The following is a 237,559-nucleotide window of genomic DNA, read 5'->3' as shown; positions in this document are numbered from 1 at the left end:
AAATATTACGTTTTTCTTCGATATTCTGGTTACATTTCTTATGGTTTTGAAAACGTTATTTTACAAGAAGCTACTTATTGCTTTTTCTATTTCTTGAATTTTACTAAGTTCAGTTGACATGATCAACATGCTTGAAATTGTTATTATGCATCTGAATGCAAAGTTTTCGTCTTCATCAAATCTGTAGTTTTGATATTATCAGGAAAACATAATAGGAATACAAATAAGAATATATCCTTAAATTCGACGCGAAACCTTGATTTTTCGTTCAGTAGAATGGGCTCTCTAGAATAATATACTAACTGAGAAAGAAACTGCAACACCCAGAAGAAGCTGTTTAAATATTGAATTTTTTTCGGTGAAACATGGATAATTTAGCAAGGAGTAAATGATTGAATTCGGAGAAAAAAATTGTGAAGGTTTCTTTCATGTTGACAATTTTTGTTACTTAAATATTGTAGTCGTTTTGTGCAAGTGTTTTGTATTTCACAACAAACCAGCTGTTCAGGGAGACCCAAAGACCAAAGTCGATATTTAGTTGTTGTTGAAATGCCTATAGAGTACGTGTACGCCGAATTTATTTCCAGTGAATTTGAAGAGGTCGAATTATTGGTCTACGGGAGGCGGGGTTGTCATTTCGAGAAATCGCTAACCGTGCGAACAGAAATCCAACTACTCTTATGGAATGTTGTCAAGCGTGGTTTGATAATGCCCAAAATCGAAGAACAGTAGGCACCGGACGTCGAAGGGGCACAAATGAAGTTCAAGATCGACGTCTGGATCTTTGGCTGATGGATGAGTGGTTAGGAGAACAAAGCCACCCTGTAACTGTCTGAACGGTTTACCGCCGGATAAGGTATTTTGGACTGTAGCATTATCGACTCCATCGTGTGTTACCTCTGACGGTTGAGCATCGCCGGCAACGATTACAGTAGTGCAGAGAAAGTCAACATTGGAATGTGGAATGACATCAGGGATTCTTTTCTGATGGATCTCGATTCACCTTGGGTCCACACGATAGTCGAAGAGGGATTAGACGACGTCGGGAGAAAGACGTGAAACTCAGTTTGATGTTGAGCGTCATGTACACCGCACATTAGACGTTATGGTATGGTGTGCTATTGCATATGCAAGTAGGTCACCTTCAGTCTTTATTCGAGGTAACATGACAGCGCTGCGTGACCTTCAAAAAATAGTGGAGCTATATGTTCTCCCTTACTTTAACCGGATCGAGAAGTCAATATTTCAGCAAGAAAATGCCCGACCTCATGTTACCAGACTTAGTTTAAACTTTTTCGAAGTGACCCATGTGAATATTTTGCTATGGCCGCCCAGATATCCCGATCTTTAGCCTATAGAGCATGTTTGGGACATTAAAGGTATAAGGCTTGGAAATATACCCCAGCCCCTACCGACTTTTGCGGCTCTGAGACATGAAGTATAGGTAGCTTGGGATAGTATCCCTCAAGAAAAAATAGACCATCTTATTGCATCAATGCCGAGACATGTTGGGAGTGTATAGAAAATAGCGGTGGACGAACACATTATTAACAAATTTATAATATTAAAAAAAAATTGTGATCCCTTCGTTTTTTTTCCAAATTTCAATCATTTACTCCTTGCTATAGGTACTATCTGTGTTTTACCAAAAGAAAAAATTGAAATTTAAACAGCTCTTCCTGGGAGTTGCAGTTTCTTTGTCAGTGAGTATATATTTTCAAGCATAATTTTTTTGTAGAATTCAGCGTGTTTGAGGTTTTCGTAATGAAGTTACATATTTTCCCTTGAGAATATTCCCTCAAATAAAGAAGTAAGTAAAACTCGAACAATATGTTTGTTATCTTTTGGAGCTTTTGATATCCATTAACTAAAAATGGCTGCACCTATACAGGGTGTTCCTAAATTGTAGGTACAAAAAAAGTGGGACATTCCTTGGATAATTTGAAAAAAAAGCTGTTCTCGACGTTCAGAATGTTTCTCGTAGTCCGACTTGTTTGTAATGATTACACCAGTTTATCGAATCTGTATTATTCTTCGCTACATATTGGTAAATAAGTACCACAACTAATAATTCATTTATTAATTTATTTTGATAGACGTCAATGTTTGTGAATCGCTAAAAAAATTGATATAATTTATAGGCTCAACAAGTGTGCTGGTTATGATAATTAATCGTTCTATTTCCGGAATTCGTTCAGGGACCGCATGCTTGGCAAGTGATCTTTGTGACGTACACGTTTCAGGAACGAATGGTTCACGTGCGAACGGTTTTTCAAAATGCTATTCTTGACAACCGATCGTTTCATTAAATGTAAATGTGTACTCCCAAAAGCCCTGTAAAATTTCACAGATGATATGAAATGTCAATTCATGTTTCGTTAATTCAAATTGAAAAAAAAATCGAAAAATAATTGTTCATTAATATATTTAAACATATCACAGCAGATTGAAAGAAGAATTCAAATAACTGATAGTCAAAAAATTGTCTGATTGAGTTTTTAAAAAATAGCCCGAATCTTCAAAAGGGAAAATTTGCTTACAATAATTCAAAAATTAAATGAGCAGAAATTGGTTACATAATTGAGAGTATGCCAGACGCATCTAGATAGGTATTGGAAGAAAGAGAAACATGCAGAGGGCCTCCTATAAAAAGCGAATTATCCAAAACAGAAGTGAATATAATAGATATTTTTGAAAAAGTATCTATTGAGAGACATGAAGGGATTTGATTTTTCTTTTCTTCCTTAAATATTCATATTATCTGCAGAAATATATTGTGCATTCGATTGATTTACTTGTTATTTATTGAAAAGTTTTTTACATAAATTTCTCATAAAAATGTTTTCTTGTTAAATGGAACAAACGAAATAGTAATAATTCATTCAAAATTTATCAGCTACATTTTACATCAAAGGATTCATAAATCATCAAATTATATATTGATAAATTGTTCAACAAATTTTAAAATTACTCGGCTTCATGATTGCGAATGAAAAAATGCATCTCAACCTCCGACCTGCTGCCAATTCTGGATTTATTTTCTGCATATTCACTTGAACTCGATCTCTACTATCTATGAGGAAGTAATATATTCCCAAATCAACCTGTGATGTACCATCGTCTTCTGGTTCCGGTACATTGTTTTTTCAATGCAAATATTATGTAGCACTACACAGCCTTGACAATGCTACTTGCTGTCTCCGAAGTACAATGAAGAACCCTATACTTGAGCAGACAGCTCCAGAACCCCATTACATTTTTCATGCTTCCGGCTTCTCTCTGTTTTTTGTAGGATAATTATTTTGGAGTTCCTTCTACTCGTTTATTTTCCAGAGGTGTCATCATACATTTCTTTGAGGATATCCAGAAACATTCAAACAAATTGTTTCTCCGCGCTGTCTATACCTCCGTTGATCTATTTGTTCAGAATCATCCAATAGATCAATCAACAAGAATTTTACTATTTCATCTTACATTATCTCAGAGGAATAAATATGACTTATGAATATATCTCTATGGCATTCATATTGTCAAAGAATCAAAACGAATGCCGAAAAGCGCTTGCAGTAGACATTCGCATCGAAATGTCTACGTTTCAAAGTTCACGAGTCAAGAATTCCAAAACGTGTGACAATCGGGAAGTACGTTTTGAATGATCAATTTCCGAGAATAGGGTCCCTGCTCAACTTCACTGAATTCTTGCTGGAGGTCCTTGATGAGGGGGTTCAAGTGGACGTTGTTTATACAGATTTCCGTAAGGCTTTTGACAACATATGTATCGGTAGATTTCTTAGAAGGTTGTGTAGAGTTGGGGTCTTTGGGTCTCTCCAGAGGTGGTTTGAGTCTTATCTCAGAAATAGGTATCAATTCTCAATACGTCTCGATGGAGGGTTTTGAGTCGCGGTACATATCGGCTTCATCGGGGGTTCCTCAAGGCTTTCATCTTGGACCGTTGTTATTCAGGACTCCCATGATGCAGAATGATATTGTCTGTTTTATGGAATTCTGCGGAAGGGCTAATCTATATTTACAAATTTACTATTTACTAAATGTCACGTGATCACATTATCGAAAAATAGAGATCCCATAATGTTTCCGTACTTGTTAATGTACATACCGCTGATGCATTCATGTCATGTACGCGATTTGGGTGGTACTTTTGACTCTCATCTCAAATTTGACCTACATATCGACAATATTGTAACAGCTTAATGCCTCATGACTGGTATCATAATTCAGACAGAGTCGTTCGTTTCCAACTACTAGAGGGGTATCTCTACTTGATCATATGTTTGTTTTACTGAATCTTCTCTTCCTTTTTCAGGAATAAATTATAAAAATTGTGAAATTGAAAATAAAAATTTCGTTGTTTTTTCTCAAACTACGTATTTTGCACTTCTGTAAACTTTATACTCTACTTGTGGACATTTTTCGGGTATCAGTTTACCAGTTTATGTTCTTGTTATGAATATATAAAAAAAATTAATCACAGCTCAGTAACTGGATCATCATAATAATTTGGATTTGGATAATGAGGATTACTAGAGAATTATTTGAAATTTTTTTCTCGAAATTGGTAGCAGATATGACAATACTACAAAAGATCAAAAATTGTAGTACTGGACTAAAGTTTCTTTCTACATTTCTATAAACTACCAGAGGGCTACTAAAAAAGAGGTCTGGGTGGAAAAAGCGGGAACTGTTCCAGAAAAAATATCATTTTTGGTTGTACCTCCAATTAAGTAACACCCTGTAGTGGATAATATAGAGGTCAATTATTTCCACTTGATGAAAGGAAACGGTGTGTGAAATCTCTCTTATATATGACTTCAGCGGACTACCCATGTCAGTTGGGTTTTGAGATTATTATAGTATGATCTTCTGCAGTTGGCAAACGATAAGGACTGGGAATATACAGTTTAATTTAGAATAATAGGTTCTGACACATGCAGTTAAACATCAGAAAAAAGTTGTAATGGAATGTCTTCATCAGAAGCAAGGAAATTGAGCTCTTATTTCAAATTTTCCTCAATTCTTCAGCTCTGCTAGAGATTTAATAATGAACTTTGATAATTCTTTCTACCCGCTTCTAGGTATTATTGTGAATTAAGAATTTTCTCTAACTGAATTGGTCTCAGAAGACTACGGAAATTTAAAGTAACTAGAACTTTTTCTTCGGAATTTATCGTGTTTACGGCTGGTCGGAAATTCTTAGATTTGACAACAATTTTGTCGCCCATCTGAAGAAAGTTATCGATTGAGACATTATGTTGATATCACAGAGTGATCGGTTTAGGGAATAAGCAACAAACACTCAAAAATTGTCAGGGTTCGAGTTGTTCATCGTTAAAAATTGGAGATCCAGATTAAAGTGATTATACATACAAGTTTTATTTTGATATCAAGAAAAAAGTAATCAGTGGATGTTTATTTCATGGTAAAAAGGAAGGTATGCCATTAATGATGGAACACGATTCTCATAAATGTTTTGCGTGAAACATCAGTTTCATCGGACCATTTCCTAGATGACCTAAGACAGCCACATTCCATGCTTCGTCTCTTTTAGGCACCCTCTTTTTGTTTCCGACTGAACCATTAGCGTTAAATTAGGCAACCAGTTGCACAACGTAAGCAGCAGATACATTTTTTCCAGGATGTAGTTCATTAAATGAATCCGCTGTTGTCGTTATTTATAAAGAATAATTTCATCATTTCCACCCATACTTCTACGGAATACACCATTTCAATTAATCAATAAGTATACAATAGCTTTGACACACTTGTAACTTCCCGGAAATCCACGATAGTCTTAGTTGAATCAAAAACATGGTCCGTCCACTTTTTTGGGCAGGCAATTGATACACTTTCGGACAAAATATTAACAACTTAACTACTAAATACTGTACTACTAATATTTGTACATAAGAAAGCTGTGTGAAAATGGGTGCCGCGCGAGCTCACAATAGATCAGAAGCAACAACGTGTTTATGATTCTGAGCAGTGTTTGAAGATGTTTAAGTGCAATAAACCTGAATTTTTTCGTCGATATGTGACAATGGATGAAACATGACTCCATCATTTTACTACGGAGGCCAATCAACGGTCAGCTGAGTGAAACGCACAAGATGAACCGAATCCAAAGCGAGAAAAAACACAACAGTCATCTGGCAAGGTTATGGCATGAGTATTCTGGGATGCGCAAGGTATAATATCCATTTATTAACTCCAGAAGGGCCACAAAATCAACAGCGATTATTATATAGCGTTATCGTTTGAACGATGAAATCGTTGAAAAACGGCCCCATTTGAAGAAAAAAATTGCTGTTTCATCAAGACAATGCGCCATGTCACAAATCAATGAAAACAATGGCAAAATTGAATGAATTGGCTTCGAATTGCTTCTGCATCCACCGTATTCGCCAGATCTGGCCCCAGCGACTTTTTTCCTGTTCTCAGACCTCAAAAGAATGCTCGCTGGAAAAAAATTCAGCGCCAATGGGGAAGTAATCGCCGAAACTGAGGCCTATTTCGAAGCGAAAAACAAATAGAACTACAAAAATGGTATCGAAAAGTTGGAAGATCGCTATAATCGCTGTATCGCCCTCGAAGGCAACTATGTTGAATAATAAAATCGAATTTTGACAAAAAAATGTGGTTGACTATGGAAGACCGGGGACTTTTCAATTGTCTTGTTATTTGGATAGCCCATGAAAAATACTATTTTCGGCAACCGTCAGGGAAGTGCTCAATTCCCGGACGCTTTTTCTCTAAGAAAGTAGCATTTCCCGGCCTAGTCCGGAAAGTACGTACTTCCCGGACTAGGCCGGAAAAGAATCATAGAATCCATAGCAACCGAGATAACGGCTGACAGTTCATATGAAATTAGTTGTCAAAAATTTGCATGTTTTTTGATCGCAATCACAATAAAATATGGCAGCGATAGCGATAGTGTTATTTTACATTTTACAGTGTCGCATCTTTTCAAGTCTGGTACTTTTTAAGGGGACGTTGCGTTGGCGTGTCTAGAGTTGATGGGCAGAGCGTGGGAAGATTATTGGAAAACGCTGCAACTTTTATTCTGATAAATTACGTTTTTCCGTACAGGGCGTTTCACTGCTGGTAACAAGATTTTGTGGCTTATTCTTTGAGCAACATTGAAAAATGACCCATTACAATAATAGTAATTTACGCAACACGCCCGAAAATTGTTTTTTTGGCTCACAGACTTCCAGGACTCGCTTACGCTCGTCCTGGAATTTTGTCTATTCGTCCAAAAAAACCCTATTTTCCGGACTTGTTACGTAAATTACTATTATTGTAATGGGTCATTTTTCAATGTTGCTCAAAGAATAAGCCACAAAATCTTGTTACCAGCTTACGTGAAACGCCCTGTACGGAAAAACGTAATTTATCAGAATAAAAGTTGCAGCGTTTTCCAATAATCTTCCCACGCTCTGCCCATCAACTCTAGACACGCCAACGCAACGTCCCCTTAAAAAGTACCAGACTTGAAAAGATGCGACAGCATTTATGAATCTCTCCACTACTCAATCCTGATTGAATCTTCTTAATGTAATGAAGATGGTGGTTGACCTGTCACATGCTCATTTTAATCCTGTTAGTACATCGATTTAGTGTCCCTAATAACGGTAGAAGGTCCGAAGGTATCTCAAGGCTGATCGCAATTCATTTTTCTTTGCTTAGACTGGACAGTCACAGTGTTTACGTCAGAAAGCAGACATTAGAAAAATCGTGACGAATTTTCTTCTCAGTATTTGTTCGAGATGTTGTGTTTCGAATATCGTGTAGAGGTGAGTTAGACGTGCATGATTCAAGACTATCGAAGGTAGAATTTTTATTGAAGATTCGCCGATTTCCAAATTAGGTAATATGCTTTCCACACAATTTCATTTCAGTTTATTCTAGTCCAATGTTTTTGTTAAGGATTGAGGGGATATTTTTGGAATTGTTTAGGAGTTTCCTCGACGAGAGAACCATGTCAGTTAGATCGAAAAACGAATCTTGGCGTTCTCCAGGGCTCCGTGCTGGGACCGTTAATGTTCTTGTTATGTCATTTATAATCATTAATGAATATTAATGATTTGCCCCATCAACATCATTCAACTTGCCTGTTGTTGACACCGTTTGCACTGTTTATTATTATTTCGGCCCGGAGCAATTTGTGAATTGGTGTAATTTGAATAGGTTGTTGTTGAATGTGTTTACTTCGACCTGAAGAATTTCGAGAGGGGGTAATTTGAGAATTCGTTATATGAAGGATACCATTGTTCCAAGTGAATGTACCAAATTCCTGGGTGTCTAAATAGACAGAAATCTGAGTTGGACTACCTCTGCAAAAAACTCAACACCACTTATTTTGCAATATTAAAAGTTAAAAATGTACTTCCTGTTGATTCATTATTAGACAATTAATGTAGCCTGGTTTATTGCCATTCAACTCACAATTTTATTCTGTGGATGAGCTGTTGGATATATCAAGAATCTTTATCGCACACAAAAAAATAAAAGAACGATATTTAACCTGAGTCCTCGAGCAAGATGCTAACCATTATTCAATGCAAATAGTTTATTGCCTCATTTTGCATTTATATTCTGAAATGTCTTGTGTATGCAAAAGAAAATGAGAAAAACTGGACAAAACTATCCAGTAACCATGACTAAATGACCAGAAATTCACAGATTCCTTTCAAGTGCCTAAGCACTGAACTCACAAATTTGAATTCTCTTCTCTTTATCAGAAGTTCAATCACTTACTATCTTCTGTGAAATCTCTGGACGTAAATTCAAATTTGAAGTTAAAGAATTTCTGTTGAAGAGATAATAATAATAATAATAATATAATAATATATAGTTTATTGAAAAAGTACAATTTGTATGAAAAATCAATAACATTTAAAATATTGTTTCAATAAACCGCAAAAAACTCACTAAGGCAGATTGCCTGTGCGTGAGTTGTCAGGGTTTAAGATATTGGCTGCTATACTAATACTAATTCTATTTTAAAAAATGTGTATAAACAAAATGAAGACATGTTTATATTCAGTTGGGAAATATTGTGTTGATTTTGGTCTAAGATTTAAGCTGCTATATTTGTATAATTTTTTTTTACTTCTCCTATATATATTTTGTATGGTGTCTTAGATGCTGAATAAAATTATTATTATTATTATTAGTTTAGTTACACTGCAACTTCAAATGTTCCATACCAACTTACTCAAGGATTGGGAACGTACACTATCCAAATGATGGTAGTTTTCATTATGTGAGCAAGTTCTTTGAGAACATTCAAAAAAGTTACATTGTAACGAAACGCTGTATGTGTCAATTTATAATAAAATAGAAATCAACACAAATTGGGAATCATCAAATGATTGGTTTATAATAAATTTTCATCAAGTGACGGCACACATAATTCGAAATTGCAGTAACAATCAATAAACTTGAAACCGCTTAGCACGTAAACATAATAGGTACATAAAACATGAAAAATGTCCGCCACTGAGTTATTATGAAATTACCAGTAATTTGAATCTTTAAACATTTTACGCCTTCATCGTTATAACGTTCTATGAGAAAGAATTTTATTTTAGTGATACTAACTGAATAAAACAAAATTTTCCCATTTTCAACTTTTGAATAATGAAGGGTTTTCCAATAAGAGGTTTTATTTTGTATAAAAAAAAAACTAGTGTATTCTAAGAGAAATCAGTTGATGTTTATTTCAATGTAGAGAGGAAGGTATGGCATACCGATGGTAAATTATACCAGCCAATGATCGCTACGGCTATGGTTGCAGACAAATATCCTTTTTATGAAATTTTCCTTGGCCCATTCATACATTTACCGCTCTATGTCCTCGATAAATTCACGATTTTCATCTTAAAATTCTTGAATCGATTGTGGAGCATTTGCGTGGACCTTATATTTCAAGTGACCCCAAAGAAAAAAGTCTAAAGGAGTTAAATCATCAAATCTTGGTGGCCAAATGTGATCAACTCTCAGATATATTTTCTTGAATAATTGCGATTGTTTCGGCTCTTGTGTGGTACCTAGCACCGTCTTGTTGAGAATAAACGTCGTCCTCATGAATATCTTCCAATTTCAGCCATAAAAAATCATTAATCATCAGATCGATGAGGAATCGACAAACTTCCTCAACACTACCAACAATATTCTCAGTTGTTCTTGAGCGACGCACACAGCTTGAATTTTTCACATCACTAATTTGTTCTAGCAGCTTAAATTTTTCCACAAGTCATTATTTCCAAAAGTGGCAGGTGCCAGATAGCGTATTATTCAAAATAAAACGTCGTATTGAAAAAACCATTAAGATCAGACCCTCTTAGTTCTGAAATGCTTGATCCAATCATCAAGGAATGCCTCAAATCATGCCCATTATTTTAAGTGGATTATTGAAATGATTTCAATCGAAATATAAGTTAGTATTTTGAAATTCATTACTGAAAATGTTGATATGTCCGAAATTGTAAATATTTTACCCCGAAAATGCAAATACATAAACTCTACTAATTAACGTTGAATGGATTAATTCAAAAAAAATAGTAGATATCGATATATCATATTGATGATTGAGTAAACAAAAAAAATATATATATACCAATGATGGCTTGTTTCGATAATTGAAACGTAGATATTATAAATAAATTAGCAGCTAAGATATGAAATATTTGGACTGCGCAGTGGACTATATTCCTTATTGTGATTGATGTAATCCACTGATCTCAAAATATGCAGCCAGCACGTAGAGAGGGAGGAATCTTTTCTTTCGTATAATGCTGGTTAAAACATCCATTCTTCATAATGGCATTTTCTTCGTCTTCTTTGTAGTTAATTCTGGCTTCTATTTATATTGAATTAGCCAGAGCTTTAGTTTCTTCAAGCTTTGAATACGCAATCCCATTTGTTTCATGTTATGGTGGAATTACATTTTTTTCAGCACTTTTACACCTTCCATGCTTCAGCATAGACCATTCATGGTCTATGATATTCAGCTCTCTAACCCACTGATTCCGTCTGTATGTTTTCAGTTATTCTGTATGTTTTCAGTTATATTTTATCCCCTTTTATGTTTCAAGTTCTGTAGATTTTCCTTAGTATTTTATTTCTCTTCATTAGCTATTTTACTGCTTTAAGAATTTTCCGTGTGAATGCTTAAGGACTGGCCTTCTGATTCTGATAGTGATCCCTTCGTCGGCTTCTCTTATTCTCTTCTCCAGCTTTTCGACTTCGTCTTCTAGTTTTTTAGGATATCTAATCAGTGGGATTACAGTGATTTTCTCATATAGTGTTATTCTGGTTATTTGCCAATGTGCGAAATCTTCCATTCAAAATTATTTTGTTTTCGTCTCATATCCCAATCTGAGTTCTATTGGATTGTGGAACCATATGCCATATTTCATTGTTTCTTGCGTGAACTCATGGATAATATTTCTCAGTATGACGATATCTAATACGTTGCTTATAATCCGGTCTCCAGTTATTACCGTTATTTCTAAACAACAATAATCCTTGCTCATTAAACCTTTTGTTAAGGTAGGACCTGTATAAACGGGATCTTTGAATATTTGATTCTCACTAAAGTGCTTTCGCGATTGTGTTGAGGGATTGGATTGAGGAAAGCATTCATTATCTGAGAAATATTTATGATCTTCCATAATATAATAAGTGGCAAAATTAATTTCTTTATCTTCATGTGCCTCAGTTTGATCTGCGTTGGCGATCACTATCGAGAAATCATCTAATACTCTACTTTATGCAAAAGTTGTCGTTCTTTTCGTGTTGCGGTCCACTCGCGATTATTGTTGAGCCTGGAAACTTATCGTCTTCTTCTTGCACCCCTTCGTCCCTTTATTATTACATTGATAATTAGGCTCAATAACAATTTCCCTTGAAACCTTAAGTAATTTCATATTCTTATTGACTCTTCTTAGCCCTTCTTCATTAGTCATTAGTCATTAGCATTTCTCGTTTTTAATGCTACAATGGAGTTCATTGTCGATAACTTCAATGTCCATGCTTCTAGTACATACGAAAGCACCGTCCAAATATAGCATTTTAGCATTATTTGCCTCAATTCTAAGTTTAGTTCTCATAAAACCATGAATAAGATCTTAGTCATTGTCTTCCTGTGTTTAATGTCTATATCAGGATCCAGTGTGGTCTGTTATTAAAGAGCCTAGATATAATAATTTGGGAATAAAATTCAGTTTTATTGATGTCTCAATGAACATTTCTTCTCCTACTTCTCAAATACGACCAAGCAGGATCTGAAGGCCCTGTAGGCAGTCTGATAGAATCGGTGTAACATCATCTCAGAACATTTATAATTTATTCCATATGGTTGGCCTGGCAATACTTTTCTGAATAATTGATTTGATGCGGTTCGATTCTCAGTGATCTGACATTAAAAGCCTTTGTTTCCTAGTATTTTTATAATAAATCGGAAATTGGGAAAAACTTCAAAAATCAAGTCGATGCATGCACGCAGCATGAGGGGTTTGAATTATTGATATACAGACCACTCTGATCATACATATGTATGATCAGAGCGGTCTGTTCCCGATTCATCAGTTCTTTTGTTAAATTCTAATTTGACGGTGTCCAAAAGAATTGTTTATTTTATATATTTCATGGTTCTGACTAAAAAACTACAGAATAGACTTACCCTGAAGAAAATTTTAGAATAAAATTGTAACATAACGACAATGCTCTGGGAGGTGGTTTTTGTTCCAACAACCTGACCTTCAACCCTGTCAAGTAAATCAGTTTATCAGTGAAAAAGGTCTCAAGCCAAAAACTCATAATTATATTCATTCTCCAAGACCTTTGGAAAGCAACTCTTCCAGGGGTTGAAAGAACATCTCAACCCGTGATACCTAAGTAAACTTGGTCACATCGATGACCTCCAGTTCATTGCATTTTCAATACTTAGGTTAGAAGTCTGTCGATTGTGTGGTCGCGAAAATATTGAATATTAATTTTTTTTGCATTCTCTGATTTAAGCGATCAAGGTGAAAGTTTTCATAAAACTAACTTGTGCAAAAGTTTATTGCCATGGGATCGTAGTTTTGAAAAAATGAAACAAAAAAAAACAAAAACAAAAAGTTTCCAGTTATTTTGTTGGAGAGTTATCGTCTTCAGAATTGATTTTGACTATGAAATCGTGAATAAAATTTTATCTTTTTAGAATATTCCCGTCTCAAAATTCCAAAATTACAGACAGCGTGACGTAATATCTGTTCGGGAAACGAAGATTGTGTTTTTTGATATAAACTATCGATTATTTCAAACGTTATTTCCTCTAAAATTTTTGAATAACTTCTTATCTGAATCCAACAGTTGATATTCGTGTATCCTATGAAACAAATTTCTTTCAGAACATTCTATTCTTGTTCACTAACAACTTTTTTTGCAATGTATCAGGAAGGATCCTGCCAATAAGTAAAGGTATACTTCTGATAAATTCACGCTGATTAAGCGGAAAGCAACCAAGGTTTGACCTCTCAGTTATCGGGTAAATGACGCGAAACAAATATGTTTAATTTTTTGTGTGAAGTTGTTGATGAGATAAGATTTGATAAAAAAGTTATATTGATTCTATATATAGAAATATGGATCTAGACATAATATTGTAGACAGGAAAAATAAAATAAATGTACCTTTACATTGGTTGACCGATAATTAAGAAAAATAATTAAAATTGAGAGTAATCTCCTATCACTTGGAGTAATTCATAAGATGAATCAAAATTCTGTGACTGGCATATTAACGTTCCATCATTTCTACCGGATATCTCAATTGATTTGACGTGAATAATAAAATAAGTAATCGATTTGAAAATTTTACGTTGGCTTTCAATGGCGAGAAATTCTGCGATATGATGATCAAGAGTTTCTTCCTCCTTTCCACATAATCTGCACTTGACATTTCATGATAACCCTATTCTCATTAGGTGCTTCCCGAAATGGTTATGAGCTAGTGAGGAGTGTAGCATATTCTTACTGAGATCCAAATGCTTTTCCAATCAGAGGTTTCATTTTGATAAAAAAAAGAAATATTTTTGAAGAGAAATCGATGAATGATTTTTTCTAAATAACATAAAACAAAATAATTTCCACTGGATTATTTACTTGTTAGCAACAATTGTTTCGCCTCACTGTGGCTTCATCAGGTTACATTTCTGACTGATAAAAGTACAGAGTTCTTCGGAAACTTATATAGGAACAAAAATTCGACATTGGCAGAAAAATATTCGATAGGATATCATAAACTACAAAGTTATATTGGACAGTCTGCCGCCTGGGATTGCAAACTATCGGAAGAATTTCAATAAAGAGATGAGTTTAAATGTTTTTGTTCGTTCAACAGAATATTTTGGGTATCATACCTGTTCATTTCTAGGGATTCTTAGAGTGTTATTCTTATGCTTTTTTTTTCTGAATGGGAAGGTATCCCATTAACGAAGGAATATATCGGCCAAATGGCCGCCACGGCTATTGTTGCAGCACCATATAGTTTTCATGGAATTTTCCATAGTAAATTCGCACATTTACTTTGTGTAGCTACTTCTGTTATTTGAAGAAAGATAAAAAAAAGAATTTCGTGTGCTGATAAAATATTGCTTTTTGAAAGGAAAAAATACGGTTGAAGCAAAATCTTTTCTTGTTAAATATGATGAAATGAGCACTGAAGACGGTGAACGCAGTGGAAGCCCAAAAGAGGTTGTCACCTACGAAAAAATCATAAAAGTTCACAAAATAATTTTGATTGACAGTAAAATAAAGTTGATCGAGATAGCAGATATTGTTAAGATATCATCTGAACGTGTACATTATATTATTCACGAATATTTGTACATGAGAAAGCTGTGTGCAAAATGGATGCCACGCGAGCTCACAATCCAAAATTATCTAAAATAGAAGTGAAAATAGATATTTTATAAAAAGTACTTTTTGAGAAACATAAAGGTACTCAATTTTTTTCTCTATTGAATATTGATATTATCAGCAGAAATGTTGTGCATTTATTTGATTCACTTGTTATTTATTACAATGTTTTTTACATACATTTCTCATGTATTCATGATAATTGAAACAAACGAAACAGTAATAATTCATTCAGAATTTATCAGTTACATTTTACATCAAATGATTCATAAATCATCAAATTATATATTGATAAATTGTTTAACAAATTTTCAGATTACTCGGCTTGATGATTGTGAATAAAAAAATGCATCTCAATCTTCGACCTGCTGCCAATTCCGGATTTATCCTTTGCATATTCACTTCTACCCGATTTCTTCTATCGATAAGGAAGTCATACACTGAGTCCGCGAAGTATGGAACCAATTCATTTTTAGCTAAACAGACCATTTCGAGAAATAATCCTGAAACACGTCGATTTTTGATTTTTATTTACCGTATTTTAAAAAAATAATCTAATATACAAGGTGAACTACTTTCGGGTAATGACGTCACCGTCATTTCTTTTCAAATAGAACACCCACATTTGGTCTCAATTTCCCGATTACTTTAGCAGAGCTGATTCCAAAAATGTATCACATGTTGATTCCAATTGGTATAGGGTGGGCAAAAATACAATAGTTTTGTGTGTGCTCATAAAGTAACGCGTAACATTCTTTATTAGTTAAATTAACAATATTATCAAAAATACTCATAGTCTATCGGTTATTGATTTGTGTTTGAATAGTAGTAACTTTGCCTTTGGTGCAGCTGCTTCATTGCTGACATTCAAAGACATTTCAAGTTATCGAAGATTGTGAATGCCGGTAGTTTGGCTTTCGGTGGTGTTGCCCTTTGGTAGCTGTGTATCAGTGGACTCATAATAACGTTATTCTGGTTAGTGATGAACTTTTTGCCAAGTTTTTCGAGTCTTCCCAGTATTGATTCTACTTCTGCAGTTTCATATAGTAGTTGGTTAGAAGGGTTGTGGAGTGGATTGTTTGGGTGTCTCAGTTTTGTAATTTTTCTAGAGCAAGTTCTTTCGGCAACTTCTATGTTTTTCATTGTTGTCTTTGAGATGTTCGAGAATGCTATGTGTCCATACTCCAGTAAGGGTATGCATATCATATTATATATTTTTTCTACATTCATGCAAAAAGCAAAACTTTATTGGACTATATTTAGTGGAAAAAAAAGTTCTTTATTGCACTAGTGCAATAAAGTTTTTATTGCACTCATTTGTCATTCTACTACAACGTGCTGTCATCATGACAAACAAATCTTTCAGCCTGAAGGAAATAACGATGTACAGTTACCAAGTACTAGTACGTTTACAGCAGTAACAAATCATGAAGTGGATTTAAAGAGTACTTCACTACGAAATATTCATATTGAAAATTGCACCAATTGTTCATTCACTTTCAACATTAAGGGTAAAATAAAGTTTGAGTTGAATTGTTCGTAACGTATTAGTTCCTGTTTCAATGCAAATCGATATTAATAATAAAGTATTCAAGTTGCGCTTTTCATTTTGCTACACCTAGTGCCGCACCTCAATAAATCATTTTCTGCTTTTTGCATGAACGTAGAAAAAATGTTTTATGCAACTCGTGCAAAAATTGTTTATTGCACTCGACGTGAAATTGTCCGACGAGGCCGTTAGGCCGAGTTGGACAACACGTCGAGTGCAATAAACATTCACTTTTTGCACTTGTTGCATAAATAACTATTGCTCGACGTTTTGGTGCTAATTCCTAGATTTTTATATGTGAGCGATCTGTCCGGCTCGGGTAATAGCTGTTCTCTTTTGTGTTATTACTTGGGTTTTAAAATTTAGTTTTTGATCTAATCTGATACCGAGGTATTTACACATATTTGTGGGTATAATTGTGCAATTACCGAACAAAATTGTTTTGGAGTTAGGTTCAATTTTGTAGTTAAAATTCAAAAGTCTCGATTTCGAAGGGTCTACTTGAATTCTCCAGTGTCTCATCCATGCTACAGTGGCGTCTGTTAGTTTTTGTAGTTTATCCATACAGTTGTTAATTGTGGTACATGTGATGATTCCTCATTTTCTCGAAAAAATGCATTTCTTCCTCGTGCAATCATTTCACCTTCATCATGACATTGCATCAGTACATTAGATAGAAGTGAAATAATTATTCAGGGATCAGTTAAATGGCAGTTGATAAGAAATATTTAGAGGTCGACACTTAAGTAGTATGAGTCGCAGATTCTGTTGCAATCAAAAATGTTTCAATTCATGGTGAATCACCAGAAAAAAATTATATATAATTTTGGTGTGAATTAAAAATGTTCGTAAAAATGAGGAGGAACTTAGCGTGAATAATTCACCGCGCAATCTTTGATGTATAAGACGTCAATTGCTTCAAACAACTTGATGAATTACAATGAGTTCATCCGCTTATAAAGTGCTACCTACATGGTTATTCGATAGATTAACTCCTGACAATAAAATTATACAATCAATCGAATGTGTTCCCAGAATTAATCGATGAACAACTTGCTGATTCATTGATGCCATACCAAATTGTTGGGAATACGAGCATATTCCTACCGAAATATTTTTAACGCGATTGATTATTTTGAATAAAAATTTTGTTGATATTTCAAGTGAATCGCATCAATTTCACTTGTTTATCTGAAAATGGCCTTGAACGATTAGTATCGACTTATTAATGGAAACGAAAGTGAAATTTCTTGTGATGTTTTTCTAGAAATTTTCCACATTCCGCTGAAATATTTTGTCATAGGCATCAAGAAATCGATAACAAAGGATTTTCCAGATGTTTCATTTTGAATAGCTCGCTTTCGTAGTTGTCACCTTTGATGAGTAAAAACTATGCCATAAAGAAATAAACAGAGATAGAGGAAGTATACGCTATTTTACATGTCCCCCAACATTAAAATCAAGAAATAATCGGACTACGATCTTTGGATTTGGGAAGAGATAACTTCAGCGTTATGCTCATTTCCAAACTTGTGAACTACCTCATCGATTGTAATTATTTAATGAGCAAAATAAATCTCAATTGTAGTCCAGCGCTCCTTAGATCTCGAGAGGTTTTTCACATTAACATTGCGCCAACAAATTATAGTGTCCACAGTCCATTATCTATAGCTCTTCGTCTAGCTAACAAATGTCAGGCTGAAATTTTTTTTTATATCTATATTCACCCTGAAGAAGCACTTCGAATCCCAAGTTCTTACTAGTCCGCTGGCATCTCGGATCTGATTTTACCTAAGGCCCAAAATTAATAATAAAAAAAATTTTGAAAGTGTGTATTCCTTAAAAGTTCGACTTCATGGATGAGTGCTTGTTTATTTTCGTTCTTTATAATTCATTGAAGATTCATTATTGTTAATGTTTTTTATCAATGTAAAATGGCTTTGCCGTCTGATTAAATGAATAAATAAATAAACATGGTTAGATTACGTTGTCGGATTGTGATATATTTTCAAATCCACAATTTTAATATATAGTTAGATATGAATGTATAATATATTATATTGAATCAAATATATTTATTCGAGTGATTCTCGATTGAATATGTAATATGCAAAGCAGAATATTTATTATTTGTCTTATCTACCTGCTGAAATCCAATGTTTGGCCGATCTCCTAGTGTCATTGGTTGTTTCACGTCGTTTGGCACGCTTGAAGTTTTTTTTCTGAATTTCTGATATATTTAGGTATTTATTTCAATATATTTTGAGTTATGTAATATGAAACATTGATTCACTGTGAGGCATAAGAAGGGCGTTCTTTGTGGAGAAACTCGCGAATTGAGTGAAATATCGTATCACTGATACTTTTCAATTTCCGCGCGCTTAATGTCAAATTCGATAGTTCATGTCTAGGACAAAATTTGCGCACTGAAAATGACATATGCTCCCTCTATCTAGTTCATTCATCTGAGAACTGTGCCAATAATAGAAATGAAAGGGATACACGCTTCAACAAGACATTGAAATTGTTGAAATGCTCTACAAGAATGGAGGAATTTTGCTGTGATAATTTTCAAAACTGAAGAATTTATAAAGGTGGAAAAATTCAAATTGTTGAGACAAGTTAGTGAAATGCGGAATCAAACTTATTGCTTAGTGATTGTTCCAACCATCCTGAAAAGAAGAGGAATTTTTTTCCAAAAAGAGAGGTTAGTTGAACTTTCGTTTCCACGGAAATTTTTTGCAAGGTAATAGTATCATGATTCGAAAAAATCCTACTGAAACATAGTAACTCAATAAAAACGAAAATAAAAAACTTTCAACCAACATGATTTTCTTATTAAGTTGTCACAAGAAGGTCTGAGATCTGTTTGTTATCCCATTGAAGTATTGAACTTATGGATTACAGAAAACGAAATAATTACTTTTTGTTCTATTCAAGGTCAATAACACTTGTAACAACTACTTTATTATTAATTAATTACATCATCTGCATATTTTCCTCATTTCTTCATTAATTGTTCTTTAACACCTGTTTTCATTTATCAGCAGCTTGTTCAAGATTTTGATTATGAGTTAGAGTTATCAGTCTCCATTTGGAATGAAACATTGAAATCGAAATTTTTCATGATATGTCAATAGTTGTATTTTAATAATGAGATATGTTAATCAATTCAAGAAGAATAATAATAAACTTCCAGTTATTCAAATTAGATTATAAGTAACAATCTCAAAGAAATCAATAAGGTTACTACGACAAACCTTACAGGCTATGAAGGTCTTTTCAGAAACGAAGAACGAAATATAATAATAATGTAGTTTATTGTATCATAAACCTGTTCAATAACAACATGATAACTGATTCGATATTCAGGTATTCAGTCTTTCATCGCTGAAAATTGAAAAATTATAAACTCCTCCAACAAACAAGAAATGAAAAACTAATTTTAATTAATTGAAACTATGAAAGAAACAAGCCAATAAAGTCTGTAAACTCAACAAATGATTGAACTGACTTCTGATGAGCCAACAATTTCAAGCAAGTGCAAAATTTGAAGCTGATCATCAAATCAGAAACATAGAAAATTCAGGAAGAATTTTGGAAAAAATAACCAATTTTTCAGCCTCAGCACATATATTCTTGTTGTTTTTTCGAGTGTTTATACAGACCCTCATTAAAAAATTAACTGAAATAACTCCTTGGGAGAGCCCGGATGAATATCCAAAGTGAAAGTTTGTAAGTGTTCAGGAGGACATTCTATGTGAACTTGGTATTTGATTTCAAGATCAAGTAAATTTTTTAATGGGGAATACATTTTTTTCTTTGCAGAATCTCATTATTCGTAAAAACTATGGAACACTAAGTCTTTTTAGTTTTTGCCATTAAATAAATCGTTTGAAGTGTTTTGTGCTTAAAAATCAATGAACAAGAAAAATAATAATAGAAAAAATTGTCTTAAATTAAGCACAATTTAAAATTCACAATTATGTATTCAAATGCATCTGTTTGCAGTAGTTATAATTTCAAAACTCGGCATGCAGTGATATTTAAATTCTCGTGATGTCACAACTCATGTGTGCGGTTGAAAAAAAGTACTTTATCATGAAACACTTCAGCATGAAACATTTCATAACTCCAGATAAATAACGAAAGAGACAAAATGTTTTCATTTTTTCGAGAATATCAATATTGTGCAAAGAAAAATAATTGAGTTGGCTGTCAAGACGTTCATGTTTTCACCATGGATGTAAATGTTATCACTATTTCGTGTTATTTAATCAATAGAGATACTGATTACATTCAAATCAGTTAAAGTACGTCTCTGTGTTAATAGATCAGATGCTACGCGGAGAGAACAATTGAATGAAGTGCCGAAGGAATATTTATGAGATTTTTCCTTTTAAATTTAGTGGCGATACTAGTCTCACCTTGATCGGAAGACATAAAAATGTATACGAAATTCTCAATAGTTTTAGACACTAAAATGTAATAATGAAAAATCGTATTGATGATTGGTGAATTTACATCGATGAAGCTATCGGTTAACATGATAACGTCGATATCAATTTGGAGGAAATGGGAAACTCACGTAAATCGATTTGTCATGAAAATTACTAGTGATAATGCTCAGACAGTGGAATAATGTAATATATCATGTAAGTGTGAAAATTTACCATTTTGTTATTGCTTGATTGCCATTTAACATTGTTTCCTTGACACTTCCTAGGTACTAATGTTACTAATCAAATCTTCCAAAATATAGAATTCATTTACATACCTTATTTTGATATTTTTTAATTTGTTCCAATTTCTATATTTTTTTGGATCAGAAATTGATTCTAACGATATGGTTCAAGTTACTGATGACGAATCGGTCTTCAAATTCAATTAAGCCCTTCAGTACACGATAAATTTGGCACGGAAAGTCCAAAAAACTTGAAATTTGCAAGCTATAGGTTCAAATCTAGTATTCTGCGGTTAAGTTCGTTAATGGCCAAAATCCGTAAATACGGTCATTTCAAATTTTTATTTGTTTATTTCTGAACAGCAAAATTTGTCGGAGTTGAAATTTTGAATATTCATATAAAACAACAATATAATATCCATATCAAATTAATCACATTATTATAACTGAAGGAAATTCAAGAATATCAATGAAAAAAAAAGAGTCATTTAATATTTTCGAGATATCAAATCCGATTTAGTTAAAATTTTACATTTAATGTGTGTTTTTCTGAAAGTTTGAAAACTTTAAATAATAATGCAAGACAGAAATATTGTTTGAATGAATTTTTCATTATTAATAGCTGGTAGATAATTATTATAATAATGTCTGCCTCGACTTCGAGTTGCATGTAAATGAGGAAAGCAAATTGAATTTCAGAAGATGAAAATTGTAATTCAGAATTGGAAAGACATTGTTTTTCTGGGAATTTGAAATTCGGAAGAAGAACCTAATATTCAGAAACGGTAATTTTTGTTTCAGAATAGCAAATTTTTAATTCAGAAAAGAAAAAATTGATTTCAGTTAATATAAATTAGAATTGGGATTTGATAATTTGCAATTCATGAATAAAAAATTGTAATTCAGAATTTGTTACATGTAAGTATTTCAAAATTAATAAAAATGAATAGCCATATCTATGCAATACCTGTGTTGCATATTTTACTGGTACCTACTTCATATTTGGTACTGTTCTGAATTGCATATTACATTATCTGAAATTGTATTGATAACCTCTAAAATGCAATTTTCCTTTTCTGAATTAGAAAATACTGTTTCTGAATTCCAAATCACTATTCTGAATTAAATTTTGTTGTCGTTTTTCCGAATTCTAACTTCCTAATATGAGTTACAAATTAGTTCTTCAGAAACTGAAATAACTACATATTCTCAAATACAATTTTTTTTCTGAATTATGTTTTTCTATTCTGAAACACAAATTCCCTTTTCTGAAATTGAACATTCATTTTTTGAAATGCAATGGAAAAAAGGTGTAGTTTTATATTGAATGTGTTTATATGGAAGACAAAAACAAATGATTCAATCATAAATACCTTTGATACACTTTATCATGAAACACTTCAAATCTCCAGTGTAATTCATTTTTTGGAAGCAACGAAAGAGACAAAAAATTTTTTTAGTTTATCAAGAATATAAATATTCTGCAATGAAAATGTGTATTTCCTGTTCGAAAAATCTAATTGACCTTAAAATTACTAAGAGGAACTCCAAGATCATACAGAATTTTTAGATTCGATGACCTCCTGAAGACTAAGAAACTTTTAGTTGGAACATTTTTTGATCCGGGCTGTTCGCAAAGAATTATTTTAGTGCATCTTTCAAAATGGGTTTTCCTGTCACCCAATAACGAAATAATAAAATTCGTCGAGGACGCGTTTTCTGTGTTTAACACCAATAAAGATTATCTCACTTTGGGAACTGGGAAACCCAGGGATAAGCGCTTTACACATTCGACGACCGATTGATCGATTTCCTAGACTAATAGAAATAGATCTCTTTATTTATTCAAGGATAAGGCCGAGGTCTGCAAACATCGTTTGATCAGTTGAATAAATATATAGCGAATACTAGGAATCAAATTTTGGGACATTGGAACAAATAAAAAATTAATTCTTGAGGTGCTAACTTACTGACGATCAGAAATACCGATTTGATCTCATGATAAAAATCTTAAATGTTCTGATGTTCACGATACGGTAATCATGAATATTCCTATATATGTTCAGTTCCCATCTTGTATTTTCCGGAAGTGACGAATTGGAAAAAACGAAAACAGATTCTGATTATCAGGTCGTTGGCGGTAAGTGAGTAGTCACCTCTACATAACAGTTTGTTTATTTTCATTTAGAGGACATATTTTTCATTGGGTCTATTATTTGAAGTACCTTAAGGAGTTCCGTCATTGACGCATGCTGGTTGATCGCTGAAATGTTTTTTCGACACTATATCATTAGGCTCCATTAGAACTATATTTTAAATTGTTCAGAAATACACAGGGTGTAGGTACCAAAATCGTGTAAATGACTCACTTATGTTGTTTCTTAAGAAACCCTGTGTTTCATTGAATTTTTACATCGAAGAGAATAAATTTGATTAAAGTTTGTTTGAAGTTCGGTTTTTCATGAATTGGAGGGTGTTTGTAAAAAGTTAATGACTACGAAATTAATGAATTAATTCAAATGAAATTTTCAAGTGAACACTAGAAGAACAGAGGTATGTACTGACTTTTTGATAATCATTGAGAACTATAGTAGGTGTACAAAAAGAGACAATTTATTGATGAATTATTCAAACTTTGAGCTGTGTGCTACATACACACCTGTCGGCTTGGTTTGAACAGACTAAATCTAGAGACTTGCATGAAAGTGTGTAGCGGAAGTTGGAGTTTGGGTTAGCCTTGTAGGAATTCGGACAAAACCGATTGCCTACAGTCTTATCGTAATACAAGTCGGAACTTGTAAATCCAAGTTTACGTTTTCGGCAGACTTGTAGAATTTAAAATGTAGTAACTGTGATCTTAGGACGAAACACAAAACCCCTGGGAGAGGGCGCACCTATAAAACTTGGCTCGAGAACGACTCGCCAAAAAACTGTGTTCTGTTGACTGTGAACATGGCTGATTTAAGAAGTTTATCAAGATATATTTTAATGGAGTTTGTCGGGATCTTCAAAGAAAATGTATACAGTGTCTTTCTTTTTAATTAATGATGCAATGCAACTTAGTTATTCATCATAAGTGTCGACATCCATTCTAGGATAGTTCAGCCAATCGAGAGGTTCCAGTCGCAATTATTCTTATATTGAATGTGTGAATATTTCCTTCTTCGATGTAACCAATATTCGTCTATCGTGGTCGTTTTTTGGATTTTGATTTCACATATGATGCCATAGCAGTAGCAATAAGTATCTCCTCAGACAACATTTCCATACGATACCGAGCGAAGTTCTGTATATGTTGTAGAAATCGCCGAGTAATATGGTACTTGTAGAGATGGAAGTGAACAATAGACTTCGACATATTTGCTCAATATGTCAAGTTGGTCTAATTGCATGCGTAAGTATGTAGAGGCCTGCTACAGCTACATACAACTTCTAGATCAACTTAATCTCCAACTTCTGCTATAGACTATCATTGAATTGTCTCAATTTAGTATGTTCAAGCCAAATTAGTCAACTTGCATGCATGAATGCATTCTATAAAATAAAAACAACAGCATTAACCAGAATGTCATGAAAAAATATTGAGGAAAATGGTACCTACTACTTGTTGTTAACTTGGAGACCATGGAACTGTATCTGGTAATATCCAGGGGTGCTATTGCGCAAAAATGACTTTTCGTCAGAGAATTCCAATCTGCCCTTTCAAAGTCTACTTAAGTATTATTATTTTATTATTTTGCATAATGCATGAAATCATTTTTTACTCTTTGAAAAACCTACTGCTTGAATTCTCTCTGAATCATAAATTAATGGAAAAAAATCAGCGTGGACTATAAGAAAAGAGCAACAGAACACAAAAAGAGAGATTTCTTAGAATTTTAGTGGCTGTGAATACACATGCTTCCAATGGATTTGGTTGCAGTTTAAATAGTAAGATTGAGCTAACATTTTTTAGTCTCTGTTTCATGAAAATCGGTTGAAAATTAAAAAAAGGATACCTACAGCAAATTTTACACTCTGACTTATTATTTCTTCCTTTAAAAACTTTTCAACATGTAAAGGAAACATTTGCATCCATATCAAAAAAAAATTGAAAAAAAAAACAAATAATATAAATTAATCATGAAATACGGATGATGATTTGAAATATCAATCAACTGGGGCCATTCCTTGAGAAATATTGTATTTTATATCATCAAAGCATTATATTTTGTTCTATTTTATTAAAGTGTTGCATTAAGTTTGGATTTTACTGAGACTTACCATTTGAACTTCTATGGAAATTTTCATGCTGATGTGTAACAATAGAATCGATAGGGTCGAAAGATTTTACGTGTATATATTGAAGAACAATAATGATAGCATGATCAGAGTCATAGAAAATCCAAGCAGAATATTAAAAATAAAGGCCTAATATATTGATAGCAACAGATTGGACAGAAATCTTACCTTACAAGTTCTTTTATATCTCTAATTGGAAATCCCCCCTTCATAAAGTTTCCAATTCCGTTTTTCACGAAATGGACGAAATTATCGCGTTAAAACAAGAGGACTAATAATGATTAAAAAAGTTTATTTCTGTTCGAAATCACTAGAATGTTTCGTTAATCCTCATCCACATACCGGCCCGCTATTACAAAATGTGAAGTGCTACAAAATGTAAAATCACTCGTCCTAAATTGTACGGAATCTCCGATTTTGATAACAATTAAGAAATAATCAAAGAACTCATCGGCGAGAAAACAAAAAAAAACGTTTTATTTGTTCACACATTTCATATTTGGTCTTATCGTCATATTTTGTTCAAATTGACTCGTCCTGAGCCGACGTCCAAATAGATGTGATTAACCCTATATATCTTATAAATACATAGGTAAATGAATTCCCCATTATCAAATTCCAAATAAGATCATCCAAGTTAGATGAAAACTACACACGACGGTCTCATTACACAAATAAGCGATAAAACTAATCTAATGGCTCAAAACATACCCATTACAACATTATAACTGCCTTTGAAAGGTTCTTTGCCGCTTTGTATTAATACTGGCAACTATTTTTTATGATAGACTTTCGAAAATAAAATCATAAATTGTGTATTATCAAGTCTCATTTAAATTTGGTAAAATCTCTTTCACCAATCCCGCCATAGGTTAATCAAAAATATTTCAAAGGCCTCTAGATGTTATAATCATTTATGAAGAGTCTATACCTATGAATAAACATAAGAAGCAGAACATGTACAATGACAGTTACAAATATGGTTGAATTTGTATTGATAGTTTTACTACCAAGACGGAAGAATTTGAAAATATTGCTCTAGTTTTGAAAAAACAAATACAGAAAACAAGAATAGCAGTGGGCAATTCGTGTCCAGTTATAATTGGTTATTTCCACCTTTGGCAGCAGAGTGAATATACAAAATAATCAGTTATAATATCACAAGAGTGATAGTTTGGGATAGCTGAGCTAAAAATTCTTCAAGAGTCATGGTTCTAGGAAAACAAAACGTAATTAACGAAGCTTTGGCTAAGGGTTAAACCGAAAAATATGACTTTCGACTTTTCATATTAGCAAAGAATTTAAAGAAGCAATTTGAAGACAAGAAACCGACAAGTAAGGTGGACTTACAATGAAATAAAGTTAATAGGTACTGTTTTTGAAAGTTCTTGAATATTAGAAATTATCATTACCATATACCCATTTGGTATTCAAGTAAAGACTTATTAGAATATATTTAGAATAAGTGGAATTTAATTCTTTGGTATATGGAAAATATAGTCTGGAAATTCATCGATGTGGCGAAATTCCATCTGAACTATAATTACTCCACTTTTATTATCTTTTAGAACTTCTTTGAAGACATATATTGAAAATGGATATGTAAGTTCATTGAACAACTTGATTCACATATAGGAAATAAGTGAAAAATACGAGGAATGGGCTTTGTAAACATGTACCAAAACACTTACATGATTGAAAAATAGATTCACCAGATATCCTTTTCTAACTTGAGAAAAAGTGAAATCTATTATATACTTTCAAAACAGAAACAAAGAACTCTATCGGTATGAAAATAAAAAGATAGGTCAGGATATTTGATACAATTAATTCAGGTCTAAAATTTTCTCTATAATTCAAACCATCAAAATTTCAAATAGAACTTCATAGATGTCCAAAAAAAGATTACAAGAGGAGCAGTTTCCCCAAGCTACAAATGAGAAAAACAAGGATCTGAAGTCAGGATTTCTTAAGCGTTCATTCATGCGCCAACTGTACTCTTGAAGAATTTCTAAGAAAAATGACAAAATTGAATTGAATTATCACCCCAATTTCAGGAGAACTGTATCTTCAGAACTTCTAAGTCAGATACAAAAAGTCGAAAAAAATGACATAAGAATAAATCAATACATATAGCTGTTCTCTGCATCACTCCAATGCATGCATGAACTCCTATCAGGCTCTTCTTATTTTTTATTACAGACTGTTGTTATTGAATATTGAATTCAATCCACTTTGTTGAGATTAGTATAGTTAATCTAAATCAGAATGCCTCATTAAGGACAGCTTTGTCGAAAACAAAATCGCTTCATTTGACACATGATGGATATTATCAAAATAATACATACGAAAATTAATGATGTTTTACAGATGGTAAAAGCATGTTATTATTTCACACTTTTGATGTGATAATATTACCTACTAAAGGAAACTGATTAGATAAAACTTTTGCAAGTTAAGCAGTGAATGAGTATCATAATTTTTTAAGTCAATTGACTACTTTTTGGAAAATGCGAGGAGAGCTCAAACTTGAAATCGAAAGCTTTTGATCGGTCGTTGATTCATGCTCCAATTGAATTAGAATAGATGATGTGAGTGGTTTTGATGATACGATCTTCTTAGATGGCGGCATAAATATTTGATTATTTATGTTATTATAATAGATTTGACCTGCTGCTCCGCTCTCGTAGAGATATCTGATAAAACAAGTCACATTGTTTGAAAAGGATATGTCTGTCTCGATGACATTTAAAAAAAAAATAATTATGATTTCATATGAAATCGAAGTTTGACGAAATGCACCCAATATTTGAAAAATGGAATATGCAACAATCAGAGTGATTTTTATTTGAGAAATTATACATGAAATTGAACCTAAGGTTAATTTGATTAGTTGGTTGGATTTAAAGATAACTAGGGTCAAGTTATTAAAAGTTTCAATGAAAAGAAATCCATTATTCTTTCATGAAATACAAGGCTTTAATTGACATAAAATTATTTGATTTAGGTCATATTTTTTTGTTTTGTTCTATAACTTGTTGCCATTTTGAAAGAAATATCATTATGACTCTCTCATAGAAGCCCTTGTCCCTTTTGGAAAAATGAGAGCCTTTTTCACCAGCAAAATTGTTCGACATGGACAAGAACATATGGTTATCACTTGGTGCCAGGTCCGGACTATGAGGTGGGTGCATAAAAACCTCCCAACCAAGCTAAGGGAGCTTCTGGCGAGTCACTATTGATGCTTGTGACCTGGCATTGTCCTGATAGAACACAATTCCTCTCCTATTGCCCAAAGCTTGCCGCTTGTTGACATTACAGTTTCGACTGTTGTGCCGTAAGGGGACAAAACATAGCAAATAATTTCCTGCCTATCCCACCAAACACACAGCAAAACCTTCCTGGCCGTCAATCCTAGCTTTACCACCGTTTCTGCCATCTCGTCGCGACCGTTTTCACTTGACGTTGTCGTGAGTGATGCACTTTTCATCACCAGTCAGCAACTGCTTTAAAAATTGGTCATTTCTGTTGCGATTCAGCAGCGATTGGCAGATGTAAATTCAGACCATGAGGTTTTTTTGCGTTAACTTGTTTGGTACCATTACATCGAGTTTCTTCTTGAGACCAGTCTTATGCAAATAGATCCAAATTGTGTTTTGTACACTCTTTAGCTCTTGGCAATTGATACACTGCTTACATGACAGTCGGACTCGATATTGAAAATACCGGAATAAAATGGACGAAACCAAAATTGCGCATAATTGGCTATTACAGAATCTGGACAATAGTCACTTTTTACATATTCAGCCACCCAGCTTGCATTTTCGCGTTTATCGAAGAAAAAATGTTGAACTATAGCGTAATTTCTATTTGCTAATGTCCATCTTCGACACACACTCAAACTCAACTAATCACAAACTTATCACAAAGATTTTTGTAATACGAAATCTCATCTTTTTAACGCCATCTAGTGGAACCAGATCTAATGCCATTTCTTGGAAAAATAATGGATTTCTTTTCACTATACCTAATCTAACAAAACCACATCTTTAAACAACGCCAACTGCCTCAATTTTAGTTTAAAATCATATTAATGTACCGGGTTTTTCACCATAATTTGACCCCCCCTTTAACTTTGTTACTAAAAGAGGTACAAAAAAATGTTTTCTACAAAAGTTCCACAAAATCGACTGGTGTTTTTCAAAATGATTTCACAAAACGAAATATATACAGAGTGAGCAACATATTGATAGCAATTTAATTTTTTCAAATGGAATACCCTATATATTTTTCTATATTTGAGTAGTTTTTTCCCCTGATTTCAAATATTTAACATATGTTCGGCCTATCTCTCTTATTCTGAGTACCACAGAGTTTAAAATTTTAAGAACCACCTAGCATGCTCAGTAATCAGTTTTCAAGTGGTAGGTTGCGATAACTCAAAATGATCTTTTTTGAGTTATCCCAGCCTACCACTTGAAAACTGCCAGCTTGCATGCCAGGTGGTTCTTAAAATTTGAAACTCTGTGGTACTCAGAATAAGAGAGATAGGCCAAACATATGTTATATATTTGAAATCAGGGGAAAAAGAGCTAGTTAAATATAGAAAAATATACAGGGTGTTCCATTTGAAAAAATGAAGTTGCTATCAATATGTTGCCCACTCTGTATATATTTTGTTTTGTAAAATCATTTTGAAAAACACTAGTCGATTTTGTGAAACTTTTGTAGAAAACATTTTTTTGTACCTCTTTTAGTAAAAAAGTTAAAGGGGGGGTAAAATTATGGTGAAAAATCCGGTATAGTTTATTCAAAGTCACTTGAACTATTCCATAAAAACTCTTGGTCATAGATGTCCCTTTTTAAGTGGATACCGCGATCTGCAAAATACCGGAGTTTATCTAAAGTATTGTTAGGCAATAAATTCACTGGGACCAAAGGAATTTCTGGAAACTTGGACAAACCTTGTATAATTGAAATATTCATCTTCCTCCAAGTGACTTTGAATATACTATACCTACATACTACATTTCACTGCATGGTAATGTCTTATTTCGAACACTCTTCAAAAATGTTACACTCCGAAGGTAAAAAAAACATTGTTATCACTTATTGCGAGTTTCTCCGATTCCAAAATGTGAGCTTGCTGTTTTTCAAACTATTCTGAACAATTTTGGTTTCATGTCTTTTTGTCGGTCTTTGTGTTTATTTCTTATCCGATAGAGTTGGAATTTTGAACGTAAATATAAGCTAATATTTTTAAACATCGTGCATAATTTTAATCATCGAACTACTTTGCAACTTTTCACTTGAAATCCACTGAATTCAGTTGAATTTGTGTTTCGGGTTTTCGGCCCTCATCAGTACGGTGAGAAAGTGTAAGGATGAACAACACTTGGAAAAAACAAGACACGAACGGAGTCAACCTATATCTATTGAAAAAAAAACGAATATATTTTAAGAGAGATCAATGGATGTTTATTTCATTGTAAAGAGGAAGGTACACATGCTATTAACAACAAACAATATCAGCAAAATGGCCGATTTGCCTACGGTTGCTGCACCATATCCTTTCCATGAACATTTCCATGAACAATTCGCACATTTACAGCTGTATGTCCTCGATAACTTCACGAATTCCATCTTAAAGTTCTTGAATCGGTTGTGGAGCAGATTCGTATTCTACTGCAAATACGTAATACAAAAGTCTCACGAATCATCACAGATGGCTCTGTATTCAAGTTTGAATTTTCCGTCTGAATCGATATACCTGGGTTTCGTCGCACTATGTTCTACTACAGCAATATTCTCAGTTGTTCGCGAACAACGCATATGATTTCGAATCTTCAAAATACTTACTTGTCCCAACAGCTCAAATGTTCTCAAGAGATTGACAATTGCCGACCAAGAAGGTGCTTCACGACGACCCAAAAGTGCTTTAGTTTTGTAAAATTTTTACCGTTTTGTAGTGAATTTTAACAATTTCAATGAGTTGTTGAAGCGTTTATTGTTCCAAATTTAGTAGTGGTTTAGTTTTTAATCTTCAAATACCCAGAGATGACAACTTCAAATGAGACATATGTTCAGATATTCGGATATTCAAAATGAAACGTCATTGGAAAACCCCCAACAAAGTATATGCTTCTGAAAGTTCTCTAAATCATGGAAGAGCGAGATAGAGAACATTGACAAAAATGTGAAACCAAGTATTCCGGAAATTCTTATAATTCCAGATTCTAGAGAATATATTCTATTTTTCTAAATAACTTTTGAATGCAAATCATTTTTATTGAGTAAAAGGTTAATATTTTTTCATTTTTCTCTTTCTTGTCGAGGAGGAATGTGCTGCTTGCTTTCTGATGCTTCTGGTAGGTACGTAAATTGAAAAAAAGAAAACATTTATTTTATTAAGCCATTTTGCTTTTTTTTTTCTTATACTGACATTATGTTTTATTGGTCGGTCTTTGATCATAATTGTGGGGTTAACTGGAATAGCTTTGCGAGACTTCGCTTTCGACATTACGCTTACGAATACCAGACATATGTTTTGTTTTGTTTTCTTTTCGAAATAATATATATTTATTTATATCACCAAGTTTACCGATCCGGGTCTCACTTAATTATCTTACTTTAAAAGTCAGAAGAAGTTACAGGACATTTATCTACATTTATACATTGATTAAACCTCATTTAGATATTAGGGGTAGTAAAAAGAAATCAAATATTTTTCCAATAGTTCAGTTACCTGTATCTCGCGTTGTAGAAGTCCGATCGGGTTCCACTAAATAGCATTAGAAAGATGAGATTCCGTACTACAAGAACTTTCGATACAGTTTTGTGATTAGTTGACTCAGTTTAGTTTTAGCGCGCCTCAAAGATCGACACTAACAAACAGAAAATACACAACAAAATCGACCCATTTTCGAAGCACGATTGGTGACTGGTTATGAAAGGTGGATGACTTACGACAACGTCAAGCGAAAGCGGTCGAGGTCGAAAGGCGGTGAGCCGACGGAAACGGTGGCCAAGCTAGGATTGACGGCCAGGAAGGTTTTGCTGCGTGTTTGTAGAGATTGCAGAGAATTATCTACTATGGGCTGCTCCCCTACGGCGAAACTGTTAACCCGGAACTGTGCTGTCAACAATTAAAACGTCTTGAGGATGCAATCCCCCATAAGCGGCCAGCTTTGGCCAAAAGGAGGTTTCGCCAGAAGCTCAGGGAGCTTGGTGGGGGGTTCTTATGCATCCAATTTATAGTCCGGACTTGGCACCCAGTGATTGCCATATGTTCCTGACCCTGTCGGAACAATTTTGCTAGTGAAAAATTCACTTCAACAGAGGCTGTGAAAATTGACTGCTTCAATTTTTTGCCAATGGGGGACTAGGCCTTCTATGAGAGAGAGAGAGAGAGAGAGTGAGAGAGAGCATAATTATATTATCTTCAAAATGGCTACAAGTTATCGAACGAAACAGCGCATATTTGACCTAAATCGGATCATTCTAACTATGGTAATTAAAGCCTTGTTTTTCATGCAAAAACAGTGGATTTCTTTTTACTCCACCTTATATCAGGTCGACCTATATTCTTTTATGGTAAAACCGAATAGAACTGAAATCGAACATAAAGATAATTATATCATGATAAACATTAAAATGAAAATTTTATGAATCCCGCCATTGATTTTTTGTGTTCCATATCAGAATCAACATCCTCTTTCATGATATAAGGATTACGAAAGATATATAACATAAACTGGCCCTCACGTGGTTTAACCCGCATCGCTTTGCGAACTATCGAAGAGAGAGGGAGGTGTTGTGAAGGATGGAATACTTAATGGCAAAACATAGGAATTGGCTAAGGAAATAACGTGTTTCCAATTTTCTTTTAGGGAACTTAGGGGACTTATCCGGATGAGAAGGGTATAGAAATATCCAAATGAATCACATTTAGGAACTGTATGGGACCGATTTTCAGAAAAATGCGAATTTGATTGAGTCCTATCTGAAATGAAATATTTTTTATTGTCTATTCCAGAGTTCTCAGAAAGTTCTCATCATAATGATATTATAAATGATTAAATTTATATTCATGTAGCTTCAAAGTCTAACTGAATTCTGGCAAATCCGAAATATGTGATAAATAATAACACTTATAAAAGAACTTCACTATAGATTGGTGGTGTAGGATCAGAGAAACAGGAAATTGATACTCCTGTTTCTCAGATCCTACACCACCAATCTATAGTGAAGTAAAATTTTTGGATCACCACTTCAGATCTTATAAAAGAACATTTATGGATTTTTAAAATTTTATATCTGTTGTCTGTAGAAAAAATCGCTCAAATATTTTTGAGCAATAGACTTTTTGAGAAATAGAGTGAGTATTATTGGGGATGAAAGTGGTAAATTTCCTATCAAGGGAGGACATATCAGTCTCACTTTCCAAAAGTAGTCGAAATTTGCTGTATAGTATTAAGTTTCATTATAGTAACACATGTTCTCAATACCATAATTGTATGGCTCCTTCCTCCAAAACTTTCGTTTCATATAGGGATTTATATTATAGTTCTGTTTTGGAGTGATTAATAACTTTTTACGGCTGTGACAGAAGATTTGTATAGTCTTTACTCCTCATTTTTCTAATTTTTCGGAAACCTGTGGAAATATTCAATAAAATAAACGATACATAACTTCATGCTTACTTTCTTATGAAATTTCAAGTCTGGTCCATTTTTGAATCTAAAAACACAATTATAAGCTGACACGAAGCAGGCTTATCTAAAATTGTTTATTAGGACTAAAATAAGCAAAAGAATTACAAAAAACACTTAGTAAATCGTTGAAGAATCCGTAATCTCCACAAGAAAACTATTGAGGTATGAAATAAAGTCAATATAATATAAAATAAAAATGCATTGCTCACCCTAATTCGAGGTGGACTACATTTTACCTTAGACAATCCAAGGGATTCCACAAGCATGAGTGTTACAAGAAAACTATCAACTCATCAAATGGGGTAAAAACCCACTTCAAAAATCTTAAATGACATTAAGAACAGTACATTTACACATACTTTTAAAGGTTTTTAATTATTTTTTACGAATTTGTTTCGAGATTTTTTTTTGCGTTAGTTTCTATATGAAACATTCGTTGGTTATAATGGGTACAGCAAATTTAAATTACAATATTAATATCCAACAGTTCATTTTATCATCATACATGAATTGTGCCTTTTTCAAAATCTTCTCTTAGTTTTCATTACTATTCAGCTTCTATTTGCTACTATCACTTTCATCTTACGAAAATCTTCAAGATACTCTTGAAATAAATGATCTCATGAAAATCTATAGGTGTTAAATCAGGAAACCTTTGAAGCCATTCTATAGGACCTCCACCACAAATCCAATTTTCAGGGAAATGTTCATTCAAAAAATTATGTATTGGGGTTGAATGATGTGGCGAAATCTAGATATGATCGATATGAATCATTTCTTTGAATATCTAGGCATCCTAGTCCAATCAGTGACCTTCTCATATTTAGCCATATAACGATTCGGGTCAATTCATAAGCATCATAAATTGTATGCAATTATGAAACTGTTGATTTATTCTTGTTTATTAAATTAAGCATAGCTCATTTACAAAAAAATCGATAATGCTATCAATGAACAGATAACAATATTCGCTTCCATTGAAGAATCAGTAATCTATAATCTGCATCTTTATTTTCAGTTTTCAAGTCACTCGAAACAGACGACACTAAAATGGTGGTAAACGAAAGTGATGCTATCGAGGTTAGTAAATTCACAAACGAGTTTTTACCCAGCTTTTTTAGTAACATTATTCATTATAGCTTATCATTGAATATGAAAAAAAAATTCCGAATAAGAAAATTTTTAGTGGGAATCCTCATTAATGCACTTATAGTGATAGGGAAAAATTAGCAACAAAACATTAATTCACTATCAATATTTATTTTCTTAGATACTTATAGGCAGTTGTGATTTAAAATTCGTTCTTGTCGGATGAAAGTTATAACAAGAACTCTTATTTAATTTTAGTTATGTCTTGAAACGTTTTTGCTTACTATTCATCTTTTCTTAATTTTGCTGTATATTTCTTATCTTGATAATGATCCAAAACTCTTCGAATTTCTTGTCTCCCTTGGAGTAATGGAGTAATGAATTATGTTGTTAGTCTTTCCTTTGGTATCTTATTTCTTTATACAGTCTTCCTACAATTCTGTTTCTCGTGATTTATCAATAAATAAATAATAAATAATATTTCTTTCTTTTTCTGGATAGTTAAACTAGACATCCTTAATATTCGGTTACTATTTGTTGTTCATTATTGATTATCTTACAGTTCCACAAATATTAGCAATAAGGGTTTGAAGAGTTTATTTGGAACAAAATATTGCCATGGAACCAAATATATCTTGATGAAATATAGTTGCTAACAAATACAGGGTGTAGGAATTTCAATTTCTGTTTTTTTCAATGTTTATTTCTCAATTCTAAGCAAAATCGACGAAAAAATATTATTATTATCGATAAACAAAGTGATTTATTAGCTCAGCTGTAATATTAAAGATCATATAATTTCTGCAAAAAGACATTAAATGGACCATATCTCCGATTTTGAATTACATAAGGAATTAAAATGCTACAAAAATTTTATTCGTGTCTATTGATATGATTTATTAATATCATAAAAGTATGCGTACATACACTTGTCACTTTATTGTTAGCAGTTATTCTAATTTTGTTAGCGCTTTCATGGCAATAACCATAAATGCTATCGATATAGTCTTCCATTCTGTAAACGTACATTTTTAGGTAACTTATTAACTTAGTACCTGGTCCTAACTCACTGATACCAATTGACAATGAACTGAGAGGGGTATTTACGCTTGTTTTTAAGCATACTTTTTTGTTATTGATGAATCATATCAATAGACATGATTGAAACTTTTGAACTCCTTTTTTTCTTAAATAATTGAAATCAGACATATGTTCCCTTTATGTTTTTTTTGTTGTAAAAATTACATGACCTTTCAAATCGCAAAGTTTGTCTGAAGCCAATAAATCACCCTATGTATATAATATTATAATTAATATTATATTGTAATAGCAAACGTCACTTGAATGATTCCTTATGATAAAATTAAGTGGTGAATTTTATTGAATAAACGTTTTAGTGACTTCGATTAGAAAATACGATTAGAATATTTACACATTAACTCTTTTTCAAATTCGACGATTTCGATGTTTCTCGAACTAAATACTGATAAGTTTATTTCTTCAAGAGGGGATATCATATAACACACCATGAAAATGAGGAAAGGAGCTTATGAGCGCTCATTCATTTATGCGCCAATCACACCCTTTGATTACAAATATAAATCCATACACAATGGCCTTCAAGGGTGCAATGTATATATTGAAATATTAATGGTAAATACTCCTCAATCTACACGAAATCTTCCACGAAGCTTGGAATTGACATGCTAGATATGAACGCCATAATTTGGAATTGGTCAGAACTGATGCAAATGAAAGTTCAGATTATTGTTTTCCCTATTTCAGTCTCGTAATGAGTACTAAAAACAGTTCTGTAATGATCTCATTGTTTTCAGTTATTATTTCGTTTTGTGGTTGTCTAGACTGACTTCCGATCCTATCAAATTTCAACACACATCAATTATTAATATGATATAATTTGCATATAGTGGAATGATTTGCAATATTGATAATAAACTCTTAATTCTGGTGGTGTTAAATCGATTTCGTCAGACATAATTCACGAATTTAATGCGTAATTATAAATTATTCCAAAATTGGAAACGTACGATTCAAATTGAAATTCCGTAATGTGTCAATTTTTGTAACAGTCACACCAACTGCCAAGATACAATACAAAAGTAACTAGGATGTATAATCTGAATTTTTCATTGGATTTAAACAATATTTCACAAAACTCAACTGAAATAGAGAAAATATCATTTTATACTCGTTGCAGAAGGCAATTCCAACACTCATGCGTTCGAAAACTCGCTCGTTTTCGAATTTCGCATTCGTGTTGGAATATAATCCCATTCTGCAACTTGTTTTTGAATATACTATTTCGATATTTCCCTTGAATTCTTCATAGTTGTGATTAGTCTATTTTTTTTTCTTTGCCGCTCCAAAATTGAGAGATTTTTTTGTCAACTTAGAGAAAAACATCCCAAAATTATTTCAGTTTCGATAAAACTCCACTGTCATTCATATCTTTTAGATAAATATTTATACAATGATCAGTAAAAAATTTATTACACTATTGTAAATATCATTGATTTTATATCGCAGAATCAATTTGAATTCATACCGCCTTATCGAATACATTCAAAACTGGTTCAATTTTTGTGACATAACTTTCATCAGGTGATGTTTGTTATTGAAAATAATCTGTGCCTATTTCAGGAGAATTCATTGCTTGAAAAATGTGTGGTGCATGATAAAGGCAAAAACATACTATAGTCGATGCAACTCAACACTGGCTAGATCCAATCGACCCGTTGCGTCGATTGGCCTTGCGGTACAAAGTGAAAATAATTATATATACAGGGTGAGTCAATTGTGCTCGAACGGAAGATAACTCTTGGAAATTTTGGGCTAGAAGAATGTTTCAAATTTTGACGGAATTGTTAGCCACTCAGCGCATAAACTTAAATTATTTTTGACTCTTCTAGTTTACAAGCTAGTTCGAAAGTGGTGAAACACGATACCATCCTGTTTTTTTGAATGAGAATGCCGAATTTTTATATAACACTCCATGAAATTCTGATTTCTAAATACTGCACTTTTTATCATTATCTGTGGTACTTTTGTCTCGAACGTTCAAACTGAAGATCATAAATTGAAAATTGTTCGAGATAATTGTATCGATTTATTATTTTTTGAATTTCGAGAAGTTTTCAAGTCAAGTTTTTTTGCCTGTCGGATAGTCTAGTGAGTGGTCTTCTTTTTATTGAGACATGTTGTGCCTTGAATGAATAGTTTCCAAAATGCATCGTATTTAATGTTTTCTTACGGGGACAGACCAGTAATACATACATACATAGTAGTACCTATATGTGGTATCAAAACGGAAATATGGGGAATTAATGAATAAGCAGCAATTGATAAGGTCCGTGTCGCCATCATGTTAGCCAACATCCAGAATCGATAGGCGCCAAAAGAAGAAGAATGAATAAGCGCTCAAAAGCTCCTGCTTTGACGTAAGTGCCTTACTAATTCTATGGTTCACCACGATATTTTGCTCGAAGATTGAAATTGTTATTGTTGATATAAGCGCAAAATCTGAACCTAATTGGCTCTGTTTTCACGGAAATATTCAGTATTCATTTTCCAATATTTTTATTGAATTTTATATGGTTCCGATGATGTAATAACAACATGAAATTTCACATGGAGCTCGAAAATATATCTTATAATGATACCCAAAGTATCAACTCAGTCGATATCGTAGTCGAAAAAATGTTTTTATTTCGATATTATTCGTGAATTGTCTACGTACTCAACCATAAGGACCAATACTCGGTATATCTGGATACTTTTTTCTTATAAAAAGATAATCTCTATCAATTAATCGTTATTTAATGTTAGGTACTTGACTGCATAAACAATGTCATTGAGATTATAAATTTCAACATTTGGTGTAGATTTTGTTTGGTAATAATTGTTACCTGACATTCATTGATTTGCACTTCAAATCTGCACACAATTATCATATAATACTTTAATATTCAAAACTAACTTCAAGACGCGTTATCATATAAAATCCAGAAGAATTCTTAATTGCTTCAATTGATGGACTACCTAAATATAATCATGCGTACATTTTTTCTGTTTGTTATTCTTAGGTATCCATATTTTTCGGATTGAACATAAAGTTTACGGAAATACTAGACCATCTGTTTGCACAATAGAGGCCACCAATTCAGTTTATCTTGACGATAAAGAGAAGAACAATATACCTTGAATACATTTCTTCAATTTGCTCGTTGATTAAATAATCAAATTCAGAGTATTCATCTGGAAAATTTCGTAGGTTTATGATTATTGCGATCAATTCATCAAGTAATTAGAATTGAGTGAGTTCATCCGTTCACTATGCTAGAGGTATGTGTTCAGAGTGTACGAGCATGACTGTGTCAACTTTTAAAACGGTAGGAAAAATATTTTCTTCGCCTATCAAACACACTTAAATGAAATTTTTCAAAATATGTTGAGAGCTACTATTTCCAAGAAACATGTTGATTCTAATTCCATGTCCAAAAAAAGTACCGGTAATTGAGTTTAAAACACAAAATATATATTGTATAACTTCAAACAAAAATTTCCTCCGTCCAAGTAATTGATTTCAGAAATAAATAATGAATTGGTTTGGAATTATAATAAAGACTTTGTTTTCACGTTTCTTCCACAATTCAATCGCCAGAATCCTTATAACATCTAAAGATAATTATAAATTACTTGCCATTCTTGAATTTTTTTTTGTGAATTTGTTTGAAGGCACATTTTTTCTTTTTATTTTGAAAGCTCGTTCTTTAAACCGATCACTTTGTTATTTCGTCTCAATTAATGTAATTTTCTCTTTTTCTGTGGCATATTTGAGTTATTTTGATTTCGAAGATTTCTCACCTTATTACTGCATTTTTCATCAATTATTTCTACGTTGACCAAATTTGATTATAATTTTGCATTATTTTCGTGGCCACCGAGAAGTCCCGATCTAGCACCGTCAGAATAGAGGAAGCAGCGAGAATATTGAAAGTAAATTTCAGGCTGAATGTAACATTGATGAAGAATGAAGAAATAAGAAAGAAAGCACGTGCTTGTATAAGGAATCGTGGAGGTCATTTCAAATATAATTAATGAATGCATTTTTTACTTTTTTTTAATTGAAATAAAAAATATATGATACATTACTTTTCTTTCTTTGCTTCTTTTTCCTTTCAAATCTGCTGATACAAAACTAATGCATGCATTCTGATGAAAACTTTTTTGGAAAATGAAGAAGGTATTCAGCAAGTTTTCAAAATAATTTGATCAAACATGAATTGTAGAATTTGAAAGTTGCAGGCAAATTCATATGAGAAATTTATTATTATTTTCTTCACATGCCAACTTTCGACTCAAACTAATTCTTATTCTACATCTAATGCAGCATTGTTTTGCTTTTTTCATACATATCAAATCCCTTACTGATTCAAATGATTCAAAATTCAAATCAAACTTGGTTGACGTATAAAAAATTGACAGAAAATGAAGTAAAGTGGGAAATTTTCAAGCCTTCTACCCATGAATGGTAGAAGATTAGGGGATCTGGGCGACCATGGCAAAAGATTCACATGGGTCACTTCGAAAAATTCAATCATTTACTCCTTGCTATACTATATATGTATTACCAAAAAACAATTTAAATTTAAACAGCTCCTTCTGGGTTTTGCAGTTCCTTAGTCAGTTAGTATATTATAACAATTGCTTTACAATAGAGAATGGAACAATGTATCTGAAGTTATAAAAGGAAATCCTGATGACTCATTGAAGATCTGAACACGTGTACAAATAGTCTCGAATTCAAGTATAATCATAACCTAACAATGAATATAACTATCTTTTGAAATTCAAAGGAATAGGGAATAACGTCTAATCTTTGTTGAGACATATCGATGAATAGAACCTATATATTCTTGAAATACCTTAAGGAAATTGACATCGAACCATAGGCTTTAGTTGAGTACCTCGGTGGTTTGATTTGAAAATTTGAAATTAGTCGTTATTAAAATGAAAATTGTGGGACAATAAGGATTTTTTCTCCAAATTCAATGATAAATCACTCACATTTGTGTGTTCTTCAATTTGTCGAAATTATCCTTTTAGAATCATCAAACATTTGAATAAAATGAGCCATATTCCGGTAACTTCAACATAAATCATTTCTTACAATTACATATTCATTACGAGGCAGCAGTTTTGTATACCTAATATTATACAAATATCAATTCTCTGAAGGATATGAATGAACCTGAAGTATAGTAATTATGTTTCAATGAGAGAACTTATGAATGATCATAGTCGGTTCAATTCTGAGATGAATGGAATTTATCTATTGATCCCAGCAAAAAAGATAAAATTCATTCGTCATCTCATTACATTAAACAGGTTTATATGCTGAATCATTGTGTTGACACTTACGTAGATTTTACGATAGTGAATAGGTACTACTATCGCAAATATTTATCCAAACAATGAGTATAATTATATAATTTTCGGGTATCAGCATGATGTTGGATTACGTATTGTTTGTTCTGTGACTGGTCAAAATATTATCATTCTTTTTGGAATTCGGAGGTTCACCGTTGTCATGGACACGTGTTTCCTGTGATTTTTCCTATAATTTTTGAATTTGGGTAGGTGTATAAGAGCCTGTATAGGTGCCAGAACAGGAAAAAATCGTTATTCTTCTTCTTCTTCAAGTACCTATCCGCTTCGAATGTAGGCAATTATATTGGTAATCATAATTTTGTTGGTAGCAGCTCGAAACAGTTCTGCTGAGCTTTTCCCAAACCAGGTTCTAAGGTTCCGTTATTCCATGCTATTCTTCTTCTTCCGGGTCCCCTCTTACCTAGTACTTTCTCTTGAATCATATTTTGCACTAGGGATTATCTCTCTTTATTTCTCATAATATGCCCCAGGTATTCGAACTTTCTTCTCTTAACTGTATGAACGATTTCCAGGTCTTTTCTCGTTCTCTTTAGCACTTCTTTATTTGTTTTGTGAGCTCCCGTTGAAAGACAGAATTTATATTATCAATTTCCAAATAGAATAATCCATTATTTGTAAATTGTTTTTATCTTGAATATTCGTTTTTCGAAAGGAAGGTTAATACTAGAAACTTAGAACTCTGGTAGTGGACGAGGAAGCATGGCCGGGATATCCCCATGATTTTCTGCGATTGGGATCATCGTAATGAACCCATTTTTCGTCTCTAGTTACAATGCAATGAAGAAATCCCTTCCGTCTTTGCCTTGAAAGCTGCTGTTTACAAGCAAACGAACGCCGTTCAACTTCTCTCGGCTTATGATGCAGACACGAATCGACTTATACTTCAATGGCGTTATGTTTTCGAATACCTTAGCTTATTGTATGACATCTACGATCTATTTATTTCGATTACCACTAACCGATACACCCTATTACAAACACACAACTATTACAAAAAGACGGCAGCAAAGTTATACACCTAATACTTAAGTATTTATAAATGAAAACAAAAGTTTGGTTATATAGGGTGATGCAAACTTTTGAGTCGATGTATATTTGATAAATAAGTGTAGGCTTGGTTAATCGATTGTCTAGAGGTATGATTCGATTACCTGGCCTTTCGTCTTTTTCTCCGTGACTTTGTCGGATTTGTAATAATTAAACTCTTTTGAATTATTTACAAAGCCACACTTATACAGTACAAACTCAGTATTAAGAAGATCTTAATTACGTCTTAATTACAAGTTTCTCACTACGGTACTGAATTTCGTCTTTAACTCTAGTTTCAATTACTCGAAACGTCTTCGATATGTCACGTCTTCGTCTTATTACAAGTTTCGGTCGTCTCGTCTTTAATTTGTTCGCGACTCGTCTCAATCTAGTCCGCGAACCGTCTTTTCGTCTTACGTCTTAAGTTGACCGACCGAACCTAAACTGTACTCGTCTTCGACTTAAGTTAAACTTTACCCGTCTTCGGCTTAATTTGAACTGTGCTCTCTGCCGATTGGAACTACCCTCTCTCGAATATCGACCTCCCTTCTCTCGGTTTGACCACACCCTTAGGGGAAAGTACGATCCCCTAGTCCAATAAGAGCTTTGCCGTACCGCCCACAAAGATCTTCGCGGATTCCTGGAAATCGAATATTCTCGCAGGAATAGAACCTGATGCACAGATGTAACACATCTGGTACAACCGTCTTGTTCTCGAACTTTCCCAACCCCAGTGAATGAACTCTTAAGTTTTACAACCGACATGACACATCTTCGACACCCCGAAGAATTACACATCCTTTTTACATTATATGTACAATAACAATTCGTTCCCTGTAAATCAATTGAAACTGTCATGCCCTCGACACTAGAAGAAACTAATAGGTCTCCAAGCATCCGGTTGACCATCGCAATTATTTACAGGGAAAAATAACTGGATCCTACATAAGTACTAACTACATTCAGCAGCTTATGATCCATTCCTTGATATAAATCTAGAAAATGCATTGAAGTTGATGATTAACTCTTCAAATATTCTCTCAATTTGTGTTCTCGCTAAATTATTTTTATTACTTCTTGAAGAAAACTGAAAATGAACTAAAAACGAGTACAGAAATTAATCGATCACGATTGTAATTAAAATCTAGTGATTAAGTACTAATTCAAATCCGTTCCTCAATTTTATAATGTCTCATTATCATTAAATCAAATCATGAGCCGTTTATCATTTATATTAAACAGTGACAGACAGCTATTTTAGAAGCATCAAAAAGCGTCAACAATTTTTAATCTAATTGAATACAAGGAATTCGCATTCCTGCGAATGAATAGATATTTCCTCAATTACGAGTACTTCATATAACAATATTCGAGGACGTAAGCAAAGGTTAATATACATATAGTCATAAAATAATTCACAGCGAGAGGTAGAACTAAAGAACGTAATAGGTACTCAATATGTACCTATATGTAATATATTGAATACTTGTCTAATTCATTATGCGAAAGTGCATATAATTTTTTATAAGTGATATTTGAAAACGATTGTTAATTTTAGCCAATTTGGCTCATACAAAACCTTAAGTAATACCATCACATCTGAAAAATGTTTATTTTGTTTCAGAAAAACAGAATGTTCGATGTTCGTTGCAGATCGAGAAAGCTTCGGTTTTTAGTATGTGGTCTCATAACACCATTAGTGTTGATCGTTTTGGGTATTCTCATCATCGCTCTAAGGACGTTAATGTATAATAGTTTAAAATCACAAGTTTTGAGCATCAATCCCAGTAGTGAATCATTCGAAATGTTCAAAAAAACGCCATTCGATATCTACTTGGACATATATTTTTTCAACTGGACCAACCCGGAAAAATTCAGTGATCCCAGTGTTAAACCAAAGTTTGAAGAGGTGGGGCCTTTCCGGTTCTTAGAAGTGATGGAAAAGACCAACATTACTTTCCACGAGAATTCCACTGTTTCTTATAATCGGACTAGGAGATGGTACTTCCAGAAGGATTATTCACCGTACGATTTGAATACTCCGATCACATCTATAAATCCCGTAGTAGTTGTGAGTATAACTTACTCATTTTCATTATAAATACTTAGTTATAAACAAATATTTTTAGTTTCAATTCTCATTAAAATGTGTCTCATAGTTTTCGTATTTTATCTCAATTTTCGAAATTCTTCCATTGAACTGTAGATGAAATTATCGATTTCAACTTGCTTATTTTGAAATATTCTGTGGACTAATTTCGAAGTAAGAGTTTATCAAATTGCCAATTTGCATCAAGAAACATTCTTTCCCAATATTTGTTTTCCTGATTCATGGCTTAAAGTGAAGTAGTTCATTTTCAAGGGACAAATAAATAGTTCACCCAATTTAATGAAATGAAGGAATTTTAACAATATGGTTTTGCTCATTGTGCGAAATCTCAGGTTATGAGTTTATCAATGAGAAGGCAACAATAACAGATCAGTTGAGAAGTCTACCATACTAAAACACATTTTTTTGGCAAAATTCGATTTTATTATTCAACATAGTTGCCTTATAGAGTGATATAGCGATTATAGCGATCTTCCAATTTTTCGATACCATTTTGTAGTATGACTTGTCTTTCGCTTCAAAATAGGCCTCAGTTTCGACAATTTCTTCTTCATTGGCGCTAAATTTCTTTCCAGCGAGCATTTTTTTGGGATCTGAGAAGGGTAAAAAGTTGCTGGGGGCACATCGGGCGCATACGGTGGATGCAGAAACAATTCGAAGCCCCCAATTCATGCAACACCTTCTTTTTCTTCAAATGGGGCCGTTTTTTAACGATTTCATCCTTTAAACGATCCAATAACGCTATATAATAATCGCTGTTGATGGTCTGGCATTTTTAAAGGTAATCAATGAGTATTATACCTTGGGCATACCAGAATACTGATGCCATTACTGTGCCAGCTGACTGTTATGTTATCCTCGCCTTGGTTCGGTTCATCTTCCGTGTTCAGTCCACTCAGCTGACTGTGGATTGGACTCCGGAGTGAAATGATGGTGCCATGTTTGATCCATTGTCAGATATCGACGCAAAAATTCAGAATCATTAACACGTTGGTGCTTTTGATCGATTGTGAGCTCGCGCGGCACCCATTTTGCATACAGCTTTCTCTTGTACAAATATTCGTAGTTGATATGATGTACACGTTCAGATTATATCTTCACAATGTCTGCTATCTCGATCAACTTCACTTTACGTTCATTCAAAATTATTTTGTGAACTTTTTCGATTTTATCGTCGGTGACAGCCTCTTTTGGTCGTCCACTGCGTTCGCCGTCTTCGGTGCTCATTTCACCACGTTTTACCTTAGCATACCAATCAATGATGGTTGATTTTCCTGGTGCAGAGTGCAGACCCCGGAAACTCTTCATCAAGCCAAGATTTTGCTTCAACTGTATTTTTTTTTCCAAAATGCAATATTTTATTAGCACATGAAATTCTTTTTTTTTCTCTTCTTTTTTCAAATAACTAAAGTAGCTACACTCACAACGCAATATCTTACAAACTAATGGTAAGGATGCTGTCAAATTTTGACACATCTCGTTTGAAGGTTGGTACTAACTAAAAATCATATGGACTTAATACTAGCACCGCCATGTGTGCATCAGACGGGAGTCTTTTCAATTAGTCTTAGTTCCTATCGTTCGCTGTGAAAGTTTACTCGGCAGGTCAGTAAATGAAATATACAAGGTGGATCAGAAAATGGTGCCGTTTACGTATTATTTCCTCGAAGTAATTACGTTTGATTTTAATATCATTGAGTAGTTATTTATTCCAGTACTTCAGGATATCATGTACCAAGCTATTATTATTATTATTTGAACTGGGGTCGTTTTGCTTCGGTGAGCCTTCCAGGAACTGCGACCATGCAGATCTTTTGTTCACTACCCTACTCATTCATAGAAACCCAGGGAGGTCGTCAACGACGTTAATAAAATTGACAACCTCCCTAGGGGCCTTGGCCATTACCTCTCTGGTATCCAGGACCGGCTTGCCCATGTGAATGGTTCTTAGGCCAGCCAGCTCTGGACACTTGCATATCAAATGTTCAGAAGTTTCTACTTCCGATCCACAGAGCCTGCAAATCTCGTCTGCTGACTTACCCATACGGTACAAATGATGTTTGTTCCGACAGTGCCCCGTCAGCAGTCCCCACCATCACCCGAAGCTCCGCTCGTGACATGTACCAAGCTAAAAAATCATCACCAAAATTCGCCTTTTGTTGGCTTTCCACATTGTCTGGACTATTCTCGATATTTTCGGTGTAAAACCCATCGAGTACTTCTTTCTCATCATCCATGACAAAGACTTTGATATTTGCAAAATGGCTCTTTAAAGTGCAGCAAGATTTCGGTATTCGAGCTTATTTGGCGTTCCTATATTTTGTAAATTTCTGCCTCTTACGATATCCCACACTTCTTCTCTTCAGTTTTCTAGAAATTGTTTCTTTGGACACACCGTAAAGCCGTAAAAGTCTTTCCCAATGACTTTTCAAGTTTATTCTTGGCACTTTCAATTGACTGATTCACTCTATGTCCAGTTAACACTCATCAAATTCAGCTATTGTACGATATATTTTTTCCCGGTAAAGATTTTCAAAGTGCCAAACTATTAGGGTTTTAGGCATCTGCGGATTGAATTATAAACATTTTTTCTGATATACAATTTATAAACCGTACGAATACAATTGATTTTTCGAACTGAGCTGTCATTAAAATGACAAATCATGGAAGGCCAACTGGATATTTTGAAATTTTTTCATACAGGTTGAATTTTTGTAGAAACTTTTGAGATGTTAGTTAGTAAGTAATTAGTAACTCAAGGATCTTCTGAGGATATTACATCTAGTTTAATTGCTGAAACGTCAATTTTTCCTAATTTGAACTAATAAACTTCATTGAATACTCAATTAAACAAGATTATTGTTTCATGGAATATTAAATATCAAGTGTGCTACAAATCATGACGAATACGGACCAGATATTTGAATTTCAAAACAATAAAATCTTGAAAAATGAGACTTTTACCAAATTTCTCATAAAAATACACAAATTTTAGGATTTTAGATGTCGTATCTTCACGTGAAGATGATTTCGTCATCTACTTTGTCATTCAATTGTATGCAAAATACATTAATCCATTGTTCAGACATTAATAAGTCATAATATTTAATGGAATTTAAGCGTTGATACAAAGTGTGATAATATTGCTGATGGACTTGTTTGATGAATAATTCAACGTGATTTATAAGCTGATATATTATGGACAGAATGGAGATGGGAGAATGAGAGGTAAAAGCTTGGCGTTATTCTTACTTGGGATACATAGTAGGAAAGGAAATATGATGGGCGAAAGAATTAGTGGAAAGACTGAAAACTGAAAAGATACAATATTAACTTTCATCGATAGATACCTCCTAGTATGATATCGTGTCTCTAGAAAATGGCTCAGTAATGAGAATCCTATCATGTCAATAGTCAATGGATTGACATAGTAACAGCACTAATAAAATTTTGCTCTCCTAATATTTTCCAAATTACAAATTTGTTCAATCTGAAATTTCGCATTCAGATGCAATCATAGTTTCAAGCTTGATCCGAAGTTTTTTCAGTTGCAGCCGGTTTATTTGATCAGTGAAATGAAAATTTAATAAAATTGGATTCTTTCAATTCCCTGCACAGAACGAGGACTGATTTATGCTATTCTAGTTCACCTGAACTTAATCAACCTGTGAGTGTTGTTAATTAGACTTGATTGAAGGCTTCTAGCATGCTACAATGCCTGGCAAAATTTACTTTAATAGAATATCATGACCCGCGCATTCGCCATTTTGTGGCATTCAACTTTCTGTATCAATAATATAAGGTGTAATCCATTATTTTACATTGAAAACAAGTCTTTAAAAACTATAGTCAGAATGATCCGATTTAGGTCAGATATGCGCCGTTTTGTTCTTAAACTTGTTGCCATTTTGAAGATAATGTCATTATGCCTCTCTCATAAAGGCCTTTGTCCCCATTGGCAACTAATTGAAACAGTCGATTTTTACAAGCCATTATTGAAGCAAATCACTTGTTGCCAGGTCCGGATGCATAAGAAGTTCCCAACCGAGCTCCCGGAGTTCCTGACGTGTCACTATCGATGAGTGGGTCCTAGCGTTGTCCTGAAGAATAAAATTTACTTCTTATTAGCTAAAGCTGGCCGCTTCTGGGCAATTGCTTCATTCGTAGGTCCAATTATTGACAGTACAGTTCCGAGTTAACAGTTGTGCCCTAGGGGAGTAACTCATAGTAAATAATTCTCTGCCAATCCCATCAAACACACAGCAAAATCTTCCTGGCCTAGTTTGGCCACCGTTTCCACGGGTTCACCGCGTTTCGACCACTACCGTTTTCGCTTGACATTGTCGTAAATGATCCACTTTTTAACACCAGTCATTATCCTCTTCAAAAATGAGTCGATTTTGTTACGTTTCAGCAGCGATTCGCAGATAGAAATTAGGTCCGTGAGGTTTTTTTGCTTTAATTCGTGTGGTACCCATACATCGAGCCTCTTAAGACTAGCCCTATGCAAATGGTTTCAATGCGATATAACAATTTCTTTCGCCATTGCCTTGCAAGCAGCTGTTCACAAGCAAACAAACGCTGTTCAACATCTCTCGGCTTCAACTCGTACGGCACCCAATTTCCTTTTTTCTGAATCATTCCCACGAATCTCAGGCATTTTGAAATGGCTTGTTGCATCACTCCCAATGATCCTGCTAATTCTTGTTGCATTTGACACGAATCTTGATTGGCGGTTATAGTATCAGGACCATACAAAGTATTATCAGCGGCCTGGCTCACATTTTTTAATCGAAGAAAATCTAAAATATAGGGTATTTTCCCTTTCCTAGTGTCATCTTTGACGCGCCCTCAAACTAAACTGAGTCAATTAATCACAAAACTGTCAACAAAATGTTTGTGGTACGAAATCATATCTTTCTAAAGCCATCCAGTAAAACCGCGATACATAAGTATCCCGTGTTGCCTTGCCGTACGTGTTTGTGGGCGCTCACTGCATTGTACCTTTATGATTTGTTCTTTTCAATAACCAATATTTTTAACTCACAATCCACATCCATTTGGTTTTTCGTTTTTTAAGAGAATAGTTGTCATACTTACTACTGACATAAAAGTAGAATGTAATCGAAAATAAACTCTGATTTCTATCGTTCTAAGTTGAGTGACATCTAGCAACAAAAATCTATTTGTAAGGATTATACTTCGCTTGATAATGAACCCCTTTTTGAATTTAACTGAAAATTTCTCTTTCAGGCAGGAGGATATACTATGAGACATGAGAGCATGTGGGTCAAGAAATTATTCTCCGTTGGTGTGAGGTCAATAATGGGACAAATGGACGTCACACAATCCGTTGGAAACTTGTTTTTCTATGGGTATGATGATCCACTCATCAGTTTGGGAAAATCATTACCTTTTGTTAAAGCAAAAGTCCCACCGATGGATAAGTTCGGTTGGTTCTATAAGGTGAATAAGCAAAGAAATATATATATATATTAGTCAATCCGTCAACCTCTTACTGAATCCAATGAGGAATATCAAGTTAAAACAGATATGGGTACTCGATCCTATTAAAAAAAAATTAAATAACTTAGCCTAAGAGCTAACGGTTCATTTGACTAACCCATTCACACCCTATATTTTTTGCCTTTCAAAATCGTCCAGAAATAATGAATATTTTTCATTGAAAGTGTCCTATACCTAAATGATTTTGGAGTTATAGCTACATTTATATTGATTTTCAATGAGTTCAATCCCCGACTTCCACAAGCCTCTTGTTCAAAGCATTTGTTGCGTTGGCTAGGCTAGCAATTGCAGGCATTCTGGAGTTTCTTCCTCTTCCCCACAGAATCTGGACTAGTCGTTTTCTGCAAGACTCATTCTCATGAGGTGTTTCCTGTTGCGGCAATGCCTTGTTAGGTACCCAGTAAGGAGGTGTAGCATATTCTTACTAAGATCCATATACTTCCTTAGAAACTTTTTCGTATGATCTAAACCAGGAAGATTCCGTTAGAGTTTTTCTTTTTCGTTCTTCTACATCTGCTTTAACTATTTTCTGTGGGTACATTAAGCTTTACCATAAAAAAGATCTGAGCAAATGAAGGATGTTTGTGCTTATTTGCTGGCAATAGTGTTGACCTCTTCATTCCCTTTAATTCTCAAGTGACCAGGAATCCAGACTAAACAGAGTTTGCTTTGGCACATCCATACCATATTAGAATCGATGATGGGCCGATAATAAACCATTATTATAAAAAAGGCTAAATCTGTGAAAAATGTGTTAGTCAAATGAACGACTAGTTCTCCTAATAGCTGAAGTTGTGTTTATATTGTTATCGCTCATACTATTGTTGTTGCTCATATTGTTGATGTTGATATCAATGTTGGTGTTAACGTTTAAACTAATAGACAACACTTTTTTTCTCTCATTTTTGTTTCGATTTATATTATGCATATGCATAATGGTGTACCAGTTAATATTTTTCTTTATTTTCACAGAGAAATGGATCGAATGTATTTGATGGCCGCTACAATATGGGAACTGGTAGAGGAAAAGCTTCTTTTGGTCAGCTATACAATTATAACAATGATAAACATTCACCATTCTACGAAGGTGCTTGCGGTGAATTTAGAGGTTCTGCTGGCGAGTTCTTCCCAGCTGGATTGGGAAGAAAACCACTCGAACTTTTCAATCCTGAAATGTGCAGAACAATTGTTTTAGACTTCGTTGAGGACCAAAGTAAAAATATGATAGATGGATATAAGTTCACGTTAGGAGATCATTTTTTTGATAATGGTGAGTAGGGTACCATAACTATAAAAATTACTGGAAAGAAACGTTTTAGAATTTCTGAAATATCACGAACAGAAACCAATATAGGTATAGCGAAATGTGTAAAAGAGTCTATTTCTGAAACGCCCTGAAACTAGGGAACAAATTGAGATATCTATGATCTGCTTGTTGATATTATTATTTCAATCTATCACCATCTCTTCATTATCTTCGAATAGTCTCATCTTCCGTCAGTGTGTGTGCAAGAAAACAATTCTGTTAGTAACTGTTTGCAATAAAATCAGAAATAAGAGAGCGGTCGGTGAGACCGGACTACGCTGTATATAATTTTTATTCAAATTGTGTTCTCTCTACGTTCGGGGAGCAATTTTTGGAAATCATGGTTTTGAACTCTTATAACTTCCACACCCAAAATAGTTTTGTTTGGTGATCTAGACTTTTAAAAAAGTATCTAACTCCAATGGGTGGAAGAAGAAAATGAAGTTTTTGAGGATGACGGTGATAGATGGAATGTTGTTGAGAAAAATTAAAAAAAAAGAAAAACATTTTATATTCGCTCACCCAGAATTAAAAGAAAGACATATCTTCCCAAAATTTGTCATAAGTCATGTGTTTCTCGAGTAATAAGAATGTGAATCAAAAATTAAAATGTTGAGAAAAGATAACGCTACAGTGTAAATTTAATTCCAACTAGAAAATGTAGCTGCTACACTGTACAAAGTATCACAGGCACCCGGTATTTATAAAATAGAGTTTTTCACTGAAAAATGTTCGTCGGACAATTTGTTTTCTCGAAAATGTATCTAATTTTTGGTGTTGCGTAAATTTATTGGCGATGTATATTTCTTTCTTATTGTACAATTCTGAAATCAAGCAAACAGAATTAACATGATTCGTTCTTTTATTGGGGGACAAATCTCGAATGAATAGAGTTATTTCCATAAGAATATCAAATTTCAATATTTTAATAATTGCATTTTCCCATGAGGGTCTCGAAGACCGCACAACGGTGAAACGCTACTATGTTTAGACTTACGTAGTTAAGGGTTAATTCTCGAATACAATCACAAAAAAAATATGAATAGAACATGAACAACCTGCATCAAAAAAATATGAAAGTTTAGAAATGCATTTTTATTTATATCGACATTAGCTTTACAGAAGATTTTTTTATTTAAGGTCAGGATACGTCATTCAATTAGGATTCCGATAATGCTACTACACTATATTCACAAGTCTATAATTTTTTCATCGAAGTATAAACTACAATAACAATTCAAATTGGTTCTTTATAGATCAAAAACTAATATAATGGACAGTCATTTCAGTTTAGCGCATCCGCCATTTAGAGTTCAATTACCTTTGGAAATTACTTCCGCCATATTTCAGTAATTGGGATAATTTCAATCATGACTATTCTGATAACATCGAAAAAAAATGAGTAAAGCACTGACGTGACCAATCGTTAATTCATGTACCAATTGCGCCTTTGAAGACTACCTGACTATTTATTTATTTATTCATAACAAGAACATATACAGGTAAATTAATACCCAAAACAATGTCCACTAATTAACATTAATTTACAGAAGTGCAAATACTTACATACTATATAACTGTATATAGGTATATGTAATCTCCAATGGCGCAATTGGCACATAAATACATATACCTATCAAATCTTAGAGTTTGAGAGCACAACCGCCTTTGACAAAATGAACGAACCATGGGTTCGAAAAATGAGCAGAGAACAAAAAGGGCGATAAGCTTGAAAAGGGCCCTTTAATACGGATTTCGAAAACTAAATCAGGACAACAGTAAAAGAGATCCATAAAACGAGAGAAATGCTGACATTACTTGTGAAATGAATTTTTATTATTCTGGTGCCTCTATTTCTATTAACATAAAATTTTGTACAAAGCTTGGAATTGCCATTCTATACACTATACAGGGTGTTTCCAAATTAGACATTTGCTGTCGATTGAGGCATATTATTTATTGATGATAGAAAATATAGTTTCCGAGATATTTGAGTGTCTTTTGTTTACTTCATTTTTCGTCAATTCTTTCTACGTTGACCAAATTTGATGTCAATTTTAGATTATTTCCATCAGAAAAGAAGATGATATGTATGCTGTGTTAGATGTTGAATAAGAATTAGAAGGATTTGAAAGTTGTTATATGAAGAAAAGAAAAGAGAATTCCCAATATGAATTGGCCTTCCTATTTCGAATTCAACTTATGTATGACAAAATTATTATGAAAACTTGCCAAATACCCTCTTCATTTCCTTGAAAAGTTTACGTTAGAATGCGAGCACTATTTTTGTTTCAGCAGATTTAGATTTGGAAGGGAAATGAAGCAAAAAAAAAGGAAAGAAATGAATTGAACGAAAAACTTCAACTCAAAATTTCAGTAAAAAATGTATTCATTTATTATGTTTGAAACGACTTTCACCATTCCTTATACGATCGCGTACCTTTTTCTTATTTTTTCAGTTGTTGCTGTCCGCCTGCAATATACTGTCAATCGTCTCGATGCTTTGTTCATTCTAACGACGTTTGATCCGGATTTCTTGCTGGCCACGAAAATAATCCAAAATTTTAATCAAATTTGGTCAATGTATAAAATATTGTCGGAAAATTAAGTAAGGTGAAAAATCTTTTAAAAATCACAAGTACTCAAATATCTCGTAAACTGTTGATTTTTGATTTTCACTTAATATGGCTTAATAGGTTTTTGTTACTTGATATTCTTCCCTAAATTTTTCTATTCTGACAATTATATCCACCCGAAATTTTCCACAATGCTTGAAATGGTTATTCTATATGTAGACGCAATATTTGAATGATAGAATTTGTGATCATGGAAATATTGAGTGATTCTATTTCCATTCTTCATGAATTTTCTATGGTTCTGATGATGTGATATTTTCGAAATTTTCCACTCTACTTTGATCTCGGGGATTATGCACATTCTTCTTGATTTTTCCATGGTTCTGGTTATGCTATCCAGAGGCGTAACCAGAGTTGACTCATGGGGAAGGTTACCCATTTGAAAAAGCAAAATCTTTGAATTTTTTTATGAATTTTTTTAATTTGTTATTTCCAATATTTTTATCCTCTCTAATCAATGGGGGGTTGTGCCTATAGTCATCCCCCCTCTTGTAACGCTCATGATGCTTCCACACGAAGTTGTTTATTTTAATTCATAATCATATTATATTACTGTACGAATAAATATCGAAATAAACTCTACGATTCTATAATTCTTTTCACAGGGACCATATATCCAGAAAATACGTGTTATTGTACTGGCGATTGCGTTCCTTATGGCTTGATGAATGTATCCTTATGCAGGTATGGATCTCCTGGTTTTGTTTCACTACCTCATTTCTACAAAGCCGATCCTTACTACACAAATCTCATTGATGGGATGAAACCTAGTGAAAAACATGACTTCTATATGATAATAGAACCAGTGAGTAAAATGTCTGAATATTTGTTTTGAAATAATCTTAATTGAAATGATTGCAGACAACTGGATTACCTCTAGAAGTCTCCGCAAGACTTCAAATCAACCTTCTTGTGAAGAATATTCCAGATGTTGGGTGAGTTTGTTCTTCATTTCGTAATTGAGAAAGAAATTAGCAAATGTTAATTGGACGTTTTCAATTCAGTTAACTCCAAAGAAGTTATCGTATAATAGTCACGACGATTTGTTTGTAATTGTGCGTTTTTTATATCAACGGTACAAAATTACTAAAATAGTATCTGTTGATAACTGTCTAAAAATTGGTCTGAACGAGTTTATTGTAAGGATGATCTTTGACTAACAAACAGCATACAGGTGGTTATACAGGCGGCTCGGAAGACACTGCAGTTTTTTTTATTTCAACGAAATATCAATAAGTCCATTTATCCAAATGGCATTGTCTTTTTTTTTGCTTGTCGGTTACCTTTGTGAGTGTTTGGTATTTTTTGTTCAGACATGTTGTGCCTAAAATGAATACAATAACTGTGAGCATTGTTCTGATTGCTATGTTTTTTACAAGTATTCTTTGAAATGTACTGAATATTTTTTTCTGGATCATTGATGGAGACTGGTGAACTAGATATTGAAAGCTGGTATTCCTTTTTTGGAATGGATTTCGAATTGTTGTAATGAATTCAACCGAATAATATTCATTAAGCTGAATTCTTTGCCACACGTTCTAGCTATTCGGACGTTAAATATACTAACTGGCAAAGAAACTGAACACCGAGAAGGAGCTGTTTACATTTGAATTTTTTTGTTTGGTGAAACAAAGATAGTAGAGCAAGGAGTAAATGATTGAAATTTGGAGGAAAAAGCGAAGGGTTTACAATTTTTTTTTATAAATTTGTTAATAATGTGTTTTTCTACCGCGATTATCTATACATGGCAACTTTGGATGAATTTTACAGCGAATTAAATAAATTGACTAAAAATAAGTTAATCGAAATAATTTTTCATAGGGGATTACCCGATGGTGTGACTATTTGTGAAAAGGTTAAAAACCATATTGTAGATTCGACAGGAGATGGTTCTCTTGATGCAACCGGGAAAATCCCTCATCCTATCCTCGAAAATAACATTCATTATGTTAAACTAAAAAGTGAGATGGAAGTAGTAAAAGTAAAGTTGGAATCCGCGAATCAACATGTGAGTAGTTTAAAGGAAATAATCATCCATCAAAAGAGTATTATTGAACTTCAGAAATCAATAATGGATGTGAATAAAAATGATAAGGCAATAAATTTGAACGCCCTTGCCAATAATCCAAAAATTTCATCAAGTAAGACTTCTAAATCTATGAATGTCGATGTTGTTAATATTTCATCAAGTAAGACCTCTAAGCCCGCAGATGTTAGTCGCCAAAAGGAGGAACTGGCACGCACATCATCCGAGTCGCAGGGAGAGGGAAATACCCATAGGAAACACATTATAAAAGGTACCGAATCAACATCAACATTTGAGGGTGCCAAAAGGATGGCATGGATCTACGTTGGAAGAGCAAGCCTCGAAACAACGGAAGATACAGTTCTCAAGCATCTTGAAAATAAATTTCCTAATAAAAGATTTTCTGTCGAGAAATTACCGCAGAAAGGAACTGCGAAAAGTCGAGCATTTAAGGTTGGCGCCAATATGGAGATGATTGAACAATTATATAGGGGCGAAAATTGGCCGAAGGATACTACTGTCAGGCGTTTTCGGTTTTTTCGGCCACAAGGGAGAACAGATTAATGAAAGTAGCAAAACACAAGGTAAAATTTCAAAATTTATTATCGCAAATTTGAATGTACAGTCTATAAATAATAAAATTGACATGTTTTCTGCATATCTAAGCGAGAGAAATGTCAGTGTTTGCTGTGTAACGGAACATTGGGCTTCTGACGATATTCTTCAGCGAATAAACTTACCAAACTACATTGTTGCAGAGAGTTTTTCTAGAGAGGCAGGTAAATATGGTGGAGTTGCCATTATCCTAAAAGAAAAAATTCAATTTGAGAAAATACCGTCACTAAAATTGCTTTCTAAGGAGGGCCATGCAGAAGTGTCTGGAGTTCGAGTGACTGACAGGAATTTGATCGTTATTGGAATTTATAGGCCGCCAAGAGGAAATTTCGAATGTTTCCTCTCTATACTCAACGAGAGCTTAAACCAGGTACAGAATACAGATCATAGTCCTGTTTGTGTTTTGGGAGACTTCAATGTAGATTTCCTCAAGGAGAGTAAAGATAGAAGGGAACTAATAGAGTTACTTCGTTCATATGGTCTCAGTGTTGTTTTTGATGAGCCAAGTCGAGTTACATCTAGTTCACGCACATGTATTGATAATATTGTCACCAATTTCGAAGATTCAACTTACCGTTTTGGAGTTACTGAGCCATATCTCTCTGACCATATGGCTCAGGAGATTGTGCTGGATCACGTGGAACCTGAGAGGGTGGAAAGAGTTGTAGTGAAGCATGTAATATCTGATGAGAATGTTGAAAAATTCTGTGAATGCCTGAGTAACATTGTCTGGGGAAATCTGAAAAACGAAGATGCTGAAAAATACTATGCAAACTTTCATGACGAATTTCAGCGCAATTTTGATATGTGTTTTCCCAAAGTTACCATCCAGAGTGGCCACAGTCCTAGTCGTCCCCGTACCAAATCAGACCTTGACGGTCTCAAGAGGGCAGTTGATGCCGCCCAGACGATACATCAAGTGAAAAAAGATAAACCTTCTTACGAACTACTGTCTATTCTCAAACAGGCCCGTAACAGCTATGGGAACGCCAAAAAGATTAAGAGTGCTAGGTTTGTGGAGGCTGCAGAGAATAAATCGAAGGCAATCTGGGAGCTTATTAGACGGAATACCGGTAAATCTAGGCAGAATGTTGCAAATAAGAGTTCTTTGACCACTGATGAGATGAATAATTTTTTTGCGGGGGTTGGTGAAACAGTTTCTGCCCAATGTGCATCTTCAGAGGAGGAGGCAAGGCGATTACTCAAATTTCATAGAGTGAGTTCACCAACATATAAATCCTTGTTTTTGAGACCTGTATCACTGGAAGAGTTGAAGAAGATCGTTTTGAATTTCAAAAATAAACAGTCTTCAGATATATATGGGATGAACGTTAAAATATTGAAGAGGGTATTTCCCATTGTTTCATCCACTCTTTGCGAGATTTTTAATATGTGTATTGTTCAGGGTGTATTTCCTCAAAGATTGAAGGTGGCCAGGGTAGTCCCAATTTACAAAAAAGAAAACATAAATGACTGTAACAATTATCGGCCGATCTCCATTTTACCGGCCATGTCGAAGATATTGGAGGAGGTATTGAAGAGTCGATTGCTTGCGTTTCTTGACAAACAGGGGGCAATCAGTGATTCACAACATGGATTAAACCTGGAAGATCTACTGCTACAGCATTGATTGAGCTTGTGGTGGGAATTTCGGAGGCTTTAGATGGAAAACAAATATCTGAAGTGATGGCCTTGGATCTCAGCAAGGCCTTCGATTGTGTTGTGCGAGAGATATTGTTGGTGAAATTGGAATACTATGGAGTGAGAGGCATGGCTCTTGGAATGTTCAATTCTTATCTGACAGACAGGAGTCAAATTGTTACATGGAAAAATGGTATTTCAGATGAGAGAAGTGTTAATATGGGTGTACCACAAGGCTCCATTCTGGGGCCTCTTCTTTTCGTGATATACATCAACGACTTACCAGCGAATGTTTCCTCTGGTGCTATTTCTCTATACGCCGACGATACCAGCATTTTAAATTTCGCACCAAACCGTGATGTCTTGAGGGAGCAGTCGGAAGCGTCTTTGCGATCGGCGGAGAACTGGTTTGACGTCAATGGCCTGAGAGTGAACATGGCAAAGACACAAAAGCTGAAGTTTGTATTGGGTGACAACGAAGCGGGATCTTTGAATCTGTTGGGGATAACTTTTCAGGATAACCTAAGCTGGAATGGCCACATAACAACTTTGACCGGTAAATTATCAACAGCTCTGTTTACTGTTAGACGTATGAAGGAGATCAGCACAGGAAGCATCTGCAAGACAACTTACTATGCCAATTTTCATTCAATTGCGACTTACGGCATTATATTATGGGGACATAGTCCTGGACTGAGTAGAATTCTTCTGAAACAGAAGGAAGCTCTTAGAATTTTATGTGGCATATCTAAGATAACAAGTTGTCGAGAATATTTTAAGAGAGAAAGAATACTTACCGTAACGTGTGTATATATATTGGAGTGTCTGAAATACGTCCATGGCAATAGGGAAAAATTCTTGAGAAATGGCGATTGTCACCCATACAACACACGAAAGAGGAATGATTTGGTGGTAGAATATCATCGACTGAAAACAACGCAAGTCGCGGTTAATTTCTGGTGTTTAAGATTTTACAATAACATTCCGGACAATCTGAAGAACTTACCTCATGGAAGTTTCACCCGAAAAGTTAGGAACCTCTTGTTGGAGAAAACGATATATTATGTTAATGAATTTTTTGACTGGGTAATGTAATATAATTGTAAAATCCTTTTAGATTTTAAGGTGTTAGTTATCTTGTATAGATTTTAGATTTGTTTGTTATATACTTGTATTTACGTTCTTATTGACGAGCCATGTAATTACAATTTTTTTGATGGCAATAAATATTATTATTATTATTATTATACACTCCGCAACACGTCTCGGCATTGATGCAATAAGATGGTCCATTTCTTCTTGGGAGATACTATCCCAAGCTACCTATACTTCATGTTTCAGAGCCGACAAAGTCCGTGGGGCTGGGGTAAATTTCTACCTTCTATCCAAACATGCTCTATAGGCGAAATATCGGGGGATCTGGGCGGCCATGGCGAAAGATTCACATGGGTTGCTTCGAAATAGTTTGAACTAACTTTGGCAACATGAGGTCGGGCATTATCTTGATGAAATATTGGATTCTCGAGACGGTTAAAGTAAGAGAGAACAGTAAGGCTCCACTTGAAGGTAACGCTGCGCCGTCATGTTTCCTCGAATAAAGACTAAAGGTGACCTACTTGCTTGTGTAATGGCACTCCATACCATAACGCTTACTGTCCTATGTACATGACGCTCAAAATAAAACTGAAGTTCACGTCTTTCTCCCCGAAGTCGTCTAACCCTTCTTCGGCGGCCATCATATGCACCCAAAGAGAATTGAGATTCATAAGAAAAGACGACCTGATGCCATTCCACATCCCAATGTTGACGCTCTCTGCACCACTGTAATCGTTGCTGGCAATGCTGAACCGTCAGAGGTAACTCCATATGGGGTCCAAAATACCTTATTCGGAGGTGAACCATTCGGACAGGATGGCCTTGTTCCCCTAACCACTCATCTGCCAAAGATCGAGTTGTCGCAAATCGGTCTCTAATGGCCATAAGTTTTAGACGTCGATCTTGAACTTCATTTGTGGTCCTTCGACGTCCAGTGCCTACTCTTCTTCGATTTTGGGCATTATCAAACCACGTTGACAACATGTCAAAACAGTAGTTGGATTTCTGTTCGCACGGTTAACGATTTCTCGAAGTGAAAACACCGCCTTCCATTGTCCAATAATTCGACCTCTTTCAAATTCATTTATTTGGCGATAAATTCCGCGTACACGTGCTATAGGCATTTTAACAGAAACTAAACATCGACTTTGGATCTCCTCGAACAGCTGGTTTGTTGTAAAATTTGAGAAAGGACTAAAATATTTAAGTGACAAAAATTGTTTACAAGAAAAAACCTTTCACTATTTTTTTCTCCAAATTCAATCATTTACTCCTTACTATACTATCTACGTTTTACCAAAAATGAAAATAAAATTTAAACAGCTCCTGCTGGGTGTTGCAGTTTCTTTGTCAGTTCGTATACTTTTGATATGATCTTATGTGCTGATACAAAAATTTGACTATTTCAAAAACAACTATTCCTTGAATCTATGGAGAGATTCTGATGATTTTTTTCAACGTTGTGTGGCTCAATATGAAGTGAATATTTGTTTCAAATATCCTGATGGTAAATTTTGATTAAAGCTTTCATTTCCAATTTCAAAAACTGTTTCCTCCATTCGATTGTAATATTGGGTAAGCCAAAAAATATCTTGAATACATAATTAAAAAATATTTGAGCCACTTAAAGATGGTAAAAAGCAATGGAAGAAGAATTTCGTGAAACTAGTTCTTCAGGAATAAGTGCAAGTTTTCTGAATGACAATGTACATAAACATAAACAACGTATAGTGAAGAAAGACAATAAAACGACATTTCCGGACAGGTTTCCTCATATGGTCCTTCAGTCTCCTTTTCAGATCAGCATTCTTTTAGGTAATGTCCAATTACCGAAATAATCGTCAGTCTGCAAGCAGAGTTTAATGTCGTAATAGAAAGTACACACAGTAGTTCATTCACACCAAAATAAATTTATGGAAGTGACATCTATTTTAATTTTTCTTGAAGTTGATGAATAATGAGAGTGTTATTTTATGTCAATTTTTCTGATATAAAGGGGGTTTCAAAAATAGATGACTTCGTCTCGAGGATAGGTAGAAAGTTGAAAAACAATTTGGGTTTCCTTGATAAATATTTTTCGTATTCAAGAAAAAAGGCGATGAAGAAAACAAAAATTACACATTTTTCCATTCCAAAAAAGGAATACCAGCTTTTAATATACAGTTAAGTAGATTCCATCAACGATCCAGAAAAAAAATATTCAGTAAATTTCACAGAATTCTTGGGAAAAATATATAACAATTAGAATAATGCTCACAGGCACATGTCTCAACAAAGAATGAAGACCACTCACTAGGGTATCTGACAAACAAAAGAAATTTAGAGCATGCCATTTGAACAAATTGACTTACTAATTGAAATTGCAGTATCTTCTAGACTACCTGTGAAAAGTGATCCGCAAATTTGCAGAAGACTTGAAAACTCTTCGGGAATTCAATAAAAAAATCGTACAATTATTCAAACGATTTTCAAGATATTTGAAAATTGCGCATACTCCATCCAGCTATGTTCAATACTCTATGTCCTAGCCCAAGTTTTTTAAGCGTTATCGTCCGATCGTGCACTATTGACTCACCCAGTATACAAGGTCTTGGCAACTACAATGTGTTCCATATCTCTAGTTGGAAAATTGTTAGAAATCATATTTTTAATAGATAGATAGATAATCACTTCATTTCCAAATACAGTTCGATACAGAATAGAAATGGTGTCCAAAATACAAATTAAAAAGAAAGAAATACAAAAAACAAGTAACAAGGAGAAAAAAAATTAATAAGGTATCATTAATGCACGAGCATTTCGTAAAAAAAAATATGAATGTTGAAGATTTATATCCAACAAATCGATGAATCATAAGCACCTCAAACTGAAATAATTAACCATCTTGAATAATTATGCAAAATTAATTCAGTTTTCGTATGAGAGATCAAAAAGCCGCAAACGGAAATATCTACCTATTTAAAAATTCCTACATTTTTTAATTATCGACCAGATATCATAGTTCACCTTGCATTTCAGGTTGATGGAGAATAGAGAGGATGTGTTCTTTCCAATATTTTGGTTCGAACAAGTGGTGGAAATCCCAACCAAATACTCTTTAGCTCTGCTCTTCTTACTGAATCTTAAGGGGATCTGTTTGATGGCAGGATTGTTGATGATCTTCACTGGAATCTTCATGATATCATTAACGATTTATCGAATATGTACCACACCGCTCTGGACTAGGGAAAATAAACTATACAGTAAAGAACTTGTACCTCTAAGCCAAGATAAAAGGTGATACGAGAATAATATTATATTGATGTACGAAACTAATTTGTGATAAGAAGTGTCTCTCAAAGTCTTTCATAAATGGTAAATTTTTACTATTTTATTTTGATGAATGTTACCATATAAGGAAAAATGTAAGGAAATAATTTCTTGTACGTGTACAAATAAATCATTTATATTTTTATGAAAAATTGCTTTTGATATGTATATTGAAATGAATTTTGGTTTATAGGTAGGTAGTAGCTTCAACTTATCTGTCTCTGGGGAGCTTCAAGACAAAATATAAAATAAATATAACAGAATTCTACATATATCAAAAAAGAAAAAAGGGTCTAGTTCATAAGTTCAACGAATTAATACGAAATGTTCCTAAAGAATAAATGGTATTGAGTTTGTATTTCAAAAATTTTATGATAAATATATGAGGAGGCAAATCTCACTATGCTGAAAAGCTCATTAATACAATGAAATCACGTTTTCATCGAAAAATATTGAAAAATATCATTCGAGGAAAAAACTATAGTGACAGTTTGTTGATTGAACAACGAAAACAATTTTTTATAGTGCTTTAGGTTCATTACTTACAATAATGAAGCTTTGGAATCGTTCCAGAAAAAAATGAATTTCAACAGTTTTGGAATGTATAAAATCCAAAAAATTGAAGAAAATTCTTCCGTCCACCGTGAACCGTCCAGAGATTTTTTCGAAAGCTATAAGAGCAATTTACATGAAAATTCGTACAAAAATTGGTTGTACTAAATAGGTACTTCTAAGGATTTTTAAAAATTAATTATTCAAAAAAATCAACAAAATAGAATCATTGAAGAGTAAACATTTATTGCTGATGATGATATTGAAACAAATATTTTTAACCACAATCTCCTTGTCTTGTAGTTTCGAAGGTATCAATTTTTAAACTGCAGGTTCGAATCTTTCCGCTGGATACTCATTAAAATTTTTTTCAAATTGAAAATTTCACATTTTTTACATAACGTGTAGAGAAAAATTGACAAAGTAATACATATGTATCAAATAAATATATTCGTAAGTGGAGGTTTTACATACTTCTCATTTTATATTCGAAAAATGTATTTTGGCCTTCGAAAAAGCATATACGATGAACACAACAGGAGGAAAATTCACTAATTGCCTATTACTTCTTCATGAACATATTCTTAACAATTAATGAGCGCCTCATGCCTAATTAATTCCTCATTTGATTTTTAAATTAAACGAAATTCAATATTTTTGAAATATATTTTAATATAATTAATAACTTCGAGATTCAAATACCGATATTTCTTAGGAAATAATGACCCAAAAGTGCCTCAATTGAGTTCACTTTAGATTGAAAGCTTTTGTTATCATATTTCAATAGAAATGATGGAACCAAATAAATGCGAAAATTTGTAAAGGTTGAAACTTCAATCAGAGTTAAAAAAATGTTTTTCTATGAACAGAAGCTTTCAGAACGTTCTTCGAAAAGTTACAATCTTCCTTGAAATTACTGAAAATATATTTTAGCATTTTGTCTGCATGTTTCAGCAATAAAAAGAGTACCTTTGAATTTTTCAAATTCTGTTGTGATCTTTTGAAGGTATGAAATATGCAAAACCTATTGCATTTTCAGATTCTTCTAACGAACAAAATTTCTCAAACCAAAAATATATGTTGAAAATAGCTAATCATTTCAAAAAATTTCAACTCTTGTATAGTGATCTAATAATTTTCTAACACTGCTGATATAGATATTTCAATATCGTCATTCAGGAAATTGATAGGTTATAAAAGTCATCAAATCGTTTAATGGAAGCCCCATACCTACCTAATTATCACCAAGTTTTACAATTAGGTCCAAACATTTAGCCAGCCATAGCATAGCAAATAAGCAAGTTTGTTCCTTCAATGTGAAATTTTTGGGCCGTTCTCATGGAATAGTGGAGAACTATATATTTGTGTGAAAAGGAGAAAAACGTTAGAAGAGTGTAACTTATAACGTTTTGAATACAATTTGTGTAGTTTGTTCTTTGTACTTAGTTTCGAATTTCGAATTTCGACAAAAAAACTGATGCTATCGTATGAGGAGAAAACATTTTTTCAATGATTATGAAGTATGACACTATACTTCTAAACATTCAGCACTCCATAGTACGATATTTTCGGTCTGTAGCAATATTTTTTCCCGAGAACTACCTACTAATTTGCGTACATATAAGCAAGACAAACCGTATAGAGTTTGTTAAAAAGATCGATAATGCAAATTTGTGTCTATCTGATCTCGGCCCTGATATTATTTTAAAATAAAGATAATGAAAACATACACCTGAAAGACAAGCGTTAATGAGATCCTGATGAAGAAAAACTAGTCGAATTTAATCGGCAGCACCCTTGGTAGCGCAATTTCTTTAATTATAGGACCCTAAATTAATTAAATAATAATACTATATTTAATTGTTTCTTTGTCGCAAAGAATCTCTTTGTCGGCACTTTGAATTCCATTACTCTTACTGCGTTCACATTTTCACTCACAGAGATAGGTCAGTATAGGTCTAGTCTATTCTTTTCATTAGTTTGAGGTGGATGGCGTGAAATTTTTCTATTATATTCCGTGTGTAAATCTTAATGTGTGTTGCATGATCTCAAAACTGATCAAAATCTTATTATGTGCAAGCAAACTTCTTCAAAAAAAGGGAAATTGATGCAGGCGAATCTTCAAGTTCAAGCCCCTTGGCGAAAAACTGTCTATGGTCTCGATGGACAGTTTTTCGCCGAGGTGCATATTACATTTTTTCGTCGACCTCACATAATTTAATGAAACTAGGCACTTACCAATTCGATGAACGTACCTGTACGAACTGAAGACTAGATCATAAATTCAATGAATATGAACAAAATGTATTCTGATTTGAAGTGTAACAACTCTATATTGTATTTAGAGTATATCTACGAAATTAATTCAATCTTAAAGATGAATTAATTAAAGAAGATGCAAGAGAAGCAGAATACATTATATAAAAAATTTCACCTTGTGCAAAAAATAAGTAACATCTGAGTCACAAAGGAATTTGTTTATTTCATCTCGACTAAATACTCTAGATAAGGCTGGAGGACCTTAGGCCGATGGCCATTTGTTTGTTTATGAACAATAAAAAACTGTTACTACTACTACTACTACTCTAGATTTTTATCGATTTGTTCTTTTGAAAATGCAATAAGTTGAGGAAATTTTGATACGTGTTGTTTAGGAAAATTTGATACGTAGTTGCCAATTCTCGCAGTTTCAGAGGAGTGTTATTGATATCCATATCGTTATCACTATCCATTTTTGATTTTTATGAATATTAATCTACTCTCTAGAGTCTAGACTATAGTCTCATTCGAACGTAAAATCTGGAGGATTTGGTAAATAATTAATTTGACAACAGCAAATGACCAACCCTCAGAGTATTAAACATAAATAGAGGGAGCATATATCATTTTCAGTAAGCAAATTTTATCCCCAACATGAACTATCAAATTTGACATGAAGCGCGCGGAAATGAAAACATATCAGTGATACAATATTTCACTGAATTCGCGAGTTTCTCCACAAAGAACGCACTTCTTATATCCCATAGTGAATCAACGTTTCATATTAACTCGAAATATATTGAGATAAATACCTAAATATGTATTATCAGAAATTCAGAAAACAAACTTCAAGCGCGCCAAACGACGTGAAACAACCAATGACACTAGGAGGGCAAAAGTTGCGAAACCTTGGATTTCAGCAGATAGATACAGAAAATAATAATTATTCTGCTTATTATAAATTCGGCAATTAGAAAAAATATCGGATTCCAAATATTCAAATTTGCATATTTGATTGGGAATCGCTCAAATAAACATATTTAATTCAATATAATATACATTCATAATGATATAGTAAAATTGTGGATTTGGAAATATATCAAAATCGGAGCACGTAATCTAACCATGTTGGGGACATGTAAAAATTGCTTATACTTCCTCTATCTATGTTTATTACTCTATGGACGAACCAATTCGATGTGGTGCCGTATCATAGTAACCGCTGTGGTAGTAAGTAGTATCCGCTGAGGTTACTATGATACCACAGCTGACGAAAAGTTTTCGCGGACGAAAAATACTTGCTTCCAATAATAGTCGATTTGTCAGTCAGAAATTGGGACGTAAAATGCCTCTTTTCTTAGATGTCGACAAAAAAAGAAATTCATTTGCATAGTCCTATATGAGAAACAGAGGTTTATCGTTCACCAGAATGCATTTTCACAATCGTTTCTTGTGATATTGCCTAGTTAGCTTGATTGATGTTATGAGAAACTGTTGCATTAGCGGACACCAGATATAAGTTAAGAATTACTTGACTGCAAGAAGATGTAATTGATAAGAGTTATTCTATTGAACGACTCTGTCATTTCATAAGAACTGCGAATGTGTAGTGGTCATTTTTCAGGTCATTACTAGCCGCATTTAGAATTCAGCATGAGAATTTCCGAATCATGTCGTGTGCTCCCAACCATATGTGAAACCAGAATCTGTAGAAAATTCAGAAAAAAAATAAAGGTCGTCTTCGCTGTTCCATTCTGATTGTATCATTTTAAATTGTTTCGTTTTAGGTATAATGACTGCTTAAGTTTGCTCTTACTTTTTTTACGGAATCTCCAAGCCAAGACCTCAACATAATAGACTTTAACAAGACAAGTCGTTAATAGTGTAGAAATAAAACGAATGCCTAAAATAAAAGTGCACGTGATTACAGGAATAGCGTAGTGGCGACGTTTCTTTATAAGTACATAAAATTTGGATTTAGAAGAAGACTGAAGTGGTGAGAAACATTCACTATTGTAATACTCAGCTTAAGCATTCTAGATCATCTTATATTTTATTAGAGGATTAGGGATATCAATCCGAAATCTGTTCTTTCAAAATATTCTCAACCAACTGTCAATTTCGATTAGGTCCATAAAGTAATAAACATTGATAGAGGAAATATACGCAATTTCTACATGTCCCCAACAGGGTTAGATTACGTTGTCGGATTGTGATTTATTTTCAAATCCAATTTTACTATATCGTTATGAATGTATTTTAGATTGAATGAAATATATTAATTTGAGTGATTCCCGATTAAATATGCAAATTTCAATATTTAGAATCCGATATTTCTTCTGATTGCCTAATTTATAACAAGCAGAATAATTATTATTTTCTGTATCTACCTGCTGAAATCCAAGGTTTTGCAACTTTTGCTCTCCTAGTGCCATCGGTTGTTTCACGACGTTTGGCGCACTTGAAGTTTGTTTTCTGAATTTCTGATATACATTAAGGTATTTATCTCAATATATTTTGAGTTAATATGAAACGTTGATTCACAATTGACATAAGAAGTGCGTTCTTTGTGGAGAAACTCTCGAATTTATTGAAATGTATATCAGAGTGGCTACTTTTTCAATGGGATTGTATTGGTAACTTTTAAAATATAAGAGTTAGAAGGTCGGTCAAATGGAGAAAAAGTTGCATTCATTGGAGCATTATCAAGCAGTTCAAACAAATCGAGATTATCAGGGCCGGTTATTGAGATATCAAAAGAAAAGTAAATTCTGTCATTTTGATTTTTTTTCCCACTTTATTTCAAATATTGTCAAATTTGGTTTTGCTTTTTAAAATACCTGTTTGTATCGTATGAAATATTAAGTTCAGTAGAAATTAATAATTTCAATGAGAATTATATCACTTTCAAATCCAAAGAAGCTCTGAAATAGGGCAAAGGAAAGTTAGTATTTTCGTCTTTTTCATTGTCATCACGTTAGCCATTATATTACAGCAGAAGGAAATTAGCTAGCACAAAACTTGATATATCATTCGAAAGCCTGCTAAATGAAGAAGTTTTTACTGCAAAGAAAACATATTCTCATCAATAGTTTTTCATTCATAAAATGATTGGAGAAATACGATTTACTTCGATCTCTTCACATCTCACCACACTCATCAGTAAAACTCTTCTGCCACTCATGACTTCTCATATTAAGGCAAATTTAATGCTATTTCGGAATATATGATCAAATTCGATGAGGATTCTGAAATGAATAAGATATAATTGGTTTTATGGAAAAAAGTGATGCATTCCGTGAAATCAAGAAATATTTAATTGAAGAATAACCACCAACAATTAGACCATGTGTTATATGACATGTTTTGATGCAAATCACTTGTATAATATCCCCTTGAAGTTAGGCCGTTTTTAAAGTGTACATCCTGTATATTAAGTCGTTGTTTCGATAATTAAATTTGACATCTCATGAAATGTAATTAATTGTTCGTTGGGATTGTTAATTTGAAGATTAATTGATAAGAGTAGTTTTTCCTCCACGATTTCGTGTTGAAAATTCATAAACCAATAAATTTGTCAATTACGAATAATCAATTACAATTCATTAAATGTCAAATTCAATTATCGAAAAATCGAGTTTTATTTCCGTTCTATATTTTCCGGAAGTCACAGACTACTCCACACAGTTAGAAAGTAATATGTTTTTCCTTAGTTAAAGTTTTTCTCGATAACTCTTTAAGTTTTCGTTTTAGATGGGTATACGATTTGCTTCAGTTAATTTGACAGAAAAAAATAAAAAATATAGCTTGTAATTTGAAAATCTGTAGTTGTGATGAATTTGAGTTGATGATCTTGTCATTAACACCGTATACATTTTTGGTCCAAACTGCAAATAGTCTTATAATACATACTACATATTGCAGAATGGAAAAAAGATTTTTTTCGAAAAAATATTTATCTACAGAAATGTTCGAAAATGTCCGTCGCAACTATTTTTTTCATAAAAATGTGATTAACTATCTAATCATACAATAATATACTGGGTGTGCCATTTGAAATAAGAAAGTTGAAATCTGTTTCCGGTATAACCGGAAGTTTGAGAGGTCCGCAAATATTTAAGGGAGAAAGATCATAGTCTCAAATCCCAAAATGTAAATTTTCAGCACAAAATTATGGTTAGTTTTCCATAAACGTCTAATAGGCCATCGCGTTGAATCACCCTGTATATGTATTTCATCAACACGCAAAATTTCAATTCATCGGTTTCAACTAAAATATTAGGTATTTTTCGGTATTTGTCTTTAATTTTCTATGGTCTCCATGAGGATATTTCGTAAAAAGCTGAAAATTGTTATTTCAAATCGACACCCAAAATCTCAATATATTGGAATTTTTTCTCACTGAAAAGATAAGATTTTTCGATATTCTTCTTGAAATTTCTTTGATGAAGGAGTTACGACTAACATGAAATTTAACAAGCCCCAAATCGTTTTCCACATTTATATTGTTATTTAATCTGTAGGTTTAAAACTATAAAGAAAACAAAATATTTGCAATTCTCGGCTCAAAATTTCAACAATACGTATACATTTGGGCGAAATAATAGAGTGCATGTTTGGGGAATGAGCGCTAAAAATAGAAAAACCTATCACTATACAATTCATAATCTGAATTTAAGTTTGGGAGTTATAACTAAAAGTATTAGAAATGAATTTTAACTGCATCTTCATCGAAAATACCTACTAACATATTCATTTTCATTCGTAGATTCCTATTAATTACATTTCTGATAAACTTAACTATGATAGAAATTCGAAGAAACCATATTCTCCTGGAATGTAATGAATCATCCGATAAAACTCTCAAAGATTATTTCCCTATCGTTAATTGTTTCAATTTTTCTAATTTGGAACTTAAATTTCTAACAAAATTGAAATAACTAAGCTTTTGAATTGGTTTGGATAGAATCTTCTTTATTCGTTTAGTGTTCTCGTAATGATAATGATTCCATAATTATATTTTTATATGATACATGTCTACATGCATCAAAAACGCATCTCACCCATAAAGAAAAATATGATTTACTTTCAGATCATACTGTAGCATGTCATTGTTTGTAGGCAAAATAAGTGCATCTATCCAAAAAAAAATTAGAAGAACTAAAAATTTTTTTCTATTCTTATTCGATTTATACTAATGAAGTCAATTAAATTTACACTATTCTGCTGTATGATTGAAGTTTGATACTCGAAAAAAAAATTAATTAATTTTAAGTATTCAGTGGCGGCGCGTGGATTTTATTTTTATTAGTGCTCATATGGACAGATATCGGGAGGTCTAGGGGGTACGGAGTATTTACCCCCCTACAAAAAGGGGTCCGGGGGAGAAAGAAAAAATTAAATTAACCTTCAAAACCCGTATTTGTGACGGTCTTTAGAAGCATCTTGGGATAATATTCAGAAAAGGGCTCAGCGCAAAAATTAGAAATTGTTAGTTCTTGCTTTTTTACTGAACAGTCACATCATAAACGAACAAAAATGACTTAAACTAAAAATTGTAAGAAAAATCCTACCCTTTTAACTAAACATTCATCTACTTGATCAAGTTTCACGTGTTGTTGCTTTAATTGTCTAACTAATAAGGTAACTGATAACTGAGTAACTAACACAAACACTTTTTCACAAATTTTCACAGATACGTTTTGTATTGGGATTCAAGCCGTCTGTTCTTTCTCGATGTGAATTCTTCAATCACCAATTCATTGAAGTTATGTTACAATTGCGAGTAGCACATAAAAGGTCTCTGAGAAGTTTTCTTGACAATTATTTTCTATCGAAAACTCATCTTGCTCTGCTCCGGAGACCTCTTTAAAATATGTTCTTCTGTAAATTACTTCCAACTTTTTCTTCAATTTGTTTTTGTCTAAAAATGTTAAATCGGAAATTGCTGAATATAAATGTTGGATGGGAAACTCGAGGAATATAAAGGGTGTTTTTTTCAGATTTATAGAACTTTAAATTGCAATAAAACAACGATGGATTATTCGGTTGACATGAATTTTTTTATTTAACCGCGAGATAATCTTGTGGCATTACATTTTAAATATGATTTCTGGCATAGGACCGCCACGGCTGGTTCGGATGTAGTCCATTCTGGACGTCCAATTTTCGATGACTTTTTCCAACATTTGTGGCCGTATATAGGCAATAACACGGCGAATGTTGTCTTCCAAATGGTCAAGGGTTTGTAGCTTATCCGCATAGACCAATGACTTTACATAGCCCCACAGAAAGTAGTCTAGCGGTGTTAAATCACAAGATCTTGGAGGCCAATTCACAGGTCCAAAACGTGAAATCAGGAGGTACCCAAACGTGTCTTTCAATAAATCGATTGTGGAACGAGCTGTGTGACATGTTGCGCCGTCTTGTTGGAACCACCGCTCCTGGACATCATGTTTGTCCAATTCAGGAATGAAAAAGTTAGTAATCATGGCTCTATACCAATCACCATTGACTGTAACGTTCTGGCTATCATCGTTTTTGAAGAAGTACGAACGAATGATTCCACCAGCCCATAAAGCGCAGCAAACAGTCAGTTTTTCTGGATGTAACGGTGTTTCGACATACACTTGAGGATTAGCTTCACTCCAAATGCGGCAGTTTTGTTTGTTGACGTACCCATTCAACCAGAAGTGCGCTTCATCGCTAAACAAAATAAAATTGACGTAGTGAGCGATACGTATTCCGCACAGAACCATTATTTTTTAAATGAAATTGCACTATTTGCAAGCGTTGTTCAGGCGTGGGTCTATTCATGATGAAACTGACTTCGACCGTACACAAACTGAATGTGTACATATGCCAGCAAAATACTGTGGACTACATGTTTCAGGAGTTTTTTTCGATCTCTCCTGCGACTTTGATACTCTATCCTTCAAGTTAATTATAGATAAATGTTATAATTTTGGCTTTAGAAGCATTTTTCCCGATTGGCTGCGTAATTTTCTCCATAACAGAACTATGTCAGTGAGAAACGATAACATTATTCCAGAGAATATAATATAGATATGGGTGTTCCACAGGGCTCTGTAATGGGACCTCTATTATTCTTGGTGTTCGGATGTAAATTATAAGGTGTGTGAATAAGTCTTTCCCGTTTTTTTTTTAATTTTGAGCCTTTATTGTGAAAAAATGGTTACAAATGAATTATTGAAAGTATTGGCCATCGCTAGCTACAACTTTTCCCCATCTTCCTGGCAACATACGAATCCCGTTGCGAAAAAATTCGACCGGTTTGGCCTCTATCCAGTCATCCACCCATTTTTTGGCTTCCTCGTAGGAATGGAAGTGCTGGTCAGCCAGGCCATGCGTCATCGATCTGAAGAGATGGTAATCAAACGGAGCAATGTCTGGACTATACGGCGGGTGGGGTAGGACTTCCAATTTGAGCGTTTCTAAGTATGTTTTCACCGGCTGTGCAACATGTGGGCGAGCATTGTCATGTTGCAAAATAACTACGGCACCCAATTTCCTTGCTTTTGGATCATTCCCATGGCTTTCAAACGCTTGTAAATGGTTGTTCGGTCAACTCCCAATGCTTCAGCAAGTTCTTCTTGCGTTTGACACGAATCTTCATCAAGCAAAGTCGCCAATTCTTGATCTTCAAAGATTTGCGGCCGCCCGGAACGCTCCTTGTCTTCCACGTCGAAATCGCCACTTTTGAAGCGTCGAAACCATCCGCGAACACTTGAATCATCGACACAACCTTCTCCATAAGCTTCCTGAAGCAACCGATGCGCCTCGGCAGCAGATTTCTTCAAATTGAACCAATAAAGTGAAACTTCCCGCAAATTCACGATTTCAAAAATTTATGATGCGAAAAAATTTCAACTAATGTGTTAGTGTGGAATTGTTGACAGATGAATAAGCTTTGATTATGACATATGTAACCATTAAATACTCGCACAGTATTGGTAGCGCCATCTCTTACAAAAAACGGGAAAGACTTATTCACACTCCTTATACTTACCCTCGCATTTATCCTGCTATTACTTATATTATTTGTTAATGACACATCTGTCGTAATCAAGGCTCGAAGTTGTGATGATTTCAAGAGAGCTTGTGAAAAAAATTATGATTGAGTTCATATCTTGGTGTCGCCGGAACAATTCGATAGTTAATATAGGTAAAACAGCTTGTTCTTATTTCGGATTAAGAAACTATGAGAGAGGTCTATTGAGAATAGATTGTCTAGGTACTGCTATAATTCCAGCAGATTGTACCAAATTCCTTGGGATCCACATGGATTAAAGTCTTAGTTGTTCAACCCACGATGATGTCCTATGCAAAAAAATTAATAATGCTTATTTCGCTAGACTCAAAACTTCTTTACCACCTAGTTTTCTTATTGATGTTATACAGCCTTGTACTGTAATATATCTCTCACAATATTTTCTATGGGGAGACTGCAGTTCTTTCTCTAGTGTTTTTGTGGCACAATTGTGTGCTTCTATTAAGCCAATTGAAAAGTCCCCGATCTGATGCACAGATGACGGTGCTAGTATTGAATCCGTATGATTCTTAGTTAGTACCAACCTTCAAACGATACGTGTCAAAATTTGATTGCTGTCCGACCATTAGTTTGTGAGATATTGAGTTGTGAGTGTGCTTCTTTTGTTATTTGAAAAAAAAAATGGAAAAAAAAAAGAATTTCGATGTGCTGACAAAATATTGCTTTTGGAAGGGAAAAAATACGGTTGAAGTAAAATCTTGGCTTGATGAAGAGTTTCCGGGGTCCGCACCAGGAAAATCAACCATCATTGATTGGTATGCTAAGTTTAAACGTGGTTAAATGAGCACCGAAGCCCAAAAGAGGCCAACATCGACGAAAAATAATTTCGAATGACCTCAAAGTGAAGTTGATCCAGATAGCACACATTTTGAAGATATCATCTGAAAGTGTACATCATATCATTCACGAATATTTGTACATGAGAAAGCTGTGTGCCAAATAGGTGTCGCGCGAGCTCACAATCGATCTTAAGCAATAACGTGTTAATGATTCTGAGCAGTGTTTGAAGCTGTTTAAGTGCAATAAACCTGAATTTTTGGGTCGATATGTGACAATGAATCAACCATGGATGAATCATTTCACTCCGGAGTCCAATCGACAGTCAGCTGAGTGGACTGAACACGATGAACCGAATCCAAAGCGAGGAAAACATAACAGTAAGCTGGCAAGGTTATGGCATCAGTATTCTGGAATGCGCAAGGTATAATATTCATTGATTACCTCCAATAGGGCCAGACCATCAACAACAATTATTATACAGCGTTATTGGATCGTTTGAAGGATTAAATCGTTAAAAAACGCCCCCATTTCAAGAGAAAAAAGGTTCTGTTTCATCAAGACAATGCGCCGTGTCACAAATCAATGAAAACAATGGCAAAATTGTAGGAATTGGGCTTCGAATTGCTTCTGCATTCACCGTTTTCTCCAGATCTGACCCCAGCGACTTTTTCTTGTTCTCAGACCACAAAAGAATGCTCGCTGAAAAGAAATTCAACGCCAATGAAGAAGTAATCGCCGAAACTGAGGCCTATTTAGAAGCGAAAGACAAATCGTATTACACAAATGTTATCGATTATGACACTATGTTGAATAATCAAAATCAACTTTTGCCAAAAAAATGTGTTTTACTATGGTATACCGGGGACTTTTCAATTGGTATGTTATTCGTTACGTTTACGTCAAACACAAAAGTAAATTCCTTTAGATGAAGATATTTGGGGGGTTCACGTGCACATGTACACCTATTAGAAACCGCCACTGGGAAGTGTGACTAAAATGTATCGTAAAAATCGTTGACCTAAATAAAAAACGAATTCGTAAAAAATTTATTCGATTCATTCAACACGATCAATTACTGAAAATCCCGTAATTAAATTCATGTTGTTTGTGAAAGGTCAATATCAAGGATCCTATTAGTTTCAATAAATACACACTATCACCACAACTGCTCTTCTTATTTCGAATTTAATCAAAACAAGTTAGTATTCCATCAGTTGATATGCCAATAAAACTGTTACACCTGGTTTCGTAAGTATTTTGACTGAATTTTTATCCATCCATTCCAGCCATTGTTATGATTTTCAATCTCGACAATTGTCGAAATACAAAATAATAATAATATCATTATTATTATTATTATTTTTTTTTTAGTGTCAATGCAAAATAGGTTTTGACATTTCAGATATATGTTTGAGGTTTTATTGCTCTTCCTTAATGAAAATAAACGTATTCTTTTTCATTTTAGATTCAGTAAGTATATTTTGGCACCCCCACAAAATAAAAGTTCACCGCCTTGAATTGTCTAATTTATCTGGCTCAATACAAGTAAATTCATTATGGGTACCTACCTCTTCATTGAATCTGGTTGGAGTATTGAATTGATATGTTTTGTTTCTGACCAAAACAAAATATTTTTAACAGCTGAGGGCTCTGTAGAAAATCACTTTATAACCACGTACATATTTCCCAGTTTCTCAATTTAATAATAATTTATTTAAATTAGCCTCTGTTATTGTTCTCAGGCATCTTTTCAATTTCATATGACATCGTATTTTCAAACTCAAAATCACCTCGTCCAATTTATCATAAGACGTTTTGTCGATTTCATTAAAAATCGTCCTGAATTATTTAAAAGTATCAAGCTCTATACTAAAGTGACAACGCAGTTCTTAAAGGCTATAGCTAAAAACCAAATCTATAGTTGAGGGCACCTATGCCGCCTATTCGATTTCAATGAAATTGGCGATTGACAATTTTTAATTTACTATGAAGAGTGAAAATATTTTGTGTCAAAAAATATGTTTTATTTCACCAACTGACTTTGAGTCCCTAAAAATTGGCGCCCCGGCAAAATGTCCGCTATTCCAGTCCTGGCGACGTCCCTGACTTATGGGGTTCCACAAAGAACTACGCTAGTACCTAGGACACATTCTTTTCCTCATACAGGGTTTCATTGGTAAACGGAAAGACTAGAATAGTGAATACATAGAGGACACCGAGGTGGTTCTAAATTATCCCTGTTATTGGGTCTGACTGCCTTGGTTACCGAGATACAGGGTGATACATGAATTTTGTTCATTTCTTTCCGAGGTCATAACAAGCGAACCACCCAGTTTTTTTTTATATTTGGCACACTTCTTTCTTATTTAAAGCTTGAATGAATCACATTAATGGTCACTAGGAAAACCCAGGTCCGAATTACCAAAAAATTAAAAAACGATTGTATCCTTGATTGTATATCGAAATTTCGAAAATCCGTTATTAGATTTGAAAAGAACACAAAAACTGAATAAAGATGCGTAATTAAAATTTCTGCGCAGACAATTTTGCTGCACCAACTTTCAACTTGAAAATGAATTTTTCGAGAAATTGGATATCAAAAAGTGGTTATATGTCACTTATGGTAATAAATTATTTAAACTATCGATTTCCTTGTTATTTCAAAATTATTTATCACTAATAAATACATAATTTTTTATTTTTTATAACTTCAGACGAAACCATTGTGTAGTTACCAGATACATCTGCTTATTATTATTATTAATATGAACTTTACAAGAGTTGAGGCGAAGCCTATAAACTCACAAAAAAAATACAAAAATTTGAGCATAGACAAAGTTCACTATGGTACACTATGGCCCAGTCATCGATCATACGAGTCATACTTCTAATTAAAAAAAGGAAATTAGCGAAGTCTATGTACACAATTAAAAATTGAAAGCTGGAATATTTTATTGAAATGAATTTAATCGATTTAATACTAGTTGATATCTCCAAATAATAATCCTGAAATAGTGTTATTTTGTATGTGTTGACACATGTCTTCAACCATTACATAAATACATAAAATGAAAAATACAATACAAATGTTCATCTAATTATTTCCAATTACTAACATAAACCTGGTTAAAAAAAAAATTCGAAGCAACGATAAATTTGCGTATATCGGAAATATTTTTTTAATACTTTCATAATATACATTATTCAGTTTTCGCATGAGGATTTTCTATTCTCAAAAGTTATGCGATAGAATTTGAATCAATTTTAAAATCTGGCTCAGCCATTTAGAAATTCCATGCAATGATGTACTGGGTGTGCCTTTTGAGAGGAGTTGTCTGCTTCCGGTATAACCGAAAGTTGTAGAGATCTGAAAATATTTTAGGCTGAAAGGTCATTGCCTCAAACTTCAACATGCAAATTTTCAGCACAAAATTATGATTAGTATTCTTATTAACGTCTATTAGGCCATCGCGGTGAATCATCCTGTATAGGCTGTTAAATGAAGTTTAAATTCTTACAAATCACAAAATATCAATACACTTTGAGGAGTCCTATTATCCACAATTGGTGCTCTTAATATTTTTCAATAGACACCTATTGAAGATTGCAACTCGTTGATAACTGATTGTTGTCAAACTAGTCTTTTTAATTACATGGCTAGAGTACCTTGCAGGACGGCCCATAATGATTTCATAATAGAAAACTTGATAGACTTCTTGAATAAAAAATTACCTAAACCTCAAATTATCGCTTCAGAATTTACCTTGAATCACAGAAAATTATTCAGGTATCAATTCGCAATATATGAGTTATGCAGTTTTTTTTAATTTGGGTATCAACATAAATAAGTGGATTAGCAGCACAGTTTCTCATTTACAGTTTCTAGCCCAACCCGTGTTAATCGTTACAGGGAATGCTGAGATCGATTTGGTACATTTTAAGTTTTTTAAATTCCTTTTCAAGGTTATCGGGACCATCTTTTAGTTTCACGCTCTTCCGTGTGTGAAGATAGTCGAGAAAATTTTAAAAATATTCACAGCTACAATTTCAGCAGCAATAATTGTTGTTGTAATTGTGACTTCTGAATTTATTTTATTGCTGTTGTTATGGTAATAGCAACAATTGCAACAGCAACGTCAGTAGCAGATGTTGATTTTTCAGCTGTTATTGTATAACAGTAACATCAACAGCAGCTGCAATGACAACTGCAATAAAAACAAGAGCAGTAGGCACAATTTCAGCACCAGCAACAATTGCAAAAGGTTATTGCACTTCCGATTAGACAGAAAATACTCAATATGTAGTGATGACTTTTTAGGAACACAAGACGAGAACCTATATTGGCAAGGAATTTTTTCTATTGCTTTCAAAACTGCATAGTCGATCTAGATGAAAATTTGCATTTAAGTATAAAATAACAAATTCGAGCTTCATACAAACTGTTTTGTTGTCGATCGCGTTCCTAGAATTCAAGCAAGTTAAAGAATAATTTCAGAAAAAATACTTAATACTTCATTAAAAATAAATCTGACCTAATTGAACGTGTTGTATGACGTGTGGACAGCAAACAATAATTTGAGCACAATACCGAAAAAAATACCCAATAATATGATGCTCAGGAAATATTGCCTGAAGTTTTTTCCTATTTTACAACTGATTAAATGTTTGCATGAATGAGCAATATGAATATGAAAAAAATTATCGTCCAGAATTGTCTATAGGATTTTGCCCATTATTGAAATTAATCAACAAATTACAAGAAACCTGAGCCTGGACCTACACTGAAAAATTTAGGTCTAGTATATGCCGTTTTAGGGTTACCTTATATACGATGGCGGACATTCTAACAGCCAAAAAAATTGTCGATATCATTCCGTAGATTATGATGGAGCTCTATATACAGGTTGATTCATTGGTAAATAGGCGGAAGCTAAGGATATAACACTGAGCGGTTTTATTAATTTTGTCAGTTTCGCCAACTACCCATAACTTTGGGACCAACCTATATATTTTCATGATATTTTGTGAACAAACTACGTCATACATAGACATACATAGTAACTAAATTTTTGTTGTGGTCCAGCCTACGAAATATTGATGAATAATTAAGATTAATCCCAAAAAAGACACCTTGTACATCAAAATTTTTCGAATTTAATAATATATTCGAATAAAAAAACAAAAATAAAGGGGGCAAGGTATTTCTCGAACTTCTGCATGCGATTCTAATTTTCAATGAATATAGTCTAATCTGAATATTCATACCAAAATTTCAAAAAAATTAAATTCCATTCGATATTTAATAATTTTACCAATTTATTCGAATTTTTTGAGTCGTAAAATCGAAACACAACGAAATGCAGAGGTTTGCAGAAGTCTTTATTTATCCAATATCTAAACTAAAAATGAACAATAAAATGAGTCCTTAAAAACATAAGATATTCATGAAAAACCTTAATCCTATAAGAAAGCCATTAGAGCTGAGAAAAAAAATTTCTCAAAATGGCTAACATTCGTCCAAATGCATTTCTGTGCTGGTTCAATTCGACAAATTATTGATTTTCCTACCATTTCTTGACTTTTTTTCAAATTGTTGCAAGTTGCAAGCGTCCTCGATTCTCTGAAGAAGTTGCATTCTATCGTTTATTCGTATCGAATAAACTTCTAATTTTAAGTAACCCCAAACAAAATAATCGATAGGATTTATGTAGGGGCAGTTATGCTGTCCACTCCTACCAACGATTTGAAAAATTTTCGTTCAAAAAAAGTGTTCACAATGGCCTTGAAATAAGGTACAGCAGCCTCATCGTGTTGAAAATACATGCCTCCGATATCAACAGCTGTATCATCAAGCGAAACAGGTCAAATAATCTAAAGAAAATCAAAATAAAGAATGGTAACACGCACGGACCAACCAATCTATTATTATGAACACCATACCGAACATTAAATGAAAATCTGAATTGTAAATTGGCTTGTTTTGTAGCAAAAGGATTTTATTCGAGTTCGGGGCAGACATGTGAATTTTAAAATCATTAATACCACCTCTGGTAAATTGTGCTTCATCGCTAAATGAACATTTGTATAATTTTTTTTTCTGTGACGGGAAAAAAATTGACATTTTATCTCTGTTGACAGGTAACAAAATATGACTTTTCACGAAATTACATTTTTCCCCGGGAAAAAGTGAGTACTTTTTTCCCGGATATATATACATAACTACATATACCTAGATAAAGGAATAATAATCATTCGACCACACTGTTGATAGCTTTTGTTGTTGTGCCAGTTCCGAAAAATAAGCCAATAACACTGTCTCCGAGAAAGAACTGCATGTCTTTTTCATTTTCCATTCCATAAATCTTGAATACGCGGTTTCGTAAATTTTCCGCGATTTAGCTGGCAATAATTTTCGTGACGCTACTTGCGCTGCTTCTATCAACTCCGGTGAAGTCAGAGAAAACTCGGAATCAGACATTTTTTAACTTTATATTATTCAACAAAATAACTGCTAAACAATTATTACTGAGTTCGCAATTTTTGAAACAAATTACAAAATTAAATTGACAGATATTTGATTACTTTGAAGTTTTCCTTAGCAACGCATGTCTAATTGCAGCTTACTAGTTCAAAATTCAAATTTCATATCGATAACATTCGGACTTTGATATATTGTAATTATATGTTCTTTTACTATTAAATTGTCGTTTTTCCTGTCACAGAAAAAAATTGTGTATTCTACACGGGAAAAATATTAGATTTTAGCTCTCGGATTTTATTTTGTTTTGACAACATTACCTCGAGCTGAAGTCTAATACTTTTTTCCCTTGTATAATAAATAACTATTTTTCGAAAAGTCAACTACTAAAAACTAGTCAAGCGATTTCAACGCCTTACTCTAACTTCTGAACCTTTTTGAATACATATTCAGGTTTGACTAGATTTATTGAGTATTAAAATTGCATGCGGAAGTTCGAGGAATACCTTGCTTCCTTTAATGTTTTCCACTTCGTTCGAATATCCTATCATATTAAAGGAATTTTAATATACAAGGTGTTTTTTTTTGTTGAACTTTATTTATCAATTCTTCCTAAGCCAGACATGAAAATTACCGATTCACAGAGGAACAGCGGTTTTGGTTTCGAGGTTTTTTGAGTTGATTCCATATCAATTTGATGTCCTGAATTCAAATAACGTATTCATTTTTACCTTGGAGCTCAAAATTTTGAGATATACAATTTTAGAGAAATATAAGTTACATTATTTCAACTCAAATCCGTGAGTGTATTAAACAAAAATAGAAACGAAATTTATTTTATTTAAACAAAATACAATATTATGTCGTACTCACAAAAAAACATTGAAAAAATCAAATAGACACTCAACACTTCGAAAGCTTCTTTTCCGAGACATTCTTGAATGTTTCTATCATACAGACTCTTTTTAAACTTCAGCAGTAATCTGCCATCATGTGCATGTCCCATCTTTCTTGGTAGCAGTCTCCCATAACTTAAATATCTTGGTGTTTTTCACTCATACCACCTAAATTTTCTGAAAAAAGGATTTGAAACTATTAAGCATCTTGTTAAACATTTCACCATAGTTTTGAGCTGTTATGTTATGTTATGTTTGCCTAGAAAATTTTCTTTAACTGCAACAAATGATGTCCAAGCTCCTCGTTCAACTTGATTCATTGAATTCATGAAGGCAGGATCCTTAATTGATTGTCTTATTTATCGGCCGTCAAATATTCTTGCTTTGAGTTTTTCTGTACTCAACTAATGCATTTAACCCCTATATATGCAAAACATGACCCATTCTTATCAAGAGCCTTTATAAATTGCTTCATTCTTTTCCCCAACGTCCATGTTTTGTCTCTGAGGCAAAAATTTTCTAACCGAGTGGTGTGTTTTGTCCTTACTAACCCAGAGGCGCAAGAAACACGGATATTTCGTTTCGTGTAACCACCTTGCTGCCCAAGAAGGAAGTTCACCATTTTTAAGTCTACACAAATCATCCATTGATGTTCATGATACTTTATCTTCTGCAAGACCAAAGTTATGGCATTATATTCTTCTTTCCGTTTCGTTGAGTGAGCTAGGGGTATTGAACCATATTTATTCCCATCCTTAGAAGGACACATTTTAAACTTCGCTTTGAACTGTCAATAAATAGGCGACCATCTTCTGAAATATATTTCTTTCATAAGTCCCCTAATTTCGTGACAAAATACAAGATTGTCTTCTTGAGAAAAGTATGGTAGCAGATCTTTTTCAGTACTGCAGAAGTATTTCTCGATAAATTGAGATCCTTGGTGAAATAATTAAATTCATTTTGAAGCGTTGAGGAATTGATGACGTCCCCTCATAGTCACTGTCAGTTTTATTAGCATTAGAACTTTTATTAGCTTCACAAGAGCAATCAGAGGCAAAATATTCGTCATCAGAGATATCTGGTACCTGATGAAATGTTGGAATCAGTATTTCATCTGAGTGTGGGATATGGCGTATTGCCGAGTCTATATTGGTTAAATACAGGGTGTGCAAATTTCGATGTTTTAGCACTACAACTTTTAAACCAGAGGAGGTAGACAAAATCTGATATTCCATTCTCGGTCTCTTTTTCTGAGAAACTAACAAGGGTAGTATTAATTTTTGGCCACCTTCTTTTGTTTTCGAGTTATAAGCGAAAATTGGAAAAATGGCGATATCGAAAAACATTTATATCTCCGCTAATACTGATGATAGAGCACTGAAATTAAAACATTATACAGGCACTTTATGTAGAATCCAGTGGCGTGCTAGTCTTTTCAGGGGGGTCTTAAATTACGAACTATGACCCCAAGTTATGTTTTTTCAAATGGGAATACTAGATTTTTGTGCCATTTTTTGAAACTGATTTCAGAAATATATAACATCCTCCTCTGGTTTAAAAGTTGTAGTCCTAAAACATCGAAATTTGCCCACCCTGTACACTTACTTCGGTTATTTCGATTGAGTTCATTAATATTTACTAAACAGAAACAACAATCATTGAAGTGGTTTGTATTAATTTTAATGATTTTAGAACTCCCATAAATGAATTTAGGCACAGAATAAAACTCACCTGTAACCGTAGTAAGCCAAAGTGCTTCTAGGCCAGGTCAATACGGTAGGCACTCTTGTTGTCATTGAGATTGAAAACAACAAGTTGATATACGTGCACTCATGTCTAATTTCCAAATGAAACAAGACTTTTCTTGTAAAAAAGTGATTTATTGACTTCTTGTAGCGAACAGGCAAAATTTCAGGTTTCATCTTATCTGATTTGTCGCTGGTCAATTGATGGAAATTTTATGAGTTTATGCGAAGTATTATTTACTATTATTTTAATAGACACACGTAATTTTGAATATCTATATTGATAAATAATGGTTTAACGTCTGTAGATTAATATATTGAATTAATTTCACACCATTCAGACAATTTTTCAACTCTGGAAAAAGTACCTTCCCGAGCGGGACTCGAACCCGCAACCTCCGGATTACTAGTCCGATGCTCTCGCCTTTCCTCGATAGCTCAAAGGCAAGAGCATCGGATTTGTAATTCGGATGCTACGGGTTCGAGTCCCGCTCGAGGAGGTACTTTTGACATAGTTGAAAAATTGTCTGAATGCCGTGAAATTAATTTAACATCCATATTATTCAAAAACCGAAAATTTCAAGATTCTACCTTTTTTCGTTAGACAGTTATCAATGAGTCAAACACTAACATTTGAGACCATTTCCAGATCAAAATTATTATCTGTTCAGTGAACCCTTAATAAATGGTGAAAAAAATTTTCGATGTCAAAACTTATATCTGAAAATTTTTAATAGTCATTCTATTGTTCATTCGGAATAGGGATTCATCAAGCCAAGTAGCATGACATTTTAACCAACTACTTTACTTGAAAATCAAGCTCGTGAAAAATTACATACTTGAGCTTGACTTGACTTGATTTTAGATATTTATTGCATGACTTGATATCAAGCTACTTTATATCACTTGAGCTTGATATGCATCGCGTCGCACGGCATATATTTCTGCAATCTTGTGCGCGCTTAGACTAAATAAGGGGATTCCTCGAGCACCGAGAGACTGAAGCATTCGTCAGTGTGACTTTATTAGTAGTTTTCTCACATTTCTATGAAATCTATTGGAAGATTTTGGTATTTTCAGAAATCTAAAAGCTGAAGCCACATTTAAAATATAGTTTTGAGAAACCATTGAAATTAATTAATGTTTTTATTCAATATGAAAAAGACTCGGAAGAAGAGAATATTAGAAACAAGAAAAATATATAGAATTTATTCGAAATATATTACACACTTACATATGAGTATGTACTTAAAAACTAAAAAGAATGAAATTATTTCTCAGGAAAAAACAAATCAAATTTCGCCGAAGCGGCAAATATTGTAAGGCGGCATTTTCTACTTCTTCCGAGAAACCCGAATTACTAAAAGTACCTATGTATTGAATAATGTTATTTAATTTCACAGATGATTTTTTATATCAAATTAACTACAGTTGAGCTTGGGCGCTTTCAAGTTTAAAATAATGGTTCATCCGCATCATCCAATTGTTTTACTCAATCATCTTGAAGAAAAAAAAACAAAATGTTCAAGCGTTTTATAAAATCGAAACTCAGCAGATTTTCGTATTCCTGAATACCATAAATCAAGTATGGCAAAAAAACAGTTTATTTTGAGTTTCAAGTCAGGATTTTTGACTATTTCATCTTCGTGTTCATAGGTGAATTATTATTTCTTAATTTTTTTCGCTCTCAAAACCTCTTTATTTACTTCTCAAGAATCAAAGAAGCCTTTATAGGATCATTGAATATTCCCTCGAATTGTCCAATGCGTAACATGCTTCAGTGAAAAACTGCTTTTGATGAAAAACTAATCAGTTTTTCCCTAAAAGATTTGAACTACTTTCAAACCATTTGAAATATTTTGATTTCTTTTAGAATATTAAGACGTTCTCAGATAAATCTCAAAATTATAATTACTCAGTGAAATGAGAATGTAAGAATCACAGCACAATAATGCATGTAGAGTCAATCTTATTTAATTTTGAATTTGAGTCACCAGAAGCAAAAACAAAAAGGGGCGCAATTATAATATTTGCCCAGGGGCGCATCTTGGGCTAGGCGCGGCCTTGGCCTTAGATAGGTACTAGTTGCGTATTTTAATTTTAATCTAATGGAAGCCTATTAATTATTACAACTAGCGGAATATGATTTGTTTTTTTCTGCGGTTGACTAGGCAACCAAGAAAAATACAAGGTTGTTCAATAAGTTTTGCGGTTCGATAAGAAAAACACAATTTTAGAGTTTGAAATATACTTTTTTATTCACTATAGTCTCCCTGAACATCAGTATACTTGTTCCAACAGGATTACAATTTATCAGGTGTGTGAATAAGTCTTTCCCGTTTTTTGTAAGAGATGGCGCCACCAATACTGTGCGAGTATTTAAAGGTTACATATGTCATAATCAAAGCTTATTCATCTGTCAACAATTCCACACTAACACATTAGTTGAAAATGTCGAAATTTGAGCCGAGTCGACGTCATTTGCGGGAAGTTTCACTTTATTGGTTCAATTTGAAGAAATCTGCTGCCGAGGCGCATCGGTTGCTTCAGGAAGCTTATGGAGAAGGTTGTGTCGATGATTCAAGTGTTCGCGGATGGTTTCGACGCTTCAAAAGTGGCGATTTCGACGTGGAAGACAAGGAGCGTTCCGGGCGGCCGCAAATCTTTGAAGATCAAGAATTGGCGACTTTGCTTGATGAAGATTCGTGTCAAACGCAAGAAGAACTTGCTGAAGCATTGGGAGTTGACCGAACAACCATTTCCAAGCGTTTGAAAGCCATGGGAATGATCCAAAAGCAAGGAAATTGGGTGCCGTACGAACTGAAGCTGAGAGACGTCGAACGGCGTTTTTTCACTTGCGAACAGCTGCTTCAGCGACATAAAAAAAGGGTTTTCTGCATCGTATCGTGACTGGCGATGAAAAGTGGATCCGTTACGATAATCTGAAGCGAAGAAAATCATGGGGACTACCCGGCCATGCATCATCATCGACGGCCAAGCCAAATATTCATGGCGCCAAGCTCATGCTCTGTATATGGTGGGACCAGCTAGGTGTGGTTTACTATGAGCTTCTGAAACCGAATGAAAGGATCACAGGCGAGGTCTATCGACGACAATTGATGCGTTTGAGCCGCGCACTGCGAGAAAAACGGCCACAATACTCCGACAGGCACGACAAAGTTATTTTGCAACATGACAATGCTCGCCCACATGTTGCACAGCCGGTGAAAACATACTTAGAAACGCCCAAATGGGAAGTCCTACCCCACCCGCCGTATAGTCCAGACATTGCTCCGTCTGATTACCATCTCTTCAGATCGATGACGCATGGCCTGGCTGACCAGCACTTCCATTCCTACGAGGAAGCCAAAAAATGGGTGGATGACTGGATAGAGGCCAAACCGGTCGAATTTTTCCGCAACGGGATTCGTATGTTGCCAGAAAGATGGGGAAAAGTTGTAGCTAGCGATGGCCAATACTTTCAATAATTCATTTGTAACCATTTTTTCACAATAAAGGCTCAAAATTTGAAAAAAAACGGGAAAGACTTATTCACACACCTGATATGAATTTCATTCCTGAAGGGAGAATCTGGAAGGGTTGCAAAATACGTTTCTACAACTACTATGATCTCACCATTTGATGACAAACGCTTTCCACGCCTGAAATTTTTTTTGGGTTTAGGAAACGGATGAAAGTAGCTAGGAAACACATCTGGTGAATTTGGTGAATGGTCTAAAAATTCGAACTTCAATTCATTATTTTGGTCTTTGTCAAAATGCTCTTGTGACAAGGTGCATTGTTCTGATGAAAAAAATTTTTCTTTTGCAAACCGGCGTCTTTTCAGGAATTTTTTTCTTTATCTGGTCCTAAAGGTGACAATTGTCTTCAAAATTTATTGTTTTAACAGTTTTCAAATAATCCTCAAAAAAAAAATTTTTTGGCATCTCAAAAAAATTGATGCTAACACTTTCTTGGCCGATTTCTGGACTGTAACTCGTTTCAGAGCCGATGAATCAGGCTCACCTCATTCTTTAGACTCTTGTGTTGGTTCAGGATCATGAGGATGACCCAAGTCCCATCCATAGTGATTAATCGACGCTCAAAATTCACTTTATCCTTTCGAAAACGATTTTAATGTTGCTAAGAACGTATCATTCGAAAATTTTTTTGTTCCATTGTTAGCGAATGCGGCTCCCGTTTTGCTCACAGCTTTCCGAAACTCAATACTTCAGTAAAAAATCGAAATATTGCTTAAACTGCCCAATGAGATGCCTAGGTCTTCTTCTAAACCTCTTATACTCGATGACTTTCCAATAGGATATGTTGTATTTTTTCCACGATTTCTGATGTTGTTGCTGTTTTTGGACATACTTGACGTGGATCGTCTTCAAGGCTTGTAAGACCACGTTTAAATTCAGTAGCACATCTTTTACTGTACTAATTTAAGCAGAGAGTTCTTATACACTTTCAATATTCGTTTATGAATTTCCTTTGATTTCAAAAAATCAAAAAATCACTGCACTTTACTTGAAACTTTACGCACGTTCATATGAAGAGTGTACAAACAAAACAAAACAAAATTTAGTCTACTACTAACGCCCTCTCTTTTCGAACAGTAAAACTTTTTGAACAACCCACCTATATCATATTTCCCATTTTATAATCAATGGTTTTTATCTTATTGAATAATATTGTTCTGAAAATGGGAAAATATGGAATTGTAAAGTTGTTGAATTAACCATGGATTCGTCATTAATAATTTCAAACCTCATTTGTGTGACTGTCCCCAGGCAAAAATTTGGACATTAGAGACATCGTGAGTAATGATACCGCTCAAATTGTACATTATTCTCCGGCTTTTGTGAGCCTGGATTAACAATTGTTTCCCAGGCCAAATTTCATAAGTTCGCAATTGGAGGTAAACAAGAACTGATATACTCGACATCAAATCTGAGAGGGTATTTTATTTACCTACTAATAATTAAAAAAAAATTGAACAAGGTGCAGAAGTAATTATATACATAATAGGTAAAATGTCTAGATTAGAATTATTACTCAATAAAAGAGGATTGGCCTTACAATGTTGACACTATTAGCATAGCCAAGGTTTCATTCGAACGACTTATTTCATCAAATATATTTCAGAAGATTGATCCCTCGTCAGTAGATTTTTGTGAGTATATTGGTGAAATTAAAATTAAAATTGATCATTTATCCCATTATATTGGTAATGTATCATTCAGAAACCACTATATAATAATTCTGTTAAGATAGATCATTGAATCACAAGACCTGTTCCATGGAGGTCTAATTATAATAAAAAATCAATAGTTTTGATATTTATCGCTCAATTTTTCAATTCTTGGCAATATATTCACAGGGGCTCGTATAACAATACTTCCCTTCTTCTATTGCGGCCGTTTGTCTCTCAATACTCGGCTCAAACGCATTAATTGCGTTCGATAACCTGTGATTGTTTCAGTCGCTTTTAACAACTCATAATACACTACGCCAAGCTGGTCCCACAAAATACTGAGCATGACATTGGAACAGTGAATATTCGGTTTCACCGTCGACGTGGAAGCATGGCCGGAATATCCCCATGATTTTCCGCGCATGGGATTATCGTAATGAATCCATTCTTCATTTCCAGTCAAAGAGCTGTTTACAAGCAAACAAATGCTGTTCAACATATCTCCACAGCAAAGTAGATTGACTGCCTTGGCTGAATTGCTATATACTATCATATTACAATGAGCCGCGGCAGTCAATCTATACCTATACTAATTTGCTGCCTAGTAAAACAAATAAATATTCCTCCCTCGAATATTCAAAAATTTTACGAAAGAAAAAGCCATAATATCCTTCCTTGGCATGTAAATACCTATTATTTCACTGTATTACAAACTATTCCTAATAAATTGATATGAATGAGTAAAATGTTTTCGTTCCCTTCAAGCGAGTTGTACCATACTTGGCACATAATATAATAATATCAATTTTTTTTGTAAAAAATTTAAGGCGGAAGTTTTATTGACATTAATTTGGATAAATACGTACCTAAAACTCAATATATAAAAAAATTTCAAAAAAAAATGGCCAAGTAAGGTGCTGAATTTTGATAGGCATTCACAGCTCCATTTCGTGTCTTTCTCCATCGAATCATGGCCAAAAGATTGAAGATGGAGTAAAGAAATATTTTCAAGGGACATCGACCGTATGAAGAAGTGTTTTTTTTATCGACCTTCAAGGTCAGAACTGGGTTAGTAAAATTAGCATATATTATGAAAGAATTCCCAGAATCATTATTCGATCGATCAAATCTCACAAACATTATATGTGAAGTGTATCAGAGAATCAATCATCCTGAGTGAAATATGTGTACTATTCATATTGCAGGTAAATCTTTGATAATTATCTATCACAAACATTAGAAATGTCCGCTCTTTCAGCTATTAAGGGTTATGGTTCAATATTTTTTCAGGCATTGTATTTGCATTTTTTCCTGAACTATACTAGCTACAATCAACTTCTTAGATATCATAGATCACAGATCGATATGTTTTTTGTTTAATTTTTTTCATTAGTAAAATCTTAAAAAAAAGCACGGATTAGAATGACGGATAATTATTTTTTTTTCAGATGTCAGTATCTGATATTTTGGGGGTTTGAACTAATAAGCAATGCATTATTCTAGCCAATCATTCGGGATTGTACTAATAAAACTGCTTCCTCCTTGTGTAAAAATGTTTGATCGTAGTTGTTTTGCAATAGTTTTTGTTAGTTATTTCAATTTTGAGATGCAATTAATTTTAATTCAGACAGATTGTCAACTTGTAGATTTCGGAAATGAAAGTTTTCATTAAAGATATCATCAACTTTGCATATATACAGATTCCTATCAATTCACCGGCTAGGTGCTTTGTGCGTGATACTCATCGATAATACCTTGTTTACATTGAAACGTCGAAATTTAACTTTGAATTTGTCATTATTGACAGCTTAAAGCGCTTCGGGATTCAATAAACAGAAACCGATTCAGTGCTATCTAAAAGAATATTGAAGACTTCAATTGTTGAAAAAAATAATCTTTCCAAATACAACTCGTTATTTGAATTTTATCACATCATTTCTCATTTGTATCAATCAAACTTGTTTATTTGAGGCAAAAACATTCAAACAAACCAAATTTAGATAAAATCTATCGATTTTTTCTTCATTTTTGCCAATTAGTTTTCGTGGAAAAGAATAAATCATCGATAAAATTTGAAGCACTCGTGGTATTACCTTTCATTATTTTTTTCACATGTCAAAATCTGACATTTTGATGGTTTCAACTATTAGCAATGCATTTGTCTAGTCAATCATTGAGGATTATTCTGAAAAAACTGTTTTATCATCGATAATAACTTGTTTATATCGAAACGACAAAAATTTACGTTAAATTTGTCATTATTGACAGCTTAAAATGCTTCGAGGTTTATTGAAAAATGAACACAAACCGATCCAGTGCCATCCTAAAGAATATTGAACATTCAAATTTTCGAAAATACAATCTTCCCAAATACAACTCGTTCTTCAAATTTTATCATATAATTTTTATTTTCATCTTTCAAACTTTTTTATTTGATAAGTACGATGAGTGGTTTATTTTCTATATCGAAAAAATTTCCACGAAAACTTGGTTATTTGGCCAAAACATTCAAAAAAATCGAATTGGGATCAAATCACTCATCCTGACGGACTCGTGATTTTATCAATCGATTTGTTTTCATATTTCTGCCAAATAACTAAGTTTTCGTGATCAAGAAAAAATCATTGATAAAATTAGAAGCACTCGTGGTACACAACCTTTGATAATACATTCGTAGTATAATAAAAGGAAGAGAATCTATTTCTTATTACAACTTGTAACCTGATACCGGATTTTATCTTCCTTCCAAGGATATCTATGAATTTTTCTCTGTTTCAGATAAAAGTACCCCAATAAAGTAGATAGCCAATTGATCCATAACTAGATTTGGGATAATCCTCAACCCATAAATATTGTTTAAATCAGTGAAACACGTGGCATCTGGTGAGTCTACTTAATCTTTTTTTAAATTACATTTCACGTATCGGAATATGTAAAAATCAAAAATTGTGTCCGTCTGCCATACGTCTACTAAAAATGATGAACCAGCCTGATGAAAAAAAATTTTCAGAATAGAACAAAGTTTATAGGTCCAACTCGATCACATGACTAGTTTTCGAGATACAGGGTGTCGAAGTTGGAAAATGGCATTTCTTTAATGGAACATTTTGCCCAAAAAATATTACTCATAGCATATTCGACTGGCTGTACCAATGCGAATTAATTCGAATTTTTGTAGTGCTAAATAACATAATCAGCTCGAATTGATTCGCATTGGTGCAGCCAGTCGAATACGCTAATTATATTCCATTAATAATTGCAGTCTATATTTATAATTATAGACTGCAATTAAAAAATAGTGCATAAAAAATAGTGAATGTGTAATCAAGTGATTTATTTATGATTTATTTACTTTCAACAAAATATTGGTTTGCCTTGGGTTACTGAACGGAGCGTTTGTCAAAACTACATTTGCTTCTACAAAATTCCAAAATCAATTCCGAAAAAGATGAAATTCAAGAAGCAGCAAAGGCTGCATGTTAATTCCTATCACTAGAAAATTTTAAGAAACGTTATCAAACAGCACATATAAGTGTTTCAAAGAAAGTTGTTTCAGAAAGTGGTGTCTAAAAATGAATTCAATCTAAACAGCAATGCTAGCATATTTGATCAAAAGGAGTCAAACATTAAAGTCGACAACAAGTTTGAGGTGCGAATATTCCATGTTTAAGTATAAATGAGCTTGTTCACTAAATAAATGTCATCAAAGATTTGAAGAAACTCAACAAAATATTGAATATCCATACATAAGTTCAAGATCATTTTAGATAATTGAGTTTTATTACCCAAGAAATTGTGTGCATACGAAACAAATTACTATGTAATGAACAGTTCATTCAGACCGAAAGCAATTTCTTTAATAAAATGAAAAACATTTTGGTTGTAACATTTATCCCATTTGAAAATATTGGTTTGCATCACTCAGTTCAGTATTTCTGGAGCCATAAGTATGAAAATGTGGGTATGAATCAAAAGAATGTTATGATGGATAAGTTTGACTTCACTTGCAATAATTAAAATTGGTTCTAAAGGGTGTTTTTTTTCGAGGTATATAACTTTAAACTGGCATTACTGTTTAAGATGGCGACCGATTTAACAGCTGTCAAGTGATTAATTCTCAGTTTGGTTCGGCAATTCATCACGCCAGAACAACGCTTGCCAATAGCGCAATTTCATTCCGAAAATAATGGTTCTGTGCGGAATACGTATCGCGCACTACGTCCATTTTATCGTCGACAAAATCGTCCATCGGAGCAGTTAATTCGATTAACCATGGAACGTTTTCGCACCACGTTTACTCTTATCGATAACTTGCATCCCCAGAGACGCCGTACGGTGCGTACAGAAGAAGCTATTGCTGCTGTAGAGCGTAGCATTGAGGAAGACCCGAATGAGTCTATCCGCCATCGAGCACAGGAATTGGATCTGTGTCCATCGACTTTATGGAAGATTTTGCGGACCAATTTTGATTTGCGTGCTTACAAAATCCAACTCGTGCAAGAATTGAAGCCAAACGATCATCAAGTAAGGCGAAGATTCGTCGAATGGGCCCAAAATGAGATTGCCGTTGTTCCCGATTTTCATAAGCGAATTTTGTTTAGCGATGAAGCGCACTTCTGGTTGAATGGCTACGACAACAAACAAAACTGCCGCATTTGGAATGAAGCTAATCCTCAAGTGTATGTCGAAACACCGTTACATCCAGAAAAACTGACTGTTTGGTGCGCTTTATGGGCTGGTGGAATCATTGGTCCGTACTTCTTCAAAAACGATGATCGGTATAGAGCCATGATTACTTACTTTTTCATTCCTGAATTGATGATGTCATGATGTCCAAGAGCTGTGGTTCCAACAAGACGCCGCAACATGTCACACAGCTCGTGCCACAATCGATTTATTGAAAGACACGTTTGGTGACCGCCTAATTTCACGTTTTGGACTTGTGAATTGGCCTCGAAGATCTTGTGATTTAACACCGCAAGACTACTTTCTGTGGGGCTATGTAAAGTCATTGGTCTATGCGGATAAGCCACAAACCCTTGACCATTTGGAAGACAACATTCGTCGTGTTATTGCCGATATACGGCCACAAATATTGGAAAAAGTCATCGAAAATTGGACGTCCATATTGGACTACATCCGAGCCAGCCATGGCGGTCATATGCCAGAAATCATATTTAAAATGTAATGGCACAAGATTATCTTGCGGATAAATAAAATTCATGTCAATCGAATAATCCATCGTTGTTTTATTGCAATTCAAAGTTCTATAGCTCTAAAAAATCACCCTTTATGTGTACCTACACCTGAAATGTAGTTATATCCGAAATTGGACCGTGGTGGCCACCGAATATTTTAATTATCCGAATTTCACAGATAATAAGAGATAGGCACTTGGTTGATTTTCCTTCTGAAACTAAAACTTCTCATGATTTGATAAGAAATTCATACATCATGTAATATATTTTTGAAAAGTGAAAAAAAGCGATTTCATTTTGTTAGTATCATAAGTCCTAACCAAATAAAATAAATAATTACACCTGATGGATTCTTCTGAAAAAAGTGCCTGGGCCACAAATGGGAACTTTTCATTTCTCGTCATTTTCCAATTTTCTCTTATAGCTTGAAAAGAGTTGAATGTATAAGGTTGGGGTTTTAGCCAAATTAATTCTCTCAAAAATCGAGCCCAGAAATTTGCTATTAATTTTTTTCTAGCTCGAAGATATTCTGAGATCCACTCACTATAGATAACGAATTCGGGATTTTTGTGATTTTTGGTTATTGAGATTGAATTATTTTATGTTCTCAAATGGATCAGGTACTCCAATATTAACCATTATTTCATCTCTCCAGAAACTAATTCAACATGAAAGTGAAAAGAGGAGGCAGGAATTATGTTCACCTGATTGTCTCTACTCCCCTTCTGATTGTTGGCATAGGACTGTTCAGTTATGAAGGAATAATTGTGGATTCATTGTATAATGAGATATTCGTCATGAAAGAAAATAACTATTACTTTAAACAATGGAAGGATCCTGTGGCTGATATGCGTATAGATTTTTATTACTTTAATTGGACGAATCCACAAGATCTCATGAATACCTCCATCAAACCCAGATTTGAAGAACTTGGACCTTTTGTATTCAAGGAAATAGTTCATAAATGGAATATAACATTCAACGATAATGATACGATATCGTTTCGAAATTTTAAGGAATACTTTTTCCAACAGGATAAATCAAATTTCACATTAAATGATAATATCACAGCCCTCAATGTTATACCTCTGGTGAGTAATGATCTCCAAAAAATTAGAAGTAGTACCATATCTGCTTTATGTATGAAAAAGTATACTGTATATTCAAAATTTTAGCTATAATTTTATGGAAGGTTCAATGTCACAACCTTCGGCATTCTTAAGTAAGAATTTGCCCATCAATCAACTTGACTCGAGATCTGATCCTACCACGGAAATTTCAAGATATTAAATTATAAATGTCAATCAATTGACTGAATGTTTCATTTAATGATTAGAGTCACCAAAAGATGAAATGAAATTCTCTAAAATTGTAAATATTGATTTGCATATCCATTTCACAGATGAGTAAGAAAGAAAATATATGACTACCGTTTGAGATTGCTATCCCAGAGAAACATTTCTTTTTTGTTATCCTACGCTATACTCAAATTTCCATAGTGAAATATTAAGTGTATACAACTTTGCTTCCGCTGTTTTGCCCTAGATGGCTGTAGCGGTAAGTGGTAGTCGGAATAAATAGATCGCCATAAAATAAGCTTGGGTATTTGTAAACATAAGGCCATCGAAAATATTAGTCAATTACCTGCTTTGATATGAGAAAATCTGCGGCTCAGGCTCATAGAATGAGGCAGCTATTTGTTAAAGAACGTGCCGAGAGTAGTTTCAACGCTTGAAGGATGGTGATTTTCACGTCTAAGACCAGCATGGCGGTGAAAGAGAGAAGGTTTTCGAAGAAGCAGAACTCGAGACATTACTTGTAAGACTCTTGTCAAACGCAACAATAATAGGCTGGATCATGGGAATGACACAACAAGCCATTTCAGAACGCCCAACAGTCATGGGAATGATTCAGAATCAAGGAAATTGGGTGTCGTACGAGTTGAAGCCGAGATATGTTGAACGGCGTTTGTTTGCTTGTGAACATCTTCTTGCAAGACAAAGACGGAAGGGATTTCTGCATCGCATTGTGACTGTAAACAAAAAATGGGTTCATTACGATAATCCCAAGCGCAGAGAAACGTTGAGATATTCCGGCTATGCTTCCACGTCGACGGCCAAACCGAATATTCACGGTTCCAAGGTCATGCTCAGAATTTGGTGGGACCAGCTCGGTGTAGTGTATTATGATATTGTTAAAGCCGACTGAAACAATCACGGGGAATTGTTATCGAAGTAATTAATGCGTTTGAGCCGAGCATTGGAAGACAAACGGCCACAATACAACGAGAGATGTGATAAAATGATTTTACTGCATGACAATGCTAGAACCCATGTTGCGAAAGTGGTCTAGACATACTTGGAAATGTTGAAGTGGAAAGTCCTACGCCAACTGCCGTATTCTCCAGATATTGCTTCCTCGAACTATCATTTGTACAAGTACAAAATTGGATAGATTCGTGGATCGCTTGAAAAGATGAGCAGATTTTTCAACGCGGGAAAGATGGGAGGAAGTAGTGGCTAACAGAGGACAATACCTTGAATAATAAATGTATAACCAGTTTTTTACAATAAAGCTCCGAATTTCGGAAAAAAATGGCAGAAGCAAAGTTGTACACCTATCTATGTACAAGTTTTTAGTTTATACATTCAGTAATTTTTTTGACCTATAAGACAATGATGAGAAAAAATTGAAATTAGAAAATATAAATTGAAATCAGAAAATATAAATAGGATTCTCTATAAATTCCCAAACATGTACCTACCACCGATGAAGACGATACACACCCGATAATGAGAGAAAAAAAAATACCGATGATGACAAAGAAAATGATGATTAGAATAAGAATTGAAGAGGAATAGATGGTGAAATTGTTCATTTTGGTTTAGTTTTTTGGGTGAATTTAATTTTGATTTAAAATAGCTGTACACAGTTGTCATTGCATAACTCCACAGTATTTTTTTAGTTTATTTGTAGTTTTGGAACGAATAAACTTATTATTATTATTATTACCAAGTTCCCGAACTGTACATCTGTCTTTATGTTAATTTAGTTATTCAATTTTCTAGCCGTTTACCCAATTATACAGTTTTGTATCCTTTATTCTTCTTTTGGTTGGTTTTACTATTTTGTCACTAGGAATTGTACTTCTAGAAAACATTCGCGCTTATTATCATTATTATTGTCAACAATATCTAAAGATTTAGAGTCCTTCATGGAAAAAGTATTACACTGAAATTCTCGCAGTTTACGTTTCAAAATGTAGAAAATAAAAAAATCAACTACTTAATCATCAATCACATATTCAGAAAAATAGAATCAAGGATAATACTCAATAAGAGTATTTTACGACCAAATACTACTATCTCTGACAGTTAGAATTGAATTTTTTAAAATTGCTTTTTCATTTGTAAATGTTGATTTGCATTATCAACTCGTCTATTCAGTTAGCTTACGGTGTTCTCGAATGCAAGTTAGTGAAATCTGGATGGTTTTTGAACCGCAAAACACTGATGGGTAAAATTATATCAAAAATCACAAATGCGCTTGTTTTGATGTTAATTCAGTTATTTGATTTATTAGCCATTTACTCAATTGTGTAGTTCTCTATAATTGATGTTTATTTTCTTTTTTTTTTAATATTTTCTCAGTTGGAATTGTATTTCTAGACAAAAAAGTACAAATCGAAAAGGTACATCTGATAGTGAAGGTTTTTGCATAATAATGTCATTATTTTGATATTTATGAAAGATTTTTTTTTCGACATTCATCCTGTAACTATCATTGTGTCCAAATAAGGAGGATCTATTCGAGTAACCACCTGTCAAAAAATTAGCAATGTTTTGATAAACTGCCATTGGCCAATTATAATAGGTACCTAATAAAAAAAATACTAAAAATGACACATTTTCTGAATAAGAACATGAGTAACCACTAGCTGCCATGGTATTTTGGACTGTAATACCTTTGGTCGACTCAGATGCAAAGTTCCAAAGCATTTGATTGAATTTGAATACTATATTTTCAGATAGCTTCTGATAAATCAAGAAACTGGAATTACTTCTTGCAAAAAGGACTGTCGATGACACTTAACACCTTCCCTCATCATCTAACGAAACCAGCGAAGGAATGGTTGTTCGAGGGATATGAAGATACTCTTTTAACTACTTCCAGATATTTACCATTAGGTGATTTTCCTGATTTTGAAAAGTTTGCTTGGTTCTATCAGGTGAGAAATTTTACGTTACATTTGCGGTTGTATGTCCTCAATAACTTCACGAATTCCATCTTTAAGGTCTTGAATCGATTGTGGACAATTGGCAAAGATCTTCATAGCTAGCCAAAGCTATGAATTTGGGATTTGAAATAAAATAAATTATTTTCGAAGACTTAACTTAAGTATCATATATTCAGAAAATAAGAATCATATATTGCAAAGATAACACTCAAAACAATTCTTTTACGACAAAATAATTTTAACTCTTACAGTTTCGGTATTATGAATTTTAGAAATTTGTTTTTTATTTTATTTGGAATAAATGACCCCGAGTTTACGTTTCACTGATATATAGGAAAACAGGGAGAGTTGACGAATTTTTTGTAAAATGCGCGGGAAATCTACTGTTTTGAACTGATCGTCGTCCTAAAATCGTAAATAATTTTTTTGTTATTATTCTGATTCTAATTTCGATCATCTCTCCTGCATCCTATGGGTGAGACGACGCATTGGGTTTGGGAGAGATTGCTCAAGGAGCTTAACATAACATGCTTACTTTTCGGCAATTGTTTTATTCCCACAGGGTATACAGTAGTTTTTAAAGGATTTGCACGTGTCATAATGCCCACTGCGTTACTCCACGTACTGCGATTCCACTGTAGATTTGGTATTTTCGTAGAGATCCAAGCAACCTAAGCATTAATTTTCATCAAAAGTTTCGTCGTCTATGGAATCGTTTTCTATCGTACTTCAGTGGAAGAACTCGCCAAACGTCGTTTTGCAAGTTTTATTCTAGCAAGGTTGTTTGTTATCAACTTTCTTGGGTATGTTTTTCTCAATGTCTTTTGTGATGTTTTTCTAATTATTCTTTCTGAAAGTTAATTCTTCTGACGGTTTCCTACTCTTTCCCTCACCAATCTTTTTTTATCTGCAATCAGTCTAGTTTTGTGCAGACAAAAGCTCAAAATATTTATGCGCCCTTCTTTGTTCATACCTTCAGCTCGGGACATGGATACATCTTTGACCTTTCGAATGCTCAAAGTGGGATTTCTTTTTGAATATAATGTAAAAAGTAAGTGTTCTGGGTCTGAAAATAAAAAACTATTATGCGTCATATGTCCCGAAATATCATGCCTCACCTGTCTCAAACCCATGGAGTAGATGACGCACCTGTTTAGGTTACAAAAAATTTCGAAAGATAGAATTAGCTTAGTGAATATAGCTTTTATAATAACCCAACTTCAAACTAAATTCGTCAGAACGTCGATTTTTAGCGGATTTCTAATTAATAGTGGATCAAACTAAACACCTTGCAATCTTTTTAGGTACTTACCAAGTATATCACCAAATATTTTGTAAGTATATTTCACTTTCAATTATCGAATTGCGTCTTCTCTCTCTGTTTTACCCTATACATATTCATTTTGATCATTTATTTTGATATTAATCCGATGGTTTAATCTCGGCTCAATTTTCATCAAGTGTAAAAGATATACTTTAAATTTTCAGGATTTTTTTATAATTGCCGTAAGTTTAGACCTACTTGCAAATACAGAATTCATCTGGAACTAATAACACTTCCTTATATATAGATATTAGTTTTGATAACATTCTCATCTCGAGCTATTAGTCTATTTATGACCTTGTAGAAGTTATTGAGATCGGATAAGATTTCCAAGAAGATTCATTAACATTCTAATGACTTGGGCAAGCATAAGTAATTAAATTGGATTAACCTATGTATGATAGGAATGTATGTATGAGAACCAACCTAATCTGGGACTTGCTATTGAGAAAGTCTCAAGGACTAATCCTGCTATCCCTCAAAAGTTTATAGATGTAACCTACACTTCCGTCTCTAAAACACCATAAATATATTTGTGAAACTTAACATACAAATTCTTTATTCATATTGTCTGGTAGAAAAAAATGACTTTCATTGTTCAGGCTACCAAAATACAAATTCACTCTCAAATAGAAAATAACCATGTCTTCGATAGATGATGAAACAGTTATGTGGGTTGGCAGAACAGTTTTCTGTATCACAAATTTGAAGGAGAATAGATAAATCCGTCGAAATTTTCGAATACCAACATAACATATAATGATAAAATATGACTACCAAATCTGTGCGAATATGTGATATTCTCACACGATTTTGTTTTATAAGATGTGGCAGAATGAACGGATTAGCCACAGAATTAGAGTATTTGCACACTCGACATATACAGCTTGGTTTCAGCTTATAAAGGTTTTTTTTTAGAGCTATAGAACTTTAAATTGCAATAAAACAACGATGGATTATTCGATTGACATGAATTTTATTTATCCGTAAGATAATCTTATGGCATAACATTTTAAATATGATTTCTGGCATACGACCGCCACGGCTGGCTCGGATGTAGTCCAATCTGTACGTCCAATTTTCGATTACTTTTTCCAACATTTATGGCCGTAAATCGATAATAACACGGCGAATGTTGTCTTCCAAATGGTCAAGGGTTTGTGGCTCATCCGCATAGACCAATGACTTTACATAGCCCCACAGAAAGTAGTCTAGCGATGTTAAATCACAAGATCTTGGAGGTCAATTCACAGGTCCAAAACGTGAAATTAGGCGGTCACCAAACGTGTCTTTCAATAAATCGATTGTGGCGCGAGCTGTGTGACATGTTGCGCCTTCTTGTTGGAACCACAGCTCCTGGACAGCATAGTTGTTCAATTCAGGAATGAAAAAGTTAGTAATTATGGCTCTATACCGATCACCATTGACTGTAACGTTCTGGCCATCATCGTTTTTGAAGAAGTACGGACCAATGATTCCACCAGCCCATAAAGCGCACCAAACAGTCAGTTTTTCTGGATGTAACGGTGTTTCGACATACACTTGACGATTAGCTTCACTCCAAATACGGCAGTTTTGTTTGTTGCCGTAGCCATTCAACCAGAAGTGCGCTTCATCGCTAAACAAAATAAAATGGATGTAGTGCGCGATACGTATTCCGCACAGAACCATTATTTTCGAGATGAAATTGCACTATTTGCAAGCGTTGTTCAAGCGTGAGTCTATTCATGATGAATTGCCAAACCAAACTGAGAATAAATCACTTGACAGCTGTTAAATCGGTCGCCATCTTGAACAGTAATACCAACTTAAAGTTAAATTCCTCGAAAAAACAACCCGTTATTTCAATGTTCCTATACAATACGAAATTTCTTTGACTCGATTTTCACTTGATGGAATTCCTCTTAGATTAATATAAGGTATCTTTATTTGTTTTCAGAGGAATGCTTCTGCTAGCTACGAAGGTGACTTCAATATGGGTACAGGTAGAGGAAATACTACCTTTGGAAAGATATACATGTGGAATTTCAGAAATAGAAGCGATTATGACGATCACTGTGGAGAATTACAAGCTGCTATGGAACTATATCCGCAGCATTTGTCAAAAGATTTTGTTTACCTTTTCTTCCCAGACTTCTGCAGAAGAGTTATTTTGGACTACAATGGAACATTTATATGGAATGGAATAGAAGTCAACAGGTATATAGGAGCAGAGAATTTCTTAGACAATGGTAGGTTTTTTTAATTCAGAAATATTTTTCAATTAATACTCTGAAGTACTGAAATAGTGATTTATTATACGAAAAAAAAGTATCAGATTGTAACTTGCGATTGATTTTTCTTTCTCGGAGACGATGTTATTTGATTAGTTTTCAGAACTCACACAAAACCAAAAACTATCAACAGTTTGGTCGAATTATTCTGTGTTTGAAATTATGTTACAATCCAATAATAATGTAGGTTTTACAAATATAGTTCAAAATAATTACATTTCTGAAACAAAATAAAAAAATTTTAAACGCCTAAGAAAGCTAAGATTTTTACGAGAACACAAATTAATGATTTTTGGGTGCTCATTCTCCGAACCAATTGCTATATAATTTCATCACAATGTCTGTATTTTTTGATTTTCGAGCCGTTGTTTGATTTGCTTATGATGAATCCGTCCTTCAAGGAGGTTTATATACTCAAAAACATTTGAAAAGAAACTTGAACTTGCAGTCGAAAGATGTGTGGAAATAAACCTAGTAAGAAACTATCAGAAATGTGATACACTGATACATTCTGACAGTCAGACTGCAATCAAAGCATTGAGCTCTCATATCATTGATTCTATGATATTAAAGCACCGAAGGAAACTCAATGAAATGAAGAGCCCACTTTCTAGAAAAGGAGCACAAATTCCTTTCGTTGGCCTAAAAATTTACCTAGAAGAAAGAGTTTCAGGAGAAAAAAAAAACCGAAAGAGAAACTCTCTGGCTAAAAATTTCCTAGTTTGTATCTTTCCGAATTCTAAGATGGTATCTACAAGAAAGAGTTTCAGGAGAAGGAAAAAGCCGAAAAAGAAATACTCTGGCGGAATCTTCCTGGTTTGGATTAGTCCAAAAAGTTTCTTCGAAACTTTGATACTGCGAGATCCGAGAAGTATTTAGATTATAATAAAAATATGCTACACCTCCTCACTGAATTCCTCACAGGGTATTGTCGCCTTAGGAAACACCTCATGAGAATGAGTCTAACAGAAAAGGACGATTGCAGATTCTGTGAGGAGGAGGAAGAAAATCCGGATCACCTGGTGACTGAAAGCCTCGCCATTGCTAGCAGACGCAAAACCTGCTTTGGACAAGAAACATGTAGAAGTGAGGAATTGGTCTCAATGAAGCCATCCCAGATAATGTTCATCAGAACTCTGGAACTGGAAGGCGAGCTGTAAATCACGGTATAAAGAGGATAAAAGGAGGGCGACACAATAGATCATTAGGATCCTCCTCAATAAAATCTAAATCTGATCATTGCACAAAGTTTTTCTAAACTTCGATACAGCGAGATCTAAGAAGTATCTGGATCTCAGCAAGAATATACTACACCTCCTCAATAAATCCCTCATTGCCAAAAATACAAATTCAATAAATATGAGAATTTGCATATTGATGTTAAATGACAATTTGTTTTCATACAAAATTCCATATTGATCGATTAAGCAAAACCATATAAATTTTTTTCAGGTAACCGTGACTGATTTGAGATGTTTTATAAAATATTAATTTCAAGGTCCATGCAAAATCGCCGTTTCAATATAGAGCGTCGTACTTTTGAAAAATGCAGAGCGTTTTTTGATGAAATGAACCAAACGTCAAATTCGATCAGGTGATTTCAAATTGAAAAATACGATTTCATATGAAATTAAAAAGATGCCTGAGAGAAATAACACTCTCCTGCAAATTAAATTCAGATAAAATAGGCAAAGCAGGGCAGCGAATTTTCATTTTGCCGGGGCGCCAAAATGTCTAGCGGCTTCCCTGCTGAGAAGTCTCTCAGAGGCCTAGGACAGTAGGGATGGAAAACATAAAAACATTTAAATTTCATTTGGACTCCTAGGAGCCGACCTCAAAATTTCTTCAGTTACATCCAGAATTAATTTCAGGTAAATTTCACCCAGAAAATACTTGTTTGTGTAACAGAAAATGTTTAAAATTTGGTGTATTCGATTATTCCAAGTGTAAATTTGGTATCCCGGCCTACATATCACTACCCCATTTCAACAAGGCTGATCCCAAATACATAAATGACATAGAGGGTATGAAACCAAATGACGATATTCACAGAGTAGAAATGTTAATAAATCAGGTAATGGTAATAACTTTCTAATAGAAATTCATTATAAAGTTGTTTGTTTTTCAGAGAACTGGTGTAGCAGTTGATTTGAAATTTGCTGTCCAATTGAATCTGTATCTAGAGCCAAATCCTAGTATAAGGTAGGTTGTCTTGTTGAATATAAATTAATTTTGAATAGCTTTTATCTTACATGAAGTAACCAACTTGTGTTGACGTTCAGGTCCCTTCAATTTCACTCATAACTCATTAATTGTGAACGACTTATAAGTTCTAATGGAAGTCGCAAGCATACACAAAGGGTTTTCCAACAAGAGATTTCATTTTTATATAAAAAAAGAGTTTATTTTCAGAGAAATCAATGGATGTTTATTTGAATGTGAAAAGGAAGGTATACCATTCACGATGAATACAATCGCAGCTAAATGGCCGCCATGGCTTCGGTTTCAACATACGAGTATAGTATATTGTGCAATAAGTGGGGAAAGTCCAATTTTTCTCGCGAGTGTGGAAGTTTGTGCAAACACATGAGCGAGAAAAGGACTTTTCCTACAACTGCTATGAAAAGTAGCGTTTTCTGCATAGCTTACTCAATTGCAAAACTATGTATTGCTCACACTGTGGGAAATATTATTTCTCACGCCACTTTGCCCACACCTCGCTTGGTAGACTAATGAAACTGGGCTTTTGAGTCGTTTCTATGGAAATGCAATAAATTAGCACATACTGTCAAAGAAGGCCATTTTGATTTGAATCAAGTCCATTACCTGAATTATTGAAATTTGTGCAGTTATAGGAAAAGTATAGTGTGCAACATGTGGAAAAAGTCCTTTTCTCGCACTCGCCTTTCAGGCTCGTGCCACAAACTTCCACTATCGCTAGAAAAGTTGGACTTTTTCCACTTGTTGCACACTATACTTTTCCTACAACTCCACAAATTTCAATAATTCAAGTAATGGACTTGATTCAAATCAAAATGGCCTTCGTTGAAAGTATGTGCTAATTTATTGCGTTTCCATAGAAACGACTCAAAATCACAATTTCATTGGTCTACCAAGCGAGGTGTGGGCAAAGAGCCGTGAGAAATAATATTTTCCATAGTATGAGCAATACATAGTCTTGAAATTGAGTAAGCTGTGAAGAAAACGCTACTTTTCATAGCAGTTGTAGGAAAAGTATATTGTGCAACAAGTGAGAAGAGTCCAACATTTCACACGAGTGTGGAAGTTTGTGCAAAAACACGCAAACACACGAGGGAGAAAGGGACTTTCTCTACAGGTTGAATACTATACTTTTCCTACAACTGCATAAATTGAAATAATGTACCTGATTCAATTCAAATGGCCTTCGTTGACCATACCTATCTAAGCATTTCTTGCGTGTCCATAGAATAGTATATAGGCGAACAACTTTGCTTCCGCCCTTTTTTTTTTTCAAAATTCGAGGCTTTATTGTGAAAAACTGTTTATATATTCATGATTCAAAGTATTATCCTTCGCTGGCCAATACTTTCTCCCATCTTTCGAGTAGCGTAAGAATCGCGCGTTGAAAAAACTGGTCATCGAATCGATTCACTTTTTTCTTCTTCATAAGTCCGGAAGTGCTGGTCATTCAGGCTGTGTGTCATTGATCGAAACAAGTGATAGTCCGAGAGAGCAACGTCTGGAGAATAAGGCGGGTGGGGTAGGACTTCCCATTTCAACGTTTCCAAGTATGTCTTGACCACTTTCGCAACATGGGGTCGAGCATTGTCATGCTGTAAAATCACTTTATCATGTGTCTAGTTGTATTGCGTCCGTTTGTCGTCTAATGCTCGGTTCAAACGCATCAATTGCGTTCGATAACGTTCGCCTGTGATTGTTCCAGTCGGTTTTAACAAGTCATAATACACTACGCCGAGCTGGTCCCACCAAATACGGAGCATATTCGGTTTGGCCATCGATGTAGAAGCATGTCCGGGAAATTACCTCCGTCTTCGCCTTGCAAGCAGCTGCTCACAAACAAACAAACGCTGTACAACATCTCTCGGCTTCAACTCGTACGGCACCCAATTTCCTTGTTTCTGAATCATTCCCATGACTTTCAGGCATTTTGAAATGACTTGTTGCGTCACTCCCAATGATCCCGCCAATTCTTGTTCCGTTTGACACGAGTCTTGAACAAGTAATCACTCCAATTCTGCATCTTCAAAAACCTTCTCTCTTTCACCGCCATGCTGGTCTTCGACTTCGAAATCACCATTCTTGAAGCTTTGAAACCACTCTCGGCACATTCTTCCGCTAATAGCTGTCTCACTTCATGTATTTGATTGAGAGTATTCGATGAGCCTCAGCCGCAGATTTCCTCATAGTAAAGCAGAAAATTAAAACCTTCCGCAAATGACGAGCATTTGGCTCGAAAGCTGACATGTTTAATCGAGAATAACTTCATGAAGCAGACACAAATCGACTAATATATCGATGGTATTATGTTTACAAATGCCTAAGCTTATTATATGACACCTACGATCTATTTATTTCGACTACCACTTACCGCTACAGCAATCTACTGCAAAACAGCAGAAGCAAAGTTGTACACCTAATTTATTGTACAAGTGCGGAAAGTCCAACTTTTCTCACGAGTGTGAAAGTTTGTGGCACCATCCTGAAGGCGAGTACAAGTTATGTACCTGATTCAATTCAAAATGGCCTTCGTTGGCAGTATTTATGCATTTGTTGCGTTTCTATAGGAACAACTTTTCAATAGTCTTCATTGGTCTATCAAGCAAGGTGTGGACAAAATGCCATGAGGAATAATATTTCTCACAGTATGAGTAATACATTGTTTTGAAATTCAGTTAGTAAAGAATATGCTCCTTTCCATAGCAGTTGTAGAAAATGTAGCGTAATATTCATAGCTCACTAAATTTAAAAACTAGGTATTACTCGTACATAGAAAGTCAAAAATTGAAACATTTGTTTTCGTATTAGCAAAATAATAATAATCCAAAATTATTTTGGCTAAATAATTTTTCTGAAAAAATTGATGAGGTCAAATAAATCAGATTGAATGTAAACATATGTCACTCAACCTCTTCTAATTGAATCATTTATTTTCAGCCTATACAGGGATGTTCCAGAAATAATGTTCCCAGTGTTCTGGTTTGTTGTGAATATTACGATGGATACGAAGAATTTGATTCTTCTCAGAATTGCACTCCACTTAAATTTGATATTTCAAATTATTTCAGTTGTTTTAATAGGTATAAGTTTATTTTTACAAATGATGTTTTTTTATAACTATATGAAAGGAAGCGGAAAGAAAAAATGTGATAATAGAACTTGTAATTCTGAAAACTTGAACCTGCTATCGTCAAAATTGAACCGAAATACTTAGAGATTTGGGTTTTCCAATTAATTTCATGAAAAATGACTGATTATGATTAAAAATGGAAAATTGTTAAAAAGAACAACGGTTTTTTCATGAGAACTTTCCTCAATGGTATCCAGTATTAGATACCATAGCTGGTCAATGAGTCGAAATAGAGTCCAATGCAACTCTTAATTATCCTTATATTACAACCCCAGTTATCTTAGGTAATAATATAATAATACAAATTCAATTTAATCAATTTTTTAAACATGTAAATAATTGTTGCATTTCTCTATCATATTGAAATTTCTTTCGGAGTCTAGATAAAAAAAAAGTTTTCTATGAAAATACTATGTACCTACTCGACAAATTCAATTTGGCGGGTAAAAAATAGATGTGCAACGAAAAAAATTGCAAAAATTGGTTTGTAGCTCGGTTAATACAGAGCATAGATTCTAAATCCCTTAAAATCAGGTCCTTGATAGATTATAAGACTGGCTCAGTTAATCCGGAGCATAGCGACTTTGATAATCGGGGTTTACTATCCTACTATACAGGGTGTTCACCGGGATGACCTATTAGCCGTTATGAAAAACTAATTTTGAATTAGGCTGGATATTTGCTCATTGGGTTTGAGACAACGATCTTTCTCCCTAAAATATTTTCAGATCTCTACAACTTCCGGTTATACCGGAAACAGACTACTACTTCCTTATTTCAAATTGCAAACCCAGTATATTATTGCATCATTTGATGGCTTTTTTTGAAGACAATTTTGGCAATATGCCATACCTTGGGTAATATCTCAACGGTTCATGAGTTAATAGGGTTTTTATAAAAAAAAAATTGTCGGTAGAAAAAGCTTTTTTCGAAAAAAAAAATGTTTTTCCCTATACCTAAAATGAATACTTCAAGAGTTATAGGGGAAGAACTTTAAATGAGGAAAAACCGCAATTTATAACTGTGTGGAGTAGTCTGTGACTTCCGGAAAACAGGAAGAAACTAAAATTCGATGTTTCCATAACCAAATTTGACATTTCAAGAATTGTAATGAATTATTCGAAATTGAAAATTGTATTGGTTTATGAATTTCTCAACAATACTAACGGAAAATTAGTTATAATTCATGAAATATAAAATTTGGTTATTCAAACATGGAATTTTAGTTTCCTTCTGTGTTTTCACAGACTACTACAACTAGTGAGGAATTGTGGTTTTTCCTCATTTGAGGTTATTCTTTGATATCTCTCAAAGTATTCATTTACGTATATGGTTTGCTCAAGTAACCCCCACCTTTTTATACATAAAATTGACTGAAGTAATAAAAAATATAGGTTCTTATTTGGAAATCTTGAGTTTTGATGAATTTGAGTTGTCCAAGTTTATGATTTTCTTATAAACACCCTGTACATTTTTGGTCCAACCGCAAACAGTCTCATAATACTACGTATTTGCAGAATCAAAATAGAAGAAAATGTTCTCAAAAAAAGCTTCTTCTGCCAAAAAATTCGAAAGAATGTGAGTCCTCATCGCCATAATTTTTTTCATAAGAATCCCATTAACTCAAGAACCGTTGAGTTTTCACCCAAGGTATGGCATATTGCCGAAATTGTCGTCAAAAAAGCTATCTTATGATACAATGATATATTGAGTGTGCCATTTGAAATGAGGAAGTAGTAGTCAAATTCCGATATAACCGGAAGTTGTAGAGATCTGAAAATGTTTTAGGGAGAAGGATCATTGTCTTAAACCCCAATATGCAAATTTTTAGCTCAAAATTATGATTAGCTTTTTATAATTGTCTAAAAGGCCATCCCGGAGAATCACCCTGTATACATCATGAAAAGGCCAAATGGAATAAATTCATTATCTTGATTACTATCCATATTCATGGAAAAATCCCGAAACACGTCAAATTTAAATTTCAACTTATCATTCTTCTTCGTAAAATGCTAACCCTTCCTTCAACCATCTTCGACAGGTACAACCCCCAATTTTTCAAAAGAGAAGTAAGCGCTTGTGATACATCGGTCTCTTCATTCTTTTTTCATAAATTATATTGCTTCCGAAATTATTGGATGTTGGACATGCACGATAACAATATTATCCTGTACACGTTTTGTTTTCTAACGAGTGCACTTTTTCTTAACATTAACGCAATGTCCGGAAGTACTTCGCACAATATCTTCAAATCGATGAATAGGAAGGCAAGGAACTATCAAATGGCCAGCTCGATCCCTTGATCTTAACCCATTAGATTTCTTTTTATGGGGATATGTGGAGAACATTGGGTACAAAATTGAAAACCTTGATTTGAATGACGTAAAAGTTCGAATATCGCTTTCGATTAGGTCTATCACTCCTGAGATGTTGAATAATTTTGAAAGAAATTTCGATTTGAGTTTAGGATGTTGCCAAGATGTTCGCGGTGAATTATTTGATCATCTACTTCATTAACATTCAATTTTTTTTGCTAAATGTTTTATTACATTTCAGTTTTTGATATCGTTTCAAGTTTCGCTAATCACTTTATTCTTTTATTTGGATTTTTGCAATAAACATGAAAATAATTTCTCAATAGAGAATCACCTTTCAAACGGTGTATCACTTCCTATTTGAAAAATTGGGAGATGCACCTGTCTTTTTGGGGGGTTGAAGAAGAATGCCAATTCAAAATCTAAATTTGACTTCTGTCGGAATTTTTCACAAATATGTACAAAAACCAATATAATGAATTTATTCCATTTGGCTTTTCTACACAGCATAGATATGTCTATTGGAAGTACCTACCTATATCGCGATAAAATTCAATAAAGAATTTTGTATGAACTGACTTGATAAACAAAGTTTCTTCATTTGGGTGGAAATCCTAGAATGGACAGTATATTTTGAATCACCCTATATGAACAATGAAGAATGGAATAGTTTAGTGATATGTATTAATGGGTACAAGTTTTATTTGTTATTTGATTGCAATAAACTAATTTGGTGCAAAATATATTTTAATTTCTTTTTTAATTGTAATAGTGACTCTGATTCGATATTAGTTCTGAATAAGCGATTTTGTTATTGTAAAAAATGATACATTTGTCTGAACTCTAAAGCATAATAAAAGGATACCCACTAGAAATCTTTTGAATTTTTTTCATGGAAAATATTTTTCCTTCCAGCTCTTTCCAGCATGAAAAAAAATTCATTCAACCTAGTAATTGCTGAAAGCATTTTGATGCTCAATTCTAGTTCAATTTTGAATTCAACATATATTTCCACAACAAACAACAAACCAAAAATTTTTCAATTTTGACAATAATAATCGAACTTGAACATAAACAATTCTTACTGCACTTTTTTACTAAAAACAAATAAATAATTTTGTTGCGAAATGAATTGAATTCATACAACTGGATTTGAACTAAAGGTGGATGCGCGATAGTTTAAAGTGTCTACAAAAACTGCAATAATTTTATAAAAATGTTCTAGGAAGTTCAGAATATTCAGTCAGAAATAAAAAGAAGGAATACAGACAAATTTAACATCAAAAACTATCAAAGGAGCCGCATTATGCTTTATACTCATAAATATCGCAGTGACGCGTAATCTCCCTCATGGTACTTTTTTACAATGCTGAAACTCATACACTCATCAGGCTTGTCGGCGTTCCCTTTGATAGACTTTGCCGAATTTTATTCTGTTGTTGGGGCTACCCCTTGATGTTTCGGGCTTTATATCAAATACATAGGGGTACAACTTTGCTTCCTCCGGTTTGTCCAAAATTCGTGGTTTTATTGTAAAGAACTGGTTAAACATATATGATTCAAAGCATTGTCCAACGCTGGTAACTACTTTCTACCATCTTTCGGGCAGCGTACGAAACTCGCGTTGAAAAAACTGGTCATCTTTTGAAACGATTCTTGCATCGATCCAATTTTTTACCTCTTCTTGAGACCGAAAGTGCTGGTCAGCCAGGCCGTGTGCCATCGATCGAAACAAGTGATAATCCGAGGGAGCAACGTCTGGAAAATACAGCGGGTAGGGTAGGTCTTCCCATTTCAATAATTTCAAGTATGTCTTGGCACTCTTGGCCACTTTCGCAACATAGGTTCGAGCATTGTCATACTGTAAAATCATTTCATCGTGTCTCTCTTTATATTGCGACCATTTGTCTATCAATGCTCGGCTCAAACGCATTAATTGCGTTCGATAACGATCGCCTGTGATTGTTCCAGTCGGTTTAAACAAGTCATAATACACTACGCCGAGTTGGTTCCACCAAATACCGAGCAGGACCTTGGAACCGTGAATATTCGGTTTGGCCGTCAATGTGGAAGCATTGCCTGGATATTCCTATGCTTTTCTGCGCTTGGGATTATCGTAATGACTCCATTTTTGGTCTCCAGTCACAATGCGATGCAGAAATCCCTTCCGTCTATGCCTTGCAAGCAGCTATTCACAAGCAAACCAACGCCGTTCAACAGATCTCGGCTTCAACTCGTCGACACACAATCTTCTTGTTTCTGAATCATTCTCATGACTTTCAGGCATTTTGAAATGGCTAGTTGCGTCACTCCCAATGATCCCGCCAATTCTTGTTGCGTTTGACACGAATCTTGATCAAGTAGTGCCTCCAATTCTGCATCTACAAAAACCTTCTCTCTTCCACCGCCATGCTGGACTTCGACATCAAAATCACCGTTCTTGAAGCGTTGAAATCACTTTCCTCACGTTCTTTCACTAATAGCGGCCTCGCCACAGTTATTTGAGAGCATTCGAGGAGCCTCAGCCGCAGATTCCTTCTTATCAAAGCAGAAACTAAAAACCTCCCGCAAATGAAGACAATTTTGCTCGCAAGCTTACATGTTTAATCGAGAATAACTTTATGATGCAGACACAAATCGAATAATATTTCGATGGCGTTATGTTAACTAATACTTAGCTTATTGTATGACATCTACGATCTCTTTATTTCGACTACCACTTACTGCTACAGCCATCTATTGAAAAACGGTGGAAGCAAAGTTGTACATATACCTACATAATTCTTCATCCTGAATATTGATTCCTCAGAGGAATCAAAACTGTGGAGGAACGATTCCATTTGACCATTTCTCATTATTCTGAAAAATATAAAAAAATATTAGAGTACAGGGATGCGGTCATTCGAGTAATATGAAGAGAAAGGACAAAATCTCTCAATAATAATACATACTAAAATCAATTCAATTATCTGGTTTGGAATTGTTGGTTTCTTGTTGATGAATATTTCCCCTATATTATTTTCAAAATTTTCCAAAAAAGATGCCCTAAATTTTTTCGTCTCTCGGTGAATACACAATTTTAATCGTTGACTTCTATCTGGGCGGCAAATTGGGTCTCTGCCTAGGGCGGCAGTTTGGCTAGCGACGGCTCTATCTCACCCCACTGACAAAATGGTCCAAATAATTTACCTCTGGAATCTCAGCTTCGAATATATATCGCAAAATCATACCAGATAAGAGATCCTTTCTTTGATCACAATGGACCAAATCAATTCTTTCCGCAATATAAGGAATAATAATGATATACATATTCTAAATTGTTGATAAAGACTTTCTTCCCAGTTAGATCAATTAAGATATAACAATTTCGATAAGTAATTTTTCTAAGAAAAACGTTTGTCCAACAAAATAAACATGAACGGAACCTCTAACTTCGAGCTGAGGTCGAGCATCGTGTAAATCATTATCTCAATCAGTAGATAATTTCTATCTAGCTCTCGACAACAATCATTCAATTTTCTCCACAAGAACTATTTAACATTATGGATCTGAGTGTTGTGTATTGAATACTTTGTGCAGCAATATTGCGGATTCTAGATCTCAGAGAGAAGGAAGACGAAGGTAAGATATAATTCTGTATAGAACAATAAAGAGCGCTGACCAATATCTGTAGTTCATTTGTGGTGATACAATAACCTTGGTATTTAAAGAACTTTGGTTCCTTTGTTTTTTCGAGCATTGCACTATATTGATAACAAACGGAATTTCTCCTCAACAATGAAGATTTTTGTGTTAGAAGAAAGGCAACATTAAAAACTGTATAGTTTTGTGTGGTTAATTCACTTGTATTATGATTTTCATTTCATACCTAAGTTCATTTCATACCTAAGACTATGCACTAATACCTACCTATAAATTCCCTTATATTTTCAGGGTTCTCTTCATCATATAACTGAAACGAATATTTGTATAAAAAAATGAGGGAAATCAATCAATTAATTCTTTGATATCAATTAATTTTTCAGTTTCGCAATCCTAGAAAAGGGATTATATAGATTATAGAATTCAAATCAGAACGGAATGTGGAAATGTTTTGCTATAAAGTCTTTTCCATATAAGTTATTACTCAAATGCCATAACATATAACAATTCGAAAAGTGTTATACAGGTGAACAGTAAATTTCTTATATGGTTGAACTAAAGGTTTTCCAATAAGAGTTTTCGTTTTGTTATTAAAAGAAAAAACGATTGTATTTCAATATAAATCGATGAAAGTTCCATGTTTGAGATCTTGAATAGATTGTGAAACCTCAACTTTCACTTTTTCCTAACTAGTCTAAAGGTATTAAATCACAAGATCTCAGTGTCCAATTGTGATCACCTGTTCGAGAAATGACAACACCAGGAAACTTTTCCTACAAAATTGTGATTGTTTCGTTTCTTGTGTGGCACTTAGCGCCCTCTTGTTGAAAATGACCTTCGTCTATATCAATTCCAGAAATGTAATATGGAATGCCTAATTCCCAAGATCAACGGGAAATCGACAAACATGGCTTTTCGTAAACACTAAGGATCACAGCAGCAGTATTCTCAGTTGTTCTTTTGCGACGTACACGGTTTCGATTTTTCAGATCACTAACAGCTCAAATTTCACTATCGAGAGCCGAAAAGGTTCATCACGACTACCCAAAAGCGCTTTGCAAACTGTGACTGTAAAATGTTCACCACTTTTTTAGTGAATTTTCATTGCGTTGTTGAAGAGCGTATTCTACCATTTTTAGTTTTCACTTGTCAAATGTCAAAAGATGACAGTTTCAAAAGTGACAGCTGTCCAGTTAGCGGGCTATTCAATTCGAAATTATTTTCTCTAATTCTGTGGTTATTCCGTTCATTCTTCCACATCTTGTAGAACAAAATCGTGCGAGAATATATCAGAAACGCACAGTTTTCATGGTTATATTTTATTATTATATGTTGGTACTTTCCGCCACGGCTTTATCTGTCAATTCATCAATTTGCCTTGAAGAAATCAGTTCTGCCAACCAATATTTTTCTATGCGAAAATCACTAAATGATATTTATGGAAATATTTCATTAATTTCAATAAAAATGCAATGAATTAGAGAAAATAATGTATAATACTCGTACAGAAGGCTCATTCTACCACTCGTTCATTCAAAAACTCGCCACTTCGTGGCTCGTTTTTGAATTTTGAACTCGTGAAGAATATCAATGCCTGCACTTGTATTATAAATAACTAATATTCAACTTACTTCAACTCAAAGAATGGGTTGAAAAATGTTGATCGTTCACAAATATGGAGAAACGTCTAATAGGCAGTCGAACTTGAGACACTCTGTATAATATTATAATATATTGTAAATCTAATTTTTGACATATATAGTTTATTCTTGAAATACCGCAATTTGACAACAGAAAATATCATTTTTAAGAACATATATGCATGAAATTTTGTAATTCAGTCTAACTAGCCAAAAATATAACCGATCAGATTTTCTCACCTCGTTCTTATTGGTTCATACGTTGTTAATTGAGACAATCTGTTCATTTCATTGAGCGAATATTCCTATTCCAAAACCAGTGTGCCAAAGTGACATTTTCTTAATCAAAAAAGGCACTTATACAGCTGAACTTGTAAGAAAGAAAGAGATATTATATTTTCGCTTTATCTTTCATGTAGAGGATACAACAAACAATTAACCTTCATGAATGCCGAAATCTAAACAGGAACTAGAAATCTCCAGATAGTAAACAAGGCTCCAACCATCTCAATCTGGACATTCAGCGACATCGGCACAAAAAGACCTGAACAATCTACTAGAATCCCAATATGAAAACAATCACAAACGTCAGACAATTAGTCATAATTGGTTTTAGAGAAACGTGAAAAAATATCAGTACTACCTCAAGTTTCCTTGTTATACAATGAGTTGAGAGAGTTTGAATTAGTGCCTAACACAAAGGCCGGTCTTTGTTTACAAAAATGGCAGTTCTTGACAGAAAAATACCTTTCGTCTTGAGGTGAGACTTAATTTTTGTTATGAAAACGAATGCTCGATTGAAAAAAGGTTTTTCAAACTCAAACTCTACGTATTGTATTCAATATTTTAGTACCAGTTTTGTTATGATTTTTTTTTGTTGTCTAAATTTTCGATTTCAACCTTTAGATACTTCAACTGAATTTTCGAGCTTCAATGTTGTATAACAACCTTAATTTCGATTCATTATTTATAATGATAAGCTATCGTAATTGTTCAACGAATATATTTCTCAAGCTGCCTTTAAATGTTCAAAGCTTTCATTGGGAATATATATATAATCCAAAAATTAAATGAAAAATTAGTGTTTTCTTTCAGAAACTCGAAGAGTTATATTCAAATTTGATTGAAAATTGATTACTAGAGTTTCTTTTATTTCAACAATGGCATGACGTCAGCGATCAAAGGAGAATATCTTTGCCAGGCTGTCAAACGATTTTTTTTCTGCTTACGAAAGAATTTCGGCATTTTACTCTAGACGTTCCGATTCTGGAAGTTTAATTATGATGAATTCAAATACTTATGTGATCAATATTTGATATAAATGCTGATTAACATGAGTCCATGACATGAAAATCATTTCGAAAACAATACAAACCAATTACGATTGAAATAAATACGCGCAATCAGAATATAGAAATTACCAGATTTTGTGTGTGTTCTCAAGTTGGATATACAGTTGGCATCACGGATTCGCCATCCGTGTCGTCATGTCATTACTGAAATAAATGTACTAAAAATTGCGGATTACATATTCCATAAAACTTTTATAGATCGATCAACTCGTCAAAAAATAACTGAAATTGAACACAAAAATGATTCGAACGAACAAATCACCACGATAAAAGTTTTTTCTACTAGCGTTCGCTTTCAACTCTTTTTCCGCACGCATTTTAAGTCAGAACGCCTGTTATTTTTTCTGTGGGAAAGAAATAGCAGTGAATTTTACCGCACACAAGTATTATAGAATAAATCACATTCTGTAAAGTCTCTATGCACAGAAATACCAATTAACGTCAAGGATGAGATAACTATGGTAAGGACATGCAGAATTACGTCTGTCGTTCATGTGTATGGGAATAAAAGACCAAATCTTTTGAGTGTCAATTTATTTCAAGCGCTTGTAGATAAAATGTTGTTCCTAACTTTTGCGAAAAGTGTCTTTCCCGCACTCAACTGCTTGATCGAACGTCACGGAGCGGTCTTTCTCGCACGCATACGCGAGCGGAAAAGAAATAACACAGGTTTTTCCCGCACTGTGTTGGAAAGTGAATGTTTGGGGTTAGAAATGTGTGCGGGAGAAGTGTAGAAAGCGGACAATTGTAAAAAATAGTTATTTTCCTAATAAGTGCGGAAAGTGGTACTTTCCCTTACGAAACTTCCGTTATTCACATACACATGAATTACAGACGTAATATTCTGCATGTTGTTAATATAGGTACCTCATTCTTGACGTTAATTGGTCGTTCTTTGCATAGAGACAACAATTCATTTTATTTTTCAATACTTGCGTGCGGAAAAATCCACTACTGTTTCTTTTCCGCACGCATATGTGTTCGAAAAAGAAATATCAGGGGATTTTCCCGCACTGTGTGGGAAATGACTTTTTGTGACTCAAAATGCGCGTGGAAAAAGAGTTGAAAACGCACTTTTGTAGAAAAAGCTTTCATCGACAAAATCATATATGTTCAATTTCATGTCATTTTTAACACTTACATAGATTTCAAGTAACAATCAACGAATTGATTGGTCATTGGATTTTCAATATGGATTTTTCATATTCCTACAAATTATAATATCGAGATATTTCACAGATTCTGTGGATGGTATCGAAGTGCATGGTCTCATATGAGAGGGAACTGTTTCAGGTAAGTTGTTGGAATAAGAAGTTAATCCCAAATATAATTGTAAAAAAAAATAATTCCATCAACTTAAGTAATTGGCATTGTTGTAGCCTCACATCATATAGGAAATGGTAACATTTGAAAGAAATTTTAACTGTCTGGTTAGAGGAACATACTAAGGTGTCAAGGACCGCGTAGCTGATAAATACATTCTTGTACATGCTTAGACTTCGGCAAAATGAGATGTTCAGTATCTGCACGTGACATCCCGATTCGAGCAACTTGATTGGATTAACTGTATCCGAGTCTGGGAGATGGTGCAAAAGATCGTTGGGTTTTAAACCCTTTTTAGAGAATGCTCAAAGAATCACCACATTCCTCCCAAGTATCGAGGGCCCTCAGCACTTGTCATTCGCTCAGCGTTGCTGCAACACTGCACGTGAGATGGGAGTCACTCAACATCACACGTATTGGTGGCTGTTGTCTGACCAACATGCCAGCAACCACAAACGTTGAGCAAGACTGTGAGTCTCACATCGTGATTGCCTCAGGTCTCAGGATCAGGTTAAGGTAAGGTTTCCTCGGACTCAGAAGCTCCATCGACCGTCACGTTTCATGGACTTTACCATCACCAACCGTAATTCTTGAAATTACGTAGCTGGGTGGAGCCTGACCTCTCAGTGTATAGCCACGGCTTGACCGTTTTAATCTGATGTGGTTAATCCTGCAGTTGAGCGTTGAATAATTAATACTCTCATAATGGTACAAGGCACCGATGTGATCGACGGCACCGCACATGCGTATGTAGCCTACCAATAAATCAGTCACAGTACAGTCCTCCTAATTCTAGCAAACCACTTCAGGCGTCGAGCGCTATTCTCAACAGCAGACGGCCTAGACGTGATGGTCGACGGAATGTCCGAGGAAACCGTACCTTTCCAGTTTCCACAGCTGCCTTATAGACATGAGACTTTCAAATCTCTGGAGCGGAGCGTAGTATCGCCAAAGAATGGTCAGATTTATATTCCGAACGGCGTCGTTCTACCAAGTATTGCGCTGGATTGTGAAAAGGCACCACGATCATTTCCCTTCCAGTCATTTCCCTCACCAATTTGACAGTATTGTCAGTATTTAAATTTGGTGCTTGGGATGGCTTCGATAAAATATTGATCCCCAAGTCTTGGAAGAAGTCCAAACTTCTACTACCAGCATGGAGGACATAATTTATCAATTTGAAGAATGTCGAATGAGTGTGCGTCAGTTACATTTATCACAACTATCATGAGTAAATTCTTCGTATTAGGCAATCCCATGAGCTGTAATAATAAAAAGAAGGAAACCTATTAGCTTTAGGGAAGCAAATCCTTCAAACTGTAATAATACCAAATAAAAAAAACCTTCTATTTTAATATTCAAAAATAATCCATAGGAATTTGCCCTCAACTGGAGTAAAATGTTATGAAAGAAAATCACCATTTACTTTCAGTTTGAAACAAATCCTTCAACATTGATGCATCTGCTTAGTGGCAGATTATTTATTGAAGTGAAAGGATGTATGAAAGTGGCAGTTTATTAGAAGAAGAAATTTTACTGCTCAACGCCGTTGATTTCCATCACACAAAAGTTTATTTCCCGCTCCCGCAGTCTCGCGTCGGTCATCCTTGAGTCTTACAGAAACTGTCCCGAGATCGCTGGTGGACTCATCAGTCAGGCTATCCAGTGATCTCTGCCCAAGACACATCCTCTCACGTCATTGTGAGAGGTGAACCTGTTGCAACGCAACGACCCCTTTAAATACGCCGGGACCGAAGTAGAGTGGCGCGAACGCCAATAGCGCCATCTGTGACCAGAAAGAGTTACAGAGTTATCACAAAGTGTGGTGCCGCTAACCGTGAGTACTGTCGTTAGTGGAATCATTAAGAAGGTCAATCAGTGTATAAAATTTCCCACTACGCCTGATAAAATTGTGCAGGCTAAGGAATTTTGCTAAAATGACTTTTCCCTACAATAATTGGAGGGATTAATTGCATTGACGAAAGTTTTGAAACCAATAATACCCGGGAACGAATAAATAAACCGGAAAACAAGCCAACCCTTACTGTTCAAGGGACATGTGATATCAGTTGAATGTTCACAAGCGTTGATGTCAGTTGGTCGCATACCTGCAAAACGCCAGAATTTGGAAAAATTCCCAAGTTACCGAAATTATGCATACAAAATCCAACGCATTACTAATAGAGGATGATGGATATGGTTTGGAGTCATGGTTGATGACACCTTCCTCAGGTACAGCTGATAAAACAGAGATTAAATAAAATAAACTGCTTAAAGATTATCGTGTTTCGTCCAGCTGAAGCGGCGATTTCCAAAATTGCAGTTTGTCTGAACAAAGTCACAAAAATAACTCACGCAACTATTCCAGAAGATTATAACCTTTGGCACAATCCCAGATGAATGAAAATCAAGTATATACCTATATATGCACAAAAAAGAAGAAAAAAGATATCCAAATAATTTCAGAAATATAACTTTGCTCTGTTCTGCACGAACGATAAAAGCATCGACAGTCAGCGGCTATCTGAGAGATACAGTGTGGAGGAACAAAGTGATGCGCTTACAGAGAAGGACTAGAATCTACAAAACGTGTGTGACACTTTTTCTCCCACATGCTTCATAAACCAGAGCCGAGACATCAACAACAAAAAGAATAATGAGAACCACAGAGATGAAAATATTGCGAGTCATCAAGGGATCACACTCAGGGAACGAATAAGGAGTAATGAGGGTGCTTTTTTTTAGAGCTATAGAACTTTAAATTGCAATAAAACAACGATGGATTATTCGATTGACATGAATTTCATTTATCCGCAAGATAATCTTGTGGCATTACATTTTGAATAGTATTTCTGGCATATGACCGCCACGGCTGGCTCGGATGTAGTCCAATCTGGACGTCCAATTTTCGATGACTTTTTCCAACATTTGTAGCCGTATATCGGCAATAACACGGCGAATGTTGTCTTCCAAATGGTCAAGGGTTTGTGGCTTATCCGCATAGACCAATGACTTAACATACCCCACAGAAAGTAGCCTAGCGGTATCAAATCACAAGATCTTGGAGCCCAATTCACAGGTCCAAAACGTGAAATTAGGCGGTCACCAAACGTGTCTTTCAATAAATCGATTGTGGCACGAGCTGTGTGACATGTTGCGCCGTCTTGTTGGAACCACAGCTCCTGGACAGCATGGTTGTTCAATTCAGGAATGAAAAAATTAGTAATTATGGCTCTATACCGATCACCATTGACTGTAACGTTCTGGCCATCATCGTTTTTGAAGAAGTACGGACCAATGATTCCACCAGCCCATAAAGCGCACCAAACAGTCAGTTTTTCTGGATGTGACGGTGTTTCGACATACACTTGAGGATTAGCTTCACTCCAAATGCGGCAGTTTTGTTTGTTGACGTAGCCATTCAACCAGAAGTGCGCTTCATCGCTGGACGTAGTGCGTGATACATATTCCGCACAGAACCATTATTTTCGAAATAAAATTGCACTATTTGCAAGCGTTGTTCGGGCGTTAGTCTATTCATGATGAATTGCCAAACCAAACTGAGAATAAATCACTTAACAGCTGTTAAATCGGTCGCCATCTTGAACAGTAATGCCAACTTAAAGTTATATAGGTACCTCTAAAAAAACACCCATTATAAGAGAAGAATTGGACGTACAGGATGTGGTGAAATGGGTTAGGACACAAAAAAGATTCTGAAGGGTTAACATTGAAAGAATACCAGAAGGCAGATGGGCAAAGTGGGCTAAAACTCAGAGACCGAACACACGCAGTCCGGTAGGCAGACCTCCAAAAAAATTGCACGAGAGCTGGAGTTCAGTATCTCAGGAAGACCCGAGAAGAGAGGAATGAATACAGGATTGAACAGGACCTAGTTCTATCGAAAGAAGAAGAAGAAGACTTGAACTTGGAAAATTCGACAATAACCTAAATTGTTTGAGAGGAATGGAACTGTATTTCTCCTGTATAATATTCTCAACAATCACTACAGCTGATTTCCACATTTCATCGTATTGTGATTTCCGTATGGATCCATTTACTTTTGAGCAGAATTATTTGTTCACAAGTAAAAGGTAATCATTAATATTAGGGATAGAAGGATAACCTTCCACTTGAAGCAAATGCTGTTACTATACCTCTTCCTTCTTATCAACATGGCTAATGATTACGGTCTCTCTAACTAACTAAATCAATGACAACAATGGTTCACAATCGTGGGCGGTATGAAAAAGTCCATTGCGTCGATATAAGGTACGCATAGTAACCGATATATAACTTCTTCTTCAAACGATTGGACGCATGGTGAAAATACGGTCTCGTAGAGCTAGTTGTCTGATGCAGTTTAACGATAATTTTTATGATTTCGTATTAATGCTCAGAGAAGCAGTTGCTCCACACGAAGATAAAATGTGTTTTGACAAATAATGATTACATATGAAAAATTGGCAGTATAACCATAAATTGCTAATTGCATCTCATTTCATTGAATAAATGCAATAAACACAATCGACTCCTGTATTTCACCGTTCGTGTTGTAGTAAATGTTTTTCTCGTAATGTATGCAGGAATAACCCCACAACTGAGTCATTAAACTTATAAATAATGATCATAACAACTAATTAGTGCACTTTGATTGATTGGGTACATTCAGTTGAAAAGAACACTATTCATTATTTTACCGAGAATAATTAATGCGTATAAGATTTGATAAGAGAAAACATTGCATGCAAGCAATATTGTTAAACGTTGAATTCAACTATCAGCCGTAGCCAGAGGGGGGTCCAATGGGGTCCGGAACCCCCCAAATGTTACTCTCAACTTTTTCAACCTTCTATTTTATAGCTTAGAAGTATTTCTCAATTCATACGTTCATTCGTTCTGGAAATGATTTTGCTAATGCAATTCAGCCAGAATCAAATCGTTGAGGAACTGACTGTGATTAACTTATCGGACAAAGATATGATGACACCTCTTCAATGGTATTGGAGCAGTTATTTCAGAAGCATTTTAGATTCATTGCAGCTAACATTCTTTGAGTTTAAGTTTGTATCTCTCTTGTCAAATTAAACCTATCCGAAATGCAATTGGTATTATAAAATCAGGGAAAAATTCTTCAGAATGGCAAAAAGAAGGAAAAATCTGAAAGATGGAATAAAAAACCAACCCGAAGTCAGCTTGAGGCTTGTAAATTCATGAAGATTTAATGAGATTCAAGGAAATTTTCAATGCTTCCTTCGAAACTCTTGAACAACTGAGTAAAGACAAAGCTGAAACTTCTTCAAACGCGACTTCTTTTGCAATATCTTTGAGTTCTAGTGAATTTGTAGTGAGTCTTTGTTGCTTTCTAAAATACTTCAGTCTCTCTGTGATTCGGTGACTGATTTGCTGTTCCAATACAAATCAACATATTTGTTGACTGGATCTTGGCTAACAGGAATGATATTCGAACCAAAGCCGAGTCAAAATTTGTAAACATTCATAAGAGAGGGTACATATTCTTGATCTGGTGAGCTCCACAGGGCAAACTATGGAACCGAAGATCCAGAAAAGTACTTTGGACTAAGCAACATGATTCCACTCATAAATATTTTAACAATAATAAACCCACCTTATCATCTTCATATATTTTGATCTCAAAATAGTTTTTTGTAGAAAACAGCCCAGTTTTGGGAAGAATTATTTCATATAATTAGGGATTCATCAAGCCAAGTAACTCGACATTTTCACCAACTACTTGGCTCGAAAATCAAGCTCGTGAAAAATTACATCCTTGAGCTTGGCTTGACTTGATTTTAGATATTTATTGCTTGACTTGATATCAAGCCACTTGATAAATGGTGTTTTTTTTAGAGCTATAGAACTTTGAATTGCAATAAAACAACGATGGATTATTCGATTGACATGAATTTTATTTATCCCCAAGATACTCTTGTGGCATTATATTTTAAATATGATTTCTGGCATATGACTAGATCTAGAAGGTTCAATATCATTTTGTGATACGAATCAGACTATATATATTTTATGAATTTATTCAATTCTTTTAATCAATGAAGCGAGTTCTACTGCAGTGTCAAATATTATCCCATGAATAAATTCACAAAATTGAAACTAGGTTCATACCGATTATTCATTATAGTAGGTCTGTTGTTCATAATAACAAAGTAAATCATATGATATTTCCTGGTTGAATGTCAGATATATAAATTATAATATTGTACAATTATTAGTCGCAAATTCAGTAATATTTTTTAGAGCTCAAATGAAGCCCCACACTCGCCGAAATTTTTTGTTGTAGATATGGCCTATCATTGAATGCAATAATACCAAACGTTGAATTGAACTATCAGCCGTCTATTCATCCAGGGATCGTATAAATTCGATAAACTACTCCCACATAATTTGTGAAATGATACGTAATAAACCTACATTAATTAATTATGAATAGATCTTGAATTTCCAGCTCATTGAAGAGCGCGACGCGATAAAAAGAACATTAAAACTCAATTCAATAGTGAAACGAACGGAACAATTTTTGGAAATATGGAATATCGAAAAAACCAGTCCAGCATCAAGAACCAGAATATTCCCATAAATCCAATTCTAACAAATTTCTACTATCACTTCCGACTGATAATTCGAAAATAAATTTTTAATTTATGTCATTAGTGCTTCTCTGAATGATTTAATGAAACTTATTCTCAGTAGCATCGTGCTCAAATGACCTTACAATATCGTTTTTGCTACAGTTCATTTCGGTGGGTCAAATCTTATCAAATGAACTCAAAGATTATTGACTTGAAGGAAAATAAACGGTAATTGGGTTGTTTTAGTTATGTGATGTCCGTGCTTGAATATAGTGTCGGGTTGCTTTAGAGGATTCTTTTTATTTAGGTAAGCATCCACTTCTGATATGAATTTTTATAATCGATAAGGAAGTAGATCACCAACTAGTTTTTTTAGAAGAAATGTAATAAATCATAAACATATGATGTAGTGGCACTACTTGTAAAATTAGCACACTACAATCTTACTAATAAAAAAAACTTAAAGCTTGATTTCGAGTGAATTGTCCGTTATGAAGAAATATCCAAAACTATCCAATAAAAATTGTGTTATGTCAACCCAAATCTAAAATCTTTCTGTGGGTATGAAAAGACAATGAAGGGATATAGTATCCTTGTTGTTTTGTTTATCAATTTAGTCAAAATTTTCAATATTTATAATTTCTATACTCTACTACTCTAACTTCCAATAGCTGGTCAGATTATTGTTTTTCATTCTCTCAAACATGTAATACCAAACAAATACCTTCTTCTTAGTATTATTTTATTTACATTACTTCGTATATATGCTAATCTACAGTAGTTCAAGATAAATGGAAGCATTATATAGTTAGGAAAAGATTGAGAGATGATATAGTTCCAGGTACATGAAAAAATTCACTCAAAAGAACGACATTATAATATTCCAACAAAGATATTATTTTTTTGTTGAATTCATACATTATGAAATAGCTTATTATGCATCAAGTCTCCAAGAATATAATTCTATAACTGAAAAATACTTTATATACGTGTTACATAAAACATTTCTTCTTCAACAGAAATATTTACTAGATGAAAGGGATATAGAAGTTTCTATGATACACCATTTACATTTACACAATTCTCTTCAAAGGTGTAATATTAAGTAAATAACTCATAGAGAGAGGCTCTAACAGAAAGATGAGAAGCACGATGTTTACACCTCGTGACCAGAGACAAACCAACCAAACAACCGTTGTTTTCATTGTTTGAATATGGGTGATACGAGACTCAATCTTTCTCTCTCTAATGTTGGAGTCAATGCCCTTCACTGTACGACCGCTCAAGAGCGAGTCTATTATTAATTTTTTTTTCAATTCTCAAAATATTTGACAGTAGTTAGCATATCATAAAAACAAATTTTGATAATTTGTGATCATTATCCATTGTCATGACAAGCATATCCAATGCTTTTCCAATGCTGCCCCAATTTCAATTTCACTTTGCAAATTGATTCATTTATTTTCAATCATATTAGTGTTCTTCGAATATCAATGTTCCTACGTTAAGAGGCAATAAAATATATGCTAATATGCTGATTTTATACTCGTATGCAATATTAAAAAACTTTAAATGAATGAAATTCCTCACGAAAACATAGAAAAATTAGGAATATTTTGCATTTTTTTCAAAAATTCTTAAATTTAACTGTTTTCCAAATCGAAGAATTGAAGAGGAGAAAGAAGGAATGCTTCCAGAATAATGAATGTATATTATTATGATGTCATGCAAACGATAACACTTTCCTTAACAACTATTTTTCATTGTTCGTGGGTAGAAAATGATTTCATAATTATGCAAATGGATGAATAGAACGTTAAACGTTTCCTTCTTAGTAAAATGTCCCAATCCATTCTTTAGTTGTATGTCCCATGCAGTATCAAGTTTTGCTGAAAATAAGAGTGAAATATAAACAAATGAATTAGTGATACCAATATGATGTATTCAGTAGTTATAACTTGGGAAACCCAGTATACGATAATTGTCTATTAAACTCGAAACTGGATTCATGTTGATAATGCTGTTACAATATGTTAACTTTTAATATGTTGATATGTCCTTCATTCAGAACAAAGAATGATTGCGAATATCATTTTATTGAATATGCCCTTTCGAAACAAAGACATCATCAGGGCCCTTTTTTAAAAGTTTTGTGAAGGTACCTACTATTTAAATTTTGGAGCCCCCCTTTTTTCAGAGCTGTAATTAAGAAAACGAAATATTTATAAAATCATTTATTCATTTTCAGCTCTGTGAATGTGCTCTCAAGATTGCTGATTTTTTAGTATTTCATTATTTTTTTTACGCATTTTCAAATTTCAATGTCATGATTTCAACTGGAATTTGAAATAAGTATATGAATATACGCCCAACTAAGCTCAATTCTCATCGCCTTACCAATAATATGGATAATTCAAAACGTAATGACCTTAATATCATTGAATAAAGATCTAAGTTTATTTTATACGCAAAATATATTTTTTCATCGGTAAACAATATGGTATCTTGTGAAATGGATATATTCATTGACGATAAACATGATCTATAACTGCTATAAATTCAAGCGCAGTACAGGAAAGTCCATTAGAATTCGTAATAAAAACACATTCGTAATCAATTAAATAAATCACTTTCACAAACTTGTTGAATATCAACTAGGGAGGTTTACTAAGGATACTAGCTGATGCCAATGATATTCTTCTCGCTAGATCTGTCATCTTAATGTAGATATGCTCTTCAAATTATAATTACTTAAAAAAAAACTAGAAGTTATACAGATATTAAACTTGGAGGTAATTGCGAAAAGAGGACTCAAGTAATTTACAAGGGCGTAGAAATAGGGGGGGGCTACTGGGGGTAAGTACCCCCCCCCCCCCCCCCCAGATACTCAAAATATAAAATTTTATAAATTTCGCAAAGACGAAAAAAAAATTCTCCATAAAATGAACCAATAATAATCATTTTACTTCCCTATGAAATCAACACGTCAGTAAAAAATCGGACCTCTTTACGGTCTATGAGTTTATTTCGCTTTCAAGATGAGTACTTTTATTGCACATCTGTGATTTTTGCATTCGTCATCGGTATACACTTACCCGTTGTTGTACTATTCTCGTCACAAAATTTCAATATGTAGTTATCAAAGAACTGAGTAATTTGCATCGAAACATTGTCTGGTCTGTGTTGAACAATTTATTTTGTTCCATTCAAATTTATTAGTGAATACATCAGTTTTGAATTAACTATATCTACAGGGTGTTCCAATGAAAATGACAGATTTCTCGGATCATTAAAAAAAAGAGCCTATAACATGAGTCTGCAAACGCTTTGTTTTTGAGATACAGGTTTTAAAGTTCAAGTTTTTCTCTCATAGCACCTTTCCTTCTCAAGATATTCAACTTGAATTGGAATAGATATTCCAATTTAAAGTTTTCATCGTGTGATATCCTAATTTTGAATGCAAATCTACAGGGTGGTTTTTTTCTGGAAGGGTGCCCTCTTCATTCCTACAGAATTATTTTTTTGTGAACCACTGGTAGTTTAGAAGAATTTTAAAAGAAACTCTGGTTCAGTACTACACTTTTTGGTTTGTTGTACCTGCAATCGATTTCGAGAAAAAAATTCAAACAGCTCTCTATAGTAATTCTCAAAATATTATGAAGATCCAGTTAGGAGCTGTGATAAATAAATCAATTATAAGTTTTGGCACTTATTTACCAACTCTGTAGCGAAGATTAATAAATATTCGATAAACAGGTTTAGCAACAATAAAAAAGTATCACTACAATAAATGCTCTATATCTCGAAAACAAAGCGTTTGCGAGCTCATGTTTATGGGCTATTTTATTTTTAAAATTATCCAAGGGAGCTGCCATTTTCCTTCGTAACTTCAATTCAGGAACAACCAGTACCTATAAGATAAGAACAATCGAATTGGTAATAAAAAAAAATTATTTCTAGTAATTTGGTTCAAACTTCTTTATCAAACCTGTTTTTCTCACATTATAGATATGAGTAAACAATGTCGTCAAAAAAATTTTTTCGATTTTTTGGGGGAAAAACAGATCGCTCTTTTTATCACAATTTCTGTATTATTGGAATTTCGAGCCAGGAGCAGTCCAAAGGTTTGACTTACTGGTGACAACGTCCTCATTCTGTACGGCCATACATCCGGCTATCAACAAAAAAAGACAGCTGGCCATCAGAGAGCGGGCTATTCGAAATGAAACCTCTTATTGGATAACCCTTTATTGACGAGATATAAAGCTCTGCTGTAAGTGTAGACCAAAGTTCAATAAGATACAAAAATTGTCCTTGCCATTTTATTTGAATCCGGTAATGGAAATATTTTAACACAACCAACCTAATGAAAGAGTAATCATAAAACCATTGGCAAAGATATCGGATTCCAAATGTTTTGAGATCTTGAAGTTCTTGAAAATAATTAATTGTTTTACTAGACAGCAAAGTAGTGAATTGATTGTCAAGGCAGTAGTCAAGCTACTTTACTGCCGAGTTGAACATATACATTTTTCTTCAATTGTTTAGAATGATATATGTAGGACATTGAATTTACAAATAATTACAATTTCCACAATCTTTTCATTTTTCCTGTAGTGATAATTGATAAATTAAAACGAAATTTGATAGACATCGCAATTTTTGGTATGGTTGCTTATTATGAAAATGTATATGTCCATGACAATCATAGTTTGACAACTTATGAAATATCTGACAGTTTTTTGGGAAAATATCATATATACCTACATATTTATATCATGGACAGTGATAGCGACTTCAGAAGTACTAACTCCTCCAAAAATAGGGGAGGTGGCAAAAAATATTGAATGTCAGAAAATGTCGAATGTTTTATTTTCATTGAGAATAATCATTTTGCTGCCTAGGCAGGAAAAGTAATACTTTGCTCATCGATATGTGCCTGATGCGAAATTAATATTTGCTCTCGATCAGAGAAACCTAATGAAATACGTTATTAATGATGGCCTATATACTCTGCTTTTCTTTTAGATTTTAGTGAATCTTCGACATCATGAATTTTTATTATTACAGATTTTCAGAGGATTTCATTGAGCTATAGCTAATTATTTCCAGATTGAACAGCGATTAAAGTCAAATAACAAAAACAAACATGAAAAATGACGAATTCTAGAGTCAATCAAAATTTTATGTTGATCGTGATCCAAAAACAAAGAAAAGATAATAAAAAAATAATACCTAATATTATTATGTCCGTGACCATAGATCCGATCGAGTTAAGATTCTGAATGTGGATATAAACAATACTACCAAGCTGAAATAATAAATTTTCTTACGCGATTCAGTACCGTTTTCGATATTTTTAAATTTCAAGTTGAAATACGCTGAGTGAATAGATTTAATTTCAAAAACTTTCAAATTTTAACAAAAAAGCCATTAGACCTATAGCCGCTGAAATAATGTGCCCTCATTTTGAACATGTTGAGAGTTCAAACACGCAACAATTCATACCACAAAAATGTACAGTGATCAACCTTGACCGTCCAGATAAATATTTCACATCTGCAATTCTTATTGGGTAATCTTTCAACATAGGCGAAAGGAATGTGCTACCAGTACCTAACTAAGATAATATATTGCTGATTTCAGATCTTATCCTCCAAACCTGCACAAAAATGTGTGTTATTAAATGACCATTTATCGAAGCTAATATACTTTCATTGATTCCAGAAATCATTGAGAAATTTTTATCAAACTTAAATTGCGTGCTAGCATAATTTATCGTAGATACGATAGAAAAATGGAAAAATTATCTTGTATACGTCAATAGTAATTAGGCAGATGCGAAATTTAATAGTCATCATAAATTTCAACTTTGTTGAGTATCTTTTGTTCGACTAAATCGAGTGAGATATCTTACATTCCAATTCCAAAAAAAACATTGTAATAAAATCTGAAACATTGAATATAAATAGTACATAGACGTAGATTAATGGTTCTGTCGTTTTTTCCGGAAATTCGAGGCTTTATTGTAAAAAAGTGATTATACATTTATGATGCAAAGTATTGTCCATCGCTGGCCACAACTTTCTTCCATCTTTCGGGAAGCGTACGAATTTCAAGAAACTGACCATCTTTTGAAGCGATCCACGAATCGATCCAATTTTTTACTTCTTCATAAGACCGGAAGTGCTGGTGAGCCAGGCCGTGTGACTTTGATCAAAATAAGAGATGTTCAGAGGAAGCAAGGTCTGGAGAATACGGTGGGTCGGGTAGGACTTCCCATTTCAAATACCTAAATACCTAAGCCTATTGTCTGACATAGACATATACGATCTATTTATTCCGACTACCACTTACCGCTACAGCCATCTATTGCAAAAAGCAAAGTTTTACACCTAATATAAAAAACATTTGAATAAAAGCAGTTTCAGCATCATAAAAATTGAATGCTTCAAAATAGGGAATTTCACTAGAATAGAAGATGCACTCAGATAATTTTCGAATAAAAAAAATGGGAAAAGCATTAGCTTAGTGTCTGTTCTTTGAAAGAATTTTTTCGAAATCCTGCGAAAATTAGATTATTCTTGCATCATGGCATTTTTTCGACTTACCATGTCGATAACCTAAAATTTTCGAAACAAATCTGTTCTCTGGAAAATAACCTGTGGTTCAGAGGATTCTCAGATAAAAAACTTCAATGTAACAGCTACAAGGCTGAATTTTTGAATGAATCACTTCATCGACAAACTTCATATATCTATTTTATATACCGAATTTCAGTGAAATGTGACAAATTGATTATGGGATATCAGTATTTTACAGAAAAATAAATATTTCTCCCAATGATATGAATCTCACGAAATTTTGCAAGAGCATTTGTGTTATTTTACAATTTCATTTCAATGGGATGAGTACTTTTCCAATTATTTAGAAGACAATATTTTAATTACGATCCAATAGATTCAACCACTAACGAACTTAACTGAGTATCTTGCTCATTTCGTACAAGAGTTACTTAACACCTAACACGTTATGAATCGAAAATTGCAAAAATTTAATCAGAATTCATCCACAATTCATGCACAAAATAGTTATCAGAAATAGAAATGAATAAAATAATTTTTTTTATTTCTTTCAGTATCTATTGAAATAATTTGGCCTCGAAGGACTATTCCTAAATTCTTGATGGTTGAGGTTTTGTCTCCCAAATTTGTCCTTACCCATTCACCAATTGTAGTTGTAGTTCGTAAAGACTACTGATGTCCATTAATTCACCTAAATATTAATAATTTATAATTTTTTAATAATTATTTGAACAGGATAATCATACTGAAATTATAAAATAGGAAAAATTCAAGAAGAATGGAAATAATATAATGACCTTTTTTTTTCAGAAATGTAAACATGAAGAAGAGAAGAAGACTCTACGTCCAAATCATCGTTCTAGTCTTAGGTTTAAGTTTAAGCCTATTGGGCATTCTTCTATTAGTATTCCTAGATCCTATTCACGATGGTATCATTAAAACTGCCATGAACTTCAAAGAGGGGTCAGCTTCTTATACAGCATGGCTCAGTAACAATCCTCCCCTAGATATGGACGTTTATCTATTCAATTGGACGAATCCAGAGGATATAAGAGATCCCGACATAAAACCTAAGTTTGACAGATTAGGACCCTATAGATTCAAAGAATGTAGGACGAAAATTAATATTACCTGGAACGACAATAAAACAGTTTCCTTCAGGCATAGGAAAATGTATCATTTCAATGAAAAGGAGAGTGTTAGGCCTCTAGAAGATATGATAACTACAGTTAATGCAGTTTCTTTGGTGAGTGTGAATTTAAAAAAATTATTTTTTTTTCCCTTGATCATAATTGTTGGTGAATAGCATTTTATGTTTATGGAAAAAATTGAGATATGTTACTTTGCTGATTCATAGTTATGAATATAATTTTCCTGGTTGTTTTTAATATTTCTAATTTGGAGAGTCTTTCTCTTCAGTTGGGTAATTCAGCGATCTCTGTCCATGACACCTCCCCATTTCATAGTGAAGGACTGACTCTGCCGCAACGCGGCAATCCTCATAAACCAACCGTGGCTGCACTAGAGTGTGGCGCGATGCCCATAACGCCACCTCTCGGGCAGACAGAGTCACTACACACTCCCCTGCTAGCACCGACGACTACCAGGATTCTAACATTTATTATTTTAAAATCAAACCTTCTTTTTTCAGACTATTGGTTACAAAGTACGTTATTCAGGATATTTTCCAAGGAAAGCGATCTCATATTCACTCTCCAGTTTGAGTTCAGTAGAAGTTACGGAACCAGCTGGTAAAATATTGTTCGATGGCTTCGATGACAGTATTCTAAGTATTTTAAACTTAGCTTCTTTTGGCGAAATCAAGGACAAGTTTGGACTATTCTATGGAGTAAGTGTATACAATACAGAGACCTATCTCATTAAGATCAAATAAGTATTAGAAATTGCATGAATAACTTTTTCACACAATAGAATTAATTATCATTTCGAAGGATTTTCCTTTTGCATATGACTATATCATTATATATCACTATAAAAATGGTATGAAGATTTTGCAGTCACAGTACTCAAAACTAAAGCAGTTTTGGGTTGTCGTGAAGCACCTTCTTGGTAGACATTAGTAAAACTGGTGGAAACTGTTGGTACAGGTTAGTTATGTGAAGAATCCAAACCATGTACGTCGCTCAAAAATAACTGAGAATATTACTGATGTAACCCGTAGTGTTGAAGAAAACACTGGTTTGTAGATTCCTCGTCGGTCTTGAGAATAAGTCTACAATGATTTCTAAGGCCGTGATATTTTTCGAAGAGGTGATCACAATTGGCCACCAAGATCTTTTCATTTAAAACCTTCGGACTTTTTTTCTTTGGGTCCACGTATTTATTACTATTATTATTTCAACTCAGGTCGTTGTTGTTGTGGCTCGGTAACCCTTCCGGAAACTATGACCATGTTCATGTAGATCTTTCGTTCTCTACCCTACTCATTCATGGAAACCAAGGAGATCATCAATGGCGTTGATGAAACTAACAACCTCATTAGAGGCCTTCGCCGTTACCTCTCAGGTATCCAGGACCGGCTTCTCCATATGAATGGTTCTTAGGTCAACCAGCTCTAGACACTTGCATACCATGTGTTCAGCTGTTTCTACTTCTGATCCACAGAGCCTGCAATTCTTGTCTGCCGACTTTCCCATACGGTGCAAATGTTGTTTGTACCGACCGTACCCCGTCAGCAGTCCCACCATCACCTAAAACTCAGCTCGTGACGGCTTCAAGAGCTTTCTGGCGTAGGTAGGTGAAATCATCACTAATTTCTTGGGCTGAGGAAGTCCAGGAATGTTTGTCCAGTGGGTTATCCTGTTATTAAACTCCCATTGCTGGACCGCTGTTAAAGATCTTTATTCAAGTAGACAGTGTGAATTACAAATAGTGCAAGTGTATATAGGACACAATTCAATGGTACATATAAGTATATATCACAAGGTAACAAAGGAATGTAGGCAGTGAACAATGGTATAAGAGAAAATCAAAAATTGTCTCTGATGACGCTCAACCGTTCACTCTCACACACTTAAAGCGGAAAAGGCCATAATCCCGAACACGAACACACATGCAACACGCACAAAAGATCAATTACGCTCTGTGGATCTTGCCAGAGGTAGCAAAAGATAAAATGCTAGTCCCACGCTCTGCGACTGACATCTTTGTGGATGGACCATCCTCCTCGTAGAGTTGTCATCACGAGGTCCCTTCTAATTGGCGTGGTGTCTATTGAGAGGGCTTGTAGAAGGGCACTGCTTTCTCGGCACCAGAACCCCCTCGCTCCGATGATGAAAGGTAAAACTCGAATGCTTCTGCCAGGATTCCTTGCCGCCACCACCTCCAACAGCTCTGGCTGATCATATGTCGCTCTTTTCAGATCATATGTTTCAGAGAGCGACCTAGGGGCCTCCCATGACACCCCCACGTCTGCAACTATCACCTCCGCGCCTTTGGTGCAGATCATATCGGGCTTGTTGAGCCTGCCTCTGGTGTCTCTGATGTGAGGCTCCTCGACAACCTCCCATCCCTTCTTTCGAGCTGCATCGACGATCCTCTTCACTACAAAGTTGTGCCTGTTCATCCGCTTGGTATGGCCAAGTGGGCATTGCTGGAGCATATGGGAAAGGGACTCCACCTTATCGCAACCAGCTCTGCACATCCTGGATTCACGGGGGCCATACGGTAGCCCTCTCGTGGGCAGCGATTTGGTTCTCAACTTGATTGCTGCGATATAGTCCTCCCCTGACCACACCATCGGCGGTGAATGAACGTAAAAATTTGAGGCACCGTCGTTCTCAGCTTGTCGTGTACCTCCTCCATAGAATGATCTCTCCAATATTTCCGCATTGTTCTTGTCGACCGCATGCTTGGTGTTGAGATGTGGCTTGATCATTTTTCTCACGCGGTCGGTCCAGGAAGTATTAGATGTCATTACTCCATCAAAAAGTTCACAGGATCGTCTCGTTTTCTCTACTCTAGCCATCATGATTATTGGGATCTTCCTGGAGAAGGAGAACACACCAAGACCCCCCAGATGTACGGGGGTATAAAGACTTTCATCGATTATGTGTACAGGCAGTCTTAGAATCTTCTTTACTGCTCTTCTTATCTGCCTGTCGGTTTTCTTTAGGACCTTGGAGTTGACTGAAGGGGATTGCATGGAGTGTACATATCTCGGTATTAAATAGTGATTCACGAGATCAAACTTCTGTTGGGGCTTCAAGGGTGCTCTCATTATGCGGCCCAGTTGGGCATCCAGGTTGGTGGAGTCACATGGGGTAACCCCGGCACAGGTGTAGTGGTGCCCGAGGTATTTGAAGGTGTCGGAGACGGTCTCAATTGGGGGAATAGGAATTCCTGCCACGTAAAACTTTGGCGCCGGGTGGAGGAACAGCGTCTTCTTTCCCGGCACGACAGCCAGGTCCAGGGACGTGCACTTATCGGGGTTAAGTGTGAGATGTCGCGCTTCAAAGAATCTCAACGCGAATCTCAGTAGGAACTGAGCATCCTTGGTGCACTCTGCCATCAAAAGCAGGTCATCGGCGTATCCAAGAACGGACACATTGACACCACCGATGTGAACCCCCCTTCGTTCTCTTAGGGAATCCAAGAGCTCATCAAGCACCATGTTGAACAGGATGGGAGCGAGAGGATCCCCCTGCTTGACCCCTCTCCATATCCTGAAAACTCCAATCTCCTCTCCCCCACAGTACATCGTCGTCGACTGGTCTCGGAAGTTGGCCATAATTAGAGAGATGGACTGTGGATCGACTTTAAATCTCCTGAGTGCCCTCAGGACGGACGAGTGGGACACACTATCAAACGCCTTCTTCAGATCCAGAGTCAGGACGGTAAGAGGCTTTCTCGCCTTTCTCCTTTCTTTTATGATAGTTTGGAGGGTGAGGTTGTTGGCAAAGCATCCATCCATGCTGGTGAATCCCCTCTGACACTCATCGAGCCTCACCGTCGCCGAAAGTCTCCCTGCCACTATCTTATTGACAATTCGCAGCAGAATGGAGGATATCGTAATGGGACGCCAGTTGTCCACTTTATCCAGATTGATCTTAGTTTTAGCTATGAGTATAGTCCTACTGTGCCTTAAGGGCGCAGGTATATAGCGCGAGAGCAGTATCATATTGCACAGGAATTCAATATTTTCTAAGGGTATCCTTGACAGACGACTTGAATCAATACCATCCGGTCCAGCGGCGGTCTTGCCTATGGCTCGAATGGTTTCCCGGATGGTAATAGAATCTATCGGTGCATAGATGTTCACCTGCTCCTTGTTTAAATCTGTAATGGGGAGGTCGTCTGGTGGAGAGGGGGACTCGAAGATCTCTCTATAATGGCTCATGATATCCTCTTTTGAAGGAGTGGTGCTATGGGTAGCTTGCTGGATGTCATCAATTATCTCCCTTGCCAATTCCTTCTTATTCGTCTTGTATTTATTTTGGGTATATTTATACAATTGAGCCCTCAGACGACGCCTGCCCTTCCTCTCTGTCAATATCTCCGACGGCACACCTTATATTGGTCTTTTCCTAGCCCACAGAAAGGCTCAGGTCTAGCAGGTGTTAATTTTGATGCACTTTCTGCAAGTTCATTGGCTTTTTTCTTCAACCCCACAGTGCCCTGGTACTCATAGTAGAGTCACTTTATTGCCTCTGTCCAGTTGCTTTATGTTACGGCACTCCCAGGTCAACAGAGACCCCTGCTAGTACAATTCCAGGGATCTCAGCGTGGTCTGGCTGCCCGTGGTGATGTGGACATGCGCCCCCTTGAGGTTAATTTAAAGACACCCCTGAGCGCATACGTAAACAGCCAGTATCTCGGTCTGTAAAATAGAGGGCTCACTTCCCAGGGTTTTATAGATCCTCAGTTTAGGTCCATATACCCAATGCCAGTACCTCTCTCTGATTTTGATCCTGGAGCCACGTAAAAAATGGTCTATGCCAATACTCCACAATCGGTTCAAGACCTTAAAGATGTAATTCGTGAAGTAAATAGGGACGCATAGCCGCAAATGTGGTAATTGAACATGGAAAATTTCATGAAAAGCATATGGTGCTGCAACCGTTGCCGTGGCGACCATTAGACTGATATAAGTTTTCATCATTAATGGCATAGCTTTCTCTTTTTTATATTTATATGAAACCTTTTATTTGAAAACTCTTTAGTGTTACTTTGAATTTAAAATATATTATTTGTTTTTTCAGACGAATGGTTCTGAAGGTAAAGATGGTTATTACAACATGCATTACGAAAATGACGATAAGTTTGGTGCGATAGCCACCTGGAACTACAGAAACACCACTGATTTTTATACCGGACACTGTAATGACATCAAAGGGTCAGCTGGTGAATTTTATTCAATCAACCAGAAAAAGGATCAAATCGTATTCTATTCTCCAGAACTCTGCAGATACGCCGTAATGGAATATGTCGGAGAAGTCATGGTCAAGGGAATCAGAGGCTACAAATACACCGGAAATTATATTTTTGATAATGGTAGGTATTCCCAAAGATTAAGAGAAATGAAATATTATTTAGAGATACTTTCAAAGATTCTGCTTCAATCAAGATTCAATTAAATGAAAATGTGTTAAGTGAGGAAAATTCTGATACAAGGAACACAGAAATAAATCATATTTCAGTTAGAATTCCGCCATGCCCATTAATCCTTCTTATTAATACTATGTTAAGGGTTTTCCAAAACAAAAGTTTCATTTTGATATGAAAAACGAGTATATTCCGGAAGATGTCAATATTATTTCATTGTGAAGAGAAAAGTATGCCATTACTGATGAAAAACTATATCAGCCAAATGGCTACGGTTGCAGCAGCATATCCTTTGCATGAAATTTTTCATAACCAAATCGCATATTTCCGGCTGTTTGTCCTCGATAACTTCACGAATTCCATATTTGAGGTCTTGAATCAATTGTGAAGCATTGACATTATCATTCACGTGACCTCAAAAAAAAATCTAAAGGTCTGAAATCACAAAATCTCGGTGGCCAATTGTTATCATCTTTTCGAGAAATGACACGACCAGGAATATTTTCTTGCGATTGTTTGAAAATAATCATAGCTCAGTAGCGCAATCCATTCACCGTCACAGTTGTACCAGCCTCATTTTCGGAAGAGTGAGGTACAATCACAGTAATCACACCACCAGCCCAAAAAGCATATCTAACAGTGATACGTTGAGGATACATTAGATTTTTCGAGCCTCAAAGACGACAATTCTGTTTATCAAGTAGCCTGAGAGGTGAAATGAGTCTCATCAGTGAATATGATTTTTCGATGAATTCCCGGATTATTTGATTCCATTTCAAGGACCCAATCAGCGAAGATTCGACGTTGCTGGTGATCAACCTCCTTTAGTTCTTTTTTTAATTAAACTTTAAAAGCCGTGAGCTTAAGACCTGAGTCTTCATGAAAACTAATAATGCCTAATTCCCAACGGCCTAAAGCAGCAATATTCTCAGTTGTTCTTGAGCGCCGCACAGAGTTTCGATTCTTCACATCACTTACTTGTCCCAACAGCTCAAATTTTTTGGTAGTTTCACTATTACCGTCCAAGAAAGTACTTCACTACGGCCCATGAGTGTTTTAGTTTTGCAAACTGTTACTTTACCATTTTTAAATTCAAATTTAATTAATTAATTCAATCAAATTTAATTTTTAACAATTTTTCAATGCGTTGTTGAAGCATGTATCGTTCCATTTTCAGTAATGAGCTAGTTTTGACCTGTCAAATATCAGATGGCTACTTTAAAGCTGTCAGATAGCGGGCTATTCAAAATGAAACCTCACATTGCAAAACCCTTTTAAACATAAGGAGCCTTGCTTGTGGAAAGAAAAATGATATACGTAAAACTTTCCGATATTTATCATTGTTCCAAATATTCTATTTTCTATGTGCCAATTAATGAACTATAATTTGCAATGGTTAAGAAAGCTGCTCCATACCTCTGAGGTAGCTCCGTACAGGAAAATTGCATTGTTCACAATGCAATGCACAAAAGACAATCATTTCTCTCAAAAAGTTCTGGAGATTCTGAATGTTCTGACTCTCCATTTTTTCAAAATTGAAAATATCTCAAAATATAATTTTTATTTTTTCTCATTGCAACCATTTATTTCAGGCACATTGAGACCAGAGAATAGATGTTTCTGTAACGGAGAATGTAATCCTTCTGGTGTATTCAACGTCTCACTTTGTAGACAGGGTTCACCAACATTCCTGTCGTTCCCCAATTTCTACCATGCTGACCCTTACTATACTGATGCTATCGAGGGTGTGATTCCAAATAAGGAGAGGGACGAATTTTATATTGTTCTAGAACCAGTAAGTCAAATTCTCAAAATACTTTTTCCAGATAAACCTGATATTTGTGCAAAAAAATTCTTCCCATAAGATCAATACCATCAAGCAACGCAACAAATTTATAAATGAAAGTTGAGTAATAGATAGAATCATAGATCCATCAAGACAAGCTCAAAGATTCTATTATATTGTTGTGCTCATTTAATAGAAATATGTGAGCTTAGGTCCAAAGACCCTAATTTGTTTTTCATATATTCTCAATGGTCAAAAGCAAAATTCGTCATTTTGATCGACCAAAAAAAGAAAATTATATGAGAAAAATCAGCAATATCCTCGGCAATATCAGCATGGCTAGTATTATTCAAAAATGATAAATCTTCTGTTCCATCTTGTAAAAAAATATTGAAAATATGATATAGCGATACTTTCTGACAATCAGGCTGCAATCAAGGTATTGAGCTCACTAATCATCGATTCGAAGACGCTATCGGATTGCCAAGGAAACTCAATGAAATAGGCAAGAATAATAAAGACCATTTTCTCTGGGTTCCCAGTCACTAGGGAATTGAAGGAAATGAAGAGTTCAAAACACTTGCCAGAAAAGGAGCACAAACTCTATTCATTGGCCCAGAACCTTTTTGTGGTATAGGTTAATGTACCGACAAGAAAAATATTTAGGAGGAAGGAAAATCAAAAGAGAAACACTCCTCCTGGGTTGGATTATTCCAAAAAGTTTCTTCGAAACTTTGATACTGTGAGATCTAGTATCTGGATCTTAGCAAGCATATACTACACCTCCTCACTGGATTCCTTACGGGGCATTACCGCCTCAGAAAGTACCCTATGAGAACGACAAGTGCATATTCTACAGGGAAGAGGAAGAAACTCTGAATCATTTGGTGACGGAATGCCTCGCCATCTCTAGCCAACGCAAAGCATGCTTTGAACATGAAACTTGAAGAAGTGAGGAAGTAACCTCCTTGAAGCCATCCCAGATACTGGAGTTGATTAGAATTCTAGAACTGGAGGATGAGCTGTAGACTCTGACGACTAATAGCGATAAGCTCTTATGGAGACAGATTAGGTCTACTTAATTACTTGTTCAATGTGCTTAGGATTGCAAGCATTTTATGAAATGAAGACCTCAGTATTTCATATTCCGGAGCACTTTTCAATAGTACTCTGAAATAAGTACATCATTATCAAGATCAACATTCACGTCAAATTTAATTCATAAGATGAGTAACACTTAGATCTGTGGATACTTAATATAATTTGATTATTATTGGACTTATTCAAAATGTAACCATTTCTCCAAGGTTTAGAGTCATTATGTATTAAAGTACAAATGTTACTAAATATACGAGGAATTTCATCTTGGATGGCATTTAATTCAACTAAATCATTATTTGAGATTCAATAGTTAGGAAACGGTCCAAGTATCCCTGGCAATCCAGGCTACATAAGAATGTCAAGAATTACGTCTTACTATATTTACAATATCTGAGGATTCTGAAAGTATCCTCAATCAATTTGATCCAATATTCTTGGAGACTTTTCAAAGATGGTTGAATGTACATTACATTTTTTCTCATCGAGATGTGGTACTAATTTTTATTTATTAATCATTTCACAGAAAACTGGAATCGTTATTGATTTGGCAGCTAGAATGCAGCTCAATATGCTGCTTCAACCAATTCAAGATATTTTGTGAGTATATTATATCGATAAAAGCATCCTCAACTGATTGTATCATTTTTCCAGGTTATTTGAAAAAGTGCAGAAAGTTTATGTGCCAATATTCTACTTTGACCAGAAGATCTCTATCAAAGATCACCTAGTAACAAGCATAAAAATTCTTCAACATTTCCCTGAAATCTGCACTGGAGTCTCCACAACTTTCATGACAATCGGCATTTTAATCCTTGTAGGATTGTTTGTACACTTCTATTATGACTGTGCCTGCGCTAAGAAGAAATATCAAATAGAGCAAGTGAAGAAGCCTGTTTCCATGCAAGATATTTCTGTAGCTCATGGTGCACCTGCAAAATATTGAACTTAATTTTTTTGTACATAATACCTTGTAATATATATTTTAAATGTCGTTTTTCATTTCATGCCATCAATTCTATGTCATAAAATTTGTATTGTACGTAAGGATTACAAAGACGGACAAACTCGCTAAAAGAAATAATTTGAAGTCAGAAATAGAATACTTGCAATAATTAAAGAAGCCTGCAAGGTGAGATGGCAGAATTACATGACAATATAATACTTATGGTATTAAATACAATCATAGTTTTATACAATTCAAAGTTCTGGCTCGTCAATTTTTGTAAATAAGAATTTCTCAAAATTAAATTCCTGAATTATTAAAATTCATGGACCACAATCTTGAGTAAGGATGATCAATTCAATGTATCAAATAATTCCTATACCAAATTTCATGCGAATAGCCGTCTTAGTTTTTGAGAAAAGCTCTGGAAGAATTTGGATTCTACACATTCCAAAACTAAAAATTTCAGGAAAGGAAAATATGTTTCGCTCGAAAGATCCCTATGTTTTATTATTGAATATTAGGCCAATTGAAAAATCCCGGTCTGATGCACAGATGGCGGTGCTAGTATTAAATCCATATGATTTTTAGTTAGTACCAACCTTCGAATGATACGTTTTAAAATTTGACTGCAGTCCGACCATTACTTTGTGAGATATTGCGCTGTGAGTGTAGCTACTTTTGTTATTTGAAAAAAGATGGAAAAGAAAGAATTTCGTTTGCTGATAAAATATAGCTTGTTGAAGAGAACAAATACTGTTGAAGCAAAATCTTGGCTTGATGAAGAGTTTCCGGGGTCTGCACCAGATTTATCAACCATCATTGATTGGTTGATGCTAAGTTTAAACCACGGTTTAAACGTGGTGAAATGAGTACCGAAGAAGGCGAACGCAGTGGAAAAAATCATAAAAGTCCATAAAATAATTTTGAATGAACGTAAAGTTGATCCAAATAGAAGACATTGTGAAGATATCATCTGAACGTGTACATCGTATCATTCACGAATATTTGGACATAAGAAAGCTGTGTGTAAAATGGGTGCCGCACGAGCTCACAATCGAACTAAAGCAACAACATGTTAATGATTCTGAGCAGTGTTTGAACCTGTTTAAGTGCAATGAATCTGAATGTTTGCATCGATATGTGACAATGGATGAAACATGGCTCCATCATTTCACTCCGGAGTCCAATCGACAGTCAGCTGAGTGGACTGCACACGATGAACCGAATCCAAAGCGAGAAAAACACAACAGTCAGCTAGCAAGGTTATGGCAACAGTATTCTGGAATGCGCAAGATATAATATTCATTGATTACCTCCAAAAGGGCCAGATCATCAACAGCGATAATTATAGAGCGTTATTGGATCGTTTAAGGAATGAAACTGTTAAAAACCGGTCCCATTTGAAAAAAAGACAATCAAGACAATGCGCCGTGTCACAAATCAATGAAAACAATGGCCAAATTGCTCGAATTGGGCTTCGAATTGTTTCTACATCCACCATATTTTCCGGATCTGACCCCCAGCGAATTTTTCCTGTTCTCAGACCTCAAAAGAATGCTCACTGGAAAGAAATTCAGCGCCAATGAAGAAGTAATCTTCGAAACTGCCTATTTTGAAGCGAAAGACAAATCGTACTACAAAAATGGTATCGAAAAGTTGGAAGATCGCTATAATCGCTATATCGCCCTCGAAGGCAACTATGTTGAATAATAAAATCGAATTTTGCTAAAAAAATGTATTTTACCATGGTAGACCGGGGACTTTTCAATTGGCCTGAACTGAAATTCGAAAATTATAGATATTGCTCAGAAATTGTTGAGTAATCCATCTAGGGATCCATCTAGCCTTCAAAGAAAACAGGATAAAAAGTGAAACCTATAGCATTGACTACAAATAATTCAAATGATTTTTTGGTCTCTATTCGATCATAATAATACTGACATCAAATCAACGATGATCTCCAGAAATGATTCGATCGAGCAAATCTAAAAAAGTTAATGAAAGTTTTATTAAACCCACCATATATTTTAAAATGTGCTTCTCTCTACCATAAACCTACATATCGCAAAAAAGGGTTTTCATAAAATCTTTTTCACACCCTTAAAATGAGATCCCCGTCTTTGGTGAGCCACCTGGTATATATTGGCATCGATTTGTGAACGAAAACATTTATACTTTTCGCAGAAATAACATCGGTAATGCTACTTTCTTTTCCTACTACACCCTATCTTCATATGAAATTATTTTCTGAGGTATCAAATTTTCAAGAAGAAGGTTTTTTCATTTTTTTAGTGTTATGGGTGGGGCTACTTTACCTTAAAACCAAATTCCAATTAGATCGGATGTTATATTTACAATTCTTGAAGAAAAATTCGTAAACATAGCTATATCTCTGACTCTGAACCTATCGGGAAATAGTAAGTACTTAGTATTTGCATTTGAACCTCAAAAAACGCTCTGTGAATTTCGAATAGAATAGTCAGTAACAAATTATTCTCTGATGAGTTTTGCAGGTTGCCTAACTAATTTGTATCCTAGAATGTGATAAAGCTACCTTGGAAGAATTAAATTCGTAATCAATTTTTTCATTGAATAATCCATTACATCTTGATGTAGAGAATAAATATGTCGATAAGAAGAATCATGGAATATCGTATTGGTATTCTCGAATATTATTAATTAGGCTACTCAGAGATTTTTTACGAAAAATAATAGCTAAATATTCTGAAATTGACAAAATTAAAAAAGTTCCTAAGAAAATGTAAGAACCATTAGTCAGAAAAATATCCTTATGTATGACCAAACTTTTATGTGCTGTGTGGAGAAAAATATCCTCTTTCAAAAAGCACTATCAAAAATAGCGGTTGCAATTTGAAAAACGCTTCAAAAGATGCGCATCTTGATATCTGATGTTTTTTTGAAAGCTTCACGTTTTCTAAGTAATTAATCTATTCCTTACTTCTTTATGTACACACTCAAAATTGTCCACTCATAATGAATTCAATGCCTAAAAATAATGAATAATTATACAATTGAAGGAGAGCAACTTTCCAAATTTCAACTACTCATTAGGTAAATACAAATTTGGGTCCGATATGAATATTTTTTAAATTAACATATTGTGTATATTTATGAGTGGCTTTATTATATGCTTTCAAAAATATGTTCTTTTAAGCACGTATACTATTATTACATCCAGACGAATTCTAATCTTGCTGATGTGATGAGAAAAATAATCAAATAGGAATCTTATTATCGACATATATAAAGCCAAAAAAACTCCATTTCCAAAACTTCATTCAGCAACATGAAGGTGTCCATACAGTTGATTCTATTGGTCTTCTTCTCATTAGAAGAAGGTAAGTTTCACTTTCCTCTTTTTCTGCTATAATTTTTTTAATCCATTTTATTCTCTATTGAGCATTCCACTTTTTTGCCAGAAATTGATCAAAGATAATTTAGTGTAGTGACGTGATCAACAAAAAAATTTTAATGGAATTTGAAATATCATTTCTCATGTGAATGCAACATTTCAATTCCATATAACTTGTAGTTTTTAAATAAGCTGAAAAAAAAATTTTGAATGACAATATATCTGGCCCAAAATCGTCAAATACATATATTTTGACGAATTGATGAAAACTAATATTTCAGTGACAATCAATTTGAAATTTTCGTTTCAGACGTATAGAAATCATTTTGAACCTAATGCAACATTTCATGTTCATCGCTCCAATAGTACTAAGCAAGTAGAATGTAAAAAATATTTCCAACTAGGTATTATATTGTGTTTGTAAAATCACCTGCCTTACCAAATTTTAATAAAATCAACTCACTAACCGACAACTATGACTCGTATATATGGATAGAATTTTGTGTACTACAAGGGCGCATGAATTAACGAACGCTCGAAACCTCCGGACACCAAGTCAGTGCTTCTAGAATTTTTAATCTATACAGATCAACTATTGAAAATTTTAACAAGGCTGCTCTTTGAAATCTTAACAATATCTTGGAGTATAAAATAGGCAATTTCATAAATATTGAATTTTAATCTTTTTGCAGTGGTCATTGGCTTCGATGATTCCACAACAATAAGAAATCTCTTGGTTGAATATCCAGTCTTCTTTCCTAATGGTAAGGAATACAATTGGCCCTACTTCATATCAGCAAGACAAGTGAAAAACAACGAGATTATTCCTCTCAACGGAGATGAAGAATCAAAAGATTCTTTTCAAGAGAAACTTCCCTTCAAAATGAACGAGTTGAAAAATAATCATATCGACGAAAACCCAACAAACACTGAATCAGATTATCGAAGAGATAGAAGAAGTGCCGGAGTTCATACTCATTCACATGGCCATATTCATGTTCATACTCATGTTATTCGAAAGAGGGAAGTACCTAGTGAAATAAACTTGAAAACTGAAGGAGAATTGGCTGACAAAATTATCAAAAAAGAGAATTTGGTTGAGTTGCAAGGAGAAAAATATGAAGATGATCCTACGTTACCAACTAATTTGAGAAAAAGAAGGAGTCATGTCCATACCCACACACATGGTCATGTCCATACTCACTCACATGGTCATATACACGTCCATGCTCATGGAGTGTACAAAAGGTCGATTTCAGAGAATGTCAACAAGAACTTGATCCAACAAAAAAATTCAATTCTGATGAAAAGAAATGCTTATCCAGGTTTTCATACAAAATCTCAATATTCTTTTGATAATGATGGAAAAAGAACAAAAAGAATGATCGATTCGAAAATGACTTCAAAAAACAATTTGTTAAAGGAAGAAGAACTTAATCTAAAAAATTCTAGATCTTTGAGAGAGAAGAGAAGTCATGGAGTTCATACTCACTCACATGGCCATATCCATGTCCATACTCATGGTAGTTACAAGTGAAAATCAAATCAAGAGCACTTTCTTGTCCACGAACATGGTTTGATAAAATCAAGGAGGAAAACTTATAGGAGAAATCGAAAAATAAGTTATGCTGTTACCCGCAATAAATTGGCACACACTTTCACACTATCACGAATATTCGAACCAAACAATATTCTAAAAAACGCTTGAGCACTTAATCTTGTAAACTTTGATCTCCCTTAGATATAATACCCTTCTTTTACGTCTAGATCGACTAAGAAAATCTAACTCAATATTCTCTTTCATTTTATTTGAATGTCATTTCATCATTTCAATACTGTAAATGCAATGTTAATAATTATTTATTTTTCACATAAAATTCATTCCCTAAACGAATTGTTATTTTCTTCTGTTCATTAACTTCTGGTTAAGTTTGTTATATGTATGTTTTATATTTCTTCAGAAGTACGTCATTATTAAAATAAATGAATTTTATTCTCAATTTTCCATATCTATTTCATTATATTCATTAATTTAATAGTTTTCTGCTAGGAAAAACCCCCACAAACATTGTAATTTTGGATGAGCGTTAAGCTTCAATCTGAGATCTAGAAAGCTTTGAGCTAGGAATTCATCAAGCCAAGTAGCTTGACATTTTAACCAACTACTTGACTTGGAAATCATGCTCGTGAAAAATTACATACTTGAGCTTGGATTGACTTGATTTCAGATATTTATTGCTTGACTTGATATCAAGCTACTTAATATTACTTGAGCTTGATATGCACGGCTTATATTTCTGCAATCTCGTGCGCGCTTAGACTAAATAGACTGAAGCATTCATCAGTGTGACTTTATTAGTAGTTTACTCACATTTTTATGAAATCTTTTGGTAGTTTCAGAATAGTTATTTATAATACAAGTGCAGAAGGCATTGATATTCTTCCACGAGTTCAAAATTCAAAAACGAGCCACGAAGTGGCGAGTTTTGGAATGAACGAGTGGTAGAATGAGCCTTCTGTACGAGTACTATACATTATTTTCTCTAATTCATTGCATTTTCATTGAAATTAATGAAACATTTCCATAAATATAATTTAGTGATTTTTGCATTGAAAAATGTTGGTTGGCAGAACTGATTTCTTTAAGGCAAATTGATGAATTGACAGATAAAGCCGTGGCGGAAAGTTCGGAGTGCCAACATAGAATAATAAAATATAACCATGAAAACTGTGCGTTTCTGATATATTCTCGCACGATTTTGTTCTACAAGATGTGGAAGAATGAACGGAATAACCACAGAATTAGAGAAATATCTTTCCAAACTTGGCCAAAATGGCCAAAGATTTTTTATTAACGCCAGCATCTTCAGCTCCTGTGGAAAGATAATTTTCCAGAGCTGCTCTTACAGTTACAAAATCCCGCAAAAGGTTAGGCGACAAATGCATAGGATGCCTCAAGTGTCTTAGATCCTGGATGGAAAATTATAAAATCGAATAAAGCCTGGAGGTTTCTCGATATTAAGGAACTTTATCTTTTATTTTTTTTTTCATTTCGTTATGATTTCTAATTCAATTCATGTTTCTATTTCAAAAAAGTTGATATATTCGATTTTTTTTATACAATAAGTGTAATTAATAAAAATGTTTGTTGCAAGGTTCAAAAATAAACCAAATATTATAAAGATATATTATTGTGAAGGAATAGACAGAAAGTTGTCAATCTTTTATATTAAACCTTTATAATTAAAAGATATGTTTTCACAATATTATTGATATGAGACTGGTACACTCAACAACGAGTAAGTATATCCGCCTGACCAAAAACTTCAGGGAACAAAATTTTGTAATCATAAAGCGTTAAAAACATCACTCTTCCGTACCATATGTCAACGAATTTTGCCATCAATTCATTTCCTGACACCAAAAACCATGATCACATAATAATTCTGTAATTCCATTTTCCCCAAACTATATTATTGGAAGGTTTAGGTTATCGCAAGTTCGGATGATGAAATATTCGCAAAAGTTTCATGGGGGTAATTTTTGAGTTGATTAAGGGAGATGTGTTTATCATCTTATTTTATCAGTGATGAATGTGGTAATAAACTATGACCTAAAAACTTCTTGGAATGTTTACACAGGGAAAAGGCATGATTTCTAAGAAGGCAGACATGAATTGTACTTTAGCATCTATTAATTTACTATATTCATTTGACTCATCATTAATTATTATGCAAATTATTCTAGTATATGGACTCAATACTTGATCTGAAACGTCGCCATCATACCGGATATGGAAGATGAAAAATAAGTCCTCAATTTTAATCCATCCATCATTTCTGATATTTAGTATAGTTTTCCGTACTTTGCTCCCGCCGTTTTTTCCTAAATTTGAGGCTTTATTGTAAAAAACTGGTTATACATTTATGATCCAAAGTGTTGTCCATTACTGTTCACTACTTTCCCCCATCTTTCGGGCTGTGTACGAATCCTGCGTTGAAAAAACTGGTCATCTCTGGAAGCGATCCACGAATCAATCCAATTTTTCACTTCTTCATAAGACCGGAAGTGCTGGTCAACCACGCCCTGTGCCATTGATCGAAACAAATAGTCCGAGGGAGCAACGTCAGGAGATTTCGGCGGGTGAGGAAGGAATTCCCATTTCAACGTTTCCCAATATGTCTTGACCACTTTCGCAACATGGGGTCGAGCATTTTTATGCTGTAAAATCACCTTATCATGTCTGTCGTTGTATTACAGCCGATTGTCTTTCAATGATCATCTCAAACGCCTTGATTGCTTTCGATAACAATTGCTTGTGAATATTTCAGTCGGTTTCAACAACTCATATTACACTACGCTGAGCTGGTACCCCCAAATACTGAGCATGACTTTATAACCGTGAATATTCGGTTTGATTTTCTTCGCTTGGGATTATCGTAATGAAACCATTTTCCGTATCCAGTCACAATGTGATGCATAAATCCCTTACGTCTTAGCCTTGCAAGTAGCTCTTCACAAGATAACAAACGCCGTTCAACATTTCTCGGCTTCAACTCGTACGGCGCCTAATTTCCCTGTTTTTGAATCATACCCATGACTTTCAGGCGTTTTGAAATGACTTGTTGCGTCACTTCCAATGATCCAGCCAATACTTGTTGCGTTTGACATGAGTGTTGATCAAGTAATACCTCCAATTCTGCATTTTCGCAAACATTTTCTTTTCCACCACCATGCTGGTCTTCGAAGTCGAAATCACCGTTCTTGAAGCGTTGAAACTACTCTCGGCCTTACTTGAGATATTTGAGTGCATTCGATGAGCCTCAGCCGCTGATTTATTCATAGTGAAGCAGAAAATTAAAACCTCCCGCAAATGACAAGAAAATAGCTCGTAAGCTGACATGTTTAATCGAGAATAATTTCATGATGCAGACACAAATCAACTAATTAGTTATGTTTACTTATTGTATGACATCTAGGATATATTTATTTTGACTACCACTTACCTCTACAGCTATCTATTGGAAAACGGCGAAACAAAGTTTTACACCTAACAATCATAAAAATCATCTTAGAAGTTCAGTTCTGTCATGTTTTAGAGCTTCTTCACTCAGTGATGGTAAAGGTTTTTCTAATAAGAGCTTTCATTTTGAATAGCTCGCTTATCTGTAGAGCTATCATTTTTGAAACTGTAATCATTTGACAAGTAAAAACTAAAATGGAACGATTCACGCTCCAATATAACGCATTGAAATTGTCAAAATTTACTAAAAAAATTGGTCAGTCACAATTCGCAAAACTAAAGCACTTTTAGGTCGTCGTGAAGCACCTTTCCTGCCAGCAATAGAAAAACTTATAAAAACATTTGAGCAATTGGGACAAGTTAGTGTTGTAGAGAATCGAAACCGTGTGCCTCGCTTAAGAGCAAATGAGAATATTGCTGCTGTGGTGTTGATGAAATCCCTGGTGTGTCGATTCCTCTTCGATTTTGGGAATAAGTCATTCCACAAACAAAATTTCACCGTATTTCACATGAAGACTGAGGTCTTAAAGCTTCTAAAATTCAGTTAACACAAGAACTCTAGCCAGTGAATCATCATCAACGTTGTATCTTCGCTGATTGGGTCCTTGAAATGCCTCAAAACGTTAATAGACAGAATTGTCGCATTTAGGGCTCGGAAAATCCAAGAATGTTTGTTAAAAAGCCTCTCCATCTTTAACGTGTCACTGTTTGGTTCGGTTTTTGGTTGATGGTGTGATTGACTCTAACTTATTCGAGAATAAGACTGGTGCAAGTTTTACGGTGAATGGATAGCGCTATCAAGCTATAATGAATTATTTTCATTGCCGGAAATACAAGTTTTTGATGTGGACGACGTTTATTTTCAACAAAATGGCGCTACGTGCCACACAATCAACGAAACAATCGCATTTTTGCAAGAAAAAGTTCCTGCCTGTGTTATTTCTTGAAGAGGTGATCACAATTGGCCACAGAGATTTTGTGATTTAACTCTTTTAGACTTTTTTCTTCATAGCCATATGAAATATAAGGTCTATGTCAATGCTCAACAATCGATTCAAGACCTTAATTATAGTTATAGAGGACATGCATCCGGAAATTATCAAATTGGTCTTGAAAAATTGCATGAAAAGACAATTGTGCTGGAACCGTAGCCATAGCAGCCATTTGGGGAATAACGTTTATGGCATACCTTCTTCATTACCATGAAATTGATTTATCCGAAAATATACTCACTTTGTTTTAATATCAAAATGAAACTTCTTACTAAAGAGTGTTTTTTTTTATAGCTATAGAACTTTAAATTGCAATAAAACAACGATGGATTATTCGATTGACATGAGTTTTATTTATCCGCAAGATAATCTTGTGGCATTACATTTTAAATATGATTTCTGGCATATGACCGCCACGGCTGGCTTGGATGTAGTCCAATCTGGACGTCCAATTTTCGATGACTTTTTCCAGCATTTGTGGCCGTATATCGGCAATAACACGGCGAATGTTGTCTTCCAAATGGTCAAGGGTTTGTGGCTTATCCGCATAGACCAATGACTTTACATAGCCCCACAGAAAGTAGTCTAGCGGTGTTAAATCACAAGATCTTGGAGGCCAATTTACAGGCCCATAACGTGAAATTAGTCGGTCACCAAACGTGTCTTTCAATAAATCGATTGTGGCACGAGCTGTGTGACATGTTGAGCCATCTTGTTGGAACCACAGCTCCTGGACATTATGGTTGTTCAATTCAGGAATGAAAAAGTTAGTAATCATGGCTCTTTACCGATCACCATTGACTGTAACGTTCTGGCCATCATCGTTTTTGAAGAAGTACGGACCAATGATTCCACCAGCCCATAAATCGCACCAAACAGTCAGTTTTTCTGGATGTAACGGTGTTTCGACATACACTTGAGGATTTGCTTCACTCCAAATGCGGCAGTTTTGTTTGTTGACGTAGCCATTCAACTAGAAGTGCGCTTCATCGCTAAACAAAATAAAATGGACGTAGTGCGCGAACCATTATTTTCGAAATAAAATTGCAGTATTTGCAAGCGTTGTTCAGGCGTGAGTCTATTCATGATGAATTGCCAAACCAAACTGAGAATAAATCACTTATCAGCTATTAAATCGGTCGTCATCTTGAATAGTAATGCCAACTGAAAATTATAACTTCGAAAAAAAACACCCGTTACTTGGGAATTTTTTTGGTTCATAAGACAAGCTCTGGACGTAAACTGTGAAATTTTCGGGAGGGGCTTACATTTTTTGAACGATACCAAAGTTTACTTATTAAAAATAATAAGCCAATGTGATTATCCTGATATCATCTACAGGACTATATATTTCCTCTTGTTTATGGTGAAACACGTTCAAAAGCTCCTGAAGCCTAGTGAGAACTTTTCTTGAATTCTTATTATGGATGATGCTGAATACAATTTTTTAAATATCAGGAAGGGGTGTCATATGGTATTTTTGAAGTAACTACATATAGAGATTATTGAGTGATTTTTAATTACTGTACAAATTGATGTCAATGATGTCTTCGCCCATTTCGAAATATGGTTCTCCTTCACTGTACTCCCTCGTCGATTTTTCTAAAATATTATTCAACCTCAACCAGAGGCCAATACACAAAGTTGTTATCACAAACACAAAAGTATTTATAACGGAAAACTCCCAAGAAAAAGGTTATATAAATTACAAATCTTTGGCATGAATAGAAGTACCAACTTTCAGTCAACCTCCTGCGTCTGAAAGCCAATTCCACTTTTTTAAGAAAATGCCTTGATCTTGAAAATACCAAGATCAATGTTACGATGGCGTTTACCATAGATGTGAGACGATAGTTAATGAAAATTTTGACCTTAAGGTTTTCTTCGAAACTAGCTGCTTGTTCTTCAATGTTGAGAATTCGACCTCCCGCCGCAGATTTTGTTTATATCGTTCAATGAAACTATGTTGGATTTGCAGTCTTTCTACAAGGTGTTTCAAATTGCTCACCAAAATGTTTATGACCTTTAGTATATACATAAAAAATAAGTTAATTTGTTCTACGAAATGAATCTCTTGGGATTTACAATTCCTAGAAGATGAGAACAATTTTATATTGTTTTTTCCTGCAACAATATTCCTCATAAAGAGTGATACAATGTCATGGTTTTCAGGAGAAAGATTTTATTATTGAAATATTCCATTTCATTCAAAGACCTTATGGCGATTTTTTTTTTGAGGCATAGTTAAGTATAAAACATTCTCCAAAAATTTTAGAATTCAACTCCTTCTGATATTTCAACTTAGTCGGACCAATTTTTGAATAAATATACTTTTTTCCGATTGATAGCAGATATCTATTTTGCGGACACATATCAATTAGCAAAGTTTCACTTATAATACCTAGGCAGCAAAGTGATTGTTTTCAATGCGAATAAAACATTCGACATTTTCTGACCATCAATATTTTTTGCCACCTTCCTTATTTCTGTAGGAGTGTGTACTTCTAAGTCGCTATCACTGTCCATAATATAAATATATACGAAATTTTTCCGAAAAATTGTCAGATATTCCAAAAGTTGTCAAACTATAATTATCATAGACATATATCCATAGCAACAAACCATTCCAACAATTGCGATTTCTATCAAATTTCGTTTTTATTTATCAGAAAAAAAAAGATGTGAATTATAATAATTTGCTAATACAATATTCTACATGTATCATTATGAACAATGGAAGAAAAAATTATATGTTTAACTAGGCAGCAAAGTAGGCAGCAAGACTAGTGCTGAAATCCTAGGGCTGAAATTCTAGGGCTGAAATCCTAGGGCTGAAATCCTAGGGCTGTAATCCAAGCCTCGCTACGCTCGGCTATGAACTATCAGCTGCGGCAGTCCATCTACTACTTTGCTGCCTAGTTAAACAAATAACTTATTTGTTTATTTATATTGCTATCCTCAGCCACAATGAAAAGCTGGTATTTTGACATATCGAGATGTCAAATAAATTATATTTTCGATTTGTAAGATTCCAATTCGCTATTGAATCTACTTGCTTGCATCTGTAATAATGTTTCATTCGAATAATCGAAATAAAGGTAATAATATTAAGTCAATAAATTAAATAAACATACCTGTAATAATGAAATCGAAAATATAAGACAACAGGAATCAAGAAATTTAAATATGACTTATACTATGCTAAATTATATCTGACTCTGACATAAAATATCTTGCAATCATAGATGGCAGGCAAGATGAAAGCGAAACATTTATGAGAAAATGTAGATATCTGAAGTACGGTGGTATCGTACTTTACATAGGTACTCATGTACTGATTCGTTTTATATTAATGTTAAACAACTGGAGGAACTGAGTAGACAAAAAATGATTCAACCATGAAGACCGAAACAATTTTTATGCATCAGATAATACTGTACTTTAACCACTATATTTTTTCAAAAAGATTCATGATTTGCGTATTCAACGCATCTCATTTCATTCAAAATCGACCTTTAACCTATAAACAACTGAAGTCAAAAAAAATTCCATCATTCGAAATCACTCACATACGCAGTAAGAATGGTATTCTCAAAATGAGGCTAGTAATGTCAGAAAAAGTACCAATCGTTTTCTCGTGGTGTTTGTTTGTTTAATGAATGAACCCATTTATTCGACATAATCTTTTTCGAATGTGCCTAGTTTATCGGTACGGAAGTTGACCTAATAGAAAAACTGACCTTCATATTGTATTACATGAATACGAGTACGTATTAAATATATCACTCTCCATCACCAATGATTATCATTGATTTTCCATGTGCTGAAGAAGTTGATTCCATATTTGGTCATCTTAGTTTATGAATAGGTAATACCGTCGTCCATTTCATCACTCCTATCAAAAATCTAGCGATATTGGAACACAAAATAAACAGTGTTTTATGAATAACTATACAGGGTGATTCACCAGAAAGGCCTAATAAACGTTTATGGAAAACTAATCATAATTTTGAGCTGAAAATTTGCATATTGGGGTTTGAAACAATGATCTTTCTCTCAAGAATATTTTTACAACTTCCGGCTATACCAGAAACAGACTACTACTTCCTCATTTCAAATGGCACACCCAGTATATAAGCATAGCATTTTTTATGACAATTTCAGCAATATGCCATACCTACTTAAAAACTCAAAGGTTCATGAGTTCATGGGATTCTTATAAAAAAATGGTGGCGATGAGGACTCACATTTTTCTGAATATTTCGGCAGAAGAAGATTTTAAGATGACTACTCTTATTGTCCAAGGTTTATTATTTCCCTTTTTATATCCGCTTTCTCGAAATGGCCTCTTATTTGCCATCTGTGATTGTTGCATTCGCCATTGGACCATCGGTATACACTTACCCGTTGTTTTCGGTTTTTCGTATCATTCTAGTCACAAAATTTCAATATGTAGTTAACAAAGAACTGAACTTGAGTAATTCGCATCGAAAAATTGTCTGGGCTGTGTTGTTCTATTTATTGTGTTTCATTCATATTTCTATTTATTTGTGAAGTCATCAGTTTTGAATTGACTATATCAAATGAAAATGACAGATTTCTCGGATCATTTCAAGAAAAAAAGTCCTATAACATGAGTCCGCAAACGCTTTGTTTTTGAGATACAGGTGTTAAAGTTTGAGTTTTTCCCTCATAGCACCTTCCTTTCACAAGATATTTAACTTGAATTGGCATAGATATTCAAATTTAAGGTTTTCATCATGTGATATCGTAATTTTGAATGCTGAATCCTTCAGCAGTGACTTGAACCCACTGACGACTCAAAATTCGAAAAAAACAGACATTCGCACAAAATGATCTGCAAAACACCTGAAATAAACAAGCAGAAAGTGAACAATGAGCATATGCATAATCGACAGAAAATTGTATAATAAAAATCTTAACGCTGATTGATCACAAATATAATACACACAAAGCAAAACACAGCAATTTTTGAGTTATCTTATCGTGGAAAGGAAGATGCTCTCAAACTGTTGAAGGATAATTGATTTATAAATAATGGACATTAATCTTGTTTTCGACATATTATTTACTACAGTATATAATTCTGATTCTTCTCGATTTCGCAGATTTGTCCTGATATGTCTGAATAGTTTATTTAAGCGGTGATCTTCGTCCTGGAAGCTTCATAAGTAAAATAACCGTCAAAATGTTCAAACTCACTGCAATAGTTCTTGTGTGTCTGTCTTATCAATTTGTGAACGCAAGATGGGTGTCAGACGAAAAACAGAACCACTACGAGACAAGTGATGGAAACAGTAAAAGTGTGGAAATCCTTGTGGAACCTCTTACCGCTGACGCAGAAAGGAGATTGGACCAACAGTTCTTCAACCAAAAACTACTCGACAGAATCAACAAAAACCTGGAAGCAGCCAAAACAACCCAAATACCTCCTGAGAAAAAAAGACCTGTTAAAAGGCACTGTGTGGGTACTCTATCAATGCTCATATGTGCGTGAACAAATATCTAGTCACCTTTTCTTATTTTTTAAGGTAAAAATCATTTATCCTTATCATTGAAAAAATAGGATAATATTTCAATTTAAAATACGGAGGTGTTATTTATTGAATATTATTTCTTAGAAATTCATGTTATTTTTCGACCTTGCATCGAAATGTAACCTTTACCTATATGTATGCAGTATTTTATGGTGTAACATATTGTTTACAAACTATTTTTCCTGTTTCTGCGAAGATCTTGAGCAGAATTGCTCCTTATTTTGTGGCTGTGTATTAATGAATTGAATTTTAAATTTCTGAACTGATTTCCATCAAAATAAATACATCAACCTTAAGGACATGTATGTACGTGCTTCCTTATTTTATTGGTTTGTCTATTATCATTCATCAAAACAAATGTTACAATGTATTTTTTCTCTAAATATCATAGTTCATCATTGAATTTTTTACATGTACATCGATAGGATAGTAATAATTCAAAAATGAATTTCATTTTAATCATTATATTCTAGTTTTATACAAAAAAAAGAAAGAAAAATTTTGTATTTCCATAAAATTCAATTTGTGAATCAATATAGATTCTGCCAATTTTGTCGATTCAATTATTATGTTTGTAGAATCAAAATTTGAATGGTATTTCTCCAAATTTATAAAATACTACTTATGTTACTACTTTTCAACTCAAAGTAGAATTGTATTTTGTAGAATTTATATTTTCACTCTTCTCATGAAGATATTAAGTTAGTTGAAATCTTTGGACATAAAAATTTCTTTCAAGGAAAGTATTAATTTTCCACTGTACCTAATTAATAGTGTGTTGTGTTTCGAATATATTTCTACTTTTTAGTGAATTATGTTAATGCTCTCTAGGTACTATAAGGTTCATTGTTCATTGAATTCAATTTCAAATATTGTTAGGAATCCAATGATAACAAGGATTGTTTTCTTTGATATTTTATGTATATCTACCACTTGGACTAATGAAGCATGCTCGAGAAAATTATTGAATTCAAGAATTTATTACAACATGATGAAATGTAATTGAAAGTTGATTTAAATAAACGATGAAAATATTGTAAAATTTACATATACCAAAATAGTTCTTAAATACATTGATTTATATATCGACACGCATGTTAATTATATACGTTTCTCTTCTAAGTTGCATAATAGCCTACCTTTGGTCGTAATGTTAAGGTCAAGAAGTAATTATTGAACTCGTTCAATGACTCACGAAAAGAAGTTCAGATTGCATAGTATCCAGATTAAATACATGAAACAATTAACAAATACAGGGTGTTTTCAATCTACAGTACGAAACTTAAGAGGATGATTCGTTAAATCGTTAAAAAAAATTTCTATGAACATATATCCGGATTCTGGAGTTGCTTCGTTTCTGAAATGTTGAAGTTTCGATATTCTGCTCGAATTACTATGTTTCTGACACGGCTTTTAGCGATATTTTGAAATTGTGTTTCCATGAACACGCAAAATCTCAACAGTGTTCAATTTTTACCGCAATATAAGGTTTTTCATAAGTAATCAGAAATATTGAATATTTCTCTTCCAATATTCTTCTTGAAAGTCCTATTGTTTTTATGATGTGATCAGCTGAAAATTACAGACGGAGCTTAAAATTGTTAATTATTGTTAATACCTAAAATGAGGCTTGATATTGTCATTTTACGTCCAGATGCAAATTTTGATAGAATTTACAGTTTTGAAAATATATTTTCAACGGCCATGTTAACAGAACCCCTAAGCGGATTTTGCCCATTCACGAATTCTAATATTTGATTTTAAGAGCTTTTGAACTAGAGATTCACGGCTTGACTTGATATACAAGCTATTTGACTTGACTTGAAATAGTAATTTTTCAATATCAAGTCAAGTCAAGTACATATTTATTTATCAAGTACTTCAAAAATCAAGTATATTTTTCAAAATACTTGATTTTTAGCAGTTTAATTGTGTAGTATGCACATCAATAAAAAAGCTTCTAAAAGGAGAAGGAACCTTGCGAAGAACATTTCCATTTAAAAAACTTATGGTATAAAGAATTAACAATATCAACTATTTATTTTGAAATGAAAATACAAATTGAATCACTATAAAACATAACAGAATAAAAAATCTAAAGAAAAAATAGTTTCTCAATATTGAGAACCTCCGAGTGTGATTTTCCATCCAGGATCTGATATATGTACATGAGGCATCTTATTGATTTGTCGCCTAATCTATTGTGGGTTTTTGTAACAGTCAGAGCAGCTCTGGAAAATTGTCTCTCAACAGGAGCTAAAAATGCTGGCTTTGAAAAAATGTTTGCTTGCCTCATCCACCATTTTGAAATATATTTATAGAGCAAGAGCCCTCAATGGCCTGACTTTCGTCATTTCATAAAAGCTGAAAATTTTTTTGGCAGGTAACAGGTAGTAAAGGTGTATAAAATAGTTCTTAAATTTGTTAAAGTAAAAAGCTCAATTTTCTTTTATTTTCTTCGGGATAACTTATAAAATCCATTGTCAAGTCATCCATTGCCTGACATTTATGACAGTTGCTGTTGCTACCCCTTGCTAGACACCCCTAAACGATCAAATATTTTTTTACATTATTTCTTTTCCAGTGTTTTATATTATTAAGATAACATTTTTTACTTTATATATTAGGTGTACAACATTGCTTCCGCCGTTCTGCAATAAATGGCTGTAGCGGTAAGTGGTGGTCGAAATAAATAGATCGTAGAAGTCATACAGTAAGCTTAGGTATTCGTAAACATGACACCATCGAAATATTAGTAGATATGTGTCTGCATCCATAAAGTTCTTCTCGATTAAATATGTCAGTTTACGAGCCAAAATCTCGTCATTTGCGGGGCCTTTCAATTTTCTGCTTCAATATGAAGAAATCTGCGACCGAGGCTCATCAAATGCTCTCAAAATAGTGAGAGAACGTGCCGAGAGTGGTTTCAATGCTTCAAGAATGGTGATTTTGTTGTCGAAGACCAGCATGGTAGTGGAAGAGAGAAGATTTTTGAAGATGCAGAATTGGAGGCATTACTTGATCAAGACTGTTGTCAAATGCAACAAGAACTGGCAGGATCATTGGGAAAGGTTGCAACAAGCCATTTCAAAACGCCTGAAAGTCATGGGAATGATTCAGAAACAAGGAAATTGGATTCCGTACGAGCCGAAGCCGAGAGATGTTGAACGGCTTGTGTTTGCTTGTGAACAGCTGCTTGCCAGGCAAAGACGGAAGGTACTTCTGCATCGCATTGTGACTGGAGACAAAAAATGAGTTCATTACGATAGTCCCAAGCACGGACAATCTTGAGGATATCCCGGCCATGCTTCCACATCGACGGCCAAACCGAATATTCACGGTTCGAAGGTCATAATCAGTATTTGGTGGAACCAGCTTGGCGTTGTATATTATAAGTTGTTAAAACCGACTGAAACAATCACAGGCGATCGTTATGGAATGCAATTAATGCGTTTGAGCCGAGCATTGAAAGACAAACGGCCGCAATACAACAAGAGACATGATAAAATAATTTTACTGCATAACAATGCTCGAACCCATGTTGCGAAAGTGGTCAAGACATACATACCAAATTCTCAAGACGTTGCTTCCTCGGACTATCACTTTTATCGATTAATGGCACACGGCCTGGTTGTATGTACAGCACTTCCGGTCTTATGAAGAAGTAAAAAATTGGATCGATTCGTGGATCGTTTCAAAAGATGACCAATATTTTTCAACGCGGGATTTGTACGCTGCCCTAAAGATGGGAAAAAGTAGTGACCAGCGATGGGCAATACTTCGAATCATAAACGTATAACGTATTTAGTTCTTAAAAGCCTGGAATTTCGGGAAAAAACGGCTGAAGCAAAGTTGTACGCCTATGTACTTCACTTGACGAATCCCGAATAAATTCTCGTTTTCTATATCATTTGAAAATTATTCATAAAGTTGATATAATTACTCGAATAATCTTATTGAATACATGTAAGATTTAAAGTCCCCGCAAAGGATAATTTGTCGATGTTGTCAGTCTCAATGTTGACCCATTCATTTTCGAAATTGTAAGGTTGGTGAGATTCGAGTCTGGACTTTTACCTTGACCTACTCTAGGCAGATTGGAATCAATTCAATGCGTCCTTTAACACTTCTTTTGATTGCCATCTATTTTGTTTTGTTGTTCTTACAGCTCCTGTTTAATGTTAATCAAATTTGTTACGTATCATAAATCAATTGGTGTTGTCACTTTCTTTCATAAGTGATATACGTGTTAGCAGATACGAGGGTAAACGATAAAGAATTTATTGTAGTATGTGTTTGATGTGCATGCCGAATGGTAAAATTTAATGAGACTATTTACTGCATTATAATTTTTAGTATGTACATACAGAACGAGATGCAGTGTAGTACTCCATTACAATTTCAGAATAAAAGCAACAGTAATTAATAAATTAATTGTAAGTGGTGAGTTGCAGGTGCCGAGTTTGTTGAAAGTTGCTGGCCTGAATGTGTCATCATTTAGAGTCAGAACTTTCGAAATTTTTTCATTCCTTTGAGGAGAACCAATGCTTCGAAATATTAACCTTCAATTCGACTGCTCCGCACCTGTAACGCGTAACATTCTTTTTTAGTTAAATCAACAATATTATCAAAAATACTTATTGTCTAGCGACAATTGGTTTTAATGTGACACCCTGTAGTTTGTTACATTTTCAGATTAATAAAAATGTTTAAAAATAAGAAATAATTTTTTTCATATTCTGTCTGCTAGACCACAAGTACCAAACATGTTTGTAAACAGCTCATTTTTATTAATCTAAAAATGTAACAAACTACAGGGTATTACATTCAAACCAATTGCCGCTAGACAATAAGTATTTTTTATAATATTGTTAATTTAACTAATGAAGTGTGTTACGCGTTACTTTATGAGCACAGACAAAACTATTGTATTTTTGTCCACCCTGTACCAATTGGGATCAACATGATACATTTTTGGAATCAGCTCAGCTAGAGTTATCGGAAAATTGAGACAAAATGGGGGTAGTCCATTTGAAAAAAATGACGGTGACGTCATTACTCGGAAGTAATTCACCCTGTATATTAGATTATTATTTCGTGTTTCAGGATTATTTCTTAAAATGGTCTGTTCAGCTAAAAATGAATTTGTTCCATACTTTACGGACACAGTGTAAATGATTTCATAAAAGGATATAAATCATATTTTCTTAGATGTAACTATCTGAGGAACCTTTTTCGAACTCTTTCAATTTAATCAATATGAGTGATTGTCATTAGCATCCAAACCACTGAGGCATACTCAAGATGAGGTCTGACTAGGGTATTATACAGTAGAATAGTGGTTGGAATATTGAAATCCTTTGTGGTTCTCAAAACAAAACCCATAACCTTGTACGCCTTATTTATCAGTAGCTATTTATAGGTAAACCCTGTTTGTTTTCCTCGTACAATAAATAAATGAACAGGATTTGGAGCAGATATCAACAACGACGAAATTTGTACAAGAAACAATTTTAAACGATCAAAATTTTACGTGGTTCAAAAAGATTTTCTGCTTTCTTTTTCACTTATACTTTTTAAGGAAACTTTCGTGTGAAACATTTCATTTAATTAAGAACTTTTAGGTTCAACATCTTCGTCCATATAAGGCAGACTAGGGTAGCTCTCTAGGGAGTAATGGAGGTAATGTCCCTCGACAAATCAAGCAATACCCAAATGTCCGAAATTCAAAAGAAACATACCGTAATTCAATGTAAAGGGTTTTCCAATTAAACGTATCATTTCAAATAGCCCGCTAATAGAGCAGTTTTCATTTTTAAAGCTGTCATCTTTTGAAGTTTTAAAAATGGAAGGTACACGCTCCAACAGCACATCAAAATTCTTAAAAATCATCTTCTCGTCCGGCAAAATAGTGAAACTGATGGAAGAATTTGAATAGTGGGTTATTCAAAATGTATCCTCTCATTGAAAAATCTTCATTATGCACTTCATAGATCACGTTGATGTCACATTCAACTTACATAAAGTTTGGGACTCAAGTAACAAGAATGAGAACATCATGACCCACTGAATATTCGTGAATCGGTAGTGTAGTAGGGAAATACCAGATTTTCAAGATTCATGTGTACCTATTCTATTCAAGCTTTGACGCATCAATCAAATTAAGCCAAGGCATGTTTCTATAATTATGAACTTTTCACCTGGTTCATTCTATATATAGAATAATTTTTCTTCAAGATGATTTGGTTTGTTTCACCACAATTCACAATCGAATGTTTGACAGAGAACGGTAGTGAAATTACCCAAATTAAAAATATCGAGGTCAAGTAGGTCATGGATTGTCGACCGCATGCTTCATCTGTTGAGTAATAATGTTATTCCATGTTCCAATACGAATTTTAAATATAGGAAATTGTAATCCAACTCCAATCAATAAGTTTATCTTCCAACTGATTCACATTTTCCATAAATGGATAAGTATTTTTCGATTGAGACTGATCGACGTGGATGATCCAAAATGTAATAAAGTCACAGATTAACGGAACAATTCAAAGTCATAAAAGACACTAGAGATACCAATAATTCTAAATAACATATTGTTATTCAATAGTAAATTCCATACCAGGTTGCACATAGGTAATATCTGATAATATGAATATAATCCCCTGATATAAAACAATGTATAGATACATAAGAGTAAATACGCTAAACTTGAAAACTTTGTTCTCTATAGAGAACCTGATGAAGACTTAATTTTATGAGACAGATATGAAGGCGAATTGAAATAATATATTTCTGTACGAGAAAACTAGAACATGAAATTATATTTGAAGAAAAATAGCAGCATTTGTAATAGACGTATTCACTATCATCCATTGGAATGATTCCAAATATCTGCAATTTTCGAATTTTGAGTCGAAGAAAGTCTCACACGAATAAGTTGTACCAACTGATGAAAACTTCGATGTGAAAATCAAATGTGTCCGTCCACCGGGTACACAACAGAATGAGTTAGAGACTTTACAGGGAAACTGGTAGAAAAATTCGAGCTTTTGGGACAAGTTAATGATGTGAAGAATCGGAACCGTGTGCGTGGCTCTAGAACTACTGAGAATATTGCTGCTGTAACCCGTAATGTTGTCAAAAACCAAGTTTGCCGATTCCTCGTCGATCTTGGGAATTAGGCATCCACAAGCAATATTACGTATTTTGCATAAAGACTTTTATGTCTTGAGACTTAAAATTTACTTAGCACGAGAACTCAAGCCAGTCGATCACCAGCAACGTGGTCCTTGAATTGCATCCAAATAATCCGGATTTTCATCGAAAAATAATCTTCACTGTTGAAGCCCATTTTAACCTAGAAGGTTAGGTTAATACACAGAATTATCACACTCGGGGCTCGAAGAATCCAAGAAAGATTGTTTATTTTGCCTCTCCATCCTCGACATGTTACTGTTCGGTACGGTTTTTGAGCTGATGGTGTGATTAGACCTGCAACTGTTACGATTACATTAATAAACAGAATTGTCACATTTGGGACTAGGAAAATCCAAAAAAGAATGTTGAGTTTGCCTCTCCATATCCTCAACATGTCACTGTTTAGTAAGATTTTTGAGCTGGTGGAGTGATTAGACCTTACTTATTCTAAATTGATGGTGGTGCAACTGTTACGGTGAATGAATTAAATGGAGCTATGATTAATGCTTTTTTACGGTCGAAATTGGAAGATATCGTTGTCGACGATGTTTATTTTCAACAGAATCAACGAAATAATCGGAATTTTACAAGAAAAGTTTACTGGCAGTGTTATTTCTCGAAGAGGTGATCACAGTTGGCCACCGAGATCTTGTGATTTAGCAGATTTAAATGTTTTTTTGGGGCCTCTTGAAAGATAAGGTCCATGCCAATGCTGCACAATAGATTCAAAACCTTAAAGATGGAATTCGTGAAGTTATCGAGTACATACTAGCGTAAATGTGCAAAATGGGCATGAAAAATTCCATGAAAAGGATATGGTGCTGCAACCGTACTTATTTGGCTAATATCTTTTTCCATCAAACGGGCAAGTTATTTTGTTATTAAAAATAACTTTTCCAAATTTTGATCATAATTCAAAATTTTAAAATGATAGGCCAGCTCTGTTTTCGCATTTGGATTAGTCAGGAAGGAGCTCAAAAATGTTCGATCCGTTTTCTTCTAGCTCTCATAAATCCCGGGATACGCCCACTAGACAACGAATAGTACCTACCATGTACAGGGTGGGCAAATAAGCGAGGTAAGCGGCTATATCTTAGGATCCACTCATCGTAGAGACTTGCGGTAAAAATTTTTACCACTAAAGTAAACAAAAGAAAACACTGGAAATAAATTTGAAGTTCATACCTCCACCGCTAGGGGGCGTAATAGCTATCGTCCAGTAGAAAAATGCATTTTACTCGAAAAATTTTCATATTAAGTTGGAAAAAAAATATCTTCACTGTAAACCTTGGAAAATTCTTTATCTATTTGAATTGTCACTTTCGATTTTGCGACATCAAATGAGGGTGGAGGAAAGATAGAAATCTGACTGATTGAAATGTCTGTAACTTCAGTTTGGCTCAACATTTTTGAGCAAATTAGATCTTATTTGAGAGACAACATCTTGTTGATTAAGGAAATAATATACTTATTATGAATTTGATTCAGCTGCTTCCGATAGGGAGCGCTAAGTCAGAAGTTCATTGTTTTGGTCATTTTTCTCTGAAATTTCAAATGTAATGATAGGATTTTCTTAACAGAAACAAAAATTTCATTGAATTTGCATGAAAAAACCTGAATAACGCAAAGCGATAATTTCAGGCGTTCTGAAGTTATGGCCGAAAGAAGATATTCTTCAACTGATGCACTGCGAAAAACCAAATTGAGTCTTCAAGTTCTAACAGAAACAGAAATCCCATCAAATTTGTATGAAAAAACCACGAGGTCGCAAAGCGATAGCTTCAGGCGTTCTGGAGTTATGGCCGAAAGAAGACACAATTTAGTTTTTCTGTGCATCAGTTGAAGAAATCTTTTTTCGTCCATAACTAGAGAACCCCTGAAGCTATCGCTTTGCGACCTCTTTGTTTTTTCATACAAATTTGATGGGATTTCTGTTTCTGTTAGAACTTGAAGACTCAATTTGGTTTTTCGCAGTGCATCAGTTGAAGAATATCTTCTTTCGGCCATAACTTCAGAACGCCTGAAACTATCGCATTGCGACCTTGAGGTTTTTTCATGCAAATTCAATGAAATTTTTGTTTCTGTTAAGAAAATCCTATCATTACATTTGAAATTTGAGAGAAAAATGAACAAAACAATGAACTTCTGACTTAGCGCTCCCTATCGAAAGCAACTGAATCAAATTCATCATGAGTTTATTTTTTCCTTAATCAACCAGATGTTGTCTCTCAAATAAGATCTAATTTGCTCAAAAATGTTGAGCCGAACTAAAGTTACAGACATTTCAATCAGTCAGATTTCTATCTTTCCCCCACCCTTATTCGATGTCGCAAAATCGAAATTGAAAATTCAAACAGATAGAGAATTTTCCAAGCTTTACAGTGATGATATTGTTTTTCGAATTTAATATGAAAATTTTTCGAGTGAAATGCATTTTTCTACTCAACGATAGCTATTACGCCCCCTAGCGGTGGAGATATGAACTTCAAAACAATTTCCAGTGTTTTCTTTTGTTTACTTTAGTGGTAAAATTTTTTACCGCAAGTCTCTACGATGAGTGGTTCCTGAGATATAGCCGCTTACCTCGCTTATTTGCCCACCCTGTACAGAATTATGTTGCCTTGCCAAAACCATTCAAATTTTGAACGCAGAGCCGTCGCTAGCCAAACTGCAGCCCTAAGCAGAGACTCAATATGCCACCCTAACATTTTCCATCGTTAATAACAGTCCTTCCCTATTACAATGGAATAAACATCTATTCATTTCTTTTAAAAAAATACTCTTTTTTTAAATATCAAAATTTATTGGAAAACCCTTTAACTTGAAAAATAGAAAATGTTTGTATACGTTCAAAAAAGGGCAGTTGGTAGCATCAACCAAGAACCCATAGAAAGTAACAACAAGATTTCAAATAGGAGTTCAAACAAGCAAGTTATTCAGTATTACTGATCTACCCCAAATTTTGATCATAATTTAAAATTTTGAAATGATAGGCAAGCTTTGTTTTCGTATTTGGATTAGTCAGGAAGATAGAGCTCAAAAATGTTCCGCCTTCCAGCTCCCATAAATTTCGAAATACTCTCCTAGACAACGAATACTACCCGCCTTATATCTAAATTTCTTAATTGGAGGTCAAACTGAATTTAGAGAATCCTCGGATAATTTAAAGAAAAAAATTCCCATAAGTATGGGTTCTCAAACTCTTTATTTCCGAGGTACAGGGTGTTTTAAAATTTGATTTTTTTCTCATAGCTTCTTCATTTTACAAGATATTCAACTGAAATTCAGGAAAAATATTCCAATTTGGAGTTTCCATCACGTTATATGCGAATTTCTATTGCAAATCAAATGGGGTGATATTTTTTCTGATTTTTCCTATTTTTGGTGGACCACTGGTAGTTTGAAAATTCTTTGATCTAGTAATGAACTTTTTGGTTTTGCCGTATTTGCTACCGATTCCGAAAAAAATTTTCAAACAATTCTCTCGAAATCTTCAGGAAAATCCAAATTATCATAAAAATCAAGTAATTAGGTTGTGATGAATAAATTGATTATTAGTTTTGTGTTTATATTCCCGTGGTGTAGTAATGATTCATATAAGTATTCAATAAAGTCGTATTCTCAGTATAACCAAATATGAGAGTAGTACTACAAGAATCACCCTGTATTTCGAAAGAGTTTGAGGGCCCATTCTTATAGGACTTTTTCTCCTAAAAATTATCCAAGGAATATCTCATTTTCGTTTGTACCTCCAATTAAGTACAAAACATTGTTCTTACCACAACAATACAAATTTTGAACGTCGAAAGTGCAAGGGCGTAGAAATCTTGGGGGGAGGAGGGGGGTACTGGGGGAATTACCCCCTTCCCCCAAAATTTCCAAAATATAAAATTTCAAAATTCTCGCAAAGACGAAAAGCGACAATTTTTCTATAAAAAACCAATAATCTTTTCACTTTTCTTTGAAATCGATACAGCAGTAAAAAATCGAACTCTTCTACGGTTTATGAGTTCATTATCGCTTTCAAGATGATTACCTTTATTACACTACGAGCACGTCTATATCCGAGGTTTATTAGTTACCTTTATCTATCGGCTATGTCAGCGTCGCCCCTTGTTTTTCCATCTGTGATTTTTGCACTTGTCATCGGTATACATTTACCCGTTATTTTTAATTTTTCGAATCATTCTCGCCTTGATATTTCAATAGTTATCGAAGAACTGAACTGAGTAATTCGCATCGAAAAATTGTCTGGGCTAAATTGTACAATTTAATGTGTTTCATTCGAACTTTTTTTGTGAGGACATCAGTTTTGTATTGACTATGTTCCTAAATTGGAGGTACAAACGGAAATGACAGATTCCTCGGATAATTTCAAGAGAAAAAATAACAATTTAAAGTTTTCGTCATTACATCATGTGATATTCTAATTCTGAATGCAAATCTACAGGGTGATCAAACAGCTCTCTAGTAATCCTCAAGAAAATCCAAATTTTTATTAAGATTCAGATAGTAAGCTGAGATAAATGAATTAATAAGTTAGTTTTAGTTCTTATATACCCAATGTAGCGAAGATTAATAAAAAAATTTCGACAACACTAGGACAACAATAAACAACCTGTATCTCGAAAACAAAGCGTTTGCGGGATCATGTTTATAGGACTTTTCATTCTTTAAATTATCCAAGGAATCACTCATTCTCCTTCGTACCTCCAATTAAGGAACACCTCTGTATGAGGTAAGAACAATCGAATCGGTAATAAAAAAAAATGCTCTTATTTCGAGTAATCTGGTTCAAACTTCGTTAGCAAACCTCTTTTTCTCACATTACAGATATGTGTCGTCAAGATAGTTTTTTCGAAGAAAAAAAAGATCTACGCTCTTGCCAAAGCGTCCCTCAAACTAAGATTCCACGATATTCCAACTCTGTAGTAAGGTAAGCAGATTACCATTGCTGAATTCCCTTTAAATTTTATGGGTGCATTGCCACAAACTCCGAGAGCCCATAAGAAGTTCTTTGGCACTGTTATCCGGAGTCAACAACCGGAGAATCTTCAAAGCTCAACGACTCACTCAAGAATTAACCCCTACTTCCTCATCAGTCCGGAACTGCAGGGTAGTAAAGTGACCATCATCAGCTACCAATAGGCTCGGAAATTGCTGCAGAAGAGCCACTCGAATGATCCTTCGGTACACTCGTCGCCAATTATGCGAATATCTTATAGGTAACATTAAGAATATGGAACGGAAGTGGCAATAAAAATTCGCAAACGAATTTTATGGATTCCGTTTGGCATTGATGCCGAAGAGGATGAGTTTGTGGCGAGGCAATCTCCTAATGGGCGTGGGGGGAGTATATAAACAATCACCAAGTTCACGTCAATGAGAGTGAAACATATAGGTAGTGTGACATTTTTAATAGGAAGTGTACAGGGTGAAATTATGTTTGGTGCTATCAAATCGGATAAAAGGTAAGTTTATCGCAACTCCTTTTTCGTTCGTTAGAATTAGAATTGTTGATATTTTTATATTTTGATTCAAGTCATGACAATGACAGTTTCGTAAATTACACTTTTGTTTATTATTGTCATCCTAGAGCTGAAATACGCACAAAAAAAAATTCCTTAAATTGAGTGAGATTCATTCAATCGAAATAAATTTAATACTTATATTGGGCTTAGCATGCAATACTGATTCAGAAGAACTTATTCATTAAGTTCAAAATGAAATAAAAAATTGGTTTGATTCTAAAAACATTCAAACAAAAACGTGATATAACAATTTGTTTAAATCTTATAAAAACTTCTTCGAATTGAATATAATGTTCGTTCTAATCATAATACATAAGGTGAAAAGTTTATTTGAATACAATTGAAAGATTTACTATAGTATACAGAGTGTTCCTCAATTGAAGGTACAAAAAAAATGACAGATACCTCGGATCATTTTATAAATAAATACCTTTAAATATGGGGCTTTGGACTCTTTGCTTTCAAGATACAGAGTGTTAATGTTTGATATTTTTCAAGTTTTCTCTCATAGCACCTTCCCTTCACAAAATATTCAACTCAAATTTTGAATGCAAATCTGCAGGGTGATAATTTTTCTGGAACAGTGCCCGCTTTTTTCCTCCAGAACTTTTTTTGGGGCTACTGGTAGTTTAGAAAAAAGTGAAAAGAATAGTACAGTTATTTATAATACAAGTGCAGAAGGCATTGGTATTCTTCCACGAGTTCAAAATTCAAAAACGAGCCACGAAGTGGCGAGTTTTGGAATGAACGAGTGGTAGAATGAGTCTTCTGTACGAGTATTATACATTATTTTCTCTAATTCATTGCATTTTCATTGAAATTAATGAAATATTTCCATAAATATAATTTAGTGATTTTTGCATTGAAAAATGTTGGTTGGCAGAACTGATTTCTTTAAGGCAAATTGATGAATTGACAGATAAAGCCGTGGCGGAAAGTTCGGAGTACCAACATAGAATAATAAAATATAACCATGAAAACTGTGCGTTTCTGATATATTCTCTCACGATTTTGTTCTACAAGATGTGGAAGAATGAACGGAATAACCATAGAATTGGAGAAAGTATATTCTAAAACGAGTTGCAGAATGGGCTCCTATTCCAACACGAACGCGAAATTCGAAAACGAACGACGAAGGAGCGAGTTTTCGAACGCAAGAGTGTTGGAATTGCCTGGTGCAACGAGTATTAGACGATATTTTCTCTATTTCAGTCAAGCTTTGTGAAATATTGTCGAAGTTCAATTAAAAATTCAATTTATGCATCCTAGTGACTTTTGTATTGTATCTTGGCAGTTGGTGTGACTGTTACGAAAATTGACAGATTACCCAATTTGAATTTGAATCGTATGTATCGAATTTAAATAATTTGAAATTACTCATTAAATTCATGAATAATGTCTGACGAAATCGATTTAACACCACCAGAATTAAGAGAAATTGAGAACAATGCTGCAAATCACTTTATCCAAATTATACATTATATTAACAATTATTTACCTTTGTTGAAATTATGAAAGGATTGAAAGGCAGTAGAGACAACCACAAAACGAAAAATATAACTGAAAACGATGCTGTAATAAGTTCATTACAGCACTGTTTTTAGAACTGTAATGAACTCATTACGATACTGAAATAGAGAATAGTTATTTATAATACAAGTGCAGAAGGCATTGATATTCTTCCACGAGTTCAAAATTCAAATTTTTGGAATGAACGAGTGGTAGAATGAGCCTTCTGTACGAGTATTATACATTATTTTCTCTAATTCATTGCATTTTCATTGAAATTAATGAAATATTTCCATAAATATAATTTAGTGATTTTTACATTGAAAAATGTTGGTTGGCAGAACTGATTTCTTTAAGGGAATTTGATGAATAAATTGACAGATAAAGCCGTAGCGGAAAGTTCGGAGCGCCAACATAGAATAATAAAATATAACCATGAAAACTGTGCGTTTCTGATATATTCTCGCACGATTTTGTTCAACAAGATGTGGAAGAATGAACGGAATAACCACAGAATTAGAGAAACTTTATTCCAGTACTACACCCTTTGGGTTCCTGTAGTTTTGTGGTATCTGCTACCAATTTCTAGAAAAAAATTTTAAACAATTTTTTAGTGATCCCTAGGAAAATCCAAATTATTATAAATATCCAGTTAGTAAGCTGTGATGAATGAATCAATTATAAGTTTTGGTATTCATTTACCCAATCTATAGCGAAGACAAATAAAGATTCGATAAACTGGTATAATCAACAAAAAAAGGACCCAAGAATCACACTGTATCTCGAAAACAAAGAGTTAACGGACCCTTGTTTATAGGACTTTTTGAAATTAATAACATACCTCATTATAATAATTATTAGTTGATAATTTTTTTTGAAAGAGATAGTAGAGTTACAAATAAAGGTACCTACATATATGTTTGAGAAGAAGGTATTTCATATTTCTTTCGATGAAATAATCATACTTGTTTTCTTCTAAATAAAATAAATTCATATTATCTTATTATTATTCTGTCAGTAGATTATGTCGTTTGCATCATTGGATATATCTCTTTTGTAGAAATGTTCAATTCAGATATCACTAGAACTAGTTCAAAAACCTGACAATATCAGCTACAAGAAATATAATACTTTTCTCGATTATTATCGTCCTGAAGCTAAAATACACAAAAGAAAATATTCCTTGTATAGAGTGGGATTCATTCGTTCGAAACAAATTTATTGCTTACATTACGCTTACTAATTCGTTATCAAGTCAATACTGATTTTCAATCTCACTGACCTATTCATTCATGGAGTATGATGTTCGATTCGAGTAATTAGGTAAAATATTAGAATAAAACTGAAAAAGTGAATACATAATATTTATTGGAAAAGTAATATGGTTACTTTTTTCAACAAAATCATTGGATATCACTTCTGTAGAAATATTTTATTCTGGTGTAACTGGTTCAAACACCTAAAATCTCCGCAATGAATACATCAGTACACGTGTACCTACATGAAAGTGAAAAATACCACTCTCACTAATTTTTTTCATCTGAGCTTAAAATTAAGTATTATTCATTTCATCGAAACAAATTTGATGCTCCAATTGAATACTGATTTGAAATATTAAGGACCTATTGATTCAACTCGAACTTTAAGTAATAAAAAGTTTTATTCAATATAATAACTTCTACCTCTTCGAATGGAACATAGTGATCGTTTTGATAAAGTAAATTATTTGTTTATACAACTGAAAGAGTTACAATGACAAAAAAAATGAGAAGTACATACCTATTTCATTAACATACCTATGTAGGTACCCATTTTCATTCGAATGAAACAATTCATTATTCTGTGTGCATGAATATAAATTATTTCGTTCGAATGAATAATATTATCATAAGATATTTCATTTATTCAAATGAGAAATTTATTATTTCATGTGTTCAAGTAGTGGTAGCTTAAGATACATGAGTAATATCAATTCCGAATATGAATTTTATATAACCTTAAACAGCTCTATTCCTCTTAGTCGTCTATTTGGTTTTTCGCCTCACCTTGTAGAGAAACGCATCTTCAGAGGTTTCAAGGTGGTAGATTGTGACTCGACACAGGATTACTGCCAAATATTAGGTGAAAAACGGACCAGACAAAAAAAAAGTTAAAAATACTGGAGATTTCAACTATTTTGATTATTCGGACCGTGAAGCCACCATTTTTATATTCGTTCTCATTCTTTCAGAGAAAAATTAGGTTTACATAAATTCCACAATAAAATCGTTTGGAATTAAAAAAAAAGTATTACAATTTTTTTGTTGTTACCAAACTAAGGATACAAATATTTTTGGCATGAAAGTCATACCTTGCATTTCGATTAAAGGTATACTTATAATTCCTCCATTTAAAAATATACTTATTATTGATTTCGATTAGTGAGTAATTATAATTGTTATATTCGGAAAGAACAAAAGTCTGTAATCGGGTCTGCAGTCACGGAAATGTTGAGTACCTTTTTCTTTTCTAATATTATTCTTCAATATTCTTCGATTCTGATGATGTTATCAGCTCACAGTTATGCATGGAGCATAAAAATTGTTATTTCATTTCAACAGAGAAAATATCAACTCAATCGATTTATGGTCTCGAAAATATTGGGTTATTTTTGTTCGATATTAGGTAATTCTTTTCAAATAGTCTATGATTCTGGTTACCCCATGAACAAAAAAAATTTGCACAAATTTTTAAATTGCTCTTTAACATCCAAATGCCAATTCTCATTTCGATCGACAGGTCTGAAATCAACAATAAAACAAAATTTCGATCGGTCATATTTAGAGAACCCCATGTCGAACGTTGCCCATTATTAAGGAACTTAACCACGACATTCAAGATCCAAACCTGCCCCGAAAATTTCAAGTTTCTTGGCATTTTTTGGCAGTTATCATGTTTACGGCCGGGCATATGGACGGTCGGACGGACAGACTTCAAGTACACGGCGCCCTGACGGACAGAATCAATTTTGATCTCGAATTCTTCATCACTGAGTCAAAAGTCAATCGTTTGTGACTACTCTCTATCCAACATTTGAAAATTACAGATATTTAGGCTAAATGATAGCCCCCCTGTTACATTGAAACACTCGCGTAAAAAATTACTCAAGAAAAATAACCTGCTTCAAATGTACAAAAAATCCCGATATAAAAAATTTCCATAATTTCAATCTGTACCAGGTGTCTCAATTTTAAGTGACTTCCGAAAATTCATCATGTTGAAATAGCTGCCTGTATATATGGTGAAATGAATACAAAATCAACTAGAAGAATTTAAAATAGAATGATGAGGGTCAAGGCATTGAAATCGAAACCAATTTTTACATATCTTCAATTAGTTGATTCAGAAAAAATCATAAGTTATATCTTCGGAATATATTCATATCTATCAATGACAGCTTAATTACTAATCTCGTTGAAGAAAAAACGTGAATTGAAACTGAATTCGATTAGGACATACCCATCAATAGAGCAAGTATATCCAGATTCAACCACACCATGAAATATTTAAGATCAGGGTACTTACACAACTATTGAACTCGAACATTTTTTCGAAATGAAAAAATAGAATATTCGAAATCTCTAGCTCTACTAAAAAATTTCATTTTGATCGAGTAATATTGTCTCAACAAAAAAATATTTGATTTTAATTGAACACAGTTGAAAGGAATAAAAATTAGTTCAGGACAAATATCAAAAACTGCATAATTTTCGGAAAAGACAAGTAGGTATTTTCACATAGAACGTGTTGTTTAATGAATGAGACGATGCAGTCACTACACAAATTATTTTTATCTAAATTGCAACCTATTTTGAAAAATACACAAGGTGATAGGAGATAGGAAATATTATTATTCTGTTCAATTATAACATATACCATACACTGCGTTCGATATGATATAGGTATGTATGTATGTTACTTTTTTATTATTCTCTCTATTCGAGCAAATTACTGAATTGAACAATCTGAGTTAACATTTCAAATCCAATGGTACATTTTACCATTGGATATTTTATACGTGCTTTATTTAATTTGAATGATAATCGAAAGCATTGTCCAGAATTTTATCTTGACCACTTTACCAGAACCATAGAAAAAATTCAAGAAGGTAGTTCCTATATTGGAGGTACAAACTAAAATGGCAGATTCCTCGGCTCATTTCAAGAAGAATGGTCGAGATGTTTTCGAAATATAGGGTGTTAAAATTTTATTTTTTTACTGAGTTTTTTCTCATAGCACCTTCCCTTCACAAGATATGTAACTTAATTTTGTAATAAATATTTTCAATTTATAGTCTTCATCATGTTAATTTTGAATGCAAATCTATAGGGAGATATTTTTTCTGGTAAAGTGCCCACTTCTTTCCTTCAGATTTTTTTTTGGTGGACCTCTGGTAGTTTAGAAAAATGTAGAAAATAACTTTGGTCCAGTACAATACTTTTTGGTTTCTAGCAATTTTGTCTTATCTGCTACCGATTTCGAGAAAAATTCTCTAGTAAAATCCAAATTATCATAAAGATCCAGTTAGTGAGATGTAATTAATAAATTGTTTAGTTTTGGTACTCATTTACCCAATTTGTAGCGCAGATCAATAAAGATTCGATAAACTGGTATAATCATCACAAAAGTTAGGACTACAAGAAACACCCTGTATTCTGAAAACATAGCGTTTGCGAGCCCATGTTAATAATTTTTTTTTTGATCTCCCAAGGAATCTCTCATATTCTTTCGTACCTCCAATTTAAGTACACCCTGTATATTGTTTCCCGCTGAAAAATCATTTTCCTTTATAGCTCCAACTTAGGTAGACCTTGTAAAGAAAAAAATTATAATTACAAGATTAAAATAGGCTGAAAAAGGCTCCAAAATGCAAGAATTCATTATTCGCGAAGTCGGGAACTTTTAAGTGCTCGTCATCCATGCACCAATTGCACCTATATCCAATTATGTGATCTCCAAGTGCTCAATTGGCGCATGAATCAACAAGCGCTCAAAAGCTTCTGACTACATATCAGTGCTTTCCCCATTTTCAATAATGACTTCTCGATACTCTTTTTGCAGAATAAAGTTTGAGTAGATATATGAGCATTTTGGAGCAAATGTGCCTATTAAAGGGTGTTTTTTTTCGAGGTATATAACTTTAAGTTGGCCATTACTGTTCAAGATGGCGACCAATTTATCAGCTGTCAAGTGATTTATTCTCAGTTTTGTTTGGCAATTCATCATGAATAGACTCACGTCTGAACAACGCTTGCAAATAGTGCAATTTCATTTCGAAAATAATGGTTCTGTGCGGAATACGTATCGCGCACCACGTCCATTTTATTTTGTTTAGCGATGAAGCGCACTTGGTTGGATGGCTACGTCAACAAACAAAACTGCCGCATTTGTAGGGAAGCTAATCCTCAAGTGTGTGTCGAAACACCGTTACATCCAGAAAAACTGACTGTTTGGTGCGCTTTATGGGCTGGTGGAATCATTTGTCCGTACTTCTTCAAAAACGATGATGGCCAGAACGTTACAGTCAATGGTGATCGGTATAGAGCCATGATTACTAACTTTTTCATTCCTGAATTGGACAACCATGATGTCTAGGAGCTGTGGTTCCAGCAAGACGACGCAACATGTCACACAGCTCGTGCCACAATCGATTTATTGAAAGACACGTTTGGTGACCGCCTAATTTCACGTTTTGGACCTGTGAATTGTCCTCCAAGATCTTGTGATCTTCTGTGGGGCTATGTAAAGTCATTGGTCTATGCGGATAAGCCACAAACCCTTGACCATTTGGAAGACAATATGCCAGAAATCATATTTAAAATGCAATGCCACAAAATTATCTTGCGGATAAATAAAATTCATGTCAATCGAATAATCCATCGTTGTTTTATTGCAATTTAAAGTTCTATAGCTCTAAAAAAAAACACCCTTTATAACCTTCTAATAAGGAAAGGGTAATAGGATCACTTCATTGAATGCGTAAATATTCACATTGAAAAACTGTTCCCTTAATGTAGTAGATTATTTCCGAGATTCATTCATTGAGTTTCCATGAAACAATTTTAAAAATTTTCAATTATACGTGGTGATTCATCGCAATTGGCCTATTAGACGTTTATGGAAAACAAATCATAATTTTGTCCTGAAAATTTGCATATTACCGAAATTGTCTGTCATCAAATCTTATGATGCAATAATATACTGGGTGTGCCATTTGAAATAGAAAAGTAGTAGTCTGTTTTCGATATAACCGGAAGTTATAGAGGTCTGAAAATAATTTAGGAATGTTAGAGCATTGCCTCAAACACCAATATGCAAATTTTCAGAGCGAAACTATGATTAGTTTTCCATAAACGTCTCAATTTCAAAATCATCAACTAATAAAAAACAAAATTTAGATACCTAAAATGGCTCAAATTCAAGGACTTTCCCTCAAAAAAAAAAAAAGAAATCAGCATGTCCCGACGGCTAGGTATGTGAGAGACGTTTTTATATATTAAATAATGGGCACCGTTATCATATTCACTTGTAAAATTCATTCGCAAATTGCTTTGCCAAAATTCAAGTTGACAGATACAGGTCAACATAGATGAATAATATAATTGCATAAGATGACGGTAGCACAGGGGAGATGGGAACCTCCTTTAAATTGTATCAAAAAAAGATGACACACTGTGAGCAGGTCTGGATCCAATGACATCATTGTATTGTCTGTTCATGATCAATTAGTTAATCTCAATCGATATGAATTTTACGAAATAGATTATAATCTGCGTTTACTGTTACTCAATACCGATCTATATTATCTAATCGATAGTTATCAAAAATTGGCGTGTGTTGTCGTTTTTGATGTTAAATCATTGTAAGGGAAGGTTCATTATCTTGTTATCTTGTAACTTCATTGTTATTTTTACATCCGTGGCACTTCTGTTCAACCTAACAAGAGTGAGTATTGTTGCATATTGTTATTGCCGAATGAATATCCTTGAGGGTGATTTGTTTGATACGATAAGATTCAAAAAGAGCATTGCAATTGGATAAGTGAATAATAGTTATTTCAATGCTTTTTGCGTACTTGTGTTAGGTGAAAGGGCGCTTCAAAACTATAGAAAACAGTTTTAATGTTACCTCAGAATTCGAATACGAAAATAAAAGTGAGTGTCACTGTCGTATAATTTATTGATTCGTGGTGGAGCGTTCTTGCAAAATGTTACAAGACTTTATACCTATCATTCGTTCAAGTCAAGGCCTGCGTTAGGGAGAAACAATGAAGCGACTCCTATCTTTGAGGGGCGGCAATTCGGCCCGGTTTGCTGGCCGCCTTTTCATAATTCTTACTTGATTCTTAAAAACAACATCAGGTTTTTGCGCTCCACAGCGTTTGTCAACATTCATTGCAATAAAAATCTTCAAACCTCGTTACTAAGACGCCTCTATGATTGATAACACATGGCAACCCAACCGATACAAACATAAATCTCTATTACCTTCATGGAAAGAGGGATAAAATCATTATGCATTTCACATAGACGAAAAACAACACCACCTTAGCTTTCGATTTATTTGAAAGCCGATGTTACACATGCAACAAATTCCTGTAATTCTGCATTCGAAACTAATTACTGTTGATTGCCAAATATTTTCAGCGGAACACATGTTTGTAATCCCATGAAATAACATGTTTTCGAAGTAATACTGGAACTTTGCATGCCCTTCCGCCCATTATATCTTGTGGTGTGATAGGTAATCTTTCTTCGATTTTACGCAGTGTCATGAATAAGTTTGAAATTACTGGATATTTTCAGCTGAAAAAGTTAATCAATATTGATGTATCATCGTTCATTTGATGTGCTCAAATGTCAGCAAACTTTTTTCAAATCGATCTGCTCCTTATTTCAATCATTTTGAAAAGTTTGCAGACATTTAAGCAGAGGATATGAGCGATAAATATTGATGAGACTTTTTCAGCTGAAAATATGCAGTAATTTCGAACCTCCTAGGAGAATTCAGACTATGCCTTTTTTTTTCACGTGATCTCCATTTCTTTTTGTCAAAATGAATCTTTTCAAATATTTTGATGATTTCCTTGATTTGGCATTTCTTTAATTGATAATATTAGTTGGTATTAAGTAGAGTTGAGTGATCTTATGCCTCTGAAATTGTATGCGTGAAAAATATACCCCCAGCCCCATTACAAAAAAATGAAATGCATTTTGAAAATTATTCATTTTAGGCACAACATTCATTTTAAGCACAACTATCCGACAAGCAAAAAAAAATCGGCATGCCATATGAAAAAATTTAGGTATTGACATTTCTTAAAGATAATTTTTTTCAATTGCAGTGTCTTCCGGCCACCTGTAGAGTGATCAATCTGCAAAATACTTGAAAACTTTTCGGGAATTCAATAAAAAATAAATCATACAATCATCTCGATTGATTTTCGAAATATGATCTTCAGTTTAAACCATTAAAAACATTCGACTCCTTATTCCATTTTTTAAATAACAGATCATCGCAACATGTATTAGCTTTTATCATTTCCTTCTCAAAAACATTTAATAAGCATGAATTTCAATGTAGTTCATGATCATTTCGAGCTCAATTTACTTTTTAAAGTTTGTCGGTTCAACATGAAGCTGGAGTTTTATACAATTACTGAAACGTCTTAATAACATAAACTATCTTGAGGAGCCTATATTATTTTTTCTTTGACACATTCCGCAAGTATCATCATAATTCTTCATAACATCGCAATAAAACCCACTACAATCGTATATTTTACGCCATATGACAGCGGTTAGTCACTACAAATTGAAGAAGAGTTGAAAATTTTGTACTTTTATATTGTTCTTCGTTCATTGATAGTGCTGAACACAGCAAAATTTTTTAATACCAGAAATAGTTTGTATCTGAAGTATTGACTCAAACAATAATTATTTCGTGTATAGAAAACAGTTTCAAGCTTCGTGTCAATTCTGTGTTGGTAGCGTCATCAGAATCATACAAAATTGGAGCGGAATATCGAAAAAAAATCGATATTTCAGTACAATATATCCGACCAAGTGGAATTTTGCATGCGGAGGCAACTAACCGACAACGTTGACATAATAATATATTACATCTCATATAATCCTATATACAGTTCTGTGGTCACCAAGGGTGAAATTGGCGAATGAATGACGAGTGTTCCGAAGCTCCTGAAGCGAAGTCTGTGTATTTCCAATGATATAGTTCCGAAATAATTCGAGAAAAACATTTATTTATCAACCCCTAAAATTTTTACCACTTATTGAATGTGGGATCCTAAAAATTAATAAAAATCCGACCTTTCAAATAATAAATACGGAAAGTATTGGGTGTTTTTTTTCGAGGTATGTAACTTTAAATTGGCATTACTATTCAAGATGGCGACCGATTTAACAGCTGTCAAGTGATTTATATTCAGTTTGGTTTGGCAATTCATCATGAATAGACTCACGCCTGAACAACGCTTGCAAATAGTGCAATTTTATTTAGAAAATAATGGTTCTGTGCGGAATACGTATCGCGCACTACGTCCATTTTATCGTCGACAAAATCGAAGCGCACTTCTGGTTGAATGGCTACGTCAACAAACAAAACTGCCGCATTTGGAGTGGATCTTATCCTCAAGTGTATGTCGAAACACCGTTACATCCAGAAAAACTGACTGTTTGGTGCGCTTTATGGGCTGGTGGAATCATTGGTTCGTACTTCTTCAAAAACGATGATGGCCAGAACGTCACAGTCAATGGTAATCGGTATAGAGCCATGATTACTAACTTTTTCATTCCTGAATTGAACAACTATGATGTCCAGGAGCTGTGGTTCCAACAAGACGGCGCAACATGTCACAAAGCTCGTGCCACATTCGATTTATTGAAAGACACGTTTGGTGACCGCCTAATTTCACATTTTGGACCTGTGAATTGGCCTCCAAGATCTTGTGATTTAACACCGCTAGACTACTTTCTGTGGGGCTATGTAAAGTCATTGGTCTATGCGGATAAGCCACAAACCCTCGACCATTTGGAAGACAACATTCGCCGTGTTATTGCCGATATACGTCCACAAATGTTGAAAAAAGTCATCGAAAATTGGACGTCCAGATTGGACTACATCCGAGCCAGCCGTGGCGGTCATATGCCAGAAATCATATTTAAAATGTAATGTCACAAGATTATCTTGCGGATAAATAAAATTCATGTTAATCGAATAATCCATCGTTGTTTTATTGCAATTTATAAGAGCAGTCGTATTGAGTTCGGCACAAAAATCGGTTCCTATACTGTAATGGTTCACCTATCTTGAAAATCCGATCTACTAATTTCAAAGATTAAAAATTTCACATATCTAAAAATATTGACACCATAAAAATGTCAAATTTTGAAAAATATACTACAAATAATCAGTGTAGGTACCTACTCAATACAATATTTTTCTCCTCAATTTTTGAAAATTTGATTTATATTTCAAAATGAATAACCACTTCAGACTTTTCATCGTGATATCGTTTATTGGTAATTTTTGATTATTTTATACCAAGTACATCAGGTATATAAATATATTATAAAAGGAAAAATATAAACAATAGTGTGCATATTTTTTTAATGAATTTCTTCCTAATAAATGAAAGAATTTCTCATTCATTCTCTCATCTTTCTCTTTCAGTAAAGAAAAAGGGTTGGACATGACAAATAATAACAATAATAACAACAATATAAGTGACAGCAAAGAGTACACACCTCTTGATAAGCAAAAAGATGTAGATGTAAACGAAAAATGTGGAATTCTGACTCAGGTAAAAAAAACACTGCCAAATTTCTTCATTTTAACCACATACTGAATTTGTAATTGGAAATTAATAGGATGTAGGTCAATATATCATATCAAGTTTGCTTAATAATAGAAATAACTCCAATATTGAAAACATTATGAGGATTTATTAATTTTGATGCTCGTTTGACTAATTAACAAATGTTTCTGGGGATAATTTCAGTGTATGGTGACTTGTGCAGTAATGATGAGTTCAGCAGGTTGTGGTATGCCTGTTGGATACTCAGCCATTCTTCTTCCACAGCTATCTCATGACAATGAAACCATACATATCGATGATGAGCAAGGTTCTTGGATAGGTAAGTAATTCTAATATACTAACTACATTTGGGGAAAAAATCGTGAAGGTTTTTTCATGTAAAAAATTTTTGTTACTTGAATATTCTAGTCCTTTTTTGCAAGATCTTCAAATTTTACAACAAACCAGCTGTTCGAGGAGATCCAAAATCGATGTTTAGTTGCTGTTAAAATGCCTTGAGCACGTTTACGCGGAATTTATCGCCAGCTAAGTGAATTTGAAAGAGGTCGAATTATTGGTCTACGGAAAGCGGGATTGTCATTTCGAGAAATCGCTAACCGTACGAACAGAAATCCAACTACTGTTATGAGATGTTGTCAAGCGTGGTTTGATAATGCCCAAAATCGAAGAAGAGTAGGCACCGGACGTCGAAGGGGCACAAATGAAGTTCAAGTTCGACGTCTAAGACTTAAGGCCATTAGAGACCGATTTGCGACAGCTCGATCTTTGGCTGATGAGTGGTTATTAGGTGAACAAGGCCATTCTGTAACTGTTCGAACGGTTTACCGCCAGATAAGATCTTTTGGACTGCAGCATTATTGGCCCCATCTTGTTTTACCTCTGACGGTTGAGCATTGCCGGCAACAATTAGAGTGGTGCAGAGAACGTCAACATTGGAATGTGGAATGGCCTCAGGTCATCTTTTCTGATGAATCTCGATTCTCCTTGAGTGCACATGATGGCCGAAGAAGGGTAAGACGACGTCAGGGAGAAAGACGTGAACCTCAGGTTGATGTTGAACGTCATGTACACCGGATAGTAGGCGTTATGGTATGAGGTGCTATTGCACATGCAAGTAGGTCACCTTTAGTCTTTATTCGAGGTAACATGACAGCGCTGCGTTACCTTCAAGAAATAGTGGAGCCAATGATCTCACCTTAACCGGCTCCAGAATCCAATATTTCAGCAAGATAATGCTCGACCTCATATTACCAGAGTTAGTTTAAACTTGTTCGAAGCGACCAATGCGAATCTTTTGCCATGACCGCTTAGATCTCCCGACCTTTCGTCCATAGAGCATGTTTGAGACACCATGGGTAGAAGGAGACTTGGAAATTTAGCCCAGCCCCCACCGACTCTGGCGGCTCTGAGACTTGAAGTACAGGTAGATTGAGATATTATCCTTCAAGAAGAAATAGACCATCTTATTGCATCAATGCCGAGACGTGTTGGGAAATGTTTATATAATCGCGGTGGATAAACACATTATTAACAAATTTTTTTTTTTTTAATTGTAAACCTTTCTTTTTTTTCCCATTTCATTAATTTATTGCTTGCTATACTATCTATGTTTCGCCAAAAAATAATTTGAAATTGAAACAGCTCCTTCTGGGTTTTGCAGTTTCGTTGTAAGTTAGTATAGTTCCGATGACTGAAAATATTAACTCATAAATGAAACATCGAGAAGAATACATAAATAACAAAATCATCAAAATCAAAAATATTTCATCATAATTATTAGGTACTCTCATATAATTATTTTTGGGAAATCCATAAATGTCACTATTGGAACCGTCATAAGAATTAATAGCAACATTTCCATAATGAATATTTATCTCAATTAGAAATACTATCTTCATTGATCAATTTTATGGATTTCTACTCGAGAACACGATACTCAAGGGCCAAAGTCAAAAATAATCACTGTAATTTTTCAATGAAGAAAGCATAAAGGTCGTTGACTCGCCTCTATTACTTAGGTATTACCTTGCATGGGCTTGTCCCGTTCAAAACATTAAATAGGTCAAGATCTGTTGCAATTTATAGTGCAATGTCATTCGACGATAAAAATAACAATGAGAGTTGTTATTTCCTTCGACTTAGAAGTTCGGAAATGAATTTGTTTTTATATTGGAATAACTCAATATCCGAAAGGACAGCAGGGATAAAGTTATACATATACAGGGTGTGCCTAAATTAGGGGTACAAACGAAAATGAAAGATTAACTGGATAATTTCAAGAAGAAAAAATCCCGGAAACGCTTTGTATTCGAGATACAGGGTGATAAAGTTGGTTTTTTGTGCAAATTTTTTTCTCGTAGCAACTCCAAAACATAAGATATTGAAGTGTAATTTGTCAGTTATTCAATTCAGAGTTCACATCACGTGATATGCCAATTTCGATTGCAATCTACAGGGTGTTACATTTTTTGGAACTGTGTCCTTTTTTTTCCTCCAGAACTTTTTTTCGTGGAACACTGGTATAGTATATCCAAAGTCACTTGGAGGAAGCTGAATATTTCGATCATACAAGGGTTGTCCAAGTTTCCAAAAATTCCTTCGGGGCCAGTGAATTTATTGACTAACAATACTTTCAAATAAACACCGGTATTTAACGGATCACGGTATCCACTTCAAAGGAACATCTATAGCCAAGCGTTTTTATGGACTAGTTCAAGTGACTTTGGATATACTATACATAGGAGTACAACTTTGCTTCCGCCGTTTTTTTTTCCGAAATTCGTGGCTTTATTTTAAAAACTGGTTATACATTTATGATTCAAAGTATTGTCCATCGCTAGCCACTAATTTCTCCCATCTTTCGTTATGAATCCCACGTTGAAAAATTTGGTCGTCTTTTGAAGCGATCCACGAATCGATCCAATTTTTTATTTTACCATAAGACCGGAAGTGCTGGTCAGCCAGGCCGTGTACCATTGATCGAAACAAGTGATAGTCCGAGGGAGCAACGTCTGGAGAATTCTGTTTTAACAACTCATTTCATAACGCCGAGCTGGTTACGGCGTTTCTTTGCTTGTGATCAGCTGCAGACAAGGCAAATACAGTAGGGATTCCTGCATCGCATTGTGACTGGAGACGAAAAATGGTTTCATTACGATAATCCCAAGTGCAGAAAGACATATAGATAACCATGCTTTCACATCACGTTGACAGTCAAACAGAATATTCACGGTTCCAAGGTCATCCTCAGTATTTGGTGGGACTAGTTCGGCGTAGTGTATTATGAGTTGTTAAAACCGACGGGAACAATCACAGGCGATCGTTATCGATAGCAACAAATGCGTTTGAGCCAAGCATTGAAAGACAAATGAACGCAATAAAACGAGAGACATGATAAAGAGAGTTTTCAGCATGACAATGCTCGACCCCATGTTGCGACAGCGGTCAAGACAAACTTGGAAACGTTGAAATGGGAAATCCCTTCTCCAACGGCAATATTCTCCAGACGTTGCTCACTTGTTTCGATCAATGGCACACGGCCTGGCTGATCAGCACATTTGGTCTTATAAAGAAGTAAAAAATTGGATCGATTCGTGGATCGCTCCAAAAGATGACTTGGTTTTTCAACGCGGTTTTCATACGCTGCCCTAAAGATAGGAGAAAGTAGTGACCAGTGATGGACAATGCTTTCAATCCTAAAAGTATAACCAGTTTTTCACAATAAAGCCTCGAATTTCGGAAACGGCTGTTTTTTCCGAAATTCGAAAAAAGTTGTACGCCTATGTAGGAATGCAAATTATTCAAATGATACTAAGATATAATTTGAGTAGCTAATATGAAAAAGAATGTGTGTATTTCTGTTTCCCTTTTAAACATCGAATTGTTGAGTACAGTCTTGCGAAAAAAGTACCAATGACCAACGAATTAAAGCATCAGAAAATGCCCTTGAAGAAATCTGAAACCTGCGCATTCGCCATTTTGTCAAGCAGGGCAATTTGTAATGGGTGTTTTTTTTTCGAGGTATATAACTTTAAGTTAGCATTACTGTTCAAGATGGCGACCGATTCAACAGCTGTCAAGTGATTTATTCTCAGTTTAGTTTGGCAATTCATCACGAATAGACTCACGCCTGAACAACGCTTGCAAATAGTGCAATTTCATTTCGAAAATAATGGTTCTGTGCGGAATACGTATCGCGCACTACGTCCATTTTAGCGATGAAGCGCACTTCTGGTTGAATGGCTACGTCAACAAACAAAACTGCCGCATTTGGAGTGCATCTGATCCTCAAGTGTATGTCGAAACACCGTTACATCCAGAAAAACTGACTGTTTGGTGCGCTTTATGGGCTGGTGGAATCATTGGTTCGTACTTCTTCAAAAACGATGATGGCCAGAACGTCACAGTCAATGGTAATCGGTATAGAGCCATGATTACTAACTTTTTCATTCCTGAATTGAACAACCATGATGTCCAGGAGCTGTGGTTCCAACAAGACAGCGCAACATGCTCGTGCCACAATCGATTTATTGAAAGACACGTTTGGTGACCGCCTAATTTCACGTTTTGGACCTGTGAATTGGCCTCCAAGATCTTGTGATTTAACACAAGGCTACTTAAGACTACTTTCTGTGGGGCTATGTAAAGTCATTGGTCTATGCGGATAAGCCACAAACCCTTGACCATTTGGAAGACAACATTCGCCGTGTTATTGCCGATATACGGCCACAAATGTTGGAAAAAGTCATCGAAAATTGGTCGTCCAGATTGGACTACATCCGAGCCAGCCGTGGCGGTCATATGCCAGAAATAATATTTTAAATGTAACGCCACAAAATTATCTTGCGGATGAATAAAATTCATGTCAATCGATTAATCGTTGTTTTATTGCAATTTAAAGTTCTATAGCTCTATAAAAACACCCTTTTTTACCTACTACTTTGAATTACTCTCCATAATAAAACGAATCGTTGTCAGTGATAAAATGACGATGCCATATTTTGAGACGTGCATTGTTCATTGACGATCTTCATAAAATCTAAAAACGATCAACAGTGAAATATTCAAGAAAATGTTTGTATTATAGCTAGCATACATTCCGCTGCAACCCCATTTGGATCGATTCTTAGTGGAATACTGATGGATGCTTATGGTCGCAGGTTCACTCTTCAGGTGGCTTCGTTTCCTCTAATCATTGGTTGGTTCCTAATAGGATTCTCTCCTAATTATTTGGTGCTCTTACTTGGGAGGTTCATCGCAGGTTTGTCAACGGGTCTTACTGCAGCAACTGGACAGGTGAGTTACTATTCTCGAATCATTTCATCACATAGATCAGAAAAAATAGAAGCACAACAAGCGCTGAAATGTGACAAATAACAGAATATGGGATACCACCCACAATTCCGAAAAACTACCGGCAATTTCTCGAAGAAACACAAATGATGTAAAGGTTTTTCAAATAATTTTGGTATTGACAAAAAAATGAGTAGGTATATTCCAAGAGAAATCAATGAATGTTTTTTTCATTGTGAAGAGAAAGATATACCATTTAAAATGGAAAACAATATCAGCCAAATGGCCGCAACGGCTACTGTTGCAAAACCATATCTTTTTCATTGAATTTTCCTTGAACAATTTGCACACTTGAGGCTCGATAACTCCACGAATTAGATCTTTAAGGTCTTAAATCGAATGTCGAGCCATAGACCTTATCTTTCACGGGGTCCCAAAGAAAAAAGTCTGAAAGTGTTAAATCAAAAGATGTCAGAGGCCAATTGTGCCATTTGTTTGTGCTATTTTTGTTTGGCCGAAAAACTTTTCTTGTAAAATTGCGATTGTTGTGTTGCTTGTGTGGTACGTAGCGCCAGTTTTTTGAGAATAAACGTCGTCAACATTAATATATTACAATTCCAGCCATCAAAAAATCATTAATCATAACTTGGTAGCGCAATTCATTCAAAGTAACAATTGCACCCCATTTTTGAAAACTCAAAAACCTCACTAAACTAGAGGATGGAGAAGCTTTCCAATTCTTCACTTCAATAAATGCTCCCAACAGCTCAAATTTTCGCATCAGGTACTTCACCACGACAAAAAAGCGTTGTGAATTTTTTTGTGATTGCAAAATTTTCACTATTTTTGTTGTGAATTTTAACAATTTCAATGTGTTGTTGAAGCGTGTATCGTTCCGTTATTAGCGATGGCGTAGTTTTTTTCTGATTAAATTACAGAAGATGTAAACTTCAAAAGTAACAGCTGCCTAGATAGCGGGCTATTCAAAATGAAACTTCTTATTGGAATATCCTTCATTATTAATTAAAAATTATTGCATCGTCTTCAAAACAGTTGGTACCCTTTCATCTGGAAGTACAATAATCAAAACATTCCTCAAAAGGACAATTTCGTGATAATGAACTGGCCAGCACACTCACCAGACATTAATCCAATTGAGCACGTATGGGAGTACTTAGAGAGAGCAATAGCCAATTGCCAAAACCCACCTTCAACTTTTCAGGAATTGAGTATAGCCCTTCAGGAAGAATGGAACGATATGCCTAAAAATATCATTAATGACTTGATTCGTGGGATGCCTAGGCGTATTGGGCAGTTGATTGAAAGAAAAGGTGGTAATACGGACTATTGAATTCGGATTCAGTTGTGGAATAACTGAATATAAACTGCTCAACAATTGATAAGGATCACTTACTTGTTCTAAATTTATTCCTGAAATATTCGCTCCAAGATTATAAATTTAGTCAGATATCAGAGTATTTTCAGTTGATAATATGGTTCTCTTGAGAAAAGAATGAAAAAATGGAAAGTTGGAGAGAAAAAAAGACTTTATTAGGAACACTCAAAATTCTGTGTTTGAATAACATAAAAATTTTATGATGAAACCACAAGAAGGCTGAAGTTTCGGTTAAGCTAGTACCTAGTTGGTCCCTCACGAGCTCGTCTCAAGCATTCTACCCTACGAGGCATACTTTCGATCAAACGATTTATAAAATTTTGGGGCAAATTCGTCCAAATATCCCGTAAAGCGTTAGAAAGGTCCTCCAGGTTATTGATCGGTTGTTCTAAGGTTGACAATTGTCTAGACATCTCAGACCAGACATGTTCGATGCAATTCATGTCTGAAGAGCGAGCTGGCCAGTCCATCCTATCAATAGCATGAGTTTCTAGCGCTTCATTAACCAGACGACTACGGTGTGGACGGGCATTATCGTCAATTAAAATGAAATTCTCGCCCACGGCAGCCGCAAACGGAACAATTATGGGTTCAATAATCATATCGTGATATCTCTGGCTGGTCATGGTGGTGTTCTGCAGAACAAACAACTCTGTGCGTTGGTTCAAACAAATGCCTCCCCATACACATATAGAACCTCCGCCAAAAGCTGTTGTGGGTACCATAAACTGTTCTGCATACCTTCGACCTCTTTCCCTCCAAGCAAGAATACGTCCATCGGAGTTGACCAAACGAAATCTAGACTCATCCGTAAATAAACCCTCCTACGTGCTCTCAAACCACGAACATGTAGTCGTCGTTTTACAGTCTGGTTCGAAATTAGAACTCCTGTTGCAACTCTCAGTGATCTATTGAGCCGCGACGCCGGGTAAGTGGGATTTCTCCTAGCATTGAGGATCAAAAGACGATCTTGGGCAGCTGTTGTACTGCGCTGCCGACCTCCCCCATGAACATAAGCTACTGAGTCGTTTTGGATGAACCTATTCCAAGCCCGACTCACGACACTTTGCGAAACATTCAACCGCCGGGACACTTCTCGCTGGGACAAACCTTCCTGTATCCACCGTATGATTTGGTCCAGTTGCACAGGAGCCAAACGTCTTCTCGGCATGACTGATAAGCTGATATTGTTCTCATTTCTTCAATTATTGTCACCTTATGTGTTTGAACGAGAGAAAAAACAGATTTAATAACAAATACCACATTGCTTTTCACTCCACCTGTAACAGCTTACAGATAATAATCGATTTTGTGAACAAAAGCCGATGAAGTGAGGAAGACTTTGATATAATCAACTCAAAACATCTTACTTTTTACTTAGAGAACATATAATGTACAGATATTCACGAGATAACTTGAAAAAAATACAAATGAAAAGAAGTTCATAAGTGATCCCTAGCAATTTTTGATCAGTGTATAATTAATCAAAAATAAATAATCAATAAATTTAGATTTTTCGTAGTTTGTCTCATCTTGCATAAAGCAAAGAGTACCAAACAAAATTTGTATCAAATATATTGCAGTTGAAATAGAGGAAAATATTCGTCTCGTTTCCAGAAATAGATTGTTTATTTCTTGAGAAACCTAGGGGGGCCGAGACTTTTGACGATGTGTTAATTTTCCATCAAATTATTGTGCACTAAATTTAAGTCACCCATACAAATTTGTGTCTACAGATCAATTTTTTACAGGTTCTTGTGGGTGAAATAACACAACCTCATCTCCGAGGAATTCTCTGCTCCCTTCCTTTTGCCAGTTATTCTTTCGGTATTCTATTAGTATATACTTTTGGATACTTTTTACCATGGAGATATGTAGCTGGTAAATTATACGATAAATTTAAATTGCATGATAAAAAAAAAAGAACGTATTACTTTTTACAGTTCTGAGTGCCGTTCTACCTATTTTATCTTTGCTGCTTTTCTTTTTTCTGCCTGAAAGTCCCATTTGGCTGATGCGTCATGGTAGATTGGAGGAAGCCAAGCAGGCATTAACCTGGCTCAGAGGCGGAAACGTGAATATGGTAGGTATACTCTTTATTCAGTAAATGGATGATTTACAAGCATACAGGGTATCCCAATGAAAATGTATCTGGTTACCCGTTATGTGGTTTCCAAAGTAAAGTAAATTGTAGCATGCTACATTGCAAATTAAATATATTCTACTAAACAGAAAAGTTGATGAAAATCTGGGCGTACGCTATTTAAAAAAAATCCCGACTGAAAAATCATACATAATTTTGGCGCCCAACGTAGGGCAGTTAAGGTAAAGAGACATAGAACTGCATCTGAAAAGACACAAAAGACTTAGTTACTTCAAAACAACTAAACAGTTACACAAAATGTGTAGCATGCTACATTACAAATTAAATATATTCAACTAAACAGGAAAGTTGATGAAAATCTGGGCGTAATCCCGACTGAAAAATCAGATATAATTGCCAAAAGATGGTCCCAAAAATGATAATTTGAACTATCCGAAACGACGATAATGATCAACCCCAAATTAACAGTCACCTCCACCAGGAAAACTGAGGGATTTAGTGATCAAATGGACAAAAAGACCTTAACTACCCCACGTTGGACGCCAAAATTATGATTAACAGTCGGGATTTATTCAATGATTTTTAGCGAGTCTTACTCGAGCCAAGTTACGAGGTACGCCTACTCCCAGAGGTTTGGTGTTTCGTCCCGCGAAAGCTGGTGAACCATCAGTTGGGCTATCCAACAATCTCTGTCCAAGACACACCCTCTCACACCATCGTGGAGAGGTGACTCTGTTGCAACGCAACGACCCTTTTAAATCCGCCAGGGCCGAAGTGGTGTGACGCGAAAACCCATAGCGCCATCTGTGAACAGACAGAGTCACTACAGCTTGATTTAGGAATTCAACCTAATAATAATATTATTTATTTTAGTTCCCCCAATACGGTATTGGTTGGTATCGTCCATGTATGTTTTCGTAGAGTTATTTGTAGCTCATCAAAGAACCCTCAAAATGAGGCTAATGTGACTTGAATTGCAGTCACGAATGTCAAACACTCTTGGTTTATTTTATCGCATCACATAACGTTTTCTGAATAATCACCCAATAACCCTAGATTCTAAGTTCGCAATACAATTATAAAAACTCACTGCAATTCTAGGCTAAAGAAGAAGCAACACAAATCATGGAAAGAATGGAAGCCGATCAAAAAGGAGATTCTAAAATTGGTGTATGGAGGACACTACTAAGGCCTGAAGTGCTCAAACCTTTCGTCATCATGAACATGTTCAACCTACTGCAAATCTTATCAGGAACCTACTTAGTAGTTTTTTATGCTGTCGATATGCTTAAACAAGTAGAGTCAATTTCTATCGATAAATTTTTGGCTGCAGTATGGACTGCAATGGCCAGATTTGTATTCACGATAGTAGCGATTTTTATGTTGAGCCAAGTGGGAAGGAGATCATTAGCTTTGACATCTGGAATTGGTACCAGTATAGCAGCGCTGATTTTCGCCTCTTTTGAGTATCTCAATTGTCAAAAAAGTGGTCAGTTCGCAGCGTTTTCGATTCTCATCTATGTGGCCGTTAATACTGTAGGCTTCATGATCTTGCCAGGTGTACTAATCGGGGAATTGTTCCCAGCTAGAATTCGAGGCTTTGCCGGAGGCCTATCTTTCACGATTTTTCATTTTGCCATGTTTGTATCCGCGAAGATATTTCCTCTCATAAGACAAACGATAGGCATTTCTGGGGTTTTCTGCATTTTTGGAATATCCTCCACCTTAGCTAGCATATTTTTGTATTTGATGTTACCCGAAACGAAAGGAAAAACATTAGGAGAAATTGAAGACTATTTCAGAAACAAAAACGTATTCTGGATAACAAGAAAAAACAAAAATTGTGGAGATAGATGACATAGACTGATTTTCTTTAGGTTAAGTTACCAGAACTGTATGTTTAGCTTTAAGATATTTAGGTATTTATGATAAAATTAAATCTTTTACTAAATTCTGATTTTTTTTATACCCATTCGACGCTGTTAAACTTTGGCCTTTTTGAGTACACGCCATTTTGCACCAATGCAATAATAAACCTGATAACACATAAAATCAAGGTTACTAAGGAAAGGAGTGGTAATCTTCATCAAATATCATATGATCACTTCAGCTCCGGCAAAAGCTCAGTAATGTTCAACGTAATTACAATCTTCTGGACGTTCCTTAAAATCCACTCACTGCTATATAGATAATTTTAAAAAATGAGAAGAGCTATCAATGTAGGCATAGGCGTAATGAGGGGTGTTATTGGGACAATTGTATCTTGGTTCTCTTAGATCGCATCAACTGTTGCAGAACAAAATACTTGGTATTTTGTATAAAATGTAGTAAAAAGAAATCCACTATTTTGCATGAAAAACAAAGCTTTAATTACCATAGAATGATACGATTTAGGTCAAATATGCGCCGTTTTGTTCGATAACTAGTTGTCATTTGGAAGGAAATATCATTATGCCTCTCTCATAGAAGCCCTCATCCCTATTGGCAAAAAATTGAGACAGTCGATTTTCACAAGACTTGTGAAAATCGACTGTCTCAATTTACTTCAACAGATACTTAGTATCTGTTGAAGTAAATTTTTCACCACCAAATTGAGTTGGATATATGACGATATTGAATCAACTAGATTGAAATCTCTTGGCAAAACCATCGGATGTTATGCCAACCATCTTCCATTTTGAAACGGTCATAACTGACCGTCCTAGTGCAATAAGTTACGTAAATCGTTTGGACAAAAAGTCATCCATATAGTTCACCGATGGATCAATATCAGAGAGAGGTACTGCCATTGAGGTTTATGGACCTAAACTGAGGAACTCTAAAGCCCTCTATTTTATAGACTGAGATACTGGCTGTCTTAAAATGAACCTCAAGGGGGCGCATGTCTACATCACCACGCACAGCCAGACCACGCTGAGATCCCTGGAATCGTACTGCCAGGGATCTCTGTTGAACTGGGAGTGCCATAACACCATAAAGCAACTGGCCAGAGGCAATAAAGTGACTCTACTATGGCTACCAGGGCACTGGTGGTGTTGAAGGAAACGAAAAAGCCGATTAACTTGCTAAAAGTACATCAAGTTTAACACACAAATTTAAAGAGGCTGTCGACTCAATACTCGAAAAGGGCATCAAGGTTAACACCTGTTGGTCCTGAGCATTTCTGTGGGCTTGGAAAATATAAATATAAGGCCGCAGACAGGACACTCATGTCGGTGCAAATATCTTTTGTAGCACATGGATAAGTCAGCAGATGAGATTTGAGTTAGTCCTGGATACTCACCAGGTAACAGCAAAGGCTCCTAAGGATGCTGTCGATACTGTTAATGAAATCGACAACATCTTCAGGAGCCTTGGCTGTTACCAAGACTGATTTTCTTATATGAGTGGTTCTTAGGCCAGTCAACCCCGGATATTTGCACACTATGTTCAGCTATTTCTACCTACGTTCCACAGAGCCTGTAAATCTCACCTGCTGGCTTATCCATGTGTTACAAAAGATATTTACAGCGCCGGCAGTGTCCTATCTGCGGCCTTATATTGGTATTTTCCAAGCCCATAGAAAGGCTCAGAACCAACGGGTGTTAACCTTGATGCTCTTTTCGCAAGTTCATCGGCTCTTCAATTTACTTCAATGTCACAATACCTCGGTACCCATTGCGGATACTTTATTGCGTCTGGCCAGTTGCTTTATGGTATTACACCACTCCCATGTCAATAGAGCCCCCTGGCTATATGATCACAGACTAACTACTAATCTGTGATATGATTCTAGGGGCCTCAGCGTGGCCTGACTGTCCGTAGTGTTATGAATACGCCCACCTTTGAGGTTAGGACACTCTTGAGTACATATATATAGGCAGCTGATATCTCATGCGGCTTTGGTGCAGACAGTCGGGCTAGAGGACGCACATCTTAGGAGATGTGCAACAAGTTGGAAAACCTCTCGTCATTTTTCGGACTCTATGAAATGTCATAGAGGAAACGTGTCGGGGGTTTAATTAACGTATTTCTAATTTAGTTTTGATAGAAACAAAAAATCTATTTCTTTCATCAATTTTATTGCACAACTTCATTAATACACCTCGTTAACCAGTACATATTTTTCATCATTCATTTAGCCCATAAAAGTATATGCGTATTAGTACTTCCGGAAAATTTGCCAACTGTATAATAATAGGGGGTTCGGAGGAAAGATCAATCCTTTGGTGCTGTTCCTTTCGTCTTTGTCCCGAACTCCTTATTCGGGATACTGACATATTCAAGCCGAAAATTATTTTATTGAAGAGAATATTTAAAAAGATTTCTGTACCTATATAGGAGAGCCAGAGAGGATGTAACAAACTAATAGGGTAGGTAGTACTAATTTACATTAATTTTCTTTCTATCTCAACTACCCCAATTTTTCATTAAAAATTTCCGAGTATTCGTTTTTTATGAACCACCAAATCGTACAATGTTTTAGGCCAATTTTCTAGTACAAATACAATTTTTACAAAATACCTTCATACTTTCAATCCCGCCAAAAAAATTTCGAAAATATTAAGAGTTGCATCAAAATATTTTCAGCCATTTCCGAAATATTGTAAAAAAAAAAAGAGTTATTCTTTCCAACTGCAACACCTTGTGTATCGGAAGTGAGAATTTGTTTTTAATTTTCATTAGTACTATCTAACATATTGTTCTGTTACACCTACTGTGGGACACCCTGTACTCTATTGGTTAAAAAATATATCAATTTATTGTGAAATATCGATTATAGATTGGTTTTGAAAATCTTTGGAGTAACAAGAATAAAACTCACAAAATTACCGAAAGCAATAAAACAGGCATAATTAAAGGTGCCATAAAAAATGCATGAGAAATTAAGAAATCCATTTAACATATAGATCACAATTTAAAATTTCTGCCTAACCTCACTAATGTGGTCTACTACTAATTAATTCATTTTCTTAGGAACTCGAAGGAACTGGAACAATTATTTTCCAAATTAATTATTTCTGCAAAAATACTTAAATACAACAATTTAACACTTCAATTAAAACTCTTTGAAAAATCCAATTTTGATAAACTTCATAAAAACAAAATTATTCAATTGAAAATCATGACACCAATTTGGTACTGCCATTTTAATCATACAAATTTCCAAAAACACAATACTTTTGTTTGAATTTTTCCATCGAAGACAAAATTTAACGATAGGCTGAAATAATTGAAATTTGCATCCAAATGATAAAATATATTACACCATAAGAAAGAATAATTAATAATCGTTACTTTGTTATCCTATAAGTTTTCTTATATCTATAATTCTTGATTTGATTTCTGGACTAGTATCCTGTTGTAATTCACAAAGAGCTGTATTGAACATTGAAGATACTTTCAATTTTTCCTTAGTCCTCTGGTTAGCTATCAGTTTTTTCAAAAGACTAAGTATGATATTCAGTGCTTCTTTTCTCAATCTCGTAAATTTAGAGATACCTAAAAAAATTGCTGATTTATAAATATGTCAACTTTTTTTTAAAAAACACATATACCTAAGGAGTACTCCATTGATAGTAAAATATTATCTATGATAGTTTGCAAAGTTTCCTCTTCCTCCTGAGACAAAGTTTCTTCGTTCAAAAGTTTCAAATTTTGAACATAATTATATAATGCCTCTAATACGCTAACTTGAATAACTCGGGTAATTTTTGGCAGAAAGGCCACACAATGTTCAACAAATAACACCCTGTATTTTTCTTGTGTTTCTTTGGTAGTTGATATCCAACTTTTGCCCAAAGCTTCATATGCTGCCACTTTCAATTGAATTTTATTTTCTCTATTGGTAAGTATTTCCTCGGCAGTCAAATCTTCATCATCGTTGTCTCTATTATCCCCATTTTCAATCAAAATGTCCTTAACTATTTTGTACACTTCGTCAAATTTGTCAATATTGAGTGACGAAAGAATATCTCCTAATGATTTGAGTGCTTGGACTTTGTATTCAATATTATCCTTCCTGGATTGTTTCAATATTGATTCAGCAATTTGTCTTCTTAAGTCTTCGGATTCGTTCAAAAGATCCCTTAAAAATATTTTAAATCAATATATTCTCGTTTATATTAGTTTGCTAGGAAATTTTCAAACTTACTTGCAATTAGTGCATATGCTACTTAAAGCTTTCAGAAGTTTTTCTTTACCATTCCAAGTTCTTCCTTCCAAATTTTGCAACAAAATATCGATCAAAGTTGTCAAGTTCTTGATATCCAGAGTAGAACCCAGTTTATTCGCCATCGTTGCTATTGCGTTTGCTGCCTAAAATCCAACATTAACTTGATTATTGCAAAGAAATAGGCAACAATAGTTTGTGTGGTCAGAAATGATCAGTTAAGAACCTTAGGGTATATCGATAAGAACGTAAGATCTGAATTTTGATTTTCATAATAATTCAGTGAATATAACATGATATTTAGTTTCATTCAACAAAGGGAATAAGAACCTGAATGAAATCAAGTTGAAGTGGTAAAAATTCAAATGAAACGCTATATGGGAAAAGTAATAATGAAATGTTATACGATAGATTACCATCATGGATTACTGGATTATTGACTTTTCATTGATCAAGGGATATCATTTTGTTTTTTGTCGTTAATTCTTCCTCCTCGAAAAGGGAGAAATTGAAGGTTAGGCCTGTCACAATAGGGATGGGACTTGAGGCTCATGAAACTGGAAATTACACAATCAAGACTAAAGGCTCATTTTCACGTTGATAGCAACTATCATGTAGTTTATATAGTGATAGTTGCTATAACAACTATAGGTGCTGATAGCAACTATCAAGTAGTTTATATAGTGATAGTTCCTGCGATAGTTGCTATCAACATGAAAATAACCTTTAGTCTTGATTGTTTAATTCTCAGGTTCACGACAAGAATTAGGGGCCCCCTTTTTGAATTTTACACCTTTTCTGTAGAAATATTTGGAATTACATACTTATGACAATAAAGAAAATACAAAAAGAAAAAAAAATACTATTTCTCAGTGTGTAATATCATACAATATTAATTATCTATCTGGTTAGTGTATCAACAAAAATGACATCAACATAACCATTGTCAAACAGAAGATTTCCACGCTATTTCATAGGAATCATAATCGAAAGTAAACCAAGGAGAATGCATGCCATTAAGGGAGAGCAGCGATATTCACCATCGCTACTCTCCCTTGATGACATGCATTCTCCTTGGTATCCTTGGCATTTTTGTTGATACATTAACCAGATAGATAATTAATATCGTATGATATTACACACTTGGAAATCGTACTTCTTTTTCTTTTTGTATTTTCTTCATTCATTACCAAGTGCAGGTGTTAGCCAATTTTATATTATTTATTATGGCAATAAGTCTGCAACCCCAAATCATTGAATTCTCGTCATACCGTTACATGTACCCTATAGTTATTGAAATTCGCCAACAACGTTGGGCCAATAATGTCCTAGACAACACATACCAGAGATAGTCCATGCATGTATAATATATAATTGAATAAATATTACTTTGCTATGTTACAAAAAAATTATTAAACCTTTGAAATTACACTTTTATAGATACATCCCTTAGTTTCTTAAGCCGACATTAACCAATCGGTCTTAGTGAAATCATATTCTAAATGATTAAGAAATATTACCTGAGCTTTCGACATCCAATATGATGAAGCCAAAGCAGATTTTATAGTATCAAGAATATATGTGAGATTTTGTCGGATTCCAGCTTCCGATCCTGGAGTATTATCAGACCATAGTTCTTCCCATATTTGCAAGATACTCGCATTTTCAGGAGTTTTCTCATCATGCATAGCAAAGAAGATTAAAGGTAGTAAAATATGTGAATATTCCTTCATTACTTGGGAACTATGTCTACTTATAGCCTGAACAGCATAAGCCACCGCTGTTTTGATGGTCGGTTCTGAAATGTATCTTTTTTAATGGGAATAGTCATTTCTCTAGTTCTGTGACTAATTCGTTCATTCTGCCAAATCTTGTAGAACGAAATCGTGCAAGAATATCTCAGATTCCCACAGATTTAATGGTGACATTTTATTATTATATGTTGGTACTCGGAATTTTCCTGCCACGGATTCATCTGTTATCTGTCAAATTTGTGATACAGAAAACTGTTCTACCAACCCAAATTTTTCAATGCAAAAATCACTAAACTATATTTATGGAAATATTCCATCAAAATTGAGTGAATTAGACAAAATGTATAATACACTTACAGAAGGCTCAATTTAACACTTGTTCATCCATATTTTGAACTTGTGGAAGAATATCAATGCCTTGATTATAAATAACTATTATAATACAAATGCAGAAGGCATTGATGTTCTTCCACGAGTTCCAAATTCAGAAACGATCCAAGAAATGACGGGTTTTTGAATGAACGAGTGTTAGAATGAGCCTTTGTACGAATGTTATACAAGCTGTTCCTAAACTGAGCCAAACGAAAACGAAAAAAGTAGATTAAAGTCAATCATAAAATAATTCCAATTTTTGTTATTATCGCGGTGTTCTGTAGTCGAAAAATATTTTGAAAGGAGCATATTTTGAAAGTGATACATCAAATTCGTAAGAATAATACATTTCTTCAGTTTCATTGACCAATTCCCGATACGTTTTTGATATTGGTACATACCCTTTGCCTCAAGATACCATGAATCCAAAGTATCTATAAGTTTCTCAAGAGCCGACTCTTTAGATACACCAGCAACAAATCCAATAGTTCGTGCATATTGTTTTCTTATAGCAATGTTTCTATCTTTCAAACCACGAGTAAGAGCAGATATAAGTTTTTTGGAATACGGTTGCATCTCCTGCGACCTACTAATCACCAATAATTCTACACAGTGTGCACATCCAATACGAGTTGCCAATGCCATCGAGTTCTTCATCAAATCAATAATGTTAGGTACCAGTTCGTTGAAAATGGTAGTATCAATGTAGTTCATACACTGAAATTACGTAATATTAATATTCGAAAGAACATAATTTGCTTTTAGGCCATACTTTGGTGATTGTTTCAATTGTCACATACGATTTGACCATAGAAGCCCTGGCTTCATCTAATAATTCTTGAGACTGCGTTCCTCCTAATCTAGTACTTAGGTAAGATAGTTTAACAGACTCAAGATCCTGAGTTGCTCTCAGTAGAGCAGGTATGACAGTTGGTAGAAACGGTCTAAGCTGTTCACCACAGGAATCTACCAATTGTTCAACAACCGACAGACTGCAAAAAATTTATCATCAAGACAGAATTGAGGGACAAAGTTTATGATTGGTCAATCAATTGTAAATACTACATCTGATGACGAATTCGTGAAGAAATTCAAGAAAGTCCGTCCTGCCGTAAACACGATAACACCCGAACGAAAAGACCTCGAAACTTGAAATTTTCAGGGAAGGTTCATATAATAGTCATAATTTGAATGAGGGTTCCGTAAAAAGGGTCGTTCGAAATGTTATTTTACTGTTAATTTCCAAACAACACAGTCATCAGAATATCGAAAAAAACTAATATTCCAGTGACAACAGATTCCACTGAATTGAGATATTCATTTCAATTTGGAAAAATAATACATATTTTTTGTTTCATCAACCAATTTTTTATGTCGAATGGAAGCTCTATTGTTTGAATCGAATCCGAAAAAAAATACTTTTCTGTCGAAAAAACTGTACAAATTAGTATAACATGTAATATGTTCAATATTGTATTTTTTCAGATTCAAGTAATAGATCAATATATAATGAAAATTCGTTTATTTTTAGTCCAGACATTTAGGAAAATTTTCTCCAATTCTACAGGGTGTCCCATAAGTGGCACGTCACAGTGACACCGGAGGTAGGTCAGCTAAAGAGGGACCTAACCAGCCTAACATGACCCCAGTAAAAGTTGCATGGTTTTCGAGTTATTACCAAATTACGTTTTTTAGTGAATTTTCACCTTTTTTAACACTGTCAGGGTCAGAATTCTGCTGGAAAGCTCTCGAAGCTTATTTTTTTTGTTGTAATGGAATCTTAAATAGTTATTTAAGATGACATGAGTATGATTCTGTCAAAAAGTTATGTGGATTTCCGTAAATTAATGGATAAATCTTGATTTCAATTGCTAGCAAAACGAGAACTTCGACTTTGGACACCTGCTGTGAAAAAAAAATCCTTGAAACAAAACGAGCAAGTAACATCAAAAAATTGGGCATTTTAGACAGATTTAGAAATGGTACAATACACGAATCTTATGCCCATAAAACTAGGTATTTTCATCATTTTACCGATGCCCTACTTAACTAAGTTGAAACTAGGAACCCCGCTATCAGGTAATTTTGCCGCTTGCTATGACATTACATTTGATACCGGGCTTTGTTATTATTTGTTAAAGTCACAATAGGGAAAAAGATGGATTAGGGGAAGCGAAAAAGGAATATTATTGAAAAAAAAGGTAAATTAATTAAAAACAGACTTAACTTTCGATTATTTATTTAATTCTTAAATCTAACTTACAGTAAATGTTCAAACTGTTTCCCTCGGACTCTAATGCATAAATGACACCGTTTTATAAAATTACGATTCAATTTTCTTAAACTAATTTCTGATATGGTCCGGGCTGCGACGAATACGCGTTCACGCAATTCTTCCTCGCTTCTTATTGGTTTTGCATACACTTTGTCCTTTAAACATCCCCAATAAAAAAAATCCAGTGGATTCAAATCCGGGGATCGCGGTGGCCACAGTATGGGTCCTAATCGCCCAATCCACCTGTTAGATTTAAGAATTAAATAAATAATCGAAAGTTAAGTCTGTTTTTAATTAATTTACCTTTTTTTTCAATAATCCTTTTTCGCTTCCCCTAATCCATCTTTTTCCCTATTGTGACTTTAACAAATAATAACAAAGCCCGGTATCAAATGTAACGTCATAGCAAGCGGCAAAATTACCTGATAGCGGGGTTCCTAGTTTCAACTTAGTTAAGTAGGGCATCGGTAAAATGATGAAAATACCTAGTTTTATGGGCATAAGATTCGTGTATTGTACCATTTCTAAATCTGTCTAAAATGCCCAATTTTTTGATGTTACTTGCTCGTTTTGTTTCAAGGATTTTTTTTTCACAGCAGGTGTCCAAAGTCGAATTTCTCGTTTTGCTAGCAATTGAAATCAAGATTTATCCATTAATTTACGGAAATCCACATAACTTTTTGACAGAATCATACTCATGTCATCTTAAATAACTATTTAAGATTCCATTACAACAAAAAAAATAAGCTTCGAGAGCTTTCCAGCAGAATTCTGACCCTGACAGTGTTAAAAAAGGTGAAAATTCACTAAAAAACGTAATTTGGTAATAACTCGAAAACCATGCAACTTTTACTGGGGTCATGTTAGGCTGGTTAGGTCCCTCTTTAGCTGACCTACCTCCGGTGTCACTGTGACGTGCCACTTATGGGACACCCTGTATAAGATAGAAATTGAAACATACCAAGTAAATAAATCGAAAGAAAATATAAAATTTATTGAAAAATAGAAGCTTTATTTTGTATTCAAACTCCGAAATTATACTTTTGTCACAGAATTATGACTCCGTTACAACGTGAAATATATTATAGAATATGTGAAAATTCTTACCTCAGTAAACGTATCTCAAGCACTTTACTCGTTATACCAATCTCCAACATAGGAGGTAATACTGCTTGAATCATTTTCACTCCAGCTTCTCCTTGCGATTTAGCACAAGCTTGTACGCAAAGCTATAATTGTAAATCAATATAATATACTTTTTTCAAAATAAATAAAAATTTATACTTTGCTCAAATTTTTGGCAGTGTTTTTTGCCACTACTCTTGTTTCTTCATGATGATCGTCCATTACTCGGAACAATTTAGTCCACAATTCATTCATACAATCTACAGCATCATGGACCGATTTGTTTCCTGAACTCTTCAGAAGATCACAAATAGCTCGACAACAAGACTGCCTTACTCTATATTGGCCTGAGTTCAAATGTTCGAGAAGGTCTTTAAGAATTTCTTGGAAATATTCTTCAACCTATGGAAAAATATTACTAAAATTATTCAGGATTCAATTCTAATTATTGTATGATGTGTGAACAATAATAGAATCACATATTTTTTCCTTTCCACCAAAATAGATTCACAACTTTTATAGTATAGGAGTGAGCAAAAATGTCTAAATATTTTATGACATAATATTGTATTCACAGGAGAATATTTAAAAATTCAAACACCAAAGCTATTAGGGTCAAAATGCTAAAAAAAAAGTTGAAAAATATTTTATTCAATACTATTGTGGCAACAAACATTTGGAATTTCGTTTGTTGATGGAGTCAATTTTGGAAAATGAGAATTCTTCAGGATTGAATTCCTTTAATTCTGCCTTTAAAATGCATGGATCATGGACCGATTTCTTTACCAAATATCATGTGAATAGCCCTAATAGTTTTCGAGTCTTTATTGGATATTTGGATTCTACACATTCCAAAGAGGTAAATTGTGAAAACTTCAGAAAGAAGTCACCCCTTAAAACATTGCTCAATATTTTCAACTCAACTTGAATGTGTGAACTCATCATAATTTATACATGAAGAAATCATGTTTTCTAGAAATTTTATTTTCAAGTTGAAGTTACTTTAAGTTAGTATTCTTTCGGTATTTTTATTTGTTTTCATAATTATTTAACTTCTGGATATCAATATCAACATAATTATGAGAATGAAAATACTCACCACTTTCTGATTATCTGAAACTAATACTTTCCAAATATTGACCATGGAATTTTGAATACGAGGAGAAGGATCATATTGGTATCTGTATAATTTAGGGACAATATCAGGAAGATAGGTTTTCAATTCTTCTCCACATTTCTGCGCAATTGTTGAGAACCCAAATGCAGCGCCTTTTTTGGAATTCCACATAGCGTTGTGATTAGCTAGATTCATGAATTGATAAACCAGATCAGGTTTATTCAAATCTGAAGCTAAAGAACACAGTTCCTTATAAGTAGTAAGATTTCCCCTGAAATTATTTTGCAATGAACAATTTACACAATTAGCATATTAATACTGGTATTTACCCTGTAGGAGAAGATCCCAACTGACCATCCTCAAATAATTTTGTATCACTGGAAACTTTTTGAACTTGCCTTGCACCAGTAGTCAATTGTCTAACTAAAGTAGATAAAAGCTCTTCCGACTTGTAGGTGTCATAGAAAACACAAAGACCCTTAGAAGCAACATCTTGAACAATATCTGGAAGGAAAATTTTAGTGGGAGTAAAAAAAAAGATTTGAAGTCCCATATAAAGGGTTATCCATTTGGTGTTTCCAAAAGTAAATGTAAATAAAACACATTTTCATTTGGAAAATCATTCAAATTTTGATTTCAATGTAATGCTCAGACCTTGCTATTATATTGTAGAATACATCATTTAGCTGTCCTGTGAGTGGTCTCTTACAGGACTCTGCTATATTTCGAGGAATATCTCACCAATAACTTGACCGATGTTGGTTTTCAGATCGTCACCAGTCTGAAGATTGTGGCCATGAACACGATCCTTCACATAATCCCACAAAAAACCCAAAGGCGATAAATCACAACATCTTGGTGGCCAATTCACATTGCCAAGACGAAAAATTAAGCGTTCTAGAAATATTTCTTCCAATAGAGCTAAAACGGGACCTGTTGTGTGGCTTGTTGCACCATCTTGCTGGAACCACATCTCTTCTAATTCCGTATCAATAATTTCTGGCAAAAAAAGCCATGAGAATTGAAGGTTTGAGTGAAACCGTCTTCATTTCCAAAGAAGTACAGGCCAAATTGCACACCATACCTTTTGTGCATGTTATGGTCTCTTGGCAGTTACATGAGGAGTTTTGCTGCCCCATATGCGACAACTTTGCTTGATTACATAGCCACCGTGTGAGAAAAGTGCTTTGTCACTTGTACAGTTTGTAAAAATCTGAATACGCCATAGCGTGCCGTAAAAGAGGCCCAAATGTTGGGCGCACCAAGGAATGGATAAATATGGATCTTCTTCAACAGCAATATTTTTGGCGAACATGAATTTCTATGGTGTATGGACCTTAAGACATCAGTAACAGATCCAGTCTCTTGAAATTCATCCACTGTCTTACCAATTATAAACTCAGATGAACGATTATGTCGTTCATAATCTCCCCATGATGCACGATACATACTTACTATGACTAAATATGACACTTCAGATGACATGTGTCATATGTTTGACATATGTCTTCAAACGACTGTGAAATCTGAACTACGACATGTACAATAAAACAATAATTCTGATTACTCTGTATTTTGCCTCAATTGATTTTCGAATTATATGTCCTTACTACATAAAATGAATAATTAAAGTAGCACAGAAGATCGTTTACTAAAGTCTATAAATTTCTCATCATTTTGGTGTATTTTAGTGTTATATTTTAAAAACTATTTGTTAATAAGAATAATAAATAATACAGATAAATTAAAAGTTAATAAATTACCATTATTTTCTGCAAGAAATCCAAGGAAAGTATTCTGCAATGTATCCAACCGTTTTGAAATAGGTTCCCTTTTACCACAACTCTTAACAATAGCTAACAACCAAATGGAAGAAGCTTGTCTGGAGTTAGGATTGGTGTTATCACTTATTTTCAATAATTGGCTCAGCAACCAATCCAGATTTTCATCAGGGAAAGTATCATTCTCATCAGTTTCAAATTCCGCTCTTTTTTCTATCCATTTATTTCTGGCTTCAGAAGAATAGATACTTTGTATGCACATTACTAAAGATTCACCAATAGTAAAATGAACTTCAACATCTTTAGTCTGTAATAAGAAAAATCAACAGAATATAAAGAGAAATTTGCATTCGAGTGAAATACCTGTTTTGCTGTTTCTAATAATCCTTCCAAGACATTTTTGGTATGAGGGAACTTCTCACCAACACATAATGAACCCAGTGTATGTGCAGCTTTCTCCTTAAGTTTACTACTCAATTTTTTATCATTTAAAATATCCAAAAGTTTTATCACCAAACATGCTTTGGTAACTGATTCTGCAGTAGGTTTCTTAGGATCCGGACTTTCATTAATTTTTCCATTCTTAATGGGCAAGGAAGTACAACTTCCTATGGTGCCTAAACTGTCACAAGCTCCACCAGATAATAAGGCATTCGAATTCGTTAAGAAATCATCTGAAGTTTAAAAAACTGAGTTATGATCAATGGAAGTTCATTCAAAAGATTTTGTGCATGTCTACATGAATTAGGATCTTCAATATACTGAGTTATGAGCATTTGATTGAAATATCATTGAAAGCTTGTTTTATTTCTTTCTAGATATGGACAAATTCATCTGGATACTATAGGTTAAGAATTCAAAGCTTACTCAGTAAATAAATAGCATCTGAAAGGAGAGAATCCATCATCTCTTTCTTGTTACGCAATCTCAACTCTAAGCAATTGCCAATAGCTAATAATGCTCCATGTTGTACTTCAAGAGTTTTGTGATTGGCTTGTTTGATAAGGTTTTTAATATTCTCTTCAAACTCCTTATATTTTTGATTTATCAAAAGTAAGCCATACAAAATTGCTGCAAATTCTCTTACTTCTGCTCGATTCGAACTTAGCAACTGATTTTGAATCCAAGGGATGTCTTCAGAAAGAACAGTAGAATATTGAGGTAGACAACCAATTGCCTCAACTAAGCAACTCAGTGCTTCGATTGCTAAAAATAAAAATATTTCACAGGGAAAGAAATGAAATTTTAACACCCTAGAGAATTTTTTAATTTACCAGAACCAGATTTTAAATTTTTTTTAATACTTTGCATACCAAAATTTAAAATATGATTCTCTGCAATAAAGTTTCATAACTATAACAAATCAAAAGCTAACCCAAAAACTCACCAGAGTTCGATATCAAAACCTTTCTGCATAATTTCAGGTAAATCTTAAATGCTTCACTATCTATATCGGTAGGCTCAACATATCTTTTCCTCAGATGTTCTGCAATTATTGGGGTATCATCACAAGGATGATTCATTATTTCTCTAACCAAAGGTACATTGGCATCTTGAATAAGGCATAGTCTGGTATATATAAGAACCTTAAATCTAACAATTAAATAGTTGAAGGAGAAATGAAATTGTAATAAATACCTCCTTGAACACTTCAACTGAATACGGCAGACTTTTATTTTCAGAATCGTGGTTCTTATTTTCATTCTCGATGTATTGCATAAATTCTGTGAATGAAGGTAGAGTGACTTGTTTGTGAGTCATATTAGAAAGATTTATATCTTCTTTTCTTGATGTACCATATAATGATACGTAGGCTTCTGAGGACACCTCTTCCTTTCTGAAAAATATGCAAACATAAGTATTTACACTTTCTACTAATCTTTTAAATATTTTTACTATGAACCGAACAGTTAAATTAAAGTCGGAATTACCGTTTTCAATTGAAATTTGTACGAAATAACGTAATAGGTTCTCTGCTGAGTAATGAATAACTGGATTCAGGTTCTTATTGAGAAAGTGTTGTTTCATCCGCATTCTGTAATAATAAACAGAAAATTATGTCAAAAAATTTCCGCAAATTGATAAATGAAACACGTGATATACCGGGTGTTCCTAAATTGGAGACACAAACAAAAATGCCCGAATCCTTCGATCAAACGCTTTTTTTCGAGATACAAGGTGTAAAGATTTGATTTTTTTTTAAGTTTTACCTCTTAGCACCTTCACTTCACAAGATATTCAACTTAAATTTGGCATAGATATTCCAATTGAAAGTTTTCATCATGTGATATGCTAATTTTGACTGCAAATCTACAGGGTGATATTTTTTCTGGAACAGTGCCCGCTTCTTTCCTCCAGAATTTTTTTTTATGAAAAAATGTTAAAAGAAACTTCGGTTCAGTACTATACTTTTTGATTTCTTGTAATTTCGTTTTATCTGCTACTAATTTTGAGAAAAAATTTCAAATAATTCTCTAGTAAACCTAAGGAAATTCCAAATTATTTTGAAAATGCAGTTAGTAAGGTGTGATGAACAAATTAATTCTAAGATTTGATACTTATCTACCCAATCTGTAACGAAGATTAATATCATTCGATAAACTGGTATAATTATCACAAAAAAGTGGAACCACCCTGTATCTAAAAAATAAAGCGTTTGCGGGTCCGTGTAAAATTAACCAAGGAATCTCTTTTTTTCTTTTGTACCTCCAATTTAGGAACACTTCATATTTTCCATCCAAAGTAATGGAATTACATTCAAAGAAGAATCTAATCATCAAAATATTTTTTTGAATTGATAATTTGCCGCCTATTCTATTTTATTTATTATCAACTGAAAAATCGATGCCCTGAAGTGGAAATTGAGTTTTGCAAAGAGAATTGAATTGGACAGAATCCTATCAGTAGAATACTGTGGTTATTTGATATTTAGTTCAGAAATTTAGTCACAATGAAAGCCTTGCTAGATTAGGTGTCACTTTCGATCAACTTTGACATACTTTTTTTAATACAATGTACCACACATATGACAGTATTTTTAATAGTCTATGCACCATATGGTTTATGCAAGAACAAAATACAAAATTTGGTGGCAACTTGACGATATAAACAATTTCAACATAAGGCAGCAATACATTTTGCAAAGTTTCATTATTGAATGCCGCCAATTTTCTGAGGGAATATGGTTTTCCAATCAAAATCCTTGATTTTTGTCTTAAAAACTCATTATTATCCAATCATGATCAATCTGAAAGGATCATGCAGTATGGCGACCGATTTTTGTTATCAGATTTCATGTTTACTTTCATAATTCAGGACTAACAGAATTTTTTCACTCGATTTTTGAGCTCTACAAATCCAAAATTTTATTTCAAGGATTTCAAATTTTTTAATATTATCCTAGGAACCTTTCATTTTCGTTTGTACCTCCAATTTAGGAACACCCTGTATATTGATTAATTTGAAAGTTCTAGTGTATCCGAGAATAAAAATAAGCCCAGAAATGATTCAATCGTTACAATCAACATAATAAACCCACATTATTTCATGATGTTGAGAAACTTTACTTACATATCTCCACAAGCCTTTAAAAGTAGAAATTTGGAAGGTACATGATTTGGAGGAAAGATATTAGCCAATATTTTCACAACAACAAAACGTACTGCTGTCTCTTCGGAATCACTTCTGCCTTTAGCCAAATTAAAAATTAATTCAAGTCTTCCATTCTGATTTGCCTCATCAGGATTAAAATCATATTTATAAGCTGTAATGAGTTCCAAAAATCCTGTACGTATATCTGATTCAGAAATTCCTTGATTCTCCAAGTTAGACATGTAATGTTCCAATAGTGCAAAGTCATGGTAGACAATGTTGGGAAACTTTTGGGCTAATCGACCTATCAAGATGTATGCATGACCTATCGAACGTGAATCTTCGCCTTCAGTTGTATATTTTTTAAGACCTTGGAGAATAATAGATGCGAATTTGCCCAGAGATTCAGTCTTTGCGCTTAAAATAAAAATTTTCAATACTAAAAATAAGAGTACAATCTTAAAACTCACTATTTTATGATTTCATATATAAAAATCATAGCAGAATTCTTCAATTTTCTATGAGACTCTTTTCCATATAAAGAGTCAAATATTACTTGAACACACATGGGAAACATGATACCATCGTCTTTTCCTTTAATCAAAAGATCATACAATTTTATTCGTTGCCTCACACTAGCAGGGGATTTTTTTTGGTCCTGTTTAACATTACCCTGACTTCCAAGAAACATTTTATATATTGGCGACATTATACTCGATGAAGTCCAATCAATAGTTCTGGAAAGCAAAACTTGTTGAACATACAAAATCCAACTATCGAAATTTCCTTACCGATCTATTTTCCTGAGTTGACCATCAGCTAACTCTCCAACATCACATCTTGTATCAGAGGATGCAACTGTTAGGGGGAGAATAATGTCCTCATCTTTAAAGTTTCCTTGAGAAATAAATTTCACAATACCAATTTTCAGCTGAAAATTATCAGAATAAATAAATTTAAATTTTCAAACTAAATTGGAATATGGATCATTCTCCATAATAAAGTATACTTTGTAGTGTGAAAAAAAAACTATACTAAATAACTAGTCCAAGTAAACAAGGTCACACCAGAAAATCTTATTATAAAATTGAGTAACTTCGATGCCATATTTCACTTCCTTATCCTCACAGACAGAGCTGTTAGGGAAGAGTACCTTAGTTACTTTGCAATATCCAAGTTACTGTATCCTAGTTCCTTTTACTTTTTGGCAAAAAGTAACTAGTATTCTAGATACTTTTCAAATGAAAGTATAACTTATAACTTACAAAAAAAATAACAGAAATAGTTTGTTATGGGTTCTTCAGTACACTTAAATTTGAAGTAACCAGGTATTTGTCCACCAAATCTCTCTTTATGTTAAATTCAACAATGATTTCATCTTCAAGTTAGATTTGAGATTAGATTTGATTAAGGAGGTTTCATTTCACTGCGACCTAATGGTCTATTGTGCCCCCATCAGAGCTATTCTCTCCATAACGTGATCTACAGCTTGCCTTCCAATTCCAGAGTTCTGATGAACTCCCAATATCTGGGATGGCTTCAAGGAGGATAATTCCTCACTTTTACAAGTTTTACAAGTCACCAGGTGATCCGGACTTTCTTCCTCCTCCCCACAGAATCTGCACTCGTCATTTCCTTTAGACCCATTCTCATGAGGTGTTTCCTAAGGCGACAATGCCCTTTGAGGAATCCAGTGAGGAGGTGTAGTATATTCTTACTAAGATCCAGATACTTCTTGGATCTTGTAGAGTCAAAGTTTCACAGAAACTTTTTGGAGTGATCCAAACCAGGAAGATTCCGCCAGAGTTTTCCTCTTTCAATTACCTCCTTTTCCTGAAACTCTTTCTTGTAGGTATATTTGTCTATACCACAGAAAGGTTCCGGGCCGATGAAAGGAGTTTGTGCTCCTTTTCTGGCAAGTGTGTTGGCCTATTCATTCCCTCTAATTCCTGATTGGCTGGGAACCCAGATTAAAAAGACCTTGTTCTTTTACAAGTTTTGTGTCCAAAGCAGGTTTTGCGTTGGCTAGCGATGGCGAGGCATTCCGTCAGCAGGTGATCCGGAGTTTCTTCCTCCTCCCCACAGAATCTGCACTCATCATTTTCTATTAGACCCATTCTCATGAGGTGTTTCCTAAGGCGACAATGCCCTGTGAGGAATCCAGTGAGGAGGTGTAGCATATTCTTACTAAGATCCAGATATTTCTTGGATCTTGTAGAGTCAAAGTTTCGAAGAAACTTTTTGGGGTGATCCAAACCAGGAAGATTCCGCCAGAGTTTTTCTCTTTCGGTTACCTCCTTTTCCTGAAACTCTTTCTAGTGGGTACATTTGTCTACACCACAGAAAGGTTCCAGGCCAATGAAAGGAGTTTGTGCTCCTTTTCTGGCAAGTGTGTTGGCCTATTCATTCCCTCTAATTCCTGATTGGCTGGGAACCCAGATTAAAAAGACCTTGTTCTTATCTATTTCATTAAGTTTTCTCCCTCACTCCAATACCATCTTAGAATAGATGATATGAGAGCTCACTGCTTTAATTGCAGCCTGACTATCGGAATGTATTGCTATGTCACATTTCCGATAGTTTCTTGCTGTTAATTTCTACACCTCTTTCTATTGCAAATATCTCTGGCTGAAAGAAACTTAGACAGTGGCCTAGCGATATTGGGTACCAGTCCCAAATATTCCAGTGCCAGTCCCTGTCATGGTTTTGGAACCATCTGTATACCATTTGATGGTATTCTTTTTAAGAATTAGGATTGTGGACTACTTTTCCCAATCTTCTTTTCTACTTAGTATCGTAATGAAGGTTTATTCAATGCTAATTGTCTTGTCATCCCGTCACTGGGAATGTTGGCTGATGGTATATAATTAGTCAAAGAGGACCAGGCTCTCTTATTCCTAATTCCCTCATTTCTGGTACCTTCCCTAGATAGTCTTAGAGTGTCCTCACTATAGAGCAGTCTCTGTTGATCGGCTCTGTAGGCATGCTGACATTCATCTTCAAGTTACTTAGTAACCTTTTTGTAGAGGTGAGAATTTGTATCTGAGTACTTATATTTTCAGAAAGAACTGATCAATGCTCAATATCTGAGACCTGTCAGAAGCTTAGAGCTTATATAAGTTAGGAGAATTATTTGTTGTGTCCCATTGCCACTTCAGGCACAGCACTTTTTTACCCAACAGAGTATGATTGTATGGTCCCCTGTAATCAGACCAACTGGCTCCATTGTTATTTCAAGCATTTCAGCTGAACAAATTCCAATATAAATCAATATTTTGATTATTTTTTGATCTATCGAAGGGCTAAATATCATGCAATATAACTACAGTGAACAGAAATTTAACAAGACTCATTGGAAGTCTAAAAAACTTATTTAATTACATAATAAACTATTTCTAGAAGTAATAGTAGCTGTTATATTTAAATCCATATTGTAATAACCGATTACCTCTTCTAATTCAAGACCAGTCATTGGAGTTGAATGGGTAGTAACCCTTTTAAAAGAATATTCACTCATTGCAGGAGGAATTCCAGTGTTTTCTCCAGAAGTAGATTCTACAGCACTAAGAATATAAAAAAATATGTTTTTATATATACAGCCATGTCAGCTATTTCTTACCTGTAAGGTAATAAGAGAACATCAAGTAAATATCCCAGTAAATATTTCTTCAGTTCAGGTTTTTCATCTAGCCCATCAATAGAGGGCACTTCTGTTAGATTTGAATTCTTCATGTTACGAAATACAGGAAGAAGCGCAGAGAGTAGGGAATCAATATGCGCCTGTGGTTTGCCCTGTAGAGCACTTAAAATAGCAGGAAAAAGATTGTATTGCTTTTCTAATGATAGACGAGGTAACCCTAATTTGATATAAATAATGGAAAAATTCTGGAAGAATAAACTCATTAGATATTTTGCAGATATTGTTATATAATGAACTAACAGTCACAAATGAACTAGCTTCAGGATCTTTATACTGATTTAAGAGAGCTTCCACTGGCAATTGAACTTCAGGTCGAGTTTTTAATCTTTTATTTATATGCGTAAGTATATCCATGACCTAAAAACTTCCAACTACTAGAAAGAATTTTGTCAAATATTACAAATATTACCTTTTTACGCACTTCCTCATGAGGAGATGAAAGTTTGAGTAAAACTGGAGGTAAAAATTTATCTAATACATTTTCAAGTTGTTGATCTGTTTCAGTAGATCCAAGTCTGAGGAATACACGCTCAAGAAGATCTGTGAAAATTAAAATAATATATGGAAATTCAGTGAATTTTTCAAGTGATTTATTAATAGTATCCAAATATTTACAATATTTCAAAGAATTACAAAGTATCGATGACACTCGTTAAAATTACTAGTTAATTTTAAAAAGATTCAAAATTACTAACTTAATTCCTCAATACAGGAGCTCATCTTATTAAAATCTGATTACTATTATTTAATACACAACACAATGGAATTACGAATTTGAATTAGCTGATGACTGTCAGATATTCGAAAACACAGATGAAAAAAATTAATCGAAATGTCATATGTGATCACTGATCATACATGTAGGCTGCGTTCATAAACTCACTGGAGTAAGCTCGAATTACTCAGAATAGAATAAGAATACGCTATAAATAAGTTGCATAGAATCACTGGTGTGTGTACTGATTCGATTTTGTTTCAGACTTTTTGAGATATCCACTTGTTGCTTTGGTGTTTTGCTTCACCAGAGTTGTGTAAGGTGGCGCTCTTCAGAAATTTTCGAATTCCCGCTATCTGTCTGGTACCGTTTAAAAAGGAAATACTGATTTTAGACTTTACAAACTTTCACAATAAATTACAATTCAGTTCCTATCGAATTTTTAATGAATTGAATCACAGATAACAGAGTAGAAATTAATCTTAGAGTATAGAAAGCCACTAAAAATGCTACCAGTTTGCCCATTTAACCGACATCGTAGCATCAATTATAACGGAGTTGGCAATGGTGCAGACTTAATTTGGAACACCCTGTATATACATAAAAACCGAGTTGTAATCTCTCGAATTATTTCGCCTGGTGCTCAAATATATATATATTTTTTTAATATTTTTAGCGCCCCTGTGTACTTTGCGCCCGTGGCAAGTGCCACCTTTGCCACGCCCTAGATACGGCTCTTTTATGATGCTCCAAAAATTGGCTGAAAAATATGGCTTAACTTAATATTGTTCCGCTCCACTGCATTAATCAATTAACATTCCCTGGAATAAGAATCTCCAAACCGCCTTAACTAAGCCGCCTGTATAATAAATAATACATTAACGCCGAACCAATTTAAACAGAATTCCCTATTACCCTCATTGAAAAACGAATAAAATCATTATGTATTTCAAAAAGACGAAAAACAACACGAACTTTGCTTTCGAATTTTTTTGGAAGCTGATGTTTACACATTCCACTTATCTTCCTACGATTTTTCATTAGGAACTAGTTAATGATTTTCACGCACTTCTCCATCGGAAGAAGAAAGTACTGTATTATCATCGGAGCACCTTCCTGAAAACTGGGTTGGACATATGACGATACTGAATCAATTAGATTCAAACCTCTTGGCAAAATCATCGGATTTTATGCCAACCACTTTCGATTTTGAAACGCCCTTTGAAACGGTTATAAATGACCGTCCTAGTGCAATAAGTTTTGTAAATCGTTTGGACAAAAAGTCAGCCATATGGTTCACCGATGGATCAAAATCAGATAGGGGCACTAGGATTGGGATATATGGACCTAAACTGAGGAACTCCTAAGCCCTGGGAAGTGAGCCCTCGATTTTACAGTCCGAGATACTGGCTGTTTATGTATGCGCTCAGGAGTGTCTCAAAATGAACATCAAGGGGGCGCATATCTACATCACCACGGACAGCCAAACCACGCTGAGATCCCTGGAATCGTGTTGCCAGGAGTCTCTGCTGAGTTGGGAGTGCCGTAACACCATAAAGCAACTGGCCAGTTGCAATAAAGTGACTCTACTATGGGTACCAGGGCAAGGAAATGAAAAAGCTGATGAACTTGCAAAACGTGCATCAAGGTTAACACCTGCTGGACCTGAGACTAGGAAAAGACCAATATAAAGCTGCGGTCCAGCTATGGGAGTTGAACAACAGGATAATCCACTGGACTAACACTCCTAGACTTGTTCAGGCAAAGAAATTCGTGACGATTTCACATACCTACGCCAAAAAGCTCTTGAAGCTGTCATGAGCCAAGCTTCGGGTGATGGTGGGACTGCTGACGGGGCATTGTCGGTACAACGTCATTTGTACCTTATTGGAAAGTCAGCAGACGAGATTTGCAGGCTCTGTGGATCAGAAGCAGAAACAGCCGAACACATAGTATGCAAGTGTCCGGAGCTGGCTGGCTTAAGAACCATTTATATGGGTAAGCCGGTCCTGGATACCAGAGAGGTAACGGCCAAGGCCATTAAGGAGGTTTTCAGTTTTATTAACGTCATTGACGACCTCCTTGGGTTTCCATGAATGAGTAGGGTAGAGAACAAAAGACCGACATGGTCGGAGTTCCCGGAAGGCTTACCGAACCAAAACGACCGCAGTTCAAATAATAATAATATCATCGGAGCAAGTGCTGTTTTTTTTATTGTTATGTTGTTATTGATACTTCTTCAGTAGGGGAGCCGAAAAATTGTTTGCTTCTGGCGCCAAAATTACTCGCGCCGGCCCTGTGAACACCAGAACGGAAGGCGATTCTGTGTGGTAGAGGTTTAGTGGTAATCTATCAGTGATCATCACTGAGTGATGATCACTCAGTGCCGATAAGTGCTGTCTCACAGTTTTTCCAACTAAATAGTTGTTACTCAAAATTGAGCATTTGTTACCCAAAATTGAGCATTTTTGATTGGTGGAAATTTGCAGATACGAAACTACAAATTAATGAACATGCCACAAAAAAAACACTTTCTGTTTTAACTGGTCGGTATTTTATTGAAAATGACAACAACCGAAAACTATTCGAGGTACAGAATACAGAATACATTTAAATTAAATACAAAATTAAACGTATTGAAATACTACAAGGTAATCAACAAGCTCCTCAAAATTATTCAACTGAAACAGTTAATCTAAGGCCTTTGAACAGAACAATTTGTAACAGTTCCAAATGTTTCGCTGTAGTGAAATGTACATATTGCAGCATTATTTTCATATGACATCTCAGCGACCTTGAATTCTGGATTGACTACCACTTTCATTGTGTAAACTCCTGGTTTTATATCAGAAATGTCTATCCACTGACAGTCGACTGTATATTTGTAAATATCTGAACAGTTTGTAGATATACCTTGATCGCCAAAATTATTGCAGTTGTATTTCGGTTCTACGCCAGGCAGGCACTGATTGTCTTCCAGACAGAATGAGGCCTTATGTCCTTCTGCCACCCTAACACCTTTGTCATTGAAAATATCAAAAGTTGCAAATATTTCCATACTGTGGTAGTGCCTGAAAATAAAACGATAGAATGAAATTACATGCTACGAGTATAAAGGCATATAAAAATAAAATGTTTCATTTTGATATAGGAAAAAAAGAGTATATTTCGAGAGAAATCAATGGATGTTGATTTAATTGTAAAGAGGTAAGTATGCCATTCACATTTCACGTGGCTCCAAAGTCTAAAGGTGTTAAATTACAAGATCTCGATGGCCAATTGTGATCATCATCGCTTCGAGAAATAACACCGCGGCCAGGAACTGATCATTTTTATATTTTTACTACCAAGAATACTTTTGTAGTAAAATTATAAAACTTATATACGTATAATACGAAGAATTTATTCAGAATATCAGGAAACTGAGGAAATCACTGATGGGAAGTCAAGATCTTTTGAGTTTTCGTCATTTATGCGCCAATTTGATCCACATATTGAATTGAACTTCAAATCTATTGATTTCATGATTGTGCTTTTATCGGTTTTCTAATAAATTTCAAATTATACTCGTAGGTATAATTAACAACATTTTGTTTGTCGAAAAAACTGATCATCTTTTGAAGCGATCCACGAATTGATCCAATTTTCTACTTCTCCATAATATCAGAAGTGCTAGTCAGCCAGGCCGTGTGCCATTGATCGAAACAAGTGATAGTCCAAGGCAGCAACGTCTGGAAAATACAGCGGGTGGGGTAGAGTCATTCAAACGTTTTCAAGTACGTCTTGATCACTTTCGCAACATAGGGTCGAGCAATGTCATGTCTCTCGATGTATTGCGGCCGTTTGTCTTTCAATGCTCGGCTCAAGTGCATTAATTGCGTCAGATAACGATCGCCTGTGATTGTTTCAGTCGGTTTTAACTACTGATAATACACTACGCCGAGCTGGTCCCACCAAATACTGAGCATGTCCTTGGAACCGTGAATATTCGGTTTGACCACCGACGTGGAAGCATGCCTCCCCATGATTTTCTTTGCTTGGGATTATCGCAATGAAACCATTTTTCGTATCCGGTCACAAATGTTCACAACAGACGTCGTTCAACATCTCTCGGCTTCAACTCGTACGGCACCCATTATCTTAATGTTTCTAAATCATTCCCATGACTTTCAAGTGTTTTGAAATAGCTTGTTGCGTCACTCCCAATGATCCAGCCAATATTTGTTGCGTTTGACACGAGTCTTGATCAAATAATGCCTCCAATTCTGCATCTTCTTCCACCGCCATGCTGGTTTTTGATGTCAAAATCACCATTCTCTTTAGCGTTGAAACTACTCTCGGCACGTTCTTTCACTAATAGCGGCCTCACCATAGGTATATGAGAGCATTCTACGAGCCTCAGCATCAGATTTCTTCATATTAAAGCAGGCAATTAAAACCTCCCGCAAATGACAAGAATTTGGCTAGTAAGATGGCATGTTTAATCGAGATTAACTTATGATGCAGACACAAATCCGCTAATATTTCAATGGCGTTATGTTCACAAATACCTAAGCTTATTGTATCACATCTACGATCTATTTATTTCGACAACCTTTTACCGCTACAGCGATCTTTTTCAAAAGCATGCTTTAGAAGCCCTCGAAAGGGTAATACTCACATGTGGCACATGTGCCATTCCCAGAGATGTTTAGGAATGAAAGGCCTGAAATCTGCCGTACCAGCATTGAAGATCCTTGCTGTGAATCTCAGCAATCTCCTCGTTTCTAGGTGCCATCCACTGGGATTATCTCTCTGTATTCTATAAGCTTCAGAAGCCAAACAGTTCTCTTCCATTGCACATTGGAGAAAGAATAACTGCCTGTCTTCCAAATGAGCTGTTCTCATTATGTCTATATGATCGATTACGAGATCTGGTAAACTTGTGGTACAAGAGACAGCAGCTAAATCTTTGCCCGGGCAATCACCAACAGCATTCACATCGTGTAGACAATATTTCAGTGAGATCTCATCACCTCTGCACTTGATATCGGCATAACTGTTGTTACTTAGATTTCCACCGAAGTAGTCTGTTTGAAATGCATTACCTGCATACCCTGAAAAAGCCATTATTTGTGAATTTCTTTTGTAAAGAACTTTTTTAATGGTGAAGAAAAATACAGGGTTAGAACTATTTAGAGGGACACTACAGTGATATCGAAAACCGTTAAAAATACAGGATGGCTTAAATCACAAAAAAGTTGCGTTAATTAGGGATTAGAGTGTTGGTGCCAACAGATCCAAAATATGTCCAATGGTTCCAGAGATATCTGGAAAAAACTAAAAATCGAGATTTTCTTTTTTTCTGTATAACTCATTTGTTTTTGAATATAACTTCACGAAATTTGGTTTGTAGCCATTATCCAACATAGAGATTCTAATGGTGGCGTTAGATTTTTTCCCATTGTTTCTCCTTATGGGATGGTGGAGAAAAAAAATTACCAATTCAAAAATGTATCTCGACACTCTACAACAATATCGGGTCTAGTTTCGCAAATTTGAACATGTTTTTGTGTAAGTAGTAGGCTGGTGCCAGAATTGACTTTTGTGGCTAAAAGCTATCTGGAAATACTCAAATGGGACGTCTTACCCCCAGCCACCAAATTCCTCAGATATTGTACCGTAAGATTATTATTTGTTCCGGTCGATGGCAAATGAACTGGCTCATCAGCAGTTCCACTCATATAAAGACACCAAAAAATGGCTCAATTCATGGATAGCCTCAAAATATGAATACGTTTACCGTAGGTGTATTCGAGCTCTACCAGAAAACAAGGGCGTGGATCTTTTTTCTTCTGGGGGGGGTTACCGAAAAAATTTTTTTTGAAGACAACGTTTACTCAATCTGTAATGTGACGAAGAAAGGTTTGATAACGAAGTTTGAACCAAAAATTACTCGAAATGTTAGCATTTTTTGATTACCTATTCGATAGTTCTTACTTTACTTTTTTTTATAAATTGGAGGTATCTACGAAAAAAAAATGAGAAATTCCATAAATAATTTTGAGAATGGAATGTCGTATACATAGGCCCGCAAACAATTTGTTTTCGAGATATAGGGTGTTTCTTGTAGTCCTACTTTTTTGAGATGCTTATTATAACAGTTTATCGAATCTTTCTGAATCTTCTCTACAGATTGGGTAAATAATTACCAAAACTTATAATTAATTACTTATTCATCGCAGCTTACTGGATCTTACAATAATTTGAAATTTTCCTGGGAATTACCAGAGAATTGTTTGACAAGAACCGACAAGAAACCAAAAAGTGTAGTACTGGACTAGAGTTTCTTTTTATATTTTTCTGAACTAACAGTGGTTCGCCAAAAAAAAAAACTTCTGATGGAAAGAAGAGCGCAATCTTCTAGAAGAAATATCACCCTGTAGATTTATATTCGAAATTACCATATTACATGATGAAAACTTTAAATTGGAAAAACTATGCCAAATTTAAGTTAAATATCTTGTGAAGGGAAGGTGCTATGAGAAAAAAACTCGAACTATAACATCTACATCTGTATCTCGAAAACAAATAGTTTGCGGGACTATGTTGTAGGACTTTATTTCTTAAAATGATCCGAGGAATTTGTCATTTTCGTTTGTACCTTCAATTTAGGAACACCCTGTATAGTCAATTCAAAATAAATTGCAATTTGAACATATTAAATTCTAAAACACAGCACTGACAATTTTTCGAAGTGAATAACTCAGTTCAGTTTTTTGATTACTGGAGTATTGAAAAATTGATAAAAATGATACAAAAAGTGTATGCCGATGACGAATACAAATATCACAGATGGCAAAACAAGGGAGAAGCCGACAAAACGGGTAGATAGGTAAAGGAATAATAAGCCTCGGAAATAGACGTGCTCGTAGTGCAATAAAATTAATTTATTATCGCTCTTGAGAGCGATAATAAATTCATAAACTGTAAAAGGTTCCGATTTTTTGCTGCCGCGTTGATTTTAAAGGAAAGTAAAAATATTATTGGTTCATTTTATGGAAAAATTTTCGTTCTTCGTCTTTGAGAGAATTCAGAAATTTTATATTTTGGAAATCTTGGGGGGTTATTACCCCCCCATTTCTAGGCCCTCGCCAGAAAAATGGAAACAAGTTGTAACTAACAATGGGCAATACTTTGAATGATTCGTTTATAACCATATTTTACGATAAGTTGCATTTTCATAAAAAAAAAACATTGGGAACTTAGTTGCACATATAGAATGAATATTTTACCGAGATTAAGACTCCTACAAACAACCAAGGCTTCTAAAATAGACCATCCATCGCCGCAAATCGGTTCCCAATTTCCACCTGAAGTCTTAACTTCTACCCTTCCTTCTTGTTTAATCCTCCCTCCAAGAATTCTCAATTCCAATGAATCTGGTAATTTCTGCCTGAAAGAAAATAATTTGCATTATATACCATCCTTCCTTATTACCCTTGATATACTTTCGCACATCCGTGATTTCTTCTTTTTAGGTTCGTGATGTTTTTTCTCTTCTTTTTGGGGAGGATCTGCGCAGATAACACCAGCTGCTTCTGTGATATCGCAATCATTCGTACCCCAGTCATCGAATCTGCAAGATGTTATTTCTTTTTCAGAACCTTCACAGTAAACATTGTCCATCCAAAACTGACCTATAATTTAAACACAATACAATGCTATAATTATACAGTAGGCCAAAAAAGTAACGCAACAAGCCCAATTCTTGTACGAAGAATTATTAAGGAAGATCTTCGCATCCGTCGATTTTCTTTTTTAAAAGCAAATTACGCTTTGTGATTTGTGAATTTGTATTCAAAGAGTCAGTGTGAAAAACTCCACGCTATTTTATGAAAAATTCATAAGGAATAACTGGAAGGTAAAAGAAAATAAATGATGAGATGCGAAAAAAGGAGTTGATTCAAAACATGATTCAGTTCTAAGAAGAAAAAAATATATTTCTATGGAAATATATGATGAAATAGAAGAGATCAAAAGAAGGTAGTTGAATCAAAACGTGATTCAGTTCTAGAACTAGAATCCAAGTCTAGTAAAGAGAATCGGAGAGTGCAGCTCGGTATTCAATTATTCATATAGTGGTCACGCCACGCCCTGTTCATTCGTAGTAATAGACAATAATAGTGATAGCAATGTCTTCATTTCACATCATCTCTCAAATATGAAAAACCTTGAGATACAAAGTTCATCTTCATGAAATTACCTTCACGATGATGTAAATTTTATTAGTAAGGATTTAAACGCTTGCCTCATAATGATGCTCGAAAATCACCTTTCAATTTTTTATATTATATTTTTTTATATTTTCATATAAAACGTCATAATGTGAATCATTTATAAAGAATAGATATATGTATGTAGGCTTGGTTAATCGATCGTCTAGAGGTATGATTCGATTACCTGGCCTTTCGTCTTTTTCTCCGTGACTTTGTTGGATTTGTAATAATTAAACTCTTTTGAATTATTTACATCTATTTACAAAGCCACAATTATACAGTACAAACTCAGTATTGAGAAGATCTTAATTACGTCTTAATTACAAGTTTCTCACTACGGTACTGAATTTCGTCTTTAACTCGTTTGTTGATTACTCGAAACGTCTTGGATTATCACGTCTTCGTCGTACTTCAAGTTTTCGGTCGTCTTTAACTTGTTCGCGACTCGTCTTAATCTAGTCCGCGAAACGTCTTTTCGTCTTACGTCTTAAGTTGACCGCCCGAACTTGACTCGTCTTCGACTTAAGTTAAACTGTGTCTCTCCCGATTGGAACTACTCTGTCTCGAACATCGACCTCCCTTCTTTTCGTTTTGGCCACACCCTTAGGGGAAAGTACCATCTCCTAGTCCAATAAGAGCTTTGCCGTACCGCCCACAAAGATCTTCGCAGATTCCTGGAAATCGAATATTCTAGAAGGACTAGAACCTGATAAACAGATGTAACACATCTGGTACAACCGTCTTGTTCTTGAACTTTCCCAACCCCAGTAAATCTCTTAAGTTTTACAACCGACATGTCACATTCTTCGACACCCCGAAGAATTACACATCCTTTTTACATTATATGTACAATAACAATTAGTTCCCTGTAAATCAATTGAAACTGTCATGCCCTCGACACTAAAAGAAGCTAATAGGTCTCCAAGCATCCGGTTAACCATCGCAATTATTTACAGGGAACAATAATTGGATCCTACATGTATAGTGACGCGGACTTTTTTAGTTCTACTCAAAAAATTCATTTTTGTAGAACATTGTACATACGTATAAACAACCAAAACTCCAGCAATAGTACTTTTTTCACCGACTCATTTCAGTTAAACTCGCGTAAGTTTGTTTATTTTTCGGTGCTTGAATGATATAATGACTTACGTTTAGCTGGTCCGAAATAGCCATTCCCTGTGTATTTGACTGTTCCATTTTTGTAACCTAGTTGCCGACATATAACCTTAGCCTCTGCCATATCCCATTCATCGTCACATATGGCTCCCCATCTACCTGAATGTAGAATTTCAACATTTCCTGAAAAAAAAAAATTTTTTAGGTAAGGCTTTTTCGCTGAGAAAAAAGTTTTCAACTGACTTTTAAATCAATTGACGCATGAATGAACAAGCGCCCAAAGGCTCCTGAATTTACGTTAGTGCTCCCCATTATCGATATATTGCTTGAATTTTATATGGTTTTAACGACACAATCAACACGAAGTTTTACACGAAGCTTGGATTTGTTATTTTATATACAAAGTGAATCTTTAACTTGTAAATTTATTATTTTAACAATAGACAATTGATGTCAAAAGGAACACTTTTTTACTTCTCCATTTTTTCCGATTCGGCCGAGATGTATAAAGATTGAGCAATTTTAAATTTTCATATTGAGCTATGCCACCCCTGGAAACCAGAACACTGAAGTTCTTCCAAGCATAAGGTATACCATTTTTACCTTAAAAAAAATGAGCTTCCTTATTAGAAAAACTTGGCTAAACTCACTTTTTCCATTCCATTTGGCGAACGAAGTTGTATTTATAATACAATAAATGAAGTACCGCAATTTCGTTCACAATAAATAAAAGTATTTGAATATTCTTCTCTTGATTTCTATTTCATTTTCGATAATAATGAGGAATTCAGTCGGCAACCAAGCATATCAGCACTGATTTTCATATCCAATCATTGGTTATTTCATTTCGTACAAAAGTTACACATTTAGCATTTCATTTCCATATCCAAAATTAATGTGAACGTTCAAACTTCGAACGTTTCCAATTGAAAAACACAGAACTGCGCCCTTACGAATTTCACAGATAATTTTATTTTTAAGGACAAATTACTCGAAAACGGCGCATTATACGAGAAAATATGAATTGTACTTTTATTTTTCATAATGTTCAGATATATTGATTAATTTCAACTTAAATTTAAGAGTTGGGTTCTTCAAATGTTATTTTTATTGAATATAATGGCCATAGTGAAGATATGGATGCAATTTTGTCTTCCGAGAAGATTCAGCACATGGAATTAACAATAAAGGATCACATTTCATGTATATCTATATATACAGTGTGTCCCCCAAAGGCGCTATTAGTAGATGAATGTCAGTGTCAAGTGTGTACTTTCCTCATTTTTTTTAATATCGGTGGGTTAAGCCCAAAGAATCTCCTTTGAAAATAGAGTATACAGTATGGGTATCCAAATTTGTAATCAAAATTTAGACGCGAATGAAATGCATATTCATATATCACATGTCAAGTTCAACTCGATCTCGAACTTACACAAATTTTTAAATATCTATTCACAGCAATCTAGGAAAATAATGATGACAAAATTTGCGACTAAAATTAAATATTTGGATAGGAGACTCTTCATTCACTTGTTTCAGAAATTGCCTCAAATAAACAAAATTAAGAGTAATCAACAACGAAAAATTACCTACCTTCGTATTCACCTTTACCTCCAACCAATTTTATAGCACCTTCTACTTTCTTCAATCTCTTTAGATGTTTTTTCACTAATAATGCTTTCTGATTATTTCTTTCCTCCGCTAAAATACACACAATGAGTATTGATAAAATAATTTCGAAAATTTTATAATTCATATCAATGAGCTATAATACTGAATTAGGTACACCGTATCAATAAGAATGAAGTCACACATAGAATGTGTGTCATAAATTGGTAGTATGAAGTGACCTTATGAACTTCTTTATCATGCAATACGAATAATTTGAAAAAAATTTTAATTTTGTGATGATTTTATTTACAAAACAATAACGTGTGTATGTTCGTTCTATTTCAAAAATTATTTTATGTAGCCATCATTTTTTCTTTGAAATTTTTCAATAAAAGATTTTCTATTCTATTTTATCCACTACAAAATATTTCAAGTCATGGAAAATTTTTTTTGCTAGGATTTGATATCACCACCTGTAAAACAGAACAGGATATATATCATTTTATATGGAAAAATATTATCTATCTCAGAGTTTGAACCCTGGGTTATTTGTTTGAGAATCCGAATAAACCGAAATAAAATGACAATTATTATATTGAAGTCACTTTTTGCTTGCCCAAGAGATGGCGTCATAGGCTGCGCATCCCTCGTAAGATCGGAAACGTTTGGGATAGAAATCCGACCGTTCTACGGAAAAGTCACTATGCTCCGTTATAGAGTGTATTTGGCAGGGATTAGAACTTTAAACGAAAAATTGGCTAGATGCGAATCTGGCTATGAAAAATTCCAAACTTTTCATTCTTTTCTTGATAGCATATAATGACTAGTAAACCAGCACATAGACTTAATTTAGCTTCCTGGAACGCCAACGGAGTTCGTGATAAGGAGTACGAAATTTCGTATTTCTTAAAACAACATTCCATCAAAATTTTTCTTATAAACGAAACAAGGTTAACATCATCGGATAATTTTAAAATAAAAGGCTTCCACGTGGCTAGAATGGATCGTTCAAATAATACTCACTACGGAGGTGTTGCCATTCTCGTACATACTTCAATTCCATATAAAATTTTACCTAGTACTAGTTGTTCAATAGAGAATGTAGGTATACAAGTGGAAAATGGTCCTAAAATAATTTGTGTTTATAATAGCCCTTCGAATAAATTCAGAGAAACCTGCTTAGAAAGTCTTTTAAATAACAGAGAAACTCTTGTGATTGGAGACCTAAATGCCAAACATCGTGTTTGGGGAAATCTCAATAATAATACAAACGGAAGAACCCTGTTGAAATTCTTGGAAAAAAATCCAGACTGTAATCTACATTACTCACCCAGTCCTACCCTATTTCCGTATAACAGCACCACTCCCTCAACAATAGATATTTTATTAGCAAAATCCTTTACCCGTATTAGTGAACTCGAATCTTTACCTGAGTTAAATTCAGACCATAATGTCATAAAGTTTGAAATATTCGGAAACTTTCGTAACAATACTTCCAAAAACATCTTTGACTATTCAACTACAAACTGGAAGGAATTTCGGAGAATTCTCAATGAAAAAATAGTCATAAATAATGCCGTTAACTCTGCTGAATGTTTAGAGCAAGAACTATTGAAATTTTCAGAGTGTCTCACTTACGCACGGAACCGTACGACAAAATCCAAAAGAATCTATCCATTCGCCGAATCACTCCCCTCATATATTGTTGACTTAATTAGACTTAGGAATAGAACTCGCAAACGTTGGCAACGCTTTCGTGATCCCCTAGAAAAAATCAATTCTGAATCACTTTCCGCAATGATAAAAAGAGAAATCCAAATTTATAAAAATCAAGAATGGAATAATAAACTTCAAAAACTCAATCCATCGGACGGTTCCTTGTGGAAAGTAACAAAGACTCTGAAGAAAAAAGATACTACCATACCCCAATTGAATCACGATTCAAATTTCTTTGTCACAGACGGACAGAAAGCCGAGTTAATGGCCAAAACCTTCGAAAAAATTCACAATTTAGATCATTCTGATACTGATCGTCTCATAGAAAATACCGTGTCTGACTTTTTACGGAATTCCAACCAAAGTAACACCGAATCCAATAAATACCTAACAAATCCCTCAGATCTTCAAGAACTAATTAAAACCCTCCCACCCAATAAATCCCCAGGACTCGATGACATCGACAACAAATTAATAAAAAATCTTTCTAAAAAAAGCTTTGGTACAATTGACCTATATAGTGAACGCTATCATAAAATTGAGTTATTGGCCCAGAATATGGAAAACCGCAATGGTGATACCTATTCATAAAGCAGGTAAAGACAAACACTCGCCTTTAAGCTACAGGCCTATTAGTTTGTTGCCGATGTTGAGTAAACTTACAGAAAAAGTAATTTTTAACATACTCAAAAAAACGCTTGAGAGGTCGGAAATGCGAGACCCATTTCAATTCGGATTCAAAGAAAAGCACAGTTCAACCCACCAATTAGCAAGAATCATAACCGACACCATCAATGCATTCAATAAAAAACAGAATACAGTGATGGTACTATTAGACATAGAAAAAGCGTTTGATCGAGTTTGGATCCAAGGACTACTATTCAAAATGATCAAACTTAAACTCCCCACATTCATCATACAATTAATTAATTCTTATCTATTAGAGAGAAAATTCATGGTCAAATTGAACCAAACACTATCAAATCCAATCACAATTTCGGCAGGTGTACCTCAAGGCTCCGTCCTTGGGCCCAAACTATTCAACTTGTATATACATGATCTCCCACCATTTCCCAATACGAAAACTGCACTTTTTGCGGATGATACCGCGATTTACGCTCATTCTTTCAGTGCAATAGTGGCTTCGAAATTATTACAATACCATTTACGAATATTGATGGATTACTATAATAGGTGGAAAATTAAAGTAAATGGAAATAAAACCGAAATGATCGTTTTCAGTAGGAAAATTAATGATAGAAATTTAGTTTCGCCTCTCACTTTTAATAATCACATCATCAAACAGAAAGAGTCTGTGAAATATCTAGGATTAACACTAGATTCAAGATTAAACTTCCACAAACACATCGATAATACATTAAGAAAAGCGTACGCCGTTAAAAGGACCCTACATTCTCTGTTGCACAAAAACAGTTTAGTAAATACAGAAAACAAGAAACTGATTTATACTGCACTGATCCGCCCAATTATTACATACGCAGCACCTACTTGGTGTCATTTAAAACCTACACCATTAAGCCCACTACAAAAATTCCAAAACCAAATACTGAGGATGGTTTTGAAGAAAAATAGGTATACAAGGGTGACAACACTCCATGACGCCTCAGGAATTGAAACTCTGAAGGAATACATAGATGGCATAGCCTCCAAATTTTATGAAAAATCCTGTTATGTGAGCGATCCGGTTAGTCGGATAACAAAAATTCGATTCTGTGATAAGAATCGAAATGGTCGGCATGTTCTTCCCTATGAACACCTACCAATTTTCTACGAAGAATATAAACAGTATTCTAAAAAATAGTCATAAAACCCCGAAAGGTAAAACTTAAAACCCCACATCAATAATTTATATTGAACAAATTAAAGCAGGTTTTTTCTTATTTTATTTCCCTGTAAAAACAACGAAAACTTAAATTTATAAAAGAATACTCGACTTGTATGAAATTTCAACTATTGTAAGGTAATATAATACCACATAAAAAGAAAGATAGGTAAACATCTTATGTAGGAACTATCATTGTATAAGAAAATATGAAAACAATTATGTATATTGTGTGTATTGTATATATTTTAATGTTTAATAAATGTTTTTCTGATTCTGATTCTGGCAGGGATCAATGAATGCCAACCTGACGATTCCATCTGATGAATGAAAAGCTCCTGACTTCACGTCAGTGCTTTACTCATATTTTTAACTTTATTACTTCAATTCCATTATGGGCAGGGTGTTTAATGTAGTATTTGAGCAAAATTTACTCAACTTTGGTATTGAGCTCTACCTTCATCCAGGTACTCAAAAGGTGTGCGATACTGTGTAGTGACTCTGTGCTTGCCTGAGAGATGGCGTCGTGGGCTTCGCGTCACTCTCTAAATAGGCACCGCTGGGTATATGAACCCGCAGCACTACAGGTGTCATCATACCACTATTGAGATGGTAGGTATATTTGGCAGAGATTAGCGTATGTGATTCTATCAGTGATCTTGGGTAGAAACACCGCAATCCTCAGAGAGATCTCTGGATGCGAATTCAACTAATGTAAAATATAAAAACTGTGACGGCGACTTTCTTCGGATTGATGATTGTTTACTATTTCTCTCATATATTACCTCGGGCGCCAATTGCGATAGGTTTTATAAGGTCGCAATTCCTTACGTCGCTCACTATTATCGACCCTGGGTAGCTTTTAAACAGTTGGAGAAGGGTTCGATTCAATCTAAGGTAAGAGCGATTGACCAGTGGTGATTTATTTCGCTAAATGGCAGTAAATGTCTATGAGATAAATAAAAGACACCCTGACGAAACACACTATATTTAACAATATCCGTTCCCTTATGTACAACACCAAATTATATACAATACTATCCTATATATACAATAATGCAAAAGGCTACTAAACACCAAAAGCAAATATTTACAATGCAACACGGTACGGAACGAGAACTAAGCGAGGTGAGCAGGTGGCGTATATCAAGCAGCAGAAATGAGTAAGCAGTGAGCAAGCAAATTGAGCGATGATAAAAACGGTTAAGTGCGGACAAGCGTGGAAAGCATGCAGATTGGCGTGTGAAATGCAGTCTAATAAGTCAGATGTGACTACCTATCCTGTGTTCCGTACGGTCTGGTTCGATACCTCTTTATTAGAAAAAGCAAGCCTGAACAATATCTTCGAATCAGGTCTTGTATCGGCGCATCCACCAAAATGTATATTAAGTCAGACTGGGCAGGTTGACTCACCGAAATGACCACGGTGATCAGTGAATCGGAAATACGCGACCCCTCTCCACAAGATAAGGAATTCCGTCTGGTGGTCCCAAATAAGAGTTGCTCGCAATAAGGGACCCGACACACGGATTCCACTTGAGAAAGTTGGGTCTTAGAAACAGATTTCAATCAGGGTATTTGTCGGCGCATCCACCAAAATAAATCTCAGGTCGGACTGGACAGGGTGACTCACCGAAATGACCACGGTGATCCGTGAATCGGAAATAAGCGACCCCACTCCACAAGATAAGGAATTCTGTCTGGTGGTCCCAAATAAGAGTTGCTCGCAATAAGGGACCCGACACACAGATTCCACCTGAGAAAGTTGGGTCTTAGAAACAGATTTCAATCAGGGTATTTGTCGGCGCATCCACCAAAATAAATCTAAGAAATAAATTTCGTTCGGGGTATACTCTGGCGCATCCACCAATTCCAGACTCGAGTCAGACCGGACAGGGTAATTCGCCGAAAAGGCTGCTGTGATCCGGAGATCGGAATTAAGCGACCCCTCTCCCCAAGATAAGGAGTTATGTCTGGTAGTTCCAAATAAGAGTTGCTCGCAATAAGGAACCGGACAGACAAACTCCACTTGAGAAAGAAAGATCTAAGAAATAAATTTCACTCAGGGTATACTTCGGCGCACCCACCAATTCACGACTCGAGTCAGACCGGACAGGGTAATTAGCCCAAAACACCGCGGTGATCCGGAGATCGGAAATTAGCGACCCCTCTCCTCAAGATAAGGAGTTCTGCCTGGTAGTTCCAAATAAGAGTTGCTCGCAATAAGGAACCGGACAGACAAACTCCACTTGAGAAAGAAAGATCTAAGAAATAAATTTCGTTCAGGGTATACTGTGGCGCATCCACCAATTCACGACTCGAGTCAGACCGGACAGGGTAATTAGCCCAAAACACTGCTGTGATCCGGAGATCGGAAATTAGCGACCCCTCTCCTCAAGATAAGGAGTTCTGCCTGGTAGTTCCAAATAAGAGTTGCTCGCAATAAGGAACCGGACAGACAAACTCCACTTGAGAAAGAAAGATCTAAGAAATGAATTTTCGTTCAGGGTATACTTTGGCGCATCCACCAATTCTAGATTCGAGTCAGACCGGACAGGGTAATTAGCCCAAAACACTGCCGTGATCCGGAGATCGGAAATTAGCGACCCCTCTCCTCAAGATAAGGAGTTCTGCCTGGTAGTTCCAAATAAGAGTTGCTCGCAATAAGGAACCGGACAGACAAACTCCACTTGAGAAAGAAAGATCTGAGAAATGAATTTCGTTCAGGGTATACTTTGGCGCATCCACCAATTCACGACTCGAGTCAGATCGGACAGGGTAATTAGCCCAAAACACCGCGGTGATCCGGAGATCGGAAATTAGCGACCCCTCTCCTCAAGATAAGGAGTTCTGCCTGGTAGTTCCAAATAAGAGTTGCTCGCAATAAGGAACCGGACAGACAAACTCCACTTGAGAAAGAAAAATCTAAGAAATAAATTTCGCTCAGGGTCCACTCCGGCGCATCCACCAATTCACGACTCGAGTCAGACCGGACAGGGTAATTAGCCCAAAAGACCACGGTGATCCAGAGATCGGAAATTAGCGACCCCTCTCCTCAAGATAAGGAGCTTTGCCTGGTAGTTCCAAATAAGAGTTGCTCGCAATAAGGAACCGAACAGACAAACTCCACTTGAGAAAGAAAGATCAAAGAAATAAATTTCACTTACGGTATACCTCGGCGCATCCACCAATTAACGACCTGAGTCGGACCGGACAGGATAATTAACCTTAAAGACAGTGATCCGGAGATCGGAAATAAACGACCCCTCTCCCCAAGATAAGGAGTTTTGCCTGGTAGTTCCAAATAAGAGTTGCTCGCAATAAGGAACCGAACAGACAAACTCCACTTGAGAAAGAAAGATCTAAGAAATAAAATAAATTACAAATGAATCACACTCGGAAAGTATCGATGGAACACAGGAAAGTCACCGATAATACAGACAGGAATAAAACGGTTCTTACCAATCCTAAGAATTTCCCACTTCACTACACGAACTCAAATTCTTTTCGTGTACGGGCTAAGTGTCAAATTCACGAATATAAAATACGGCACTAAAATGTCCAACGTTCAAAAGAAAAATTGCAAACTAAAAATTAAACTCTAAATTGTTACTCAAGAAAATCCGCTCAATAACTATGAAAATATATAGCTCGAAGACGCCGACAGGAGTAAATCGGAAAATATCTTGATACTTCGAAGACACCGGCAAGAATAATTCTCCTTTTCCGAAATACTTCACTTGTAATCTCGGTTGGAAGGGGAAAATTTCGAGTCTCAAAATCGGCGGTGCGAATATGAAAAACAAACGACAACATGTAAAAAAGAACATATTGAAGAGATAACGCCTGTAGCTGTGTCGCACGGAAGTTTTTATACATAGGATGATATTTTAAATTGCATCGTTATATTTTCATGAAATAAATAAATCAGAAATTATTCCAAATGAAAATTTCTGAATTGGACGAAAAATACCCTCACTGCTCTCAATTAAAATTTTATTTTCACCTACTCATATGACTGGTAGAATAATGATGGAATTCTAAATCTGGGGTAAATTATACTGGGTGATTCTAATAAAAAAATTATTGAATTCTAAACCTGGGTAAATTATACCAGGTGATTCTAATAAAATAATTCTGAATTCTATACCTGGGGTGAATTATACCGGGTGATTCTAGTAACGAATTTCACTTCGTTACACACCCCCCTTACTTCCCCGAAAAAAAAACGACAGTTTTTTTTTTTTTCACCACCTGCTACCTCGTTGTTGAGAAATCTATTGGCAGACGGCCAATATAACCCCTGGATGAATCTTCAATGGCCAGTGATGGAGGTTCATCGCGGTTCGGAGCAGCTCACATTGGATTCCAATGGACTCGGGGTTGGGCTGGTCTGATCTCGCTTGCTGATTGCGGTTTTCTTCAGCTCGCGATGGCTCCACTTGTCGCCTCGTTTGGACTCGACTATCTTGGGGAACTCTTTCGGGCACAAGTATTCCCTGGACATTACCCCCTCGCAGTCTTGGCCAGTAGTCGAATGCTTCTACCACCAGCTCGTCTAGGCGCGCTAACATGGGATCCACCAACCTGATATTGAATAGGTCCTTCTACTTTCTAGACATGTCTATTCTGAAACATAAAAGGATTAGCGACCATTCGTATGGATCCCCCTCGACCAACGACGACCCACTTCGGACTCCAACAGAAGGACATCTTGATGGACGGCCTCACACTCTGGGAGTCCAAATTCGCATTTTAGTCCCATCTACAGAAGAGGCGGATGATGTGACTGCCTGTGACCGCCAAAGATCGGGGCTTCTCAGAAACGAGCGGCTAACACGGTTACACCTTATTGGCATGCTCTCCACCTAGCTCATCCTCGTGGAACGGTTTCAAATCTTTCACGTGGATATGACGGAGGCATTTACCGGACCCGCTTTTCAAGTCGTAAACCACTGGAGATATGACCTTCGTAACGGTATATGGACCAGAATATTTGGGCGCTAATTTAGATGCAAAGCCTTCTGCCGCCGACGACAACGGATGTTCTCGACGCAAAACTTTGTCACCTACCCGGCACGACCACGCTCTCCTTCGGAGATTATAATACCGACTCTGTTGGTTGAATGCACGAGCCAGCTGGAGTCTAACAAACTCCCGGGTCTCTTGGAGTCGCTTGATGCGATTTGCGTATTGGTCTACCCCTTGGACCTGTGGTTCTTCCGTTGATTTCTCTCCATCACCTTTGGTTCCTGACGTCCGACGGTTCGTTTCTGGGGAGTGAACCTCCCGACCGAAATTCAGGAACGCCGGTGTGAATTCGGTGGACTCATGTTTGGCAGAATTCAACGCGAAAGTCAGTTCTCCCACTCGCTCATCCCAGGAGCGATGATCCTGCTCGCAGAATTGTGCTATCATGGTTTTGATGGTCCGGTTAGCTCTTTCCACGGGATTGCATTGCGGCGAATAGACCGGAGCAAATCTATGTTGGATACCCAAACTCTTCAGGTTTTCCCTAAATAGACGTCCATCGTATTGAGAACCATTGTCGCTAATTACGGTCTTTGGACATCCAAATTTCAGCAACACTAGATCGTAAAACGCCTGGAACACACCTTTACCCGTGGCTGCCCGGAGTGGTTTGCATTCTATCCACTTCGAGAAACGGTCCTGGAACATCACGAGGAAAGTATTACCCCTTTTGGAACGAGGTAATGGGCCTATTAGATCCGTGCAGACCGTATGCCATGGTTCGGTGATGTGGTACGGTTGCATTTTCCCTGGGGGTTTCTGTTGGCAAACCTTGTACCTCTGGCATTGCTTGCACCTTCGAACGTATTGGGCTGCTTCACGGAACATCCCAGGCCAATAGTAGCTTTGGGCCACTCGAGATATGGTCTTTGCGATTCCCAAGTGACCAGCCACCGGCTCATTATGGTTCTCCCGCAGTATCGACTGTCGATCCTCGGTCGGGATGCACAGTTTCCACGGCGTTCCCATCTCTGTTTCCGTGAAGTCGTCAGCGCTCCAAAAATATCTATATAACCTTCCCTCCTGTATCCGGTAATCTAGAAATTCCGCAGGATTCTTCAAGACCTCCTGGTATTTCTTGGTGTACCACGGACATCGGGTCGTGTTCTTGGCCACACAGACCTGTTCCTCGATTTTCTGCATCTTGGGCTTACTCGGACGGTATCTAGGCTTTTTCGGTTTAATCTTCGGCTGGGCCATCCTTGTTCCTTCGGAACCTCCGAGTTCCTTCTCCGGGAACTTCTGAACGACTCGTGTTTCCTGTCGGTGCAAGGAACTGATCGACGAGTTGTACGGCGTGGAGATCGGCGAAACGGCTCTCTTCAGCAATTTGCCCTTGAGGAAGCACTGCGAGGTACGGAAATCAATCTTGAAATCGTGCGAAGCCAGCAGGTCCATTCCTAGAACCAGATCCATCGGTAGATGGGGCACCAAATGGAGTCGAGATTTGATCTCCTCCTCCCCAAACCGTATTATGGGCTCGTACATCTTTTTCACGGTGATTGAACTTCCGTCGGCCACTGTGGCCACCATATCTGCGATCTCCGATGGAAAAACTCCCATCCTCCTGCATGCCTCTGCTGCCTTTTTGCTCAAAAAGGACTTAGACGCACCAGTGTCTAGCAGGGCTGCCACGGATTGTTTTCCGATGTGGACAGCGACTATTGGCCGGTTATCCTGCGTGTACGCTGACTGCTTGATTGGGGATGCCATGGAACGGAACTGTCCCTTCCCCGCGGGGCAGCTCCGCTCTAGTTTTCCGAACATCGGCAATCCCTGGACATCACGCCTTGCTTCCCACATCGGGAACAAAACAGCCTCGGCGTTGATTGACACTCCCTTCTCAAGTGTCCGACCTTACCACAACGCCAGCATTGAAGTTCTCGGAGCCTGGTGTCTTCGAACCGAACGACCTTCGCATCACGGGGTGGTGTGTCTCCAGGTTTGGCTCTAGCGGATGTAGACTCCCCGTTTGGTGTTTCCTTCCGGGCCTTAGGCGTCGACTTCGGTACATTTTCCGGTGGCTTCATCTCTTCCGGCCTCTTGGACGGTGGAGACTCGACGGTCAAGGTCTGTGGAAGTTTTCGGCGAGGTCTTTCATATACCAGGTGTGGATCATCGATTAGACCTTTATGGGCTGGAGGTGGAGTGTATTGGTCCGCATGCCACTGAACCAACTCAAACACCTTTCCTTTGGACAACAGCTGGGCATAATTGTTGATCTCTTGAAAAGCCAGTGCCTTCTGCAGGGTCGGCAACAGACGCTTCCTGATCATATTCACCTGTTCTTCTTCAGGAGGTCGCTTTGTAGTCAACTTCAAGAACAGGTTCTGCATCCTTGTGACGAACATCAACAGCTTTTCGTCCTCCCCCTGAGTTCGTTTCCTTATTTCCTCTAGAAGCGTTTCCTCGTAGTCGAGGGGGAGGAAAGCTTCACGCAGTTGCTCCTTGAAGTCTTCCCAACCTCTGAATGTACCTCTCCTGGGAATATACCAATCCCTGGCATCCTTCCGTAGTAACTCGAAGATAGATTCGAAGAGGCACTGTCGAGTAACCTTGCGAGTTTCGGCTAGATGTTCGACCTCCTGCAGGAATGCGTTAACGCTGGTTGATCCATCGAATTGTATATTCCACTTATAAACAGGTACGGCTGGCTGATTAAATGATCTATCCATTCCAGTCCTGTTGTCCTGTCCTCTTCTGCCTCGCTCCAAACTATCTGATCTGCCTAGATCAGCTTGACCTCCCGTAGCCGTCGTGTGGGCTACATCCTCCTCGGTATCTCTCGAATCCTCGGGTACCAAAAATGGGAACGAAATTCTCCGAGTCGACTCAGCCACCACCGGCCTATTCCCTCGCATGAGCGGTCCAGAAGTTTTCTCTGTCCTCCAGGGACTAGTGAAGTTTAATCGTCGACGGACAGCTTCACAAGCCCTGTTGTGTAACCGCCGGAAGAAACTCAATGAGAAACCTCCCTCGCTATTTTCCTGCTGCAAAATCTGCGTTTGGTCTCCCTTGAAGGTGCCTCCGTTATCAGCGCCGGTGGTTTGTTGGTCTTCCATGGGAGGATCCTCGAAGGAGATAAGACTTACTTCTCTTTCCGGTTGAGATGCTTCACCCAGCTCAGGGTTTTCCGAAACATCCCCCATCCCGTTCCGGGTAACTTTAGCTCTGGCCAAGACCACGGCGTCTCCCAGCATCTCGTCTGTTTGTTTCCATAACTCAGACAGCTCGTCGGCCTTGGCCTGTTCCTCCATCGTAGTTGGTCTCACCAGGCTGAGACGGTTCTGTAGGTGTATGAGTCTACTCCTGATACGAGGCTCCTCATTCGCGGTGTTCTCCTCGTCAAAAGCTTGAACATGTTCCACCAAGCTTCTCAGGATTCGACTGGCATCGTTCAGTTCTTCCTCGGTGTCTCTTTCCATGGGACAGAACTGTACTTCCTGTGCCAACACCTTCCTTAGTTCCTTTCGGTTTTCCTGTACGGTTCTGCCGGCTCTACGGCCACGAGCCTCCAGCTCCCATCTCAACTCTTCCGCTCTCAATCTGTTCACCTCCATTATCCTCTGAAAAATATTCTACACAAAAAATACTCTAAAGGGCTCTTCTGTCAGTCCTATAGCAAAAAAAAATCAGGTCCCTGCTCGGGCGCCAATTTGTGACGGCGACTTTCTTCGGATTGATGATTGTTTACTATTTCTCTCATATATTACCTCGGGCGCCAATTGCGATAGGTTTTATAAGGTCGCAATTCCTTACGTCGCTCACTATTATCGACCCTGGGTAGCTTTTAAACAGTTGGAGAAGGGTTCGATTCAATCTAAGGTAAGAGCGATTGACCAGTGGTGATTTATTTCGCTAAATGGCAGTAAATGTCTATGAGATAAATAAAAGACACCCTGACGAAACACACTATATTTAACAATATCCGTTCCCTTATGTACAACACCAAATTATATACAATACTATCCTATATATACAATAATGCAAAAGGCTACTAAACACCAAAAGCAAATATTTACAATGCAACACGGTACGGAACGAGAACTAAGCGAGGTGAGCAGGTGGCGTATATCAAGCAGCAGAAATGAGTAAGCAGTGAGCAAGCAAATTGAGCGATGATAAAAACGGTTAAGTGCGGACAAGCGTGGAAAGCATGCAGATTGGCGTGTGAAATGCAGTCTAATAAGTCAGATGTGACTACCTATCCTGTGTTCCGTACGGTCTGGTTCGATACCTCTTTATTAGAAAAAGCAAGCCTGAACAATATCTTCGAATCAGGTCTTGTATCGGCGCATCCACCAAAATGTATATTAAGTCAGACTGGGCAGGTTGACTCACCGAAATGACCACGGTGATCAGTGAATCGGAAATACGCGACCCCTCTCCACAAGATAAGGAATTCCGTCTGGTGGTCCCAAATAAGAGTTGCTCGCAATAAGGGACCCGACACACGGATTCCACTTGAGAAAGTTGGGTCTTAGAAACAGATTTCAATCAGGGTATTTGTCGGCGCATCCACCAAAATAAATCTCAGGTCGGACTGGACAGGGTGACTCACCGAAATGACCACGGTGATCCGTGAATCGGAAATAAGCGACCCCACTCCACAAGATAAGGAATTCTGTCTGGTGGTCCCAAATAAGAGTTGCTCGCAATAAGGGACCCGACACACAGATTCCACCTGAGAAAGTTGGGTCTTAGAAACAGATTTCAATCAGGGTATTTGTCGGCGCATCCACCAAAATAAATCTAAGAAATAAATTTCGTTCGGGGTATACTCTGGCGCATCCACCAATTCCAGACTCGAGTCAGACCGGACAGGGTAATTCGCCGAAAAGGCTGCTGTGATCCGGAGATCGGAATTAAGCGACCCCTCTCCCCAAGATAAGGAGTTATGTCTGGTAGTTCCAAATAAGAGTTGCTCGCAATAAGGAACCGGACAGACAAACTCCACTTGAGAAAGAAAGATCTAAGAAATAAATTTCACTCAGGGTATACTTCGGCGCACCCACCAATTCACGACTCGAGTCAGACCGGACAGGGTAATTAGCCCAAAACACCGCGGTGATCCGGAGATCGGAAATTAGCGACCCCTCTCCTCAAGATAAGGAGTTCTGCCTGGTAGTTCCAAATAAGAGTTGCTCGCAATAAGGAACCGGACAGACAAACTCCACTTGAGAAAGAAAGATCTAAGAAATAAATTTCGTTCAGGGTATACTGTGGCGCATCCACCAATTCACGACTCGAGTCAGACCGGACAGGGTAATTAGCCCAAAACACTGCTGTGATCCGGAGATCGGAAATTAGCGACCCC

At 34.9% G+C, this 237,559-nt stretch overlaps 6 protein-coding genes, 1 long non-coding RNA gene and 1 other non-coding gene across 18 annotated transcripts; 6 read left to right on the top strand and 2 right to left on the bottom strand.

Annotated features, from left to right (window-relative positions):
- Window positions 1-20,611: 20,611 nt before the first annotated feature.
- LOC123680291 (protein peste-like) lies at window positions 20,612-63,160 on the top strand. 5 transcript variants are annotated; one of them, XM_045618109.1, is made up of 8 exons: window positions 20,613-21,131; window positions 35,174-35,235; window positions 44,369-44,815; window positions 50,108-50,320; window positions 51,353-51,650; window positions 54,928-55,127; window positions 55,184-55,257; window positions 62,718-63,160. In XM_045618109.1, the coding sequence occupies exons 2-8, from the start codon at window positions 35,206-35,208 to the stop codon at window positions 62,977-62,979; spliced, it is 1,524 nt and encodes a 507-aa protein (XP_045474065.1). In that variant the 5' UTR covers window positions 20,613-21,131; window positions 35,174-35,205; the 3' UTR covers window positions 62,980-63,160. The 5 variants fall into 5 exon arrangements, with proteins under 5 accessions (XP_045474064.1, XP_045474065.1, XP_045474061.1 ...); XM_045618105.1 differs by lacking the exon at window positions 20,613-21,131 and adding an exon at window positions 23,204-23,300; XM_045618108.1 differs by lacking the exon at window positions 35,174-35,235 and having other exon boundaries at window positions 20,612-21,131.
- A 4,026-nt stretch (window positions 63,161-67,186) lies between these two features.
- On the top strand, window positions 67,187-108,191 carry LOC123680652 (protein croquemort-like). Of its 4 annotated transcripts, none has more exons than XM_045618650.1 (8): window positions 67,187-67,815; window positions 91,765-91,869; window positions 94,840-95,275; window positions 98,212-98,412; window positions 101,685-101,976; window positions 103,890-104,092; window positions 104,147-104,220; window positions 107,176-108,191. In XM_045618650.1, the coding sequence occupies exons 3-8, from the start codon at window positions 94,853-94,855 to the stop codon at window positions 107,450-107,452; spliced, it is 1,470 nt and encodes a 489-aa protein (XP_045474606.1). In that variant the 5' UTR covers window positions 67,187-67,815; window positions 91,765-91,869; window positions 94,840-94,852; the 3' UTR covers window positions 107,453-108,191. The 4 variants fall into 4 exon arrangements, with proteins under 4 accessions (XP_045474606.1, XP_045474607.1, XP_045474609.1 ...); XM_045618651.1 differs by lacking the exon at window positions 67,187-67,815 and adding an exon at window positions 75,833-75,918; XM_045618652.1 differs by lacking the exon at window positions 67,187-67,815 and adding an exon at window positions 90,141-90,191.
- On the top strand, window positions 84,217-84,289 carry Trnat-ugu. Its single transcript has one exon. It is a non-coding gene; the product is annotated as a tRNA-Thr (tRNA).
- A 4,907-nt stretch (window positions 108,192-113,098) lies between the features above and the next one.
- Window positions 113,099-141,274, top strand: LOC123680242 (protein croquemort-like). 3 transcript variants are annotated; one of them, XM_045618034.1, is made up of 8 exons: window positions 113,099-113,304; window positions 117,557-117,610; window positions 131,643-132,078; window positions 132,484-132,681; window positions 137,054-137,345; window positions 138,989-139,191; window positions 140,807-140,880; window positions 140,935-141,274. In XM_045618034.1, exons 2-8 carry the CDS (start codon window positions 117,591-117,593, stop codon window positions 141,224-141,226), a joined length of 1,515 nt encoding a protein of 504 aa, XP_045473990.1. In that variant the 5' UTR covers window positions 113,099-113,304; window positions 117,557-117,590; the 3' UTR covers window positions 141,227-141,274. The 3 variants fall into 3 exon arrangements, with proteins under 3 accessions (XP_045473990.1, XP_045473992.1, XP_045473991.1); XM_045618036.1 differs by lacking the exon at window positions 117,557-117,610 and having other exon boundaries at window positions 113,148-113,304; XM_045618035.1 differs by lacking the exons at window positions 113,099-113,304; window positions 117,557-117,610 and adding an exon at window positions 124,397-124,555.
- A 12,932-nt stretch (window positions 141,275-154,206) lies between these two features.
- LOC123680620 lies at window positions 154,207-157,264 on the top strand. Its single transcript, XR_006747546.1, has 2 exons — window positions 154,207-154,383; window positions 155,747-157,264. It is a non-coding gene; the product is annotated as an uncharacterized LOC123680620 (long non-coding RNA).
- An 11,432-nt stretch (window positions 157,265-168,696) lies between these two features.
- Window positions 168,697-192,034, top strand: LOC123679960 (facilitated trehalose transporter Tret1-like). Of its 2 annotated transcripts, none has more exons than XM_045617559.1 (7): window positions 168,697-168,846; window positions 181,147-181,276; window positions 181,475-181,610; window positions 186,378-186,586; window positions 189,731-189,860; window positions 189,923-190,062; window positions 191,185-192,034. In XM_045617559.1, the coding sequence occupies exons 1-7, from the start codon at window positions 168,758-168,760 to the stop codon at window positions 191,938-191,940; spliced, it is 1,590 nt and encodes a 529-aa protein (XP_045473515.1). In that variant the 5' UTR covers window positions 168,697-168,757; the 3' UTR covers window positions 191,941-192,034. The 2 variants fall into 2 exon arrangements, with proteins under 2 accessions (XP_045473515.1, XP_045473516.1); XM_045617560.1 differs by lacking the exon at window positions 168,697-168,846 and adding an exon at window positions 177,267-177,399.
- A 2,093-nt stretch (window positions 192,035-194,127) lies between these two features.
- LOC123679959 (proteasome adapter and scaffold protein ECM29) lies at window positions 194,128-212,777 on the bottom strand. The gene is made up of 23 exons (XM_045617558.1): window positions 212,645-212,777; window positions 212,359-212,489; window positions 212,190-212,306; window positions 211,869-212,134; window positions 211,698-211,812; window positions 209,041-209,180; window positions 208,720-208,986; window positions 208,229-208,666; window positions 206,297-206,495; window positions 206,046-206,244; window positions 205,526-205,864; window positions 205,022-205,332; window positions 204,641-204,965; window positions 203,207-203,381; window positions 202,860-203,148; window positions 201,920-202,162; window positions 201,743-201,864; window positions 199,133-199,352; window positions 198,762-199,077; window positions 197,755-198,032; window positions 196,217-196,380; window positions 195,621-196,150; window positions 194,128-195,564 (listed from the first exon to the last, which is right to left on the bottom strand). The coding sequence occupies exons 1-23, from the start codon at window positions 212,667-212,669 to the stop codon at window positions 195,365-195,367; spliced, it is 5,409 nt and encodes a 1,802-aa protein (XP_045473514.1). The 5' UTR covers window positions 212,670-212,777; the 3' UTR covers window positions 194,128-195,364.
- Window positions 212,778-215,195: 2,418 nt separating this feature from the next.
- LOC123680625 (lysyl oxidase homolog 2-like) lies at window positions 215,196-223,868 on the bottom strand. Its single transcript, XM_045618610.1, has 6 exons — window positions 223,635-223,868; window positions 222,075-222,224; window positions 220,163-220,343; window positions 219,939-220,099; window positions 217,325-217,760; window positions 215,196-215,735 (listed from the first exon to the last, which is right to left on the bottom strand). Exons 1-6 carry the CDS (start codon window positions 223,795-223,797, stop codon window positions 215,360-215,362), a joined length of 1,467 nt encoding a protein of 488 aa, XP_045474566.1. The 5' UTR covers window positions 223,798-223,868; the 3' UTR covers window positions 215,196-215,359.
- Between the last annotated feature and the right edge of the window lie 13,691 nt (window positions 223,869-237,559).

The sequence above is a fragment of the Harmonia axyridis genome, chromosome 5 (genome assembly GCF_914767665.1).
Source record: "Harmonia axyridis chromosome 5, icHarAxyr1.1, whole genome shotgun sequence".
In the NCBI taxonomy this organism is placed as follows: domain Eukaryota; kingdom Metazoa; phylum Arthropoda; class Insecta; order Coleoptera; family Coccinellidae; genus Harmonia; species Harmonia axyridis.
Note: the sequence above shows the minus strand (reverse complement) of the source record. Positions and strands in the feature narration are given on the sequence as shown.

Excerpts from the sequence above, each read along its gene's own strand:
- LOC123680291 (XM_045618105.1), top strand. The coding sequence starts at position 23,219 with ATGTTCAGTTCCCATCTTGTATTTTCCGGAAGTGACGAATTGGAAAAA. Across the intron at positions 44,816-50,107 it reads CTATAAATCCCGTAGTAGTT|GCAGGAGGATATACTATGAG; the intron begins GTGAGTATAACT and ends TTTCTCTTTCAG. Across the intron at positions 55,258-62,717 it reads AAGAATATTCCAGATGTTGG|GTTGATGGAGAATAGAGAGG; the intron begins GTGAGTTTGTTC and ends CTTGCATTTCAG.
- LOC123679959 (XM_045617558.1), bottom strand. The coding sequence starts at position 212,669 with ATGAGCTCCTGTATTGAGGAATTAA. Across the intron at positions 211,813-211,868 it reads GTTCTCTTATTACCTTACAG|TGCTGTAGAATCTACTTCTG; the intron begins GTAAGAAATAGC and ends TTATATTCTTAG. Across the intron at positions 195,565-195,620 it reads ATCAATGGAGTACTCCTTAG|GTATCTCTAAATTTACGAGA; the intron begins GTATATGTGTTT and ends CAATTTTTTTAG.
- LOC123680652 (XM_045618650.1), top strand. The coding sequence starts at position 94,853 with ATGAAAGTGAAAAGAGGAGGCAGGAATTATGTTCACCTGATTGTCTCT. Across the intron at positions 95,276-98,211 it reads CCCTCAATGTTATACCTCTG|ATAGCTTCTGATAAATCAAG; the intron begins GTGAGTAATGAT and ends CTATATTTTCAG. Across the intron at positions 104,221-107,175 it reads GAGCCAAATCCTAGTATAAG|CCTATACAGGGATGTTCCAG; the intron begins GTAGGTTGTCTT and ends ATTTATTTTCAG.
- LOC123679960 (XM_045617559.1), top strand. The coding sequence starts at position 168,758 with ATGAGAGTGAAACATATAGGTAGTGTGACATTTTTAATAGGAAGTGTA. Across the intron at positions 181,277-181,474 it reads AATGTGGAATTCTGACTCAG|TGTATGGTGACTTGTGCAGT; the intron begins GTAAAAAAAACA and ends GGATAATTTCAG. Across the intron at positions 181,611-186,377 it reads TGAGCAAGGTTCTTGGATAG|CTAGCATACATTCCGCTGCA; the intron begins GTAAGTAATTCT and ends TTTGTATTATAG.
- LOC123680625 (XM_045618610.1), bottom strand. The coding sequence starts at position 223,797 with ATGAATTATAAAATTTTCGAAATTATTTTATCAATACTCATTGTGTGT. Across the intron at positions 220,100-220,162 it reads AAAAAGAAGAAATCACGGAT|GCAGAAATTACCAGATTCAT; the intron begins GTGCGAAAGTAT and ends ATTTTCTTTCAG. Across the intron at positions 215,736-217,324 it reads GAATGGCACATGTGCCACAT|GCACTACCACAGTATGGAAA; the intron begins GTGAGTATTACC and ends TTTTATTTTCAG.
- LOC123680242 (XM_045618034.1), top strand. The coding sequence starts at position 117,591 with ATGAGAGGGAACTGTTTCAG. Across the intron at positions 117,611-131,642 it reads ATGAGAGGGAACTGTTTCAG|AAATGTAAACATGAAGAAGA; the intron begins GTAAGTTGTTGG and ends TTTTTTTTTCAG. Across the intron at positions 137,346-138,988 it reads AAATTATATTTTTGATAATG|GCACATTGAGACCAGAGAAT; the intron begins GTAGGTATTCCC and ends CATTTATTTCAG.